Source organism: Chrysemys picta, chromosome 18, assembly GCF_011386835.1.
Source record: "Chrysemys picta bellii isolate R12L10 chromosome 18, ASM1138683v2, whole genome shotgun sequence".
Classification (NCBI taxonomy): domain Eukaryota; kingdom Metazoa; phylum Chordata; order Testudines; family Emydidae; genus Chrysemys; species Chrysemys picta.
Window position 1 is genome coordinate 18,445,962 of NC_088808.1, and position 288,358 is coordinate 18,734,319.

General features: G+C 48.4%; 1 protein-coding gene across 6 annotated transcripts; it reads left to right on the plus strand.

Moving 5' to 3' along the window:
• Positions 1–3,503: 3,503 nt before the first annotated feature.
• RXRA (retinoid X receptor alpha) lies at positions 3,504–233,306 on the plus strand. 6 transcript variants are annotated; one of them, XR_010593590.1, is made up of 12 exons: positions 3,509–3,864; positions 154,836–155,101; positions 167,097–167,247; positions 169,566–169,745; positions 190,090–190,146; positions 198,822–198,991; positions 208,623–208,752; positions 215,932–216,064; positions 217,146–217,237; positions 220,224–220,329; positions 226,410–230,250; positions 230,453–233,306. XR_010593590.1 is itself a non-coding variant. In XM_042854329.2 (11 exons), the coding sequence occupies exons 1-11, from the start codon at positions 3,837–3,839 to the stop codon at positions 231,772–231,774; spliced, it is 1,371 nt and encodes a 456-aa protein (XP_042710263.1). In that variant the 5' UTR covers positions 3,504–3,836; the 3' UTR covers positions 231,775–233,306. The 6 variants fall into 6 exon arrangements, 5 of the variants coding, with proteins under 5 accessions (XP_042710263.1, XP_023961797.1, XP_023961798.1 ...); XM_042854329.2 differs by lacking the exon at positions 226,410–230,250 and having other exon boundaries at positions 3,504–3,864; positions 231,717–233,306; XM_024106029.3 differs by having other exon boundaries at positions 226,410–233,306.
• The last annotated feature ends 55,052 nt before the right edge of the window (positions 233,307–288,358 follow it).

The following is a 288,358-nucleotide window of genomic DNA, read 5'->3' on the forward strand; positions in this document are numbered from 1 at the left end:
TGAGTTGCAGATGAGATCAAATAAATAAATCCCGCTAGGAAAAATAATCAAGACTGCAATTTTCAAAGCCACCAAAAGGATTTAAACACCCAATTCCCATTCAAGTTGGAGTTTGTGCTGGGTAGGGCTGCCTTTACTCAGCTGAGTCTCAGCCACTGCTAGATTTTATAGCAAGAGCCAGCCACAGCATGGGAATCCATTTCCCACTGTTATGTGAGAAACAAGAAGTCCCCAAACATGAGTAAAGGTGCTGTTATCCTGCACCAACAAGAGCTGTGGGGTGTGATTCATGCTGTCCCTAACTGTGAAATTAAAAATAAATTCAAGGCATCGGGGAGACAACCAAGAATGAACAGAGAGACCAAGAGGCACGGAAGGTGTTTTGCAGGACAGCGTCGGAACTCCAAGAAGTCCAGTGCCAAACAGACGTACAAGCCAAAGGCCCTGAAAATGGATCATTTTTTAAATTATTCAAGTCTTTACTAAAAAGTGCCAGGCCAGAGCTCAATGTAGCACAGAGCAGCCTGATGCCGGTTATTAAAGCACATTAAAATTCATTGGGGGGGAAAAATGGTTTGTAACAGCGTAGAAATATCCTTGCCACTTTCCGGCATCTCATGGAGACTGCAAATATGGGACCTTGTCTGGCAGCCTTCTTCAGGGCAATATTCCCATTGGCAGTATCACTGGAATAAGGACTGCAGGATCAGACCCTATTGCCACTACAATTAACATTCGGATTGCACTGAACACCGGCTCTTTTGGGCTGGTTGGGGAAAAATGTAATTTACTCCACACCACTTGCTAGGAGAAACATACTAGATATGAAAATTTCATGTTTTATAGTCTACAAAGGTCTGTTTCCAACAGTGGCTACTGTGTCGTTGTGTGTATCAGCTTTAACATGCTGTGGGATGGCAGGCCAAGCCAGATCCCCAGCTAGTGTCTCATAGGGGTGTAGTCTGTACACACCAGCTGACAGTGTAACCCATTATTATCTACCAATCTTCCTATATAAACATACACAGATTCATAATGGGCCAATTTTTCCTTTCACTTACACTGATGTGACCCCAGTGACTTGAATAGAGTTTGCAGAGGTGTTGACGAGCGCAGAATCGGGATATATTGATCTACACACGCGCGCGCCTTTACGTCGCTCATTTCGCGGCGAGCCGGAGGTTCACTGCCCCTATAAACGAGTTCAGCCCTTTTTAGATGAGTGCGTTCAGACACAATTGATTATAGTTGACTTCGGATTCGGTGAAGCTGATCTCTGCCCTTGCATTGTTGGGTGTCACACACATGTATTAAATCTCTGACTTTCACACAGCTGCACCGTAGTTAGAAAGGCTGGACCTGCTCCCCTCAAACAAGCCCACTCCCATTTGTTATTATTTCCCCCCCAGGAGTTCGTATAACAAACTCAGCCATAAAAATTGACTGGGAGATGAAACTTGACATGCAAGGTCCCAGCCCGGGAGCAAATGATGTTACCAGTTATAAACGCACACACACCAATCTGTTTGGACATGCTTAAATTACAGGAGCAAAGGATAAAAAGGAGTGCGCTGCTTTATTTTGTTTTTACTTCTACAGCTCCCAACGAGTGCCAGGCTGCAGCCGCTTGCCGCTGACACAGAACGGGTCCTGCTGGCATTTTTCATTCCTGTTGTAATGTATTGCTATCGCGAGCTGTGCAAGGGGCAGAGAGGGAGGCCCCATTCTGTTCACGGTCCCAGAGCTGGTCCACATAGGGATCCTGGGGATTAGCAGCAGTTTGCCCCTTTGGTGTGATCACAACCCTCCTGCCCTCTGGGTAGAAGGGACCAGGGTAGGTGCTTGTCCCCTTACACAGAAACACTAAAGAGGCTGCAGGAGGAGTTGTTAGCATAGTAAATTACCGTAACCTTTCTCTATCCTTGTCTACAGGGGCTCAAATACCACAATGATGGGCAGAAGATAGACAGACAGACATGCCAGGGCAGCAGCAATCCTCGCATACATTTGCAACCTTTCCTCATTTTAGACTTAAAATTTCATTCCATCCCCTCAAAAACTCCAGGCCTGATCCTCAATGCCTCCCACACTCATAGTCCTTGTTCACATGAGTCTCCTTCAACGGGATCACGCAGATGAGAACGGGTTGCCAGGTTGGGATCCCCTGGCGTTCTCCTACTTGCTCTTGTAAATGATTTGTCTCCCAAATGCAGGGCCAGACACCTGAGTTCATACACCCTACCCCAGCAACTCCATCCCATGGAACAAACCTGCGTGTTAGGCACATTGTGGTCGTCCGGAGAGTGCGGGTCGATATGATGCTTAATATGCTTTGCACACAGTCAAGTTGTTCCGGTCCATCAAGTTACTGATACACGTTCTTAACAGGCTGAACACCATTTATTAAAGCTGGAGACACCCCGATATATTGGTATGTAGCACAGACAGTTAAAAACAGAAGAAGGCCGAGGTAGGTTTGCACCCGAGAGGCTGGAGTGGTGACAGGCGGGCATGTGAGCTCTCAGATAAGCTGCACACCTATCATTAGCTATTGACTTGTATCTCAGGAAAGGAAATAAAGCATGTTTAAGTAGCAGGAGGGTCAGACTAGATGATCATGATGGTCCCTGTTCTGACCGTAAAGTCTAGGAGACAACCTGAGAAAAGGAAGAGCTACCTGGAGTCAGAACTCACACTTTGCTCTTTCCAGAGGGGAAGGAGCTTGTTTGTGTCTTCCTTAAGTTTGCACTTTGTGACTTGTGTCAGTTACTTAAACCTGGTTTATCATGTGCGCGCGTGTGTATCTATGGTAGATCGACTGATCATTTAAACAACTGATAGACAGACTGACCAGCAGTTCTAGCCTATTTATCCACCCTCCAATTTTCTTTATAAGGCTGAGAGCTTTTCAAAGCTGCCTCTGGAATACAAACACTCCAACCTCCCATCAACATTAATTCCTTAGGCAGTTTTGAAAATCTCAGCCTAAAGGGCCCCGTCTTGCATCCTTTACTCACAGAAGTAATCCCATTGATTTAATTGGCTCTATTCAATCACCTCGCTAGCTACTGACCTGTACAAACTCAAGTTTCAGGACTGGGTCCAGCCTTACTAACCCAGATGAAAAGCCCCATAAAAGTACGGAAGGGAATCACTCCAGCAAGGGCTTTACCGAGCAGCATTTACACAACAGAGCAGGTCCTTTATCCTCCTCCTCCTCCAATAAATGTACCTATGAGTTGGCACATTGCCAGCGTTCCCCATTAATAGTCTTCTTTAAACCCTGCAGCTTTGTTAAATTAACATCTGCAGGCCTGAGACAATCTACGGCTGTTGTTCTTCTGATCATCAAGCAGCCCCCTCTGAAAGCCCCCACCCCGCCCTCCAGAAAACGAGTTGAGGATCGAAGCCCACAGCCGCCAACCCTTAAAATCGGTCGGTTGCAGGCTCCCAGCTGGCAGCGCCGTCGCTGCTACCAGGTTGGCCCTCCCGCTCCCCCTTGGCGGGGTCCCCTTTGCATTGCAGCTCCTGTAGTTGGAATAGAGAAACACAGAGACACAAGTACTTTAGTTACATTGTTGGGTGAGTTTGAAACAACTCCCCCTGCCTTGGGCTCACACACACTTGGACTGGATTTCCTATTCCCCCCGCTCCCGTGCGGGGTGCCTTCTGCTGCTGCGGATTTTTAAAGCAAGGCAAAGCTGCAGTCTTTGATTTTTTTTTGCCTGCTCCCCCCGTTAACCCCCGCTCTCTTTTGCTTTGATTTCTGCGCGCGTGTGTGTGTTTTGCCTCCACCGATCTTCACAAATCGTTTTGGCATGAGTTAAACACCCGATATGGACACCAAACATTTCCTGCCACTGGGTGAGTTTGTTGCAAAGGCTTCTTCTGGCCATACGGCGCAATGTATTCGGCTTGAAATGCTCCAGATCGCCAGGGGTTTGGGGGTGGGGGGGGAGTGTGGACAGGAGAGACGATCGGCGAACTGGAGGGAGGGAATGGGGGGGTATGAAAAAAGTGGCTTTATCGCAGCGCTGATCGTTTGATCCGGGACACCCCCCTCCCTCCCATGCCCCCTTTTCCACACGCGATTGCAGGGAGGCAGGCTGGCTGGAGAAAGCTTGTTTAATGCATGGGCAGGGGAGGCATTTGGGGTGACCGCTGCAGCGTGGAGAGTTGTTGTCAGTTTCGCCGACTGCCCTAGGAAGCCTCGATCCTTGTTTAGTTGGTTTGTCCCTCTTTGCAAGGAACAATTTTAGTAGATGAGTGTCTGGGTTTTTTTTTCCCCCTCACCCCTTCAAACCGCTCTCCCCTCCCCTGCCTTTTCTGGGTAAGACAACGTGTCGAGTGAGCTGCATTGTGTTTTGCAGATGGAAACCACAGATTAAACTACAGCTCAGGAAGGGGGAGTTGATTTTTTTTTTTGGTTTGGTTTTAAAAAGTGCTGTGACCAGGGTTGGAAATGTGTGTTGCTTCGTGTCCCGAGTGTTTGGGAGAGGGCACGGGATTGGCATTGCTGGCGTGGGGCCGGGGGGAGAGGGGGAGGAAGAGAGGGGAGATGGGACAATCTGGAGACATTTTTTAGGGAGCAAAATGCGAGAGAGAGAGAGAGAGAGAGAGAGAGAGAGAGAGAGATCTGCGAAGGAAAGTGACAGTCGCAAGCGCTATTTTCAAACATGGGACCACTAAGGTGTAGCAGAGCAGAACAACAACAACTAAAGTTTGCCTTAAAAGTGGTTCCTAAGACTCCGATCGCAGGTTTGGGGCATAGAAACCAGCTCCTTCAGCCTTGTCCGTTTTCAAAGACAAAGCAGGTTTGGAGTGAAAACTGGGTGTTCAGTGCTATTTTGAGGGGCGCTCCTCCCCACTCCAGACACTGGTTTGTTTTGTTTTGCACAACAGGCTTATTTCTGGAGCCCTGTTTGACATGTCGCAAAGTCTTTTTTTTCTTTATTTACTTGTTTGTTTGTTTGTTTGTTTCATCCTCCCTTTTTTTTCTTTTCCGCCCCTCTCCTCCCCTTCCTCCGTAGGCATTTGCAGTGTGCAGACTGGCAGAGATAAATGTAATTGCTGGGGTTAAAGGTGCCTGCCTGTTGTACATTGACAGTCAAGTGCTGACCCAAAAGATGTATTTCAGTTGCGTTGTCCTTTTTTCAGAAAAAAATGCGTCTCACCCGATGGTTCGCTGGTTTTGTTTTATTGTGTTTTAAATTTATTTCCAGCTGGATTTTGCCAACGTTTCAGCAAGGGAGTCAAGTCTTGGCTCGTAAGAGTAAAAGCTTCCTCGGGTCTCGATTTCAGAAAAGTGCCGTGGCTTTGCACTTATTCTACAGGTCAGCGTTTAAAAAAAAAAAAAAAAGTTATATCAAACTCCTCTGGGAGAATAACTCTGAGCTACAGAAACAGGGAATTCACAGCTCAGACCGTGGGCCCAATTCTGCTCTCACTGAGCTCAATGGCAAAACTCCACGATCAGGCCCTAAATTCCATCTCCCCTTTTTACCCCCAGGTTGTATGAGTGGGGCACTAGGGCTGGTCACACATATGACACAAGCATGATGCAGAGCAAGGTGCTACCCTCAACGCTCTTGGGTCATATCAGCACAAGGATCCTTTTAAAAAGAGTCACCGTTTTAATTAACATGAACCTCTTTTTTTAGGGCAGAATAAACAACAACAAACCCGGCGCCTTCCATTCGCCCATGCGCCAGCAGTCATTCAGCTGGAGAAGCCTCAGCCCCTGCGCTCCATGTCCGGTCCTTTGGACCTGATACGGTCCTAAAAATCAGTGTGGTTTTATTGCCACATGCAATTGATTTTGATGGGAGATAAAAATGCCCCCGAAGTGCCCAAGTGGCTGTTCCAAGTGGAAATATCTCCTTTGCAGCTTGACACCCGTAACATCTTTTATTTTCAGTCAAACAGATTTCGTTTTTTATTACTGTTATTTTGGGTGGCTCAAACCAAAGCATCTGAAATCATTACAAAAGCATGTTCTGCCGAGTGCTGTGATGCTATCTCTCTGCCTTCCCCCAACAAATGCCTTCGTTTTATTTGCAGCTTTGTATGTTATTTACCCGTCATGTTGGGAGCCACCTAGGTGCTCGCATTGAAGACAAAGGCAAAAACCTCTACTGACTTCCTAAATCGATACTTGTGTTTTTCTATCGTACCTGAGATATTTTGATAGCCGGGTGCTATATGCCCTAAACAAAATGTACCATTATTAGAAATTTGATCTTAAGTGGGGGAGAACATGTGGGACCAGGCTGATGACTTGTCTAAGGATTTTTACCCTGATGCAAATGGAAAAAAAGCTGATTTATAAACTCATTTATAGATGGTGGGGGCAGGGCCTGATTCTCTGCTGTAGAAATTTGCAACACACACTTCAGCCCATCAGGAGCTTGTCTGTCTCGTGAAGCATTCAGAGGAGATCAACAATGCTAGCTAAACCCATTCGCTTACAGCAAAGAGGGGGAAATAAAAGCAAACCGTGACTGTTTATTAAAAGATTCGTCCACTTTCAGGAGCTGTCTGAAATGGGAGCTCAGTGTTAGTTAATGACTTGTGGGTATGAACAATTCCCAGGCTTTACCCAGGGACATTTTCCACCTTTGTAAAAGTTTGGTTTGTGTATAGGGCACCAGGCTCAGACTGGGGAGATGAGGGTTCATGTTTGGTCACAGAGGGCAGAGCTCAAGAAAGAGAGAGGAACCCCTTGGAATATCGGCTGAGTCCTTCCCAGCGAAATCAGAATGTCTTGCTGGGACAGGGGTTGTCTGCAGCTCTGTGGAGTCTGCTTGGTAAGGAACAGGGAGAAGTGACTGGATGTTGACTTTGTTGAGCATGAGACTGTTTTGGAAATACTAGAGGGACAGCGGGGGAAGCTGGCAGTTGTAATCAGAGGGTGAATTACGGAAAAAATGTTTGTGCAGTTCCTGTATTCCCTGCAAACCGTAGGGCTCTTAGTTGGATGATCACAGAGAACACATACTGGTAAAGGGCCAAAATCAGGTCTTGGGTACTATGCAGTCCCACTGAAGACTCCTTGGGGCTCAGTTTGGCCTAAAGAGGATCAATAAGTAAAGATTTCTGGCCACGTTCTGCCTGCCGGGTAACGCTGCCGATGTCATCGATGTCAATGAGGGCAGAGCTGGCCTATTAAAGATTATAATCGAATGTACCTATCTACGTACCAGTGAATGCCATGAAGCAACTCCAGTTAGTGCACTGTGTGCCGCCAGTGCATCTTCTAACCGCCGTGGGGTTCTGAGAACGCCCCCTCTTAATGCTCCACCCTGCACTGTCTCCCCAGGTAATACCAGGCCCTGAACTTGCCTTCCAAAAGCCTTCCAATGACTAATATCTCCGTAACTGCCTCTCTTCCCATGACTGCCTTACCAAGATGGCTATGCTGCTCAGAGACACTGGAGTGGACAATTCTCCGGAGTGAAAACTCCCAAATATCTCTTGGTACACATGGGCCTTCTTGGTAGTGGGCTACAGATTTCCCTTCTACAAGATATGAAATGGCCAGGGACATTTCTACTTTTGGACTCAGCCTTTTACATCAGCCATGCTGTGCTAGCTCCTTGGAAAGAGAAAAACAAGAAGATCGCGCATGCTCGCAGAGCAGGGCTGGTGGGACGAGATGACAGACATTCAGGCTGATGGTATGCTTTGTGTTAGTTGGGTTATGCTCTGGCACTAGGCTGACCTAGGACTTTATAAATACCAAGACAGACAGAGTTTGATAAGAGAAATACAGATGCGAAACTAATCTCTGTTTTTGTTTGCTTGGGCTATGTCTGAACATTACAAACCAATAACTTTTGTACCTGCTTTTATTTTCATGGATTCATGGACAGATAGAAAAAAAATCTACTGTGACTAGTTAGCTGTACCTGGTTTTGTGGAACAGGTGCATTTAGGAAAATCACACTTGAGCGTCAGGCTCTTGGAGGAAAGAAGCAGTTAAAACTGAGTCTTTTGTTGAATCCAAGGCCTGTTTCCCAACCAGAGGTCGCCGAGTGGCTCAGTTCGTTTGGTCTCAATGTTCATAAAGTCCGTCTTCCCATCGGAGCTGTTCAGCCAGGGACAGTTGCAGTTGCTCAGGATGTGGCTTTAGTATTGGCTGTCCAAGAAACTGTAGAATCAAAATAAGCAAAAGTGTCAGGCAGGGTTACACACAAAAAAAGTCAGGGTTTTGTTTTGAAGGAAAGGAATGTGGTAGAGAACAAAGTGCTGGGGAGAATAAGAAACTATCCAGATTGGCTAAAGGCCACCAAGCGTGTAAACTTCTGGACAGCCTATGCACCTTCATCTTGACTTGCTTATATCCCTGTTAAGTGGGGCCTGGTCACCATCCGAGACTGGTCATTGGGCAGAATTCTGTGGCGGATTTCGTTATGTGAATAAAAGGCATCACGGAGGAGACGTATCCGACTGATTCTTGTTTGTGGCTCAAACTGTATCCCGATGCACTGTTTCTGAGCTGGACGACGTGATGTAACCTAGAGCTGGGTGGAAAATGAGGGGGTGGGGGAGAACCCCCCAAAAGGTTAAAAATTTCAAAGCTGTTTTCATTTTCAGGTTTGTGAAAAGGATGGATTTAGAACGCGATATTTTTTTTTTAAATGTTTTTTGTTTTCTCCTTTCCCTGGGGGCACTTTCCTCCTTTCCCCCCCTTTTCCCTATTTTGCCGCTGAAAAAAAAGGAGGGGAAAGAAAAAAAGAGGGCAAAAGAGGAACCCCTCTGCAAAATGAAAAAAAGGTTTTTGTCAGAAAAAAATCGAGAAAAATATAAAAAAACAATTGGCAGAATTTTCGATTTTGAGAAAAGGGCCATTTTTTGACAGAACGTGTTTTTTATTAGCAAATATTTTTTTCCCTGGATCTTGAGACAATTGATTCTTCTTTGAGTGTGCTTGTAAATCAAAGGAAATCCGATGACCTGGACAAATAAAGGTGCTTAGCATCTCCTTGAGGTGCACAGGATCAGGTCCTCAGGGGACTGAGAGATGCACAATAATTCTTCTGATCAGCTTTTTTATCTTTGGATCTAATATAGTGCCGGACCTCCTGACTTTACGTATGCAAAATAAGTTGGAAAGGGGTATTCGTGTTTATAAGACGCCTCGGTTGGATTCAGATCTCTGCTATACACGTGAAATCAATTCCCTGAGGGTCAGTGGACTCCATATTTACCCTGGTATGACAGAGAGCAGAATCTACCCTTCTCTTATTAGAGGCATTTTATTTTATTTAAAAGAAAGAGACACAGAGAAATCCACAGAATTTTAGTTATTCATTGCAAATATTATTGTTGGCATTTCCATCCTGTTCACAGACCAAGGGAGAATCAAAACATCTTGCTGGAGAAATATACCACAGCGTTGTCCCTCAACCTTTTGAATGCAAAGATAAATATTTTTTTGAGAAATGGGTTAAAAATACTCTAAGTGGAGGGCTGTGGTAGGGCGGCCCGGGTAGGGGGCAGGTTCCTCGCAGCCATGGTTCTGCCACCCGTCTGAATTTTTCGTGGCACCATTAACAAAACTAAACAAACAAAGCTGTGTCGGCGCCGATCTCCTTGCAGGAGCGGGGCAGGGCCTCTGGCTGCAGATGATGTCACGACCCCCCCCGAGACCCGAGTTCACAGAAGTTCTGGAGTCATCCAAATGTCAGGGTCATGTTACATTCTTGGGCAAAGCCCTGGAAGCCAAGAGTGATTCCTTACACCGGGAACGTGCAGGGTTTGGTTCAGGGTCTGCCCTTTATTTACTAGGTGGGGGGTGTTTTGGTAAAAACTAAAATAAGGAGAACGCGCACTTGACCCCGTGCCTGATGTCGGTCTGCTGGGTACGCCAGTGGCCAACAACTTAGCATAAGGCTGTGAAGTTCTTTCTGGGGAGCTTTTGTAGCTTGTCACAACGGCAGGGCAGCTCTGGTGTTTATCAGACAAACACACCTTCAGGTATAAAGGCGTTTACTCATTTTTGGTATCGTTCGTTGGGGCTTGAACTTTTCTGATTCCCAGCTGCTTCGCTCCAAGCTCTGCCAATGCACCTTCACCCCCGAGCTGTAGTACCCTGGATAAGTCCAGTCGTGGTGCCTCCTGAATGCAGGCTTGACAGTGGTGTTGCTGATCTGTGTGGTGATTTCCAGTTATGCACACAAGAAATCAAATTCTTTTTCACTGGTGGCATGCACCAGGATTTGAACATAGGGCCCTGCGGATGAAAGGGATTGTGCTAATTCCCAAACTTCACTCACTTGCAGTCTAATAGCCTAGCCACTAAACCATACTGCCCCTCAAAGAGAATGGCTGCACAAGGCGCGGGACTTTAAAAACTAGGCTGAGGGAAGCAGTGTATATTGAAGGGGACAGTCCTTTGTGATGAGCTGACTTACTATCCACTTCAATGGCCCTCAGCACCATTGTACGTGAGCATCTCCTAGACATCTTCAGAGCACCCCTGGGAGAGGAGGAAGTATCGTTATCTCAATTGTAGAGCTGGGGAAACAGAGGCACGGAGCAATGAAGTAATTTGTCCGAGGTTTTACAGGGAGGTTGAGGCCAAACCAGCAATTAAATCCACATCTCCTGAGTTCTTTAACGACATGTCTGTCCTTCCTTTCTGAAGGCTGAGATTTTATCAATGGAAACGCGCCCAGCAGAACTAAGCTGTGTGTCAGCGCAGGATCCAGCCCAGAGAGAGGGTTCCGTAATGTTTCCTAAAAGACCCAGGTGGGCTTTAAACCTCTCCATAACTACAAAGCGACGAGGAAGCTGCCTGGGTGGTTTTATTTTAATTGTTTTTGTCAGTAGTTGCCATATTTTATTGCATTTAAAGACTAGACTAGGGGATCGCGCTGAACGTTTCATACGCACACACAAAGCAGCTTTCTGACATTTTCCTCTTGGAAGGTCTTTTATTCCCCCCTCCCCCACTTCTCAAAGAAAAGGAGATGGCTGGAGGGAGGACAGAGTAGAAGAGACCAGAGGCTGCGTCTCTCTCCAAAGGCTTCTCGACGCGAAGGCAGAGCAAAGCAGTTGACGGGAGATCACACATAAGAATTTAAAAAACCCTACAAACTATCCCTCTTCTCCCTCGCATGCCAGCAACTAGAGCCGCTTGAAAATCTTCCAGCGGAACATTTTCCCATCAGAAAATGCTGCTTTGTTAAGATCAAAACTTTCCATTGGAATGTGTCTATTTTGACAAAGTTTTGTTTTTTTTGGGGGGAGGGGACCCCCAGAAAGGAAACATTTTGATTTTTCATTTTGAAATTACTTTTTGTTTGAAAAATTATTATTCCAAATGCTAATGTGACATTTTAAAAAAAACCCGGAACAAAATGCTTTGTCGAAACGCAACATTTGGATTGATCCAAAATGAAACATTTCAGAAAATTTTGTTTCATGGGACATTTTAAAAAATGTTCTGAGTCGGATCTAAGACAAATGTTGATATGTTGGAATTCCCTGGGGAATGGACATTCTGGGTTTTGACTAGCTCTCCTGGCAACTGATCAACAGAAAGTGAAGTGGCATGAGAAGAGAAGATGGGGGCAGATACTGGATGTGCTGAGCCTACATTCTAGGGCAGAGGGATTTTCCCTGTTATTTGTGCTCTGGTTTGAACATATTGCCAAGGGATTTTCTGGCCGGAACCCCCTCAACTTTTTATTTGAAGTTGAGTTAAACAAACATGGTCTTGCAGTTATGGAAGGCCTCAGACTAGGAGTCCAAAGACCTGGGGTGTGATTCCAGTTCAGATAGGACTACTCACCAGCTTAAAATGATTTATTAGTATCCTCTATTCTTTGTCTTACAGTAGTGTCTACTTTAGAGGCCCCAACTGAGATCAGGGCTGCATTGTGCAAGGGGCTGTATGTACACATAGTGAGAGACAGTCCTTGCCCCGAAAAGCCTACAGCCTAAATATACACAAGACAGAAAAAAGGTAGGAGGGGAAGCAGAGGCACAAAAAGGGGAAGTGACTCCTCAAGTCCCACAATGGCAGAGCTGGGAATAGAACCCAGGGATGAGTTTCTGGTCCTGTTGAAGTAACCGGCAAAATTCCCATTGACAGCAAGAGGGCCAGGAATTCACCCCAGGTCTGTTAGCTCCCAATCTAGTGCGCTAGGTATAGGCCCCACTGCCCCTCCAGTTAAGCGTGTGCTTTAGTGCTATGCTGGATTGGGGCCTATGCATCACCTTCTGCTGCATGGGTCTGGTGACGCTGATGTGCCCAACGTTGTTCAGCTACATTCATTTCTGCTTGTAAAGAGCTTTGAGAAACTGGGACGGGAGACTCTGGAGAGGGCTTGGCATTCATGCTGGGACCGATTCCCGGCACTTACACCAGTTTCACACGGCAGTGACTCCACTGACTTTGATAGGCTCACTCCTGATTTAGCACGGTGGTGAGCAAGAGGAGAACCAAACTGAAGTGTTAAGTTTGGCAGAGTCCCTGTAACTTGGGTATGTGTGGAGACAGCTTGGCTGTTTGGATTCCCCAGCAACAGCATCTGCATTGAATACGCTTTGGTTACGATTGGCAACAGGTGTTATTTTTGTGGCCACTTCTGCTGGCACCTCTGGAAACAGAGCAGGGTTATATAAATAATATATGGAGATATACCTATCTCATAGAGCTGGAAGGGACCTTGAAAGGTCATCAAGTCCAGCCCCTGTCTTCACTAGAAGGACCAAGGACCATCCCTGACAGATTTTTGCCCCAGATCCCTAAATGGCCCCCTCAAGGATTGAAGTCCCAACCCTGGGTTTAGCAGGCCAACGCTCAAATCACTGAGCTATCCCTCCCCAACTTTTATTTCTGCTCCACATCACTGTCGGGAGGAGGGTCTGGCTATGGAGACTTAGCTGGGCAGAATGAAATCAAGGGGTGAAATCCTCCCCTGTACAGAGGAATCAGAGCACGATCTATGCAGCACTTGCCTCCTCAAAACAGGTTCTAGACCCTTTAGTCTCTCCCCACGCCGAATCAACACGGGGCTTGATTTTGAGCTCATTTCCGCTCGTGTAAACCAGGAGTAATCTCTCGGAAGTCAACGGAAACACATGTTGGTAAAACTGAAATCCGAATCGGGTGTCTTTTTGGCATTGTGGGGAAAGGTGAATAGATTTTGGTGAGTGGCCGGGCAGCGCTGCTGACTCTCATGATTTTATCGCGAGTCTTGTGATATTTGTTATGTTGCCTACACACCCACTCTCTGAGGTCAAGTGATTATGTGAGAATCTTGGCTTTCCTTTAAAAAATAAAGTAAGTTTCTATTCCTTATGGTTGGGGAGAAACACTTGAAAACATGAATAGGAATGAAAACGAAAGGCTCAAAAACCAGAAGGCAAAGGAAACAAACAACCACAGTATTATTTTATAAAATTCTCACGATTTTTAAGCCAATCTCATGATTTTTGGGGGCCTGACTCATGATCTTTAAATGCTTGGGGTTGGCCATCCTGAAACTAGCTATTGTTCCTGACAATTTTGCAAGGCTGCTGGGCAGTAAAATCTTGTTTTGGTTAGTTAATGGAGCAGGGAAGCCTCGGAAGATACATGGGGAGAAGATAAGTGCAATTTACCAGGCATCAGGTTTTTTTTATGGAGTGACTTTTCTGATCTCAACCTCACTTTTTAATTTGAAGTGGAAGAAAATGCAGCTTTGGAGACCATTCTGGCTAATTACTTGCTTGCTGGGGCTGCCAGAAGGAACTGCCAGAATCAAGTTTGTTGGATTTCCCATCACAATTAGCGGTCAGGTTCCTTTATTGTTTGCATATTTGGATTTGGGGCTCCTCTGAACCCTGACCCTTTTCCTTGTATTGAATCATGTGTGTGATTGCTGCTGAGCGAAGAGATAAAAGGTGCAGGGCTGGTATTTGTGACCAATAAAATGGTAATGGGATTCCCATCTGGTTGTTACTTTTCATGGCGTCTTTTGCTTTGTGGAGCCTTGGCTTTTTATCAGGTTTTATAGACTTTCAAGAAAAAGAAAGAAACCGGGGGTGGGGAAGGATAGAGAAAGGGAGATGAGAACACTAACCCAAAGTCCCTAACGCATCCCCGCCTTGGAGGTTTACAGCTCCGCTCAGCTTGCAGAGAGACCCCTTTGTATTCAGAGCTGCCAGGAACGTTGTCTAGTTTCGGCTCTGAGGCTCTCAGCATTAAGTCAGAAGCATCCGATTATAATTACATATTTGGCTGAAGGTTAGTGCCGGAGATTTTTTCTGTGAACTCTGCGGGCTGTTCTGATGCAATTTCGTCATGGGTGGTGTGTGTCCCACCAACGGATTCCAGAGTCAATATGACACAATTGCAGAGGTTCGTGATGGGAGGGTGAGCCATGGGAAGGTGCTGGCATAAGGGAATAGATATCCGTCCAGGTGAGATCTGAAACAGAGAGAGATACGGCGAGGCTGCAAAGGAGAAGCCTCGTACACCAGCAGTGATGACTGTGTAGCGGGAAAGAGAGCAGGCTGGCCTTAGGGGAGTGGAAAGTGTAGAAGGGGCTAGAAAGAAACCTGGCGAGTGAGAAGCAGGAGCAAAGCCATGTGAGGTGAACGAAGGCAGTTTTGGACTGGATCCTGCAGGGAACGGAGTCGCTTGGGAATGACCATGAGGCAGCGGCACTTCTTTGTACATGGGAGAAGGCAGGCGGCAGCATTCGCTCCACGGGAGAGCTGCAGACTTGAGGCCGGAGGGGCCAGAGCCAAGGTGAGAGAGAGCAGGATGGGGCGGAGGAGTGTCCCGGTGGTGGGGACCCTTGATCTGCAAAAGGCAGCCTCGTCATTTCGTTCTCCCGACTCCGCTCCCCGCTCAAGTCGCAGCCATAAGGTGAGGCTGATCCTTTCGTTTGCCTTCGTTCCTTTGCTGCACTTTTGAGAACCCAGCACTGGGAGCGCCCGATGGGATCCCCCTGCCAGCCAAGCATGTGGCTTCTGGGAGTGAGGGCTTCCCCTTGCCGCAGAGGGGTGTGCTAAAGGGGAGCCTCACGCCCCACCCAGAGCTGTATTTACCCCTTAATTCTTCTGCATTTAGATGCTTGCATTGAGCCCACTTGATCTCCTCTGGCCTTGCTTCAGGTTTCCAGTGAAAAGATTTCTCCTCTTCTTCATCCCTGTTTACTACAGGTGCCTTTCTTACTTCCCTCCGGTCCCAGCTGCTCCCCTGCCTTGCCCCTGCTCTTCTGTGCAGGCTGTGGCTTGAGGTGCCCATCTTCTGCTGGTCCCTGTTACTCCTCTGCCCCAGATATTGTGCAGACGACCCACTTGGCAAACAGGTCATGTCACGTGGGGGCAAACAAAGCCGGAACTCCCCTCCTGCCCCGTTTTTATTAGACCAGTGGCTTTCTCTCTTTGAACCAGATAGCTGCAGGTGCTTCCTTCAAGCTGAGCTCCAGTCTTCCCACGTGTAGCCTCTCAGATAACAGCGTCTCATGCCTCTGATGGGTGGCTGACCATTGTGGGTGGGGAGAAGGGAGCTGGCGAACAGTCAGGCGCTGCTGTGCATGGTTATCAGCCCCTTGGGTTGTGTTCAGTAGTCATCACTCTTGACGGTGAAGGAATGGTCCTTTAGAGACACATGTTGGTGGCTGTAAGACTGGGGTCGGGGAGGCACAGGGGCTAATGGTGAGGTAAAAGACAGGGCTCCCGAAGGGATGCAGAGGACCCTGCGATCCAAACCATCCCGATCCCAGTGAAACGTCAGCCACTTGAATAAACCTCTTGGAGTCTGCACCTGAAATCCAGCCCTCGCATTTGACCTGCACTTACTCAAGTGTGACTTTCAATTGATCATGAAAATCCAGTGTGATTCACCGATTTGATTCACCGGGCTTTTGCCCTCCAGCCTACAACATACAAGTCTCTCTCTCTCCGTCTCCTCTTCCAAGTGTACCTAGCGTGAGAGAAGATTGTTCTCCAATGCATCCTCCTAATTCTTAAAGAGAGACGGAGCTCACCAGAGCTATTCCCCGTCCCCCCCCCCCCCCCTGCACGATCCCTTTCAAATCATAAATTAAGATAGGTGGCTCAGCCTTTTAATTTAATTCCCCTGTTTTTTTAAAGTTACTGAGAAGAAAAGAAACCCATTGGGGGGATAATAAAGGCGATGGTTATCCGTGGCTTTGTCTCAGCCCAGAACCCGCCCGTGTGTGTGCGTGTGTGTGTGTGTGTGTGGCTCACAGACAGTGAAATTGCACCCTAGAGTTATAAAGCAATTGTCTAGCTCAGCAACAGAAATGAGCATGAAATGGTGCAGAAAGCAACTAACTAAAATTGGGTAAGGCAGATGCATGAAAATAATGACATCTATATACTGGAGTCAGACACGCTCGCGCTCTCGCTCATACACACACGGAGACAGATACACTTTTACAACAGAGCTGGCATTTATTTTTATAGAAACTCTTAAAAATGTAAATTTGTTTAGTGGGGTGGTTGTTTTTTGTTAACAGAAAATACATGTAGTGGGTGAGCGAGTCATTCTATTTACGACCCCCCCCCTTCCGATTCCCATTCTTGTTTTCCCTTTTTTGTTTTCAGAGCTAGATTTTTATGCTCAGTCAAACATTCAAACGATAACCTTTGCAACTTCATTTCCCTTCTGCTGTGGCTGCACTGCAGACTCGGGGACCGCTGGAAGCGGGTGCTGGTTAGCAGTGGCATGCCAGGTCCAATGGAAATGAGGCTTCGAGATGCTGTCATTACTTGCTCCTTCTTCTCCTGGGCCAGATCCACAGCTGGTGTAAAATCCCATAGCTCTATGGGAGTCAGTGGAGCAGCGCTGATTTACACCAGCTGAAGAGGAAGTGTGTGTGTGTGTGTGTGTCGGAGGTGAAAATCTGGTCTATGTTTGTATCTGGACCAGAGGGTGTGTGTGTGTGTGTGTGTTGTATGTGTGTGCCGGGGGTAGAAATCTGGCTGTGTGTGTGTGTGTGTGTGTGTGTCGGGGACAGGAATCTGGTCCTGTGTGTGGTCGCGGGGGTGGAAATCTGGTTGTGTGTGTGTGTCTGGCCCCTGTGTGCATGTTTGGCCCTGTGTGGTGAGGGTGGGAATCTGGTTCTTTGGGTTATGGAGGAGAAGGGCTGGCTTCTCACCAGGGGTAATGGATTCTTTTTTTGTCAAGGTCCAGATTGCTTGCTCAAGGTATAGTCAAGGTCCAGACTCCAGAGAAAATCATACAGAAATACTAACAATAACAATAAGTAAATAGAAAGATTTCGGGGTCTGTTCAAAAGCGTCTGGCTGTCCGGATTTGGCCTGTGGGCCGCCTACTGCCTGCCCCGATGTACACCCCTGCGAGCGCTGGCCCAGTAACAGAAGGCCAGTGATCACCAGGCTGGTTACAAATTGTAACTAACAGGATCGATGGACCTGTTGGAAGTTCAGCGCCAATCCTGGCATGAAATTAAAAACCCAGATCAATACAGCTCGTTGCGTCCCCCCCCACTCCCCCCAGTTGTCTGCTCTGCTGAGCTCAGCTGGCTGGTTGCTACAGCTGTGGCTGCAGCAGCATCCCTCAGCCTGGGCCAAGGTGGGCAAGCGGGGCAGTACAGGGGGCTGCTGTGCTGTGTATCATTACCATTGACCGAGTTCCAGCAGTGTCTAGGAACCTCCCTCGAGGATCGTTGCGCTAGGACCTGTGTAACTTACGCAGTCCCTGCCCCGGAGAGCTGTGTAACTCACTAGCCCAATGACCAGACTGTGCTGTTGCCCTGGGTGCAGCAGAGATCTGTAAGGCCTGATTTCCAGCCAGGCTCCGCCAGCTTCTGTTTTTTGCTTATCTGCCCCACTGGTCATGTCTGAGCACCCCAGTATAGCTTGCATAAACCGGTCAGCCAGCTTCCACTTTTGGCATGCCACCAACGGTGGCATGTCAGTTTCCTGAGACACAGTCAGTCACACCTGCAAAAATGGAGGCCTGTAGATTTGGCCTGTTAAATTCAGAGTCCTGATTGCCGAGCTCAGCATTTCCACCGTTCGGTCATCAACAAGCGCCCCAAATAAGCCCACCTTAGTTCTTCCTATTCCTCCCCCGCCACTTTCCACTGAGCCGCTTGCTAAGTTTCATCCTCCCAGCGACTGCCTGCCTTTATCCTCAGACCGCTGCCCAGGAGCCTTTAACCTCAATACGGGCATGGTACCCTCCCTTCATTAGCTCTGTGGAGGCTTATATGTTTCCTGACATTGTCTGACGGTTCACTCCTTGTGCTGCGAGATCCCTCACAGGATGGGAATAAGCCTCTAATCTGACCACCCAGGAGGCCTTTAAGTGAAAGTCAAGTTGCATTCTGCTCCCTGCTCTCCCTTTCCCTCTCTGTGCCACCCCAGACCTCGGGCTGGCACCGAGGGACATGTTTACCACTCTCTGTGGGACGTTGCTCCGCTTTCTCGGCAGCTCCAGCTGGCGCAATTACAGCGTGGTGTTGCCCACAGCATTCCACCCCTCCGGGCTGCATTTCGCAGCCTCGTCAAAGGATTGCAGTCGCTGTGCTAATTCTGACCCAGAAGGCTGCCAGCTCCTTTAGGCCCAGTATTCAGCCTAGCTTAAGAGTTGCTTTGACTTGGTTGGAAATGTCCACGTCCTCGCTCTTAAAAAACTACCAACCCGAGAACACTGGTTATGGGCGGTTTAAAAAGTCAAATAAACCAGGCACTATTTTTGGACCACCAAAAAATAAAAAAATCAGGATCCATGTTTAAGAGCTTTGTCTGCTGCCTCTTCATCACAGACGTTTTCCATTGACTTCAGCGGGGCTGGGCTGGTTTACGCTGTTGCTCCAGCACCGTCCAGCTCTGGGAACCGGTTAATTTGGACTCCGCTAGAGACACAGCATGGACGTTTTGGAGAGGGGGTAATTTTGCCCCATGGGGTGGCACGAAAGCATGCCGATGAAATGAAGCGGTTTTGTAAGGTCCCGGCATCTGTGCCGGAGAAATTCAGGATTAGAGCTGAGTGCCACGCTTAGGGTCAAGTCCCCCGCTCGTGTAAAAGAGCATAGCGCCATAGAAGTCAATGGGCCAGATCCCTAACGGGTGTACATCAGCATTTCCCCATTGAAGTCAATAGGTCAGATCTCCAGCTGGTGTAATATAGGATAACTCCAGTGAAGTCCAGGGGACGGATTCCCAGATGGTGTAAATTGGCCATAGTTCATTAAAGTGGATGGAGCTAGGCTGGAAATCAAGCCCTTCGTTTCTTTACAAGGGCTTGATCCTGCTTTCATTGAAGTCAATAGGCCAAATCCTCAGGTGGTGTCAATCAACATCACTCATTGACTTGAATGAGCGGGGCTTTAGTAGGAGTAGGGCCTACGTTTACTGGTGCTGGGTCAGCGTGGTGTATTCAAACTATGAGCTGATGCAGCACTCCGATAGTGACAACCCCATGGCTGTATTTCCCCCCCCCCCCCCCCCCCCCCCCCCCCCCCCCCCCCCCCCGACACACACATCCCCTGGTTATAATTGTCTCCCATTCAGAGTACACAGTTGGTATATTGTGGTTGCAATTGGCGCTTCCCTCTCTGCTAATGAACACAGAGGCATAGTTAGTCCTTTATTTGCCCACGTCAGAGGCCCTGATTGCTCCCTTTCATGTTTGTTTGCATTCCAAGGCAGTGTAAAATTCAGTCTCTGATTTCCTGTTGGTCGGACCTACCCCTCAGGTCCCAGATTAACTGCTCGAGTGCATTGTCCACCGTCTCCCAGCCAGATGCAAAGAACACAGATTCCATTGGCTGCACATAATCGCACATTGTCTGCTCGCCCGCAAAGCAAACAGTGCTTCAGAGCACAGGATGCAGCATGAATGGACTTTATCCTTGCCCGAGCTCTCTCTCCACTAAAGAGGGCTCTTTGAAGAGTTACCGAGAATGAGATCTCTCACAGAACACATGCAAAGAGCTTTTCAGGCTGCCAGAGAATGCTGTCATGTGCACTGGTGTAAATCACAAGCAATGGTATTGATGGCAGTGGAGTTACGTGTACAGAAAAACAGTGTAATGCGTAAATCAGAGGAAAGAAACCTTGGAGAAACATAGCTGTGCTGGGAGAGATGAAGGTCTTTCCTCTACATTCTTCTGCCATCCACAGGACCTTCCTGTTAGAATAACTAAGGCCACCTAGCTCTTATATAGCCCTTTCCGTCAGTAGATTCCCAAAGCGCTTTACAAAAGAAGTCAATATCATTATCCCCATTTTACAGATGGGGAAACTGAGGCAGTTAAAGAGCCTTGTCCAAGCTCACCCAGTATGCGGGTGGTAAAGTCAAGCATTGAGATTTCCACTGTAGTGCCCTATTCTTAGGGCACAGTGAATAGTAAATGTGTGAAAGCGCAAACTTTCTACACCCCTCAGCTAAAATCTATGATGTGAAATGGACACATGCCAGCGGACATTAATCAGACCTCCTTTGTACCGTGACTCTTTCACCTACATGGACCCCAAAGCACTCTGCAAATTGTTAATATCACCTTGCCCGCCCACTGCAATGCAGCCACCTCTGAAGCAGGATTTGGCAGCCGTTTAACAGAGCAAAATAGTTCAGTGAGGAACTGAAAAATATCCTCTCAAGTTGAAACTCTCAGGGGACTGCAGGATGCATCAACCCCAGATGGAATGTAGCCCAAGGCAGGGAAGTTCACACCGGCTCTTCTGGAAAGGGACACAGAGGACAAGACCCTCAGCTGGTATAAATGAGCATCTTGTCCAAGATCGTTGTTACCCACATGCAGCCAGATCATTCGTTTTGCCTTTCTTCTAAACTGCAGAGCCCCTGTCCACACTACAGTGCCTCCTACCACCATGCTAGGGCAGTGGCTCGAAAGGAAGGTCTTCCCTCTTGACTCACCCTGGCTACAGCTACAGGGATTTCCTTGGTGGTCCCGGTTCAGGCAGTAAGGAGGCCTGACCTGACTTAGCTTGTGAGAGCCAATGAGAGCCCAGGCAGAGATAGGATGGCTTCAGGCCAGCTGAGGCCTATTGTTTGTAAATTTACAGGGTCCTTGTATAAAGACCCATTCAAAAGAAGGGACCTGTTAAGAGAACGTGCTTGTGGTGTGGAACAAGGTTACTTATTTAAAGGCCTTCTGCTATCCAACCACTAAACTACTGTTAAACCCAGGAAATCTGGGAGATTCAGAGCGAAGGCTGAGGCTCTTAAACACCACTACAAGAGACCAATATATTAACATTAGTATCCACTTTTATATCAAGTAAGGGCCATAACATCCAGAATGAAACCCAATGGGTACTCGGTGCTGAGAGTCTCTGAGACTTCATATTGTTTATGATGCTCTGAGACACAGATGCACTTCATTGGCTGGGCATTTATTATAGTGTCACTTGCTTTGGAAATGGGACTCACTAGCACGTCAATAAATATATTGGAGAGCCGTTTAGCCAGCGCCACCGTGTATGTTCTGCTAGGCCCTCTCCTTCTGCAGCAATCCTCGGTGTATCACAGCAGATGTTCTTAAGTACCCTTGGGATGGGAGGGAGTTATTTCCCCATCCTTGTAGCCTAGTTCTAAGACTGATATTTTCATATGCAGCTGGATTGGCCGAAGAGCTCACCGTTCAATGTGTACCCAGTGCACTGAGCTCTTTTGAGAATCTGGCCACTTATTTGGGTGCCCAAAGGGAGCTGAGCACGTTTGAAAACCTGTTCCCAGTTGTGGGTGCTGAGTCCTTCTGAAAAGGCAGCGATGAAGGGCAAATATAAAAATCAGATCTTGCTTTCATCCCCAAAATCTCCACATGCTTCACAGAATCTATCTATCTATCTATCTATCTATCTATCTATCTATCTATCTATCTATCTATCTATCTATCCTTCCTTCCTTCCTTCCTTGAATCACTTTTCAGCCACAAAGGAAATGCAGCCACTTCTGGATAGCAGTTGTTTAACAACCCACAGCAACATTGCACAGCTGTTTAGGCCAGGGGGTGGAGAATACTGGGTCCAAAGGGGAACTACAGGAGGAATTTAGACGGGAAGAATGTGGTTGTTTAGATTTCACCCTTGCTCATGGGGAAAGAATCAACAAATCTTCCGTGGCAGTTAGTGGCCAGATCCTTAGTTTTACGTTACCCGAGAAATGGGTTCCATCCTTAAAACCCAGAGGCACCAATTCCAGATTTGCTCTAGCTTTTCTCTGCCTCCTTCGGTTTTCTTTCTATGCCCAAATGCTGCTGCTGCTCCTTCTGAGAGCTTTCCCATGTACAGCTGTGCTCACAGCTGTTTCCTGGACACCGCGTTACTGCCCCAAGTACTCAGAGATGCCGGGCGGCAGGCCGGATGTGCTGCAGCAACGTGGGTGCTGGCAGCATCTATAACAAGAGGCTGGGTCCCTTTAGGGGGAAAGGTGCCCGTGGGCGAGAGCTGGGCCCGAGTGTGTGTGTGTGTAGCGATGTGGAGGAGGATTTATTGCCAGCCTGTTGCAACAAATCCGGGATTGCAACTAACAGACACAGTGACTATATAAACTCCACACCCATCCAAGCTGTGGGACTAAAACTCCGCTCCTTCCTACCCAAAAGCCCAGGCCTCTGCTGCTTGAGCAATCTTCTGTCTCCCCTTCTGCCAAGGAGCAACTCCTCTGAAACACCCCCAGCGCCTGATTCCCAGTTACACCGAGGCCCTTTATGCTGCGCTGCCATGTGGCAATGACCCACTGCGAATACTTCTTCCGCAGGGGCCTCCCCAGCTAGTGTAAGAGCTCTGTGCCAGACGTAGCCCACTCCCAGAGTAGAGGGTGTGTTGGGGCACGGCCAGCGTGCACTGCATCATAGGTAGTGTCTGCCTCTCAGAGCCCACAGGGGGACTTGGAAATGAGCGTCTAAGTTAGAGCAGCCCCGTGGCTACTCTCCTTTACACCTGGGGCCTGGCCCAGAGTACAGAGCGTTCCAAGGTGGCTTCAAAAACCCCAGTGCAGAAACAGAGGAACCAAGGATTAGGCTTGCAGACTGTGCTGGCCAGACCACAGAAGCCCCAAGGTCTGCTCAGTCAGTAGGAGTGAGCTGTTACAGGATCAGCTACTGTCCCTGACATGCCTGGGCCATGGTTCCCACTCAGAGTGCCGGCTGTAAGGGCAAACCTTGCACAAATCCCCTTCTGAGCCGTGTCTGAGACCCGGCTTCAGATGGATCCCGGTGAGTGACTGACACTCAGAGACAAGATGAGGCAACCAGAGCGAGCGAGCGAGCGAGCTTTGCCTCATGCCTGCAGCTTCCGCGTCGGGGCAGTTCAGGGAGATGCTTCCCTGACTTGGCTGCATTCCACTAGGCACAGCGAAAAACCAGCCAACCTGCTTTTCCACTGACTCTTGGGAGCTCGGTCGCTGGAACTCAAGGCAGAGGTTTCAGCTGCTAACGAGCTGTCACTAGGGGAGACTGGACAATAAATAGATCCCAAGAAGCCGTAGCTTTACCTTGGTCGGTGTCCAATAATGCGCTTTGAGTAGCATAGTGAGAGGAAGGATGGCTTAGTGGTTAAGTACTGAGCTGGGACTCAGGGAAGCAGGGTCCAGCGTCCATTCCTACCACAGACTCCCTGTGTGACCTTGGGCAAGTCACTTTATTTGTCTGTGCCTCAGATCCCCAACTGTAAAATGAACTCTCTCTACTATCTAGTTTGTGAGCGCTCCGTGGCGGAGACCACCTCTTACCATGGGAAGTGCCTAGAACAACATTCTTCTAGGGGCTACAGCCATACAAATATTAACAAGAATTAGGATAGTGAAACTTCCATTCCACCTAAAAGGGAGGTCTGGTTTGAAAAAATGAAACTGTTCACCCCACTGAATGTATCCTTGCAAATGAATAAGGTAGGAGCCAGTCTACCTAAAAATAGCGCATTTGGTTACCGGTATAATTATTCATATGGAAATCATCAATACATCATGACTTGGCAGCAAATGATCCAATATAATGCCTTATTTCAAAACCAGCTTTCCGTTGACTTACGGCATGCTCTTCGATGTCTAATATTCTAGCAGGAGTTAAAGTCTGAGCGGCCATGGATTGGTGTGAGATTTTTGTAATACCATTAAAATCGGCAGGGTCAACTGCATTGATCCCACCGAACTGATTCAGCCTCACACCAGCCTAAGTAAGAAATGAAATTGACCTGTAGTGATTTGCTGACTTGATTATTAAGACAATGATTTCACTGGTGTGCTAGTAATTAACATCTGTAACTGGTGCTGAAATCCTCCAAGAAAAGGCTCTGTGGAAGTCTAAGGAATTATCCTGGTTACTATTCACATTTCTATTTTTTATTGTATATTTCATTGTGAAAAAGGTGAAATCCTCTCTGCCTTGAAAGAGAGCTAAGAAGGGACTCTCCATCCATCCCTGACCCTGTCAGGAGCTGTAGAAGAGGAATGCTATAAGGGGCTATTCATCATTTCAATTATTTTATTAAGAGTACAGAGTGTACTTGGCAGCTGGAAGAGATGGAGCCCGTGGGATGCTTTCAGAATTGTAAATACTGGCTTATCATTACATCACCTGCTGTATTGACAACCCTGGAGACAGAGATCTCTTCTTTACCCCCAGCCATGTGTTTCAAAGGCCCCTCACCCTGCTATGGAGGGGCTGTATCCCAAAGGGCAAAAGAAGAATTAAGTCTCCGTGACCTGCTCAGTTCCTTGCCTCTCTCCTGAGGGGTCCAGTCTGTGTACATGTGGTGGTGGTTTCTGTGGTGTGGACAACTTGTCCACTACAAACAGGACTGAAACCTCCCAAACACACTGCCCCCTGCGCAGCCATCAAAGAGGGCCTGACTTTTGCAGCCAGATCTTCAGCTAGTGTGAATGGCTTCAGTAGAGTTCCACCCCCAGGCTTGTCTGACCTGGGCTGGATTTGAACAGGAGACCTAGGGATGTGTGGACAGCCTGTGCCGTGCAGGAGGTCAGACTAGATGATCACAATGTAAAGCAAGGTGGAACAATTGAGCACTGGCCTGCTAAAACCAGGGTTGTGAGTTCAATCCTTGAGGGGGCCACTTGGGGATCTGGGGCAAAATCAGTACTTGGTCCTGCTAGTGAAGGCAGGGGGCTGGACTCGATGACCTTTCAAGGTCCCTTCCAGCTCTAGGAGATGGGATATCTCCATTAATTAAATTAAATTAAATTTTGCTAGCAAGAAAATCAGCTTCCATATGGGGGGCTAAAGTCCATGGCAGGAAAGTGTCCTGTGGACTTTCAATCAAGTCAGAGGGAGACCTGAACTTGGATCCCTTAACTGTTTCATGGCAATCGCCTTCTAAAGGCCAAGAAAAACAACAAACAGTGGCCTCTTTTTGGGGCTGGCTTCTCGCTCCAGGCTGTCATTAGAGGACTGTGAAAAGGGAGGTAATTAAGGCAGAGCCTTCCCTCTCCTGTTGTGTCAGAGCAGTGAAATAGAACAGGCCAGGCAGCTTTCAGGAATGTCTGGGTTACAGCATGAGTGAGCTCTTGCTAGACAGAGCACATTTCCTCCCAGTGGATTTCAGGTTCTTTTCTCCACTGCCCAGCTTGGCCTCCCCGCCATGGCATGGAAGGAAGGGGACACACTGGTGGGGCCAGACTATTCAGGGCTAGATGCGTATTATGGTGACGGAGGCCTTTAAAGAGCTCACAGGTCGTCATGCCCAGTGTCCCTAATGTGTGTGGATGTGTGACCCTTTCTCTGGGTGGCGTCAATACAATGGCGACATCCCGAGGTTCAACGTGCTGGCTCCATCGATCTTGAGAAGCGGTTCCCCACTCTCCTTCTCCTTCTTCTTCCCCCCCCCGGCCAGCGTCACTGAAAACGAAACCCTTCGACACTGTATGACGCTCATTGATAAACTCGGTATTTGACTACGATGGACACTGGTCCTGCCTCAGTGTGGAGGGTTGGACCAGTTGACCGTTTGGGTCCTTTCCAGCCCTATGGTTCTGTGAGACCGGACCTGAAAGCGCTTCCCGACTGGCTGTGATACCCCCGTGGGCCTGTTTTATTTGCGCTCCGCGGGATGAGGTGCCAGCTCCCCTTGACCTCAGAGATTTATAGACTTGAAGGTCAGAAGGGACCATCATGGTCATCTAGTCTGCCCTCCTGCACATCACAGGCCACGGAACCTGTGGGGCCGATGCTCTCTGAAACCACCTGAGTAGCCTGCATTCCACATCACCAGGAATTAACGGAGCCCCTTGCTATTACACACATTTATTACAAGACAGGTTGGGGTGGGGAGAGTGTTAGTCCACTTCCTGGTGGACAAACATCCATGGATGGTGTGATGGGATAGCCTAATTTTGGCAATTAATTGATCTTTGACTATTAGCAGGTAAATATGCCCAATGGCCTGTGATGAGATGTTAGATGAGGTGGGATCTGAGTTACTACAGAGAATTCTTTCCTGGGCGTCTGGCTGGTGAGTCTTGTCCACATGCTCAAGGTTCAGCTGATCGCCATATTTGGGATCGGGAAGGAATTTTCCTCCAGGGCAGATTGGCAGAGACCCTGGGGGGTTTTTGCCTTCCCCTGCAGAGTGGGGCATGGGTCACTTGCTGGAGGATTCTCTGCACCTTGAAGTCTTTAAACCACGATTTGAGGACTTCAGTAGCTCAGACATAGGGGTTTGTTACAGGAGTGGGTGGGTGAGATTCTGTGGCCTGCGTTGTGCAGGAGGTCGGACTAGACGATCAGAATGGTCCCTTCTGACCTTAAAATCTGTGATTCTATGATTCTGTGTCGCACGAACCTCCGCCTTATTTGGCAGCCTCTGCAGAGAGGCTAGAGAATGAATGGGCCACAGAGACCGCGCGCCTTTCTCCACCATGCAGATGACTCCATCGTGGTTCAGGCCCGTTGACTGGGAAAGACGTGTGCGAGGACCTGGTCAGTAGGTTCCTAAGCACTGCCACACGGACAAGAGTTCAGTTTTCAGGACTGTGACTCCAGCCCCTTTACCCTGGTTTGTTTTGGCCCCTCCTGGCTTTACAGAGGTGTCGGGAGGCTGCTAATCGTATTTCCTTTGGGTGAGTCCAGTGGAGGGCTTTAACGGATTACACAGGCCAGCGCTGCTCACCAGAGTTAGCGTCCCGTAAGACTTGGAACGTGGTTCTAAGGAACGTTTCCGAAATCCGTGCAGATGTTAAAGCGAGTTGGAGTGCGTGTGTGGGGGAGCGGGGAGGGGGGGAAATGGTTTAAAGTTAGTCCAGGAAACTAAATCAAAAGACAGCTTCTCTCTGATGATGCGGCCAGTTGTGTTGACCATCACAGGGGGAATCAATCAATTTGCAGCAGCTGTGGACGGCTCCATGCGTTCGCGGGCTGCACAGCTCCAATGAGGGAGGAGGCACGCTAGCGTTTAAAGAGCCTGAGTCATGTGAAATCTGTGACTTTTGTCTGTTGCTGAGCAGAGCTTGCCATAGTTGCGTTTGGGAGGCCAAGGAGTTGGGAACATCACGGAAAGTATTTTTCATCAGGCTGAACTCGTACAGTGTTCACACGTGGTTTTTCCCAGGGTCCCAGTAATTGCTGATGTGCCTGGCTTTCCTCTAGGTTTAGTGCTCGCGGGGAGTCAGTGGAAAAGCTCCCGTCCATTTCAGCTGGAATCGGGTGAAGTCCAAAGAGAACAAGGCTCCCTCTGGATGGGAGGAGGTGCAGAAGGGAGAGCCAGATCCATGTTGAGCCAATCCCAGTTATTTTCTGCTGAGAGAGAGCAGACTGTAATATGCGTGCTCATGGAAGCTGTGTCACCGATGGGTGTGCCAAATTAGTGCCGTTGATGCTGGTGGGTTCTGCGGTGCGGGTAGACGCTTGCCGCCAGATTCTGAGGTGGTGTAATTGAAGTCAGTGGAGTTGCACTGATTTACACTAGTTGAGGGACTAGACCCTGGATTAGGTTAGGGTCTGAGAAATCATCCGACAGAGGTTACCCACAACAGCCATGAGGTCATATCTTTTATTGCACCAATTTCTGCTGGTGAACAAGACAAGCTTTCGAGCTGCACACAGCTCTGCTTCAGGTTGGGACTTCAGGGCTGAGTCTGTCTCTTTCACCAGCGGAAGTTGGCCCAATAACAGATATTACCTCACCCACCTTGTCATTCTAATATCCCGGGACCAACATGGCTGAATGACGCTGCACACAAAGTAAGATGAGACTGACTTTTTGGTGACTCTTGGCTTTGAATTCACACCGTTGTTCCGGGGGAGAAAGGTTTTGTGCCTTATTGCCAGTCACATGAGCTTCCCAGTAAGTGAGAAATTACAAACCCGAACCCTTTAGTACTGGGTAAAGTTTGTTTTGTTTGTTTTTGTCACCCATTGTGTTTTCTGCTTTGGAGACTTGCTCAGATTTTTCTGATTTTCTGTGTTTTACGAGCGTTCGGGGTTTTCAACTTTATTTATTTTTTTAAAATGTCACTTCCTCAAACTGACGCGGCCAGTTGTGCAAGAATCATTTTGTTGGTTTCCTCAGTAGTTTAAAGGGACACCCTCAACCTACCAAAAAAAAAAAAAAATCACAGGGTTGTGGGCAATTTTAAAGAGAAAACCCTGCTATTGTTACAGATAATACCGACGATTACTGTAACTGAGAGAGATTAGAGAAGAAAATCACATTATTTCTCTGTTATTTCACTTTGTTTACTTAGTGCGTTTGGCAGCACTTTGTGTGTTGTCAGTTTCACTGTTTTCTCTGTATAGTCAATTACGCCAGGCTCCTGCAAACAGGTAGGTGTGTGCTTAGTTTTAGGCGTGTGAGTAGGCCATCAAAATAAATGGGACTATTTATATGCCTAAATCTTTGCAGGATTAAAGCCATGCTTTCCTCTGTTGTTTGGGTGGGTCTTTCACACAGCAGCAGGGGAGAGAAAAATCAATTGAAAAGAGAGGAAAATGTGAGTGCAGACCTCCCAACATTGGGAAGGGAGGTTGGTGCACAAGTGTAGAACCTGGAACTACTTTAAACTCCGTTTCTTTTCTTTTCTTGGTGTGTTGATGGATAAGCTTTCAAGCCGACGCTGTCCAATTAAAAGGAAAATAAATGTGAGACATTGCAGAGATGTTATGTCAGATCTGAACCTCAGCGAGTAGTGTAGGTTGTTACTCGGAAAGGTGTTAGCCTCATAAATCCTGCGGCAAGATTCCCTTCCAGGTGGGAACAGAAATCCAGCCTGCATTGTGTGTTCTTGTGTTGAGTGCGTTAATGCTCGCTTGTCATGGAGTGTGTGGGTGAGAGTGAGAGTTGTAATATTCACTTCCCTTTGTGTAGGCGTGCGTGCTTGAGTGTTGACATTTTGGTGTGTGTGTTGTACCCATTTATTTTGGTTTGTGGGCAGGTGAGGGAGAGTGTGAGTGTTACAATGCGCACTTATCTTGGTGTGGGTGTGTGTCTGACAGAGCAGAGATTGAGATGAAAGAAAACTTTGTACTCCAATGTCCAAAATATAAAAGCACGAGCAAGAGAGGTTTCCTCAAATGATAAAAAAAAAACCACCTTTCTTTTAAAAAGGCAGGAGCGAAAAGGGCTGTGTCGAGCCCCTGGAGAGGGAAAAGGGAACGCATCACGCTCCACGCTAGAGCAACCTGACGCAGTGACAGAGAGGCTCAAATCCCAAACGCTGAGAGCTGGCCCCATCTGGCCTGATCCTCAGGAGTCACTCGGCTGCAGTGACCCTAGCATAAAACGGAGCTGACAGGAGGATCAAGCTGGGGTTTTTTGGGTCTCTTTTGCACTCTGTCAGCACTGGCTTGTCAGGCCAATCTAATACATGTCTGCCAGAGTTAGCCCGAGCTCTGGGATGCTCTTAACTCGTGAGGGTGCCGTCCCTTCTTTGGGTGACTCAAAGGCTGGGCGTATGAGCCCCGACCAAGCTCAGGGGACCCTTTGCTTGGGCCCGGTGTGCCTCATATTGCCCTGCGTTCTGCCGACCGCCTCCAGGAAGGTTCTGGAAGAGGCCGCTCACACGCCTGCCTTGCTCAATCTGCTCCTTCCACACAGCTGTTTACGCTCTGTGGGGGCGGGGAGAAGATTTTCTCTTTTTGTTTACCTACCTCCCACGCAGGAGCGGCCTGGCCAGGAAATAGGGCCACACGGCCCATAGCACTCTGAATGTGCCGCAAGGCTTGCCACCGTGGCGACTGGTTGGCATGGCTCTCCGATCCTTCTAGCCACCGTGGCAATGAGCTCAAAACCTGCAGGGAGTTATAGGCCTGTAAGGGCCCAATCCTGAGCTCCCGTGACTGAACCCAATGGAGTTACGCCGCTGGGAGGTGAGGGCTCCCCGATCCCCTTTGCAGGCGTAGGCCCCTTACTGTGGACGGGCGCTCCAAAGTGTCTGAAACACTGGGGGCCCGATTCTCCCCTGCCCTGTGCCTCGCGTCATTGTTTACACCCTTGCAAAGGGGGTGCAGGTGGGCAGTTCTGGTCTGGGGGGGCATCTCACACCCCACTTTGCACAGGTGTACATGATAACGCCAGGTGTAAGTGTAACACTGACAGACCCCGGTCGTCGGTGGGCGGGATCGAACCGGGGGCCTCTGGAGCTTAGTGCATGAGCTAAAAGCCAACAGGCCATTAACGAAGGCTGTAGAGCAGACCCATTTAACTCTCTCTCTTTAAGGGGTCTGGGTGCCACTAGATGGGACAGAACACCACACCCAAGGAGGTTTGTGGGTTACATAAGGCAGGGAGAGAATCAGGCCCCTGGGTGAGTGTGGCTAAAACTTTATACAGGCCCAGCCTCTGTATCTTTTCCTGAGTACAGAGCGGGTGGAGATGGAGTCAGGTGCCCAGGATTCGGACAAAGCTGTTCACAGGAACAATACGTGCGTATCTTCTTGACATAATTTTCTCATGCATAATAACTCTCCCCATCTCATCCCCAGTGTTGTGGGGTTTGGGTCTGGGGAAGAGATGGGGAGAGTTATTACGCATGAGAAAATTACGTCAAGAAGATACGCACGTATTGTTCCTGTGAATAGCTTCCATGTATTGTTTTGGTCTTCTCTTTCTCGGGAGGAGAAGAGGGGATAGTAAAAATCTGATCCGAGCCCCAGTGGAGTGAAATATTGAACTTGAAAACTTCTCCTCCTGATGGTTAAGCCAGGCAGGAAAGAGAGCTGCAATCCTTGATGCTAGGACTTGCTGCTTGGCGGCACAAGCTGTGATGCATTTTCTCTGCACAGTGGCTCCTTTCCCAGCATGAAGCTCAAAATGCCAGCCGTGCCAGTGGTAAGAATGGAAACCCAGCTCATTTTCAAACACAACACGGGGTTGGTTTGTACGTGGCCTGTTGGCAACTCATCATGGGGGAAATTCGCCCCTTTGCAAAAGGGCTAGGACAAAACCTAGACACTGGGTGAGAGCTTAGGATGGACTGAAGTAGTCACATGCCTGGGTCTGGGCCCTCTGCACAGGGGGAATTTTCTACACTCTGCCCTTAGCACCTTTGTACCGAGAGCCAAATGTTCTGGCTCTTCATCAGTTGCATTCAGGTGCTGAGCCTCCGGAAGAGGGAGCGCAGAACGCATGGCAATTCCTGGCTCTTAGCAAAGCCTGGGTAGAGCGACTGGAAAACGGACTATTCCAAAGGTGACCAGCAAGGCGCTCCCGCTGCTATGGCCTGCAATTCCCGTCTCACGACATAAGCCCACTCCTTCGTTTGGCCGGGATAGCTGGGCAAGCTTCCCTACCGTAGGGCCCCCTCATACAATGTGCCACCAGTTTTCTGGCATGAGCCTACAACAGCCATTTCCATCGGTCAAGGTCATGCTGGCAGTGGGTCATAGTCACCTGATGAGGAAAACCGGGGGCCTTGCCATTTACCCCATGTCCCGTCTGGTCCAAATGAAGACGTGCTTCTGCGTTGGGTTATTTATTTGCAGCCTTTGCCCAGCTCATGACTTGATTATAAAACCAAACCCAAATGGCATCCAAGAAGCTTGTGCTAGCAGGCTGGCTTCTTTCTTCCTAGGTCCTGCCCCAGCTCTGCAGGAGATGGGAGTTTCCAGCCTATGCTTATGGAAAGCAGTGCAGTTCAGGGGCCTGATCATTGGCAGTCTCATTGGTTAGGAGGTTGGTGGAGCTAGACGCGGAAAGAAAGATTGAAAGAACTGGGGCCCTGATGCTGCACTCCATGAAACCCATGGAGGAACTCGGGGGGCATCAAGTTATTTGAGGGTGAAATTCTTCCATGTGCAGAGCAGCCAACACCAGCCATATGCGCCATTTAGGTCTTCAAAACAGGCCTTAAGAGGGACTTAAATGGTGCGCAGGCCACATGCTGGCCCTCTGGTAGGTGTGAATTGAATCACAAATGGGTGTTTGCGGAAGCGGGGCCTGGTTATTTGCGGCTTGGTGACTGGGTGGGATGTGACCCTGATGAAGATGCGAATAAGGAAGAGGGATTGGCTGGCGCTAGGAATGACAGGATGAAATTTGGCCTGGTAATATTTAGGCTTGGATGTCTGATCAACTTTCCGGACAGACTGATCTGTCAGGCTGCAGGACAGGCTCACAAGGGTTGAGGCAGGAAACCCATCACTTGGCACATTTCAGACTAGACTGAACAAAACAATAAGCAACAACCCCGCTCCGGCAGGGAAGACAGACTAATGGGCCTGGTCCGTCACTGGATTCTGTGATTCTCTCATCAATTGTATAGATTTATCTGCTCGTTAACGATTCTCATGCCTCCTTGTGCTGGATAACGGTTATACATACAGAGGAAAGCTCTCATTATAGCAGAGCGAACGAGTTTCTTTAAAAACCACTGGAAAGAAAACTCTGTTAGAAACAAGCCTACGATTGTGAGGGAGCACGATCGAACGGGCGGAGCAAAATGGTTAGCGTTCGGTAACACGACAGCTCTAATCCTGACTCTGCAACTGAGTGGCCTTGGGCAAGTCACCTCATCTCTGGGTGCTTTGCTTTCCCTATCTGGAAGATCAGGATTGCCTTATTAGTGAGGATTAATGCTTGAGAAAAGCTTTAAATATGTATATTACTGTAGCAGCAGCACTGGCTTCGAGCTCGTTGCTGCCTCAGTTTTCCCTCTTGGGCTCCTGATTAACTCACAAAGGTTTTCATGGGTCCAATATCAACACTCCTTCTTTGTTTGGTTTATTAACATAAAGTTCAAAGGGAAACAAAACTCCCTGGGGAAGCTTTTCCTTCACCCTACGTGTTCCCTACACTCCGGCCTTTCTAGCGGTTCCTGGCTCCGTACTGTCTTCTGAAAGCGTCCTACTTGAGGGGATCCAAGAGCTTCTCTCCCTGGCCGTCCCATAGTCCGCTGCCTGCCTAGTGACTCTCTGCTCTGCTCTGGCTAACTTTTGCAGGCCTCTGCCTTAGCTATACCCTAGAGGCCTGATTTAATCACGTGAACCACCTGATATTCCTCATTCTCTTCACCTGGGGAGGCGAGCTAAGTGTGTCACAGGTGGGGCTGGACCCATTTCCATTTAAGGAGGCCGGCCATTCTGTGATGATTACTAATATTATTATCCATAGGGGGCTGATAATCAAAAGCTTATGCATAGGACAGAATTGTTACAACCTCCTTAACTGTGAACGCTCTTTGAACCGTTGCTAAATGAGAGAGATTTTAGACCGTGCAATAGTCTCCCATCAAGGGGATGTGACTGAAACCCAATGGCTTGATACATTTAAAACTGAACTGGGGAACGTACTATGTGGAACAATACTGTGTTAGCTCAGGAACCTGATTAAGAACCAGCTGGTCTATGTGATTGCTAATTTCTATTTGTTTAATGGAATTCATTCATTTGTAGTGGGTGCATACAAACTTTTCTGATCCATTGAACGCTGCATTGGAGGATCTAAGTGATGCAGGGCACTTTGCGTAGGTTTTATGCCCCGGGGTGAATTTCATCCAACTTCTAAATCCATTGAGGTGTCCGTGTGTCTAGTGAAAAATCTTCCCCAATCAGGAGTTATCCTTTGTGCAATTTGTGGAGACAGTTGAAAAAGGGTGGTTGCCATCACTGCAAGTTAGAATCCTGCGCGCACCTTGTCAGTTGCACTGTCACTATCATTAATGTTATTAATTCCTCCTGCCATCGGCAGCTATTGCGTCTTTCCATCCATTCTGGGGGAGGGTGGGGAACGGGCACCTTTCTGAAAAAGAAAAGGCAGTTTGCTTGTACAAAAGTTGTTGTTTTTTAAATCAAATTTGAGAAATGTTGGTTAAAAAGCCATGCAAATTTTAAGTGTCCAGTTTGTTAATCCTTCCAAGAGCTGAATGAAAAACGAGATGAAATTTTGACGAAAATGTTGTTGAAAACTTTGATTGTTTTTAGCTGAAATTTGAAACGGCAGTGAAAAAGTTCCTTGAAGTTTTGAAAATTTTCAACAAGCTACGGCAATTCTTAAGCTTCTGAGGAACCTACCTACCTGAGAATATGCCATAACCTTGTTTCTAACCTTAGATTATAAAAATTTGAGGCCTGATTGGGGAAAGTGCTGCTATTTTTTCTGTCATAGAAAGATCCCAGATTGGCCAGATTATGAGGAACATGTAAGGAATATGCCAGAATATTCTTATGTGGTTATGAACCTTTGAGTAATTGTGTATGAAACTGTGTAACTGATCCTTGAATAACCTGCTGTCAGCCTGCTCCTCTTCTTACCAGCAGGGAGAGACAAAGTGACCATAATTTTGAAGATAACTCTGAAGAAATGGTGTAAAAAGTTAAACCCCATTAGTCCATGATCTAACCCTTCTGGCCCATTTTGGCAAAAACCCGTCACCCTTTGTATACAAAAGGAGCAAGTGACTCATAAAACCCTTCTCATCTACTGGTGATTAGGAAATTAGCTCATGGCTCTTGCAAAAGAAAGAAGCCAACCTGATACCTATAATTAAATAGACTTTCTTGTAACGTAATGAAATGAGGATTCCTTAAGGTGTGTATCACTGGGAATAAAAACAGTGTCTGTCTCGCAGCTGACTGGAAGGTGGTAATTCCTCTCTGGCGATGACATAAAGAGGACTAACACTGAGGTTCGGTTTTCAATGTTCTGTGTTGCTTTGCAAGAGACTAGGATATCAGACTTGGTGACTTGCTTCCTAGGTCTGTAAGGAGTGAGGTTGTTCCCCTAGGTTGATTACCCATGATCCTTCAGGAAGTCTGGGAGGTGCAGATCAGCTTTGAAGGGAGGCAATTGTGACAAGAGACCTCTATTGATATAGATATGTAGTTATATGGCTTCCATCACCGTGTAGCTGAGAGCCTCAGATATTGATGGTGCAGAACTTCAATGCAGCTACTCTGTTTTATACCCGCTGAAGTGCTGGCCCCTGGTTATCCTTACAATGCCCTTGGGAGGCAGGGAAGTATTGTTACCATTTGTAGTTGGGGAACAGAGGCACCAAAGATTAAGTTCCTTGCCCAAGGTCCTGGTGGAAATCTGTGGCAGAGGCATGAACAGAGCCCAGGTCTAGAGAGTCCTAGTCCAATGCATTAACTACAAAACCATCCTTCCACTCAGGGTTAGGAACCGGGGAGTTGTGAGAAAGTGGTGAGTGCTAGCTAGCAGGGACCCGGGAAACTGCTCAGGCCGAAAAAGAAATTGACTGAAGCGCTGCGGTACTTTCCCCAGCTTCTGAGAATTTGGACCTCCCTTTCCATTCGTGATCTTTTCATTTCAGAAATTGTCATCACTGCAGTTAGGATTCCGCAAACACCTTGTCGATTACATCGCTACTGTCATTATTGTTATGATGTTCTCCCGCCACCCATAGCTAGGGCTTCTTTCCCTCCGTTCTGGGAAGTGGTGGGGGATGGGCACCTTTCTGAGCAAGGCAAGGCAGAGCTCTCACAAAAGGATTTAAGGTCTTGAGGCAATTAAGGGTTTTTCAAAAACTCAGGATTTTCAATGCATTCTGGGCAACTGGCTTGGAATTGTGACTGCCCTGGTAACTCATGTATTCCTGTTATAAGAGGGATCGTTGTGTAGTGTTTGGAGCAGGGGAGGGAGAGACAGGACTCCTGGGTTCTGGTCATAGATTTGCTGCCGACTTGCGTGGGTAAGCCATTTAGTTGCTCTGTGCCTCCGTTTCCCCTTCTGTATAATGAGGGTGATGCTATGTACCTGCCCCACGGAGGGATGCCGGACTTGGTGGCAAAATCATTGGTAAAACACTTCACAAGCATCCATGCCTCCTGGCCTGACCTGTCGGTACAACATGCTATTTTCCAGCCTGATGGGGTGGCTGGGAACCAGAAGCAGGGTCACCCCAGGAGGGCAGGATAAGAGAAAAGTAGGGGCCGGTCCAGACTCACTCTAGATTCTCAAACGGCCCCTTCCTTGGCCAGAAAACTTCCCTCGAGCTGCGCCTCCTAGTGGATCTCTTGCAATTTAGGAAACTAACCAGTCGCCAGTGACGTTCAACCAGGGGATTAGCAAGTTCCTGAGAGTTAAAGTCCTCGCTGATAGGGACCCAGTGAGCTAAGTCACATGATGCAGAGTCTGTAATGTACCGGCTGCTATTTTACCAGGACAAGTGTGACATGAACTGGGCTCTCAGAGGGGTGGAAGCTATTATAAGTGACCTATAAATAAGCCTGGTTGGCTACATTTGGGTCAGTGAATAGATGGGAGGTTGTTCGAGGCAGCCAAATGAAATCCTTTATGCACTGCCCCGTCATTCTGGCTGTGGGCTGTAAGAATGTGATAACCTTTGGGGATCCCTGGAACACTTCGTACTTGGCTATGCCTTCCATGCAAAGCTCTACAGACGCCAATGAAACGTAGCCTCATAACACCCTTGGTAAGTATCATTATCCCTGGTGTGCAGTGAGGAAAGTGAGGCATGGGGATTTTAAAGGACTTGCCTGGAGTCATATACTGAATCAGTGTCAAAGCGCAGAACAAACCCGAAGAGTCCTGGGCTGTGTTCCCTCTCAGAGACAACTAGAGTCTTGTCCAGCCTTTGATGATAATGGTGGGAACGTTACTGCGGCCCCCACCCTGACACAGACCAGCCCACTAGTGCCGAAGGAGATGTCGAGATACTGGTTGTGGTTGATGGAGGAGCCACTGTCCGAGCACATTCCAGTGCACTGAGCCACTTGCGGGAACTGCTGCAAAACCCAATAAATCTTTCAATCCACCGATCGTTTCTCTTGAGTTCTCATGTCAAGGCAGGGGAAACAGCACTAAATACCACACCACCGAGAACAAAGGGGGATCGAGAGCATCCGAAGGGTGTAGATAGCCAAGAGAGAGATGGATTGTTCAGGGCACTCCAAGTCAGGACTCCTGGGTTGGATGTGAGCAAAGGAAAATGCCGGCTCAGCTGGAAGAGAAGTAATGTGAAAACATTATTCCTAATGGGGATGTCTAAGCCCATGGCATAGTCTCCCAAGGGAAGCAGGGGAATGAATAGTAGTTAGCACATTTAAACTAGGCAGGAGAAAGTGCCGTACTAGCTGGTATGAGGATGGTCACTGGATGATCTTCTCTACCTGGGGTACTCGTATGTCCCCCATCGCTGCAGAGTCTGAGCCCCTCACTATTTGTAATGGATTTGTCCTCACATTACCACTGCGAGGTAGTGCAGGGCTGTTTTCCCCTCCACAGCTGGGGAACGGATCGTGACTGAACGAAGGTGGCCCAGGAGGTTTGTGACAGAACAGGGAACTAAGCGCTGGTCTCTGAAGTCCCAACCTAGTTCCGCAACTCCAGAACTTTACCAGCTCTAATTTCTGGGACTTCATTAAATCTAAAAATGAAACAATAAAACGAACGTGGAGCCGTGGGTTGGTTTCATTTTGTGCCCCCTAAGTGGGTCACGTGCTTTTATGCCATTTTCAGGCTTCCTGAATTTGGCTGGTCTAGATTTAGATTAAAAATCCCTATAGTACAGTATGCCCCGGCTGTTCGTTGATTTAAGATGAACTTAAAGTCTGCTGAGCAGGCGGAAAAAATAATAATAAAAGAAAGAAATGTTGATGAGTGCTGAGTGGATTAGTTAAGAATCCTCACTGGATTCCTTAGACGGGAGGGTTCTGTCGCTGGAATGTCAGCACCAGACGGTGTTGCTGCATTTCTCCTGGTTCTATTACTGGTTTGGGGCCTGAACTTTACTCTGCAATTGTATGTTTGTTTTGCCTTAAGCTGGTTTGAGTCCTTTCCTCGGAGCATTGCCCTTGCTTTCCACAGATGCTCTCTGGTCAGAAGTTTCTTGGGGTTGGGACAGGTCATGCCCAGGGCCTGACGTCTGGACAGGTGGAGAGTTCAGAAGTGATAAAAGGAAATACTTCTTCACACAAGGACGAGGCGGTCAATTTAACACTGAGGAAAAAAAGAGAGTTTTCCCACACAACTGGTCTGTGGAACTCACTGTCACAGGATGTCTTGGAGGCCCAAAACTTAGTAGTATTCGAAGAGGGATTGTACATGTGCATGGATAACAAGCATACCCAGAGTTGTAATAGTAAATAATACAGGAAGACTTTTGGAAGGGATACATACCCCCAGGCTTCAGGGCTTATAGCAGCTAACTACACGAGGTCAGGAAGAGACTTGCTTGGGGGCACATTATCCCATAACTGCAGGGTTTCTTGTAGAAATATCTGCTGTTGGCCAGTGTCAGAGACAGGATACTGGGCTAGATAGACCACAGGTCTGATCCTGTCTGCCAATTCTTATGTTCTTTATTCAGCTGGAGTTTTGCCTGAGTTAAGGACTAAGTAAAATTTGAGCCAGACCCTCAGGACTTAATGCACTGCATCCTATAGTGCCTCACAAAATACCATACAAACAATTACTTACAGCTGCTGATCCCCCCTGTGTGGGAAGCAGTGTGTCCTAGTAGATAGAGCCCTGGACTAGGGCTTTTAAGACCTGCTTTCTATTCCTGTCTCTGCTGCCGGTTGGCCTGGGGCAAGTCTCTGTACCTCAGCTTTCCCATCTGTAAAATGGGGATAATGATCCTACCCTTCCTTTGTAAAGTGATTTTGAGCTGTAGAGCTGAGAAGTGCTATATGAGAGCTAGGCATTATTCTAGAGAGCTCAAAGGAGAAACAGCAAAGTTAACTGGTCTGCCCCATTGAGGGGCAGTGCTCAGATCCGAAATTTATAGTGAAAATGTCCCATTGTAAATCCTTTCTTTGACATAGTCTGTTATTGTAGGATTGTGTACGAATGTTGGGCTTTACATTTGTTATTGTGAGGAGGCCATACACTCTGTTTTGTTATTGTTGGGTTGTTCATACAGACTGGGCTATACACGCCCTTTTGTTATTGTAGGGTTGCTCCCTCACTGCAGTGGGGGAGACATTTCCTTCCTTGCCGTTGCAGTGAGCCGTGCTGATCTACACTGCATGGGCTGCAAACCTTTGCCCCATAACCTTTCCCGCTCCGGTCCTTCCTGGGACCAGCTCTTGTCCTACAGCCTTGGGTTGCAGGGGATGCCAAGAACATCCTCTTGCTCTTGGCAGGCTGATTTGGGCACCTGCCAAGAGCCAGGCTGCTGTCAGGTTGCGTGGAGAATGCCCCCTCGCTTTCCTCCCTGCCTTGCAAGCACGAGCTCGGGATGGGAACTCGGGAGGATCCCGGAGACTCGGGATTTCCTAGAGCAGCCAGGGCAGAGTGCCGGGCGGTGGGGGCGGAGGCGGGGTGACGCTTTGCTAACACTCTGAATTTATTAGGTACCGTTCCACATGAAAATCAGGATGGTGAAAAGTGTAGCATTCAGCTAGAGAATTTGCTGGCAGATTTGGCTACATCTCTTTAGGCCTTGTCTTGAGCAACCCTACAATAACAAGGACACGAGCAATCCCGTGATATCAAACCAGGGTGTGCATCCCAGTGCTTATGAGCGACCCTACAACAACAAGGTAGCATGGGAAGCCCGCGCTCCATCAGGAAGCCTACAAGAGTTCTCATTAACGGATGTTTTGCCGTTGACGTCTGTGGGAGCAGGATCCAGCCCTCTGACCGTGTCCTTTGGGCCGCGGTCCCTTAGAGGTGCCATGGCTTATTATGCCCAAGTGCTTCCTTAATGGTGCTGCAGAGAGCTTGTGACTGCAGCAGGCCTTCGGCATCCAAACCTGAGTCCCAGCAAAGTTCACAAGCTGTAAACAGGCCCCCAATCAAGATAAGGGACCTGATGTGCTAGGTGCTGCACAATGTGAGGGACAGTTACAGTCTAAATGGACAAGGCAGACAAAGGCTGGCAGATAGGAAAGATTGTTAACCGGATTGTACAGATGGGGAACCGAGGCACAGAGAGATTAAGTGACTTGTCCAAGGTCACAGAGGGAGTGTGTGGCAGAGCCAGGAATGAAACGCTGATCTCCTGAGTCCCAGCCCGGTGTTTGAGCAACAGGACCATGTTTCCTCCCCAACAGATTTCTCTTTACTTTGTACGAACCCAGAGAACGACCCTAGACAGCTTCCTTTTCTCTTTGAAGAAGCAGCAGCATCCAGACACTGGGGCTTTGTGGGGATGTACAGCCCTCATTCCTGTCTTAATAGACCTGAGTGCTCACAAATTAGTAGGAAAATCCAAGGTATTTTTTATAATTAAAACAAATAAGAAATTTTTTCCCTTTGTCGCTCATGCATGAGTTTATGATTGTTGGTTTGTCCCCGAGATCTTGGCTTTATGTGCTGGTTTGCTCTTGAATGCAGGACTGTGTCTGCTGGTTTGTTATTATAGGGTTGCTCACAAAAACTGACCCGTACACATTGGCTTGTTACACTGCTCTACAGCCAAAATGCTTCTGAAATAAATGTAGTCAAACTTTACTAATTCTGGGTCACTGAGAAAGAGAATGATGCTTAAAATTGTTGATTGGCTCTAGTTTTCAAGATATCCTATTGGGTCAGTATATATGACCCTTGACTTGGGAATGGCGGAGGATAAGTGAGTTATAAAGGGAAGGGATCTCAATTTAAACCAGAAATGACTAAAATACATCTTTGACTGGATCTATGAATAAATCTATCACTGGGTTTGGACAGTACTTGCTTTTTAGGCAAAACAATGAATGATGCAAACTGAAGCTGGTATTGCGTCATACATGATATGAATTGCATCATGTTATTTCTAGAAGTCATGGATGACGCAATCATAACGAAGCTTACATCACTCTGCTGAACAAATTGCCCTATATCAGCTCTAGAAATCATACAGTGTCGTGCTCTCTTATTTGTCAGTGTTTGATTTTGCAAAGGGACACATTTCTGTTTAGCCAAAGTGAGCAGAGATGCCTCGTACTTGTGTGAACAGTGCAGGTAACTTCTGCTATGTTTGTGGTGAAGTGACTTTTGCATCACAAAAGCGCAGTATAACCACTATGGTTAAGAAAGCCTATCACCTTTATTTTGGCTGCAAAATTGGAGATCAGGACAAGACGTGGGCCCCACACATATGCTGCAACTAATCTTCGCCAGTGATTGAACAGGAAAAGGAAATATATGCCTTTTGCAGTGCCAATGATTTGGAGAGAGCCAACAGATCATACCAGCAATTGTTACTTCTGCATGGTGCCTCCAGTTGGGAAAAGTGTGTCAAAGAAGAAAAAGTGGACTGTGCATTAACCAAACATTCCATCAGCTATACGCCCAGTACCCCACGGAGAAGGACTGCCGGTTCCTGATGCACCAGAATCATTCTCACTTGAGTCAGACGAGGAAGAGGAAGAGGATGAAACTTCTGGTCCTGAACCATCAATGTCACAGGACCCACATTTTCTCCCATCCTCCTCCTCTGAACCACACCTCATAACACAAGGTGAACTGAATGACCTTGTCAGGAATTTGGAACTACCCAAGAGTAAGGCAAAGCTGTTGGGCTCCAGACTACAGCAGTGGAATCTCCTGGCAGGTGATGTGAGGGTTTCCATGTTCCGTGACCGTCAAAAGGATCTTGTCCCATTCTTTTTCATGGAAGGTGATCTTGTAGCCTGCAACAACATCGAAGGTGTGATGGCAGCCCTCAACATCGTTCACGATGCAGATGAGTGGAGAGTGTTTATTGATTCATCGAAGACGAGTCTTAAAGCTGTTTTACTGCATAATGGCAATGTTTTGCCATCAATTCCAGTTGGTCATGCAGTCCATATGAAGGAAACCTATGACAACATGAAACAACTTTTGAGGTGCATAAACTATGACCAACATCAGTGGCAGCTTTGTGGCGATTTGAAGGTTGTTGCTCTCTTGCTTGCTCTGCAGACTGGATACACAAAGTACTGCTGTTTTCTCTGCGAATGGGATAGTCGTGCAAGAGATTCCCACTACATCAAGAAAGATTGGCCACTCCGACAGTCATTGGAGCCTGAGAGGAAAAGTGTTCAGCATCCACCACTTGTTGAATCAAGGAAGATTTTGTTACCACCCTTACACATCAAGCTGGGTCTGATGAAGAACTTTATCAAGGCCATTGACAAAACACAAGCAGCTTTCAAGTACCTCCGTGGAAAATTTCCAAGGTTAAGTGAAGCTAAGATAAAGGAAGGTGTCTTTGTTGGTCCTCAGATTTGTGAACTTCTTCGAGATGATGCATTTGACCATGCACTGCGTGGCAAGGAAAAGACGGCATGGAAAGCCTTCCAGTTAGTGGCAATAAATTTTCTCGGAAACAACAAGGCAGACAACTACAGGTTGTTGGTGGAAAACCTCCTCAAGGCATACAAAAGCCTTGGTTGCAACATGTCACTAAAGATACATTTTTTGCACTCTCATCTAGATTTTTTCCCACCGAACTGCGGAGCAGTGAGCGGCGAGCACGGCGAGCGATTTCACCAGGACATTGCAACAATGGAGAAACGCTATCAGGGCAAATGGAGCCCATCAATGCTCGCAGACTATTGCTGGACAGTGACAAGAGATGCTCCATTTAATGAATACAAGAGACAAGCCAAGAAGCGCCGAGTAGACACTGAATAGGACTAAACTATGTACATAATAGTTTTTTGCCTTTTGTTTCATAATAAATTTTATTTAGATAACCCTTTTGCTGATTTTTAAAGTGTTACATAAACAGGACAGGTGAAATATTATCATGTAAAGCAACCATAAACACATGAAAAGACCTAGGTTTACAATTTATGATTAAAACTGTTCTATCTACACAATACACATAGACATAAAATGTAAAAACTTAAATATCTTAGAAACAGTAGCCAATCAGTTGTTTTAATTGTCATATTTGAATTCAGCACATCAAAATACATACTAAATAGCACATTTTATCTCTGAAGCAGACGACTTCTCAAAAACTGTAGACCAGTGTTATTGTAGGGTCCCTCATGTTGGCTTGGTGATAAACATTGCTTCGTTATTGAAGAAGGTCTCGCACTGCTTTTTTATTGTAGGGTCGCTCATAAATGCTTCATAGGGCACACTAGCTTGTTATGGTAGGGTCTTTCATGAATGCTTGGTGTGAACACTGGTTTGTTATTGTAGGGTTGCTCATAAAGGCTGAGCTAACAGGAAGCTTTAGTTTAACAACACAGAAATACACGTGTGCAGAATCCATGGCCTTAGCGAATGGAAGGAAGTCAAAAGGTTGATCAAATTTTGGGCCAGCTGGCTTTGCCGTTGTCACTTTAAGGAAGTATCATTTTGATCTTCTCTATCGGGGTCACAAACAAGGTTGATGGATTTTGTGGAGCGCTGTAGATTGCTTGAGCTTCCCCTGTTCACCAACGTGTCCAGCGGAGCGAGCCGGACAAACATAGCAGGACTGTTGGCTTTGCTTTCATTTAGCATGGGGGAGATTCCAATTTGAACTTGTGCAGAGCTCTTGAATGCTGGATCTAGGGGGGCTGGTTAGTGGGATATTTCCCTGCACTGGGCTGGGTGTGTGTGAAACTTTACTCTGACCCAAGTCAGGGAGGTTGCATTGCTGCGCATTGAACTGGAGGTTGGGATTAATTAGAAATAGACTCAGCAAAAGAGAAGCTCGTCAGTTTTCCAGGCCGGGGGGAGCTGATTTTAGCGGAGCCACTTTCTACGGTTGCTGCTCTCCCGGTGTCATCCCTGAGGGGCCAAGTCATGAGCGGATGACATCATTCCACTGCCATGATGATCATAGAATCATAGAATCATAGAATATCAGGGTTGGAAGGGACCTCAGGAGGTCATCTAGTCCAACCCCCTGCTCAAAGCAGGACCAATTCCCAACTAAATCATCCCAGCCAGGGCTTTGTCAAGCCGGGCCTTAAAAACCTCCAAGGAAGGAGACTCCACCACCTCCCTAGGTAACGCATTCCAGTGCTTCACCACTCTCCTAGTGAAATAGTGTTTCCTAATATCCAACCTAGACCTCCCCCACTGCAACTTGAGACCATTGCTCCTTGTTCTGTCGTCTGCCACCACTGAGAACAGCCGAGCTCCATCCTCTTTGGAACCCCCCTTCAGGTAGTTGAAGGCTGCTATCAAATCCCCCCTCATTCTTCTCTTCTGGAGACTAAACAATCCCAGTTCCCTCCGCCTCTCCTCATAAGTCATGTGCTCCAGACCCCTAATCATTTTTGTTGCCCTCCGCTGGACTCTTTCCAATTTTTCCACATCCTTCTTGTAGTGTGGGGCCCAAAACTGGACACAGTACTCCAGATGAGGCCTCACCAATGTCGAATAAAGGGGAACGATCACGTTCCTCGATCTGCTGGCAATGCCCCTACTTATACAGCCCAAAATGCCGTTAGCCTTCTTGGCAACAAGAGCACACTGTTGACTCCTATGTCAGTGTGATGCGCACAGGGGCGCTTTCCCTGCGCCCGAGTTCCACGGTGCAGCCTCGCAGGATGGGCCTCTCACAATTAGTGCCAGCTGGTGACGTACGTGAGATCATGGTGAGCTGTGCAGGTAACTCTCCACCCATACCGCTAAGGGCAGGAGGCAGGATCTAGGTCGTAGGACTGACTGAGGGGGCTGTAATGCAGCAGGCAGCGAGGCTAGCCCCTGACTGACATGTTGGTGGGAGGAATATCCCTGACTCAGGAGTGACAGCAAGACAAGTGTGCCCTGGGGTTGGGAAGAGGAGTCCGTTCTGGGAAGGGTGAGGGTGGGGATCGGAGCTCTGTTTCTCACTAGTTCCTGCCCTGGTTGGGACCGCTGAAGAGGAAACAGCGAGAGGCCCAGGAACAGAGTGCGTTTGGTGGGGTGGGGGAAACGACCCAGGGAGGGGAGCGAGATGCAGCATGAGAGGGTTCTCCCGGCCCCCCTCCTGGCTGCACATGAGACAGACTCTGCAATATGAGAAGCATATGGTTGCATTCTAGCGCCAGATGGGGATTTGTTTCCACGCCGCGGACCCCCTGTGGAAATGTCGAGCTTTCACTCTGGGAAGCCGGACAGCCCGGTCAGATGCAAGGCGCTGCATTCAGCCCGGGCTTTGGGGTTATGAAGGAGCGCTGTCCAGAAGCCGTGAACGGGACGGCGGCCCAGCCGGGCTGCGGGTTGGAGCCAGGGCACGGGGCTGGGAAGGCCGTGTCTGTTCAGGGAACGATGAGGGCTGCAGAAGGAGGAACGGGGGGGCTGTGCCCAGTGTGGGACGTTGCTCAGTTTTGTTGTGTGTGCAGATCGCTCTAAGGCAGGCTATGGCACTGTTTGCTCCACAACAATGACATGTTTTTGCTGCTGGTTTCAAGCGGCTGTATACAGCAAATATGCCTCCGCGACATCAATATTTTGAGGCAAACACCAAATGGAGGAGTCAGATGGCGTCAATATTGACATGAATGAGGAGCTCGTGTAACACGCCCACCCCCTGGATTCTTTCGCGTGTGTTCTAGACTGGCAGGTGTTCGACGCGCTGACAGGCAAGTGACAGGGATCCTGTCTCAATCCAAACACCCAGCCTGATCCTGTGAGGTGCCGGGTGTCTCGAGAAGCAACGATTTCCCTCAACATCCATCGAGTGTCATTTCACTTGCGAAGCAAGTGATGATTTGAAACCAGGCCCTCAAGGTCAAAGCCTCGCTAGTGCATTCTAATAATTAATGAGGACTTAACTTCAGGGTGCTTTACAAATGTGAACTAATTAGCTTGCTGTGAAGGCGGTCGGGACATAGAATAATCCCCTCTTTGCAGACAGGGAAACTGAGGCAGATGGGGAGGTCACTTGCTCATGATGTCAAGGATTGTTCATGTCAGAGCTGGGATTAAAGCCCATGGGCCAAATTCTCCTGTTTTTTACCCTTGTACTTTACACACATAGGGCTCCTGAGATCAGGGGTTCAAATCCCAACACAGTCGACTCACTCGTGTTTTTCTGAGATAAATAAATTGAGATCCATGCAATGTAAAGTGTGTGTCTCTCTCAAATGTTGGTTCTGTCTGCCTGAGACATTAACAATCACATTCTGTAGGAATAAGGGATTGCTTTTATACCCTTCGTAAACATTTCCCCTGCAGCAGGCTCAGTGCCTATCAGTTTCTTCACCCCAGAAGTGGCGGAAATTCAGTGGTGTCACGTGTATAGGAAAGGCACTACATAAATGTTTTTATTAATATTCTTTATGCACATCATAACAATCAGACAGTGTGCGGTACATTTATTTTTAAAGCACCATTTGACTGAAGTATGTAGCACAGGGTTTATTACTATTTTTTATTTTGGTGGCATAAAATGTTTATATAAAAAACTCACATATAGAAACTTGTTGAATCTGCTGTGTCTGTAAGTGGATGGGATTAAAACTCAGCGGTACATTGTGTGACCAGAATTTTAGTTCTCTGATGTTAAAATAGATGAAAGGAAAATGGGTTTCCCCACGAGCCAAGAGAAAATATTCAGCAGACATTGGTTGGCTGCGTCAGTGTCTCTTCACCGGGGCCGCCTCGCAGGTGGTCAACCAACGTCAACAAGCCAGGGAGCCAGCCATCCTCAAGGCCGACAACTGCCCACCCCACAAGGGCAGCGTGAGAACAAAACAGAAAACATCCCTGTTGAATCAATAAATACCAGGCTTGGTGGAGCGCCTTAGCCACACAGCTAAGTTCCGCCGCTAGTGAGGTCTAAGGGGCCTCGGGGCATCCGTAAGGTCATCTGGGCCACACCGTGCCTTTCCGTTCGGGATGGGCTGAGTGCCAAAGGGGTGTTTGTGTATGTCACAGAGCATCAGGAAGGACGTTTTCTCTTCCCTCGGAACGTCTCCAGAAATGGAAGAATGCTGTTCTTCCCCAGACTGGGCTGCCTGGCGGTGATGTGGGCTCAAAACTGCCATCTTCCAGGGGCATGGATCCCAGGTAGGGTGTTGGGGGGGGTGGGCTTATCGATGAGGCAGCAAATATTGGAACCAATACCTAGAGCGTCTGAGCCATCCACACATGCAGCCAGCCTTCATGCTGTGCTCATCCCCTTTGTACCTGAGTGCCTCACAAGGATTATCGCAACTGGGTTCGTCTTGGGATCTGGTGTCTTCCCAGGCAGGACGTTCGGGTTTTACTTCTTTGCCCTTTCTTCCCCCGCCCCCTCCTCTCCCAGCTTCTTGGAAATCAGTGAGAGTTGAGCTTGCACAGCACTTTGCAGGACTGGTCCCATCCTTATCCTGGCTCCATGTTAAGCAGCACGGCAAGTGTGCTCAGAGTTGTACACAGCACCCAGGAGGATGTTTCCCTGTGCCAAGGGATTTACAAAGCCTGTGTGTGGATGCATTTGGAGTGAGTCATTGTTACCCCTTAATATAGACCAACCATTCCATGCAGTTAGTTCACAGACGTGCCTGTGACGAGAGCAACCGCCAGGAAACCAAGGTGAAGAGCCGCTTCCAAAAACGGCACTGGAGTGATCTGTGATTTATCCTTGTGTGGTTTAGCCACATGTCTGGGCAGCCAGAGGTTTAGGGGTGAGTCCGTCCCATCACAGATTTGTGGACCTAAATAAACAGCACATGCCTCCTCCGATTTGTACTTTGTTCTCACTTCTCTAACTCCTCCCCTGCATGCCTGCAAAGCCTTGGGCAGTTCTTCAAAGCCTCCTTGGAGGGCAGCTCCACTTCTTCTTGGGGCTGCATGGAATTAAAACAAATAGCAACGTTTATCTGCCAAGGTATCTGGAACAACCAGGCCTAACGGTAAGTGGTCAGACTGCAGTCCTATGCAGGGACGTCCATTGTGCTCCTTCTGTTCAAGCCAGCTGGTTCTCAGCAATAACTTTCTCATCTTGGGCTCTGTAGCCGTTTGGTGATGGCAATGGGTGTCTTATTCTAGCCTGGGGGAGGTTCTCACAAGTGTTGGGGTTGCATTGTCGCATGAAATGTAAGTGTATGAATTTGGTTGTGTGCACCAGACCAGCTGAAGTAGAACCACATTCTTCTCACCATCCCTCCAGCTCCAGTTGATTGTGGATGGAATATGCATTTCTCCCAGAGGCATCTCCAGGGGTGGGCTATGGGACCTGACACTTACAGGACTGTGCAGATATTTTACAAGTCTGTCCTGTGTCCTGCAAATCTCTCGGGACGATGGCAGGGTCTTCCTGAATTGGAGTTCTGGGATGAAGATGGTGCCATGCATGTCCCCAATGGCTTGTCACCTTGGCATCAGCACGGCATTGCCAACCCCAGAGGTTCAAAAATCAAAAAGTCCCCCCAAACAATAGGGGATTCTTTTTGTTTCCCTCCTGGTTCTTGAGCTTACCGAATGCACTTTTCAAGCTTTTCTCCCCAATCATGAGGGTCAGCAATGTACTTTTTTTTTTTTTAAACGAAAGCTGAGATTCTCCCATAATCACAGGACTCCAGGAGCTGGGGCTTTAAGAAAAATGTCAAACATTGCAAGGCTCACAATAAAGTCATGAGAGTCAACAACACAGTCGGCAGCACCATCCAATGTAGCTGATTTGCCCCCACCAGCCTCTGGAATCCTAAAGAATTCCCCTGCATGTTAAACACACACTGTTATAGATTTCCTACCTTGTGGCCATCATCGTCCCGGCTCCTGAGGAAGCCTGGATGGGAGTCCCCTGCAGAGCCCAACAGTATGGCTCCTTCGCTGACCACAGTGGTCTCACCCCTCCCAGCCCAGAAAGACAGAGGCTGGAGTTTTCAGACGCCCAAGCTCAGTGGTGGATGAGAGCATGCGCTGCTGAATGCAGGCCTGGGATGGTGGCAACACCCCTACGCTAAGGGCTGATCATTAGGGACTATGTCCAGTTTCTCCTCCCATTGCCTTCAGTGTGAGCGAGAACAGGCCATTGGAGAGGAAGGGGATGCGAGTGTAGTGTGGGGTCTCAGGGCTGAAGCGCCCATAGTGGCATGGAGACCAGTGGCTGTGGGGCCCTGCTGCGCTGAGCTGCTTAGTGCCCTTCGTAGATTAGCCAGAGCTTGGTTCCTGCTGTCCTTCCTCTCATGCATTAAACTACAAAGAGAGGTTTTCTCACTGCGGACTGGCCCCTTTCAGGCTGGAAACCATTTCACGGGGCTGACTGTCCCGTAAGCAAATGTTCTGGCTATATTAAAATGCTTGGGATTTTCTTGCGAATTGACGCTCCCTGAGCCCTGCCAAGAATAATTCAGCGGCCTCCAAAAACATCTTTCCCCAAGGAATATTTGGTCTTTCTGCCAGGAGGGTCGATTAAAGCTGGTGGGTCCAGGCGACTCAGCCTGGCTTGTCTTAACCCCTTTCCCTGCTCTGTCCCACAGTGTCTCACTTGCTTCCAAAGAAGTGTTTGAGATGGTTGCTGAGGTCCCTCAAGGGTGGGCTGTGTTGGGATCTCACTGTTAATCCCCGTAGCATTCGATTGTAGCATTCCTGGCGGAGCAGAGCCAGAAGGAACAGGCTTCCGTATTAGCCAGCATCTAGCAGGGCATCTTGAAAACATCCTCTGAACTTGTCAGCGCTTCGTAATCTCCTTTCTCCCTTCTCCCCAGGAAGCCCATTCCAAAGGTGCTGACAAATTCAGAGCTTGTTACGGCAGAGCCCGTGATTGACCAGAACGTAGAAGCAACACGCAGGACATCATGTGTTACTTCATTTTTATGCTCCCTTCCCCCTAACCCAGACACCCCTCCACTGCAATGTCCAATCCCAGTTGGCTGTTTAGAAGTCCAAACTCAGTGATAAAAACCAAGGCCTGGTCTATACTTAAAAATTAGATCCACCTAGCTTCACAGGCAGTTGTGCTAAGCATGAGGGAAGCATGGCCTACATACAGCGCCTTCCCCATCCTATGGCCTGGGCACGTGGACAGGATTCTTGGAAATTGCTGAGGTGATATTGCCAGGAGAAAAGTCTAGGATCCACCTTCCTTTTTGTTGAGGGATGGGGCAAGTGTTGGCGTGATGCTGTGAGCTCAGTGATTCCGCACTTCCCCCTCCCAAAATGCTAGCTCCAAAGCAACTAAGCCAATAATTCACAGGACTTTCCACCAGTCCAACCAGACAGAAAGCAGATTGCAATCTCCTAATGTCACCAGCTGTGATAACCTCTCCCGTGCACTTGAATGAAAAGCCTCAGTGATAGCTACATAACCTGCTGATGCCCGCTTGTCTTCTTGAGTACATGTCTGTTTTAAACAGTAATCCTTTGACAGCAGATAGGGTAAATTCCAACCGGAGTGGTGGTAATTTAGCCCAAATGAGGAATATTAACAAATTAGGGTATATTTGTCTTGATTCTTTATTTGATTTGATTTGATTTTTTAAAGTGGATTTAGTGCTTGTGTGTGCGTGGCCAGATTAAGAGCTTTGAAGATGGAGGGTCAAAGTCAATGGCAAAACTCCCTTTGACTTCCACAGGGCTAGGATTTCAGCTGGACACTTCAGAATTGATACCGAGAGTGGGTAATGTGACCTTCCTCCACCCAGCCCTGACCATGTGACTTCCCATCCCTGGAGAGACCTAGTGGTATAAGGATAGTTAAGTCTCTGTGGCCCACTGAGATGTTGGCTTCTCTGCTGAGCCTAACAACAGTGGGGCTGTTAGGTACCAGTTTGTTTTGTGGTTTCTCTCGAGCCAGTTGAAACCACCAAATTCATTTAATGTATGTCACCAACAGACATCAGTGGTAACGTGGTTTGGTCATTGCCAAGCCCTTCGGTGTTCTCTAGAAGACACAAGGAGGGACCTTGGGAGTGGTGTTCTTAAATTGGGTCTGTTTTGGGGCCTGCGATGATTGGAAACCTGACACGGGAGGGGGGAAGCCATAGGGGGAGATAATATGAGGCCTTGATGTGACTGCTGTAAGCGGGACTCACACTGAGAGGAGATTCTAAGGGAGAGAAAGGTGGTGTGGAGCCCAACAAGAGCGGCCATTCCGAGACCCACCACCGACCAAGGGTCTGATCCTTCAGGGAACTGAGCACCCTCCATTCCCTATACATTAGCAATCAGTGATGCCATGTGCAGGTAGTGTTGGAGGAAGGACACCTTTATGGAGCACGCACAGAAGCCAGTGTTGCATGATAAGAGATCTGTGTTGAACTGGAACCCCATAGCCCTTGGTGTAACATCAGCTAGATGCCTCCTGCAATCTGACTCTCTTTTTCCGCTTCCACTCATACTCCAATTCCCTTTGAAGTCATTAGGAGCTGAGGGTGCCCAACACCTTGTACAAAGTGCTGACCACCTTGCAGGACTAGGCCTTAATTCGCCGAGGGCAGGAGGGGGAAACCCAACTACCTTTGTCCTTCCAGCCAGCGCTAACCTATGGGCAAGGACGGATCCAGAACCGGAGCAGGAAGCAGCCAATGGGGAATCAAGAGAGGACTAAGAGTGAAATTAAAAAACGATGCATTGCATTCCTCCGCTCTTGCGGTCCAGTCTCGTCTCTCCGAGTGGGGCCTGTTCCACGACGCCACATTGCTTTTCAACTGAGCCAGTGAGCCAGCCGTTACTTTAATTTTCAACCGGCTTGGGCTTCTGGTGCTTTTTGCAATTGCTACATTACAGTACTTCAGGGAGCAGCCTGACTGTCTGCCTGACTGCCCTTCTAGTCTGGCAATAGCAGCTGAGTAAACAGGAGCAGAAAAGGCCCAGGGAAGACAGGGAATTCTTGCCTTCCACTAATGCTAGACATGGGGTGCTTTTAATTACATGTGTGGTTAAGTGTGATGTCCCATAGGGACATCGCTGCTGGGGAGAATCGGCATGCTGGTGCCAAAATCTAATGGTATGACCATGGGTGTAGGTCAACCTTATCTTGGTTCTTATATGAGTTTCTTCTCCACCCTCCCTGCTGTAGTACATGAACACATCACAACCATTTGCAGGTTCCAGCCTCACAACACCCCGGTGAGGTAGGGACATATTATCTGCATTTTACAGAGGAGAAACAGAAGCTCAGGGCTGATTAGGTGATTTGGCCAAGGTCACGCTGGAAGTCTGTGGTGGAGCAGGGAATTGAACTCACTTCTCTTGAGCTCTGGGCCTATCCACTAGGCCAGCTTTCTTACCCTGCTCTGCATTCAAAATGCCATTTCTGCCAATTGCTCTGGGCCTCAGTTTCCCATGTCTAGCAAATGGCTATAATGATATCTTACCCTCCTATGCTCCTACCATCCCAAGAACTTCACATGCAAATTATGTACATGCAACTGCCTCCGGGGCAGAAGGTGACAGCGGCCTGAATTTTAGACCACCAGGGCAGACACTTACAAAAACCTTTAAGGCCTCTGTTTGGTTCAAAAGACCCACATACAGTAACTGCCTGGTCCTCCTCAGGAGGCAGAAGAGTTGGGATTTGATCCTGTGAGTCCAAGTTATGCCAAACTTAAAGCAAGATTTGCCTCTCTGTTGTATCAGTACCCACGCCTTTGAAATTAGTGGCATTGTATCAGCATATCTTAGAGGAGAATTTGCCTCTTACATAAGAATGGGTCAGACCAATGGTTTATCTAGTTGACAGATGCTGGTTTAGGGACACCCAGAGTGTGGGGTTGTTGCTCAGACCTCTAAGATAGCTAATAATGACCCTCACCTGTTCTGAGGCTTCATTCATAAATGTTTGCAAGGTGCTTTAAGATCCTCAAGTGCAGCATGTGCATGGTACGGTGCAGCAGTAACAGTATGGAGATATACCTATCTCATGAAGCTGGAAGGGACCCTGAAAAGTCATTGAGTCCAGCCCCCTGCCTTCACTAGTAGGACCAAGTACTGATTTTGCCCCAGATCCCTAAATGGCCCCTTCAAGGGTTGAGCTCACAACCCTGGGTTTAGCAGGCCAATGCTCAAACCACTGAGCTATCCCTCCCCCCGCAAGTGTTATTAAATCCAGACATCAGAGAGCCACTTCCAAAGTGCAACCTCTGTCATAGACTGGAACAGCGAAGCCCTTTGACGGAAGGCATTAGGGGCTTCTCCTGGTGAAGTCAATGGGAATTGTGCCTGAGTAGCGATGGAGCAATAACTGAGTAAGGACTTGAGGATTTAGTCCATTGACCTCAGTGGAATTTTTGCCTGGAGTAAACCCCTAATATGGGAATGAAGCCTCCAGAGTTTGGCTCATCATGGTTTATCTATGGAGAGGGTACAAGATACAGGGGCAATGCTCTATGTTACAGGAAATATTTAGGGCCAGTTTCTGTCTCCTTTATATTAAGCAGTATCTTACTTCTCGAGTCATGCAGAGGATTAATTACGTTCTCAGCGAGTGAGGTACTGAGAATGTAGGAAGAATCAGGTCCTCTGTGGCAGGGAAAAAACATTGAAACTAAACTATATTTATGAAGAAATATAACCATTTCCCCCTGCTGTCTTACCCAGCCTGCATCAGTCCCTTCAAAATGCTTAGTTCGATTTCCAAATATGCCACCGACGATGTAAAATGAAAGAGCTGCAATTTCCAGAGACTTTTGCTGTTAGTGATAGGCAGGAGTTAACCACTGAAGCTTAAATTAATTGTGCTTTTTTTTTTTTATTGATGCATAATGTATGATGAGAAAAAGTGAAAAAATAATTAAAGTCTGAACAGTGCTGCATGGATTCATTCATTACTAAATCTGGGTCAGCAGCCGGAGAAGGAAAACAAGGGGCGGGGGGCGGCGGTCGGAAAACAGAAAAACAGGACTTCAGAAACGCTGGAGGCATTAAAGGAATTCACAAAAGCACGTTCGAGGCAGCTTGGGAAACCCAGAGTTGCATCCTTTCTTCCCAGGAGAAATATCACCCCCTCCCCCGCCCCGCCCTGGCTAAATGGTGTGCAAGTTCCATCTGAGGATGTATTTCAGGCACTTCATTTTGGAGGGGGGATTCCCTCCACATGGCATTTGGAAGAGCACCATTGGCTTCATTTCTGAGGCGGTGGTGAGGGAGCAGCCGTTTTGCTGGTGGGAGCAGCGGAAGAGATAATAGATGACCAAGGCCTGGTCTGCCCTAAAAAGTTAGGTTGACCCAGCTGTGAAAAATCCACACCACTTAGCGGCGTTGTTCAGCTGACCTAACTCTTGGTGTAGACAGCGCTAGGTTGATGGAAGAATTCTTCCGTTGACCTAGCTACCGCCTCTTGGAGAGGTGGATGACTGACGCTGATGGAAGATAGTATAGCTAGATGGTGTAGATAGTGTCCACACTGAAGTGTGCTGCAGCAGTGTTTCAAGTGTAGACGTCTCCCAAGAGAGGAATAAGGAGGGAGACAGAAAGGGCTGTGCTTGGAGCATGCAAAGCGTGGGTTAAATAGGAAATCAGCTGGTGATTTAAAAGGGTCCCTTCTTCAGAGGGCACTGAATGCATGGGATCGGACTGGGGGATCCCAAAATGTCGGGGTGAAACTGAGTCTGAATTAAGTATCAGAGGGGTAGCTGTGTTAGTCTGAATCTGTAAAAAGCAACAGAGGGTCCTGTGGCACCTTTAAGACTAACAGAAGTATTGGGAGCATAAGCTTTCGTGGGTAAGAACCTCACTTGCATCTGAAGAAGTGAGGTTCTTACCCACGAAAGCTTATGCTCCCAATACTTCTGTTAGTCTTAAAGGTGCCACAGGACCCTCTCTTGAGTCTGAATTGAGGCAGATAGATTTTATCAGAGGGACACAAGATTTGGAGCAAAGATCCACTTCAAAGCTTGTTAACCAAATACACCTCTACCCTGATATAACGCGACCCGATACAACACGAATTCGGATATAACGCGGTAAAGCAGTGCTCGGGGCGGGTGGGGGGGGCGGATGGCAGAGGGCTGCGCACTCCGGTGGATCAAAGCAAGTTCAATATAACGTGGTTTCACCTATAACACAGTAAGATTTTTTGGCTCCCGAGGACGGCATTATATCGAGGTGGAGGTGTAGCTGGTGATTGGGGAGACCAAAAGATAAGTCCGTATCATCTCAGTATCCACTTCAGAGCCCTCCCTGCCTGCCTCATTCCGGGCTTACTAGGGCTGAAATTCACCCCTCAGCAGAAGGCTGGCACAAGTTCTATGTGTTCTTCAGAGGGGTGCATTTCACTCTAAGCTACCCATGCCCACGTGGGCGGCATGACCTTCCCAGCTGTGTACTTTAGGCCTGATCCAAAACCTGTCTAAGGCAATGGGAAGACTCCTGTTGATTTCACTTGGCTTTCCACCGAGCACTTTACAAGCCTAAGAGGAAATTCCCATACAAAGTGCACTGCTTGTGTGCCATGTGCTAAGTCAGTCAAACCAAGGCAGATTTCCAACCCTAACCCTAGCCCTTTCCCAGGTCAGATGTCAGCATCCTATTCCCAGCCCTATTGGAGGTGGAGCTGTTTAAAACCAAAAAGAGGCAAGATTTTTTTTTAATAATGAGGAAAGAGGATTCTACCCTCCCCCCCAAAAAAACCCAACCAAAAGACAAACAACCCCCTCTCACAACATCAACCCCCTTCTTGATGTAGAGACCAAATCTGGAAACGGTCAGCATTAAAGCTGAATATTTTGGAAGGCTACAGCCAGTGACGTTTGTAAAGCGACTGAGACCAGACATTGACAACTCTAACTTGCTAACAGAGAGGGGCACGGGATTGTGCTTAAAGCACAGGGCTAGCAGAAGATCTGGGTTTGATTGATGGCTCTGCCACAGGGCAAGTCACTTAACCTCCCGTTGGTCTGTCTGCACTGCGTCTGGGAGCGCGCCTCCCAGCCCTGGTCCACAGATTTGCGCTAGTGTGCTAAAAACAGCTGTGTAGACATCCCAGGATGGCGGTGGGGTGGGGTGGCAGGAGAGCCTGAGCTCCCGCCCGAGTCACAGCGTCAAAGCATCTCCTACGCTGCTGTTTGTAGACCACTAGCCCGAGCCCCGCTACCATGGGTCTGTGGACCCAGGCTAGGAGGGTTGTTCCCAGATGCAGTGTAGACACACCCATGGGCCTTCGTTCTCCAGCTATGAAGTAGCTCATTGGTTTGTAAGTTTTTCAGGGCAGGGAGTGTCTCTTTCTATGTTTTTGCACAGTGCCGAGGCCCTGATGTCAGCCTCCAGTAATGCAAATAATATTTAATAATATAGTTGTTGATAATTCTCCATTTACAGTACACACCTCTCTCTCTTTCTCTCTAATTGTACTCCAGCAATGTACACACACACACATCTATCCCCAGACGGAACTACTGTAATCACCCTCACTCAGACGCACATTTTTATCACCCTCACAAGATATACTTCCTGCTCTCTCGCAGATCTACTTGTGTTGTGTAGAGCCCATAAATAAATTGAGGTTGGATTTAGATGCCAGCGTTGTTGCAGGGAGGATGATATAATCTTGCCCGCACGCGAAATGGCAGAAGGGGATGGTTTTAAGGGTGGAAATAAATGGGTATTGATTGTACTTGGGCTGTGGTGTGTATGTGTCTGCATTTATGTCTAAATGAACTTTATGAGCCAGATCCTCAGCGGGGATAAGAGCTATGACAGTTTCCACCAGCTGAGGAACCCTCCCTACATTGATTGTGGATAATATGGGCCGGTTGGGGTTTGATGCAGCCACCAGCACGATGTAGAGGAGCTGTAGAGCACACCTGTATGCTACGTGTGCATGTACATTTATGCCTGTACACAAAGTGTGTATGCTGTGTGTACAAGAGCGATGCTGCTTTCTCTGCAGGTATCTGATTTCTGCCATAGCTTCCTTCCTTCCTTTCTTACGCAAAGTCAAGAGATCCTTTGGATCAGGCGCACTGGGAAGGAATGGTTACGCCAGAAAGCCCAGCTGGTTTCCCACACCTGGATGGGGCGGGAGTATTGAATCAGAGGGAAGTAATAATGCTTCTAATTTTCCTGTGTGATTTAATAAAAATGTAAATTGACTTCGGGTGGATGACTCACTCTGGCGGATGGCGTTGATCAAGATTAATTGGCTGCTGCGTATGCCCAGTTGGGCTTTGTTCCTTCCCCGAAAGAATAAGCCAAACTCCAGTGCAAAGGCAACAAAACAAAGCAAAGTCTCTGACCGATGTATCCCATGGGGCTGAGCGCTGAGATTGGTGGGTCTAGGAGGCAGTGACATTGCCCGGGTTGGCTGGTAATGACTTCATAACAAAGGAAGAGCAACCCTCGGGCTTTATTTTTTAATATTACTAAATAGGGCCAAAGTGACGGTCATGCCGTGGGCCCTGTCTAGGCTAGGAAAATGTTCACTCACGCCTTTGAACGAACTGGTTTTTAGCCACTAGCCCAGGCAGAGTTTGACACTATGTTAGCTGGTCATGTTCAGCCCGAGGCACCCAAGTCTAGCTAGGAACTGAGTGTGACAAGTTACGTGTTCCATTGAAAGTCCTGCACTGAACTGCATGTGTGTGTGAGAGAGAAACCCAAAGCGGCGTCTCTGGGGAGAGAGGGAGGCTTGCCTCATCTTTTCATTTTATGTATCTGGTGCTGATTAAAGTCACCTGGGGTCAGAACCACTGGACTGACCGTACGGCTCTGTGCAGTCTTCGCTGTCCTTAACATGGGCAAGGCTGGCGTGCCATGCCGCATAACTCTGCTCAGCACCCAACGTGCTGTTGAGAAAAATCTGACCCCAGTCGCAGGTGCTGAGCCCTTCTGAACGTTACAGCCATCCTGTCACAGGGAATGCTGCCTCGGACGTACATTGGCAGATCGCTTGTGGTATGGGCAGAGGCAAGACTGGACTAGCAAAGGGAGTGTTGCAGGGCAGGAGTCAGGTGCAGGGGTACAGGGCTGGAACTCCAGGGGGTGCTGCGGGTCATGAATGAATTGCATTGGTGGTGGGAGAAGAACTGGCCTAGCAGGGATGTTGCATTTCACAAGTGAGGTTCATCAGCAGAGTGGCATGCATGCCTGGTGGACTAGCAAGGGGTGCTGAGGCTTATGAACGAGGGGTCTTAACAGAGCTGGGCGGGCCGGGAAGTTTGCACAGTTGGTAAGAGGAAATACTTATTTACGCAGTGCATAAATGACCATCGGAACTCACCACCACAAGATAATGTTGAGGCCAAGAGCTTAGCAGGAACTGAAAAGGGATTAGGCTCTTTACGGCAGGGACTGTCAGTTACTGCTATGTGTATGTAAAAGTGCCTGCTTCTGAGCTCATGGAACTCAAACAACAACAACAACAACGTAAAATTACAATAGATAGAATAATCTGATTAATATAATTTATTAAATTAGCATAACTCTCTTAGTAATAGTTATACATTAGTATACAACTATTCCATTAGTATATATATATGTATAAGCCCTCATGCTTCAGGGCATAAGCCAACCTCTGACTGGTTGGGATCAGGAAGAAACTTCCCTTATGGGTAGATTACTCCATATTTGTGAATTCTGCACCTTCCTCTGAAGCATCTGGCACTGGCTACTGTCAGAGACAGAATAACAATCTAAGTAGACTATTGATCTGATTTGCTACGACGATTCCTATGTGCTTACATTCATGAGGCTTGCCAGATTTATACACACTCCAGGCTTGAGCTACCCATCCCTCACTTCCACAAGCACTGAGATCATGCAGGAAAACCTCTGATGGTGACATGACAAACAGAGGGGTATGGTCACAGCTGGCAGACCAGGGGCTGCAGTGACTGAGTCGGGCATAGAGAGGAGCGGCTCTGGACACAAATGACCGGTGCATTTTACAAAGTTGGGTTTAGCTCTAGCCAAGGGGGGATAAAAAGCCCCCGAGGTCTGGATGAGATTGAATTTGGGCATGTCACACCTGAGCTATGTGAGGGAATCCATGGCAAATAGCTCCTTTGATTTCTCCGAAGTAAACAGTTGGCATGACCAAGACCCAGTTCTGTCGAAAGTAATGAAGTGAGAGCCCTTTCCCTCAGTTATTTTTAATGCACTGAGCCTGCAAGGGTTCTGCTCCAGCTCTTGGAAATAAGAGAGAGCTGCCCTTTGTGTGCAAAGCGGAGCGGGGAGCATCTTAGCACCTCCGAGTTTCTGATTCCACCTCCGGTGCTGGGTGGGTGTGTGAGCTGTAGAATTCATCATCGGTGTGTAAATTATTCGTTAGGCTATTAGGGCTGATGGGCTCCCTTGCCTTTGAGCCCGGGCTTCTCCCCATCTAGTCGTATTACCATAAGAACAGAAGCCTTGTACTAGCGCTTGAAAGAGTGACAGCATCTGCCGTTTGGTGTTGGGCCCTGAATGCTGGAGCTCTTGGCTTACCGGCTCTAGTCTAGGCCACCAGTCCAGGTGGCTGCACTGTGCTTTCCCAATGGCGATACTGTGTGGTGTGACCATCCCTGCAATTCTGTCTCCTCCATGGGCAGTGCCATCCCCAGGACTATATGATCATCAGAAGTCCTGGATCTTGCAGAGAAAGGCAGGGCCTAGCCGGGATCCTGAAGGTATTTAGGCACCTAATTCCCATTGGGAAGTTAAGCGAGACACTTCTCACCCGTCAGCTGGGAGCCTGAACGTGCTCTCCAGTCACAACCAGCTCCTAATCCCAACTTCAGCGCTCTATGTGTGCACAGCATGATGTGCTTCTACAAGACCACCCTCCCTGTGACACAGCTACGCTGGTATAAATCCAGAGTAACTCCAGTGAAGTCAGTGGGCCTGATTCTCTGCTCACTGGTGTGTGCATGAATCACTAACCTCAGTGGAGCTACTCGAGTAACATTGGTGAAAGACACTCAAAGAGGAAGCATGGCCTTGGGGTTAAGGCACTACACAGGGGAAATAGGGTCTGCTCCTGGCTCTGACACAGACTCACTGTGTGACCTTAGCCATGTTCCTTAGTCTGTCCGGCTAGAACTTTGAAAAATGACTAATTATTTTGGGTGCCCAGCTGGAGGTGCTGTAAAAAGCCTCATTTTCAGAGGGTGGGGGCTCAGCACTTTCTAAACACAGGTCGGTTTAAGGAATCTGAAGTTGGGCCCCACAAAATCCAGGCACTCCAAATCACTAGTCACTTTTAAAAATCTGTGCCTCTGTTCCCCATCTGTAAAATGGGGATAATCATACCTCTTCTTGCTTTGACTGTGTAGTTAGATTGCAAACCCTTTGAGGCAGGGACTCTCTCTCACTATACTTTCATACAGCGCCTAGCACAACAGCTTCCTACTCTCAGCTGGGACTTCTAGGCACTGCTGGAGCACCTATAATAATACCGATGATGAATTTACTTGGGTGTAAATCCAGTTTAATTTAATTGGCGCTCCTATCAATGTGGTTAGTCCAGATTTGTGCAGCACCTAGCACAATAGGGCCCTAGTCCAGGATTGGGGCTCATGACCGCTACTACACTACCGATAATAAATCATTGACACAGAGTTTGCCTATAGGGGACGGCGCATTGCCCTATGGGATGCACTGGAATTGGGGGCTAAGAGCAAGACACCAGTCTATACTACTCCAGATGGGTTTGTTGCTTCCTGAAACGGTGGCCTGCTTTCCTGGTGGGATGGACAAGGTAAAACGCGGTGGGTCGGCATCTCACTCATGGCTTGTTGTGGCAGCGGCTGCTGCTTTGTATCCACGGCCGGGACAAACAAATGGGGACAGATTGGCTATTAAGGGATCAAATTGCTGCTGGCTGCGCCATCCTCTGTGCCTGCTTACTGCTCGGGAATCATTCAAGTGCTCCGACTGCTTTCCTTTGCCATCCTGTCTTCTGCAGTGCCATGCTCTGTAAGCTTCCAAGAAGGCAGCTGTAGGGGATGGATTACTTGGCACGGGGTGGGTGGGTGAGATTCTCTACGTCCCCTCCCCACCCCCGTCTCTCTCCCACCCCACCCCCTTCCATCCTCCCATTAATTTTTGATCTCTCTTGCGCTCTTCTCCATCCCGAGAGCGCGAGATGCAGGGAAGCAGGAAACGTAGACCCGCTGCCAGATGGCTAGAAATGTAGCATCTGTAATACTTCATCAGAAGAAATTACAGCCGAATCGCTCTCTCTGATTAAATAGCCTGTCCAGAGCCTCTGCCAGCCAGTTGGACAATTTCAGCCTTTCGTGACAGGATGTGAAATGAAGGAGCAGGCTCAGGCGAGGTATTAGCTTGTGATGGCGTGGGGAACAGAGACATAAGCTCCGGGTCTGGGGGATGGGAAAAGGCAGAGAGAAATTGCAGGCGGTGGTGAGTTTTGCGGTGCAAGTTTCTGAAGGCCTTTCCTCTGGGCTTTCCTTTCCGGGCTCCTCTTGCAAGGACGCCTCCTACTTGTTCATCCTCCACAGCTAATTCTCAGCACTGGGGAAAACGAAACAAAGCCCAACCGGCTTACAGTTGATTGAGAATTAATTCCCTGCGGCTTACGCGCCAATCAAGCTGTGACCATTCCAATGAAAGTCACTGCTGAATACAAAGCCATGGCCACTTTGATCTGGGGGTGTAATTCCCAGCGCGAGGAGACGTACCCGCGCTAGCTCTGGTCTAGCGAGCGCACTAGAAATAGACTGTAGCCTTGGTGGCGCGAGCAGCAGGAGAGGCGCTAGCCATCCCAGGTACATACGCGAGGCACCTATTCAGTCAGCTAGCGCCCCCCTCACACCGCCACGGCTACTCTAGCGCGGGTATGTCTCTCGGAGCTGAGAATTACACCTCCCGATCGAGGGCTAGACATACCCTGCAGGACACCTCCTGACCTCAGTTATGCCGCTGTAAATCCGCATCAGCGTCTGTGGCGTTACTGCAGCATTACACAGCAGAATTAGGGGTCTGGTCCTTCGCCCGGCTTTGTCCGAGTCAGGGAGCGGTTCCAAAGACACAAGGAGAAGGGAGGGGAAGAGACTGCTTTGTGAGAGGCTGTTCGGAAACCCGCATGGAGGCGGGTGGAAGAAACTGATGTGGCTGCCCTTTGCTCGCTGTGACTTGCCTTCCTTCCCCCCCACCACACCCCCCAAATCTTCTTCCTTAGAAAACAAAACAAAACCCAAACCAAACTACCCTGCGGTGTGCTGACATTTTTGCTTCTGAAAATCCTGATCAGTTGTGAAAAGGCAGAGTGTGACGAGACAGCAGGGAGACAGCAGGGAGGGCCGAGCATGGATCTCAACAAACAAACACAGACAGGTGTAATGTCACCTTCCTCTTCCTCCCCCAGCTAAAGCCCAGGTCTTGGAAGTCTGCCCCTCCCTTGAATGAGGTACCTCCGGCGCACTGGGGGTTTAGTCCATGTTAACAATTAGCACTTCCCATTGCAGCTCCCGCTGTCAAAGCACTTCCTAAAGGAGGGACCAGTGACATTTACAGAAGGGAGGTAACCTGACAGGCAGCCGGGGGTGTGACTTCCTGAAGGTTACTTAGGAAGTCAGTGGCAGAGCCAGGAATAGAACCTCCCTCTCCTGACTTTGCCGTCCACTGGATCCCACTGCTCCTTTGTTTCGGTGCTGCACTAAACTCACATGGTCAAATCCATGGTCCGATTGAGTTCAGTTGCCAAACTGCCATTGGCTTCTCTGGTGCTGGGATGTGACCCAGGCAGACGCGGTAGGCGTGGCTATCCACCCCCCCGCCCGTGCCTTTGTTTATATTCACGCCACTTTGGCCAAAGCGGCCATCAAATGTTAGCAAGTGAGAATTCTCCACCCCTCGGCGCTGGCCGTCACTGGGCACCCACGTCACACAGGTGTCAATGGCCACGCCAGATGGAGGGCAAAGGAGAATCAAGCACTGAGGCTCTCACTGATGGCATGGGCTACAGTTTTCATGCCATATTTGCTGCCCGAGTGCTGATGAGATGACCTGATTTTTAAAATGGTAAACAGGAGGTGTCTGCTAATGATACTGTGATGGGAGGGTATGAATGTGTGTGCCGGCTGAAGGGGTCGCAGTGCGTGGACGTGTTAGATAGGGTGGGAGGGGGTTGGTAGTTGGAGGGCAGGGTGTGTGCGTATGAGCATGTGGGTGTCTTCTGCTGAGATTTGGCATCTGGATGTGGCCTGAGATGGAATGCAGAAGGCGTTGGGCCAAATCCTAAACAGTGCAACTTGCAGTGAAGTCAAAGGAGATCCATCCATCATCCCGCACTCATCACTGTATGTGATTCACAAGCGCTCAGCATCACTCAGCATTTAGCCCTTTGGTTCCTCGGCAGAGAAAGTTGTCATGCAGCACGTGTCTCTGCAAGTCTGGAGGATTTTGGTGCTTGGGGCATTGTTGTTAGGGTTTGGTTGCTGGAAGAAGAAACCCGGTTTCCTTGGTGGAGAAGCGGGGGACTTTTCTTAGCTGCTGTGGGAAGGTTCGATAGCTGTGGCCGGGACAGTGGTACTCCTCGTGGGTGATGAAAAAGCAGCTGTTGGTTTCTGGTGTTATACACATGTAGATGCCCAAGCACGTCCTTGAAATGATCCTAAGGAATTTCCAGTCAGCAGCCATGAAGCAGCACTCCCCACAACAATAACCTTGGAATGCGGCTGCCGTCGTGGACTCAGGCAGGAGGAGAGGAACTGTACACCTTGAGAAACATTATCCCTTTCCCGGCCGGTAAATATTTCATGAGTGGATTAAAAATTTAAGCCAAAATGAGCCCTGCCATCAGGAGAAACCAGCTCGGTTTCAAGTTCTGTTTAAGTATTTTTCTTTATAATGTAGCTGTGTCAATTAGAAAATGACATTGCTATTTAAAATGCTGTTCCGTAGCCCTCTTTAATTAAGGCAGCGATATAATACCAATCTGCTCTCATTAATGAATTTTTAACAATCAAAATGAGAGTTGAATGACGCACAGTTGGGTTTGCCGGGCGAGTGCCTCTTCTTGTGCTTCTGATGGGCAGATTTAAAGGGACAGTTTCGGATTCAGTGCTCCGCTCGTATAGATTAGAGTTTGGAGGAAATCTACATATCTAGGAAGAGCAAACTATTTATATTGTTGAGAATCAAAACCACAGTGTTAGACTGTAATTTCTATGATAACAATAGGGTGTAGCCCGTACCATCCTTTGCAGAAGGGAACCAATGAAGATCCTTGCAAGATAGGTAAAGAAACAGTGTTATCGCTGATCTATAGATGGGGACATTCAGACGTAAAATGGTATGTAACTTGCTGAAAGCACCCTAGGTCCTGATACTGCACCCTAATGATGCTAATGGAAAGACTTCAATAGGCTTTGGAATGGTTCCCTGGTGAGTCAGTCCCTACTGATTAGAACTCAGAAATTCCTGCATCCGGATCAAGTGCCCTATGCACGTCAGATTCCTCCCACCTCTTGTTAGGATTATTCTGAAGGCCAGGAGGCTCAGGCCTTCAGAATAAGGAGCTAGCTACTATCACATCACCCTGGTTATTCCTATTGGTATCTACCCTGCCATCAGGAATTCTCCCTTTTATGGGACAGTAATTAATTGTTCATGGAAATGTGTGATAAGGAGTCATAGGAATGAGTTATGGGAAAGACCCAAGTCTTTCCACTGGCCAGTGCAGGGTTGCTCCCCAATATTATATTTCCTAGTGGTTAGACCTTGGAAATCTGTTTCCTCACTCCAGTCTGGCCGTTGGGAATTCATTCTGGGACCTTGTCTGGAGTGAAATACAACATCCGATATGAAGAAAAGGGGCCACTTCCTGAAGTAGGGACCTCATGACAGCAGATACTTGCGAGCCAACTGGAGTTCAGATTCCTGGGGCGATGGGAGGTGAAGAGGACTCGAAATGAGCTGATGGCTGTTCCTGTCTGCATTTGATCTCTGGCACACCGTGGTTCCCAAACTCTAGTCCATGGGTTGGACTAGTGCATCCCTGCTGGGTGGTCTGTGGGCTGAATTGTGTTGAGAACTGTGCTGGGGGGCACTGGGTGGTTGGGAGTGGAGTGGGCCCGTGGGAGTGTCTGTCTTTCTCTTATGGAGTGTCAGCAGAATGAAGAACTACAATGCTAGAATAAAGCCTTTGAGATATAGGTCTAGCCGAGGCGGCTGATCCCCTGTGTTGCTGGACTCTTGCATTGAGGTCAGAGTGGGAGGTGCATGTGGATTAGCTGATGCTTAGGATGCCGGCTAGCCCAGAAGGCCTTTGTTTCTTTTTTTAAGGATTTGTGCTTAATTTCTGCATCCTTGTCTGCTTCTGTTTCCAATAGCTTGCCAATAGCTCCATGCAGGGAGTGTGCTTTTCAGAGGAGAACTTGCATTCTGTAGTGAGGTTGCCATCTCTGCAGGGAACACACTGATGGCCAACAGCTTTTGGATGGCTGTGGGGGTGGGGACGGGGAGCCTGATGGGCAGAAATGGAGCAAATAAGGCTGGATTGATAGAGGCTGCTTTGGAGAGATGTAGCCACCTGCTGAGGGAGGGCTTCGGTACCAGTTTAGGGATCCTTGCAAGTGGCCTGAGCATTTCGCCCCACTCTCAGACACTCATAAATAACCAAGTCCGGAGTCCTTTCCCTGGCTGTGCAGTAGAAAATGGGCATGGTTCCCATAAAGAACACAGCACCCAAAGAAGCCTGCGGCGTAGCTACACGTCCCCCTCCCCGGCCCTTCTTAACAAAACAACCGGCAGAAGTGCTAATGCATCTAGAACAGTGAACAGACTGGAACCTGCCCGCAGCTGTTGCCAGACCACACAGGGGACTGAAATGGGTTTGACCAATTCCACCGTAAAGGCCTGGTTCTCCCCCTGCGCAAAGCACCCTCGACTCCCATTAAATCAATAGGAGCGGAGGGCGCCCCCGCACAAAATGGGAGCGGGCCCTGCAGAAAGAACCGCGGTTCCTTGAATGTGCATTGATGGTGGCTCTGATGCATTCTGCTCCAGAGGACAGTTCCATCACTCGGCCGTTTGTCGGGCGGGTGCATTAAGTTATGTGCCGGTTTAAGGGCGCTGTCTTTGGGAAGAGATTTCGTTTCTGTTTTTAGTGTGCGTGAATTTAGCAAGGCTAAATGGCCATGAGAGGAGGACTCCGTCCTGTAAGCCCCTCAGCCCTGCTCAGCTACTCCCCTTCCGGCAATACCCCTCAGTCCTGGCCTGCAGCTCACCATCCATGCAGCTCTGCACATCTCCTGAGCAGCGACTGCCAATAAAGCCAGATTGTGTAGTGTTGTACTGTGAGCAGTTAACAGCTAAGGGACAAGGCAAGGCCTCTAAACTCATTGCACTTGTGATCGGAGCCAGGGTTTGGACGCCAGGCCTTCCTAGCTGAGAGGGAGGTGAGTCGAGCCAGTGGACATATATGTCGTCAGCTGGAGCCAACTTGCCTTCCCGTGAAACTACACGCTGAGTAGAGTGGCCCGGTCAGAAGATGCTGGGACAGCAGAATTCTTTTGGCCACATTTTCACTGCTCAGTTTCGGTGCCTACGTAGGAGCTGAGCTGTTTGGGGTATTCTGGCTTCCAATTTCCATGTGGTGCTTTTGACCTGTGGCTCTCAAAGCACTTGACAAACTGTTCATCAATTCTCACGACCCTTTTGGCAAGGACAGATATTGTTCTACCCTATGTTCAAAACCAAGGCATAAAACTGTTAAGTGAGTCAGTAGCCGGGCTGGGATAGAACCCAGGAGTCCCGAGCAGCAGCCCTGACCTAAGCTTTTGAGTGTCTCCATTGTAGTTTCTCTAGAGAGCCGATGTGCTTTGGATTGCACCACTCAATGGGCAGCGCTGGGCCAAGAAATGGCACAAAAATTTCAACAACACCCCTCCCCCCCCACCAACTTGACCGTTAAGCTTTTTTGTTTTGATAGAACAGAGCAGATAAAAGACGATCCCCTCATCATGACTCGTGCTAATTGTCTCCAATTGTTAGAACAGGAAGTGTTTCTTCTGGAGCTGCTGTTATCTGCCCTGGCTTGAGGAGCGTGTTCTCCTCTGGGCCTTCCTTCAAGAAAGCCACACGAAACCAGGAATGTCTTTGAAACATAACTTTGCACGCCTGGCTGATTTCTTAAGCACGGTCGTTTCCCTGAACTGCTTTCATCTTCGCCGGCACCTCTCTGGGTCCTGTCTCCTTGCCCCACCCCTGGGAAAAGCCACCCAGAGTATGTCTACACTGCAGCTGGCAGTGAGCCCCCCAGCCCAGGCAGACAGATGTGAGCTGGTGGGGCTGAAGCTAGCGCGCTAAATATAACCGTGTGGATGTTGCAGCCTGGGTCAGGTGGGCTTGAGAGCCGGAGCACCAGCTCTAGCCGCAACAGCTATTTTTAGCATGTCAGCTCAGGCCCCACTAGCCTGCGTCACTCCCAGCTACGGGGCAGACATCTTCACAGAGCCCAGTCCCACGGCAGAGTCCATCCTGCTGCCTTTTCAAACAGCCAGAGGGGGTCGCTAGAGAGCCACATCCATCGCTGTCTCTGGCCCAGTCATCAAATGGGTCAGAACCCCCCTGTGTGCCTGGGGAATGGGCTTTTCAGGTACGGCCCCCAAAGTCAGTTCCTTCTCCTCCCCCACCTACAAGTTTGACTGTCCAGCCTTTTCCTTGTGGATTTTTAAGCAGGCTCGTGGGGATGGGCACAATTTGGGGGTGGCTCAGTGCCTTGTGTACACCCTGAGGGTCTCAGATTTGCTGTCCGTTTCAATGGGCTGGGTGCTGAATTAAAGCCTCTTGGAGCCTGACGCGTGGGATAATGGTGGTTCTGCCAAGGGGTATCAATGTAAAATAAAGCCACCTTCGTCCCAACTCTGCGCCCCATTCCCAGTGGTTAGAAGCTCTTCCAGATGAAGGCGCCATGCTGCCCGCAAGCTAAAGTGAGAGGGCACATTCGCAAAGCAATAGCATGGATCCAGGGGTGGGCAGCTGTTCTGAGACTCCAGACTGCACAGGGCGCATTTTACGATAAGGACGGAGAGCTCCATAGCAGCAGAAGCAGGATGACTTGAGGGAGGCCCCCATGCTCCATTGAACAGGACGGTAGCCCCAATAGGTCACTTTTAAAGAGAGCCCTTCATTAAGGAACACATTTGCAGCTACTGCTGGTTCTGAGGTGGATTTCAGGGGCTGGCAGGTCCTAACGTCTAAGATCAGGGAGACATGCTCCCTCCTTGCCTACTGAGGTTTTTTTGGCTGGGTTTTGTAGCCGGGGTGGGTGCTGGACCCTAGAAACCATCCTCCCGTGAACGTCTTGTGGGTGAAGTGCTTAGTTTAATTGGGAACAGAGCCAAAATTATGAAGCAACCACAGTACGTGCAACTTGCTGACAGGTGGGACAAGGAGGGGCGTGTGTGTATGTGTGTGTACAGCACATTCCAAACACCTTGTGTTGCTCTTGCTAGGTTTCCTCCATGAAGGGCAGGGAGGGGAGTTGGCTCCTTAACAAGCCTGGAAAAAAAAAATCTTCCCAGACAGTTGCAGAAGGCGGAGGACAGAGGAAGCGAGGGCTGCTTCCGATGTGTCATACAGGGATCACTGGAGAGCTGCATGAAAGATCAGAATTGCTCATGGGAGCAGGCAAAGCTCCTCTAGATAATTCTGGAGCGGGGGCAGGGGGATACTGAGATCACTTTCACTGATCACTAACTGGGATCCAGAAGAAATGTCCCCAGGGTATAATATTGTACAGCTGGGTGTGTTAATAGGGGGTTATATAGAAAATGGGCCCTAAACAACCTCCCAAATCTGGATCCAAGCATCCTTGAAGTTTGAATCCAGATCTGAACGTTGTGGTTTGGGTCCTGGTCCGGTTTATACTCTTTCCTGGGAAGCATCTGGCATTGGCCAGTGTTGGAGACAAGATACCAGGCTAGGTGGACCAATTGTTATGTTCTGTGATGAAAAACGAATACGCTCCCTATGCCCAACCCTGCAGCCCAATCCTACAGATCTGTTACAGCTCCTGTGCAGGTAGGTTTCTCTGTATCATGTAGGGATTAAAAGGCAGCTGAGATCAGGGCTCCGTTGCGTTAGGTGCTGTACAAACATATAGTAAGATACAGTCTCCGCCTCAGAGAGTTTACAATCTAAACCGACAAGGCAGACAGAGAGACAGCCAGGAACGAAAACTGCCCCCCCTTTTACAGATCGGGAACTGAGACGTAAAGTGCCTGGCCCAAGGTCGCCCCGCAGCAGAGTCAGGAATAGAGCTCAGACTTTTTTCTCTCTGAACTCCTTTCTCCTTTAAGATACCGGTGAAAGCCCAACTCAGTTCAGTGAATATGGACTGCCGGGCTCTCCAGATCAGTGCAGAGAACAGGTGAAGCTGTAGCATGCACTGGCTGGGATGTGTTATACAACCGTCTCCTCTATATCCGACCTGCTCAGGGGTTTGGTCGGTTCTTCCTTGACTTTTGTTGATTTGAGGTCAGCCAAAGGTCACTCGAATCATGCGTCGTTCAACCCTCCGCCCACTTCCCTCCAAGTTCATGGCAAAATGACTTCGTGTCTGGACCCAGTCACTGAGATCAGCGGTTGCCTTCTTCCCAGTCATCGAAACCCCCTACAGGGGATGGGGATGATGATAGAATACAGTGAATTCCAGGGCTGAGGTCAAAGTTTGGGTGCACAGCCTAACCTTTGCATGGCACTGCAGGCTGGTGGATTGACTCTGCAGGTGCACTCAGCAAGGGTTATTCCTCAAGGGATAATGTTGAGGACCAGCAATCAGAGGAAGTTGACATAAGCTCTGGAAAACTCAATCAGCCTACGCACCTGGGGTGTGGAGTCCCACCTTCCCCAAGGAGTGCTTCTCGGCATCAGCAAAGGTAGAGTCCTTCCCTTGAGTACCTGCGCGAGAAAAGGGGCAGAGCTGAGCTAAGATGAATCCTTTTTTCCCCGGGTGGAGAGGAGATGGAACACCTCTGCCCCTCGAGAAATGCCCCCGCGCCTCATGTAACACCTTAACCCTTTAAATGCTTTGTTGCTCATTCCTCACTTTACACACAACATAAATTAGAGGAAAAATAACCCTGCTGTCCCTTGGGAGGATTTGAGCACGTGTCTAAGTTGGGGCTCTGCTGTGGCAGCCGTACTTTACAAGGCAGAGCCTGGCTGCGTTGCAGGGAAACGCATGTGAACAGATTTCCCCGAGGAGAGAAATGCTTTTTGGCATCGAGTTTGGTATCAGACATTTGCTGTCGGTTCTCCTCTGTCGTATTGGGTATTTGGAAGTGGCTCCCCCAGGTCGGTTATTGCTGCTGATCTTAAGGGAGAAGCTGCGTGTCACTGCGGGGACAGGAGCCTTTAAGCATGTTCATTCTGTCTCGCCCGCTCAAGACGTTTCTGGGGATTGATATTGATTTGCCAGTTGGAAACGCGAAGTGCAGTCCGGGAGGGCCCACACTGCGCTCTGTTGAGCAGAAGGAGCAGGCCCCCACCTTGGATGGAGGGGCGGGGGTTAGTCACGGCTAGGAAATCGGGGTCCCTTCTCTCCATGGACCAGATCCTCAGCGGATGCAAATTGCTGCTCCTTTAACAGAGCTATGCGGCCTTGCACCAACGGAGGATCTGGCTCTGTTTCTCTGAACTCGAAGGATACAGTTTGAACAGAGGCTTCTGATGGACACGCCCAGTGTCAAAATGAAAGTCCTGGGGCTAGCAGCACCCTCCCTTCCTAGGAAATGAAAGCACGTTCTTACAGAAAACGCCACTTGCTACCCCTGATGCTCAGCAACTTTTCATTTCTGTTCATCAGCTTGGGTGTTTGCCCTTTCCATGTGATGAGGGGAACTAGAGAGAGCGCCTTGGAGACTACCACATACCCACAGACCTGAGGGAAGCTGGTCCCTCAGGCGTGATCTGTCGGGAACCACCTCTGTGGGGAGAGAGGACATGTCTGATCTATCTGGTAGCGGGGCTCTGTGTAGTGTAGGTGGTTTTGTCACCTGCCCATTAGCAGCACAACCCAAACCATCAACTCACCTAACAGGCCATTGAACATCGTGTCCTTCTGGTTTGTAGGGCCTGCTGTGAATCCCAAAGGTTTCTGATGGTGATAGGACCATGGGACACACAGACCCAAGCAGCTAAGTTTGGATCTGGATACTAACTTCCCCAAGATTTGGGGGTGGGAGGTTTCAGATAAGGCTCCTTGTACAGACAGGAGCCTGTGACCAGATTGGCCCATCGGTACCCAATAGTGTATGGGGATGAAAATCCAGCAGGACCTTCATTATTGCTTCGTGGTAGCAGGGTGATCATGTTAAGTTTTCTCAGTAGCTGTTAGTGGTGAGTGGGAAGTCATCAGAAAAATCTGTCTCTGCTCTCTCTCCCCTTCTCCAGCAGGAGTACGGCTTTCTTATCTGCAACGCCCCTTTCCTCCCCCTCACGCTTATTTACTATCACTGGCGTTCTTGTCTTGAAATAACACTGAACAGTGAGATCTGCAAAGAACCTTGACTGTCTGGAACTAACCGCAGCTCTCGGGACGGAGATGGCGCGGGGGCCTCACCCGTCATGCCCCACAAGATCCAAAGGTCTTTGGTCCCTCTCTCTCCCTTTGTCATGTCACTCACATATTCCTCATCGACTGAGCCCTGCCCTCAGCTTGCAAGGCTGGCAAATGATGCTGGGACTGGGCAGTTCCAGGCCTGGGACTCGCTGGGGTCAGTCCTACACCGGAGCCAGGAAGGAGCAGGGGGCCGAGGGATCACTGCAGTGCTGGCGAGGTTTTCAGGGGGCTGCCCTACTTGTGAAGTGGAACAGTGGGACTATGTCGGCTGGTTTGCAGAACAGCGCCTCCTGCTGGACAATGAAAGGAACAGGAGTAACTTCAGGAGAACTCGTCTGTCTGGAACACACTGAATGGCCTGAATCGGTATGTGGCCATTTGGCTGCCATCCAAAGAGCGTGAGAGCGAGCCAAGGCCCGAGTCCGGGCAGTGTTGGGATCGACACTGAATTCTGAAGAGAGGGGTCATTCCCCCCTGCCCGAGGCCTGGGGTGGGAGTCATGCTTTCCGACCAGGGTGGTAGAGAGAAGAGTGTACGGTGCCCACCTGACTGCTTCTGCTGGGCTCTGCTTCTGCATTTGTAGCCGGCTTGGCTCTGAGTCAGTTTATAATAGCACACGGCGGTTTGCATTTCTGTGGCGCATTGGACCCCAGAGTGTTGGGATTACATGCAACACCACCAGGAGGCAGCCACCTCTGGGCTGGAGGGTGGCAGCCAGCAAGTGCCCGGCAGCGGGGTGCATGTGTGTGTTTGTGTGCGGGGAGGGTAGTTTGGACCAGAGACATCAAGACTTTGGAATTATTAATGCAGACAGAAACTAGGGTGACTAGACAGCAAGTGTGAAAAATCGGGACAGGGGGTGGGGGGTAATAGGAGCCTATTTAAGAAAAAGACCCAAAAATCGGGACTGTCCCTATAAAATCGGGACATCTGGTCACCCTAACAGAAACGGAAAGACCTCTGCTCAGTAAACTACAGGGAGGTCAGTCCCTAGACAGAAATATTTGACACTCTTTCCCCCCCCGCACCCAAAAGCAGGCCATTCAAAACAGTTCCCGGGCTAGAGACTCCATCCTGCCGGCCATTCAAAGCAGCGCGTCCTCACTGTGGTTTGTGAAGACGTTACGTGCAGTTATGGAGTCGCTGGAGGGCATTGAGAGGAAGGGGTGGCGACTGCAGGGGGTTCAGGAGCATTGTCCCACTTGGGAAGACCTGGTGCGCATTTTGCTGTGTTCTGGATGAGTCTGAAGGGCTTTTGCGTGCCCACAAGAGAGGAGGGACTGGGATGGCTGGCGGGAGCCAGGCTGAGTGAGAACAGGTGCGGTGAGAGGCCTGATGTGATACACCCCTGCTTCTGCTGTCGTCAGCTTCCCCCAGTCTCCAGCTGTGGCTGTGCACCTCAAGCGGGTGGCTTCAGACAATTGGCTTTGGGAGCGTTTGCATCCTCTAAGGCTCAGCAGACAGCATCGCACGCTGTGCAGACTATCTGGGTTCAGTACTGGTCCGAGGCCTGCTCGATCGCAGAGGGGATGCTCCAGGATTCTGACATGTGACTCTTTGTCGCCTTCTCCTCAGACAACTTGCCTGCGTTACAGTCGGGGAGAAATCCATCACCCCACCTTGTGCTGAGCTCCAAATGCCATGTGCTGAGTGCGTGGGTGGGAGAGAGAGGAGATCTACTAGGGGAATGGGCCCAAAATGCTGGGCTAGGTATACGCCTTGGACCAACCCCACTGCTTCACGTTAGTGGCTTGGAGCTGGCGGGGATCTCCACACCTTCCTCCCCAGGCGAGAGCCAGCCAGCCAGCACACACGGACACCTCGCACACCTGGCCACGAGGGTTCTGCAGTAAATTGTGCCCAGCGGCCTGCGAAAATCAGGCCGTCTCCCAGTCACTGACCTGACGTGGCTACCCCCAAAAGGGGGACCGTGGCCAGGAACTCCCTTAGCCCATCTGCTCCCTGCAGCCTGGCGTTGCATTGTCATACAGCACCGGTGGGATTCGTCTCTCAGGTCCCTTCCCCCATACCTGCACTCTACCAGCAAATGAATTTGATTAATGTACTAATTAGGCCGGCTTTCCTGTTTCCTCAGGGAGGGGCATTCTGCGTGTGTGTGAGAAAGTGAGAGAAGGCGGCCCTGGATCCCGTGCGCAGGTCGAGAGGCAGGGCACGCTGGCACATAGACTCACCAGAGCTCAGGCCTCAGGCTAGCCAGAATTAGAGGTGCCAGGCGCTTGAGTGGGGTGTGAAGGCACAAGACCCTCTCCAGACCTTTGACTGCGTCTCTTACTGCTGCTTCTCCCTGGGTAGAAAACGGTTCTCGTTGAGAAAGGCAGCTCTCCGCTGCAAGCGGCCTGGACATTTCAGCCCACGGGAGCGGGTCAGCTGCCTCAGTTCGTGCCCTGTGGGGAGGTAGGTTGGGGGAGCAGCTTCTTTTTGAAGCAGGAGGTGAAACTTGGCCGTGGTTTAGCCGCGTGGTTAAAAGCTGATCTGCTGTGGACACTTAAGGGCTGCCCATGTAACTCGCCAGATCAGAGCTCATGGGGCCTTAGAGATGGCGCCGAGGATTCACAAACCCAGGGGCTGTTCAGGCATGGGATCCCTGAGGTTGGGGAGAAGGCTCGGGTAAAAGGTGCTGGTTTTGGCCTGTCTCTTGTGAATAAGTGAGGGATTGTTAGTTCGAGGGCAGGATGTTAGACTGAAAGCCCCTTGGGGCAGGGACTGTCTTTTTGTTCTGTGTCTGTACAGCCCCTAGCGCAGTGGGGTCCGGAGCGCTACAGTAATACAAATAAATCATCGTCGTCATAATTAATAACCCAAGTGGATTTTCACCCCCAGGTGGGAACTGACCTCGTTGGAAGCTGAGAAAAGTTCCCATTTGCTTTCTCGTAACATTTTTTTCCAATCTCCCTGTATTGCCAGCTGGGACTGGGTGGAGAAGTGTCACCAAGAGCTGCTTCTGTTCTGCTTTACGCCATCTTTGTGCCACTCGAAAATCGGCACCTGCCTGGCTTGCTCTGAATCACATGGCAGCTCCTGGGTCTGGGGCCTTGCCCATGCCCCTCTCCCTGAGCTGTCCCGGCACACTGCTGCCACACTGGGGGCAGCTCCACCAGCCCTGTGCCCTTGCGGGAAGAGCCGTTGGCAGAGGCGGTATTTCCCAGGGGTGCCACTCTGCCCCCTTTACACTGAGCCACAGTGTGGGAGGGGATCAGTCCTACAGCCGCCTCCCTACACGCTCTCCTGGTTGGAAAATATCCAGCAAAATGAAATTTGCAAAAAACATTTCCCCACTCTGACGAGCTCTCCCCTGCACTTCTGATCCCCAGCACTATGGACCCCTAAGGCTTCCCTTCTTGCTCCTCTGTTGAAAGTTTTGGCCCCCAATGTTGCTGGAGAGGGAGGAGGGAGGAGAAAAGCGTCAGGAGCTGCCACCACTGGGGAGCCGAGAGGAGGGGAAGCAGGGTTAGTGTCAGAGCTAAAATTGCCCTAAATGATGCTATTTGTCTGCCTGGTGCTCGCCGTGTCGGAGCAGTGTGTTCCTGTGTTGTCACGAAGCACAAGATGGGATAATGAAATTGCCCTTTTCCTGGCAAAATGTTACTCGCGCTGCGTGTTGACTCTTTATCAGGGCTGGCGGTAGCCCCATTGCCAATTACCACGCGTCACCGCAGATTTCAGGTGCGAAGCGTGCCGGGGAGCAGCCAGCATTGATAATTGTCAGGACGATGAGGATGAGTTTTTTGCTTCCCCAGAAGTGGTGTGGACTGTGTGTGTGTGTGTGTGTGTGCGCGCAAGACAAGCGCTAAAGCGGGCATCTGCTTCAGGGGAGTGTAAGGAACAACTGTGAATAATCAGGAGGATATTCTTGTCCTTTAAGCCTCTCAAGAGCATGGGCCGCTCCCCGCTCCCCCCACCCCTGAGGGCTCTCGTGTCAGGATAACCGAGATATTCCTTCCTGTAAACTCTCAAGCGTTGCAAGCGTGGGTTTGTCATGTACATCTTCCTGGGGGGCAGAGAAGACCAGAGCAGGTTTGGACCCTGTGTAGGGGGAATTTCTGAGGCTGTAGTAACACAAGCTCCCTCGGACCCATCGGGAGTACCCTTGGGATTAGGAACTCCCCTGAAGAAGGCGGAGAAAGAGGGACACTCTCCTGCATGTGCAGACCATGGCATTTTGTTCTAACAGAGATCTGTTCTCTCCCCTCCTATTTCTTCTTTTCATGACTGAAGGAACTTGTGCGCTAGAAAGACATTGGAGGACTCATGTACCTCTTCTAGAGGGGCTGAGCACTGGGGAGCCGGGGAGGAAGAAGATGCTGTGAGTTGTACCCAGGTCTGAGCTGGGGAGCGGAGCATAGGGCAAGATGGGGAAGCAGGGAGACTCCCACAATGCCGCAGGCCAGGGCTGATCCGGGGAAGTGAGCGAGACAGAGAAGAGTGGAGGACGCCTCAGAGAGGATGTGCATTTTGGCCAGCAATAGAACAAGACCTCCCAGCAGAAGCCAGTGTGTGCTGGATTTCTGCTGTCCACTTCCAGGCGCAAATCCTCCCGGCAAAGGAGGAAATGCCGAAATATCCTGTCGTGGTCGTAACCCGGCTCGACCTGAGCAAGAGCCAGATTCATGCAGGGCCGCCCAGAGGATTCCGGGGGCTTGGGGTCTTCGGCGACCCGGCACTTCGGCGGCGGCTCCCAGAGCGGAAGGACCCCCCGCCGCCGAATTGCCGCTGAAGACCTGGAGCGGAAGAAGCTCCGGGGGCCCGGGCCCTGCGAGAGTTTTCCGGGGCCCCTGGAGCGAGTGAAGGACCCCACTCCAGGGGCCCTGAAAAACTCTCGTAGGGGCCCCTGTGGGGCCCGGGGCAAATTGCCCCACTTGCCCCCCCCTCTGGGCGGCCCTGGATTCATGCCACATTGGCTGTCAGTGCACCACAGCATCACTCGCTCTGCTCGCAGCCCAGGGTGCTGGAGCGCGAAAAGGAGACTGTTTTGGAAAGCCAAGCTCAGCTCTAGTTTTCAGTCTGAAACTGGAGCGGCGCATTAAGGGGTAATTCCCGGAGGCAGCGTCTCCTAATGGCCAGAACTGAGCATGGGAGCCAGGACTCTTGGGTTCTGTGTCAACTTCTGCTGACTCTCAATAGCTGTAGTCAAGCCACATAACTTCTCTGCCCTTCAGTTTGCCCATCTGTAGACTGGGTGTGATGCCCCTTCTCTCAGGGCATTGGGAAAGGTTGATTAGTTAACCGTTTGTAACGGACTTGGAGAGCCTCACTTGAAGGGAGCTGTATGAGGGCGAAGTGTTATTAATAATATCAGTCACTCTCTATCAACAGCTTTCTTTTTATTCCTTCCTTTCCCTCCTGTGCAGTGCCAAGCCTGCAGATCCATCAAGCGTCATTGCCGTGCCTTCCGCTATAACCCTGCTAGTTGACTTCCAAGAAATGGCTCTTCCCAGCCTGTCTCACACCTCTCCCCCCTGCAGTCCTGCCCTGAAATATTAACACCACAAATCACAAGTGACATTAGCCCTGCTGGAGCCCCACTGGCTTTTCCAAGTGGGGGGTGGGGAAATGGAAATCAGGGTTGCTTTATATTCCTACCCGAAGGCAGTATTTCACCCATCGGTCTCAAAGCACTTTGCATAGCAAGGATCATTATCCCCCACCTAAAGAAAGGGAAACTGAGGTACAGAGTATTTAAGGCTGGGACATTTAAAGAAGACAGGCACTCAAATTCAGTGGGATTTGGGCACCTCATTTCTTTAGGCTCCTTTGAAAACTCCAGCCTAAGCGTCTTTCTCATTAGCTGAGTGACAGAGCTGGCATTAGCACCGAGATCTGCAGACTCACAGGCAGGTGCACCTTCCCCATGACTTTCTATGGCTAAGGAGCGATCCCTTATCCTGAGTCTCATGCCGTGTCACTCATCTGTGTTTTCCTAGACTTGCCCCTCCTCCACTGCTTCCAGCCTACCCTTCGCTCCTCTTCCTTCTGTCCACAAAGGAATACTAATAAACACAATAGTCATCACGCACGTCTCTGCTCTTGAACCAAAAACACATCGCCCGGCAGAAACAACGCTAGAAAATGAGTAATGTCTTGCTCATGGCATGGCCACCTGGGTTTATGCCGCCTTGATAGATATACTGTATGGATTCTGTGTTATGTACAGACCCACAGCTAGCATCAGGGTGGACTCCAAAGAACCTCTGTGCTCTCCTGGTCATCCTCCCCACTCTCTAAATATAGCAACCCTAATGGACGCAGCTCAGGAAATGAGGCAATTAATTTGAATTACTCCTCTTGCGTCTGGGAGATGACGGGTTCGCTCACTTGAGCATGAACTCGGAGCAGCAGATAGTGTAAAGGAGATTATGGCTTCTTCTTGCCTTTTTTCTGAAGCTAATCAGTCGGGAGCTTGGAAGACTATGTGGGCTTTAGCATCAGACCCTCTGCTTAAAGAGAGGAGAGAGAAAAAAAGGCCAGTGAACTAGACCCCAGGATAGCGCTGGCCTTGGTCGAGGCTGGGTGGTGGCTCTGGGAAGGGGATTCGGTGGATGATGTGGCCGGTCAGGATTTAGGCCTGTTTGTTTTGTGTATTCTAATGCCAGTTTGGCCTGCTAAACCCAGGGTTGTGAGTTCAATCCTTGAGGGGGCCACTTAGGGATTTGGGGCAAAATCAGTACTTGGTCCTGCTAGTGAAGGCAGGGGGCTGGACTCGATGACCTTTCAGGGTCTTTTCCAGCATTATGAGATAGGGTGCCCTATTTTTATCCACAGAACGGGCACTACGTGCGTTGTGCTAGTTTCCCTGCAGTGCCCTGCTCACCCTGCCCATGAAGAGACCACTGCCGTCACGGTGAGAGGGGAGCGTGTTCTCTGAGCTCGTTTCAGTTCTCGGCCTCTCTGCTGACACTGCGAAGTGGACAGCGAGGGCCATGCAAGAGGTTTGTGATGTGAAGACTTGTCTGGGAAGCAGGGTGGTTCTGTGGACTGACTGGAACCTGGGTTCAATCCGTGGCTTGGCCAGAGATTTCCTGTGTGACCTGGGATCTTTCTGTGCCAGTGAGAGATTACGACTAAGGATCATGCCCAAGGTCACACAGTAGAGTCAGTGGCAGAGCCAGGAAATGACATCTGATCCCCTGAGTCCCAATCCAGTGCCTTCACAAGTCTTCTTCCCACGCAGTCAAGTAGCTGATGCCCAGAGTGGTGGGAACCACAGTGGTTTCAATTGGCTTGGTTGATACAACCCGTTTCCCTCTTGTATGGAGACTGCACATCCCGGTTTCAAAGGTAGTCTCAGTCCAAACGGCTGAGTCTGGTTTTGCCTCAGACCCACAAATGGGGCCCAGGCTTCCAAGGAACCAGCGCGAATTGTTTGTGAATATTTCAATACGTCAGGAGCTGACTTTCAAGTAAAGCCAGTCAAGTGGCTGTGTGCTTTAGTTACAGAATAATTAAAGGCTCTGGGGGTGACTGGGCACAGCATGGGGATTCCCTGTGAGTGGACGTACGCCCCCCTGTGCCACAGAGCTCAGAACAAAACCAGAGACTATCCACGGCTCCAGGGTTTGGGCGTCCAGGGCATTAGGGGAACCACCTCCTTTACTTTGACTCCACTGGCCGTTAATGATTTTGTCAAGGTTGTCAGCCCCCGGCTGGCTTTGTCCCGACACCCATTGTTTCCTGGGTGGAAGAAGGAAGGTAAGAGCGAAAGAGAAGGTTTGACAGATGAGTTCGGGCGCTCGAGGAGGGTTGAGATTGCAGTGCACTAAGTGGTTCTAACGGGCACCAATTTCTCAGAGACATTAGACGCTGTAAATGACTCTCTCACATCATTTGTTTGTAATGAGCTTTTCCATACTGTAATTTGGGTCCCCTAATTGTGTGTACAAGTGCCTAGCGATTCTGATTAAAATCAGAGGGAACTCTGTCGACATCCTCTGAATAGGCAGGAGAGACGTCATCTCCAGAGCGTCTGGATAGATGGAAGTAGGTCCGAATCCCGGCCCAGAAGAGCCCGCTTACCTGCCTGCAGGGTTCTGTGGCTGGACCATTCACTGTATGCCAAGCGGTGCCATTCGTTAGTGGAGCTGTGGCACAGAAAGGGTTCTGACAAGGCCACAGTTTGCAAAGATGACACCCAGAGTTTTTTCTAAATTACTGTAGCAACTGAACAGGCAACATTTACTCATGTGAGTAATTCTGATGACTTACTCCAGGCTACTTATGCAATGATCCAGAGGGTAAGCTGCTACCCTGGGATGCTGGAGACCTGGGGTCAAGCCTCCACTCTGCCACAGACTCCGTGGGTGACCTTGGGCTAGTCACTCCATCTCTCTGTGCCTCAGTTCTCTTATCTGTAAAATGGGGATAATAGCACAGTGCCGCCTCACAGGGGTGTGTGAGGACAAATACATTGAAGAGTGTGAGGTGCTCAGATACTGTAGTAATGGGGACCAGATAAGTACCATCCCTTTGTTGGCCAGAGGGGTCAGTGTTGATATCTGATCATTATACTGAAGCCTCTGTGGATTTCCGAGAGATGGTCCCCCAGCGTAATGTACATTCTTATGGACTAAACATACAATCCCCACCCAGTCCACCTTGGCAGGAGACTTCTCCAGTGGTACCAGATCCCAAACACTCCCTCAGCGCCACCAATATTGGTCCCAATCAAATGTCAGGCCACAGACTCTGCCAATAGAGAGGGCGGGCGTCCAGGCATGAATGAGAGAAGGAGTAGAGACTGGATATCCAGGAGCCGACCTCCTCTGCTTTAACTATGGAGATAGTGAAGGGAGGGATAACTATGGGGACCGATGATGCAGGGAGCGACATTAAAGGTAAACGCAGCTGTGGTTTTCAGATGATGTGCTTAAAAGGTATTGCTTCTGCTCAAACCTGCTGCCAGGATTCTCTTCAGGAAGGGGTATCCTGGTGCGGCTAGTGCTGGGAACGAAGATGTTTCTCCAGGCTCCCTGCAGGGGCTCAGGAGGGTGGCTGGCTCTACTGGAGGAGATGACCTTGATTCTCTGCTGACCTTCATGCCCATTAGTATCAGCTTTGCTGCACTTAAACATCCGTTCTGCTTTCAGGGTGAAGCAGGGAAGCCTATAGTCGAAGCCGCTCAGGCCTGCAAGCCTCAGTTGGCATTTCTCTCTCTCTCTCTCTGCGAGAAGGAAAAGCCTCAGGACCAGCTTGTCTTTTCATGCTGGTCTGGGTCTGGGGTGGGAGGGAAGATGAGCTTATTTATCGGAATGCAGCAGGCACGTGGGGTGGGGGTTGGGGTGCGGGGAGAGGAAGGAGCGATGTTTGGAGAATGTGAAAGGTCCAACAGGAAGAGCTGGGAGGGAAGGAGGTTCACTGGGCCATATAATTCAAGGACTTTGGCTTGCTAACCGAGGTTAAAAGGGGAGTGTTATGATCTGTTGGGAAAATCGTTAGTGATGGCCTCTTCCACTCGATTTGCCTTTTACCCTCTTCTTTCCACCATCCCCCACCCACTCTCATTATCCTTTTACAGAAGAACACAAGAGCAAAACTTGAAATGAGATTGTATACAGGAACCACCATGGAACTGGGATCTCCGGGGCCTTGTGTGACCCTCGGGGCAGTAGTCGAGCCGGTCATCTATGGTGACCTACCTGTGTCTCAAGGACACAGAGGACAGCCTGTTTGGAAAATACAGGACCCTGCTTATGTCTGTGGGTGAGCGGCACCCAGTGCCGTCTTAGCCGTGGCCCGTACCTCTACATTTGTATCACAGCGTGTGCCCTTCTGCATCATTGCTGTTGAAACATGGGACTGACGGCATTCTGTGTTGGCTTGACACAGGATGCAGGATGTTACGATCAAGTAAGCGATGTGCTTGGAAATAAAGGCCGGCCTCGGCCCACAAGATAAGAAGTGTTGAAATGTTAAGTAGGCTCTTCCCCGTCTCTCTGCCTGCTTCCGGGAAGGCTGGATGAATCTGATGCTGGTGTTTGTGGAAATAATAGGGAGGTCTCTGCCCTTGAAAGCACTCAGAACTGCCCAGCCACAGCTCCAGACACTGGACTGGCTTCAGTTGAGTTTCCTGGGCCTTACTTCAGGGCATAAGTTCTTGGTGGACTTTTCAAAGGCGCTTAAGGGAATTAGGCGCTCAACTACCATTGCATTCCAATGGGTGCCAAATGCCCTTCGGTTTCATTGGAAATATCCTGCCTTAACTGGGGAGTTAGGAAGAAACCAAACTCATTCCTTAGAGGTGAAGGGCTCCATAGACTCTTGCCAGCCTCCGGAGCCACCTAGTCTCCAGGCATGTTAAACGCTAATTAGGGAGGTGGAACAGAGCTAGTTAGACTGCATGACCTCCTTGCATCCCACAGGCTTGTGTGCTTTCACTTCAAGAATCCGGTTCGACTGGACCTAGTTGCTGCCTCAGCCCTTTGCCGTGGGTATGTGGAAACTGATCTGAGCGTTGGGGTGTAGCAATCCTCTAACAGAGGGAGGGAGGGTGGCGAGTATGCAGGAGACGTCTGATCCTGAAATAGAACGATTCTCCTCTGCTGTATTAACATCCCTACCTTCCCCTCACCTGCCACTCAGCATCACGGGACGCTCTTTTTTGCTCTCTGAAAGCTGGGGGGAACGGCTGTCCAAGGGGTGGGTTTTCCTCCCCGAGGAATGTTCCCCTCTCTCGGGGAAGTTCCTTCTACCTGACCAGCTTGCAATAAAACGACAAGATTTTTGCATTATAAATGGCAATACTCTGCCCCTCCCATCTGAGGACCTCAGAGCGCTTTGCAAACAGGAATGAACTCAGCTTCCCAACGCAAGGGGTGGGGACTGTTCTGCCTCATTTGACAGATGGGGAAACTGAGGCATAGAGTGGGGAAGTGACTTGCCCAGGTCACGCAGCGCATGAAAGGCAGAGCCAGGACTAGAAGCTTGATCTCGTCCTGTGCGTTCACCACTGGATCGGATCTTACTCTGTAAAAACAAACAACCAAACCAACAAAAAACGCAAGGAGAATCCTCCTCTGGAGGAAATCGTTACAACACTGCAAGCAGGGACTCTCCATTCCACGCTGTTTGTGAATTGACACATTCGTGCTGTCTGAGGGACCACATGACCCTACTTGTCTTTTTATTAAAGAAGCTTAGTGCCATGTGTCACCTAAGTAACTGATGCCTGAACGTCATATCAATACATCAGTCGGATTATAAATGGGATTAGTCATTAGCCTTCCTTGGGAACAACGATACAGTAGAACCTCAGAGTTACCCACATCCTGGGAATGGAGGTTGTTCGTAACTCTGAACAAAACATGACGGTTTTTCTTTTGAAAGTTTACAACTGAACATTGACTTAATAACTTTACTATGCAGAAGAAAAATGTTGCTTTCTCTTTATTTTTTTTTTAGTAGTTTATGCTTAACACAGCACTGTACGGTATTTGCTTTTTTGTGTGTGTGTGTGTGTCTCTGCTGCTGCCTGATGGTGTACATCCGGTTCCAAATGAGGTGTGGGGTTGAGCGGTCAGTTTGTAACTCTGGAGTTTGTAACTCTGAGGTTCTACTGTACAGTTAAATATCATATGCCACGTGAGCCACAAAGATATTTAAGATTTCCCATCTAAATTGTGGATTTTTGCAGGGTCCTCAATGTAATCCCCGCTGCAAAAAGTCCAGTACCTTCTCTACCCAGGAATTTAGCATTGGGGAGGGGGCCCTGGTCTCCTCTCTATCTTCAGTGCATCTTACTGTAGTTTCATTAGTATCCCTTTCCCCTCATTCCCTTTGTGTGTATGTCTGTGCATTGCGGTGTGAATTGCTCTGTGGGCTAAGTGAACCATTCAGGTTGGGGGGAAAACTGACTCAGGCTTTTGCTTCAAAGTCCAGCCAAACTTTTTGTGATGTTCCAAAGAATCTGAATCCCTTTGATTATCCTCATTCTGTTCTTCTCCTTGGCCTGATCCAAAGTCCATGGAAGTCAGCGGGAGTCATTCCATCGGGCCCTGGTTCTGGCCAGGAATGGAAATGTTGAAATACCACAGGAAATGCTGTTTTTGTCAGATATCTGCCCTGGCAAGAAGCTGGAAATACCAGAAATCTTCAAGGAAAGCTCAGCTTTCTAGCCCATACTGCAGCCCCAGGAGGTTCAGATAGTTTAGAGAAAGCAGCCAAACACACGGTGAAAACTAGATGAGTGGCAATGGCAAAGATTGGAGAGAAACGCCTTAGTAATGGGACATCTGAGGAAACATCAGGTGTAATTTCTTGGGGGGGCGTTGCTTCCAGTGCGCAGACCAAGACTTTGGAACAAACACAAAATAGAAAATCTATCCCATATCTTACACTGAGCCTCATGTATACTGGGACAGGACTTTGAGTGCTGTATGTGGATAGCCATTTGGAGGAGGTCTGGTTATGTACCTTATCAAGTCTCAGTACTTTGAATTTAAGGAGATTCCAGACTCCTGGGCCATACCATTAGCTCCTTCTGAGACAAGAGCACACCCATGCGTGTCACATTGTGTGCTTTGAGCAGACAAAGAGTCTTGCGTGTGGGGTTTAGTTTTGCAAAACCTAGGGGTGGTGCTGATCTCGGTTCCATTGTATTAGAGCCCCCGAATTTCAGGAGTATGAATGGTTTGGATGCAGATTTCTCATCTCTGGCCTGGAGTGCCCTTTTCACTCACTGCAAATATCTGTTTTATCCCTCTGCTATCCCAGGCGAGTTCATTATCACCAGCTTAACTGGACAGCCATCAGGAACGGCTGTGCAAACAGGGGAAAATACACAGGCAGCAAAGGAAGTCATTTTATGTTGCATGATCCCTATCGCAGGCAAATAATCAAAGACAGCAAGAGTGACTGAACGGACGTTTCCTAATTGTGTCAGATTGTTTTAAAGATTCCCTGCTTGAAGCTGGTGTGATCAGAGCTGGGTGGAATTGACTGTCCCTCGAGACCTGTATGGCGTTAACCCCTTCTTCTCTGGCAAAAATAAACCAAATGGCTGCTGTTTTTATTTTAAACGTAGCTGAATGTATGCTGTGTTGTGAAATGCTTTTATAAGTAGCCTTGGAGTTGTTCCAAAAAGCTGTTAAAAGGGGACACTCCTGGGTGTCCTTCAGTCTTCCTCATCACAAATGTAACTCACTGGAACTTTGAAATGGCAGTATGTTTCCTAAATGAAACATGATCTCCCTCCATGGCACACCCCTGCTCTGCCGTGCGGAGCAGCACACGCAGGTTTGTTATTGTAGGGTTGCCTGAAGATGGCACATTGGTTATCGACAGCAGGGTTTTCTTATGAGTGCTGGCTTGCGTATGCTGGCTTTTTGCCAATGTAGGAATGTTCATGAGTGAAGAGCTGTGCAAACTGGTTTGTGATGGCATGGTTTGCTGCACACCGTGGTTTGTTGCTTGTGAATGGTGGGCTACCTTCCCCGGTTTGTTAACGATGGGTTTTCATGATGGGACGTATGGATGGATTTGTTACTGTGGTAGTGTTGTTGTGAGCACAGGAAGGCACGTGCTGGCTTGTTATTGTAGTACTGTACTGCTCACAAACGGAGGGTTGCCCATGTCTGTTTAGTACAGTACGGTTGGGAACACGGAAGGGTTTGTTCGCCAGAGCAGCGTTTAAAGCAAGCTAGAATGAGGGTGGCCAAACTTCCACACCCTCCGAGCCACACGACAATCTTTAGGAGTTCGAGAGCCTAGGCACACCTGCGGGGGGCGTGGGTCTTTAGCCCCACTCCTGCCGAAGCCCCGAGCCCTGACACGCAGGCCCTCTGGGGCTGATACCCCAAGATCCCCCTTCCTGCTGGGCAGAAACCCCTACCCCAGCACCCTGCTGCACGGCAGAGGTCACAAGCTCCCCGCCCCCGCCAAAGTCTGGTAGGTGGAGAATGGGGGGGGAGGCTCCCATTGTACATTTCCCCGGTTCTGTGTCTCCAAAAGGATTGTGCCGGGAGTTTTACAGTCCCCCGGGCAGTTGTAGCATTTCCAAACACGCTAGCGGGGGGAGCTGACTGCATTCCCACTGCCACAGCAAGCTGCCAAGGGTTAAAGGAGATTGAAACAGATGGGGGATTTCTCCCTACACTCCAGGTGGAGGGGAAGCTGTATGGGACACTGCTCAGCCAGGAGGAAGAGAGGTTGTGCCCCTCTGCTTTTAGCTTTCTCCCGTACCTTCACCCCTGAGAGCCATGCTTTACAACCATTGACAAGTGCAGCTTCAGTACCGCTTGGGGGAAGAGGGGCAGTGTCATTATTCCCATTCTATAGAAGGGGAAACTGAGGCATAAAGAAGTGAAGTGGCAGGCCCTGCCCAGGCTCCTGGGCTGAACAATAGCCCAGACATTGCCCTCTCTTCTCAACCACCCATCCTTCCTTGTTGCACTCCGACAGCGTGCCTGGTGCTGTACAGAACGCCTGGCGAGAGGCCGAGGTCTCCTCTTGGACAGGAAAAAAGAAAATCTCTGAGCTGAGAAACTGCGCTGCTGGGAGCATATTTTTCGGCATACAGAAAAAGACTCTGTTCTCTGCCTCTCCATAGTGGCTCTTTATCACATGTAAGGGTGTGGAGAAAATGTTCCATTTGCCGGCTGGCACCCTAAACAGCCTAAAAATTGGGGACTTTTTCATGCGGAGTTCCCGAAATAAAACCCACACACAAAAGAGAGAGGAGTCGTGTTGTATCGACTCAGGCGTTCTCTTTCTCTGTGTCTCTCTCCAGCCCAGGCAGGCCCTGGCCCACATTCAGGAATTCCACATTATCTCAAACCGTTTCCAGCTTCCTCAGCAGGGAACAGCTCTGCTTCTGTCTTCCTGCGGCCACATCTGGAAAGTGTTACATCAGGGTGTCAGCCGTCAGAGCGAGGGCTGGCATTCACTCCCCCGAAGAAACCCCATTCCTTCTCCTCTGCATAAAGCCCATCTTTAAAGCGCCTCCCTTCCAACGGAACTCGGGGTGGGGGGAAGAGCTCACTCCAGCACAATGGACGATTGTGATGGACAAGCTGGGGGAACCACAAAGGGCTGATGGGGGTGGGAGGGGAGGGGCTGCGGAGAAGCCGACGGTGTCTCTGACTCCAGATCCTTCTGTAGCCCAGTCCACATGGGCAGGGACTCATCGTGGTTTCACGCTTGGGAACAGGGCTGGTGTCCCATGCGGCAGTTTGTAAAGCGAGATGGAGGCGGGTGTGGGTCAGGCTGAGGGATCTTGAATGGGAGCCTGACTCACTCACTTCATCCCTCCTGGGTGCCTGGTTCCCCATCCTGGCTGAGATGTGCTGTACGCCATCTTTGTGGCTTCACGCTCCTAGGGTCAGTTCCTAGTTGGAACAGCCTCAGGGCTGGCCTAATGTATAGCCTATGGCCCCAACGGGCCATTCCAGCAGTCGTGACTAGCCAGAGTGCAGAGCTGCTCTAGCCAGGCCCGCGGTTGTGTGCCCTATTCAGGAGGCTGTCTGGGAATGGCACTGGAGAGATGCCATGCCAGGTCTCCATGACCAGCTCAGAGGGAATTCCCCGCTGGCCAGCAACACGGCACAGCATCAAAGGGCTGTCACGCGCTGGCACATTGGGCTCCGTGTCTGGAAAATGCTTTCCAGGTGGGTTACGGAGCTGAGTTTGAAGAGCAGTTTGCTGATGTAGCTAAACCTCTCCACTGGTGCTGACAGGGCCCATGTTAGGAGAGCTACAAGGTGCCCTAGGGACCGTCAGCATTGTAATGATCGTGGATTTATTTCACCCTGGTTCTGTTTTCATAGTGAACAGGGAACTGCCAGGGTTGTAAAGGAGTGGTGGCCTTGTCTTCTACTTAGATCAGGGGGCTGAGAGTCAGGGCTCCTGGGCTCCCTTCCAGGTTATGCTACTGATAGACTATGTGACCAAGGGCAAGTCTCTTAGCCTCTCTGTGTATACCTCTCAAACTCCTCCTCCTCATCAAATATACATAGTCTACGGAGGACTGTGGCACCAGCCAGAGTGACCACGGTTGATGGTGTCATCCCAGGGATTGGGTAGTGAAGTTCCCAGATCAGGTTCACTCCTGGGATTCCATGAATCTCTGTAAAAAGCGACAGAGTCCTGTGGCACCTTATAGACTAACAGACATATTGGAGCATAAGCTTTCTTGGGTGAATACCCACTTTGTCAGACACATACGCATGCGTCTGACGAAGTGGGTATTCACCCACGAAAGCTTATGCTCCAATACGTCTGTTAGTCTATAAGGTGCCACAGGACTATTTGTCGCTTTTTACAGATCCAGACTAACATGGCTACCCCTCTGCTACTTGACATGAATCTCTGGTGCAGCCCTGCAGACAGCAACAGGTGGCGTCAGGGTGTGCACCCTTTTGCATGTCAATGGAGAGTCTGGGGTGTTTTCATCCTGGTGATACAGCTGAAGAGCATGCAAACACATCTTTTGAATATAATAAGCAGCCATGGGACAAAATGTGGGACAGAGGCCCAGAATGACAGACACAAACATTTTATTCATACAAGAAACTTGAGATGCTGTGAGACGCATTTCCCTTAGGGTACATAATGATCTCTATAATCTCAGCTCCATGATTCTGCAATTCTGATGGAAATAATGTTCAACCATAACAGTGGAGGGGCACCAAGTTTGCACAGAGCACAGGTAACTTTGGGAATAAAATGAGTGACATCTCTCAGACCAAAGGACATTTGGAAAGGAATGTCCCTGTGCCTCAGTTTCCCTATTTGTAAAACTGGGGTGACAGTCGTGCTTGATCTGACAGGGAGGGTGTACAGCTTAATTATTGAATGAGTGTAAAGTACGTCCAGGTTCTCAAATGAACCTATAAAAGCTGGGCTAACCGACCCTTCCAACCCTACATTTTAATGATTGTATGATTCTACACATTATTAAATGTGCCCAGATTTAACATCATTAACATCTAGTCAGATATCAGAGTGTATAAGCATCCAGAAATGTTGGTTTTGTTATTAATCTGGCGCAGCCCTTCATTATGAGATTTTAAAACTGAGTAAAACAAAACAAAGACACAAAAACAGGCAGAGGTTTTATAAACCCTACGCACGCCAAATGGATCCCTGACTCTACTGTCAATAGTGTTGCTCCAGCGATCCATCCGACCCATTGTTTTATGTGGACCATAAAGCGTCAGGTAATTAAAGCTAATGTTCCCAGAGCAGTACTGACATCAGATGATAACATCGGCGCGCACAGACATTGTGGCTCGATGGGGCACTCTGGGGCCTGATCCTACATTCGAGAGACTCAGGCAAACCTCTTTATTGACTTCAGAACTCAGGTTACAAATCAATGGAAGCTGTTGTTAAATAAACATTGCCATATTAATGTCAACTCCATGGGGGGAGATCGATGATTGCTATTTTGAAAAGGGGACCAAAAAAAAACCCAGTGGAAACTAACTCCAAATTTTTCAGTCAAGCTGCACAGAGAGGGCAAGATAAGAAACTCAGATTTTAACTACCAAAGGCTTTAGCATGCTCCTAATGAAGGCAGTGTCAAAATGCCCACTCTATTTATGACATTGATCTGGCCTCCAGGACTGCAGTATGTGAGCGCCTCACAGTCATCCATGTATTTCTCCTCACAGTGCCCCTGTGAGGCAGGGCAGGCTGTTAGCTCCATTTTACAGATGGGAAACCGAGGCACGGAGAGAGGCACACGGGGTCCGTCTACACTTGAGCTGGGCGGTGTGATTCCCAGCTTGCGTAGTTATCCTTCGCTCAAGCTAGCGCCTAAAAATAGCAGTGGGTCCATGGCGGCGAAGGCTAGCTGCCTGAGCCAGGGGGTCAGGCGGGATCGTACTCGGGGCAACTGGCCCGAGCAGCTGCTGACACACTGTTATCTTTAGGCACTAGCAGGGTACATCTGTACAAGCTGGGAACCACACCTCCCGGCTCAACCATAGATGTACCCTAAGTGACACACCCAGGGTCATATAGGGGGTCTGTGTCAGAGTGTGCACTTGAAGGCATTTGTTCCAGCCCATTTCATCATCCTCATTGTCTAATATTTATAATAAGAACAGGAGTACTTGTGGCACCTTAGAGACTAACAAATTTATTAGAGCATAAGCTTTCGTGGGCTACAACCCACTTCTTCGGATGCATATGCATTTTGTGGGTTGTAGCCCACGAAAGCTTATGCTCTAATAAATTTGTTAGTCTCTAAGGTGCCACAAGTACTCCTGTTCTTTTTGAGGATACAGACTAACACGGCTGCTACTCTGAAACCTAATATTTATAATATTATTGTATTGTTATGTTTGGGGTGGGGGAGGGAGGACGTATGCTTTTCTTTCAAGTTCAGGTAAAAATATCCACTCCCACCAGGAATCATTCCCCGGATGGGAGGAGGGAAACATCTCACCTGAACCAAGCAGGCAGGAGCGAGGAATGCCTTTCCTGCCCTGTGGACTTGGTTCTGGCCTCTTGCCGTTGGCACTGTCCAGCCAAATTCAGGAGGGCGACAAGCCAGCAGAAGCTGGTGGGGAGACTGCAAGCTGGTGTTTCTGCCAGGGCCAAGTGGGTGTTTTGGCCAGGACATGGCTATTGATGGCTGAGAGCTCCACGGGCTCGGAGGGGGTCAGCCACAGGCATGGCTGAGCTCTGGACTGGGAATCAGGAGATGGGGGTTTCTAATTCTGACTCTGCCACTGACTTGCTCCATGGGCTTGGGTTAGTCACTGCACCTTTCTGTCTCGGTCTTCCCATCTGTAATATGGGGATAATAGGACTTCCCTCTTTGGGCTGTACAATGCTTGGGATGAGGAAGAGCTAAGGGTTTCTTTCCAAGTGACAGTGCTCCCCCTCTCTCTGCAGAGGGCAGGGGTTCTCCGCAACCCCGGGAGTTCACAACACACTTCTTATCCTGAGGTGCTTTTGAAAGAACTCCAGTGCAGCTGCCATGAAATGAATGGAGGTGGGGGGAACCCCAGGCCCTTTTCAGTGGGACGTCCCAGACGGCGACAGGCTGGGGGAGAAGTTAGCACCCCCCAAGCCTTGTTGTGCGGTGCATGTCCCTGGAGACGCATCTGGCCCGTTGCAGCAGAGCTTTAAATCTCCTTTTTGCTTTTCCTTTTCTTGTGTCCCTCCACCGATGCTCCAGGCCTCCCAAGACTGCGGTTTGGAAAACTTTCCATTCCCACAGTCCAACCTCCCAGGGTTGATTTTAGTTTTTTGGACTCTGTTTTCCGCCCACCTCCCTGTACATTTAACCAGTTAGGCCAGACAGTGTGGTGAGCTGCAGCGGAACCAGACAGCGGGTCAGGGAACTCATGCAGTCGAGTCCCTTAATCACACGGAGCAGGGAGCCCTCCATTGCTGGGTGGGATTCAGCCAGGGCTGTGAATGCCACAGGTTGGCTCACATGGAGGGCAGTTACCAGTAGGGGGCCATGTGCAGGTGGCTGGGATGAGGAGGGGGGCAGTGCTCTTACATGTAGCTTTTGCATATTCTTTCATTGTTGCTCCAGGGTCAAATTTCCCAGCACCTGCAAAATTTGGTGGTAGCTTGTGTGTTCCCCCCCCCCCCCATTTTGGCTGCAAACCAGGTAAGTGACTCAAGCTGCCCCTTGCTGGCACGGACACATGGCCCACACATTTGTTTAGCCCCATCAGTGGCTCTTCGCGGCCTCTGTCTGAGGATCTCAGAGAAACAGAGGCATAGCGAGGTTAAGTGACTTGACCAAAATTGCACAGGAAACCTGTGGCAGAGCTGGGAATAGAACCCAGGAGCCCTGACTCTTAATCACAAGGGCATCCTTGGTCCTGGCACCTGCATGGCAGCCTAATGGGCATGCTCCAGACGGCTCTATTAGGCAGCGATCTATGATCCCATGAAGGAGGCCCACTGAAGACTTGGCCCTTATATGTGTTTTCCTCATCCGGTGTACTTGTGTCCCTTGGTGAATGGGGCTCTGGTGGGGCAGCCCCTAAACTGGCCAGTAGGGGAATGGGAAGAGTTTTCATCCCACACTCACTGGCCTCTGGAGAGGGTGTGTGTCCATCACAATCTCACTGTTAGATGCTGCAATGACCGGGGCTTTATTCTTGAAGCCACCCTGGGGTTAGTTCTCTGAGTTGGCAGCTCAGCCAGCTACTGCTAGAGCTGGGAATTCTCGGCCCTTGCAAAGTTGGTGGAGCTGCATTAAGGGATCAGGTATTTATCTACTGAATCTATGCATCTCATCTGCGTCTCTAAGGGGCGATGTCTGAGTGCCAGAGGCCAGAGAGTGAAGCAAGCGAATCTTGTACTTCACGTCTCTAGGAACCTCAGAAGAACATTATGCAGCAGTTTAACAAGCCCGTGGAGCTTTGGTAGGTGGTCCACCTTTGGTAGATGGTGGAGAGGAAGTGTCCTTCCTCCTGCTAGGAGAGCAGTGTCCAGCCACCCCTGTGTGCAGCAATCAGCTGAGGCAATGTAAATTCATGCTCCATTGGCCCCTGGGCCACCGCGAGCCCCCCACTGTAGTACTGCCCGGAGAGCTGTGGCAACTGCGCCGCTTCCTCTTGCCACTCGCTCTGCAGTGTCGCTGTCTCTCCCTTGTTATCTGTGGCACCTCCTTCTCACAAGCCAGTCTCCGCTGTCCCTTCCCAGTTGCGTGCACTGGTTCTCGGAAGGACTCAGCCAGAACTGCTGCCCTTTAGCCAGCCCCAGCCCAACGCTGAATCACCAGCAAGCAAAGTCCAGCAGGGTCACTGAGAAGGAAGAGGGAAATGGAGATCCGGCCATTCACGGCACATCTCTCCACCCTGCCAGTACAGCAAGTTGATAATTAAATGCTGGAGCTTTTATATAAATTCCAGTGCATTGCTCTTGGGCTGGTTCCATCCCTGGAACACACCCACTCGCTCTCACCTCTCCCTTTCGCTAGGCACAGCTCTGTTTTCTCTTGTTTAAATGTTGGGTGAACATTTAAACAAGACTCTCACGCTCATTCCAAAAGACGCACGGGCTATGGCCAGGTCTGCACGCCAAAGTTAAGGCAACCCAGCTACCTTGCCAGGGGTGTGGAAAATCCACACACCCGATAGATGGCATTGTAGAGAGCATTAGGTCAGAGAAGAATTATTCTGTCAACCTAGCTACTGGCTCTCGGGGAGGTGGGTTACCTACAGCAGAGGGAGAACCCCTCCCATCGTTGAAATGAGCGTCTATACTTGAAACTCTACAGCGACACCGCTGTAGCGCTTCAGTGTAGACAGTTATTACAGAGATGAGAGGGTTTGTCCCCTTGCTGTAGGTAACCCACCTCCCCCAGAGGCAGTAGCTAGGTCAGTGGAGTAGTGCTTCAGTGTAGACACTTATTACAGAGACGAGAGGGTTTCTCTCCTCGCTGTAGGTAACCCACCTCCCCCAGAGGCAGTAGCTAGGTCAGTGGAAGAATTTTTCTATCATCCTAGCACCGTCTACACCAGGCGTGTGTATTTACTATCTCCCTCAGGGGAGACACAGCTATGCCACTGTAACTTTCCCAGTGTCGACCAAGCCACACAGCACAAGCTTCCAGCCTGATGCGGGCTGCAAACTTCCCTATTCTCTTGGCCCTCACACAGCTCTGAAATCCTGCCCAGCAGCACCCAGCCTTCAAAGGGCTCTGCTCCTGCACCTGAATTCTGCATACCTCAGTCTGGAACTCAAGCATCTCCTTCTACTGGGCCAGTCTGGGCCTGCCCTAAGCAAACACTGCCAGCCTTGCTGCTCTGTGCATCTTTCTCTGAGGCTAATCTCCTTTTACAAGGGCATGGAACGAGCCCATCAAACCCACTTCCCTCATGGCCTTAACCGGGGCTTGAACCCAGGCCTCTGGAGTGAAAGGCTAGTGCACGTAGGTCAGCTCATCGTGGCCTGCAACTATCTTTGACCTTCCTTTGCTGATGACTGCATCGCTTCAGCAGCAGAGCCAGCCCCTGCGCTGAGCAATACATCCCCGTATTTAAAGCACAGAAACCACAGGACTCTGGTCGGTCAGTCGTTCTGATTCTAGACTGTCTCATCTGCATCATCCTTGGTGTCCTGTCTCCCCAGTTGCGGTTTGTGTGGTGCCTGGGGGTGGTTTTATTCCCCCGGCATGTCTCACACATAGCTACATTTCTTTTGCATTTCAAATCTTGGGTGTTTGCTCCAGAATCGCCTGGAATGCATTTGCTTCTTATCGCTGGCTGCAAGAGTCTCTGCTTTGGGAGAGGGGGCTCGGTCAGAGAAGCATGGAGCGCGGCTTTGGGAAGATACGTTGAATGTAGTGGAGAGGCAGGGCGGGGAATACAGAGGGGAAGGATGGTCTTGTGGTGAAGGGCTGGAGACTAGGACTTGCAGCTGTGCCACCAATCTCACTTGGGTGTCCTTGGGCAAGTCACCAGCTGGAAGGCCAAAAGTGGTTCCTCAGATTTTGGGCACTCAAGTCAGGCATCCCAAAAATGGCAGAACTGAACATTTTGACCCCAAGCTCTTTGTCCCTCAATCTCACCATCCGTAAAATGGGAGTAAGACTGCTTTCAAGCCCAGGTGTCCAGTCCCATGGAGCTCATTGCAGGTTCAGAGCCTTGTGCGGAACCCATTCCGTGCACTGCCATTAAAGCTAAGAGCCAGGCCAGCGTTTCCTTGTACACGTGGTCTTCCCCCTGCTTTAAATGGTGCATCCGCAGCGCAAGGGGAAGGGTGGGAGAGAATACCCTGCAGAAACGGCATGGGGCCAATATCAAAACACAGCAAGTGGATCCCCTGGTAAAATTACAATTAAATCTGACACCGCCACCAGACTGGCTACTTTGCTTAACCAAGCGTTTAGTTCAGATCGTCCTTGAGGCAGGAAAGCAGTTGACCTGCTAAGCCCTTTACCATTGAAGTCGCTGGATCATTATTTGGTTAGCTCTAAGCAAAAGTGCTGGACTCTTTGACCTGAGACTTTTAAAAAATGAACAGAGCATGTGTTTTGCAGATTACCAGTGGCAAAGAAGCAAATCAAAACTTCCATTGAATTAAAGGCAAGAGAGACATGCTGTAGCTCAGAGTTTCCAGGATTCTCTTTGACGCTTTCCCAGGACAAAGAATTGATTAAAAGCATCAGGCCATAGCAAAGAAAGAGAGACCAAATTTCTCAATGGGCAAACGGCATGCGCTCCGAGCAAACAAAGTCCTGGATTCCTAGAGAATGATGGATGGAATGGAGCAGGCTGGAGGCTCTTGTGTCGACAGATCTAGGGACCGATCCCTATCTGTTGAGATTAGTTGAAAACTCCCATTGACTTCAGTTGGAGTTGGACTGGATTTTTAATGAGCAGCTAGTGGGATGAGGGGCTGGGTTTCTGTGCTCTAGCAAGCGGGTGATGTTTAAGGAAGACAAGCAAGACGCTGCCCTGGTGCATTTTGCAGAATGTGATAGGCTAGAGATGGGATCAAACCCAAGCGTAGCTCCTAGGGTTTGGGGGAAGTTTGGAGCCGAGAATAGAACCCAGGAGTCCTGTCTCCCCCTCTCCTGCTCTAGCCAGTCGAAATACGTCCTCTTCTCTATCCAGATACTATCGTTGATGGTTGATTCATGAGCTGCGACTCCCATTTGCCTGGTTCATTAGGTGGAAGCAGCACGCTGATTTCTAGGCTACCCTCTTGAACTGACACAGTTCCAGACAATGCAGAGGCATAAGCGACTCAGCATCTTCGGGGCTGCACTGCCAAGTCTTCCATTGTGCTTGGAGGAGGACTGGGAACAATGGGAAGCACACAAAGCGGGTGTGTGTGCAGGAGAGTGCAGTGTTACTTGATCCGCAGAATCAATAGGGGGGGATAATGGTCTCTGGAAAATAAAACCCACCGAGTGACAGAAGATGGGGTTAGTAGACCCAGCAGGAGACAGAGCTTGTTTGGCCAGCAGCACTGGGGGATATCTCCGCTCTCGGGGCATGTTCAGTTTCATTCTCTACGCTGTCAAGGCAGCATGATAGTGTTGCTCACAGCCTGGCAGGAGTCACTGGCTGTGGCAGGAGGCTCAGAGCTCTTTCTTAGATCGGTGCTGGCATTCCAGAGCCTAAAGTTTGACGGCAGGTGTTGAAATGTTGCGGGTCTCCCCCGTGGAGGAATTTCTCCTAAAGGTGTCCGAGGAGTCCAGAGGATTCTAACTTGAAAGGAGAAGCTGATGTTCCTGGTCACTAGCAAGGGACTGAAATGCCCTGGGGAGGCAATCGGGCAGGAGGAGGGCATGCTTGGGCTTGCGGTTCTTAACTGCAAAGGTAGGATATAGTAGACCTTGGTTACTGGAGTGAGCTCCGCTCCGTAAGTGGTGGAGGAATCAGTTCACGGATAGGGACAGTAGTCAGGGCCCTCGCTAGTTACCGTCTATGGTACTTATATGGTCCCTATGATGGCAGAATCTGAGCAACTCACAACCTTTCATGCGTTTATCCTCACAGCACCCCTGTTGGGTAGGGCAGTGGTATCGTCCCCATTGTACGGATGAGAAAATGGGGAGCAAAATGACTTGCCCAGGGTCACACAGGAAGCCCGGGGCACAGCAGCGACTTGACTCTAGGTCTCCCCAATCCTAGGTTAGTGCCCTAAGCACTGGACCCTTCTTTCTCTCCAAGGGATGTACAGAAGTTCTACGTTCCATGCGGGTGGCTGGCTTTTATTAATAGCTACAAAGCACATAGAATCATTGGACTAGATGACCTCTCGAGGTTCCTTCCAGTTCTGTCCCCTGCACTCAAGGCAGGATTAAGTATTATCTAGACCATCCTGACAGGTGTTTTTTGTCCAACCTGCTCTTAAAAATCCCCAATGATGGAGATTCCACCACCTCCCTAGGCAATTTATTCCAGTGCTTAACCACCCTGACAGTTAGGAAGTTTTTCCTAATGTCCAACCTAAACCTCCCTTGCTGCAATTTAAACCCATTGCTTCTTGTCCTAGCCTCAGAGGTTAAGAATAACAATTTTTCTCCCTCCTCCTTGTAACAACCTTTTATGTACTTGAAAACTGTTATCATGTCCCCTCTCAATCTTCTCTTCTCCAGACTAAACAAACCCAATTTTTTTAATCTTCCCTCACAGGTCATGTTTTCTAGACCTTTAATCATTTTTGTTGATCTTCTCTGGACTTTCTCCAGTTTGTCCATATCTTTCCTGAAATGTGGCACCCAGAACTGGACACAATACTCCAGCTGAGGCCTAATCAGCGCAGAGTAGAGCGGAAGAATTTCTTCTCGTGTCTTGCTTACAACACTCCTGTTAATACAGCCCAGAATGCTGTTCACTTTTTTTGCAACAGCGTTACACTGTTGACTCATATTTAGCTTGTGATCCACTATGACCCCCAGATCCCTTTCCGCAGTACTCCTTCCTAAGCCGTCACTTCCCATTTTGTATGTGGGCAACCGATTGTTCCTTCCTAGGTGGAGTACTTTGCATTTGTCCTTATTGAATTTCATCCTATTTACTTCAGGTGATACATGGATGATACAGCACAAGGCTGGCCAGATTCTATCCACTGGAGCTATCAAGTTGGTTTGGTGCCTTGGAGTCTCATCTATTGGCCCAGGTCCTTATGACAGGGAAGGAGTTGGGGGAGGTTTACCTCCGGTTTCAGGTCTTTTGTCCCTGGCAACTGCCCTCTCTTTGCTGACTCTTATGGCTGTGAGTTCGGGGGTGGTGGGGGAGGCTGTTCGACCCCAAAACTCACAGAAACCGAAGAGATCAGAACCTTTGCCAGTCGAAGTTCCTGAGCGCTGCAGAAGACTAGAGTCAGGGCAGCTGAGACATACATGTGGCTGCAAGAGATCAGGAGGCAGGGAGCAGAGACACCTATAGTCCCGTTAATAAATATTTATTTAGAGGTGACAACTACAGCTTTTCGACTGGCCCATGCTTAGCGAGGGAGTGACAAGTTATGCGAATGTTGAAATGAACAGTTGACAAGTGAAAGTGTGTCGAAATACACATTTATTTCCCAGCTTGGAGTGTCAACAGCTCTCTCTCTTTCAGAGTATGCAGTGTGATGCAGCACAGCAGAACTTCCCACCTACTCTAGTAGCCAGGGGCGAAGAGTCCTCTGGGACTATTTTAGATAATCATGTGGCATAAAACTAATGGGTGAGAGGGATTTTTGCATCTCGAGGACAAGATCTCTCGTCCTAAGGGGGACTAGCTAATCGCTCTCTAGCCCCTGGGTCTTAGCTGTCTCATGGGCAGGGTGCTGGCTGTGAATTTGGGAGCTGTGATCCACCGAAGGATGGATTACCACTGTGATCAAAGCTAGTCTCAAGTTTAATATTCCCCTTAGGAAAGAAGCAGAGTCTTGTGGCTAAAGCCGTGGCACTCAGGAGACCTGAGTTCATTCCTGGCTCTGCCACATACTCCATGCGTGACCTTAGAGGAGTCACTTAATTTCTCTGCGTTTCAGTTCCCAGTTGGGGATAATACTTCAGTTTCTCCCATGGCTTGTCTATTTAGGGTGTAAGATCTTTGGTGCAGGGTCTGTCCCTTACTCTTTGTGTGTACAGCCCCTAGCACAACGGGACCTGATCTGGGTTGGGACCTCTCTGCTGCCTTGGTACAAATAATAATAATGACTAATATTGGTTGGGTTGGGTTCAAGAACCGGGGAAGTTTTCTGTGCATTCCCTAGCACCACCAGCCGGATCTGGCTCATTAACTCCAGGGGTATAAGAGGTGATTCCTGTTTCCTTTTCAGTCAAGTCAGGGAGGGGTAAGGGGAAGAAAACAAAATGACAAATCAAGCCCCAGCGATGACTCAAGTGGTTTTGTGTCAGTGACTCACTGTCCCCTGGGCTCTGAGGAAGCGGTTGTTGGATGTGCTGAAATACAGAAGGAAGCGCTGGGCAGTTACTTCTCAGCTCTGTTTTCACCAAGCCTTGCTGCACCTCACTGGCAACCCCAACAAGTCTCCATGGCCAGGAATAGGAACCAGAGTTAAAGAGGCAGAATTAACAACTAAAGGAGGCGCCGTCTGAATCGGATACAGGCTGCGCCGGAGGCTTCTGCCCGTTCTTATTCGGCAAAGCACCAGGTGCCAATTCAGAGCAGCCAAGTCTGTGTGTGGACAGCTGGTGCAGCGTGCACCGTAAGTTTTCCAGCATATGCAATGTGGCAGCGTTAGCCTTGCTGCAGAAAACTTAACCCGATTCCTCCACCAGAGGGGTGGGGGGAGTTGTTGGTGTTTCTACCAGACTGTGGCTGCTCCCTGAGCAGGGGCGCCGGGCGGTGTGTAGGTGACACGTTCACAGTCCGTGGGTCTTGCACCGCCGCTGGAGCAGGGCCACGGTACAGCAGAGCACATGGAGAGTATTAGGCCTGGCTTTCCACTGGGATTGTAGTCATTGCAGGAGCGGCAGCAGGGCCAAACCTTAAGCCACCATGATCTAGTCCCTTTGGACGCCTCACATTTTGGGTGCTCAGGACACTCTGAGGAGGGGCCTGATAGTCAGAGGGTAAGTGCGCAGCATGCTCTGAAAATCAGGCCCTTTTTGCAGCGTCACAGATCCCTCCCCCCCATGGAGGCATCTAGACTCACACGTGCCTTTTGAAGATCTCAGTAGTGTGGACACAATTTGCACTAGGGCTTTTTTATCTGGCTTTCACGCTGACATGGAGGTTTCAAACCGGGGTCTGCAGCCCCTGGTGCAAATCACACTGCCCAGGTGTGACTCTTGGGGATTTGCTACACTGCAGCTACACGAGTGGCTGAAATCCCCATGCCGACAAGGCCCAAGCAGGAGAGGGGGTTCGTATGATGAATTGCCCAGTGTGATGCATTGAAACCGTTTGGGGCTTTCACTCGCTATCGAGATTCACTCCGTCTGAGTCTTGTGCTGTACCATCTAGCTAACTACTATTCCACACATAAGCCTCCTGCCATCCCAGCTAACAGCTGGCCTTCTTCACTCCTGTTTGACAGCTTGGAAAGGGGCGATGCCCGGCCCCCAATGATCACGTCTACCAGGATCTCATTCAGAAATGGGCTCAGTGGAGGAACAAAAACTCTGAAAACTCTTGGACTCTGGCGACCCGCTGTGCAGCAGTTAGGGGAGTTTGATGCGGATTTACGGTTGCAGGACCACTTCTGAGCTTGCAAACAGCCCAGTCTGGGTGGCTGAGGGCATCTCCTACTGGACGGAGAAGGCCAGCCAGAGATGGAGGCACCTGGTCTCCTCCTTCTCATGCACGTGCTCTCAGCCATGTTATTGCAGCTCATCAGAGGCAGGAGGGAGAGGGAGAGCATGTGAGGGAGACAGACCTGGAAGATTAATCATAGAAACCCCGGCATCCGTTTTAGATCAGCGAGAGAAATCTAGTACCCATCTTACCCAGCACCTAACTTGAGTGCTGAGATAATGAGCCGTGATATTTATTTGTACAAGATCTCATGATATCGCGGCTCAGAAAGTCGCTGTCAGAGACTCCAGGGCTCTTTCCTATGCCTGCGGCTGGGAGCTGCAAGGGAAGAACTCTCCTCTGTGGCTGGTTCCCTTTTCCTGCTGCAGGGACAGGCTAAATACGTGGCTGGAATTTGCAGGAATGAGAGTGATTTGGGGTGCTCTGAAAGAGGCCCTTTGTTTGCCAAAGGTGCCGAGCACCTGCTGTCTGAAAATGGAGCCCCTGTAAGGTCAGGCGTCCAAAGTCATTCTTGAAACTTCTGGCCTCAGCTCAGGCAAAAGCTCCCATTGACGTCACCAGGACAAGGTGAGGAAGGGCCCCTGGCGCTGATGTCTGTAAAGCTCAAGAGGCAATTGATGCATTCTCAGTCTCTCCACCTTTTAATGCAGTGAGGTAGCATCCCGTCGGCAGATGTGGTCTCTGGATCTGGGTTCACAATTACGGTGACCCATTCCTTTCTCAGAGGCTGGAGTTTGGCTGCAAAACTCCACCAGTGAAGCGCCGTCAGGTGGGCCACGGCTGTGAAGAAGGGACAACGGGCGATGACAATGTAGAGGGATTTGTACAGCTTTTCTCTGGCGCATGGTAGAAAGCAGGTCGAGCATCTCGTTCAGCCTGGGCCTTCCCCTTCCCCACCTGTCGTGTTTATTCAAGAAAGGCCATGACAGGAAGGATGTGGCAAAGGGAAGCCGCTGAGATAGGGAGAAGGTGGAAGGAAGGTGCTAAAGAAGGCCTGCAGAATGGCTCCGAGTCACTTCTGTAAGCAGACAGACCAATAAACCAGCTGAGATTTGTGGGGCTCTGTAGGAGGATTAGATGGTAAACAGTCTTTTCCGTCTGCTGCAGACACCTTTGCCTGAGACCCTTTCTGGGCTTGCCCTTATCCAACCTGGGTCTATGCCATGTAAAATTAGACCGGGACACAACACTGGAGTATTTGCGGCAGGGAATGGTTCCCCTGCTTTGGCTGCGGATGAGATGGACGGACAAAGTGACTGGTGCCAGTGGGTCTTACCCATCTCTCATATCCCTGAATCTATGAAGCCCTAAAAATCAGGAGGCATGAAGATTTTGCTTTTGCTTTACTGACTCCTTCTCTCCCGCCATCCAGCTGGCTGAGTTAAAGGGCAGGGAGGTAAAACTTCCATAATTGCTTCTTCACTGGGTAGCATTTTTTCACACCCTACCTCCTCAAGTAGCACGGTAAAGCCCCCCGGTTGTGTTGTATAACTGATGAGGAGCCAGCCTTGAGTTTTATTTGGCAGGTGAATGTCTCTTCCTTATTAAGCTCACCCCTGGGGAAATTACTGGGTTTAAGGCCCTGAAGAGATAACGCTTCGTTATTTTTGTGCTCTTGGAGGATTAGCAGCTTTGGGATCTATCTACGGCTTACGAAGAGGTTTTATCCACGCTGAATTCATTGGAGTGAGAGGGATTCACTGATCAGAGGGATTCACTTTGCCAGTGCTTCTTCACTTCCCTTCTGGTGTTGGGCTCAGCTGTGGGACCTTCCTTCCATCTCACCAGGGGCCGAGCTAAGATCAGAACCATAGTCCTGGAGTTGGTCAGAGAAGCCCAGATCTCCAGCAGAAAGCCGCTGGAGATACAGCAGGCATATCTGATGATGGTATAAATTGCTGTCACCTTAGGACCAAGTTCTCAGCCACTATGTGTGTGCACGCCGAAATATATTCCCAAACTGGCCTCTGCTGTAAGGGCAAAACCATTGCCATTGACCTCAGTGGAGTTTTGCCCATTGATACCAGCCGCCGATTTGGCCCTATTATGGCAACAGCTTCTGCTACAGTATAAAATGCAGCTGTTGTATTTCCAGCCGCTTCCTGATTGAGAATGAGGCATCTCTGAAGGGTTAATTCAAGGACTTTGTATATAGGGTTAGCATGGTGCTCGGAGGTGTGGGGGGGCAGGAGGTGTGTGTAGGGGGTGAAAACAACTAATTAGGCATTATGGGTCCTGGTTGATAAGCCAATCACGGTAATACGTAGGGAGCAAGAGCGCAGACTTCATCCGACCATGTTTGGTGAAACTGCAGTTGGATGGCAAATAAAGATCCTAGCACGTTTGCCCGTCAGTGCATTGGCACAACTTCGCAGTAAGGGATCCTTTTTACTGCTGTTATACTGCTATTAATCAATGGGTTTTCCTTTGGGCTGGGAGCCAAAGAGAGCAGAAGAGGAGACATTTACAAATAAACACAGAACTGGGTGGTGTGAGTGGAAGCAGGGAGGCTGAATGATGTTCCAGGTGGTGGTCCTGTGATTTATATCTGAGATGGTATCAACCTATTAGCACTGTCTATTGAAATGTTTACTAACAATGTCAGCGCCTGGCTCTTGTGCCAAGACCATGGACTAGTATCTAACAGGGGTAGAGAAGAACATCCCCTGTGAGCAGGTTATATCCTGACTGCTCATTACAAGGTTTCCTGCACCTTTTTCTGAAAGGATCTTGGTTAGAGACAAGATACTAGCGCTAGATGGACCACTGGTCTGCTCTGGTCCGTTAGTCCTATGTTAGATCACCTGAAGTGCTTAAGAGGGGAGTTAAGTCACTTCTGATACACCTCTACCCTGATATAACACGACCCAATATAACACGAATTTGGATATAACGCGGTAAAGCAGCTCTCCGGAGGGGCGGGGCTGCGCCCTCTGGCGGATCGAAGCAAGTTCGATATAACGCGGTTTCACCTATAACGCGGTAAGATTTTTTGGCTCCCGAGGACAGCGTTATATCGGGGTAGAGGTGTATTAGAGGAATAGGCATGAATTTATCACACATCTTCCCCTGAACCTCGCCACCCCTTCAGATCCAGCTAGTGGCTGGTGACCCTGAACCAAAGTGATGTAGCTGGCATTAGACCCAGGAAACAGGATGTCTGGATGCCGGCCAGGCTGTGCACTTGATCCAAACACAGCTGGAGCTGATCGGATGAAGTGAGAGGTTAAGAAGAGAGCATCTGTTATCTAACGGGGACACACAGCAGGAAACTGTAAGCTCTTTATTTTTTTTTCTCTTTTCACTGCATCATCTTTACTTTTTTCTTTGATGTATTAAGGGAGCACGTGCCTCCAGGGCGGTAATTAAGTGCCACCGTGTCAGCATGTAATCATGACGTTCACATGGCCCCTCTAGATCCCAAAGCACTTTGCAGACTGGATGGGCAGGACTTGCTTCACCCACCACTGAAGAGCGGCCATCTCTGGGGTGAAACGTGGTCGCTGTTTTAACAGTGAGCGGCAACATTCTACCATAGGTCATTATGGACAATGAAGAATTATGCTGATCAAATTAAAACCGCAAGGGAAGTGTAGGTCAGCCAGATGTAAATACCCAAATTCAAGTTGGGCTAATATCTAGGAAGTTAACATCCTTCCTCTTGCAAATGGTACCCTGGGGTCTTTATTGACCAGCAGATGCCAGGATGTTGAGTTATTCATTCTCTACTAACACCATGCCAGGACATTCGCTTGTTATTGCAGGGCAGTGCAGCTCCTGCCACTTCTGTACTAAGGATCCTCCCAGTCCAAAACCACAACAAGAGTCCCCTGTTGCGTTAACCTGCCACCAGTGTATCGACTTGTCCCCCTGGGGACGTTCATGCTGAAAGGAAGGGGGCCACCTCTTGGGAGCACTCACAACGACTCCTGCCGAAGTCGCTGGGAGTTACAGGGGCCGCAAGGATTTAGCCTGAGATATTTCTCCCACCCCCCGCCCCTCCCTGAATTACTATCCGCTGATCTACCTAAGCTCCATCAGATAAGGCGCTCGCCTGCAAACCCCACGCATGGGCGAGGCGTTGATTAAGTCAGTGCACTGTTCCCAGGAGACAGCTTTACAAGGTGAGGGGCCTTTGGAACCCCGAACAGTGCTGTCCCTGCAGGTGGGGCATTGTACACTGCACAGTCCTGGGGGCAGATTCCTTTCCTCTCCACTCCGTTGACTTCGGTGGATTTAGACCAAGCATTGCATTTGGCCTATGACTCCCGGTGCACCTGCTGGGCTGCTTTCAGTGACCCTGACCACCCAACCTGGCATATCTATAGGGCATTTATATAATTGTGCTTATTAACAGGATTATTTTAATGGCATGGCCAGTGGTCCCATAAATAGACAGCCTGGGATTCTCAATGGCGATTCCCTCCATGTGTGCGCTCTTTCTCGCTCTCAATCAGAGCTGTGCCAGTAAGCCTCCGGTTCAGCAATCGCCTGTGCATTGTTGTTTGTGTGCAAACAAGCCTGCAGCTCACCACGGTGTGGGTGGGGGGATGAGGAGGGGGAGGAAAAGCTACATGTAAATAAACTTCAAAATAAAAAGTGACAGAGATTATTTGCTGCTTAATGAACTAAAATGTCCAACCTCCCGCCGAGCAGCAAGGTTGTTTATAAACTACAGAAAGGGCTTTATTTTAATGGGCAGTAAATCTCATTCATCCCAAGCTCTGGCAGTCACGAGCACGCAGGATTAATGGGCTCACACTCAACTGCAGGGTCCCTGCGTCTATGCTCTTGGATTTCCTGCCTCTGTGAAACATCTCATGGCCGATGCTTTCTTTTCCTCCCCTTGCTTGCATTTATTTTTTCCCTCCTTTTTTTAATCCCCTTCATGACACTGATAAACCAGAGAGGTTATCTGGTCAGGAGGAAATTAGGGTTCTGTGCCTGGGATTCAGTCTGTCATATCCGTTCTCTGCTAGGTTTTGTTTATTTGCTTGAAAGATGTTTTCCCCCCTCTGTTTTCTGTCTCTAGGTTGCAGCTGCAGACTAGCCTCAGATAATCACAGACAGTATTTTATAAGTAATCATCCTCTCTCCCCTGCGGTCAGATTTTTTTCTCTCTCTCTACCCCCAAGCTCCCGTACATTCAGAGATCTGAAAACTGACCCTGGCATGCAGTACGGCAGGACTCGCATCCAGGGGGCCAAGATGCCACAATCAGATGTTTCTGATGGATTCCTCTCGTGTTGAAAAACGCAGCATCTCAGCCCCTGAGGGAATCAGCGGAGAGAGTGTCACATTAACACATCGAAAGGGGGAAAAAATTACATGGCTGATAATATCCCAATAGTTTAGTGACGGCATTGAAAAGCCAGAACAAAATATCTACCGAAATAGATAGCTAGGTAATATATATCAGACACTATAACACAAACGTATCTTCTGTATAAATGAAAATGTTTGAGCCAAATGGTGAGTGACTAAGAAAGTTTTCATGCTTTCAATGTAAAGGGGTCATTGATGAGTAGTTTCAAGGATGCGAGCTGTTATTTCAGAGCTAACTAGGCCTGGTGTGACGTATTTGTTGTCGGGGGCTGTGACTTTAAGAGATGGGAAATGATATATTTCAAGCCTCTTAAAAGCTTTTGAAATGTGCTCATCACTACCTAACGCTGGAAGTAATTCTGACACGCAAGATGTGTGCATTAAAGATGGGTCAGAAAGGTTGGGGGGAGGGAGGTTTAAGCTTGTAAAACATCATCGGTCAAGATCTCTCTCTCGCTGTCTCTTGCTATCTGTACTGCTGTCTGTCTGTCTACGGCCCACTCACTTATACTTTGCAAAACGGGAGTGGCTTGAATGGAGGTTGGATGTCTTTTTAAAAAAACACGCTATGCTTGAACCATCAGTTTGTGGGCCCGATGCCGGGCTCTCTGGCCAATGTTCTCTGGCTTGTGTCACGCAGGAGGTCAGACTAGATGATCCAAATGATCCCTTCTGGCTTTAAAATCTATGAATCAAGGCTCCATTTTAACCAGACGGCCAGAGTGGGAGGGCAGGGAGGGCGGTTCAGATAAAACCCACTTCCAATTTGAGCCTAGTTGTAGGGTTTGCTATACAGTATCTTATTCTTCTGTTGGGGCAGCACTGGTCCCAGTTTACTGTTTCAGTGAGGAGACGGTGTTTCACTTTGCTCCACCCTTGTTTTCTAGCTGGTAGATAATGTATCCTTAGTGGGCCACCGATAGGATAGCTGGACTTCCCTTTTGGCCATTGGGGGATGGTGCGGTGATGTAGACACTCTAGTGAAAATATACTTGCAGGCCCAGATGATCTGGTAGAACTGGGAGGTGAGTCCCATGGGAAGAAAATGTAAGCGAAAAGAGCTCACGAGACCTGGCAGTTTTTCAAAGAGGCAATATTAAAGGCAACAACAGCAAACTATCCCAGTGAGACGGAAAGGCGGAAAGAATGGTAAGAGGCCAATATGTTCCATCGGCCGCCGACAGGGGGCGCAAAAGCGGCAGTGACGTTAAAGCGCTGCGACAGCAGCACTTTAAACAGGGTACTTTAAGCGCAGCCCCGGCAGCGCTTTAAAGGAAGGCGGCAGCAGGAGCACCGCCAGCTTTTTTGCCGCCCTAGGCGGCGGAAGATCCCGCCCCTGAAATGCCGTCCCCGACAGAGGCGGCGGAAGGTCCCGCCCCTGAAATGCCAACGACGACCGGGGTGGCTGAAGATCTGGCCGCCGCGGTCGCCGCCCTCCAAATGTTAGCACCCTAGGCAACCGCCTTGGTCGCCTAATGGGTTGCGCTGGCCCTGGGCGGCAGGGGCCGGTACCAGCGGCCACTTTTTACCGGTACACCGTACCGGCCCGTACCGCCTTACTTTCACCCCTGCTGGGATGGACTACGTTTACTTGGTACTGCCTCAGTGCAGAGAGCTGCACTTGCAGGATGACCTTGCAAGGTCCCTTCCAGCCCTACATTTCTCTGAGTTTATGATCACGCCAGAATCTCCAGAATGCACCTCTGCATGCAGAGATTCGGAGGCGTGCCACTTGGCCGGGGTTTATTTTTAGCGATCTAAACGGAGAGCTACTGAGTTACTATCGCTGGGGCACCGGCGGCAGAAGCAAATGAAAATGGACGAGCTGCTGAAGTAAGAGAGGGAATTGGGAAGGCAGGGCCAGACAAAGGAGGGAAATGAAATACTTCCAAGCTTTCCCCATTAGCCACCGTCTTGACACTGGGTCTGCCTCCTAGATAGGCATTTAATCCAAATGGTCGCGGGCTGAGTGCTGCAGGGGGTGGAGGTTGGAAGAACTAGAGACATAAGATGATCCAGGGTTTCTGAGTATCTCCCCAGTAGATCCCAACCCTGCAGGGGGAGGGCACTTTGATACCATACAGACTCCAGCCCTCCCATATGCCAGCCAATTACTGCAGAGGAGACGGAGGAGAATCCATTTGATTGAGTGCGCGTCAGGCCACAGCATGGGGGTTTGGCTTCTTCTTCCACTGCAGCACTGCCAGCAGCACCAGTACTCCACATCCCATTAGCCGTGAGCTCAACTCCTCGCTGCCTAATGTGGTCGCCCTCAGCTGCAGCACAACTGTTGCACAACAGCACCCCCTTGACAGACAGCCAGGGCTCCGAAGCTGAGAACACGCCTGGAGATTATTGTCTGAAAGACAAGCCCGTTCCTGCCGGGCTGTTGGAATCTGTGGTGGAACACGCATACCTGCTGCGTTCTACACTCTGTGCAGCTGTTAAAGCTTGCGGTGGTGTGTGCCGTGTTAATTAAAAAATCCCAGACCCAACCGGGCAGGCGGAGCAGCCGCTTTGTACAAGTATGTTTTTGTCTGCTCTGAATCCTAATATTCATTCTGGGCATTGGAAGTGTTACCGTGTCCCTCGTCACATGAAAACATCCCTGACAGCGCCGGGAGCAGGACCCTGTTTGACAACTCTGCTCCCCGGCACGGGTAAAGCTCATCTGTGCAGGAAACAGAGCTATCCCCGGGGACCGGCCTTGCAGGGTCTAAGGAGCATTGCAACTCTCCCCTCCTTCCACTCCCAATGCCAAGCTTGCGTCTCCGACTGGCCCTTGCTAACACACACAGAACAGCGTGGACATTTAAAAAAACAAATCCAAACTCCAAACCCTACCAAAACATAGCACTCCGTTGCACACACTCAGTTCTCCCTTTGGGGTGAGGAAGAGAGAAAGAACAAACCACATGTGACAGACGTTAGTCCCATCGCTTAATGCCCGGCTGAAAGGGACTCAGGTATGATGGTGATGAACACAGTACAAGAACCTATGGAAACGGACTAGATTCCGGGTGCAATCATTAGCCAGCTTCCTTTGCACTTCAGAATCAAAGCTACTTTTGAATTATGCTTTCCTCAGTTATACAGTGCTGGGGAAGGGAGAGTTGTACTCATAATTGATATTTATTTTATATCATACTTGTTTAAATAACATGCAGTTAACCTGTGGAACTCATGGCCACAAGGTATCACTGAGGCCGAGAGCTTTCAGAGTTTTAAAAAAGGATTGGGCATTTTTATAGGTGATGAGCAGATCCACACAGTGACATAGGGTCTAAAACCAAACAAACCAGTGGTTTAGAAGCTAGAAACCCTCATGTCCGAGGCAAGTTAAGGCAGAAATTACCATTACTGTTCCATAATTGCCCAATCAGGCTTTCTTGCACCTTTTTCTGCATGTGCCAACTTCTCAATCCACGGCAGCAGTTCTCCAGCCAGCCTATATAAACCCTTGATTGATGGCGTTTTCCAGTGCAACTGCCACCCAGCGCCTATGGCTTCAGCGTGGGCACTGCCAGGAGAGAGGCAAGGAGAATGTCTGAACTGCCAGGGGGTGGGGAGGAAGAGCCAGGGAGGGGATTTTTGTTTCGTTAAAATCACCTCCTTTGCGAGGCTCTTTGAGCAAAGCCGAGGTTGAGCAAACAGTGCGAGGGCTGAGATGCGGCATTTGGAACCAACGCAAGATTTAAACCAGAGCCTCTTCTGGGGTCTCGTGAAACCCGAGTGATTGTCCCTTTAAGAAGCTGGCTGTTTTCCTGAACCATCACTGTGTCAGCCCCTGAGGGACACTGCAAAGGGCATTCTGCTGGTAACTGTGACACGCTGACGCAGGAGCCTAACCTACGGAGAAGACCTCGTTCCCCCAGAGAGGTGACCCCTGAACTCACCCGGGCGAGGGCGCGGGGGGTTCTCTCTCCGCTCGTGTTCCTCCAGGAGAGGAAGTCTGTTTCCCGTCAGCTAGTCAGGCCGATTTTTCTTGCTGATGTCTCTTAACACTTCACCCTCCCTGTGGCTGGGTTAGCAGCAAAGGCAGGATTCCTCGTCGCGGGAGAAATGATTGCTGCCATCTATTATTTCTTTGAGTGGCCGCAAACGTGCCCGGAGCCTCACGCAAATGGAGCGCCTTCCGTGGGGAGCGTGTCACCTAGTGTGAGATCACTGCTAATTAAAGGTGAGGAGGTTCAAATAAGGACGGGCCTTGCTGTCTCCCACAATGCAATGCAAGCCAACGCTTTTTCTTTGGATGATCAAATTAGCCTTATTTTCCTCATTCTTTTTCATTCCCATGCGTTTCCTGTATCCAGATAGGACTCAGACTACTAGCAGTCTCCTCACAGAGTTGGTTCCCAAGATGTCCCAACCCACTTTGTAAGCCTGGACGTTTAAATGATTGCCCTTTCCACTGGGCCCGATTGCTACAGGAGTGTGTGCAGCAGTGTGGCTTGGACTTGGATACATGAATTTTATTCCCAGCTTTGCCACTGGCCTGCTGGGAGGACCTTGGATAAGTCATGTCATCGCTCAGTGCCTCAGTTTCCCCATCTGTAATAATACTTCCCTCCTTTGGAAAACACCTTGAGTCCTATAGAGGATAAGAGCAAGAGGCCGTTTAAGAGAGAACTTTTAGCTGAGGCACAAATTATTAGTCCGGATGCAGGAATCACGGAGTGACATTCTACAGTCTGAGTTATCCTGGATATCAGATGGGTCCTTCTGGCCTTACGACCTGTTATGAATCTTCTCCATGATGACAAGTGTGAAAATATTTTTTTCCAAAGTTTCAAAACTTTAATTGTTTTTCAAAACCTAACAGATAAAATCACACCCAAGTCCAGACAGCTCGTCGGCAGGAATTCGCAATCTGAGGGAAAAGAGGCTCATTTGTTTACAAAAACAAGTATAACAAAAATCAACGGATCAAAATATTGGCTTTTTTAAAAATCCCTGCCAAAGGATCCAAACGAGGATAAAGGTACATTTAATTGAAAAGGAAATGGAAATAGAAGGAAATATAAGCAATTTTTTCCAGGAAAAATAAAAAGAATCTAAGAAGAAAAGGAGGAGGATGGAAAAAAAGAAGGGAAAAGAAACGCTTCAGGATGTGTTAATATTTTGGTGGCTTCATTACAGAGGCGTAGGAAGGCAAATGATGTGTATGCCTCTCTCATGACCCTATATGGGGGGGACACCTGGGGAGTCCCAGAGCTTAGGCTCCAGCCTAAACCCAAATGTCTACACCACAGTTTTATAGCCCTGCAGCCCAAGCCTGACAAGCTCGAGTCAGCTGACCCAGACCAGCCACAGATGTTTAATTGCTGTGGAGACATACCCTTTGAGGACATGGAGAAAGGTCCTGAGATACTATGGAGAAGTGTGATTGATAGAGTCCCTCTACCTGGGCCAAATCCCATTTTATAGATCTACGTGGAAGGGGCAGGGACCCTCTATGTGTGGACTTCTCATGGCCTTCACGGCAATGTCGTCCATCTGTCCATCCTATCTAAGTGTGAGACCATAGCAAGATTCTCCACCACTGTGAGGTTTTTTTTGCCTGGATGAAAATGTCTTGTCTCATTTCAAAAAGTTGGCAGTTTTAACCCTGAGATGAAAGGTGCTGGAGAAGTACAAATGATTATTTGATAGCAGACTTCATGACACTCCTGATCCAAGACACTTTCCTTGCTTAATCTTCAGGGAAGCTCAGATAGGGATCTGACTTTTGGGCTTGGTTGCATCTGTAATTACGATAATAATAAACATCCCCAATTTCATCAGTGTTTATCCTATTGGGATCCAAGAAGTGGGCGGGCGAAGCCCGCCCACTGCTAAAGGATCTCCCTCCAGCCTAAGGGGGAGGTCCACAGGACCTGGAGACCAAAAAATTACAGGGGACAACTAATAAAAGAACAGGGACAGGAGTGTGGTCAAAGGGTCAAACGAAGTGAACCAGACGCGGACACCGAGCAGAGAACCCCGGACAGCGCCCACTGCTCCTCGAAGGCGTCAAGGGAGTCAGTGGACGCCGCCCAGAGGAACTCTGCCCGGATACGTGAACGGACGGAGGATCGAAAATAAACCCCACAGTCACAGGAGACTCCATCAGCCAACCTCCTCACCCTGGTTTTATAGATGGCCACTTTCGCCAGGGCCAGGGGAAGGTTGACCAGGAGGTCCCATGACTTTGTGGGGCGACGGATAGGGAGTGCATAAATAAAAAGGTGAGGGGAAAAGTGCAACCAAAATCTTAACAAAATATTTGTGAGGAGCCGGAATAGGGGCTGCAGCCTGGCGCACTCCAGGTAAACATGCGCCAGGGTCTCCCTCACGCCGCAGAAGGGGCAGGTGTCTGGGATAGGGGTAAACCGCGCCAAGTACACACCCATGCTCATGGCTCCATGAAGGAGCCGCCAACAGATGTCCCCGGCGGGCCTCGGGATCAGGGTAGAATAAAGGCTGGCCCACCAGGGCTCCTCACCCTCCAGAGCTGGCAGGAGGTCCCGCCACTTTGTGTCGGGGCGGGACGCGAGGGTGAGGACATGAAGGGCATGGAGCACGAGTGTGTATAGATGTTTCCTCGGCGCGGTCTGGAACAATAAACATCAGTGTTTATTCCGGGCAGGAATTTTGTCTGCTGTCTCTTTAAGCAGAACCAAAGTTCCTCTCTGTCTAAGTTGATCTACAGCTTGTTCCAGCCCTGTTAATTTAGGCAGGTGTCTCTCTCTTTCTCCATTTTGGCAGCCGTGTGAGGAGAATGCGAGGTGAAAGGTACTAGACACGCTCCAGCAATACCGTGCTGGTGATAGCAAACCCGTACGGAGATCAGCTTTCCCCTCACTCGGCCTTGGAGCTGCAGCCGGACCCAGTTTCAGAAGGGAACCCAACTCTTTGAGTCTCGGGTTCTGTTATTAACTTGACACTTTGCCCCAAACTTGCCCCGAGACTTTCTGCGAACCAAACTTGGGACCGGTTTTGTGGATGGCAACGATGCATCATATAGTGATTTCATATGGGGTGCAAACACAATGCAGACCCAACTAGGGTGCACCAAGTCCTGTGCACCTTGCCTAGCTGCCCTGGCACAGAAGTAAGAACTGCAAGGGTCCCCTTTGAAATCCAGGGTTTGGTAATGTGCAGGCAGCGGATAGGCACCCAGCTAGGTAGATAAGTCTGCTGCCGATCTGGCAACCTAGCAGCTGCTACAATTAATGACACACACCTGGGTTGTTGCAACACAAGACTGAGAGCCTGATCCAAATCCCATTGAATTCAATGCAAGTCTTCTCACTGATGTCAGGGATCTTCGGATCAGGCCCCCCAGGCGGTTTCTTCCCTTTGGTTAACTTCTGTGGGTTTGGCGTGGTGTGAGAGAAGAAGTGTTGAGCAAAAGCAGAACAAGAGGAGAAGGAACAGCCTCTCCCAGGCGCAGTGAGTTTCCACCACACAGCAGCGGACACTCAGATGTTCAGAACACAATTCTCCTTGTCTCTCTTCTGTATTGCCCTGTCTCAACTCCCCAGACAGGCCACCCCACCGTCCCGAGAATGGCTCCGAATTGCATCAGAATTCAGACCCGCCTCTCTACCCAGGACAGATCAGAGGGCAGGAAAAGCTTTTCAAAGACAGCTCGCTGGGTGGGATTTGAAGAAAGCAAACAGTAATGTTATCTGCCCCAGTTTGAATTTAATATCCATAAGCTGTCATTAATCAAACTAAGACTATTAGATCCTTACCCATACCCAATCAGTGCATAATGGATTATCTGCAGGAACTAATAAAGGGTAATTATCTATGCTTTGCAAGTTTCAATTACTGCATTTATACGATCAATTATTTCTCGTAGAGTTTCACAGGTGTAATTTGTGTGACGTTATGCTGACTCCAGGCGAAGGATTAAGCAAGCTAAGGAGTTGCTTGGCTGTTTAGTTACAGCGCGCAGCTCCGTTGGGTTAGTGTGTGTGTGATCGCGTCTAGAGATCTCAGGGAATGCCCACTCACAGGGTTACTGAGATTCAGGACTGCCCCAAGGAGAGGACAGGGAGAGAGGATCCGTGGGAGATGAATGCTTGTCCAAACCTCATCTGAATGATCTGGGGATCTTGGGCCTGCAAAAATGGATTATATCTTGTGAGATGCTTTGATTCTGGGCAGGCTGGGTATATAGTGAGAACTTCCTCTTCCGTGGTGTTTAGACTCCAGAGAAACTAACGCATCAACTTTCCTGCTTCAGCATGGGGGGATGGACTAGAGGGCCTCTTGAGGTCCCTTCCAGCCCTGAATTTCTGTGACCCTAACTGTTTGCATTTCCTTCCCTCCAATGTCTTCTCCATCCTCGGTCCCTCCTTGTCCTTTTTCTGCTTGAAACATCAGGCAGCAAAGCCTTCCTGGCCCGCCAGCTCCTCTCTGCCCTCGTCCATCGCCTCCTACCTTCAGGAGAGTTACCGTCCCCTGCAGCTCACCTCTGGGTATCCTGCTGCTTTCTCCTTATAGTTTACACAGCCAGCAAAGAAAATACGCCCCCTTCCCGCCCCGCAAACCAGCTGGCTTCGGTCATCTTGCTCCCAACCCCTCACCCTTCCCTGTCTTTTACTCTTTTCTGCCTGGGTAGCAAAGTCATCACATTGTCTTAAAGGAGGCGGAAATATTCCAGCAATGTCTGTGGAGTTTTAGGAATGGCTTAAAATTACAATAAATTTGAGACACTCGACATGTCCGCTTGGGGCCCAGCATTGTTTTGGTAATTTGAAGCAGATTCAGTCAGCGCTTGTGGCAAATGGCAGATTTCACCGCTGTAATCGAAACCAGGGCAGAGTGTGAGCGACAGGAGGAGGTGGGGGAAGGAAAAGGAAGCTGAGTTCTGGGATGCTAGTTGGAGCTATGCAGCCACATTTTCCAAAGCGGCCATTGATTCTGGGTGCTTTGGTTCCTGGTTAACCAACGTCAGATCCCTTGGGCCTGACTTCCAGAGGTGCTGCTCCCATTTGAGCTGGAGTTGCAGGTGCTCAGCGCATGGGAAATTAGGCCCAGTGGCCAAAAACTGAGGCACTCTACACCAGGGGCTGCTTTTTTCTGTCCCAAATTTGCTACAGAAATTGTTGCCTCACTTTGTTCTAGCGTAGGGCAGCTCCTCTTGGCACATGTGTAGCATCAGGGTACCTTTGAAACATGAACTAATTAAGCCTCCCAGTGGCGCTGGGAGGCATGGTAAAACAGGTGAGTATTATTAGATCTGTTTAACGATAAGGAAACTGAGGCAGATGGAGAGGTTACGTGATTTGCTCAATAGCTCAGAGTTGAGTCAGGGGACAGAACCAACCTGTGCTGATTCAGTCTCCTCCATCCACGAGGCCATGCTGCCACCCAGCAAAAACCCCATTCCTCAGTCCCAGTAGTTTAGCCCTTCCCCTCTGGGAGCCTTTGTACTTTGTGTGTAGTCCCAGGTAGTGGCTCCTGCCAGTTGCCCAGCAGCCACCCCTTGTCTTCTGTTCTCCACCACGTCTTCCGTTTTGCTATTCTCAGCCATAGAGTGACAATGAGGAAGAGAGCTCTCTCTGTGATGATGAGAGGTCATAGAATATCAGGGTTGGAAGGGACCTCAGGAGGTCATCTAATCTAATCTAACCCCCTGCTCAAAGCAGGACCAATCCCCAGACAGATTTTTGCCCCAGATCCCTAAGTGGCCCCCTCAAGGATTGAACTCACAACCCTGGGGTTAGCAGGCCAATGCTCAAACCACTGAGCTATCCCATCCCTTGCTGCTCCATGCGGCTATTAAAGCTGCTGGCCACAATAGATGAGCTGCCTCAACGAGAACGTTAAAAAGTCCCCACAGGCTCCCTTAAACCTGCCCCTAAATTTAGATCTTCCATTTGTCTGCCATGTGTTTGCAGCAGTGAAACTCCGATCTTCCCGGCTCCGAGTGTTCTGTTTTTGTTGGCCCAGCCTCTGGATTGCTGGAATCAAGTCTGCACAGGTGGATCCACATTAAAGCAGACACCACGCCTTTTATTCTGCCTCTGGCAACCTGTGTACATGCGCACGTGTCCCCACACACAGAGAATGCGTAAGATCTGTGCATATGCTGGACTCCTGCTGCGTGGTAGCGATATACTCGGATATATACACTCACCAACCAGAACCCTGCTAATTCGCACTGCCTGGGAAACTCACTGCAATTGATCAGGGGGTAGCCGTGTTAGTCTGTATCCACAAAAACAACAAGGAGTCCGGCGGCACCTTAAAGACTAACAGATTTGTTTGGGCATAAGCTTTCTTGGGTAAAAAAACATCGACTAAATTGTAAATGTTGCAAATTAGCAAGCAAGAACCAAGTCCCAAGTAGTCCCATTGATTTCAATGCGGGTCCTTGCACGCTTTAGTTAAACACAAGTTATCGGGCATATAACAGGAGAAACTGGGTGAAATTCTCTGATCTATGTTATAGCTTAGCTTAGCTTATAGCTGGATGATCTAATGGTCCCTTCTGGCCTTAAAAATCTACGAATCTAAAGGCTCAGCTGATTCGACCCCAAGAGAATGATCATAATAAAAGAGCAAGGATAATGTCAAATGTACTTGGCTCCTTTGCGGTGTTAAGTATTTAAATTCATACGTGAGTGTAGACTGGTAATGCATCATATATTTCGTAAAACCAGTGAAACCTCAGGGTCTGATGTTCAAAAGTGCTCAGCATTGACCTGATTCTCATTGAAATCAGCGGTAAAATTGACTCCAGAGTGCTTTTGAAAACACCGCCCTTCGTAACACAGAATCTGCTGTTAAATATTTGCCCATCAGTGGGAAAAGACCAATAATTGTTTGCTCAGATTATAAAGTGTGTGGTTTGGCAAAGTGCGGGTTAGCAAAGGCCTACTGTAGATACAGATATTTGTTATACAGTCTTTTCATTTGTTTTGTTTGCTTTGTATTTAAACCCAAACCCATTGCTGAGGTTGATTCCATCATGAGTAAAACCTCTTTTGCAGTAAAATGGTGATTAAGGAGGAGAGGTGCTATGGGGTAATACAGGAGCAGCCTCCTCTATCGAGAGCCTTTCCCAGTACGTGCAAGCGAAGAGACACGTGGCTTTGGCCATTCTGCGTGGCTTTGCAGTGGGAGTAGCTTCTCTCCCCACAGATTTGCACATAAATTTCACTTGTTAGTGGGAAGAGAACAGAAGACATCAAATGTCACACATCTCACTTACAGCCATTCTGTTCCAGCGCACTCAGCAACTTAGGTTGATTTTCTCCCCCTTCCCTCTCTGTGCAATTATTTTCCAAGCCAAGGTTTCAAGTTTTATTACTCTTGCTTATTATTTAAATAGTGCCAGAGGTGTACACGGTGCTTTACAAACAGGAAGACAAGGGCCCTGCCTTGAGGAGCCTACAGCCGTAATTTAGACAGCTACAGTACAAGTAATTAAGGATCAGGCACGAGAGTAGGAGTAGACGGTATCTCACATGTGAGATCAGCAGAGCAAAAGGAATGAGGATGAAGCAGGGATAGGTTGCTTGGAGTTTGTTCAAGTTACACAACACATGGTTTGCTAAGTAGGAATAGTGATGCTGATTTAGTGGAAGTGAAAGGAGAATCTGACCTTCCAGGAGTCACCGTACCGGATTAGATCATTGTTAGCTCAAGTCTGGTATTCTGCCTCTCACTGTGGCTTCAAAATTAGGCGCCTGCCCCTCTCTCTAATTCATCTGCCCCATCATGCATTGCTTTATATGAGGAAAGAAATTCCTCTCTGACTCTTGCACTGATCAGCCCGAACCCTGAAGCATGAGATTTGAATTTCCCGTATCTCAATGTGCACAACGACAGAAGCTATAAACAATAATAAGTTTATCCTTTTGAAAATGCCGTGTACAGCATTTCACTCAACGTGCCTTCCCCGGTGGATGGATCTCAACACGCCCTTTGCTGGGAATGCCTCTGGGCACATGGAGAGGTGTGGAGCGCATCTCCTCACTACTGGCTTCTAGGTACTCCTGGGTTTTCATCGCTGTGCACAGGGCAGCTGCCGTTAAATGGTCATTGCTGTTTCCCTTCCAAGTTCCCATTGTTTGGGTGGTGGTGGTGGTGTTATCTCAGACCATTGGATCGTTTCGCCCGTTGCTAGAAGGCTTGACAGATGGGAAATATGTCTTCTGGCCCCAAACTGGCCCCTTTAAAGTCATATTAGGCTTAAAGATGGCATAAGAGCAAGGGGGAATGGATGCAGGTATCCAGGCTTCCAGTTTGGTCTGGCGTTTGTTATTTTTGGGGTTGACATGTTCAAGCTGCCGTGGTTAGGGGGTGAGATCCCGATGGGGTCACTGAAGGACAGTGGGCCTGCAGTCACATGAGGGTTTTATTGAACATTCGTTTTTCAGTGTTTTGCCCATGTTGGATCTGAGGTTTGTCTTAGTAGAGGGGCCAAACCCAAAGAGAGCCCCAGGTCTCTTACCAAGAGACAAATTTCAGTCCGCCAGCATGATCTCTGTCAAGGGGTATGGTTCTGCTGAGGCTCACCCCACTGCTAATCAGGCCCCCCACTGCAGGCCATGGACTCACACCATGGAGAGAAGTAGATCCAAATCAGGTCCATGGATTTTTCCACGTATACAGTGCCTGCCATTCCCAAAGGATCTCAGTACGCTTCACAAAACAAATGTAGTACTGTAATCCCTCTGCCTGCCACTGAAATGCAGCCACCTCTGGGGGGAAATGCAGCAGCAGTTATATCTAGCAACCCTGTTTAGCTTGTTGCGAGACCAGAGAGCTCAGTCCAAGGTGCGGTGGCTATGGACAGTCTCAAACCAGTTAATTTGGTGGCGGTTTTGGTTTTTTTTTTAAATACCAGCAAGATCAGAAAATAGTGATGTATTTAGGAGCAGTCACTGCGGATTTTCCCTGTAATACCTTGGCCTAAAGAACATCACTGCAGCCTCCGCTCTACATGTTCTGGTTTTTGTCAAATCCGGGCGTGGCCTTGGTTGTTATTTTCAGCACAGTTTAAAAGATATTTGATCCGTGTTCTGCTCTAGCCCTCGTCGATTGACTTTGCTGCAGCATTCGGGGCTCTTCAAATCCTTCTGTGCACTCGGTGCACCTCTTATGAGAGTGTGCTCCCAACGGAGGTGTTTGTCTAGCTGTAAATAGCTAGTTCATGGAAAAGGTGTTAGCAGATGGCACTCAAGAATACACAGCTTTGTTGATGGGTGTTCTAGGACCAAGGCAAGTTGCTCTTTTGCGCTGCAAGTGGCTTCCTATGTGTGGCCCTTTCCATCCACTCTTAACATTCCTCCAGTCAATCTGCACATTAGGAGGCGGTGCTAGCTATGGTGCTTGCTAAGCTGTGCAGAGGATTCAGTTGACATCAGGGGTTGGATTTGCCGGGGCTGGATGTCAGTTACCTCCGGGGGACTCACTTGTAAGTTTCTAGCCTGACAAACCTGAACCTCTCAAGGGAACTTGATCCAATCTCAGGACTCCGCAAGGACGTTTCAGGTAATAAGGGAGGTCCCGGCGCTTGCTGGCAAACAGGAGTGACGTTGGTTTCCCAGCTGTGTGAACAGCCGCTGCCCCCGTTGGTGGTATTTCTATGAGCATGAGCGGAGATTTTCTGAATCCATCACACCCAAGATTAAGTTGGACTGGTTCTGTGTGAATAGACTTCATGCACTAGTTTTAGCTTCTAGTGTTCATGCCGATGCTCAAGTTGCTGAGGTCATTTGGGCACTTGCTGCTTGAATTCTGAAGGGGGTTCTTGAGCGGGCTAGCGTGAGTGGACCTTTGGTGGAGGAAGCTGCTTTCCCCGGATGAACGGCTCAAGTGCTGGGCAAGGCTGTGTGGGAAACAATCTGCTTCTTACCACTTGAGCCTCTTCACCATGCCTCATTGAGTCCTGTTTAGCACTCCGATGGGTATTGTTCGCACTCTTGGGGAAGCACTACACCATAAGAGATCTGTGAGCCTGACATTTGCTGAGAGATGGATGCTGTTATCAGCCCTTGTCTCACAGGGGCATCGGGTCCCCAGGTTCTGGTTTGCCAGATATTGAAGAAGGTGCAGTCTGCCAGGATTGTATTTCGTCTGGGCAGGGCCGGCTCCAGGCACCAGTTTACCAAGCAGGTGCTTGGGGCGGCCACTTCGGAGAGGGGCGGCACGTCCAGCTATTCGGCGGCAATTCGGCGGACGGTCCCTCACTCCCGCTCGGAGTTTTTTTTTTGTTTGGCTGCTTGGGGCGGCCAAAACCCTGGAGCCAGCTCTGCGTCTGGGCCAGAGATCAGGAGGCATGAGTCAGCTACAAGTTCATTAAGACTTGTTCGTCTTATCCATTATCCATTCCTGGAGACAGAGGTAATGGACACACCTGCTAGTTGACCTGAGGACATTTGGGAGTGGCTACAAGGCTGAACGTAAGAGAATCAATACTAGACTAACATATTGCCCTGCGATGTAAATGTAGCATTACATACACTGTAGTCCTTTATTAATCCCAGATGTCTATATAAATGAGTAAACAGTATGTGCTGAACACTTATGAAAATGTCACTTTATATAAAAACTGTCTTGTTTATTTAGAATCTGATCAAAAGCCTGTTAAGCTCAATGGAAAGGCATCTGATCCAAACTCAATGGGCCTTAGGGGGCACAGTGTTGTCTACTGATAGAGCACTGCACTGGGTCTTAAGAAACTTGGCTTTTATTCCCGGCTTGGCCACTGGCCAGCTAGATGACCTGGGGCAAGTCACCGCCTGCTCCGTGCCTCAGTTTCCTCATCTGTAAAATAGGAATAATGCTACTGACCTCTCTTATAGAGTGCTTTGAGCTCTACCCAGGAAAAGTGGATAGATATTATAGTTAGAGTCTTAAATTAGTTTCTCAACAGGCTGACTCCTGTTGCTTATCATCACTTATTATTTGTATTGTGGCCCCGGTGATGGACCAGGACCCCATTGTGCTAGCGGCTTTACAAATACATAACCAGAAGATGGTCCCTGCCTCAAAGAACTTGCAATCTAAGTGCAGAAGGTAACTGATCCCAGAAACAGGATGGGGAAATAGTTTGGTTTGGTTTGGCTTAAATTGTTGGGCAAAACACCCATACATTTCTCATCTCTCTGTGCAGCCAGGAGTCAATTTCCTCCTGCCCTATCTCTGTGGGAAGAATGGATCACAACTGCTAATGGGTTCTTCTTTTCTATTAGAGTGGCTTAGTGTTGAGAAAAAGGACCCATGTGGTACAAAACTAAAACGCCCATGATTGAGTTGCTTTGAGTGGGATCTGAATGATTCAAGGGTGTGTTATGGTAAACTACAGAGGATCAACCCTTCCTCAATACCCTCTCCTGCTGTTGGGCGAAGATGTGTTCTGGGGATCTAAAGCCCTCTGGATTGGAAGGGAAGTTCAGCATAGTCAACCCAACAGCAAGGTCTGCGTTCTCAAGGAGTTAAATGCTCTGACCTCTTCTGCATGTTGAAGTGAAATTAGTCACGGTCGTCAGTAAAAGTGCTGGCCAGGTTATAAAAATGAGTAATGAGCACAAATCAATAGCGAAACTAGTGTTTCTTGGGAATGCCAGATCCGAATGGAGAAGCACATCAGCCCAGGCGGTGCATGTTCGGTGATATATGGAAGGGATAGGTCCCAGATGTGCAACGCTACGTGGCATTGACTTCCCGTGCTCCTGGAACAGGGCTACATTTGGAAAAGGTCCCCTTCACTTCTAGATTGCTACTTCGACCTTTAACGCTTATTTTGCTGTTTTATTGCTGGAGAAGAGTGAACTCAGGGGATAGCTCTGTGTGTGCTAGCATCCCCTCCCTCACACTACATCCCGACAATGTGCCTTGGAACCTGGACCCACAAGTGCCTTTGTAGGAGTGGTAGGGATGGATGTACAGCGTTCCACTGCCCCATTTACCTCTTGGTTCATCACGGAGACTGCCAGTCAAGTCACCAGTGGGAGCAGGTGGTTTTGTAATGCAGTCACCTGCCCACTGGCAAACTCATTTCACATAGGCCTAGGCGCCGACTCCGTGGGTGCTTCAGGGCTGGAGCACACAGGGCAAAAAAATAGTGACTGCTTAGCACACAGCAGCCAGAGCTGTTTGGCAGCTCGGTGGAGGTGCGGGGGGCTTGAGGGATGGCAGAGAGCAGTGAGCGGGAGGGCGGGGGCCCCAGGGAGGGGGCAGAGTGGGGGCGGGAAGAGGCGGAGTGAGGACAGGGCCTTGGAGAGAGGGCAGAGCAGAGGCAGAGAGAGGGCAGGGCCTTGGAGGAAGGGGCAGAGTGGGGGCAGGGCCTGCGGGGTGGAGCACCTCCGGGGAAAAATAAAAGTCAGCGCTTATGCACATATGCTCCTAAGGAGCCAACAATGGAAATAATAGAGAACATTGATTGTAGCTGGAGGCGCTATAGCGTTAAGGGGCTTATTTAATATCTGTGATGGGGTAACCATTTCAAAAGCTCCTAAGTGACTGAGAACCCCGAGTTCCATTTTCAAAAGTAACGCAGGCACTTTTGAAAATGGGACTTTGACTCCTTAGTCACTTGGTGGTTTTGAAAACTTTTACTCTTGATCACTAACGAATCCCGGCGTATTGAAAACAATTCCACAGCACAAATGGACATCCTTATTATTATTGCTCAGCTGTGAATGACTTCCAGTGACTCCCTGGCCTGGACCGTGCTCCAAAGAGTGACCCCAAGCCCTGTTACTGGTCCTCCCACTCCTGCGTTTCTGGTGATGCTAATTGTTTTCACAATTAGCTCCAAATAACGTTTTTGCAAAGGGAAAATTGTCACTTTCCTCCAATCAGCTCATAAGCATCTTTATGTAATGCAGACCGCAAAACCTTAGTTTTGGCTGGGCAGCCTACAAAATGAATGTAGTGTATCGAAGAGTTGCTTCTTTTGTTTATTAAGTTGCACTTTGTGGTCTCAACATAGACATAAGGAGGGAGAAAAAAATCAGACACTTTCCCTGTTCCTCGCCAGTAGGGATGTGCTCCCAAAGTTTGCATCATGCACTTGGAGTTTGTGCAGATCTTTTCTTTGTTTTCCCTTTGTGTGGGTTTGAATCTCTGAAGTTTTGGTTTTGAACAACCCCAAAAACTCAAGGCAAAAATTCATCCGAAACCACCAGTTTTCTCCTGGTCTTGCATTAAAGGCCACTAAATTTCAACTTGTTTGCAATGTAACCATAAACCTGTGTGAAATGGGTCCCAGACTTTCTGGTAGTGCTTAGATACTATGGCAGTGACGGCTTTAGAAATACCCGGAGAGCAAGACAGACAGACTGAGCTGGGTGGCGCGTAGGGTACTGAATAGCAGCAGGGTGCTGCAACCGGGATTGAGCTTCGGCAGAGCTGTAATGCGGCTCCAGGAGTGGAATAAAGAGAGACCTTGCGGTTGCATTAGCAGAGCTGTGCGTAGGGGAGTACAAATCCGCTGATGGGCGGAAGCTGGGCTAAAAAGAGACATGCATGTTGTGTTTATATTTCACATTCCCAGTTATCCCGTATATTAGCACATTTCTATCATTACTATAAACTGCCTATGAATTTCCCTAATTAACTGAGTCCCAAATACCAAAGTATCACCGTTCACTGCGGTGTCACTCTTCTTTGTCTTCCCCTCTTCTGTTTCGGATGAGATTTCGTTCTGATGACATGCCTGATGACTTGAGCAGCCTCAAATCACCCAGTGCCTCAGTCTCTGCTGTCAACAGCGTGTCCCTTGGATTGCACCTTCACAGCTTTGTCCCTATTATGGACATAGTGCCAGAGACTGAAGTGTGGGTGTGAAAATGCAGCTATTTATCTCTTTGTTCCTTTCCACTTGCTGTTACCTGGGTAGTGCCAGTGGGTTATGAGAGCACAAGAACACCAGACTCCAGGGTTCCTTCCAGAAAGCTCTTTTGTTGTGAGATGCTTTCTCTTATGCAAATAACCCTTGAAAAGCCAAACACGGAGTGTTTTTCATGCATAAGAGCAAGGGGTTAACACAAGCCAGCAGGGTCATTGATACATGGAAAGAACTAATCAGTGAGAATCACATTCCTTCAAGGAAATCAATTACTGTGAGGCATATGTTGGTAATTTTCAACCTTAATCATGCTTGCAAAATTTGCAAGTGCATGCATGTATTTGCATGAACAGAAACCCATGTTTCAGGTCTATTGTTTCCATTTGGAATATAAATAGGGTGACCAGGTGTCCCGATTTTTGGGTCTTTTTCCTATATAGGCTCCTATTACCCACCACCCTTTGTCCCGATTTTTCACACTTGCTGTCTGGTCACCGTAAATGTAAGAACCCCTCTCATTCTGGTTAGCATATGAACCTGTAGTACAGGCAGAAATGCAACCAGAAACTTTAGATCCAAACCACCCCTTTTAACTCTATGGAAGTGTAAATCCAGACTGTTCTCTAAAATGGACCCAACTCCCCAAACCCCACAGACTTGCAGGTCCATCTCTAATTCCAAGCTTGGATGAGGGATTGGCAGCAAATTTCCAAGCCCATCGTCTCCCACACTGACCTCCTCTGGGCCCCCTTGTCAGTCAGGGCGTGGGGTGCGATTCCTTTCTGATGCTTTCCAGAGCGGGCTGTACAGTTGCAGCACCAAATCTGTCATTTGGCATGATGGACAATGGCTGTGCACCAGCCAGCCCTGAATGGCCAAGGGTGACGCTCTGCTGGCGAATGCTATGAAAGAAGCCTTATGGGTTGGTTTTATTAAGCGCAGATTTCCCAAGTAAAACAGCTTCTGGGGAACTGAAGCAGGAAAACTGCAATGTACATACAAGGAATTGGCCAAATATTCCCCCCCACCACCCTCTTTTTTTTTTTTTTTTTTTACACACTTTATGCTTGGAAGGAATAAAACAATACTCTGGCTTGAGGGCTTCCAAGACCCCATTCGGGTTGATTATTATCAGTGGGGATTGCTCTTTAAAGTCGAAAGCGTGCGTTCTGCAAGGAGGCTGGTGCTGGTGAGGATCTGGTCCCTGATAGTTGTGTAATTAGAATACAACGCAGAAGGGAAGAATTCTAGGTCAGGGTTTCAAAATCACGCTGCACTGACTTAACTCTTCACGTACTGACATCATTGGTGAAATTGACTCACATGGGAGCAGAATTAACCCAACCCTGAGCACTTCAGAAACCCCCACCACTAGCATTTTACTCTTTTGGTTCATGTTCCCTCTCTATGAGGCTCTAGGGCTCATCCATTTTCTCTGTTGGGCCCCTCCCTGTCCTTTCTGGTGTGGCCTCAGGGCAGAGGTCTCAGCCTTGGAAGCTGGGCACTAAAGCTGAATGGAGTCCCCCCCACCCCATGGGAAATTTAGATTTTTTGGTCAGAAATTGAAATCTGAAATATTTTGACTGAAAACTGAAATATAACAATTTGGAAATGCCATGGTGGTGCCTCATAAGAGTGGTAGTTTGGGCACCTCATACTCCCATTCTCCTTTATAGCCTGGGTTCCCTGGTCAGACTACATCTCCCATGATGCACCACGGATTCCCCTCTTGGTGAAGGGAGATGGTGCATCATGGGAGTCCCATGGCTGCGGTGAATTATGTGAGACTACGTGCAGCCCATACAGGAGAATGGGGACATGGAGCAAACAAACTACAAGTCTTACTAGGGACTTCCTGATCACAGAGGTTCCATGGTCAATGGTCTCCCCATAGTGTCTGTAGTTACAACTACATTGGGCCAAAAAGAGCCAAAAGCACTGTGCAAAAGAGCTTTGCTTGCAGGGGTTGTCTTCTCTGTGGTTTTCCATTTTGCTGCAAGTGTAAAGACCTTGGAAATATTCTTTCTTTTTATCTGAAGTGACTCTGGAATGACAGCAGTGAAGGCATCCATTCCAAGGTTTACGCAAGACCCAGTGCATTCCAAGCAGGACACTTCCAGTGTGTTAGTTCCATGCAGCTCTCCAGGCTAGCTAGATGGCTTCAGATAAAAGCTACCAATTTTTCAATTTAATACTGTTCTAGCGTATTAATTCCTTACTCCCAGAGACACACCATAGTGTAGTTCAGGGGTAGGTAAGCTATGGCACGCGTGCCAAAGGCGGCACGCGAGCTGATTTTCAGTGGCACTCACACTGCCCGGGTCCTGGCCACCAGTCTGGGGGGCTCTGCATTTTAATTTAATTTTAAATGAAGCTTCTTAAACATTTTAAAAACCTTATTTACTTTACATAGAACAATAGTTTAGTTATATATTATAGACTTATAGAGAGAGACCTTCTAAAAACGTTAAGATGTATTACTGGCATGCAAATACTTAAATTAGAGTGAATAAATGAAGACTTGGCACACCACTTCTGAAAGGTTGCCAACCCCTGGTGTAGTTCATCTTCAGCCTCTGTCTTTAGTGCTGCTACACAGAATGGTTGCAAGAAAAACCCCCAAACCACATGAAAATTGCCCGCTTTCATATTTCATTACAAACCCAAGGTTGGGTTAGTGAAAAGTGTGGGTCACTTTATGATCTTTTCCCATGAGTTTTTAGCAATACAATACAAAGTCTACAAAAACAACAAGGTGTCTGGTGGCACCTTAAAGACTAACAGATGCCCAAATAAATCTGTTAGTCTTTAAGGTGCCACCAGACTCCTTGTTGTTTTTGTAGATACAGACTAACACGGCTACCCCCTAATACAAAGTCTGTAATTTGGATGCAAAGCCAGGTGTGACTCAGCAACTTTGAAAGTCACACTTAAACTCCCCGGGGAAGGGAGAAAAATATACAGATCAAAACAGAAGGAAATGTTTGGAAGAAGCCCTGGGAATGTTCTAAAATAGCCAAATTTTGCACATTGGGACCCAAGCTTCTACTTAACTTGTTCCAGATCCCAACTCCTCTGAAATATTGGAGCATTGAAATCCAACATTGTGGTTGACTCCATTTCTATACTGGGCAAAACCAAAGAGTTTGGATCCTGACTCAACCAATGTGAACCTTCACAGAGATAGGAGCCAGGCATAAAATTTGGAGTCGGATCGAGACATTCCAACATTCAGGGGAGATCGGTTTTGGTTTGGATCTATCTATCTATCTATCTATCTATTATTGGATAAAATTAGAGAGATAGTGATACTTTGAGTGGGGGAGATTTGGCAACATTTAGACCCATTCCCAGACAGACACAAGCAAAACCCTCATTACAATAAATTCATTTTTGCTACTTCTCTCTCAGAATGTTAGCAAGGGAACATCAGGTCTGATTCTGATCACACTTACACCCGTATCACCGATGCCAGTGGTGATATACTGGTATAAAAATGGCATGAGCCGATCAGAATCAGGCCTTGTAAATTTCGGGAGGCAGTGCTGCACAGCTGACGTGCTTTCTGAGTTAGCCACTCCAGTTTGCCAAGTGCAGGCTTCCTGAACAAAGTTCCACCTCTGAATTACATTTTTTAGGCCGCATATTCTTTCCTTTCTCCAGCAATTTCCTGAAATAACGTTAGGGAAATGTGAAAATCTTGAACTTTTGAACCTCCCTGCAGGACGGTGTAAAGGGGGAGGAGCGGTGGCGGCATGGGGGTGGGGAGATCTGTTTTGTTTATGTGGTTTATTTTGGCCATGGGGACTGGGTGTGAGTGGGCGGGGGAAGGCTTACTGGACAACTCCAGTTCAAGAAGTAGCCAGAGCTGAGCTGCCCCTTGTTAATGGGTTGCTGTTTGGTGGGTCAGTGACTTGAGTAAGTGAGAGGATGTTTTCTTAGTGTGCAGACGAAGGGGGTGCCCGGTGGCGGGGGCAGTAGCAGGGGAAATAACACATTGGGATGATGAACGGTTCCTTTGGTTTTCAGAACGGCTTTGGCCATGGGGAGCTCTGTGCTGAGGCGGAAAGGGGGGCGGGGTGGGGGAAAGGACGTCTGGAAAGTACTTTTCCCTCTGATGAACTTCAGGGCCTTATAAATCACTGCCAGGCTGCAGCTGCGAAACATGTGACCCTGGCAAACTAACTGTAGACCTTCCCTCCTCACCTCTTAAAGACACAGCACAGCTATTAGGCTTTCCCCGTTACAGTAAAGGGAAGGGAAGGCTACGGATGGATGTCCTTGGCTCCATCTCTTTCAGGAACGCTACAGATGGGATTTCACAGAAATGTGTATCTGCTGTTTCACTTAAACAGAGGTGAGCTTAAATCGAAAGCACAGCGGAAGGATCGTCTTGCTCGGGACTCAAGAGTTCTGGGTTCTATTCGCAGCTCTGCCCCAACGACCGGGGGCAACTCGCTTAGGTGCTTTTGAAAATGGGACTTAGGCCCTTTTGGAAATGTGACCTTCATTTCCCAAGTGACTTAGGAGAATAATTCTCATTTTCTAAAGTGGTTTAGGAGCATAAGTCTCATTGCAAGCCAATGGGATTTAGGCTCCTATGTGCCAAATTTATTTGAAATGAGATGCACGCTCCCAAATCACTTAGGCATCTGTGAAAAATATTACCCAAGAACTCTGTCTTAAACTATGTGTCTGAGCAGTGCTTAACGTAGCTGAGCCCCAGTTCTGACCACTGGGGTGTAGGATGGGGGGGTCAAGCAGAGAATCTGAACCCAGCTTCAGACCTGAATCTCCCAGCTGGTCCTTTTCAGGATGAATCATGTTTCGGTGTCTCTGTCATTGTTCTAGTCCATTGGCGTTTTCCCTTAGAACGATAACGTTCAAATGAGAACTACGCGACCGGGATGATCCAGAACATACTAAAATTCCTATTGCCTCATATGATGACTGAGAGCCGAGCTAGGCAAATCGGTCCTCGTGAATCCTTCCCTGGCTCTCAGACTGCAGCGGAGGGCAAGGAAGGGCTAAACCGATCACAGGGTGCTGTCTCCACCCTCTTTGCTGCTTACGGTTGTCAAGACTCCTCATTTAAAAGAAAAACCTGGATGCCTGTCAATGCATTATTACTGTTATCTCAGTAGTATCTGCTGGCCCCATTCTGCTTGGTGCTGTACATATGGTTAGTGAGAGACAGCCTCTGCCTTAAGGATCTCACAATCTAGACAAGACAGACAAAGGGTGGGAGGCGCATCAGAGAGGTGAAATGAGATGCCCAAGGTTACACATTATAGCTGTGAACAGAACCTGGATCTCTTGACTCCCAGCCCAGGCCCCTAGCTACTAGACCGCGCTGCTCCTCTCTCTATTAAAAGCAGCTGCAAAAAGGAGAAGCCAGCATAGCTGCTATTGGGGAGCCAAGCCACCCCAGCAGAACAGTTAAAAATGACTAAATACTTTCCTAATATAATTACGTCTCCATGCAAGCAATTGCCTTAATTGCCACAGGGGTGTGGCACAGATGATGGGAGGGGAATCTGCCCGCTCTTTGCTTGGCTGTAATTTAGAGTCGCATTCCATAATATAAGGTCAAGCGATCCTTTCTTGAGTGCTTTGCATAGCCCTTTAGGGAGCCTTAGCCCCGGTTAAGCCCGAGTAACGATCTGGCCCATAATGACCAGCAAGTAACGTGCACATTTGGGAAGGCAGATTGAAAAATGCACACTCCTGCGGCCTGATCCAAAGTTCACTGAAGTCAGGGGGAGCTTTTCCATCGACTACGTTGGCTCAGCCCCCGCAAGAGGATTTAAAGGCTTGTGTACAAGAGGTTTCCTCTCTATAGATGAGCCCCCGGTTGCAACAATTATCCCCTGTGATTTCCATGACTCACCCACCTGTGTTTATTTTCAAAATACAGAATAAAGAAAGAGACCTTGTGATTTACATGGCAGAATAGATAAGTGGGGATTTAAAGAGAAAGGAAAATAGACTCGAGACGACCATGTAACATGAGCACGGATCCTAGTAGTGAGATTGTAATCAGACGTGTTAGGAGAAGCCGAGGCTTATTAATGAAACGGCTCATCTCTTTGTCAGCGGAAAAGGACCAGCCTTCCTCAGAGCAGCCAGCAACAGAGGGGATGGAAGTGCCAGGGTTTCTCTTGGCATTACCCCTGAGGGTGACGGGTCTGGTGCTTAACAAAGCTCTGGACTGCCATCTTGCTGGCCATTTTGGCAGATTAATGACAGACAGAAGGCAAAAGCAGGGCTACAGAGGAGGTGTGTGTTTGCTAGGAAGGTGGATGTTGCGTTTTCCTGGCTGTAATTTCAGTTGTAGAAAGCAAGAGTTGGCTCCTCAGCTGGTGTGAATCAACACGGCTCCATTGACTTCAGTACAACTAGGCTGAGGTACACCAGCTGAGTCCTGGCCCCAGTGTTTTTATCCCCTCTCCAGTTTTGTAGGTAGGAGTCCAGTTCTCGGCTCTCCCCACTGTGAATTACAGGTAACGCCACTGAAATCCCGACTGCTGGGATAAATTGGGTTAACTCCATTGAAGTCAATGTCTCCTCTCAGCATGGCCGTAGGGATTATTCATTTTCACTCCTGGTCCACTGAAGTTTTTGAAAGGCTGCTAATTTTTGCAGATCCATCTCATGGAGTAAACCTGGTGTGAAAGGAGGAAAAGCCCGATATTCCCTTTCTTGAGCATTTATTCCCTTTTTCATGCCCTGTAGTTGTGCTGAGATCAAAGGACAAATACTCAACGTCTGTGAAACATCTTTGATTTCAAACATAAATCCATCCATCCTTCTCTTTTAGGCTCTTCTACAGCTCCCACCATTACGGGCTCTCAGATCTGACACTACATATACCGGAACACTGCCGCATTATTATTAAGTCTCTGAACCAGACTCTTCTCTCAGTTACATTCTCATTATGCCACTGATGCATAAGTGAGATCATAATCCGGTTAATTGAGAGAAGGCTACTTTGGACAGGGTGCAAGCAGAGAAGTTGGACTGGGTGGAAGTAGAGAAGTCAGCTGGCATAGATTGTAAGGTCTTTGGGGCAGAAACTGTCTATTACTCTGTGTTTGTACAGCACCTAGGACAATGGGACCGTGCTATTGATTGGTTCCTAGGTACTATTGTAATAAACAAGATTGATAGTAAACTCTTGATTGTTGAAATTCAAACACATTGCAAAGGAGACGCTATTTCATAGATCTGAAAATGCCCTAATCAGTGTTCTACCCTGTCTCGTATCTATCTATTGACTATCTATCTACCCATCCTATTTATGTAGATTCTTATATTGATGCTCACTGCTATCCTGCTAACTGTCTCACTGGAGGTTTTTAATATAACTAATGCTTAACAACCACGGCATCCCACCATACATTCCTTCACAAAAACAGGTTCTAAGGCCAACCCTGTCCATAAGTGGTTGCTGAATGTATAAGAGGAGCTGCATTTTCTCACATTGGAGACTGCACTACTAGGATCATCTTGAGATATACGCTGAGTCTGTGAAAACCAAATGCTAATGATGATCCCACTTCTGTTCTAATGTTTTGCATCCTGGACGCTTGCTTATTCTTGGAACAACTGAGACCATATAATGCCCTCAAAGTGCAGTCCCACTTCCCACCGGCATCGACAGGAATGGTGCAGCATGGATGGAGGGCACTGGTGGATCAAGAGCATTGCTGGTCATTGTCTGAGGATGTTCAAGACCCTCTTGGCGACTCAGTTCAGAACCTGCCCAGGGGACAGCACTCATTCCTTTCATTCGGTGGCAGCTTGCCCCTGGAGAAGGGACATCCCAAAGCTGCTTTGTCAAAGGAGGAAATGGGAAAAAAAGAGGCTAGTGGCTGTTTTCACAAGGGGCGTTACAGTGAGTGAGCGTCTGCTCCTGCTGTTCCACACTATTAATCGTGGAGGAAATCAGCTGGAAGGTGCGGATAAGATAGGTGGCAATTACTGCATTGTGAACATTAGCTGCATTATTCTTAGGAGTTTACCCTGACTCTAGTGAGTTTACTCTCACTACTTAGAGTAGCAGAGTGCAGGTTGTTGCAAGCTGCAGTGGCTGAGGAATGACCACAGCTGCGGATAGAGGAAGACATCATAAAACCCGAGAATTATGGGGTGGTTGGCTTTAGTTTAAGTTGTTTTTAGGTATTCCCTTTGCAACTGATGTAGTCCAGATCTTCTTGCTTGTGTCATTCTATAGAAAATTACATTATTGACAAATTGTATTCCATGCAACTCACCAATGGCCTGATTCTCCTCTGAGTCAGGTTGCTGTGAAAATGGCCTTAAGAGGGGAGTCAGGTCACAGATATGGTGCCATTGCACCCCAGGTTCAAATCAGCCCTTCATCCATCTCAGGTCGATAGTTTACTGTGTGGGTCTTTCAGAGATGATCCAAAAGACTGGAGAGGTGTCTTGTCTTTTCTGTATGAACATTAAAGATGGCCATGGCACGCTCCATAAGATTTGATATTTTCCCCAGCATCCTTGATTTCAAAACTTTTCCCACACTGTGTTTTCTGTCAATTGCCTGATTAGCGGCGACTTTACTGGTTGCACGATTCGCTTTGGTTTTCAGGAAAGAAAAGCACCAAATGTGAATAATGGCAATAATAATTATTATCCAATCATTGGTTCCACGCTTGGGGTGGTAAAGGGGGCATCTGTTATGATTTGACATGCTGGTGTAGTGGCGACACTAAGCGGCAGGATGGTCTGATGGTTAGAGCACAGGCCTGAGAATAAAAAGCTCTGGGTTCTAATTCCAGCTCTGTGACCTTGGGAAAGTCACTTCCCCCCTCGCCTCAGTTTCCCTATTTGTAAATGGGCACAACACATGATGTTCCCCTCTTATAAGGAATGCATTCTAAAATATCTGCCATTGTGCTACTCTGTAATTAACAGCTATAGATGAGTAACGCTGGGGATTACCTGGGCTACTAGTCAGTCTGAGATTCAGTGGTGTAGTACCTTTGGAACTTTATGGGGACTTGGTATCTGAATGCCACTTGGTGTTAGAGTGCTTTATCCTCGCAAAGATTTGCCACACTGCGTCCTGCTGTTTGCATATGCCCTCACGAGAGAATGCCCACCCTTTGTCATGACACGTTGCATCAGTATCTTCAGATTTTGTACATTACTCTGTTGCAAGTGCTGGTCTGTCAGTGCTGAAAGGAGTGGAGTGGTAGGAGGGGGAGAGGTTAGATGTGACCCCTGCTTGCTGACAAATGTGGGAGGGGATGCTAGAGACATCCAGACAACTCTCCTATCTCTTTCACTGCTGCTGCCCTTCGAGCCTTGCTTCCTTGGCTGCCAAACTGAGGTCTTCATGGAGGGCTGGGTTTGGTAACTGCAGGAGGTAGGGTAACCTGAGCATAGGGTGTGAGCCCATGGCACAGAAGGGGTTAACTGCTATTCCATTGGGGAAGGGTTAGGGTGTGTGTGAACCAAGCTTTTCTATTTTGGAAGGGTCCTTTCCTTTGCAGCCCCTGACCTCTTTATCTATCCAGAGACCTCCTTGTATGCCTGGAATGCTGAAGTCCACTGGCCATTGACCGGACCGTTCCGGACTGGAATCACTGAGGTTATCCGACTGGACTTGGAACATCCTAATTAGGCCTGGAACCAATCCAGACATGAAAGCCCAGAGGCCACTTCCAAACAGGCTGTCATTTGCTTCCAGGCAACTGCAGACAGCCTGGGGCTTATGGGAGTTCCAAACCACCCCAGTTCTTAGTGTTTGGTAGGGGTCAGAGCCAGTGACCAAAAGTGGCAGAGCGACTGAACAAAAACAACAGTACAGTCGTAATTAATATATTGCTGTCAGTAGCCACGTGACTCTTTTCATTAGCCACAGGCAGCTACGTCACGGATGATTTGAAGGGGAAAGCATAACGGTCGGATCCTGCTCTCCCTGACACACAAGGGTTTGCAGGAAAGTAAAAGCCGGTCCTGTCTCTTTAAAAGGAGCGCTCTGTCTAGCTTGCAGGAGGAGCGAAGGCGAATTGGATTTGGCAGCTGCCTTCCCTATCTTGTCAGGCCTCTTCCTGCAGCACGTAGGCACCCGGTTCTCAGGCTTGCCGTTCCCCCGGTCCTCCAGCTGCGGTGCAGAAAGCGAGTGGGTGGGTGGCCGCAGTAGCCCTGAGGCCAGTGACTTGTCCTGGAGCATGCTCCAGTTGGCGAAAAGAGGAGCACAGTTGGGTGTTGTTATTCCTGAGTGGGTGGGACTGTGACTGTGTAATTCCAGAGCAGGAATAGAGGATCCCTTGCTTCAAATAGCTGGCGCTTCCCTGAGATTTCAGGCGTCATGCTTCTGTTATATAGGAGGTGGCTGATTCCCCAAGAAGACCAGGATCTGGGCCAAACGAACAGTGTGCTCGGGACTCAGTGATACGCCTCTTCTCTGTGCGCCCCTTGTATTTTATTTTAACTCAAGGCCTCCAAGTGCTTAACAGTTACAGCAGAAATGCTGCCTTCAGAGACATCGCTCCTGTGCTCTGAGGACAGAGCACATCTCCCCCTCTCACCAAATTCTCGGGCTTGTTCCAGTGTCGGTGACTGGTTCAAAAGGCTGATGGCAAAGTGTGAGCACTGAGTACTCAGATGATTCCTGGGGAACTCAGAGGTGAGCAGACTGTAGGGTTGAGGTGAAGAAGGGGGGAGAGAGATTTTTATTGCCAAGGGGAGAAAATAGTCACCCGTGTAATAGAAAAGTAAATGGCATAAAAGGAGAGACCAAGGCTTGAAGTCAGTAAAGTTTGAGGAAAAAAGGAAAAAAGCTCATGATTTGCCCGGAGGATGGAGGTCATAGGAAACGCCACCTGATCTAGTACTCTCTCCTTTTGCTGGAGCTTCAGGGGCTTTAAATGCCAGCTGCATAGTGGCAAGCAAGCACGAAAGTCAGCCATGTTGGATCAATTAAACCCCACGATGCCAAGGGAATATCTCAAATGTGGATTAACACACGCATGCTGCACCGTAATAGCATCTCTCTGGCCGGGTGTTTGTAGGCCAGTGTTCCTGGAAACTAGTCTTAAAGAAACTCCACCAGATAAGTCCATATTCTCCTGCTCTCCCAGGCCTGCTGCTTCTGCTGCTCGGGCTGTATGTACATTGCCGGTTTTCCTTTGCTGGGGAGACCAGACATGACCGGCTGCTCTGGAAACTTCCTGATGTTCTTCTTAACCAACAAGCCTAGCTAAAATACGGGGCCAGATTCAACCCTGGTGCAGCTCCATTGAGTTGTGTAGAGTTGCACGCTTCTGCTCCATTGGTGAATTGGGATTGTGGGACAGATCCTGGCCTCTATGTGCTATTCTGGGAGTAGGGACGGGCCACTAATATACAGTAATGAGCCAGAGGAGAATTGCCCTGATGCAGGCACAACATAGAGCCACCGTGAGAAGCGTATGCTGCCTCCTTCTCAAGCTTTGACACAGATGGGGCTGGGAAATTGGCATGCCCATGTGTATATGGCTACAGGGATTCTGGGCCAGGCAGCCCCAGGGAGGTTGCTGTAAGTTAGCACAACTGGGGCTGCTCTAATTTACACCCGGGGCAGTTTCAGGCCCCAGACTCTAGAGGGTGCGAAGATGGTGTAAAGCCACCTTTCCCCCATTCCTCCAGGCTGCATCTTCGGTGCTCAAGGCATAGCACCAAATTTGAGCTTGTCTCCTTTAGGGGCAAATCTGGATTCCTAGCAAGCCAGGTGTAAAGGACGTTGGACCCAATTCTGTCCTCACTCGACCTTGGGGTGGTTCCCAGTGTATTCAGTGGTGTTCCTGTCCTCATTTGACAACGGAGAGCAGCCTAGGTGCATCTGTTTAAGTGGGTTGGGGCTGCTGGGTAGCAGGACAGTCCCTATAGTCATCACCAAAAATTAGACTCGTTTCTAAACAATCAGATGTTTTTACTCTGGGGAAGAAAAGCAGCCACCCAGGAGGCGCTGCTATTATGGCTTCACTACCACAAAGCTGCAGGTGCAAATTGTAAGCTCTTTGGGGCTGGACGCATCTCTTTGTCCTGAGCTTGTACAGCGCCTAGCGCCGTGGGGACCAGGACTGGTACTCAGAGGAACTACGGCAATGCAAATATTAAATAATAAAAATAGTAAAATCCTCACCAATATTTTAATGACAAGCAAAGCTCACCCGCAGTAGCGTAGCCTGAGGCAGAGGAGGTGGGAGACCCCACCAATGAAGAGAGGGGAGAGCCCACCTCTTTGGATCTGCCACTGTTAATATAAATTTGGCAGTTTCCCATCAGTTTTGACTGCCTCTGGCAGATCTCTGCAATTAATAAAAATAGCTTAGATTCCTGTAGTGCTTTCGCCCCCACGGGGCTTGGAGTGCCAATGAGATCTGTCAGCTGTTGTGGTCAACCTGACGACTTTGGGGGCCTTTTGAGTTCATACCCGCTGGAAATAGGAGCCGGCTGCCTGTTGATGTTCTGTGGTCGCCTGAGACTTTGGTATCTGGACTCTCTGGAGTCCCTTGCGGCAGAATGTGGAGAGAATATTGACAGCATCTTTGCCCCCCTGCAATGGATGGAGTGGGATGGGTGTTCTTTCAAAGGGTTAATGCTGACTGTGATAGGGGTCATATGAGCTTTCAGCCGCTATCAGAACTCACTAGCACCAATCAACCCTGCACCGGCTGCTGCTGTAACTGATCTGTTTGCAGAAAGGGGGCCGGTGTTAAGTTGAGAGGAGAGTTGGGCAAGAGAAGGTCAGAAGGTCTGGGCCAAATTTCCCCTTGATTTGTTAAATCAACACTGCAATCTTCATGCAGCAGAGAGTAAACTTTCCTTTGCTGCCAGCCTCCTGATACCATCCCAGTCCAGGTGTGCAAGGCTTTTGTAATGCTTTCTAGTTAACAGTGCAAATTCCTCAGCACAGTTGGTCTCCTTTAGCAATTGCAACAAACACTGTGTTCCCTAGATTGGATTTAGAATTTTTTTTTTTTAAACGCACCTTCAGTTCTTCCTTTAGCTTCTTCCACTACTACAGATAGGAACGCAGAGAGATAGCTACTGATCTGTCTCCCTCAGAGTTAAATTTCTATGATTGTTCTCTACTTGTATTCCACTAGTGTTTAGAAACCCCAATCAAGCTCAGGGCCCCATTGTGCCAGGACCTGTACATACACATAGTGAGAGACAGTCCCTGTCCCTAAGAGCTTATATTCTAAATAGAAAAGATAGACACAAGGTGGGAGAAAGGAAGGATTATTGTCCCCATTTTACAGATGGGGGACTGAGGTACGGAGTGATCAGATTTTCAAAAGACCTCAGAGCTCTCATTTAGGCACCAAAAGAGGCGGCCAGATTTTCAAAGAGCTCAGTACAATGGGTAAATGGCCCCATCTGAAAATCTGGACTTGAGTGTCACCATGAGAGCTACTGGGGTCTGAGCACTTGGAAAGTCTGACTTCATGTGCCTTGCCCAAGGGCACAAAGGAAGTCTGCGGCATTCTTCCTCATCGGGAATTGACCCCAGATCTCAGTCCCAGCTCATTATACCTGTACCACAAGTCTCTCCTTTCCCCCTTGGCTTTCTGTTGTGTAGCAATAACCCTGAGGAAGGCTGCTACCTACGCGCTGATGGCCAGTAGTTAAGAGTTCCTCTTAGCCCCAGCTTCAGAAATGCATCTTCTCTCCATGTCAATAGATGCCCCTTCCCACGTAGCTCAGTTGTGAGTTCTCTAGCCCAACAGATGTGAGTTTGAGTCCCGCCCCATAACTTGGGCCTGTACCGGCAGCTGACATTGGAGGAGTAGGGTATTCTGCTGTTGCGGATGCTGGACGTCAGATGAGGTGCTCAACCAAGCTCTCTTCCACCCAGGTCTAGTGGCTGCCTCAGGGGGGAACTGAAATCCCTGTATGAAAAAAGCCAGATGTAACCCTAGTGTTGTCCAAATTTATGTGTGATCCATTGCTCAATGGCTGCTGTGTTCACCTGTGCAGTCAGCGCCCGCTCCGCGTGTGTGACTCATTATCGTCAGGCCCTTTGGGACGTTACCAGTGAAACCAGATTCTGTTCGCTTCCAGCCCAACGTTTTCAGCTTCTCCTCGAAAAACCCAGCTCACTGAATCCTGATCTGCTTTGCGGCGCTCAAAGCGCAGCACCCCCTCAAGGGCAATTAGATCATTTCCAATTTGCCCGTCACCCATAAAACCAATTCAGTGTAATTAAAAGGCCATAATACTCCTCGACAACCTGTGGGCCCATGATGCTTTTGTTCTGGGCATGCCATTTGGGATGATTGACAGCAGCGGCGCAGCAATGTGGGGACAGAGGCTCAAACTCTGCACTTCACCAGAGGGGGAAAATTACAGGCTCATCGGCTGCCCTTAAATATAACATCAGGCGTGGCGCATGGTTGTGGAATGGACTCTGTCTCTCTGGGATAGCAAGGAGTGGGGCTCAACCATAGATGTTGGGACTAGGAGTGCTGGGGGTGCAGCAGCACCCCCTGGCTTGAAGTGATTTCCATCATATATAGGGTGTACAGTTGGGTTCAATGGCTCTCAGCACCCCCACTATACAAATTATTCCAGCAGCCCGGGCTCAGAACTCTCAACACATGTTGGATGGCACATCTGGAATGTACCACTTCCCTACCCATCGCTTCAAAAGGACATGTGACCACGGTGCAACAGCAAAATCAAGTCTGGTGCAAACAGCCCATACATACACATCATCTGGTCCAGTGTGGTCATTTCAACACGCACGCAATGCCTTGTGGGATGGAGGAGGACCATAGCTCGGAGAGTGGCAAAATTCATCCCTTGAAGTAACTCTATTCAGCTTCAGCGGAGCTAGCCTGGAGAAGGGTTTGAAGAGGTTGACTCGGTGGTTAAGGGGCTAGCCTAGGACTTGGAAAACTTGGGTTTCAGTCCCTGCTCCACCAGACTTCCTGTGTGACTTTGGGCAAGTCATTTAGCTGTGGTGCCTCAGTTCCCCATCTGTACAATGGGGATAATAGCAGTACCCTGCCTAGCTGGGGCCCTGGGCAGATAACTACACGAATGGTGAGGAAGAGTTCAGATGCTGTGGTGGTGAGGGCCACATCAGTATCTCAGAGTGAAGGATTTGGTCTTTTGCTTTTAACTCAAGAGTCTCTGGGCCCAGAGTGCTACTGCACGGAGCCTGGCAGCTCCTTCGGAGGCTCAGGTTCAAATGTGGCCTAGGCCCTGAGCCAGAACGGATTCTGACTGGGGGAGGTTACGCTTTTTCATAGTTTCTGCCGGCCAAGCTCAATGCATGCACCAGGGACTCCTTGCATCCCTCCATCCCTCCACCCTTCCAGCCCCCTCTATTTCAGGGACTCACCTGCCACTTCCCCTCCCTCATGCCTGGGGGTTGGGGTGTCCCCCATTCCCATATCCCCGGTGCAGTGCGGGACGGCCTGGGGGATGCAGTGACCGAGCTGTGGGCACTGAGCCTGGCGAGGGGACGGCAGCACTCGCACCGGCCTGTAAGTGTTCCCGTCAGCCCCTCGTGGGTAAGCTAGGCGCTCGTGTCTGTGAGAACGGGCACCCCTTGGCGGTGGCAAGGCCGACCTGGCAGGGGGAAGGGGCAGAGCAGAAAGATGTATGGGGCAGCTAGATAAGAGATGCTCTGGATTACCGGACCCCCACTAACAGCAATGGCAAGTCAGTGCAGTATGGACGCGAAAGGGTCACCGTATTTACTCATTTAAAATCTGCCAGCCAGCCCTCTGCTGGCCCAAGAGCTCCCAGTGGCCCGCACTACACTGTCCCTATTATTGCCTATTGCTACCATGGGTTCCCAGCCAGTAAATTAGGGGCACTTGCTGAGAGATGCTGACAGCAGAACAGAGCACATTGTGAGAGCCAGGACAGCGCTGGCCCTTGAGGGATGAAATAGGAGCCTGTAATTTCTCAGGACTGTTGTGACATCTTTGCACAAGCGTGCGATTGAGTCACATTTGCTTTATCAGCACAATCCTTGTTTGCCTCAATGCCTTCCCTCCTCCCTGCCCCACACCAGTGCTTTGTCCCATGATGCTCCTGGGCATAGAAGGAGCCAAGTTTGGAACAGCCTGTTCTCTCTCCTTCCCCTCCCCCTGTTTCTCCTTCACATTGTGATTTCCTGTCTCTCTACGCCCCTCACATCCCTCCGATTCCCCTGCTTGCTCACATTTCCTGCTCCTGCCTTCGCCATTCACCCACTCTCTCCACCCCCACTGACCATGGGGCTAAGATCCTGTGGGACAGATTCCCGCCTCATTTACCTGGCTGGGATGATTTAGCTGGGAATTGGTCCTGCTTTGAGCAGGGGGTTGGACTAGATGACCTCTTGAGGTCCCTTCCAACTCTGATATTCTATGATTCTATGATTCTACCTAAAAGACCTGAGCGGGCAGCTCAGTGGAGACCCCTGCTCAGCGCACAGCAGCAGCCAACCCCCCCACCCCCAAACCAAGTGGAACAGGGTCGAGAATCATACTGAAAACATTGTCATGGATCCGTGGCATGCTACTGCTTGGATCCATGAGGAGAAAAATAGGACACGTCTTTTAACCCCATTGAAATGCATTGGGCGTAGGAAGCTTGTTGGAGGCTAGTAGGGTAAGTGCGCTGGGCCTGTAGACTCCTGGAAGGGGCATGTGTCAGAATTTCCCAGTGACGCTCGCTGGGAGTTGCAGGAAGCGCAATTCTGGACTGTTCGTCCTTGAAGCTTTTCCACGTAGAGGTGGGAATAGCCCTGCCGGGTTTCCTGCTGAATCAGTGATTCCAGCGCTAGGCAGCAGCTACCGGGAGATCCTGTGGGATCTGCCTGGCTTTTATAGACAGAAGCATCAAGCCCACGGCAATTAACTCTTCCGTGTCTCCTCCACAGCATCTTCTGGCAACTGTGCATTTTCAGGCGTCTCCTGACAGCTCATTTTTCGTGGCGCTTTCCTTTTTAGTGAAGCATCCTGGGCTGCAGAATTCCCATTTGATGGAACTGGGAAATGAGGCAAAGAGAGGGAGGGGATCCCCATTTTCAAGTGTCTGCTAATTTTGGGTGCCTGTCTTGGGACATCTTGGGGGGCCTGATTTTCTGAGGTGTTCTCCCACTGACCTTAACTGGGAGTTGTGGGTGGTTAGCACTTCCAAAAACCAGGCCCAGTAAGCCCCAGGCTGGGCCCCCCAAAACAGAGGCCCATAAAATCATTGGTCACTTGTGAAAATTGTGTTTAAAGTGACAGAGTGAGTTTGTGGCAGACCTGGGAAGAGAACGCCCCCCTCTCCTGAGTCCTAGCCCTGTGCATTAACCACCAGGTCATCCTTCCTCCTGGCACTGCTCTGTTCTAATTTTATCCACCCTGGTCCGCCCATCCCTAAGTTGCATCTGGAAAGCAAAGAGTAGTGAGGTAAAGAGAGAGAGAAAGCACTGAAGCTGGATGGGTTGATGTGTGAACTAGAGGTGGGCAAAAATTTTTGGCCATAACTTTTTTTGGTGAAAAATTGTAGATTCATTGACACCACAATGTTTTGCGATTTCATGTGGATTTCTCTGAATTGTTTGTATAAAAGAAAACCAACCAACCAAAAATTCAGAAAAAAAATCAAAACATTTCAATGTTTCGGTTCAAAATGTTTCCATTTAGAAATTTCCTTCAGCTTTATCTTAAAAAATATCAAACCGGTTAAAAACGCTTCAAAATCAAAAGGAAACATTTCAACTTGGGTGGAAGAAAACGTTATCAAAACCAAAATCATTTTTTTCCGACTTTCTGATTTGCTGAATTTTTTTTAAAAAATGCTTCTTCGATTTGACCCAAAACGCATTTTATTTTTTTAATTTTTTTTCTGAATTGTCAGCAATCCTAAACATCCATTATTTGCACAGCTCTAGTGTTGACAGCTGTACCACGTGCCATCCCAGTACTGCTATTTAGTCATTCCCTGGAAATTTGGGGGAAGGTCCTAAATAAAAGACATCCCTGCCAGCTTCCATTTCTTGATTGCAGGGATTTTTATGTAGCTCCCCCCCTTGTCCTTGTAGGAGACAAGCAGATGTTTCATTCAACCTTTATGGCTGATAGGATTGGGGCTGGAGGAGGGAGAGATTAGTGTACAGTGTTACAGTGGAAAAGCACCTAATCAGTGCGGTAATTTTATTCCACATCCCATAGAACGTCGGCCCAGTAAGCTGAAACTCTGGTAGGAGGCAACATCTAACATTTATAAAGAGTGTGTGTGTGTGTGTGTGTGTGTGTGTGTGTGTGTGTGTGTGTGGTGTGGGGCCTCAGGTCATAGCATGTGGAGGATTAGAGTCCACAGACTAAGCCAAGACTGATTTTCCTAGAGCTGGGCAAAACTTCCATAGTGAGGCCCAAACGTTTTGCTCCAGTCCTGAAATTCACATCAGTGTCTCGCATGTTTCTCGGAGCCCAGGGTAGAGTGCCGAATAGCCTGCGTTTCAGGCATGCCTAGGGCCAGATGTAGGAGCGTGGGGTGAGAAATGTTGTGGCCTCATCAGCGTTTGGTTTTGCGGTTGAGTTTGTTCAAAGTGAAACTCGGTGGGTGTGAACCCACCCGGATCAGAACTCTGGGGAAATAAAGATTCTCACAACCCCCGTGGAATGAAGTGGCGACGCTTACATAGCAACCACACGTTGGAGCCATAAGGAAACCACTGCATGTCGTAAGAGTTGGCAGCCCTGCAAGGGAGCCCTGAACTTCGTGGGGTTTTGTTCAGTGGCTACTGAATGCAAATATCAATGCTGGGACAAAGTTGGGAGCAAAGCCGTTCAGTGCCTCCTGGCTTCGTGTGGATTTCAAGCTCCCAAGTCGCTTCCAGCACATGGATGGCTGGTGGGTAGTCGGAGATGGAACCTCATGTCGATTCCGGCAGTGGGGGTGGGGGGGCACTTCCCAGTCTCAGGTCTCCAGGACAAAGCCATACGAATGTCATCCCACCGTACTGCAGTGCAGTGTAGTTGGGCCAGAAGAGCCCTCTGATTCTTTGATCACAGAAGACAGGCTGGTCTTATGGGGAAGGGGCCAAACCAGAATATGGGAATGTGCACTGGAGGGCTCTCTCCCGAAGGGACAGTCAGGCCGGTTTGCTCATATGTTGTAGGATGTCCAGTCACAAGCTCACGTGAGACCAGCTGCAGTTTCTCCCATGGAAGTTCTTCCGTGCGGCTGATGTTTGGAACCATGAGCTGGAGAGCAGAGGGGCAGATCTTGGCCTCACCCCATCCCACCCCAAGTCTGAGTGTATTTAATTGAGCTTCTTTAAAAACGGAGAGAGCATTTCATTGCTCCAGGCTGCCTCTTCATATCATTCTTAGCCCTTGAGTGGCTGTCTCGCTCACAAACACACACATGGTTTGGGTAGAGATCTGAGCTCTCCGACAGGCTCACAGAAATTGGCTGTGACCTTATTGCCACAGAGGAAGCTGCTTCCGCCTTTCCTTGTAGGATGGGACAAACTCAGGGGGGAGGGAGGGGAACGGCAAGGAGCCGCAGTGGTTGGAGGCGGTGGGACTGATTCTGTTCTTAGCTGTGCTGATGTAAATCAGGAGCTGCTCTGCTTAAAGACAGTGGACCAGAATCTATATAAATAAAAGCCTCTAAATAAGCCCACTCTTCGATGCTTGTCTCTCATCCGGCATAAAAGTGAAGTCCTGACCCCTTGTGGTGATTAAATACCTGGAGGCAATTTTCACATGAATGCTAGGGTCAGCTCTGATGTTCTGGCCAAATTTCCGTTCCGTCAGTTGTGTTCATTCTGAGTGTGTTGAACTTTTCCTACAGCGTCACAACTCAGTACAATAGTCGTCGCTGCTTTCTCTCCTATACCATTGTGTAGTGTTGGTGTGTACAGTAGGCAGTCCACCCCAGAAATGGCTGCATTTTGGTAATCCCTGAATGGACATTGGCAAAGTTTGTCAGCCACTTTAGGTTCTTTGGATGAAAGGCATGCTAGACTATGGCAGTAGCTGTTATTGCAGGGATTTGCGGGAATTGAATGATCTTTAGTGCATGCTATGGACTAGATTTTCAAAGGAGCTGTGCTCCCATTTAGGCCCTAAAATAGGTGACCAGGTTTTCAAAAGCTCAACCCGTTGGGTGCATGATAGGTGCTGAGCTCTTTTGAGAATCTGACCGTGGGTCACAACGAGAAGCGCAGGCTGAGGGGGAAAGGAGTCTGAGCCTTTTTGAAAATCCCAGCTCTTGAAAATTGGCCTCCAAATACTGCAGATGTTATGTGCAATGGGTTGAATAAAGGAAGGGAGTGGCAGCCCAAATTTAGAATTTCCTGCTGTTTAATACCCAGAATTCATCTGTTTTCTGACTAGAGGAAGAGAGATTGAGAAAGATAAAAAAAAGGAAGAGCTGGGGTGTGGGCTGCCTTTCAAATCTGTGTTAGTTTCCGGGTTTGGAACTCCCGGGGTTAGCTGCAATCCGCGTGTGGGACTTAGAACAGAAAGCCTGACGCATTGAGACCACAGAGAGATGTAAAGCTGAAGCATCAGGCAGCCTTTCAGATTTCCCGGATGTTGTTTCTTTGCCACACCGTTCTGGTTTTGCCCCGGTGAATGCAGCTGTCGTTGGCTGCAGGAAGCCCAGGTAGAAGAATCTGGTGTGACTTGATTTTTCACATCCTCTCTTTGTCACATCAAACTGCTAACCCATGCAGCCTTTGATGAAAGTATTTGATCGAGGCCAGGTCTACACTAGAAAAGGTTTGCCAGTGAAGCTAGACTGACAAACCATGATAGCCCAGATGTAGCTTATACTGGCGAACGAATGCTTTTGCCGGTATAGCTCATACCAGTTCAGTGAGCGAAATACGCTAGCTAGGCAAAAGCATCTTTATGCTGGAATAACTGTGTCTATACTAGGGCTTTGGCTGGTATCGAAATGTTATAACAAAATCACCTTCCGAACTGATGTTTTGATACTGGCAAAAATTTCTAGTTTAGACCCGGCCTCGGGGATAATAAGGGAACCCAGTCCAGAGACACCCAATAAAGGGAATACACAACAAGAAAAGAAACACATCCAGTGCACCACATGGCAAAATGATCAGTTTGGTTCAGAGGCTTTCAGTGCGTGTAACTCCAAAACAGCAGCAAACGCAAGGGGACCTGCACATTCGAAGACCCCCCAACATTTGGTGAAATTTGGATCGGGCTGTGACTTTGCAGCAAGACTCTAGTAACCTGTGGAAATGGGTGTAAAACGCTGGTGAATCAGAATAGTGGCATTTCACGTTCGCTTTGCACCGGTGTGAATGACAATTAGAGCCGGCTCAAACATGGAACAATACTTAGTGTAAATCTTTGCAGAAATCATGTCCCCTTTTTTCCCTGAACATGTTCAAAATTTAAATCATTTCAATTGGCTCTAATAAGGACATAATGAGCAAGGCAATAGGGAAGGTTAGGGGAAAGATGGCCCAGTGGCAAGACACTAAGCCGAGTCTTGGCTAGCGGATCTGCCACTGATTTCTTGTATGACCTTGGGCAAGTCTGTTAGCCTTCAGTGCCTCATCTGTACCATGGGGATAATAGTGCTGCCCTGCTCTGCCTCCCAGGGGTGTTTCGAGGATAAATAGATTAAAGACTGTGAGGTCTTTAGTTATTAAAGTGATAGGAGCCCATATGAGTACCCAAGATAGAAAGAGTCAGGTCTCTTATTTTTACAATAATCAAATCTCCTGCATCTAAACATCCTTGAACTTTAGGAAAAGTCCAGTCCAGACTTTGTGGCTTATGACTTCATGATTAGTTTAAAAAAAAAAAAGAGAAAAAAAGAATAGAATTTCATTGCAATTCATTTAGCTGCCTAACAGACCCAACTCTGATTTCTAACTGTCGTGGGGAGCCTTGTGAATATGTAAAGATCATCCGTGCTTGGAAAAGGAAAGCAGAGAGAGAGAGAAATGGCTGCAATTTAAGGGTAGGGAGCGGGAGGGGAAAATGCCTTGATAATGTATTTCTTTGATTTAGAAACAGGCACACATAACACAGAGTTTATTTTGGTCTCAAACTAGTCATACAAAACCGTTTCCAAATGACAGAACTGCATAAGAAAAATGAACAGTGCGTACCAGGCGAATAAATAATTCCCTTGTTTAACTTAAAATGTGCTTGGAAAATGCTCCCCCACCCGACCCTCTTTTAGCCGCAGTCCAAATAGCGCCCATCACTTTTGTGTTTACTTCTTTTCTGACAGTTTTTTTTTTTTAAATCCAGAATTGTGAATTTTTGGAATGTTTTTTCTAGCTATCTAACTTTGCACATTTATATGGCCCCCATCACCACAGTAGCTGAGCACTGCACAACCCCGCTGTGAGGTGGGAAATACTATGTCCCCATTTTAGACATGCAACTGAGGCATAGAGAGACCACGTGACTCGCCCATGTCTGTAGCTGAGCAGGGGAAGGAACTAGAGCTATGTACACGTTACAGCAGGGGTCGGGACCCCTCAGGGGGTCGTGAGGTTATTACATGGGGGGTCGCGAGCTGTCAGCTTCCACCCCAAACCCCGCTTTGCCTCCAGCATTTATAACGGTGTTAACTATATAAAAATGTGTTTTTTAATTTATAAGGGGGATCGCATTCAGAGGCTTGCGATGTGAAAGGGGTCACCAGTATAAAAGTTTGAGAACTACTGCACTACAGCTTAAGTCGACATAAGTTATGTCACTCAGGGGTGTGAATTAGCCGCCCCGGAGTGACATAACTTACACTGACTTAGCTACTGCCACATGCAGGGGCTGGAAGGATTAAGCTGATGGGAGAGCTTTTTCCCATTGACTCAGAGTGGCTACATTAGAGAGCTTACAGCAGCGCAGCTGCATCGGTGTTGTAAGCTCTCTAGTGTAGCAATAGCCTAGGTCTGCCAAGTCAACACCCTAACCATTGGGCCATCCTTCCTGAGCACCTCCAAGCGGTGCACTCCTACATCTGCCATGTTGAAGCAGCCAGGCACAGCCTACGGTCTGGCACATGGGTGTGTACAAGACATGGAAACAAAACCTTGGTCATTAGCGTCCCCACAAAATATACCCTGAAACCAAACAGGATGGGTCTGGACGGGGGCATAACCCTGCCCTGCCTGGGGGGCGAGATGGCTGTTTTAAAATGTGGCTGTACAATGATCCCTCCGTGGAGCTATTTGTTTTAAGAAGGATGTGGGTCTTCTCTGTACGTACAACAGGTGGTTTCTTTTTTAATGAAATACTTACAACATGGAGAGTTCATTAACATCCTCAAGGCACCGTGTGGAGAGAGACCAACTGAGAGAGGGAAAGAGAATAAGAGAAAGGAAAAACAGCGGCTCTCCAGGGTGAAGATCAGTCAGCAAGGGAGAAGATGAGAAACAATTGCATGCAAAGGCAGACACATTCGTCAAAGCACCACATGCCCTTGTGTTGGGTCTGGCATGACTTGTTGGCCTAGTGCTGTGCTTCCTGGCAGCTAATTCTCCTCCTGCCAGGGTGCACCCTGGCCCCAGAAGGCTAGAGGATAAGAAATGCCTGTACATGCAGCCACTCAAGCCCACAGCCAGCTGCAGTGACTAGTGAGTTTCCTCCTGCTAGTTGCTCTGTGCGTGAGGCTCTCTGCTGCATTTTAACTGAGCATCCTCCTTGGATGGTGCTGACCCAGCTAAAGGGGAGAGAGAACGAAGAGATGGATGACAAAGAAAGGAGAGAGAAGAGAGACAGACGCAGGAACCCATCCCAGGCAGGAGCGCCCATACATTCTTTGTCATTAGGTCAGGACCTCCATGTATTTTAATTGCACGGTTCACTAGTAATTACAAACTCGCCCACCAAAAATAAGAAAGAGGCTTGTGCCTTGTAATTGCGTGACTGCTACTGTGCTGGTAGCGTGCCAGATAAAGGACGGCCCTGACCTTCAAAGGTATAGTCTAGAAAGGGTAAATTTCCTGTGGAATTTGCCATCCTCTTCTTGACTTTTCATAGAGGCTGTTGTGTGCATAAGGAGTGAATGGACCTTGGCGTTGCTTGTCCTTTCCCCCTATTGCAATAAGGCTTTAAGTCCTTTAGAACATGTATTAAATCCCTCTTTGAGCCTATGGTTTCTAGCAACAGGTGTTGATAAAGGAGAGAGCCAGGGAAAAGCAGGGAAATCTTTTCCTCTGGTGCTAACACCCATCCCCAGTGCAAGTCACCATGTTCCTTCGTGACCGTCTGGGGTACAGAGACTCACGTTCACTGCTGAGACTGTTTTCCTTGTGAGGTTGCTGCTGTAGCATCCTCACTGAGATGAGAAAAGGGCTTCTTTGGATGAGAAATGCATTTCGAAAGCTGCATAAGGGTTTTGTCAGGTCAGCTGTGGATTAAAGGTGTTACACATGCACCCAGCTCGCTACTTCAGCTTCCTTGTTGCCCCGAGTCATGATTTTCCCAGGACAGAACTTTGCTGCTGGAAATGGTTATGCCAAGAGCCTGGTAACATCTGTGTTAGTCTAGAGTGGACTCTTGTTGTTTTTTTTTTGCTTTATTTAAAAAAAAAAGAAAGAAAGAAAAAGTAAATGTGAATTCAGTGCTGGTGAAACATTGCAGACTGACGTTCTTGGAGATCGCCATTTCATAGACTTTAAGGTCAGAAGGGACCATCATGATCATCTAGTCTGACCTCCTGCACAATGCAGGCCACAGAACCTCATCCATCCACTCCTGTAATAGACCCATAACCTCTGGCTGAGTTACTGACGTTCTCAAATCATGGACTGCAAGTTACAGAGAATTTACCATTGACACTAGTTTAAACTTGCAAGTGACCCGTGCCCCATCCCGCAGAGGAAGGAGAAAAGCCGCCCAAGGTCTCTGCCAATCTGACCCCAGGGAAAAATTCCTTCCCGCCCTCAAATATGGCGATCAGTTAGACCCTGAGCATGTGGGCAAGATTCACCAGCCAGACCGTGTATTTTTGCACAGAGCATGTACAGTGAAAGGCAATGACAATCCAACCTCCCTGTCAATGTGCCTTAACCCAAGCGTGGAGAGAGCCCTTGCAGGGGTGAGTAAGCCCAGTTTCAATGCTCTATTCAGTCCTTGGTCTTTTGGCTGAGAGTGCAAACAAAGGGGGCAATTAGTGTGGTGGTTTTTGTATGACATGGGCACTCCTCTGTTGGGGCTGGACTAAGACCCCCCAAATCCATTGCACACGGGTCAATGAGCAGAGGTCAGTCTCTCCCGACCTAGACTGGGTTCCTAACCGGTGACTTGGGGGCATAAGCCTTGTTACCGAGCTCCTCAGCTCTGATCGCACCTGTCAGAATCAAGATCCCGCAGTCTCCTATGAGATCAGAGGTTTATTGATCCTGGTGAGGGAGTGGCGATTGTGTGGTGTTAATAAACCACTGTGAAAAAATACACCTGACACCGACACAAAAGCGTGTGCACGAGAGCTGGCTGGGAACTGGGAAGGGACATTAATTGAAAGTTTCCTTTCTCTTTTTTATTGTTTTAATGAAAATTCCATTCGCGGTGAAATTTTATTGATCATCCCCTATTTAAACACCTCTTTAAGACTCAACTGTGAGACAGCACGAGGCAAGACAGCAATATTTGGATTGGGATTTTAAGCACCCAAAGTTCAAGGGCTGTTTGGTTTCAGGGGTTGAGTCTTTCCTGTTATGAATAGAGAGGCCTTTTGAAAAATTCAGATCTGGTTCAGATTTGAGGGAGCGTGGTTTTCTCTGCTAAACACACATGAGCACAAATGCATAAAACACACGTGTGCACATGTCCCCAAAAGTACACAAACCCACAACACATGCACACAAGAACCAAATCTATCCACGCATATGCAAACAACGGCCATGTATGTACACATACACAATACACTTGCACTCAAACATGCACATATAACACATGTGTGCGGAAACATACCCAAACAATGCACAGGCATGCATACATGTGCACAAACCCACACATTCGTGCACTCACACTTACGTTTCTTGTCCACACAAAAGATTTGTCTTCATTTTCTTTGTGTCTAGATGATTTTCTCCAGACCTGCCCCAGAAAACACGCCCAGTTCCTCACTGGATGCCTGGGAATGTGTCTGCTTGGAAAGCAATGTGTAAACAGGATGAGTAATAGAAGCCGGTTCAGGAGAGTGAGTGTGTGCGGTGGCCGGGGAGGGGGGATGTTTTGCTTTTGGTTCTAATTTTACTGAAAGGTAGCCGTGTGTTTTGGGAAAGGCGCTTGGACAGCGGGCTGGGGCCAGCAAGCTCTTTGTTTTCTGCTGTTAGAGTTTCTTGGATGTGGGCTGATCTCCAGTAACCTGCCCATGACCTTCTCCCCTTCGTGCATTTGCCTTAAATATTCATGGCCTTGTTTTAAAAGGAAAGACCCTCCCTGCCCTTCACCCAGCTTTCTTTCCTTCGCTCTCCTTTCAGTTCACCGGCCTTTTCTTGTCTGCTGCGCACCTCTTAGGAGCTGATACAGCCGGGATCCTCAGCTCCATCTCTCCAACCTAGCGTTCTGGGGGGTATCAACCAAAGCGAGTCTTGTCCATTCCTGGCTCCTTTGGGGCCTGCCTGGGGGTGCTCAAACTGCTTAGTCACAGTTTCTTGCCATCCTGCCCATGATGCTCCTCTGTTTATAGAATCATAGAATGTCAGGGTTGGAAGGGACCTCAGGAGGTCATCTAGTCCAACCCCCTGCTCAAAGCAGGACCCATCCCCAGCTAAATCATCCCAGCCAGGGCTTTGTCATCCAGCTAGAGCCCAGGCAAGGGCAGAGTAAGCTTCCTCTATGCTGGCCTACCCAGGTGCCTTAGCCCTGCCCTGGTGGAAGGGATGCTCTCTAAGGCTGAGACAGGAGCTCAGTCCGGACCTTCTGCCAAAGCATCAATCACCACAGGTTAGCCCGACTGATGGACAGATTGATCGGTGTCCAGCCAAGTTGGATTGACAGACAGAGAGCTAGCCAGGCTGTGATAAGTAGTGCCACCGCGGTAGTGTTTTTTTGCCATGTGGAGACTCGTCCACTGGGGAACAGGGCTGAGGCCCACCAAACTCATTTCACACCGGGGCTCGCGGGGGTACGGAGGGGGAAGTAGAGGGTGGGGGAGATGGGCCTCACCATGGCTGGAATCCTCTGGCTGGCTCTTTGGTGTAACTGTCAGAGTGGCTCATAAGGCTGGAAATGGGGAAAGCTGTGGGACGCTTATAGGGGGCCGTCCTGGCTGGAACGTCTTGTGAGATGTGTAGGCTAGAGTGGGAGGTGGTGCGTGGAGGTGGCTGGGAAGAACACCCCAGTCAGACTCATCCCTAGTACCCACCACATAACAGAGGACCTGGGCGCCTCGTGGCAGGAAGCATCTCTGCTCCACTGCTGAGGGCTTCTGTTGTTCTGCCCCTGCTCCCTTTTGTATTCAAGCCGTTCGTTGCGCCTCTCATCCGGTTGGTTTATTAGCTCCTTTCCCGCTATGCCCTTAGCAATGCTCTGGAGGCATACATTACTGGACCAGTGCCTCTGGGAGTCAAGCGGGTTGAGCCCATAGGAGGAATCGGAGCAGCCTGCATTCCATCCCGGAGCGTGCCGGGAGTTAGAAGAGCGGACTAGAGCAGTAGTGTTTTTCCATTGCTAAGTCAGTGTGAGCCTCTGTCTAGCCAAACCCCGGCGAGGTGAATTTGTGTTGTTATCTCTGCTGTACAGATGGGAAAACTGAGGCCCGGTCTACCCATTGACAGCGCTCAGGGGTTGTGAAAAAAAATTCACACACCGAAGTCCATAGCTCTGCCGACCTAGTCCCCGGTATAGACGCAGCTAGGCTGATGGAAGAATGCTTCCACCAAGCTAGCGACCATCTCTCGAGGAGGTGGAGTTCCTACAGCAATGAAAAAAACCATCTGTCGCTATAGGAAGCATCTAACACTACAGCACTACAACAACACAGCTCCAGCTCCGTAACTGTGCCATTGTAGGGTCGACAGGGCCTGGGGTTCAGAGGAGTTAAGTGATTTGCTTAAGATCGTTGTCCCCTGTGTGGAGAGCATGATACAGTGGCAGAGTCAGGAGACCTGAGTCCCAGGCCCGTGTTGTATAACACAGGACCATCTTTCCTCTGAGCTGTTTCTGAACCAAGTGGCAGAGCAAGACAGCGCTCCCTTGATCCATGTTAAATGCCTGTAACAAATTCTGACAGCATAAGAAACTTGCCTGGGTTCATGCTTTGCTGCAAACACGTCACTCCGCCCAGATTCCACAGAGGGGTTGCCAAGGTTCCCAGTCTTGGGGCCAGTTGGTGATTTTGCACCAAACCCCTGGAAAACCTACAGTGTCAAATGCAAACCTGGAACTCGGGTGGAAGTGGGGGGCATGAGGCCCTCCATGGGCTGCATCCAAATGAAAAGAAACCCTGACACTCACCCAGTTCATCCCAAATTCGGATGGTGGAGCGTGGGTGATGACAAGGAGGGGATTTTATGCCAGGAACTTCCATGCATCAGACACTCGGCGTGGTCTTGTTTTCTCCACTAGCTCAGGGCATTCAGGAATCAAGCATTAGTGTGTATCTGGGACCTATGCCGCTGTAGGCCAGCCATGGGTGTGCAGGGTCAGATCACTTGTGCCACGTGCTGCATCCTACACGCTGCATCCTACACCTTCTCCCAGTTGAGAGGAGTCCAGGCTGGACTTTCCACAGCCACCTGTCCCACGGTGTCACAGCAACCATCAGGAAAAGAAACCTCCACGGAAGATGTTGAAACTTCAGCTGCAGCGCAGGGTTTTGAAGCCTAATCCCTTCCCACTTTTGTGTTCGAGCCCCCTGGGAGCCAGTTTCTGCCCTTGTCTGGGAGGTTTAAGAATTATCTCCTCAGGGAGGGAGCCTCTTTCTTCACACTTGTAATCCTGTTATGTCTACAACTTCGCTGCCTGCCAGACACAATGGGAACCAGCCTACAAGGGATTACAAGATGGGATCGGAGCGCTCAGCACCGAGAGGACACAGCAGCCCTTTGTCTGGCTTGTTGCTTGGCTTGAGAGGGCCTTGCTGCATGATGCCCCATTGTGATGCCTCTTCAGGCAGAGAGATTCCCTAAGCAAGCTTCCGTGTCCTACCTTCATAGAGCCGGCCTAGAAACAGGCCCTCGTAATTGGTCAGCCAGGCAGCCAATGAGACTTCTTGTGGCAGTGTCAGCATCTGAATTTATCAGGTTGCCCAAAGAGGCCTACAGGGGCCAGTTTGACTAGTGGTTAGAGCACAGGCTTGGGACTCAGGACTCCAGGGTGTCTGTTCTTGACCCTGCAGCTGACTTGACATGCGAACTTTGGGGAAAAAAGTCACCTCTCTAGTTCTGTTTCCCCCGCTGAAAACAGAGATAATATTTCCCTGCCTGCAATGAATATCGTAAGACCAAATGAATGAATGAATGAATGAATGGGCAATGGTGAAAGATTTTCAGATGAGAGTTGCCGTAGAAACACGAAGTATATTTCTTTGTGTCTGCAAAAACTTGTAATCTACTACTCAGAAATCCCCCGGCACTATATTGACATGGCATTCTGTTTATTACGGGTCAGAGGGCTTGCTCTCTGGTCACTGGTGTTATTGAGATCACATTCAGGCCCAGCAGATGGTCTAGTGGTCTGATTGGGGGACTGCCTCTTTTCTTAGATGGGCGTACATCAGCAGTACCTCTGAAGCCAGTGGAGTGACAGTGCTGTGACATGGGTGGAAGAGAAGAACCCGCCTCGGGAATCAGCTGCTGGGTTCTCCTCCAGCCCAGCTGTGCAGCTCTCGGGCAAATCACAAAAGACAGTGTTTCCAGAAGCGTCCACTAATTTGGGGGCTCCAAAAATGGAGACACCCCAAATCAGTGGCCACTTTTGCAAATTTGAGCCTTCCTGTCTCTGGGCCTCAGATTCTGCAGTGATAAAACTGGGACAACAAAGGTGGGGCCAGGCCTGGATTAACCAATGTGCACTCAGTGGACTTACACAGGGCCCCCATCTCAGGGGGGCCCTCGACCACTGGCAGGGGGTGACCGGGCAGCCTGGCACATATGGTCACAGCACCACTCAGGTTTGGCTTGAGTCATATAACCGGGGGCAGAGGAGAGGAGAGGGAGGCCAAATTTGAGTGAAGATGGGGGCCCCCCAATTTCCATAGTGCAGAGGACCTCAAAATTCTTTAATCCAGCACTGGGAGACAATTGTAGATGCAATCAGACATGTCTAGGCCAGAGACATCAATCACATGGACTCGGGCTTGGGGTTTCTTCTTAACTCCCCTCCCTCACCCTCAAGCCATTCTAAATGGGGACGGTCTGAGCTGCTTCCCCTGCAGCCAAACACCCTGTCATGCGATTTCTCACCACAGCCTTTGGAAAGCACCATTAAGAGCCCTTCTCCTCCTTGGTTGGGGTTGTTTCTCAGGCAGTGTGACAGGATGAGGAGGAAATGTGCCAGGAATGGCTCCATCTCCTCTCCATAGAGTTGGAGTCTATTTTTAAACATCCCTCCACTCTCCCGGGACTGCAGAGCAGTTGGGGGTGTGGGGACGCTGCTCACAGAAAACTCCCAAGCAAAGTTGAATTGCAGTTCAAAGTCCTGAAAGAGCATGGAGCGACCCAGGGAAATGCAAGCCATGCATAGGACCCTGGGCATCCTGTGCTCACTGGGGTACGTGAGCAAACAAACGCTCCACCCCACAAACACGTACCATGGAAACACAACTCCCCTGTCACACACACTTCCACCCCACAAACACACAACTCCCCTATCACACACACACACACGTACATACACACACACTTGCACCCCACAAACACAAACAGCTCTCCTATCACACACACTTCTGCCCCACAAACATACCATGCAAACACACAGCTCCCCCTATCTCACTCACATACACACACGCACCCCTCCTCCACATACGCTCGTGCCACACAAACCCACACTTTCCCACTTATGAACACAAACCATACCACCATCCCATATGGACACAAACACAACCCCCCCACAAATAGCCCACATCTAGAGTGGCACAAAAGTACATCCCTCATTCATGGACACACAACCTGCCTTGATTAATAGTGTCATTATTGGGGTGGTGCCTAGAGGGCCCATTGAGCTATTGCCCACACACAATGGAAAGTTGATCTCAGCCCCAAAGAGCTTGTGTAACACCAACAGACCCCGGTCATCGGCGGACGGGATTGAACCTGGGATCTCTGGAGCTAAATGCATGAGCCTCTACTGCATGAGCTAAAAGCCACTTGGCTCTTAGCTAAGGCTGTGGCAGACTCATTAATCTCTAAGTGGTCTCAGTGCCACTAGAGGGGACAGAGCACCATACCCAGGAGGTGTGTGGGTTACACTTACAATTAGGAAACAGCAGGTGGATATAGGGTGACCAGACATCCCGATAAAATCGGGACCATCCCGATATTTAGGTGTTTGTCCTGCGTCCCGACCGATCTTTGTCCCGATATTTCACTCCGCCGGTAGCACTCCTCCCCAACCCCCCAGCTCCGCCGTGTGTCCCGATATTTGCTTCCTCTCATTGGTCACCCTAGGTGGATACAACAAACAGCCAAGGGCAGCACAAGGTAACAGTGAGGCAATCAGAATGGGTGTTATAAGCAGTGGCCTCCACGCACCAGCTGCCTTGCCATTGTCAACGGTTTTGAGCCCATCACCTGTGGGAGGGGAGCTCTAAGGACAGGTTTAAGGACAATGATCTAGTGGCCGTTCAGATTTTCACGGGGATGGCCTGGAAGATAGCACAAAGGCGTCTGAGGGAAAGTTGGAGGATGGGCATCGTTAGCAGAACGCAGGTGGGGGCCGGCTCGTTAAGCATGCAGCATGATTGCTCAGGAGAGATCCCCTCAGAATGCCACAGACGGGGTTTTAAACCACAACATTTCCTTTTTGTTTTACAGATTTTTCTACTCAAGTCAATTCCACGTCCCTGAACTCTCCGACTGGCCGGGGGCCTATGGCCGCACCTTCCCTCCATCCATCCATGGGGCCGGGCATTGGTTCCTCACTGGGCTCTCCGGGTCAGCTCCATTCGCCCATCAGCACTTTGAGCTCCCCCATCAATGGCATGGGCCCGCCTTTCTCTGTCATCAGCTCCCCCATGGGGCCTCACTCAATGTCCGTCCCTTCAACCCCCAGCCTTGGATTCGGAACCGGCAGCCCACAGGTGAGCGGGGAGGAGAGAGCTGGGGGCTGTGGGGAGGAGGAGAAGGGTTTTATTTACAAACAGTGGGAAATGAAAAGCATCTTATCCACATGGATTATGAAAAAGTAGCGATGAGCCCAAATCAAGGCCCTGGACCGGAACAGCCGGTGAGGCCTTCTGATTCCAGATCCAGTTCTGAACTACACAGATGGGATCCCTCCAGATCCAGACACCTCCAAACATGAGCAAGGTTCCCTGCACGGTGCACCCGGACTCATGGAATTCTGCGGGGCGGTGGCTCAGTACAATCAGGGATGGGAGCTTGGCTTTACAAACCTTGTGCTTGATTCTCCTCTCGCTTACGCTAGCCTCAGCCTGGTGTACCACTGTGGATCCCAGGGGCATACTCCCGGGTTGCACCTGTGTATGTGAGAAGAGAGTCAGCCTCCGTCATTAGTGAAAGATGTCACCTGAAAGGGACATTGTCAGGCTGTTTGGCTGGGCTGCGATGGGGACAGAGTCACTCGGCCATCTAAAAAAACAATCCTGGTCAACAGCAAAAATCCACCTGAAAAGCCGAATGACAAGTACAGCCGGTGCCTCTCCTAGGAGCAGGGCTGGTGCAAGCACATTTGGTACCCTTTGCAAAGCTAGTTGATTGATGTCAGTGGAGCCGTCCCTGCTAGACACGGGTGTCGCTGAGAGCAGAATGGGACAACTGGATTCAAGGGTTTCCATCCCGGGAGGAGCCAGGTACAGAATGGGAGACAGGGCCAGTTGGCGACCTGCCCTGCTCCTGGCATACACTGGAGCAGCCTCGAGGCTGTTTTACCACCTGTGCTCGTGCTGGGGCAGTCCCATCCTGTAGCTGAGAAGAGCCAGAACTATCATACGCCCCCATGCTGGGTATAGGGCCATTCTGGTGGCCCAGGGCCTCCCCCAGGAGACTTTTCTGTATAGCCCCTGTACACTGCTCCCTCTTGTCTCCCAGGCTGAATGTGTTCCCCTTCTCTTCACTGGTGGAGGGAAGTGCTGGGGTTTGCTGACTGAAGATTATGTAAAAATCTCCAGCTATAAAGAGATAAGCCCCTTTTTAAAAATAGCAAGAGCTGGGAGAGCCGCCCCTCGGCCCTGCCACCTGTTGCTGGCTGACTGCCTGTTACGTTGAGCAAAAGGGCAGATTAAGGAGTTGGCTACCACCTGCCGCTCGCTGCTGGTTTATTTATTTCACAGCCTCTCTGGGAGTCAAACACCTGCTGGCACCTTTATTTTTATATCAGCCTGATTTATTTTCTAGGGATAACCACTTTCTTTGCTGGGGAGGGGGGGAGCGGCCTCTTGTGCAGGCCTGAGATGGAGCTACAAAGACTGGGCCCCTCTGGCCTCCAGCCCATTCATCACCCTCAGGATTCCATCTTTGTGCCCCAGAGGACAGCGTAGGGGTGTGGGGATAGACAAGAGTCCCTCTTTGGAGCCTGTCCTAAATCAGCCCGAGTCTGCTGGAGTTCGGTCAGCACTGACCGTCCCAATGTGAGAGGCGGTGCCAGAGGGGATGGAAACCTCGTCCATATCCATGTGTTTGGTGCCGGGTGAGTCGGTGCCACTGGTGTAAATAGCTATAAGCCACATGGTGAGAAATTCATCCCTGCCCAGGTGCGGGTCCGTGGACAGAAGGAGAACAGCATGTGTCTGTTCAGGGGCAGTCAAAACGGGCAGCCAAAACGGCTGCTCTGATTTATGGACCCTGTGGGGCTTCATAGGGTTGCGGAATTGCCAGAGCACATGCCACATCCCCTGCCCCTGCTCCGAGTCCTCCTCCACTCTGCCAACCCCAGAACCCACGTCTCCTGGCCCCCAGTCCGGTGCTCTGTCCACTAGGTGAATCCATACATATGCCTATCCCTAGCATGGTGTCAACATTGGGTAGACAGGCTGCCTTCCACCTTAAGGCCGGGAAGGGAGAACTGAAACAACACTTCACAACTCTCTGTGGCACGAAGCCAGGGCAGTGGGAGACACGTAACAATGCGAGTGTGTGAGCAGCGAGCGGGAGAGAGTGAGAGGTTGGGATGGGAAGGGGCGACGTCGCCAGAGTTTCAATGACACGCCGCGGTTATTTTAGGAAGCAGAGATGCACGAGACAGAGGAACTGAAATGAGAAGCCACAGAACAGAAAAGGGGAACTGAGAGCGCATCAGATGGCGCTTAGCAGAGCCCAAGCATTTACAGTGGCTCTAGACCCTGACGGTGTACCAAGCGTGCCTGTCATTTGCTCATGGCCTGTCTTAAATGGTTTTCCTGGAGAAGACAGTTAAGATATTTTCAGTCTAATGGCTTTTGCCATCTGTCCCGTCTGTGAGCATTAGATCCCCGTCATTGTTAGGGGCAGAAGGCCCTACCTGAGCCTGCAGTAAATTGGGAGGGAGGCAGTCCGCATCATCACAGCACGGAGGAGGGCAGGCAGGCAGGAGAGGAACGCGATTTCCCTTTGTTGTCATACCAGTCCGCAAAGCGCCGGGGTTAATGAAGCGTGTCCCCCGCGTTGCAGAGTGGAGATGGCACTGATGGAAGGTGGTTTGAATCAGATGGCAGATGCCACTTGCCATCAGACTACGCCTCGTTAGAGCTGGAAACCTAGCAGAGCAGAAGGACACCAGGAGGATGAGGTGTGCCGGGCGAAGAGCCGCAAAGCCACATGCCTCCCAGCCCCGCTCGCTCTCCTTTGCAAAGTTTGTTTTGTTCTCTCTCCCATGGAACATTCTGTCCCTGATGAACATATGCTGGGTCCATAAGCTTTGTGGATGGGGCTAAAGAAAGGCCAGGGGTTGGGCCAGCAAGGGTCTTCCCCAGACTTTCTGTAGTGCTGGACTGGGCCAGGACAGAATGTTTCAGAAGGAAGGGAAATGGCATTTAGGGCAAACAGGGCTGTAGCTTCCAGCTGCATCCAGAGGCCTCTCTGATTTCTTTGGGGAACTTGAGGAGCTGGTAGCACTTGGCTTAAGAACTAGGCATAGTGCAGGCAGGGGTCATGCTAGTTTCCCATGCAGCACAGCTTTGCCAGTACCCCTCCCTCTCCCCTTTAGCTCCCTCTGCTATTCCTGTCCTGTTGATGCACCTCACTTCTAATCAGCACTTCAGTTTCGGCCGGCTATTCCAGTTCTGGGGCCCCCTGCAAAGCTCTACTGATCTGGCCTGCAACATTCCCTATTGTCCCTCTCGTGAAAGATCCAGAAATAAAAGGGAGTGAGCAAGTCAATCCTGCTGGAGCCCCAAATGCCCTATGTATCACTCCAGTATTCTAGTGGGTAGCAGTGCGATGCCTCATGCTGACTGGAGTCTGTCATCCAGGGATCCCAAACTGCTTTGCAGACATTCCAGCCTCGGAGAGCATCCTCCTCTGAGGTAGGTACCATCACCTCTATTTTAGCAGCGGGCAAACAGAGCACCGAGAGGCCAAGAAGTCTGCCGCAGGCCACGCAGAGCAAGATTTCAGAAGTGTGACTGCGGAGGGCAAGGGGCAAGATTAGTGAAAGGGCTCTCTCTTGCACGCACACGTGTGTGCATATGACATCAAAAGGGCTCAGCATCCAGCCGTTTCCATGGTGACATCCAATGTGTTGAATTCTCTTGAAAATCCGGTCCGATAGTGAGTCCCTGGCAGTGCCAGGAATTGAACCCAGGAGTCCTGATATACAGATCAGGACTTAGCTCTTTTTAAAAAATTTATGGGATTGTCATTTTTTTATTGACAACCCCAGGAATCTCTGAAGAACATATATGAGAAAGAAAGAGAAAGAAAGAAAGAAAGAAAATTACATTTGAGTATATTTCATAATCCCGTCTTCTTCTCACTTCAGTGCCATTCACAGGACCCAGATGCAAAGCTGGAGAAGCAGCAGCAGCCTGTAGGACTGCGGCAGACCCCCCACCCCCCGCCCCCTGCCAGGCATTTCTTGTAGCAGCTCTGCGGATGCCTGGGGGGAACCAGGAGAGCTCAGACACAGAGTCAGGCTGTGGTGACTCTCTCAAAGCTGCCTCATTCCTTCAGACACGATTGATTCTTTTCAAGGACACCTGTGGACTCTGCACAGGCGGTTTTTAGACCTGGCTGCTACCAGGCCCCAACAGAGAGGACCCGGATCCCCAGAGCTTAAAACAAGGTCAACAGTAGAGAGAGGAAGGGAACCCAGGAGTCCTGAGGCGCAGGAACTTGTTCCAATTGCTAGGCACTGCTGCCCACTTCCACTGTGAGCTAACTCAAAGCACTTCCTTGTCATCGGCTCTGCGGCCCTCCATTGTGCTCACTGAGCTGAGTTTGTGCTCACCAAAAGCAGAACTAGGTTCCATATGGTGATGAGGGTGAAGCTTTGGGCCAGACTGGCTGGTTTTCTCACTCCCCCAGCTTCAGGTTTTTGCTCGGCAGCCTTAAACCCAAGAGGAAGGAGCAGTAGGCGCCGGGGCAGAGTGTGGGAACCAAGAGGTGCACGTGTAGCCCGCCTGTGGTTTCGGGCAGCCGCTGAAAGAGGAAACGGAGGTGGTTCCCATTCCCATGTGCTGACTCAGTAGCTAGTCGGGGCTCCTGCTGATTCATGGGGGAACACTCCCTGTATCAGTTTGGGGTCCCAGCCCCTAGGGGATAGGCAAGCGAAGAACCAGGGACTGCTGACCCCAGCCATGTGCCACGGGGGACAATGGTGCTTTCCACTAGATCTGCCCTTGATATCAGCCTTCCCTTCCCTGCATATATTAAGTCCCCTTGCCCTCTGCAGTCACACTGTGCCAGCCCCCCAGAAATGCTCGGTCTGATAGTGCTAGTCTCTCTCACCCATTGAAGTCAGAAGGACCTTTGGTTTCTCCATGGAGTGAGTGATTAGCTCAAAGTAGGGGAACACTGGGATCAACTGGTGACTTCTCCCCTGCTTGTCGAAGGTGCCTGCTGCCCAGCAGTCCAAGTGGGGCCTGCTGTCTGGATTTTCTTCACTGCTCCTGGAGGTCCATAGAGCCAGAAACATCTTTGATCACCTTCGACTGCACCATTCTTCTCCAGGGCAGACCTAGCAACAGCAATTCTTGCTTTGGACCCTGCAGCCTGGACCACTGCAGTGTGCTCCCATCTGGGCCCGATTCTAAAAGTCACGCCAGAAGCTGCAGCAGGAAGTGGTGTCTCTTAGACAGGATGAATGTGAATGCTATACATCAGAGCTCCTTTGGTATGTTGGTTGCCACTCAAATTCCGGTCCACTCCTCATCTTCAAAGCCCGGTATGGGCTTGGGACTGACTGTCTCAGTGAGAACTTGTCTGTCCGCTCTCCATAACACACCAGAACATTTTGACTGAGGGGCACAGGTTTGAATCTGCACTGATCAGAGCTGGGGAATTACTTCTACAGGAGAACAGCTTTCACCCATTCCCTTTAGGGAGCTCTACAAGATGCACTTGTTAAATCTGGAGTTGTGTCAGCCCCTTCCCCCCCAAAAAAAACAAAAAAAAACCCAACAACTGTGTTTGTTGTAGGCCACTCAACAAGCATTGGAGCAACCTGAGCACTGGAGAAAGGCAACTAACTGGGAGAGTGAAGAAAACAGGCAGCTGATGTTCTTTGACCTTATTAGGGTACCCAGATGTTGTGGTGATGGGTGCTGTCGAAAGATGTTTAATAATCGTCAGCTGCATTTTGCAATCAGACCTATTTTCCTATAAGGCGCTGAAGCAAACTGTTGGGTCTGATTGTTCCTAAATCTTACGAAGATTCAAAGTGTGGATCCTTATCTAATTCATAGGTTTTAAGGCTGGAAGGGACCATTATGATCATCTAATCTCATCTTCCAAATAAACCAGGCCATGGAATTTCGCCAAGTGGCTCCTTCATCAAGTCCATAACTTCTGGCTGAGCTAGAGCCAGAAAGGCATCCAGTCTTAATTTAAAAGTGTCAGGCGATGGAGAACCCACCATGTCCTCAAGTAAAATCAGCTCAAAGCCCAGGGCGACCATTTAACAGAAGGATTCAGGGAAACACATTTTTTAGTCCTGAGATCCAAGTCTGCTTTACTCCTCCTTTCCTCTCCCCCATTCTGGAATAAAAATTCAGTACTGTGTATTTTGGGGCTTAGGGTACTAGTAAGAAAGGGGAGATCACAAATATTCTGGGCACACTAAAGCCGAGACTCCCAGAAAATGAATCTTGCACTCAGTAGCATTTCTGTGTTTCAAATTTCCCCCCTCCCCCCCTCTCTCAAGGACAGCTGCCAACAGGACAGTTTGAACAGAACAGAGAAGAGATTTTCAAGCACCCTCGTGTTCCTAGATTTGTACAGGAAACGTGCCAGTCAGCTGAAAGGGAACAGTGGAGTGGTTCAGCAGAAGTCTTAACGGAGACAGGATGGGGAAGAGGGGATGATCGATCAAGAGAGGAGACCATGTCAGCTGATTCGGGAGGAGTGTCGGAGGTGGGCAAGACGGGAAATGCAGATTTTGCCATGGGCATTTGAGGAACCAAAAGTGCAGGGTCATTCGTGAGAATATTGTAGAGAATGGCCAACATGTGAATGAGCACCATTGCCCTCCACTGGAGGTAATCAGAACAACTCGGCTGTATGTGATAGGCCCTGTGCTTCTGCCAGCTAATGGAAACTCCCCTTTAGCCCCAGTGGCAAGGACCTGTGGCTTCGGAGCAGTAGGCCCTGACTTCTACCCCTGCTGAGGCTGTGATGTCTGTGTGGCAAAGTGGTAGCTCTAAAGTCCTAGGCATACAGGGGTTTTACTCGATAAAAAATGTCAGCGTCTGAGTTTCGTGTGTCCATCCCAGTTAATCCCATGGAAATCTGTCTGTGTGTCCATCCCTCTGATGTCTTTCCATCTGTCTATTATCCGTTTAGGGGGTTTAGCCCGTACTCATCACCATGATAACTGAATGCCATTCAAGAGTCTCGTATATCTCAGACGAACCTGTGGATCCTCCATACAGATGTTCATATATTCTTATGTCCGTACCTCAGAGGACGGGGCCCAGAGGCCCTAAGGACCTGTCATTTCCTCAGCAAACCAGGCAGGGCTTTTGGGTGAGGTAGGGAGGAGAATTAAAACTCTCTCTTGCGGGTGGATTTACCTTGCTCCTTTCGGTGGTTATTAATCATCTGACAGACACGCTCCCTCGGATCACAGATGTGCAGCGTTAAAGGCCAGAAGGGACCATTATCATCTAGTCAGACCTCCTGCATAACACAGACCATAGGACCTCCCTGGATTAATTCCTGCTTGAAATCCAATAGCAGTGGTTGAGCTACATCATATCTTTTAAGAAAAACAAAACATCCCCTCTTGATTTAAGTATTTCTAGGGACAGAGAATCCATCATAACCCTTGGTAAGCTCTTCCAATGGTTAATTATCCTCACTGTTAAAAATGTACATCTTATTTCTATTCTTAATTTGTCTAGCTTCAATTTCCAGCCATTGGGTCTCATTAGACATTTGTCTACTAAACTGAAGAACCTCTATTACTAAACTTCTTTTCCTCACGTAGGTACTTCTAGACTCCTCAAGTCACCCGTTAGCTTTCTATTTGGTAAGCAAAATAGATTGAGGTCCTTCAACCTATCACTAGCAGGCCTGCTTTCCAGTCCTTTCATCATTCTCATGGCTCGTCTCTGAACCCCCTCCAATTTATCAATAGCCTTCTTGAAGTGTGGACACCAGGTGTGAACACCAGTACTCCAGTGTGAATGAAACCATCCGACTTACCTTTTTAAGCCAGTGCATGTCTCTAGAGAGGGAGTGGATGGTTTTGCTTTAATGGAAGAAATGCAGAGAGGGCAGAAATATCATGAGAACCCCAGTGTTCTCCATTCTTGCATCTATTGCAAGGCTGGGAGAAGTCCTTGTGTATTAGATAACATACTAAGGGCCAGATTCTACACTCAGGGATTCTGGGGTGAGTCTGAAGTAATTCTATTGACTTTAGCAGCTTTTCCTTGGGTTGACACTCGAGAAAGTGAGAGCAGAATTTGACTGTAAGACCACATGTCTTGATCCAAAGCCCATTGAAGCTGACGGAGAGACTCCCATTGACTGGAATGGCCTTCGGATCAGGTTCGTAGTGCCTGAACAGAATCTGAACGGTCATCTGTGTCTTGGGGGTGGAGGGCTGTGTGGTGCTTTCCCAGCACAGTGGATGGAAAAGCCATGGGCTGTGCATCACGCCAGGCATTTGGTAAGCCTGATAAGAGCGGGAATCCTCCCTTCCTCTCCCACCACGTACTCTCTCATCACTTCGGTCCCTTCTGAGACGATGACATATTTACATTCCCCCCTCCCTACCACACGCCATGCTGGTTGCTTTTTTGATCCTCATGTGCCAGGGACTCAAGAGCAAAGCAGTTCATAGCAAGAATGAATGAAGGAGAGGCCAGGCAAAATATCTGCAGCGAAAGGGATTCTGTGGTGGTGCGGCAGGGGTTGGTTTTTCAGATGTAAGTTGCCTAATTCCCGCTGGTGTTTGTGACACACACACAGCCTGGAGAGCTTTGTTTCCTTCATGATGGAATTCTGCACAAAATGTTTTTGCCACCCAGATGATTGTTAAGAACAGAAGACGACTTTGGTGCATGAGGTCCCTAGTGCTCATAACAGCAAGGATGGACCAGCGGTTAGGGTGCTAGACTGGAACTTGGAAGACTGGGGATCAGTTCCCTGTGCTGTTGTAGACTTCTTGTGTGGCCTTGGGCAAGTCACTTAGGGCAGTGGTTCTCAACCTTTTCTCACTTGTGGACCCCTACAAAATTTCAAATGGAGGTGCGGCCCCTTTTAGAAATCTTAGCCATAGTGGGCATCCGCAGACCACAGGCTGAGAACCACTGATTTAGGCTGAGAACCACTGATACTTGATACTTGACTGATTTAGGGTATGTCCATAGAGCAACTAGACACCCGCGGTTCACCCGTGCCAGCCAACTTGGGCTAGCAGGGTTCAGGCTGTTTCACTCGGGCTGTTTGACTTCACAGAAGTGTAGACGTCTGGGCTCTAGGACCCTGCAAGGTGGGAGGGTCCCAGAGCTTGGGCTTCAGCCCAAGCAGGAAATCAACACAGCAGTGAAACAGCCTTGTGAGCCTGAGTTGGCTGGCACAGGCCAGCTGTGGGTTTTTCTGTGCTGTCTACACACTGCAACTGGCAGGTATAATTCCCAGCTTGGATAGATGTATACGTTCTAGCTTTGATCAAGCTACTGTGCTAAAAAGATCAGTGGTCCTCAGTGCCTTGGGCTAACAGTCCAAGCACAGTCCAGTCCAGAATCCCGGGCACCTTCTTGGCAGCTAGCCTGCGGCCACACGGCTATTTTTAGGCACTAGCTCAATCAAAGCTAACATGTATACATCTACCTGAGCTGGGAATTATATCTCCCTGCTGCTGTGTAGACAGACCCTGCATCTCTCTGTGCCTCAGTTCCACATTTGGACAATGGGGATAATGGCACTGCTCCGCCTCGCAGGGCTGATGTGAGGAGAAGTACATTAAAGATTGTGAATTACTGTGGTGATGAGGCCCATATAAGTACCTATGATAGATAGATAGATGGATAGAATGGAGGAGGATAGGAGTGACGGTGCTTTCATCTCATTCTGTCTACTGCAAAATAATTCCAAATCACCAAAGTCACATGGTCTGCTGGATTAAATATACTTTACATCTCTGAGTTCTGTTCCCACCTCTGCCCCGTACTGAGACTTCATAGGTTTCAGAGTAGCAGCCGTGTTAGTCTGTATCCGCAAAAAGAACAGGAGTACTTGTGGCACCTTAGAGACTAACAAATTTATTAGAGCATAAGCTTTCGTGGACTACAGCCCACTTCTTCGGACTACAGCCCACATATCATATACATCCGAAGAAGTGGGCTGTAGTCCACGAAAGCTTATGCTCTAATAAATTTGTTAGTCTCTAAGGTGCCACAAGTACTCCTGTTCTTTTTGAGACTTCATAGTACTTTCCATGTAACTAACACTTCGCAAGGGATACCTACTATGATGCTAATGGTTGACATGTTTGATGCTATACATCTGGGGAGCTACTTAAACCTCTCTAACCCTTTCCGATTGACCCTGCTGCGGATGGAGTAAATAGAAGAAAGGGGACAAGGAAGAGAGAAGTCAAGGGGATTTGCAGAGGGAACATAAAAAAAAATTGAGGCAAGGGGCCCTACACAACCCCAGATCCTTAATTCCAGCCCTCCAGCATCTGTGACCTGTAGCCATTCCTTAAGTATCTTTCCCTTCGAGAGATAACACTAGAAGATGGTCTATAAATTCCAGGGTCTAAAGCAGCCAGACTGGTGTCCTGGTCTTCATCATCCATGCAGGCAATCTCAGCCGGGGTGCTCCCACATATAATCACTGCAAATCATTTTCTCTGTTCTGCGTCCTGAGGCGGCATTAGGGGAATCTTCCTAACACATTTAGATAAGGGCTCTCCTGCGGAGGTGGGCGGAAATTTGGCAGCAGGAAAGGAATTTGCCTGCCCATTAAATCAACCAGCAACAGTGGTTTATGGGACTAGCTTATTAGACAGTGGTGTCAGCTCTTACTGCTTCCCTGGCGTTATGGAAGGATTAGTTGGACCCCCGGCCCCTTCCCCTTGTTGTAACATGAAGCCAGTGATCTGCATATTCAAGAGGCATGATTTTATCCTGCTGCAGCGGTGAGTTGCCCCGTCAACTGATTACGGTGGGCTTGGATGTTTGCTGCTCACTCTTTTTCCAGGGCAGTGGATTAGTGATCTCTGTAGATCTGTGTTCGAATCCTTGTCTTGGCTCATAAGATACTGGGTATTTCAAGCTAGCGTCGTGCCTACTAAGGACATTTTCAATGTCACACCCCATTTGGTGCAACCGTTCGGTTTGGCACAGTTGTCAGGCTGGGATAATAGAGTCAGCTCTGGTTAGTGAGGCCCCATCTGACTCCTTCCCTGGCTGTGAATGGTGCCCAGATCATCACATTAGTTGAGTGTGCAATTGCAAGAACTTTGCACAGGTTGTGGCCCCTATGAGTAGAGCCCTGCAGACAGTTTTCACAGATAGTGGAGCGGATGCGGATACAACCACGCAGGGCTCTACCCATAGGTCTCAGCCTCTGGGGGGTGGCTCCCCGCCACGGGCTCAGCCCTGCAGGGCCCCTCACCTGCTGACTCCACAGCTCGGGGGCTGCTGGGCCCTGCCTGCAGGGGTGGCGTGGCGGCTACTGCTGTCTGCATTGCGAGCGGTGGGGTCTTGAGGCTACAGCCGGGATCCTGGCCGGCCAGGGGGCAATGCCCGAAGGGACCAGCCCACACCCTGGGCTCTTTTTTCGGGTTTCTGGATGGCTGTCTCCCACCCTCGTTCTCAGCGTAGATGGAATCATCCGCAGCAGCCAGGTGTTCTCCGCTTCCTATGGCTGTCGGTAGGGCTCTAGTATAGGGCAGCCACGTGGTCTAATGGATAGCGCCGGTGGCGCCTGGCCTGTGGCGTCCGGCTCAGGCTGCCCGGGGGGCGCAATGTGCTTGGGGCCAGCAGCCATGGCTGGAGTTGGGGCTGTCCAGCACCTGCTTGCCACGCCACTTCCCGTCCAGTGGCTCGGGCCCCTCGGGCAGCGCCAGCGTCCCTACCATGGCTCGCCCTGGCTGCACACCCAGCCCACCAGCCACTAGGCAGCAGAGCCCGCCCCCGGCCACGGGGATTGGAGCGGGCGCCCCACCTCTCCACTGATGCATCATGCGCTGCTGCTAGTGGGTCCCTTCGCTCGCAAGGATCAGATTCATAACCCTCCCTCCACTTCCAGGAATGAAAGCGGATCCCACTCTGGAGAGCCTGACTTTGCCCATTCTCTGCAGATTAACTGAGGGCACCCCGAGTGGCATTTGGAGACACCTGAGTTCGGGGTGAGGGGCCAGACCCGAGTGGGAGGATGCCATGTTTATGTACAGCACCTCCCTAGCTTGCCTTTATCCTGTGCTCGATGATAACCACGTCCCCTGTGTTTCCCTCCGCACAGCTCAATTCTCCGATGAACCCCATCAGCAGCACAGAAGACATTAAACCGCCCTTGGGACTCAATGGAGTTCTTAAAGTGCCAGCGCACCCCTCAGGAACCATGGCCTCCTTCACCAAGCACATATGCGCCATCTGTGGGGACAGATCTTCAGGTAAAACCCCCCAGATGGCAAGTGGGGGAGGGGATCGGGGAGGTGGACCTTGATGGAAGGAGAATCCCCTTTCCTGATCTTTATTTGTCCAACAGGAGCATCCACATGCGTTAGCTTCCTGGGCCAAGGCAATGCAACGCCTTGGTTTTACCTGGCTTCTCTCCCCACCTGTGTCCTGCCTTCCTGCCTTGGAGAGAATATGCAGCATGTAAACCCTCCCATCAGGGCACAAAGAGGGGGGAGGGATAGCTCAGTGGTTTGAGCATTGGCCTCCTAAACCCAGGGTTGTGAGTTCAATCCTTGAGGGGGCCATTTAGGGAACTGGGGTAAAAATTTGTCTGGGGATTAGTCCTGCTTTGAGCAGGGAGTTGGACTAGATGACTTCTTGAGGTCCCTTCCAACCCTGACATTCTATTCTATGAATGGTCTTGTGACCCAGCTACTGGGAGCAATCACTTTAAAGACATCCCCCAGCTTCTGAAGGTGCCCGAGGAAGAGATAAGACAAATGCAGCCGCCAGGGGGAACCTTTTGCTCTTCCATGCCAAGTGCTCAGGGCCATCCTAAACCTTAACCTCCGAGCGTCTCCTTCCCCTGCACCTGGAGATTGATGGCCAACCAGCCGGGGCTGGAGCAGCAAAAACGGAACCTTGGGAAAATGCGGGGGGGGGGGGGGGGGGAATGATCCCATTTATCAGCCCTACCTTCACCCCTTTTGTGGCTATGCCGGAGGGGGTTGGATTTAATTGAGTGGCAGGGCTGTGCAGAATATCCTTAACCACAGCTGAAAACAAACCAAAGCCAGCTTTGGTTTGAAGGTGTCCTTGCCCCCTCTCTGCTCAGAGCAGGTTCACTCAGAGGGATACTCGGCTTGCAGACCACCCCAGGGAGCCTGATCTGGTATCGCAAGCCAGGTGAAACTTGGCAGATTCCTCTGTGTTCAGAGAACAACTTGGTGTGGGGAACAGGTGAAGTTTTGCCTCTATCTCTGCTTAGCCGCTGTTTGCATCATTATATATTGGAAATTGGCTACCGCTGGAGCAGTGTAGCTCCTCCTTCGACCGTAGCCTTTTTATCCCATATCCTTCCTTCTCCCGCATCCTTTTATCCCATGATGACCTTCTCAGAGAGTACCAGAGACACTTCTGATTGATTATCCCCACTCTGTAAAATAACGTGGTAATTCCCTTTGTTCTCATGTCATTTTAACTCTTATCACAGTGGGCTCCCTGCTTGTCTTTCTCTCCAGGCAAATTTTGCTCTCTCTTATGCCCACGTGACTATATAGGAGAAGGTGGCCTGGATGTGTAACTCAGAGCAAACTTCAGTACATAATGTCTATCAGTAAAATTTCCCTAAAACTTCTGACTCCATTCCCAAGCGATGCTCTATGGCCCACGAGTGATCCCTGCATGGGGTCTTCCCTGGGGACGTGCCCAGAATGACACCTCTCAAGAGCCACCCACTGAGGAAAGAGGGGAGCTCTCGCAAGGTTGTATATGTAGTGAACATGTTGGAGAATAACCATGCCAACTCAGTCCCATCTGTGGAGGGGCTGCCGAAGGGGACGTTTGTTCTCACATAGATTACTGGGGGGGGGGGGCATCTTCTCAGCAATGAGCAGCCGTGTGGATTGTTCATTTCTTATGCGACCCCAAATGCCACGGACAAAGAGAAAAGGGACCGTTTGTCACAAATAACACTAGCCCATTGGCTCCTGTGTCCACAATGTGAGCAGAGAGGTCAAGGGCTGAAAGAGTCTTGGAGACAGCAACTACTCTCTGGTCCCTTGTCTTCACTTGGAAATTAGGTTGTGTTAGAACATGACCGTGGCTCATGTTGTTAAACATGATTTGCAGCCCGTTTGGACAGGGACATCTTGTCATCTGGTTGTGGCAAGGCCTGTACTTCCAGTTGGGTTTGACCCACGACCAGTGGACATGATGGTAAACATGATGGTTGAGGCTGGTTGCCAGGGCAATGTGGGGGAAGCTTGCCTGGATGTTGTACCTATTCTGTGGATGAATAAAGAGTGGTCAGGACCTTGTCCAGACAGGGATGTCTAGGCTGAGCTAGTTAGCTTGATCACATTAAACAGTGTAAAACCCTAGGAGACAAAGCAATTGTATATTAGCACACACTAAGATAAAGCCTGACACCCCCCCCCTTCAAATCCTAAGCTAGACAAGGCCTCAGGTAATTAAAAAACCCAGAGGAGAAGTAGTAAGAGGGCTGGGGGTGGGTGGGAAGGTGACCTGTTTGTTGCTCAGTGGGTCTGCATGATTTCTGTGTTTCTTCATCCCTCTCGATCCCCTGCAGGTAAACATTACGGGGTGTACAGCTGCGAGGGCTGCAAAGGTTTCTTCAAGCGCACGGTGCGGAAGGACCTCACCTACACCTGCCGCGACAATAAGGATTGCTTGATTGACAAGCGCCAGCGGAACCGGTGCCAGTACTGCCGGTATCAGAAGTGTCTGGCTATGGGCATGAAGCGAGAAGGTAAGGCAGACAGAGCAGTGACCTCCCTTAAGCACGCAGGCATGGTGCAGTGGACCCGGCGGGTGCTCAGGTACACTCCTTCTGTAGGAGGCTCCCTCCTGTTTCGAGCCCTGCAACGCAACGTGCACCAAACCTGCATTTCGCCCCTTTTGTTGCTGGTTGTGAACGCAGCCAGGAATATGTGTCAATGATCTCACTATGGAATCGCTGCTCCTGGGTCCTAACCATGCTGTTTGCTGCTACATAAAGGGTGGATTTTTCTCCCCTGTGCATGTCTCTCTTGCGTATATTCTATGCTTGCTCGACAGTGACCAGTAGCAAGGTGCAAGGCCATGGAGGAATCAGGCCAGATGTGTATCTGAGAGGAAGTTGTTGCCCTGAGTAACTCACTTAGTTCCTTCACCAGCAATAGAATGTGTCTGAACAGCTTCCATTGCCAGAGTGCTGCTTTTATTTCTCATAAGGAGCAGCATCCGCATCAGATTCTTCTGGCTACCCAGGCCTAAGCCAGGTTACACTCTGTGGTATGATATTACCGGGTGCGAATCTGCCCAAGCAAAGCTCCGAAGGTGCCGGCATGGTGTTCATTTCAAAGGGGTGACGCAAGGCGAGAGCAGGTAGCAGCAGATGCTATTGGCCAGTGGCCTGGAGGAAGGCAACAGGAAAGCCCATATCAAGGGGTGAATGCGGGGCTAGCGTTTTAGGTACAAGGCTCTTGGATTAAATATATGTTGGGTGACAAGCACTGTAATCTGATTTGGCCCATCCTTTTACAGATAACCTGATCTGAAATGATGTTAAATCCTGGGAAATTGGTGTCGATTATTAAATGGGACACTGTCCAGATACAAATTGTGTGTTTAATAAAATGCTTTCCCTGTAGCACTTTAGATTAGTAAAACTGAAAGAATGTTATCAGCCTAATTTATTCCTCATCGTGCTGTTAGTTGGTATTTAGCACTTCGCTAGCCTGAACTAGACTGGTTATTTTCATTTTCTCTTTATAGTCACTTATACTTTTGATTCCTATGAACTTGCCCTGTGCTGTTGTGTTTGGGTCTCCAGTATTGTAGGAAAATAGTTGAAACTCTGTTTTTCCCATGAGGAAGAATAATCATGACAATTTTTTTTTTTTTAGTTTTTGTAAAAATTTCCCCCCACCTGAAATTTAGTTTTGGACCTGAATGATTGACAATAGCTCGTCAATGCTGCATTGGTCGGTGTGTGCTTATGACTTGAGAGCGACTATGTGACTAATCCTCCATTGGGAGCACTCCAGTTACTGATATCCGCACTCATTACATCTTCTGAGTCACATCTGCTGTGCTGACTGGCACATAAATCCGCTTCTTTACTGCTCTCTGTTCTGCGGAGTCACAATAGTCGTGGGAGAGCAAAGCTGCAGGATGTGTCTCTTTGAAGAGCAGTTAGTCTTGTCTGGAGCGTTAACTAAATAGGGCAGCGCTGAAGCTGTGTCTAGTGTTTAACAAACCCTGACAGGCTTGATTTACGGGGTCATATAAGGACCCACACATGCAGATTCTTCAAATGTCAAAGCCATCTCTGCTTGGGATGCTTTGGAGTTCCAAAGGCAACTGATTAAAAGGGCATTTGGATGGGGTTAGGGGGAAAGGGTTAGCTCTCCAGAGAGAGCAAACTGCAGAGTACTGAATTCCTAAAGGGAACCTTCCTCACCCCAGCAAACTCAACCCTGGGTGTCCGGAGTAGAGATTTCTGGAGGGGAGTGTACTATGTTTTGCACCGAGGAGGGCTGGAAACTCTGGCAGATGTTCTGGGTTTTATACAAGGACTTTTTTTTATCATGGGGTAACCATGTATAAAATATATATATATGGTCTTAATCAGACACAGAATGTACCTCCGATATGTTTCAGACATGAATCAGAGAGTGTGTGTGTGTGTGTGTGTCAGAGCATTTTGTTTAGGGCGCTATAGTTTTAACAGGAATGTTAGAAATCTGAGCATCCCTCTCTACGCTAGCAACAAGTCTGTATCTTCCCCATGTCGGGCAGCGGCAGAAAGGGTGCGAGTCACATTTGTTTTCTTGTTTAAGGGGCAGGGATTTTACGGCTGGCTCTGCAAACAGATGACAGCCCTCCCTCACAGTCAGACAAGAGGGCTCTACCTTTCAAAGGTAAAGCCAACTTTGAGGCTGGTTTCCTGAGCTTCCCCCAATGTCCCCTGGGGACGCTGACTTGACTGCACAGTAGGTGCGGTCCTGACAGACAACAGAGAGAAGGAGAGAGCACGCGATGTCCTGAATCAACCCTGTCTCTCCCAGGTGGAAGAGACCAAGTTCTGGGATGTGGACAGATAGACAAAGCCACCCGCTGGTGCGAAGAAAGCAAAACCGACAGGGGATATGGACAGAAAGGAGAAGAGGGTGGAAAGTCTTTGGACTTCAGGTGAAAATGCACTAGTGCTGCTGGCTGTGGGCAGTGCCAGGTGTCTGGAGTGAGGCAACGGATTGGACTCAGGAGGACTGGTTGTTATTGGAGTTACATCTCAGCAGTGGCTGTAAAGAGTGTCTTAGGGTACGTCTACACGGCAAAAAAAACCAACCTGCAGCAGAACGTCCCAGAGTCTGGGTCAACTGACTTGGGCTTGCAGAGCTCACGCTGCAGGGCTAGAAACTGCAGTGTAGACATTTGGGCTCAGGCTGGAACTCTGACTCCCAACACCCTGACCCCTCCCTGGGTTTCAGAGCCCGGACAATGACAGTGCTATTTTTAGCCCCGCAGCGTGAGCCCCCGTCAGTTTGACCCGGGCTCTGAGACTCACTGCCGTGGGTTTTTTTTGGCCGTGTAGACGTGCCCTCCTTAAAAGCGTGTTGTGGCTTAGACTCTACGGGTGCCGTGTGAGGTGCTCGCAAGGATGTGTGACCACTCAGTGCTCCTGCAAAACCAGCCTTCGTGTGTGAAAAGCACCGGAGGTAGCCAGGCTGGCGTTTGGCTGCAGGGGTTTGTTCTCTGCGGTGCTGCCAGCATAGGAAGACTCATCCCGAAGATCGAACCAACTCGCCTCTCCCTGTCACGTCTCCCCTCCATAGCCCCTTGCCCACCGAGATACTCACTGGTGCATATTTGCAATCTGTGCTGGCATGATCCTGGGCCTGTAAAGCTGTGAAGGAAACAGTCCTCAGAGGAAAGGCACAGCTGCCATGCCAGTGTGAACAGAGCGCTGTCAGATTGCATTAGCGGTAACTGAGGGGCGTTGCATTCTTTGCTGGATAAAAGTTGCTAGTCAGGAGGTCAACTCTATAACTTGTACTCACCAAATGTTTCCATTGCGAGAATAAAAGTGACTAACAAAGGCCAGCTCATCTACTGTATATTCAACAATGGCACTTGCTTTTCAGCGGAGAGATGTGGGAACGTTTTCAATTTGCAGTAAATGTAATGTCGTCGGCTGGGATTGTCTATGGAGCCTGTTAAATTTCATTGGGAACTGGGCGCCTAACTCCCCTAGGCTCTTTAGAAAATCCAGGTTAATTTTATTTTTATTTGTCCTGAATCAAAATGGAGCCCAAAGGTTTTGGTTCTCATGCCCTCTGGGATCTGTTTTTCCCCTGGAAGTGTCCATTAATGTGAGAGGGTTACTTCCGGAATCGTCCGCTCTCTCTGAGATGGTGTCACAGGGTGAGCTGGGGCTGGAAAAGGGTTAAGGCCTCAGAGCTCTGGATGACGTGTCAGAAGCCCAGAGTGGGCACCGAGTATAAGAGGTGCTGTCCTCTGAGCAGGAAGGAGAATATACTGTGAAAGACCTGGTGCGGGGCGCTCTTGCAGTGGGCAGGTGCCTGGGTGGGGAAGGGCAGTGGCCGGGGGTCTGGATTGGGACTGGAGATGAGTGAACTGGGGCCCAGGAGGGACTCAGTGGGTTCAGATCAGCAGGACGCCTCGCTAAGAGGAGCTTAGCACAGCCAGGGGACCTGGGCTCCAGGAGAGTCGAGTGGAGGCAGGAACAGAAAAGGAACGGCTTGCACCTGGGAAGGCTGAGGGACCTCTTTGTCCTGCTGTGTCTTAATAAACCTGGCCCCAAGAAGGGGAATGTTCCTTGAAGTGTGGTTGTGGGGGCATCCATTAGCGAGTCAGAGGGGAAACCGAGGCAGCACCCAGTGGGGGTGGGGCATGCCGCTCTTGCAGATGGATTTAAGTGAAATGGTTTGATGCTCAAACAATGGACCCAGCTGCTTGCCCATGGTGATCTGTGGCTTTTCTCGTTTTCTTTCTGTTGGCTCTGCTGAACTGACATCCTGTAAATCAGGTGACTATTAAATTCCTACAATTACGGCAATTGCCCGGGCAGCGCCACTGTAAAATTATAGGTCCATTAATTAATTTCTAAACGGCAGTGGAATTCCCAAGGGAGCGCATACTGTATGCCAGCTGTGTGAGGACTCTATTAATTCATCTTGATTAACATTATCACAACGTATACCGAATGAATCCATAATAATCAGCCAATTATTTAAAAGTGTGACAGATGGGACCTTCATAACCCTAGAACTGAACTCACGCACTACTGGCAGACTGATCTTATAGTGCAGTGTGTATATTATGGAGGGCTAGGAGAAAGAGGAGAAAGTCTTTGTGTTTAGCATATGTGATTAGTAGACGTTCGGGGCCAGATCTTCAACTGAAGTGAATCAGCATAACAGAGCTCCATTGATTTCCATTGAACTATCCCAAGTTGCACCTGATGAGGATCTGACCCATAGTAAATAGCTATTTGGTGCCATGTTGATAACAGACCTGGATTCTGTTCTTGGCACTGCACTGTGGCTCAGTTGCCCTCTCTGTGAAATGGGAATAACACTACTCCTTTGTAAAATATTTTGAAGTCTGTGTGTAAAAACTGTCTGTAAATGAGCCATCCATCTGGCTCAGATATACAGTTCCAAGAAGCATCGTCTGCTCATTTTGGAGCGGTCTTTTCGCTTTTTTTATTCCTGAAAATAAGTTAGATACGGTTCTGGTTTTCAAAAGTTCATGGGTGCAGTTATGCATGCAAAGAGTGCACATGCAATTATTGATCGAATTTGCTCATACGGTTACTGCAATGGAGAGAGGGAATTGACCATTTGCATGTGAGATACACATCTGGTCATTTGCCCACATACGCATCAGTGACAATTTGCATATATAGGCGCAATAATTGTGCGCAAAGCAAATACATACGGATTTTCCACATGCAACTCTGAGCCTGCATCTTTGGGAATGAGGTCTTTGCTGTGACTTGGTTCCCTTCTACCCATTTCGCATCTGAGACCTCTTCCCAACTCACTTGTCCCATTGCTCATCTTACCTACCAGCACCACATTCCAACATCTGCTCTTCCTCACTGCATCTTCCTCCCTCATCTATTGCCTGCTCATTGTGACTTGACATCATACTCAATATCTGATCTATACGGTCCTGATATCTCTCTGATTCCCCTCCTCTCCTCCTCAGCTCTAGTTTTGGCTGAAATTTTGGGCTGGTTTGTATGATCCAGCCCCATTTGTCCAGTCTCCTAATCTAAACAGCTACATCTTATTCACAATAAAGCCAGTGATATGGGCCTTAATTCCATTCAAAATATGTTGCTCCGGAGACCACATTTATGGCAACCGAAATAAATACTTGATTCCTGTCGCCCCAACAGTATTTATATGCCAGGGACGTGCGGTAAAACCCTCTTACCAAGATCTCTCGCTCTAACAGAGGAATAACACAACGGTAAATCATTTCCCACGTGGGGAAGAAGAATAATGTTGTGACCAGGGAATCAATATGAGGAGTGAGAGAGACGTAAGCCACACTTCAATAATGGAAATTTATGCAAGAGGAAAAACCCTCTTATATAAATAGCTGAGGAAGGAAACATGCTTATTTAAGGAGCCTAAGTGCAGGCATGCCATTAGACAGCTGGTGGAAGACACAAAAGGGGACGGGCCCTAAGAATCCCTCTGTCAAAGAGTACTCAGAGAGGGAAAACTTATGGGACTGAACTCGGTGGAAGTGCAAAGAGCAGCTCGCGATAGAGATGGCAGAGCCTTGTTCATGCCCTAAGCAATGTCTGACAGCATGGGAAGGATTCAGACGCTCCACATTGGGGAACCTGTGTTTTATATCATTGGCAACATCAAAAGGCAAGAGGGTTGACGTTTAGAATGAAAAGGATCAAATTGTCTGTACTCTGGGCTTGGTGTTAAAATTTAAGGCTTTGCCTGTGCGGTGTTATTAGTTTAAGGGAGGAAAAGCATATAAATGGAACATTTCTTCTGGCATTTAAGTCTCTTCTCAAGGCTGCCTATTGATAAATTTAAGTAGGATATCGATGCTAATATCCATGGTGCACTTGCCTTATTGATTCAGAGACACCGAAGCTGCAATAAATGATTAACTGAAAGTGTTGTTTGCCATATAAATTACTGCCAGTGGCACAAGCCGTTGTTTTCTGTACTTTGTCTTCCGCTAAGTATCAGACATTCACCAAAACTAAGGTTACCATCCCGAAAGCTTCACCCATGCAGAGGATATTATGGTGGGGTTAGTGATTTGCATCGAGTAGTATAGCTCTCGCTCCTTGACGTCAGTTTTCGATGCTTGGAGAAACAAATTCAGCCCTGAACTCTGAATTGAATCCATAATATACATGCGTGCGCACACACAGATCCCCGGTGCTGCCAGCCTGGGAGAGGAGGTGGCATTGATGGAGGAATGAGCACTCAGCTAATGACTGCTGCAGTGAGGGAAACTCTGAAGATGCATCGTTTTGTTGTGTGTCTCTTCTCCGCAAACAGCCCACGCACAAAGAGCTTCTGCCCCGGGTTTGACTATGGTGGGGAGAAGTGTAATGGAACTCTACCAAGATCCACTCACAAACAAGACTCCATTTAGAGGAAGGATAGTCTTGTGGCTAAAACAATGGACCGGGACTTGGGAGATCTAATTTCAGTGCATGACTCTGCCACAGATTGAATGACCTTGGGCAAATCACTTCATCTCTTTCTGCCTTAGTTCCCCATCTCTAGACCACAGAGTAATAATATTACCTACCTCCCACTCTGTCTCTCTATTCTTCTTCAAGTGCAGGGGTTCTCAAACTGGGGGTCAGGACCCCTCAGGGGGTCGCGAGGTTATTACTTGGGGGTTCACGAGCTGTCAACCTCCACCCCAAACCCCACTTTGCCTCCAGCATTTATAATGGTGTTAAATATATAAAAAGTGTTTTTAATTTATAAGGGGCGGGGGTGTCGCACTCAGAGGCTTGCTATATGAAAGGGGTCACCACGAAAAAAGTTTGAGAGCCACTATTCAAGTGCCAGTCCCTATGCGTGCTCCACACCTGGATGCGCATGTGCCCCATGCGCCCGAGTCCAGAAATTCTAACAAGCGGTGTCACATACACAGTAGTTCACCTTGTGCTCCGGACTGAGGGCATAAGAGGCAGTACGGGCCAGTGCCTCTCCTGTTCCTTTTTACTGCCTCATGGTGTCCCTGTGGCCACAGATTTCTCCAGCTTTTATCCTTATACTCTGTAAATAAATTTGTGAGTAGTTGATAGTTTATATTCGCATAGTTGGAATTTTTAATATAGTTGGTAGAGTTGGTCTTTTCCCCCCTACCGTGGACTTCCTCCCCATGGTCTGGGACTATGCCCCAAGTCCCAGGTTCAAGAATTGTCTCTCCTGCCTTTTCTCTTTCTCCGTGAGCAATGATCAAGAGAGATATACCTATCTCATAGAGCTGGAAGGGACCCTGAAAGGTCATTGAGTCCAGCCCCCTGCTTTCACTAGCAGGACCAAGTACTGATTTTGCCCCCAATCCCTAAGTGGCCACCTCAAGGATCGAACTCACAATCCTGGGTTTAGCAGGCCAATGCGCAAACCACTGAGCTATCCCTCCCTCAGTCACCCATGCTGTCTCTGTTGTTTGGGTCGGACATACATTGCCGCAAAGTGCAGCTCCTGTTGCTCTTTTCTACCGCGAACTAGCAAAGCTTGTGAGCTCAGATTCGGAAAATACCTTCTCTGAGGCTTCACTCTGATCCAGGCCAGGGTAGACCTCTCCTGTACATCGGCCCCAGCAGACGAGCAGCGCCCCTCTGAGCACAAGCTTAGGAGCGGAGTTTGCAGGTGGCTCTTCCCCCCACGCAGAAGGCGGCCAAAAGAGACTCTTGCATCCCCCCAGAGGGGCTGAATTTCTTTTCTCCCAAAATTGCAGCCTGCAGAAAAAAAAAAACACTGGCGCACCCAACTGCCGTGAACTGGCCCAGATCGATTCTTGTTCCTGATGCCAGCTTTCCAGAAAACCAGGGCGTTATTCTGCTGTGTTTTCTTCCTGGCAGGGCAGTGCCTAGGAACTATGTTTCTGCTGTTCGCATGTCGTCACCATTAAACTTCATTTCAGTGGAACTGGGTGACCCAGTGTCAAAGGGGTCCTGGAAAGGAGCCTCTCACAGCCTCTACCCCGATATAACGCGACCCGATATAACACGAATTCAGATCTAACGCGGTAAAGCAGTGCTCCGGGGGGGTGGGGCTGCGCACTCTGGCGGATCAAAGCAAGTTTGATATAATGCGGTTTCACCTATAACGCGGTAAGATTTTTTGGCTCCCGAGGACAGCGTTATATCGGGGTAGAGGTGTACTTTCCAGTGCATGGCCAGACTCTTGCGGGGGGTCTTGCTAGTAGTTGAACTAAGGGTTCCTTTTAGTTCTGAATGCCGGTCTGGCAAGAATTCACTATCAATGTGCAGTGTGAGGAAGTCAGAGAGTCAGCCCCCTGGAAAGCGATGCTACCACTGTCCACAGGGACACACTCCGAGGGAGGTGAGCCTGGGGAATACCCCTCTCTCTCCAGAAGAGCTGAGCTCCTGTGTGTTGGCAATGGGGGAAGCCGAGTGATCTCAACAAGGGATGGAGCAGTTAGGATAGCCAGAAGCCAGCACTGGGTCTAAGAATGGTTTTGCTTCTCCTCATTGGCCCCACAGACATTCATTTACCTAAGTCACGGCCACCATGCATTTTGCTTGTTCTTCGACAACCACATGTTCTACTGAAATGGTAGACGTGGCCTTCCCAAGCGGCCTTCAGTAGGGTGCATGGAACATGCAGGAGGGAATAGGGGTGAAGGCCCTTGAGACAAATGTGTCTCTGATGACTTAGTGGAGTTACACCAGGGATGGATTAGGCCCCTTGTGAGTTTCTCGTATTCACATTGGTTGGCAGCTTTACAGCTGTTCGAAAGAAGGGCACCTTTCTTCTGAGAGGGATTTCAAGTGCTCCTGATCCCTGGAATTCATTTCACTGTTGGCTAGAACCGCCGATTCATTTCTCTTGTTTGGCTCTCTCCCTCTGTCTTGTCTGCCTGATAAATGTTGCTCTCTGAATAAGATTAACAGACGTGTTACCGGAGGTGCCACTGAAATGCTCCCAATGGATGCAGTAACTGGCCATCACATTCTATTTCATCATAGTTAGCCTGAATGTTGGCTGGTAGCTTTCTGTCCTTCTCTCTCCTAGTACAAAATCTTGACCTGTACGTTCTGTACCATTTTATATTCCTCTGCAGCAAACCGAGGAAGCTACCACTTAGCAGAGGGACATGTATCCCTCCTAGATCTGGGAAAATACAATAGAAAGTACTAGGTGTCGTTCGACCCACTGTGAGTGGACACCATCCTTCTGATTGAACTTGAAACGAGTCTGGATGCTGCTTGGCTTTCCTATCCAACAACACCAGGCTTTGTAGGCAGCATGGTGGAGCTGGGTGCGTGCCCAGAATTATTGCTTGCTTGGTTTGTTTGTTTTTTTAAGTATCCATTCTTTCTGTCTTTAGCCTTCTCTTTGAGGCAGTGCCTCGCCATGACAGGACACTGTTGGTAGGAAGCACACAGCATCTTCAGTGCTTAGATTTCTCTCTTGGTGACTTTGGATTGGTTAGAGTCTGAAATAGGCAGTAAGGTGGGCAAGCAGTGAACCCTGGAGAATGGGCCTTAAGGAAGAGCAGTGGTTCTTCAGTTCAGATGAGCTTGAGCATCTTTTGTTATCTTTGCATGCACAAAAGTTTCCTCTAAAATTACCTCAGTGTTTCCCAGGGACGTTAGGTCTAAACCAGAAACCCCATATGGAGAGTCCTTAGGTGCTGAGAATGAGGTTTGGGGGCTCCTTTTCCTGTGGCAGATAAACACAGGGGGGCCAGATCTTCAGCGGGTGTGAATCAGAGTGGCTGAGGTTCTGGCCCAGTGCCTTTCCAGAGATGGACAGCAAGATGCCCTCTGTGTCTGAACTCTGCTTGGTACAGTGGGTAGGTGGATGGGTGGGGGAGGGCATCAAGGAACCAGTTACAGCTCCTTTATTCTGTGCTGGCCCAATCCTGGCATCAACTAGCACCACGTAGGAGCTGCTCTAACCACTATCCCTAGCTGAAGATCCCTAAGGGACCTAATACCAGGAAAGAATCCGCGTAGCAGAAAGGAACTTCCCCACAGCCATTCCCACCAACCCCGGGCCATGCCCCCATGCCAGTGTGTGGAGTGGCTGGTGAAGAAGCTGTCTGCCAGCTTTACCATACTGGGGAGTTCCACCAGGAAACTTCTTTGCTGACCCAGCTATGGCCTGTATGCATCTGCTTTGCACGGCCTGAGCAGCACAGCGTCCAGAGCATAACAAGGAATTGGGCCAGGCTTGCCGTCCAAGCAGCACTGGAGATAGGGCAAACTCCACTCCTTTTCCTTGCTGTGCATTCCTGTCCTGTGTGATGATATCCCACGGCATCCAATCCTGGAGAATCTGCTGCGATCGCACAAACCAAGCAGGAAATACCAGTCGGGAGCCCTTTCTCATGCTCCCTCCGGCAGTCCTGGGACAGCTCACACAGTGCAGACTTTGGGAAAGCTGCAAGATGAAGCTCAGGGCCATATCCCCCCCACCCCATCCCTTCCTCCCTGTTACAGACTTACCTGTTTATTGGCATCAGTGGTTCCCGACTCTGCAAGAATTCTCTCCATTTCCCATGTCCTGAGAACCCCAATCTGTTAATTCTGGGGACCCACCATCCCGGATCATGCTATGATTTTATTGTTATACATTTATATCGCGCCCCCTCAGTGCACACGGCACTTTACGTAGCGAGTGAAGAAGCCACGGCTTCAGCCCTGACATCCCGACTCCGCTACTGCTAAGCTCTGGCACCCTGCTCTGACCACTCGAGCAGGGTGTTCTGTTCCCCCAGCTCGAGACCAGAAAAGTCCTCGCCCACCTCCACAATCACTGCAAGTTCCATTCTGCATTGCTGCAAAAGAAACCCACGCTCGTTCCCAAAGGCATGCACCAGTGACATGCCTAGTTACCGGCTTTGTGTTTGGAAAGAGATGTGTCCATTCAGGATCGGGGCCCCATTGTGCCAGCAGGGAGAGGGAGAGAGACGTGATCCATGCCCCATGGAGTCTACAATAGAGCAGTAGTGCTTTGAGGACCAGGGGCATTCTCCCTCCTGTAAACTGTGTGATCCCTGACTCTAAACATTCAATAAGCTTCCCAGCCTAGGACTGTCTTTCCCCTTCTTCTCGCTGCATATTTCCTAAGGCTTGCAGTATGGTTTGCATATTGCTCCACACTCGGTGTTAGCCCACTGAAACTGAAGGAGTTAAACCGAGGATGGATTTAGTGACGCATTAAGTTACTTCCGCCTGCAGTTTCGAGACCTCTCTGTGACTCCTTTTCTCCTAGGAATTTCTCAAATAAATCACTGAGTTTATAGTGACCAAACTTTCCCCTTGTTCTATCCTAAAATGGCTTAGTCAGAGCTCAGCTCCTGCAGTAACACAGTTGCCACTGACCCATGCCTAACCTCCTTCTTCTGATGCCCCGGCTTGTGCATCAACCCCCCTGCGAATCACACACGCTCAGGAAATCCTGGGACGTCCACAGCCTGGCTGTCTCCTGTCGATTCATTTCAGTGGCAGCTGGCATGACTCGGGGCGGGGGGAGCAAAAGGAGTCCAGAGAGAAATAGGGAATTCAGCTTTCCAGCTTGTTGTTCTGCATGAATCTAAAAGGAGGCAAATGGCCATATCCTACTGCAAGAGCAAAGTTCAAGAGAGAACAATTATTTATAGCTCTAGTTTTAGACTGCAAAATTCTGTCCTTTCAGTTTAATGTGTTTGTTACTTCTGTCCGTCTGATGCTTTGTTCTTCGAACCATGCCATTAAAAATTCTAATTCTCATAATAATACAACTTTAAAGGGACACTATTGTCAGGTTGAAAAATCACATCCATCCCTCCATCTCCTTAACCTGCGCTCCTGTGTTACTTTTAACTATTGATGTGGTTTGTTTACATTCTGCGCTTCACTCAACTTTGATGACAATAGATTAATAATTTTCACTTTTGTTTACCGTCAGTTTCACTTGTTGCTTCCCAGTGCTGCAGCATTTGCAGGGGGGATGTTTAAATCCATTTTTTAAAAAGCCTTTTCATTTAAAAAATCACCACCATATTTCTATTAACTTTAGATTTTGCATAACTTAAAAAAAACCACATACAAATTTTGGGTCCAAGTGACAGGACGGAGTTACAATTTAACTTTTTATTTCTCAACTTTTTTGCATTTCCAGCAATATAAAGCCCTATCTTTGAGAGAGGCATATTTCGTTCATAAGCCAAAGAAAAAGGAATTTAAGGCTAAATTAGTTAACTCAGGTACCACAGTATTTTTTAGGGATACAGGCACTCCCGGGTCAAAGAGCCCCAAGATTCCTAACAATATATGGCTAACACCTAACTTCATAAAAAAGGCAACAGAACACAATACATTCCACCTGCCGTGGAACGGAAATCCCCGATAACCTGTCCCTCCCAACGCTCCATAAATAAAACAGCCACACTCTCACAGAAGGCTAGAGAGGAAACTAAATATTCCTGAGGCTGTGCCCTGAGGATGCCAGCAAAGGACATTGACTCACAAGGAGAGGGGGAGTATTGCAAAAGGAGAGGGGATGCTGCCCCTGCCCCTGCCGCTGTCTATTCGTACTAATGTCCTGGGATGCTGGGTCCTTCCAGTTCTGCTGACTCGTAGTTGCAGTGAGGGGACATAAAACAAATACTGAAATGAGCTGGATGGTCCAATGGTTGCGTTGCTAGTCTGGGACCCAGGAGAGCTGCGTTCCATTTTCTGCTTTACCACAAACTTCCTGTGTGACCGTGGGCCAGTACTCAGTCAATCCGTGCCTCAGTTTTACCATCTGTAATATGGGGGCACTCATATCTCACAGGAATGTTGTGAGGATAGAAACATTGTGAGGCACAGAGATCTCCTGCTGATGGGGCTATGTAAGTACCAAAGATAGGCTGGTAATAGCAATGTCCAGAAAGGATGCACTTCACCACTGGATTGTGTTCTTTTTTCATTTGCTCTCCCGGTGGATCCTTATGTCCACCGTAGAACTATAGTTGAGAGATTGGGATGGTAGCAGGAGAGGATCAGACAGCACTAGGGAAAGAGGGAGAGACAAGAGAGAAAATGTGCATCCCATCGATCATCCACTGAGGGCCTTTTGCCCATGTGATGGAGATGGATGTAATCCCTGGCATGAACGGCTCTGGCTAATCCAACACCCCATATTCCCCCATGCTTTCTGTCCCTGCACGTCTCAGTTCCGGCAGCAGAGCACAGCCGTGCAGAATTTCTATGGAGACTATTTGTCTTCAGTGACATTTTGGTCCCAGTGGGCAGCCCTGCTGAAGGAGTGAGAGAAGCTCTCTCGGACAGGAGCAGCAGGGTGGGCTCCCTGGTTGTGTGCTGTCGCTTCAGGATTCTGGGGAGAGCTGAAAGAGACAATGGATTAGACAATTGCTTGGACACCAGTCCTGGGGTGTAACCGAGGCTAGATGCTTAAGTACGGCCATCCTTGCTCACGTTTCTGGAGTTAAACTCATCACCAGATGTGAGGTCAGGGAGGGATTTTCCCCCAGCGTATGTTAGCAGGGACCTTGCCTTTTATCTGGTTCTTCTGGGGAATCATCTGTTAGGATCCAGTAGATGATGACCAAACCACCATGGCCAGACACGGTCGGGTCTGCACAGGGACCATCCCCACTCCACTCCCCTTCCCTTTGTATGCGGTGTTGCTAGCTTTATGCAGACATTATTGAAGGCAATGAGTGACAGGTCTTCTCCCTCCCCCTCAGCATTCTGTACTACTCCCTAAGCCCTACCTGGTGGACAGAGCTTGTGCCGCTTAGCTCACCATATTGACTGGGTGGGCACAGCCAATCATCAATCAGAAACTTGTTCAGGATGTGTGCAATTCGGTTGTGTCCAGGAAACAATCTGTAGCGTAGAGGGACTTGACCACTGATGCTTGGTTATCGTCTCGGGTTTGGGAGCAAGAGACCTGGAACTGTGAGATCTTACCAAAGCTAGGAAAGCTTTCTTCTGAACTTGAGTGTTTGGGTGTAGTATTAACCTCTGGGCTCTTTACCACCTGAAACTCTGCTCCAGGTCCCTTAACAATGGCTGGTACATTCTCACAAGGGTGTCTGCAAACAAACATACAGCAGCTGCCGGAAAACAGTCCCTCCACACAATGGCCGGTGGACTTCTTGGAGGTGCTTGGGCAGTTGTGTTATTTTGGTCTGCGAATACCAAAGGACAGTGGGCCGATTGTCCTTAGTACTGATCGGCGATAAATTGGAAGTCCCCCTGGAACAAGAAGCTGTTTGTCAAGAGCTCTCGAAGCCATTTCTTAAAACATGTGGGCAGCTGTGTTAAAAATAGGGACCGAGGAACAGCTTTGCTAGGCCCATCTCTTGCATCATTTAAAACTGGACTAGATCATGTATTGGTGAATATACTGCTGGGGGAGGGGGGAAAAATCCCAACAAGCCTTTTCCATCTCTGAGCGCTATGATTCTTTGATCACTAATCAGTTGTGTGCTCTCCACTCAATAGTCATGCCTCCAAGAGGGCCACATGCTATTGCAAAATAGGGCAGATTGATGGGGTAGTGAGAAGAGACATTTTACAAACAAAGGTCCAGGATACGTGTTAGCTCAACTTTGGCACCTGCAGCTATTGCATCTCCCTGGGGTATTTCCAAGCAATTGGTAATGGCTCTGATATTAATACAGCCTGAAAGTGGGAATTGGGCTACAAAATATGAGAGCGAGATTGAGAGAGGAGGAGGAGCAATGTGGATGGAGAAGAAACGTACCATGGAACGGAGATAGGGTTTAAGCATCAAGGAGGGCATCCCTGCTCCTGTGCTCCTGCACTGAACGGCTGGTTGGAAAGTCAGTAACTCACGTTCATACACCATGCACACACCAGAGTGCAGCACGCGGCTTTGGTCACAGCTAGGAAAGCAACAGCAATAACGTGTTCGAGTGGGATCGGAAACTAGCTCAACGCAGTGACAGGAGTGGTCAGAAGAGATGGCATGAAAGAGAAGGGCTTGGTAAAAAGAAAAGGAGAGAAAGGAAAGGCTGAGGAAGGGGAGGAACCAGATGAAAATCCCCATTGTTGATTCAACACTGGGTGTGATCATACTTTATGCAGCAACTGGACTGCTGTCCTGCACCACCAAAATCTGTTCTGAATCCAGGAATAGAATTTCTCAGAAGTACTCTGTTCCCCTGTGGGTGGGGACCTTGGCCCAGGTCCTTAAGCATAATTAGGTTCCTAACTGCCACTGAAATCAGCGTGTCCTTGTGATTGTGGTTATCTCTAAAGCTCCATGCACTGCTAATGGCACTATACATAAAAACATTTCCCTCTGACTGCTGTACAATAGGTCTGTTTCGTAATAGATTGCACTTCATTACCCCAGAAAAATTCTCTCCATCTCTCTGTCCATCTATCTATCTTTTCACATCATGCCCATCCCATAACAGAATTGAGTGCTGAATCCTCTGAAAAGCTTCAATTCCATTAGATTCGTTTTCGGTGAGAGCAAAATGCACCGTGAGAAAATAGCAGCACCCCTTCCAAGTTGTTATTCCTATAAGTACACATTTTCATCTTGGAAAAAAGTGCTTATCTGTATTAGTGCAGGATAAGTGGTAATTACAAGCTACCATAGCCTGTTGCTTTTCCTGAATAAACAAACAAATGCTGTAATATTAGCACTAATGGAGGCTCTCAAAATGCTTCATTCTGGCAACTCTGCTGGTGGAAAATCCAGTCTCCTTTTGTCCCCATTGCTTCCCTCATTAAAATTCTTCTTGGACACAAAAGCCCTTTGGGCCGTTGAATCTGGCTTTGCAAACGGCAGGTGGCTTTGATGCGGTGCCCAGGGACATGGATGCAAAGTCCATGTGGTGGAACGGAACGTCACGCACATTGCTGTTGGATGGTGCCACATTTGTGAGAGACCTTAATGGTATGTGCAGGCAGGAGGGGACTAGATCTTCTAGCCCCTGCTTGGAAGTGGCGTTGCCTGTTACATCTTCCTCCCTGCTGACCTCCTCCCCTGAAACTGAAATGGACAAAAAGGAAAGATGAACGTAGTTGCACAGCAAAGCTTCTCATGGAGTCAGGAAAAGCAGCCAAGATCGAGCCCAATGTAGCCTGAATTCTCAAGCAAGATTGTTGGTACCAATGGGTATGTTACACAAACTGGGGAGCAGTCTGAGGCCTGACCTAAGCAGTTGGGTTCTTAGGGTACCCCATCCAAAGGGGTATTGAATCGGCACTGCAGTTCCCATGGAAACTTGCGGATAAGTCAGTCGTAAATCACCGCTTTCCAGCATCAGAGACCCTCCCTGTTGGCCTTCTCCATTCCAGCAGCATGTCACCTGCTACTCAGTCATACGTCTTTGGGTCTCTCATAGACCCCCAGGACCCTATGCTCTCAGCTCCCGGGACACAACTGCAGCTGATGCAGTTGAGTGGGGAGGTGTTGGGTTCTGGGCTGCATTTTGGCTTAGAGGCACCTGTCAGACCTCACTGAGCAGAAACAGGACAGTCCTTTCAGAGGATGGGTTAATACAGATGAGAGACTAGGTGAGTTACTGAGCTGCGTGCTTAGCGTGCATCCTCATTAAAGAGCACCAGGCACTGATGGGTCTGATGATGGGAACCATTAAGGTTTCATCTCAGAGTACTGACTAAGAGGGGGACTTGTCTGGGAATTGGTTATCCAGCCCCTTCCCAGATCAGAGGGCAAGGCACAGGCAGAGAGAAGGGTATAAGAGTGGAGGGACTTCACTCCACTGGCAGAGCACCTTATGTCCTAGCGGTTTAGGCATCTTCAGTCCCAATCTCAGAAGGTACGTCAGCTCTTTAGAAGACACCTCAGCTCTTTGGTGCAATATTGCCAAACAAAAGTGCTGAAAAATCATGAGTCAGGCTCCACAAATACTGAGATTGGGGTTAAAAATCATGATTATTCGTAATACCACCTTTGGAGCTCTGGTCAGTTGCCTTTCAGTTTTTGAGCCTGTAGGGATCACATTTTCAAGCTTTTCTCTGCAACCACGAGGGCTAAAATCTTCCTTTTCTTTTTCATTGAGAGCTGAGATTCTGGTGTTTTCACATGATTCCAGGAGCTGGGGCTTTCAGATAATCGTGAATTATCATGAGATGCATTATAAAATCACAAGGGTTGGTGATGCTGCAGGTGGTAACCAATATTTTCCCTTTCCTATTTAAAGCTCTAATTGTAACCTCTTGTTCTTTCCTAGCAGCTGGTGGATTTATTACTCAATCATACCCTCATGGTGGTAGCTCATCTCACACGCTCTAAAAGATAGCATCTTGTTATTAATTTCACTCTGCAAGGAGAAAATATCTATTCAAGTGATCAGGAGAAGTATTATGGGAGGGAGTGGGGGTTATTTTTTCCTGAATCTTCCTAGAAGCCACCTTTTTTTAATTCTGTTTCCTTGCTTCTCACTGGTTGCTTAAGAACAAAACCAGACCAAATCACGTGGGCTAAAGGGATGGCTGCGAAAAATATTCTGTAAAGATCTTGGTAGACTTTGTACTTGTAGGTCAGAGGAAATCTCATAAAAAGTTTTCTCTTGTGTCTAATGACTAGCACTGTGTGGAGGATGGAAGTTCTATTTCACAAAGGATTTTGAGATTTCCAAATCTGATATTGTTCTGAATTGGAGCAAAAACTGAATATTTTCATATTCTCCGCAAAGAAAATTCTGAGAAGAAAAATTGTTTCGGGTTGATTGAAACGTTTCATGTTGATTTTGACTTTAAATTTTTTTTAAGTCTTTTCGAAATAAAAAATCAAAAGATTTTGTTCCAAAAATGTTGCAGTGGGCTGTTTTGACTGTGTTGGAACTTTCCCTCCGTCCCCCAGTTTTCTTCTTAAATGAAATTCTGACAAAATTTACCTGATTTTGTGAAAGATTTTGATTTAGACAGAACTGCATATTCCAATGGAATATGATTCCATTGACGTTTCTCCAGCCAGCTTTATTAATGACAGTTACTTTGTTATGTACCACTCTGGGGTAGAACTTTGACTTTGAATAAAGAATCATTTAATAAATATATTTGAATCAAATCCCAGATTAACCCTAATTAGAGATGGAAAAGGCCCACTAAATCAACAAAGCCAGGATAACATAACACAAGAACTAGGGGTCACCAAATGACATTAATAGGCATCAGGTGTAAAACAAACAAAAGGAAGTATTTTTTCACACAATGCACTGTCAACCTGTGGAACTCCTTGCCAGAGGATGTTTTGAAGGCCAAGACTATAACAGAGTTCGAAAAAGAACTAGATAAATTCATGGAGGATAGGTCCATCAGTGGCTATTAGCCGGGATGGGCAGGGATGGTGTCCCTAACCTCTGTTTGCCAGAAGCTGGGGATGAGAGACAGGGAATGGATCACTTGATGATTCCCTATTCTGTTCATTCCCTCTGGGGGACCTGGCATTGGCCACTGTCGGAAGACAGGATACTGGGCTAGATGGACCTTTGACCTGACCCAGTATGGCCGTTCTTATGTTCTTATGATACAGTGTCCCCTGATGGAGGGATATTAAAACCAAAAGAATTCCCAGTTCTCAGTCACGCATCTGATTCATAGGGCATCAATGTACTCAAAAGTATGCTGCTGATGCAATAAAAGGCTCCTTTCATGAGATGGGGTTCCTGGTCTTGAGGGATGCGAAACGGGGTATCCGCTGATTCCAGACCCAGCTTGGCTGGTTGAATCCTTCCCCACTCTGATCAGCAGTAGCTTTGTGCAGAGTGGAAAGGGCGTGATCTGCAGCCCCTTGCTCATTATTACTATTTTTATTACAGTAAAGGCTAGAAGGGCCAACTGAGATCAGATTCCTAGTGGATAAATACACAGCACTAGATAGTCTTTGACCCTGAGAACTTACGATCTAAACAGAAAAGACAGACTAGAGGGGGAAGTCGAGGACCAGAAAGGGGAAACAACTTGGCCAACTTTACACAGCAGGCCAGAGTCCAGAACAGAACCCAGGTTTCCTGAATGCCAGGCCAAGGCCCAATGCACTGAACCACACTGTCTTGTCTTTCACCTCTCACATGTGATGTAGGGGAGAGAGACACAAAACTAGCCCCTCTGGAGCTGAGAATTCTTTTTCCAGTTTGCCATGCGGTATTGTTGCAATTCCCCACACGATTCCCGTTCCAGTTGTGCTGCCTAGTGACGTGCTGCTGCGCGGTGGTGTTCCCTTGGGATGTTGGGTTGTCGCCACTGTACCCTGAAAAACCACGAAGGATCGCTCCGTGTCTTATCCAGGGTGTGAGCTGGATGTGCTGTGTACAGTAGAAGGGCCCGAAACGCAACGTCTGTGTCAGAATCCAGACCCTCCCCAGGTTCAGCGGGGTTCACCTCTAAGGTTTGTTTCAGCCCCATCATAGAGACCGGACTAGCCACGAAGTCTGGAGCCGGTATCAGTGGTGTTCTGACCCAGAGTTTTGGTTCCCACCCTATTCCTTTATCGAGATGTACAGAAGTTGCAGTGTGCTGGGACAGGCATCCTGCAGCTGTATTGAGAAAATTCTGAGAAGTGCTAGGATCCAGGCCCTTTGCCTCCTTAAGAGAGTCACATTCCTAGGAGAGAGGACAGTAGGGTTACAAGCTCATGAGGCCTTCCCTACACAACTGACACACTTGGAGACAGCCCTCCCTTAACGTCATTGCGTAGTGTCCCGTGGAGGGAACACCCTCCCGCCCCTTGTAGAGAGGGACCCTTTTTTGAAATGACAAGCCAAACTTTGCAACTATGTGTAAATAAAGGAAAGACGAAACCAGCATTAAAAAAAAAAAAAAAAGCAGCGACCACCAAACGATATAATGATTTTTGTTTCTAAATTTTATTCTGTTACAGGGATGGAGCACCATCCATCCCGGCCCACAAGACTTCTGGGAAGCCAAGAAGAACAAGGTATTCCCATTTCAATATTACCAGACAAGCTGCCATGCAGCTACCAAGTTTATATATCTATATATCTAGAGTTAAAACACCCACCGCCAAAATCTAATTGCAAACTGCTCTATGTACTCTGTCAGCAGGCAGTGCCCTTCCCCCCGTGACTAGCCCCTAGACCAGGTGGGAGTAGGGAATAGATTCAACAACAGTGTCCCAAGTCTACATGACTTCCCTGACAGCCACTAAAGAACTTGTCCCTGGCACCCTTCTCCCAGATTGCATGATAATAAGCAGTCCATTTGCTTGAATCCCAAAACTGTATCCTCAGCTTTCCCTCACAGCTACCTCCTAGTCCCCCCCCCCAGCTCAATCCACCCCATTGTATTCTCTGCACCTAAAAAAACAAATGGACCCCTCCTCTTTCCAAACACCGACATTTCATTTAGAACATCTCTCTCCTGTGGACGAGGTTCATCTGTGGTTAGGTTTCTCCAGGCACGGGGGAGAGGGGGAAGTGTTCTCGCACGCGGTGACTAGCAGCAGATAAAATACTGTAGAGATCATCGCTGGAAAGAGCTTGGGTTCCAGGATGGAGAGGGAAAAGGAGGCAAGGAAGAGCTGGTGGAGTAGAGGTGTCTGCATTAAGGAAACCTGGGACGGAAGGGTTAAACTCAGTCCCATCATCAGGTTTGCTTGCTCCTTGCAAAGTGCAAATTCTGTTTCTCCCTCTCTCTACCTCTCACCTTCTCCTTGAACTTCTGAGCCACAGGCATATTACCTCACCCGCTTGGTCTCTCTGATATCCTGCAACACTGCACGCTTGTGTAACTAGGAATCATTTTACAGCTGTAGTTTGTCTTCGCCAGGGCACATCTAGAGATGCAGGATCCTCTTTATTGTCAGGGATGAGCATTTTTGCCTTAAAAAACAACCACCAAACCTACCAAAAAGTGCAAATCTCTGTGGCAGGGTCTAAAAGTCGTCCTCCGTCCGGCGGCTGTTGGCGGCCTGCGTGAGACGCATTTGTGGGCCTCAGCGCGGAGCCTACGCGTCACAAATACCCTGGCTGCGAGTAGCTTAGCCGTTGGCAATCTCAGCTGAGACGCCGCAGTATGAATGGGCCATGGAGACAGAGCTCATCTCCCATCCGCAGAGGTGGTCCCTGCAGGTTCAGGACTGAGGCGGTGTTGGGAGGTCTGCACTGCCCATTAGGGTGGATAAACTGAGGGCTTTGGCTGACAGGACTGTTGATCCGGCCCCTGGCAGTCCAGTCTCTTGTCCATGCATGCGTCCAAGCAGGGATCCCCTGGGAAGCATCCACTGAGTCCTTGGTCTCCTTGCAACAGCAGCCGTGGTCTGGCGTTTTTTGCTAGGTGTTGCCTTCCGGCTCCTTCCTTTGACCCTGCCTTCCCTTGCCGTCTGTTCATTCTTTGCGTTGATATCTGGTTTCTGTGGCCCCTCCCTCACTTGAGGGGGCGGGCCTTTTGTTCTGGTAGACTCCGCCCACCAAGCCCAGTCATCAAATAGGCCGGCACCTTGCATCTCAGGGGCGTAGGCTCTGCTCCACTCAGAACACCACTCAAGGAGCTGCCGAGTACTTGCTGCTCTGTCATCTCCCTGCTGTGACCTATGTGCAGCAGACACCCCAAGCATGTTCTCAACACTAGTTAAAAATGCATCGGTGAGAGGAAAACAGCAACACTCCTGGCATGTCTGCAGATAGCAGCCCATTGCCTGGTCTCCTCCGGACATTCAGAACAGTGATGGTATGAAGAGTGTCCTTTGGGTCACTGGGGCACTAGCGCCTGGGTTTAATCAGCTCCGTTCCCTTCACACGGCGGACAAGTGTCTTTTGATTGGTTCTGTTTGTTTTTGCTGGCAACGCTGACCTAAAAAAATTGGACCCTGCGGCATTTCTAACAAGCGTCCTTAACTGATTTCCGTCCTTGGGGCTCGGGAGTATCACTTGCTAACACGTGCCCCTACAGGCCACGTGGGTCTTTAACATCCAGTGCTGAATCAATAGGGAATAGCTCTCCAGTCGATAACACAGCCTGGGAGGATGAGCTAATTATCCCCTGCGCAGCTATGACAGAGCGGTCCGGTCAGCGCACATCTGCCTTTCGCCCATGGTGGGGCGCTGCAAGGCTCCAGAGCTGTGGGACTGCTCCTTAGAAGCATGCCCTGAGCCCAGCACAGAGCCTGAGGGGCCAGGCCGTGCTGCAGGATGGGGGAAAGTGAGAGGAATTGCCCCACTCACTTGCAGGGTAAGGAGTGGCTGCAGCTCTGAAGCCAACTATGTGGGGGAGAGCATGGGCAGAGCTGCACGGCAGCAGATCCCACCACCAACTATGCCCCCCCCCCCCGCAACAACTGCACGCTGCCATACAAGGCAGGGGCTTGCAGGGAGCATTGTTCTGTGCCACGCACTGCTCCTCTCTGCTGGAGAACGGCACAGATTCGGCTAGAAGGGGGCCTTTTGTGGCCACCGGGATGGGGCTGGAATGGTTGTTAAGGGGCTGTCCAATTTGAGCTTCAGCCCTCTGCTGCGGCTGCTGCCAGCGTCTCTGTGAAGTCCTGATGCTTTGAGGCCTTACAAGAAAGTTGGCTTCCCAATCAGGGGGAAAGGAGCAGCTTCAGGGGGGAGGGGTGGGATAGCTCAGTGGTTTTGAGCGTTGGCCTGCTAAACCCAGGGTTGTGAGTTCAATCCTTGAGGGGGCCACTTGGGGATCTGGGGCAAAATCAGTACTTGGTCCTGCTAGTGAAGGCAGGGGGCTGGACTCAATGACCTTTCAAGGTCCATTCCAGTTCTAGGAGATGGGATATCTCCATTAATTATTATTATTATTTATTCTGCTGCAGAGATCCCTCCTCTGGAAGTGTGAGGCTGTGAAACTAACAGCTGCAGATGGTGCATAGAGCTGGGGGGGAGGTACATGTGCTGTGATTTGATTGTCTCGTTTTTGTGAGTGCCCCGGCGATGGGTGCGAATGTGCACGTGGAGGGGAGAACCCAGGCCATGTAGCAATCTGGTTACGAGTAAAACCTTGCCTCGTGTTTAGGATGGCGCGGTTCCGGATTCATTCCATCCGCCCCTCGGGTGCAATGTGCAGGAGATGTGAAATCCAGCGCGGACACACAATCTCCACCCTTTCCAGAGCAATCGCTGCTTTCGCAGGCATCTTTGGAAACCATTCAAGCTCCAACCACCACTTTGTGTTTGCAGATCCCATCACTTCAGCATGTGGTGTCCCCCCGTGGGACACTTGCAGGAAAACAGGGGGGTAAATTCACTGATATGTTCCATCTGCTTCGCACTGCTCCGCTGACGGGACCCAACTGCAAACTCGGCTTTAGCAGCTGATGAAACCAAGTTGACAGCTGTTTTGCCTCACTTGAATATACCAGTGAAGGTGGCCTCAAATCTCCCTTTCTAAAGAGCTCACCTGCTGCTCTGGCCTAGTCCTTTACGATCTGGCCTCCCCCAGCACTAGTGTTCTGTCTAGTCTCCTGCGTGACCTCCCTTAGTGAGTTACCCCCTTCCTGAAGTGCCCCCACATCAGAATATTTTCCTGAATGTCTAAGATAAGTTTTCACTTTCCTAGTTTCAGGCCCATTACTTCCTTGTTAAATCAGCTAATCCCCCGATTCTTGTATGTTACTGCCTCCTCCCCCCACACGTTCAGCATGTATCAAACCCGTGGCATCACGGTTCTGCATTCTGTGGCCCATCAGAATTCATGGTGACAATAGGGAGAGAAATCTCCTATAAATCCAAACATTTACCCACAAGACTTGTTTCTCAACTGCCTAGTAACATAGACAATGCTAATGGCTAAAAAACAACGTGAATAGAGACTGTTAATTGGGCAGAACTTTCTGATATGGGTATGAATCCACTAAAGACTGGAATGAGACCATTGTGCTAGTTTTCCTTTGTGACTTCATCCAGATGTGCACCCACATGTGTGATGCCTTTCGTCCTCGCTGGGGACGGAGGTCGAATTCAGCGATGATGGAAAATTGTAGCTATCGCTTTTCATTCTTGTCAGACCTTTCGTTTTCACATGGTTGGTAAGAGGAGCGGATGGAAGGATGAGCTTAGAAGCGGTGAGGTGTGTGTGTGTGAAGCTGTGGTTGGAAAGGAGAGAGGAGGATGTACCCATGTCAGAAGAGGTGGGGAGAAACCATACTCTGATATTGGGGAACTTCCCCTCTTTAAAACAGACCACGAAACAGATTATGCTACTCCGTCACTCCTTGCGACCATGGAAGCTCTGAACCGGCAAGTCAGCAAGCTTCCTCACTGGGAATTTACTGCGGGGTTTCTGTTTTTGTTTTGGACCTGGGGCATTTGATGACAACGTGCTACCTGCTTCTGCTAACCAGGTGTCATTGCCTTGACCTGCCGGGCTGGAGCAAGTCTGCCTCAAGGGTTTAGACTTGGGTTGAGCAGAATTGAGAGTTGGCTTTCCACCAGCCACAAGCACAGACTGCCTGTGGAACAAACTTTTTGGTGTACTGCTTTTCAGCAGTGAACAGTAATAACAACAATACTTATATATTCTCTCTCTCTGGCTTCTCTGTGTCTGTTCCATCTGTTGTCTATCACTTATATCATCAGCCAGATTCACTTTCGTCACTAGTGAAACCTGTTCAGGTGTCTCCTGTCCCATCATGTTCTGTAAGATCTGCTCTCTCCATACCCACATACAGCTTCTCATACCTGAGGGCATTCCAGTGGGTTTCCTTTGGGTTAGGATTCATAGAGCTAAGGTCAGAAGGGACCATTGTGATCATCCAGTCAGACCTCTTGAGGTCACAGAATGTCACCCAGTGACTCTTTCATTGGGTCCAATAACCTGTGGTTGAACCAGTGTGTTTATTTAGAATGACTTCCAGTCAATGTAAAAACTCCTGATGAGGGAGAATTTAGCCTGTTCCCTTGGTAATTGTTACTTTCAGAGCAAGGACTTGTTGTCTGCACTCTTTCTTCGGAACTCGCTGCTATTGTATATTAGATCTTTGGAGCTTAAGTCATTGTTAAAATCCCATTTGCTCAGGGCTGCCTCTGTCGTAAGTTTTTAAATTGGGTTTTTGGCTTGCTCAGCGTCATTTGTAGCCAATTTGTCTCCCGTAACATGCCCAAAGGAGTTCCAGTGAAGGGGGCCGCATCTGTGAGATTGAATGAAAGGTTGACATTATGAGCAATAAAGTTCTAGGCTTATGACAGTGGAGAGAGAGAGAGGCACCTCCGTCCCCCAGTAACAGGGAGACTGAGGGTCTAATGTCAGCCTATAAAAGGAAATAGAAAAATTCAAGTCAGACCAGGGCCAGATCCTAGGCTGATGTAAGATCAATTGGATCTATGCTGCTTTACCACGGCAGAATATCAGGTTCGGACTCCCCACTTAGCAGATGTTGAATTGTGCCTTTAGAGATGTAGCAAACACAGTACAAAACTTTAGATCAGTTTGCAAAACTAAGTACTTATTTTTACCTAGCACCTTTTAGCTCAAATATCAGAGGGGGTAGCCGTGTTAGTCTGAATCTGTAAAAAGCAACAGAGGGTCCTGTGGCACCTTTAAGACTAACAGAAGTATTGGGAGCATAAGCTTTCGTGGGTAAGAACCTCACTTCTTCAGATGCAAGTCTGAAGAAGTGAGGTTCTTACCCACCAAAGCTTATGCTCCCAATACTTCTGTTAGTCTTAAAGGTGCCACAGGACCCTCTGTTGCTTTTAGCTCAAAGGATCCCAAAGCACTTTAGAGACTATAGAGATATGTAGTGACATATATATCTATGTACAAGAATCACTTTACCCTCCACAGAGGTGCATCCACCTCTGGGGTGGAATGTGATTGCTGTTTAACAGCAGAGTAACAACACTACACTACAGTTTAAGACAAGAGGCCAACGATAAAATTGAAAAGCATTTGCATGATTTAGACATAGAGGATGAGTTTAAGACTAACACGATTGCCATAGTCTATTGTGTAATCTTTTAGCATGTGTTTGAATTTCCCATATTTTTTGTTATTTTATGTTTGCACGTGGCATGGAGCCAGTTTACCCGATAATCTGATTTAAAAGCTTTATTGTGTTACGTACTGTGCTGATTTCAATGGAACAATCTCTGGGTCCTGTTACTTCCCATTAGCTCACATAATCAGCTTCACATCCAGCAAAGAGATAATGGATTAGGATAGTTGCTAATAGTGTTTTCTCTGCATTACTGAGCTTCTTTCAATACTGAGCAAAGAACTGGGTGAAATGATGGCTGTTTTTCATGGCAAGCAATGGACGTTCCATGGCTGGAGTCGTTCTGGACTAGAATGGGCTAGAATGTACTGCAGGAAACAATTCTGTACTAGGGAGTGGATGAATGAGATGACTCATTGGCTCTTTTCCATTTCTAAAGCTTGATTTTGTATTTGGAAAGATCAGCGAATGCAATTAGCTACATAATGTGCTGCTTTCCTAGGTTATTGCCATTAAAACGGTGTGTGCTACATTTAAATGGAAACTGGCATGAATGATAATAATCAATAATAACCCACGTATATAGTGTTTTTCCTCTTCAGAGCACTTTTTCAAACTTTAGCTGAGTCATGGTCCTGACATCCTTGTGAGATAGGTAAGATTATCCTCATGGCATAGATTTGGGGAACTGAGGCAGAAAGGTTAAGTGATAAGCCCTTGGTCCCAGAGGGAATCAGTATCAGAGTAAGAACCAGAACACAGGAGGATCCTGTCTCCCAGATCTGAATGTAGACGCCTAGGCCAAGGGAAGAAGCATCTTTCAGTAAAATATGCGGCATCTTATGTTATTCTGGAAAATTAACATGTTATGTACCAAGAGAGGTGGGGGGGGAGCCAGCTTTCTGGAGACAGAGAATATGGGACTGGCCCGATACCTCCGGGCAGCAAACTGGGAATGCGTATTGCAGTTATGCCCTCCGTCTCCACATACTGGTAGACAGTGCCACGTGGCTGGCAGTGTTACTACCTCAGAGGGGAGGAAGGGCTGGCATGCTCTGATTCCCTGGGAGTCCTCTTGCAAAAGGCCTTTCTTTCTTGATCTGTGGGAGGTCTGGTGGCTGCTCGGGGACTTTCCTGCTGGCGTTTTGGGATGACAGCCAGGTAGGGAGGACTGGACAACAAGGGTTTTTGCAGTGGCTTTTTCCATATAATTTCCAGATCTGTTGCATTCCCTGGATGTGGTGTGGACAGCTCGGGGGGCATTCCCTTTCCTCAGTGTCTGTCTGTGACTCAAGGCTGGACAGTGCACTGTAAGGTTCTGATCAGCCAGCTTTTAATCTTCAGTTCTTGCCTGGTATCTTTCCCCCTCCAAATGTCACAAGGGAGGGATGGGTTTTTTTTTGCCCTTCTATCCTTTTTTAAATATTGGTGACTCATTGTCGCTTCTAATGCCAGGTTCTAAAGGGACAAGGATGGTCAAAGTAGAGCAAACACATGACAAGATGGGGATGGAATTCAGGTGAGACTGGGCCAAGCTGGATGGGTGGGAGGGTTTCGTAGGCTCAGTGTTTTGCTTGTCTTAACACGTGACATCAAAGCCCTTGACATCATGGAAAGGACTCAGGTGCAGAAAGAAACTCCCTTTCAGTGTAGAGGGAGCGAATCTTCAAAGACACAAGTGAGGAGAAGGACTGTCTTGAGGTGAAGGCACAAGTGCTGGGATTCAGGAGACTGGGGGGGCTCAGTTCCTAGTTCTGCCACTGACTTCCCGTGTAGCCTTGGGAAAGTCACTTTCTGTCTCCCTGACTCAGTGCCCTGGCAGTAAAATGGGAATAATAATGCTTCCTTTGTGTGTCTGTCTTGTCTATTTAGATGCTCAGTACTATGGTCAGGGGTTGTCTCTTCCGTGCTGCACATACAGATCTAGCATGACTGGGTCCTGATCTCAGCTGAGACCTCTAGGTGGTACTGTAATAATAATAATGGCCTGGTGGCAGCCATCAAAGTCAGTGGAAATCAAGCAGCTGAAAAACCCTGCATGACCTCTTTGGAAATTCACCGTGGACATCCTCCAGAAATGGTTGGGCTCTCCGGACTCACGCTTTAAAAGAATTATTTTCTTTCTTTTCTTTGGGATTCCTCCATCCTGCCACCTAGCAGCCCCTTTTTCTCTCCCTATCCCAGCACTGATCCATTCCCTTCAGCTGCATCCCCTGTGTCCGGCTCCCTCCTTAGCTCTTTACTGCAAGTTCCTTAACCTTTTCGAGTTTCTTTCCAAGAGAGGGATTCTTTGCAGCTGCCCAAACTCTGGTCAAGGACAAATTTTTGCGGGGGGGGGATCTGGAGAAATCTCTTTAGGTTCTGCTCCCAAACTTGTTTGCAGAGATGCACATGCCCAGTCCAGCTCTTTTCTTGGGCCAAGAGAACTGTACGGCGACTCCTCTCACAACTAATGCTTGCTTTGTTCCTCAGTTGAGTTCCAGAGGCCTGAGTCCCCACTGGCCATGCCAGTGAAAGGGTTAAGTCAAAGAGAACCCAGGCTTCCTACATGACAGCAGATGCTCATGCTACCATAGGTCAATATTCCTTTCGATTTTGAAGCCTAGTGATCCTCACAGCTCCCCAAATCTCAGTGTTTTAATTCCCCATCCCAGCGCTGAGAACCATAGACTTACAGTGCCTCCCTTCTTCCCTGTTTGTGTCTGCAGCTGTGCAGGAGGAGAGGCAGCGAGGGAAGGACCGAAACGAGAACGAGGTGGAGTCGACAAGTAGCGCCAATGAGGACATGCCCGTGGAGAAGATCCTGGAAGCCGAACTCGCAGTGGAGCCAAAGACAGAGACGTACATTGAGGCAAATATGGGCTTGACTCCTAGCTCGGTAAGGATGCCTGCCCCTTTCCCATGTGCGCTAACACCATCCCGTTTGTGGGAATGCAATGGAGCGAATAGGTGGTAAGGCCTTGAATGCGGTCACTCCATGACTATGCAGACAAGCATGGTTAAGGGGAAGGGGGGCCCTTGGGATCTCAGGAAAGCTGAGTTCTAGTCCCATCTCTGCCACACCCTGTGTAACCTTGGATAAAATGTTTGATTGCCCTGTGCCTCGGTTTCCCCATCTATAAAATGGGAATAACACTTCCTTTCCTCCTAGAAGTGTAGTGAAGATAAAACCATTGCACCTCTGGGAGGTGCTCAGGTGCTAGTGATGAGGTGCAGTTGGGAGGGTGCATAGAAATTATCTGTATTGTGGGAACACAGCCGGTTATGCTGGACACTATATAAACAGTGGAGTAAAAGCCTTGCCTTGAAAAACTTGCAATCAACTTAAGCCTATAAACACACCCATTATCACTAAAATGCAAAAGTATTACAGCGGGAAAACTGAGCTGTAGGTTTTTAAATACCACAAACTTGAGAATTGTTTGGATCCATTGTAAAATGTATATATCTGGATGAGGGTTTGGACTTCAAACCCACTCAGTGTTCTGAGGTGTTTGGATCCAGAGTTGTGGTTCAGCCCCTTTTAAAGGTTTGGACTCTAGTGGTATCCTTTTAAAACAGCAGATACCGCATAAATATCCCTCATCTGGCCCCACCACGCCCATTAATGAGCCCTGTTTTGTAAAGAGCATTTTTTTTTCCATTTAGGTAGCTGTTCTCAGCTATAACAACTCTGGCCTCATAGTCTATGAACTCCTGCTTCTCTGAGAATAGCTGCCATATTAGGGGAGGTCACCACCCAGTTTGAGCAAATTTATAATGCATGAGGCTCAGTGGGTGTGGCTAGTGACTCCACCCCAAAACCCTCCCCTTGGTTCTAACCAGGGGAACACTGGGATGCTGGAGGACTGGGAAGTCTCTTAAGTGGAAACAACTGGTTGGGGGGAGGGGAGAAATAGTTGTTGTCATTTAAAATGGGAGCACCTAGCCTGAATGGGTTTTTCCTTGGGGGAGGGGATAAGGGCCTTATAAAGTCCAAAGTCCAATTCACAGTCTTGCTGGTAGTGGGGTGGGAAGTATAGGTTTCTTATGTCTCGATGCAGCAAAGCTCACAGGGTGATTTCTGATTATTAGTATTTAACCTGAGTGACAAATCAGAGATATTTGCTATAATGAATTGTAGTTATGTTACTCCCAATGCTAAACATTCAAAAGTTATGTATCATGCCCCCAAAATCATATGTTTTTTTAAAGTAAACTAATAAATGTGGGGTTTTTTTTTTTTTTGAGCCTTTGAAGTAAACTTGGGTCACACATTTCTAGCTTTTCTTTGTAATTATCAGGGCTACAAACTTGTGTGCTGTTTGAAATGAAAGCTGAGCTTTTCATGTACTAACATGACTCCAGCAGCTGGAGCATTAAGAACCACATCAAGTATTGTGAGGCTTGTGGTGAAATCATGAGAGCTGGCAACACTGAGAGTTATGTTTATGTACTGTGTGGTGTTAATCATTTTGCCTACTCTTGTTAAGGATTTGAGAGTTTGATTCTGACTCCAGTGACACTGGGCTCATGCAACACTTAAGAGAATAAAATACTGCAGGATCAAATAGGGTAGAGGGTGAAAGCTCAGAAAGCAGCTAAGAGTGGGGGCGGGGGGAAAGGGCAGAGATTATAAGAAAAAGTATAGTAATATATGCATACATTGTATATAAACCACCTACTTGAGCCAGTCTAGCAATGTTCTCCTGTTTCCTAATAGAGAACACAGGCTGCCCTTTAGCTGGGGAAACATATTTAGTTTTTTGTTTTTTAATTAATTTCTCCTCTTGGGGAAGAGAGTCCAAGTTTAAACTGTCAAAAAAACAAAGATTCATGACCTCCTGCTAGTGGTGCACACCCAAACTAAGTGGGGTAGGTTTGGAAAACTTCACACTCACTGAGCGTGGCCTGCCTCCGATCCTGGCACAGCTGAATGCAGTAAAGAACCACCCGCTCTCAGTGTTGAAATGAATACCTTCTGCGCCACTGGTGGTTTGAGGCTTGCTATGCTCAGATCAAATAGATGGGGAGATACAGAGTCTTCTGATCAACTTGCCCCATGTCTGCTATACTGCTACAAACTAGCTGAGAATTCCTTCAGGTCTTGTAGGGCAGAGCCAAGCATAGTAAGGGAGATGTTTGCAGAATGTGTATGATCTGCCCCTAAGAAAGTCTTTTGTCATTGCACATGTTCTCCCCCACGCCTTCCTCATTGTCTTCTGTAACTGGAAATCCACACTGATGAAGTAGATTTTTACCCCAGATTTAATTGCACCATTTTCCCCAGATCCTTTTCCATTCCTAAAGCCTCTTCCTTCAAGAGGTGGTGCTGGGTGGTGGCAAAAATCTCTGCTCATCTCTCGGCCCAGAGGTACCTCTGCTCTTAATTGTAAGAAGCGCGGGGAGCATGTCCTAAGTCAAAGTTATTTGGGTTCACTCCAAGCCACGCTAATCTGTCTAGAGCACTCAGCAAGATGCCGTCTCTCCGCTCTAAACTTTAAGTTGCCCTCAGAGTTTATTGTGCTTAGCTCTTCTAGACAAGGAACTGTGCCCGTTTTATTTGTGTGAGAAGCCCCAAGCACTCCTATGATGTTTCGTGACATTCAGTAGTGCCTGAGCTCTTTGCACCAGCACTACAATGGGACGGCGATAATATGTTGTAGTAGCTTATTGTTCTGTAGCATTTTTCCCAGTGACCCCGATACTCTTTACTGGATATCTATGAGAATCATGAAAAAATGCAGCCACTTCTGGGGTGGGGTATGGTGGCTCTTTCACAGCGCACAGTAACACTACAAAACAACAAGAACTGAGCATAGGATTGGGAAGAGGGAATGCCCTGTCTGGTGGCACCTCAGAAAATCACAAATGAAGTTACCAGCATATGAGCTGCTGTGTGCTGCTGACTTGTATCGGATAGCTCAGTGATGCACCAAACACTGGGATCAGTTGTAACCACCCAGGTGCTGGATGCCAGGCTTCCGTTCCTGTTCTAAATAAACAGCAGAGCATCTCCATCCCCATCAAGCAGTCGGGGCTTCCCCGCAGGGAGGAGCTGGAGATCTGTGCCTCAGTTAATGACGGTGCCTCTGATACTAGACGGCTGTGTTGGCGATCAGGATTAGAAATACCTGAGGGGGAGTTGTCGCCGGAGTTGCGCCGACTTGAAAACAAACCCCAGAGAGGGAGCTAAAATAAATGGCTTCATCTGGCACTGTCTCTCCCCTAGCCTCTTGTAGCAAATTGAAAGCTGGTTCCTGCATAATTCAGCACACATTACAGTGAACAAGGATGTGTGCTGCATCTCAATAGAGGCGGGAGGCTTGTTGAAATGTCCTGTTATTGTCAAGCGGCTTCTGTCAATGATGTGACATTTGTAGCAGGTTTAGCAGATGTATGAGATCAGTGGCTAAGCAGTGAGGAGGCTACAGGGTGGATAGAGAGGAGAGTCTGTTTTCCCCCGGGAGAGCTGTTGTGATGGAAAGGCAGACAAATTCAGTACCTAATAGATACAGCGTAAAATACAAGCTGGTTCCCGTTAGCCCAGTGCGTTGGGTCCTCGTGTTGAAGCCCCCACACCTTGGTGCATCTGCTCCCAGCACTGCCGCATGGAATTCTCTGGGAGGATGGAATCAGCTGTGATTCCAGGGACTTTCTCTCAGGCCTTGTATGAACTAACCCCCTCCTACAGCCTCCCTGCCTATAACCAGATCCTTCCCACCGTAGACCCATTGGGCTACAGTGGCGTGCCTGCAATCCTTGCTCCGGCTGTGGCAATCCTCTCCCTGGGTCTGTGAGACTCTGTAATCTCCGGGAGCTGCCCAATCCTATGTAGACCAGGAAATCTAGGAGGGGGGACCTCAGCATTGCTCTCCAAGCAGACAGCAGGGGAGGAGAATAAGGGAATTCGCTCCATGCATGGCCCACCAGCAGCAGAGCCCATACGATCCATTCTGAGGCAACTGAGAGTGGCTCAGACTAAATGTGGGCACACAAGTGAGACCCATGGTAGAGCAGGGCTCTGTGTAGGCTGTGAAGAGGTCTAAGGCCTCAACTGGCAGGAGCATGTTGGGAAGAGGCCACCCTGGGTTTCCCAGGGATTGAGAGGGAAATCAGAACAGGTGGCTATTTAGTGATGGTGGGTAGCTGCTAATCGTGATGCTGAGCAGTTTTTGTCATTTCACACGGCTCCCGGTTTCAAACGGTCTCGGTTTCCCGTGGCGCGAATTGCAAAACCCTCCCGTGACACTGAGCAGCATGGGGATAAGTTCACCATGGGGCTTCTCTTGAGGTCTGCACCCAGAGCACCTTCATGCCGGGTGTTCTTGGAGCAGCGCTCTGTCCCAGCTGTAGGTAGCTGATCACCTCCTGCAGCTTGGCGATTCGCGGTCTCTCTACTGACTCCTAGAACTCAGTAGCACGAAAAGGAGGAATTCTCTCTCTTCACTGCTATCCCCTTGTGTCACTGCCCTTCCATGCCTATCAGCTGACAACCCTGTGCCTAGGGCTTCTGCAGTCTAAGTCTCTCCTCAGACGGACCCCGGGCACTGAAGGGGAAAGCTTGTAACTGTGATCGGCCTTATCCCCAGTAGCTCTTATTTGGCATTTGAAGGGAAGGTTTTGAGTGATCATTTTCTGGAAGATGCTTCCAAGTTCCTCTTTCTTCAGCAGGATCAGGTGCCTGAGTGTCCTTTAATTCTCTCATGCGCTGGTGCTTTGCCCTTACCGTTTACTGCAAGGCCTGGGAATTGCTTGCCAGGAACGAGGAAGGTTTCCAAAGACTCTAAGTGGCTTGCTTTCTGGAGGCGGGCCGGGCGGCTATAACCTTAGCTGTTTCTCATGCTACAGTGATTAAAATGAGGCCAGTAAATGCCATAGCTGTTCCTGGAACAGCGATCGGAGGTATAATTAAAGCACGTTGGATGGATTATCAGTCTGTGACAGGCCTATGTCTTCTCTCTGCCGCCTGTAGCATGCGCTGGGCAGAATCTTGGCCTTGCTGACACTTGCTGTTGTCTCCCAGGGCCTGATCCCTCCAGCAGTAGCCCCCTCTGAGGAATTTTAAGCAGAGCCCTGAACTCTGAGTGCAAACCGCACTGCTTTTAAAGAATCACCAACACCATGTCAAGGCAGCGAGGCCTCGCCGGTAACTCAGTCGCTGCTCTGTTTGGGAGGCCTTTTACTTATGGATCCCGGTTTGCTGTGGTATGGAATTCTGGTAGAATACCAGTTTTAATGCATGCCCCAGTGTAGGCAAACTAATGCCCAATGGTCCCCCATCAGGCCATGGCTGGTGCCTTTTTAGAGCAGATACATAGTCTCCTATCCGAGTGTGCCCCTGTTAACTCTACCAGGCTCTACTCCTCCTGCAGTAGTTAACTCTACTCCTGGGTTCTAGTCCTAATTCCGCTCCTGTCTCGCTGAGTGAGCAAGTCCCCAAGGTCCAGATTTTCATTCTGGGGATGCTTCAATTTTTGGGTGCCCAGCTTGAAACACCATTTTTTTTAATTATTCTCAAATGGAACACCCCAAATCTGTGGCCATTTTTGAAAACTGTAGCCGCTGGCCTCTCCTCTGAGTCTCCCACTAGTGAAACAAGGGTGGGTTGTAAGGCTCGAAGTCGTTGATGTGAGTATAACACTTGGGGACCTCAGGCGAATTGCTCGTATCACTGGCCCTGCTCGCCTCAGTCTGCAGACGGTTCTGAATGCGGCAGACCCTGAATTCAGCATTACCAAGGGAGACGGAATCAGAAGGTGCCAGATACTGCACCAGGCTTGGCATAACCATGTCGGGGCTGTAGAGGGTAATCTGAATGTCTCCTGACCTCCCCTCCCAATCCTTGTAAGACCCAGCACTCCCTCTTTTCAGACTGGCATCTCCAAGGCAGAGTGACAACTCTCCAGGATCCTTCGCAGGACAGCACTTCTAGTCTAGGAAATAGTGCCCTGATACCTGGGTTCTCTCACATCCTTTGCCTCGAGAGGAGCAAGAAGGGGGAAAACTCCTAAGCAGAGATTTCCAGCATCTTAGAGAGGGCATTATAACCAACTCCGCGCCCCCAGCCCTCTCTGCAGGCAGACGGTGAAGACACTTTGGAGCCTGATCTTGGAGCACTTGCCAAGTGCTTGTTATTTTTAAGTACTGAGGATTTGAGCTGTTGGCTACCTAGGCGAAAAGTTAATGTTTCCTTTTATGTGGCTGGAGAATAACCTAGGCAGGCACTTTGAGTAGCAGCACAGAGGTATCTTTAAAGAGGTTAAGAACAAGGACGTCTAGGTGGCAGAGAACGGGGGCTTTCTCAGAGCCAGATTAGGGAATGGGGAGGGGAAGGGGGGATATTTTTCAACATTTCAATCTTAGCTCCTTCAAAATTAGGATTTTCTCTGCTTTTCATCCAGCGTTTGCATGTTTAATGTGGTTTCTGGGTAAAATACAGTCAATGTGAAAACAAAAGGGAAGTATTTGGGTTAGTAACCTCAGAACCTCATTTTTATTTTATTTATTTTTACAACTCTTTCCTTCCCCCGGTCTCCCTTGCAGTGTCTTTACTTTCCCTTTCCAGACTCGTTCACTGGTCTCTGGAGTAGCCACTCGTCTCCCACACTGCCCACCGTTCTACCTTCTTGAGCACCCTGTTTTAGGTCAACAATTCCCATCTTATCCACTGTGTGGTCTTTAAAACACCATCGTTCCCTTCTTAACAATCGTTCCCTTCCTGTCCCTGTCTGCCAGAATGTCCAGGGAAATACCACAGTGACGACAGGATATGTTACATCCTCCCTCACCAGTCTTTGGTCCCCTTACAATCATGGGCCAGGTCCCTCACTCCCCAGACGAAGCTTCTCATGGACCTTCAGGATTGCTGTCCGCGTGTGATCACTGTTACTCCCTCTGTCAGTGGTAAAAACGGGGCACCAGTTGTCGGATATCTAGTGTGAGCTGTATATTCATATAGTGAAATCGGTGCAAGAGACTAACTACACCTGTGTTACATTTCTGCTCTACCTTCATTAATAGGCCTTCTCTATTATTCAGCTACATCACCGAGTGTACAACTATGTCAGTCATACACACAGCTTACATACACTTCTGTCCATTGACAGTGCCCTTGGTGCCGGGTACAAGCCCCAGAGGAAGACATCCCTGCTCCAAGGAGCTTATAGTTGAAGGGCTACATCTGGCCACCGTCACTCGTACTGGTCTGGATGCAATCCCCTTGCTCACATTGAGTAGAACCTTGCTCCATAAATAACCCCATTGATTTTGGTGGGACTAGTCGTGGTAGAAGTTACTTGTCAGCATGAATAAATGGATCTACCGAGTAGTGCCACCGAGGAGTGGTTTAATTTTCAAACAGGACTTGTTTCATAGTTTTAGAGAGTTTAAGGCCAGAAGGGACCATTAGATCCTCTAGTCTGGCCTCCTGTGTAGCACCCAGTTCCCCCTCTATTGAGCCCAAAGACTTTAGTTAGACCAATGCAATGCAGTCCTCAGGAGACTGAACTGTGCGCCACGGGCAGAGAACAGGAGACACCGAGGTGCCCCCAAGCCCTGAGGAATTAAGTGAGACATGCCCAGATGACCCAGCAGGCAAGTCACACCGCACACTGCAGAGGAAGGTGAAACGCCCCACGGTCCCAGCCCATCTGAACTAGGGAGGGAATTCTTCCCTGATCCCAAATCTGGCCATTAGCATGACGGTGAGCATGTGAGCAAGACACGGCAGCCAGGCACCTAGAAAGAGGATTTTCTGTACCGTCTCAGAGCACTGGGCCACCTAGCTGGGGTCCCACCTCCAGCTGTGGCCAGTCTCTGATGCTTCAGAGAACGGTGGGAAAAAAAACATCACCAGCAAACGTCTGGCCAGATGTGAATCAGGGGGAAATTTTCCTTCCTGATCCCTGCATGCGGTTAGTAAGGGTGGCAGAATCTGTCACTAAACAGAAAGCCAGCACCATAGTATGTCCTATTTATAGGCTTCACCAGAATAGTACGATTTTCCCATGAGATCCAAAGGTAATATAATTACCCATTCTGGTTTTGTACACGCTGTTTTAAGGACATCGAGGGACACAGTTATGCTTAATAAAAGGTGCGGCCTCTAAATGGAGCCATACGGTGCAGTGTATGTATAGACAGACTTATATATATATATATATAAATTTATAGAGGTATGGTAGTGTGCGGGTGTATATAGATAGACATATACGTTCAGAGATGTAAAATAAATAGTCGATGACTTATTTTTTTTTCTTACTTTTTCCAGAGGGTTGGATAGTCTCATCCGATTTGTAATCACAATCCCACTTGAGCTGTTAGCAGTTCCTCTAAACAGGGATTTGGTCTGTTTAGGCTGCCTGTCCAACTAACGAGCAGATGGTTTTTGTTATTGGGTAGTATTTCAAAGGGAAGAGGTTTTCTCTTGCTTTAGTGCCCCCATTGTTGTGTTTTATTGAATTATGACATTCTGACGCTCGGAGAACACATGAACTGTTCCACCCCCTGCAGGAGGAATCTGGGAGAGGGGTTTTTTCTTTCCTCTTTTTGTCAGCTTGGATTGCAATGATTACGAAACCCAAGAAGCACTGGCTAGAGTCGGGTACTGAGAGGTAGCATGATCTCTCTAGTGGATAGGGCATGGTGCTGGACATCAGGACACCTACGTTCTGCTCCCGACTATGCTGCTGGCTTGCTTTGCACAAGTCACGGCGCCTTTCTCTTCCTCATCTTTCCCTCCCACCCTTTGTCTGCCTCGTCTGTTTAGACTGAGATCTCTTCAGGTCAATGCCTGTCTCTCACTAGGTATAGGTACGGCGCCTGAGATACTGGGGCCGTGATCTCCGTTGGCGCCTTGTGGTGTTACTGTAATACAGATAATACGTACGAAGATGTGAGAGGCTTTGTGAGCGTCCTCCACACAGCCACACCTGAGCTTTCAGAATTTGATAGATTGCTGTAAAGGGTTCTCTTAGGCTCAGCCCCCTTTACATGACAGAGCCAGTTTGGCTGGTCTTTAGAGGCTCTGGCAATATTTTTATAGGTAAGATCTTGCCAGGTTAGCCACTCCTCCTCCTAACTTCCAGGTCTCTGTGCAATGGGATATCAGTACTGCAGATGGAATCTACATCACTAGTGGCCAGAGATTAATCCATTAACCCTCAGTGTCGGAAGTCCTGACCTTTTGTGTGTGCGTGTGGTCACCTTCCATTTTTCAACTGGCCAAAATTGTGCATTGACTGAAATTTCCTCCTTTAAAGGCAAACGCTAAACTTCAACCGTTGCTACCCCCACAGGCTGGCACTGTACTGTTGTAGTGAAATCCCTAGCCAGGGCTGATACTTAGCCAGACCCACGGGCCTTAACCTTGAGTCGTTCTACTTCAGTGTAGTGATTGTGTGAGAGAGCTGATCTTGCTTCTTGGGTCCCTCAGACCGAAAGGATCCATCCCAGCTGCTTGTCTGATCCCTCCTCTTTGTCCTGCGCTACATTGTTGTGCCTCATTTTAAGTCTTCTTTTCTTTGCAGCCCAATGACCCGGTAACCAACATATGCCAAGCGGCAGATAAACAGCTCTTCACCTTGGTGGAATGGGCAAAGCGAATTCCCCATTTTTCAGAACTGCCGTTGGATGACCAGGTCATCTTACTCAGAGCAGGTAAGAGGGATATCTTAGTGAGGGGACATAGGAGGAAGATCTCAACAGGGCTGGTTGGTGTAGGTGGGATGCTCTGCTGAGGACAAATGTTATATTTATAGTTAGTACACTACAACCTGAAGGCTACTAGTCACGTCTGCCTTTTAGTTGCTGATAATTTATTTGCCAAGAAGGATTTTAAAAGCCCTAAGAAACACGTCACTGGACCTGCTCCAAAGTGTAGAGCCCGCTTCCAGTCAGCCCGAGAATCACTCCAGTTCATCTTTTCTGAGAGGCAAGCGTATCAGAAGTTGGATGGGTTGCTGAAATTTGAAGGAATCATGTAATATCTTCCTCTCACACAGAGACTTGAAAGAGAACTGGATTTGGGGCTTTGCCAGATTTCGCAAAAATAAAATGTGTGATCAGAATTAAAAACAGAAATGCGGGGGAGAATCACCCGTCCTTTCCCACCCACAAAGATAAAAATACAATTCTCCAGGCTCATTCTGAAGTGCCTGTCTCTGCAGAGGAACTACTGGGGGCGGGCTAAAAGCAGTGAGCTGTTAAAAAATACCTTCTCCTCCTGTGCAGATTTCAGACCAAATGCTGGAAGGTATGCACAGAAAATAGAAGGGGTGAGAATCCAAAGCTAAAACTTGACAGGCGCGGGTTTGGGCATGAAACTGTTTGCATAGCTCTGATTGTCAGATAAGGTAAATATAGCTGATTAAAAAGGTTTTGGCTTGGCATCACAGAATATTTTGCCTGCATATTCAAAGTGGATGGATACATTATCTTATTAAAATTGCCTCCAGCAAATGGCAAAGTTGATATTAAGGAAGAAATGGGGGGGAAAAATTACCCTGAAACCCAACCATAACTCATAGCTCCGTACTTCACAATGAAAAAGTGTTACTATGTAGAAAGTCAGAAATCAAGGCTCTGTTTGGTGCACGGGTGAGTTACAGCACTGCATGAGCTGTTGTTAATGGTTAAGGCACTGAACTGAGACACTGGAGATCTGGGTTCAGTTTCTGGCTCTGTTGCAAACTTCCTGTGTGACCTTAGGCAAGTCACGTAGGCTCAGATCGTCAAAGGTATTTAGGTGCCAAATTCCCATTGAAATCAGTCTCTGTGCCTCGGTTGCCCATCTGTAAAATGGAGATAATAATACTTCCTTTATCAAAGGGGTAGCCGTGTTAGTCTGGATCTGTAAAAGCAGCAAAGAGTCCTGTGGCACCTTATAGACTAACAGACGTATAGGAGCATGAGCTTTTGTGGGTGAATACCCACATCCGAAGAAGTGGGTATTCACCCACGAAAGCTCATGCTCCTATACATCTGTTAGTCTATAAGGTGACACAGGACTCTCTGCTGCTAATACTTCCTTTGTTTGCCTTGCCTACTTACATTGTAAATTGCCTAAGGCAAGGCCTGTCTTACTTTGCGTATGTACAGCGCCAAGCACAATGGGTCCCCCATCTCGACTGGGGTTTCTAGGTGCTACTGGGTACATATTATAATAATACTAATAGCATCTAGGAGATGCCAATTCCTCATTCTGCACAGAAAGTGCAGCAGATGAAAAAAAGAAGCAGAATGCAATGCATTAGGTCTTTCACCTCTAAAGAGTGCTTTACACCTTGGTCAGATACGATAAGGGTCAGGATTAAGAACTTGAGAGCTGGGGACAAAAGCATTCTCAGCCAGGGGGATCCACCTAAGCAACAGACTATCAGAGAAGATTATGTGAATCCAGAGTTTGCCCGTCTTTAGGAAATGCTTCTTCAAAACTCCTTTCCACAACAGCGAGAATGACTCGCAACAAATCAGTCAACCAAAAGCAACAAGAGAGAACCCCAAGCAATTTTTACCCCCAAAAGGGAGAAGATCCAGAGACACCACAAAGTCCACGAGGAGACTTCTGTTGTTGCTGTTGATTTTTACATGGCAGGTGGTTAGATGCTCTGGTGATGGATGGCAGGATAAAATCCTGAGATAAGGACCAGTGGGATGGTTTACAGAGGGGGATTTCCAGAGTTATCAGATCCCCTAATTCCCCCCCCTCCCCTTTCACTCCCCAGTTTTCTTCTTTGCAAAGCACGTTTTTCTGGAGGGAAAAGCTCACAGCATTTGCACCCCATTCCCATTCCTGCACTGGAACAACCATAGTCTAACAAGCCAAAGTTGTGTTAGAAACAACACTGCCCAGGTTAGCGAAATCTAAATATTGCTCCGTCTCAGTTATCGCATTTTGGGTTTCTTACTCCTTAGGTGAAGGCCTGTTTCAAAAAATGAACAGCTATGAAATACACAGTAAAGCCAATCCATTGCACCTGTCCTAGAGGAGGTGCCCATGTACACACATCCATTTGGTGTCATTACATACATAGGAATTGCCAGATCCAAGGTACGAGTGGTCCAGCATCCTATCTCGGACAGAGGCCAGTACCAGATGTGTCAGGGGAAGCTGTAAGAACTGTGTGATAGGCAGGCATGGAATAATCTGCTCCTGACATAGATCCTCCTCCTGCCCTCTAATAGTTAGAAACAGGCGTAAACCCAAAGCATGGGGGTTAATATCCCTTCTAAAATTTTTGTCATCATTAACTATTGTAATTCTTCATATTCTCATTATTCATATAGATAATATTACCTAGCTCTTATATATAGTTCTCATCCGTAGGTCTCTGAGTGATGGTCTCAGAGGGATCTCCAATCTCCTGCTAAATTCTTGGTCCAAATAATGTCTTGTGGCAATGAGTTCCGCAGTTTAATGACACGCCTGAAAAAGTATTTCCTTTTGTCAGTTTTGAATTTCTCACCTTTTAATTTCATTGGAATTTAATTGGATTGCCACAGTAAGTCATCGGTTTCATCTGTTGGTTACAGCAGTGGTCTGGGACTCCTGGGTTCTATTCCCAGGTCTGCCACTCGCTATGACCTAGGGCAAGTCATATAATCTCCAGCTGACCCATCAGTAATAATACTTCCCCTAATTTTCAGGAGTGTTGTGAGGATCGGTAAATCAGTGTTTGTAAAGTGCTCGCAGGGCCTTCTATGAAAAATGCCAAAAGGTTTATTTTAAAAAAGCATCTCTAAAGCTTCCTGGTAGAAAAGCATTTGGAAAAACGATCTCTACAGAAATGGGATCTTCAAAGTGAGAACTGTATGCAAAAACCATAGTGGGAGAATGATTGACTCCAAACAAAAATCAGTATTCCAAGTATTTTTAAAAAATCATGACAACAGTTCTCTGTTTTGTAAAAAATAAAATAAAATGAACAAAACCCAAATTTAAGGCCTAAATTACTTGATGTTGTCCCTGTAATTTTGTTCGTATTGCCTTTTAAGCATGAGCATGGGAATGAGCGACAGGGAGTGGATCACTTGATGATCACCTATTCATTCCCTCTGGGGCACCTGACATTGGCCACTGTCGGAAGACAGGATACTGGGCTAGGTGGACCTTTGGTCTGACCCAGTATGGCTGTTCTTATGTTCAAACACTTGCATGATTCTCATTTCAGCTATAGACTGGTGTAAATCTGGAGTGACTCCTTCAAAGTAAATGGCTTGTAAGTGTGATCAGGGTCAGGTCCATTTTCTGTGAATGTTCTTAACCTACCGCCACATTTTTTTGCTGTCAATCTGTATTGACTTTCCTGGTGCAAACTCTTAATTCTCAAAGGCTGCCTTGTAAAATTTACCAGCTTCGGTGAGTCGAATTTTACAAGGGCTACTCCAACTTTATAGCACCTCAGCAATGTAGGTTCCGTCATTGCTCTGACCTTTAGCGTTGTTTTAATGTCTCCTAACCATGTGCCCAAGAGGCTGATTCTACCGAGGAAGGCAAAGCGCCAGGACCTGGAAAAGCAGTGCCAGGAACAACTCCGACAGAGAATCAAAATCCAAGTGTCTCTATCAAGTGGGGCCTTAGATAACCTCCCTAAAGTCTTTTAACTAGTGGCTTTATCTATTATTGAGTGCAGAGAGCGGCCTGCTGAGAACAGCTGCCTATGAAATATTTAAGTATTAAAATTTAGCTAAGAGCGTCGGTCGGATTCATCCATGCATCCTCTGTGGCAAAATAAATGGAACTCGCATCTTCTGAGGAGCGGGAGCTAGACGGGCCCTCAATCAGCCGTGCCATGTAATCTTTAATCATTTAAAATCCGCCCTCTTAGAACTTTCTCAAGGGGAAGAAAAACCCCAAGTTTTTAAACCTGTTTTCATGTTGTTTTTTCCTTTCCAAGTCTGAATTACAATTGAGATGATTGAGGTAATCTGAGGTGGTCCTGCATCTTAGACAGTGGGCTGGCCAAAGGTCTGACAGGTTCTCTGTTTGGTATGTGGGGCACGAGGGTTTTTTAATGGGACTGAGTGGCTTACTGAAACTTTTGGTGGTGCAGGTTGTTAACACACTGGCCTCTTCGCTGTCAGGTGCATAGGTTCGCGTTACAAGTGAAACCAGCCTGGGCAGTCTTGGGTTTACTTACGGTGAGAAGAAAGCTAGTCTTGAGGAGAAGGGATGGTCTTGGGATAAAGCCACTGGGATCCAGGAGATCAGGGTTCAGATGTGATCCTAGGATGTATCTGGAGAGAGATTTCCAGTAGAGCTAGGGAAGTAGTAATGCCATTGTCCAAGGCACTGGTCAGACCTCATCTGGAATATGGTGTAAGTTCTGGTCGCCCGTGTTCAAGAAAGTTGAATTCAAACAGGAACAGGTTCAGAGAAGGGCCACTAGCACGATCAGGGGAATGGAGGGCTCATCTCACGAGAGGAGACTGAAAGAGCTTGGCTTGTTTAGCCTAGCAAAAAGAAGGCTGAGACGGGATCTGATTGCTTTCTATAAATACATGGTGGAAGAAGAGCTATGTAACATAAACAGCAGTGTTGGCACAAGAACAAATGGGGATAAACTAGCCATGAATAAATTTAGGCTGGAAATCAGAAGGTTTCAAACCATCACTGGAGTGGGGTACTAGAGCAGCCTACAAACAAGGATAGGGAGGACAAGAACCCCAACTCACCCAAGTTTGATAAATTTATGAACAGGGTTACAACCAGCGATTGCCTGCAATAGTACGGCATTGGACTTGATGACCCAGCAGGTCCTTTCCAATCTCATGTTCCTAATTCGCAGCTCTTCCACAGACTTCTTGTCTGATGTTGGGTAAACCACATAATCTGTGTGCCTCAGTTCCCCATCTGCAAAATGGGGATAATACTACTTTATTTTTTCCCCCTTCTTTGTCTTGTCTGTTTAGATTGTAAGCTCTGTGGGGGCAGGGACTGTGTCTTAATATGTGTGTGTACAGTAGTCCACATAAATGCATACCTCATCTGGGTTGGATCCTCTAGGTGCTAAAGACAAAGAAGTTGTAAAGTGTGGTTAATGCATATTCCCTGTGCTGGCCCCCATGTCTTGCCCTTGTTCCCTCTTGTGGTATGCAGTGTTGCAAACTCCTCTGTAGCTGCCAGATTCCTCCCTGTAGTTAGTCACAGAATGTTCTCTTAATTGGGGCGGAAACATTCTATGGCCATTCAGAAACAGTGGACTTTATCCCTTGTATGTCATTCTAATGGCATACCTTGCGCATAGCCCGTGATTGCAAAAGTATGTAAATATGACAATCCCTAAACAAGCTACTCACCAGCATACCTGGGCCTAATGCTTATTGCTGATATAAGTATCAGCCACCAGCAGAAGTTGTTTTCTTCATGACATCTCCCAGAGATGCCTTCTACGGAATTGGGGGTGGGGGGGAAGAGAAGGGTTGGTAGAGAAGAATTTCTTCTGTGGCTGTCTTGCTTTTCCAGCTTATTGACATGTGCTGCAGTTCATCCGGGCGCCAACAGAGGGCAGTACACGCCTCTCTTTGGAAACGGGCTTGTCTACTGATTAGCATGTAAATTACAGTGACTGGAGGTGGAACTAGAGTTTGAGTCTCCAGCTATCACCAATAGGTGGCTCTGTCAGATGAAGGAATCAGATACTTTGGACTTCTCTAGCTCCTTTCACCTGAGATTCTCAAAGCAATGTACACACATCAAGTAAGCCTCTCCCTCCTTTGTGAGGTAGGTCAGGGTTTTAGCCCGGTTTTACGGATGAGAAAACCGAGGCACACAAGATGAAGTGACTTATCCAAGGTCACATAGCAAGTCAATGGCAGAGCCAAGCAATTGCATCATGGAGTCCTAGTTCCCAATTCTACTAGCAGACCCATCTTTTCTTATCCAGCTTGGATGTTTCCAACGCACATGTCAGTAGAGCATGTCAAGAGATTCCGGAATTTTGATATTTCGATGAAAATTTGAATGTGGACATTTGGGGATTTTTTTTTTTTTATGAAATCCCCCCTCTACACACACACACACATTTTTTAACCAGCTTTAGCTATCCCCATAGTATCTAAGCACAGAAGGTATAATATATATACCTTCACAGATGCCTGACTTCCAGTGACAACTTCTAATAAGACAACCACCTACGCTTTAAAGAAATAAAATAACATGGAATACATTATTTATTTGTGTTGGAATAATGTCCGGTGGCCCCAGTTATGGACCTGGGCCCCATTGCTCTGTACAAACACAGAGCAAAGGGATGGTACCTGCCCTGGAGAGCTTTGCAGGCTAAGCAGAGGACCAAAACAGACAATATCCCCAACAGTTTTCAGAAGCACGCATTTGAATCACAGGCTCTTAGCTTCTTTGCATGCTTATTGCTTGGAAACAACGTTAGTAGTAGCTCCTTATTGGACACGTGTCATGGGTATTAGGTCACATTAGGTATGTGTAGTTACACACACAGACACAGGTCAATTGCCATCTGTACAGAGAGACTTGGGGGAGGGGAATGATTTGCTCTAATGCTAGCATTTTGACTGTAGAGGAGATGGCCTCTATTACCTAATGTTGGCAATAGATTTTTCTTTTTAATCTATTTACTGCTTCTTCCCCTATTTTCCCCTCCGACAACCAGGAAAGGGATCATTCCATAGAATATTTGGCATCTAACTCAGGATTCCTGCAAGAGCGGTGGATACCAAAGAAAAATAGGCAGGGCGGGGCCAAGACCCATTCTGCCATGACTCCTCCTCAACTCTTGGTGGAGGTGGCGTTCCTGATTCCTAAAGCCGTAGGGGAGCCATTGGTATTAACCGTCATCCTTCGTTATTTCTTCTCTCCAGGCTGGAATGAGCTTCTAATCGCCTCCTTCTCCCACCGTTCCATAGCTGTGAAAGATGGGATCCTCCTGGCCACCGGCCTCCATGTGCATCGGAACAGCGCTCACAGCGCAGGAGTCGGCGCCATCTTTGATAGGTGGGGGGCTGATGCCAGATGTTTTGGAAGGGGTCTAGGCTGAGGTGCATTGGCAGAGTTGTGGGTGGGGCAGACTGGAATAGCAGTGAGTGCCGCAGGTCAGGGCTAAGGTTTGTTGGCAGAGCTGTGATGTGGAGGTTTGGTTTGAGGGGATGGGACCGATTGGCCAGGATTGAGATGCATTGGCCATGCTATGCATATGGAAACTTGCCATCCATGTGAGTCCAGGCTGCAACCTCAAGTCTCCCCTTTTAAACGCACAGAAACGTCCAACCCAGAATAATTTGTGAGCTGCTCACCCAAAGCAAATTAATACATCTTTCATGGGGGCCAGCTGGCTCTAATGCCATGAAGAGGATGCTTGTTTATTGTGCTTTTCATCTTTAATTGGACCAAAATATTTGATTTTCACTCTGAACAATATAAAAGCACCAAAAATACCCAGCTGGCGCCACGCTCCTGCTCTTAGGGCGCATTTAATCCACAGCTTTGGCAAAGCGTTTTAACGTGAGACTTCCCTACTGTCTGACCCAGTTATTACTCAGAGCTCCACTCACATTGTGACTGCATCATCTGCCCTTGATAATTCTCCGAGATAGCTGGGTTGCGACCAAGGGACTGCTCATTATCTTTGCCTCATTCAGTCCCTCTTTTGAGCTGGGTGACAATATTCATTTCCTGTGAGGTCACAGGAGTGGCATCCTGACTTCACTGCAGGATCTCACAGGAAAAGCTGGGCAAATATACCTGCAACAAGAGCAAAGAGAATGATAACAATTGCCAGCAGAGGAAATTGCTTTTGGATACTTTTTACTTTTTACCCTTTCTCCAGTGTCAGAGCCTCTTACTAAACTCGCTCCGAAGCTAGTCTTTATGGTCCTCGCTATGTTTCTCAGGAACCATAGGCACCCAGCTTGGATTATGTTTGTGCAACAGCAGGGGGAGGGAGTCTTCAGCTGGTACATATTGGCACTGTTCCACTGACTTCAACAGACCTACTCCAGATGACATCAGTTGAGGGGCTGGCTCAGAGTTTGTTTGTTTTTCATGCTGATCCCATGGCCTTTTTGTCTCCCTGCAGAGTACTGACAGAACTCGTGTCAAAAATGCGAGACATGCAGATGGACAAGACGGAGCTGGGCTGCCTGCGAGCCATTGTCCTCTTCAACCCTGGTACATTCAGATGCTCTGTCTTAATGTCCCAATTCGGGCTTGGCTGGGGCTCTGTTCTTTTGGCTCTTTCTTTTATTGACTGTAAAATGCTACTGTAAATAACTCTAGGCACCAGATACAGTGAGAGCCAGGTGAAAGAGAGGAGAAAGAAAATCAAAGGGGAGCTCCAGGGATGGGAGTGTGTGATGCTATAAATATGCCTGTTTACCCTATCAGTGTATTGTGTGCAGTTCCCCCTTCCATCTAGGGCTGGTGTATGTAATGCCTAGAGAAATAGCCATAATCACATCTTAAATCTCCCCATTCGAAAGTGAATATAATATTTCATTGTCAGACTAAGGGGCATTTCCTCGCGGGGAGAGGGAAACATTACAGATATTAGGATTCTCTTGTAGGCGCAGGCTAACTAGGAATTGAGCTTAGTGCAGCACAAAAGCCAGCCGATACCACTTCTTTGGAAGATTGCTTGGACCATATTTAGTCACAAGGGTTTTCCTAGTTGCGACTAACAGGCCAGATTCTCAGGTGGTGTTAATGGGCACTGCTGAACTGATCTTCATGGAGTCCTGCAGCCCGACAAAAGCAAAATTATCAGAGATTTCAGAAGTCAAAGCTGTTCTGTTATCTCCCAACAGGTTCAAAAGTGGATTGAAACTAGAGAACTACTTTGTAGCTGCCTTCTAAAAAAGGATGTCTCCAAGGCAAAACCAAAATGGTGACCAGTATTAGTTACTCTTGAGTCCGTATAGTGCCCAACACTCTAGCAAACTTAGTAACTGGATCCATGTGAAACGCTCATCTAGCAGCTGGATAGGGAGTATGATACAACCCCGCACTAGGCCATAATTGTTGGATTTTGTGAGAACCAGCACCACACACACACACACACACACACACACACACACACACACACACACACACAGCTCATCAGATTAAGATGATTTATCCCTAACAAAACAACTCTGAGGATGGCATATCTCCATGTAACTAACACTCCACTAGCATTTAGCCATTGCTTCACTCAGCATTGCAACGTGAGACTGAGTTAGGAGCCTTAGTCTCGTTGAAAGTCAATAGGATTTAGACTCCTAAATACCTAAGTCACGGTTGAAAAGGAGGTGTAGGCTTCTAAGTCACTTAGGCCTTGCTGTGCAGAAGGCGTGGGGTTGTCCGAGGGATCAGCTGGGGAATGTAAATACTGACCAAGTCCCATAGGGAGCTGTCAAAAAAAGGGCTTTCTTTTGGCCCTGCTGCCGTGGTTTGTGTTTGGGCAAAACCACAAGTCAGCGGCTTGAGAGGAGCTTAAAGCTTTTTGATGAGGGCTTGTAATCGCTGGAGTGAACCAAAGTGCTGGATTTGGAGTGGGGAGGATAGAACCTTAGTCAGGCAAAGCCAATCCGACAGCTGATTATCTGTCCATCAGCCATCGTCAGACACACAATCGCTTGAGCTCTCCCAGAACCCACTGAACTGATTCACAAAGTGGCTGGGATTCAGACCGCAGGCTCTAGGGATGAATATGGCAGCACAGCACGGTAGATAAATTGAAGGAGATAAACCCAAATCTGAGATTAGTCAGCATAACTGGATTTGTCCGAGTAGGAAATATTTGAGTGTAACTCTGCCAGGTTATTTTTTTTAAACCCTTTCAAGATATTTTAATTTACCTTTGCAATCCAAATCGGTAGCCACCAGAAGATGCCACCCACCGATGGCAGTTCAGTGGCCTGCATGAATTGAGATCGGTGGTCTCAGACCAGTTCCCTTGTGTCCACAGTGCAAAAACCACTAGCACCATAGTTGGTGCTAACTGTTCCCCTTGTTAGCAGCCTCTGCCAGGAGGCCAAGACTTAAAATGGCCCCGCTCCTCTCTTGTCCCCTAACTACAGGGTTCATGTCACGTTAGGGTTGAGGCCCATGGCTCACAGGATTGACGGATGTTGCTTGCTGCTTCCCATCCAGGCCAGCTCTGGAGCAGCTGAACCTTTATTGCTGTTTAGTTAGGGCAATCAAAATCCAATTCCCAGTGGGCAAAATCCACCAGCAGTTGTACAGCCGGCCCCTTTAATGGCAGTCTTAGCAAAGAGGCCAGGGATTAAATCAACGTGGAGACCAAACTCACCCTCTGGCTTGTAGAGAGGTGGCAGGGTTGACACGAGTGCTGTATCTGTCCTGAGGATGCAACAAGCATGCTAGCTCCAGAGCTGTTCTTTGTAGCTCTTTCTTACAGGGGATTTATTGGGCTGCGGTAGAAACAATAGATGGCCTTGTAACACCCCTCCCCACTCCTCCCTCCTAGCGTAAAAGCAGACATCGTTGGCTGATGAAGGCCATCAGTTCCTGTTTCCATCCCTTGTCTAGTTCTCTGGCTCTCTGTCTTCATCCAGCTAGCTGGTTTCCTGGGCCGGAAGGGGACGCTGATTTCCCAAACAGGGAGAGACGCTCGACAATTGCCTGACTTGAGTTCTGTTGCTTGTGAAAGAAGCTGGGGAATGAAAGCACTATCAAGCCAGGTCCCCATCCCCGTCCCCTGCAGCACACTGCTCCTCGGTGCTGTACCACAAACCTGGCCTAGAGGTGGAGGGGGGGGGAACGGACGCCATTGTAGGGTTGACAGAGAAATTCGGTCTCCATTTCCATTCTGCTCTCGGCCTTTGTGCTGAGCCAGCCAACAACCCAACTCCTGGGAACTAAACCGAGATAAACACCCTCCCCCATCAGACCTGACTCATTTCACAGAGGGCACCAAACAGTCCTCTCCAATTAGGTGCCCCTAAAGTGCTGTTCAGTCACCACCAAACTGGGCCAGAATCAAACCAGTGACCGGCGACATCCACTCCCCTTAGCTGGCCGTTAGGGGATGGCTCTGGATGTACACGGCCCACCAGTCGATACTCCTCACTCGCCTCTTGTCTCCATCCTGGAGATGTCCAACATGCTCCAAAATGTGCCTGAGTCTCGGCTAAGGGTCCTTGTTGTGTTTCAGACTCGAAAGGACTCTCCAACCCCGCTGAAGTGGAGGCTTTGCGTGAGAAGGTGTATGCGTCACTAGAGGCATACTGCAAACACAAATACCCCGACCAGCCTGGAAGGTGAGTGTCTGAGCGTGGATGCCTGCCATGGCCAGGGTTGGCACCAAGCTCCTGTTCTTTGCTACCAGACGAGACCTGTCCACAGTGCCATCCAAAAGCTGCTCGTGGGGAAGGGTTCCAAGAAGCGCCTCCTCCCCATTCCAAGTAATAACAACACTATGCCCTGACTGTAGGCCAGGAGTAGGCAACCTATGGCATGGGTGCCGAAGGCGGGACACTAGCTGATTTTCAGTGGCACTCACACTGCCTGAGTCCTGGCCACCGGTCCAGGGGCTCTGCATTTTAATTTTAATTTTAAATGAAACTTCTTAAACATTTTAAAAACCTTATTTACTTTACATACAACAATAGTTTAGTTACCTATTATAGACTTATAGAAAGAGACCTTCTAAAACGTTAAAATATATGACTGGCACGCGAAACATTAAATCAGAGTGAATAAATGAAGACTCGGCACAGCACTTCTGAAAAGTTGCCGACCCCTGCTGTAGGCAGTCCTTTTTGTCTGGGGAGCGCAGACCCTTTACAAGCCTTAAGATTTGCAATAATCGTATAGGTAGTTAATGTTCACCTTTTATAGATGAGTAAATGGAGACCGAGAGCTACATTTCCCTGCTGGTATAGGTGGAGGCAACACGGTTGAAGCGAAACCATTAATTTTTGCCCTGCCTGATCAATGGAGCCTCACAAGCCCCCCACTATGAAGTGCAGAAGTGTCACCACCCCCATTTTACTGAATGGCCAATGGAGGCAGAGAGAAGTGATCCAACTTGCACAAGGTCACGCAGCAAGTCAGTGCTGGGAATAGAACCGTTGGGTTCCTTCTGGTCCCCTGCTCTAGCCACTAGAAACATAGCAATGGGATGAGTGCACCCCAGGGGAAACCATCAAGAATCAACCACAGAAAAACAAGATACACGGAGTCAGTTTTCTCGGAAAAACACGTGAGCACCACTGATGGGAAGCAAAAGCCTCTGTTGAAGCTCCTCCTTTCTCTCTCTCTCTCTCTCTCTCTCTCTCTCTCCCCCCCCCCATCCCCCATTCAGCTGGGAACAGGAGGAGAAATTCACAATGCTTTTCCTCGATCATTCCAGAATTGAGTGGGTGCATTTTCCCAGTCACAGCTTGGAGCTGGCAACTTTCAGCTATGCAATCGTCAGGAACAAAATGAAGGAACGCACTGTGAATTGCCTGTTGGTACAAGTCCGTTAAGGAATGTGTATATCCGTAAAAACGGCAAAATAGTTTAGAAATTTGGATTCACATCTCATCTGGCTTTATGGGCTTCCTTTCTGGACAGTCGAAAAAACGGATCCTCTTACAACAGTAATTGATTCATGCAACAATTGAGAGCCATTGTGCCAACCCAAAACTGCTTTGAGGTTGCAATGTTCTGGACTTCAGTATCAAAAGTCAAAGCCAGCCCTGTGCCAGAGATGGCTCATCAGGCTAATGTGGTGTAAGATGCCTCAGTTTCCATAGCCAGTAGTACACAAGTGAGCAATGTAGCAAGCATTATGTCTGACCACCTTGGAGTACCCTAACCTTATGGATCACGTACCCATTCTGCAGCTGGGTAAACAGGAGGGACCCTTTCAGGGTGAGATCAAGCAAAGCTCAAATCATGACTGCTGGGACTGTAATCAAGCAGTGTTTGTAAGATTGTCAGAATGGGCTAAAAAACAGTGTGAATATTATTGCCGGTCTTGTTTGGTTTGGAGGATGGTGGGAGGCAGGTTGGCGACCTTGGAGAACAGGACAAAAAAGGTTGGTTGAAGCCCAGAAAACCACATGCAACTCATCTAAGTTTTGGATCCTCTCGCCAGCTCTGAAGCCAACTCAGGTTCATGTAAATTTCACCTTTTAAGCCAACCTGTCCCCAATTTTGACTGAACTTTGTAGTAATTTTCAAAAGATCTCAACTCCCATTTGGGCTTGAAATAAGTGGCCAGACGTAATTGCTACAATGGGAGCTGGCTTTGGAAATCAGGCCTTCTTCCTCAGGAATGGACTGACCCAAACCCCCAGATGCAAACGTCCCTGTCTTTGGAGGGGTGTGTAAAATCCACATTGAACTTTCAAGCCAGTGCTCATCACTACTCCTGTGTTTGCACCTCAGATCTGGGCAGACTTCATGGAAGCGGGGTGGGATTCAGAGTTGCGACCAAGTTTTGCTCTGAGTTTCTGGATTCATTGGAACCAGAGGCTTGGGAGGTGTGAACCTACCTGGATCGAAACCAAAGCAAATGTTCTCGGAAAATCCTGCAAAGCAAGGTCACCCCATTTCACTTCGCTCCGTTCCAAAACCCATGAAGATCTGAATGGCTTTGACACAGCTCGACTAAGGTGTGAAGACTCCACTCAAGCTCTCTCTACTCTGAGGACTACGCTAGTGATCACCGTGAAATGGAAGGAAATATTCAGTGCATCATATGACCGATACCATAGTCCAGTGGACGGGAGTCCTGGGTTCTATTCCTGGCAACGGCACTGACTTGTGTGACACTGAACAAGTCACCTAACCTCTTTGTGCCTCCCATTCTCCATCAGTAATGGGGGCAGGGATATTGTCCTTTGCAAAGAGCCGTGAAAGCAACAAACATAGAGCTCTAACGAAGTGCGGGGTATAATTATCATTAAGTCGTGACATGCCTTGCCGGCAAGTGGTATAATTGAAAGTAGGGAGGTTTTCCAAAATGGATTAGACAGTTACAGGAATTAAGACTTCGCAGTTACACAAAAGCTAGGTTCAAACATACAAGGGGTCTCCATCTCCATGTTCCATGCTTGGAGGATTGGGCTAAAAGAAATCTGATGAGGTTCAACAAGGACAAATGCAGAGTCCTGCACTTAGGACGGAAGAATCCCATGCACCGCTACAGGCTGGGGACCGACTGGCTAAGCAGCAGTTCTGCAGAAAAGGACCTAGGGGTCACAGTGGACGAGAAGCTGGATATGAGTCAGCAGTGTGCCCTTGTTGCCAAGAAGGCTAACGGCATAGTGGGCTGCATTAGTAGGAGTGTTGCCAGCAGATGGAGAGAAGTGATTATTCCCCTCTATTCGGCACTGGTGAGGCCACATCTGGAGTATTGCATCCATTTTACTGAATGGCCAATGGAGGCAGAGAGAAGTGATCCAACTTGCACAAGGTCATGCAGCAAGTCAGTGCCGGGAATAGAACCGTTGGGTTCCTTCTGGTCCCCTGCTCTAGCCACTAGAAACAGCAATGGGATGAGTGCACCCCAGGGGAAACCATCAAGAATCAACCACAGAAAAGGATGTGGACAAATTGGAGTGAGTCCAGCGGAGGGCAATGATTAGGGGGCTGGGGCACATGACTTATGTGGAAAGGCTGAAGGAACTGGGCTTATTTAGTCTACAGAAGAGAAGAGTGAGGGGGGATTTGAAAGTAGCTTCAACTACCTGAAGTGGGGTTCCAAAGAGGATGGAGCTCGGCTGTTCTCAGTGGTACCAAATGACAGAACAAGGAGCAATGGTCTCAAGTTGCCGTGGGGGAGGTCTAGGTTGGATATTAAGATACACTATTTCACCAGGAGGATGGTGAAGCACTGGAATGGGTTACCTAGGGAAGTAGTGGAATCTCATCCTTAGAGGTTTTTAAGGCCCAGCTTGACAAAGCCCTGGCTGGGATGATTTAGTTGGGGTTGGTCCTGCTTTGAGCAGGGGGTTAGACTAGATGACCTCCTGAGGAACCTTCCAACCCTAAAAATAAATAAATAAAAAAATAAAATGACACAACATGATCCCCATTTGGGATCAGGAAGAAATTCCTCCCCTGGCAGAACAATGGACAGTTGAGTTCTCTGTGGGCAATTTACTGGATCATCCCGCAGTAGGCACTGCCAGAGACTAGACAGTCCACCGGTGAGTTTCAGATGTGCCTTCCTGCAAGACTATGAACTGGGCTCACAAGAATAGTGTAAATGCTCGTGCACCAAATAAGCTACTCCTGCACAACAGCCAGGCTAAGGGAAACATTCCCAGGCCAAACATAACTGAGTCCCGGCCTCCCTGTGCTGCTCTAGCAGGGAGGGCTTGGTGTGTACGTGACATGAAGCAGCCTCATGCGATCAGCTCCCTTCTCTCCTGGCCCAGCCCCAGCCCTGGTGCATTGCACTGTGGGCTGGTTATCTCACGGTTAAATGGATCCGAAGGCTGCAACCATCATCTGGTTTGGTTTAGAGTGAAACTTCCTGGATGGGATGGCAGGACTGATTTGTTTTTTCTGGCCCTTGTCCCACTGCTCTTTCCAGCTCAGCAAATACACACACACACACACACACACACAGTCCATCCCCCCCACATAACTTCTTTTCCCTGGCCCAGCTCCAGCCTTGAAACTCCGTTGCTTATTTTGAAGCCCCTGCTTGCATGGGGACACTAAAAATAAATAAAGACGTTCTCTATTATTAATGGGACTTTTTTTAAAACATTCATCCAAAGCGCTGTGGTGTGTAGTGGGGTGTGGGGAGGGGGAGCCAAACGAGCTGGGCAGAGATCTCATGGAGCTGCTCTGGGGTTGGAGGTGGGGAAGGGTCTCTGGAGAGACAGTTCTGCGTCTGAGCCCTATGCAATTCCATTATCCCAAACAAACAGAAATTGCGAGTACGTCCCATAGTTTGCCCTGAGGTCCAAATCCACATTGTATTGAAGAGCCACATTGCAGCTACCCCACCTAAAGGGAGCTCCTCTCCTCCTCTCTTCACTGGCGCCTGGAATGTATTCCCCACCGGCTGGCTCCTCTCGACTGGACTCTAGATTCAGGGCAGGCAGAGCACAGCCTTCCCCAGAGCTGCTGGCCAGCCTTGGGGGGTTTCTCACATCCAGGGTTTTGCCGAAAATCACCAGGGCCTGTCTGTCCCCCACTGCTGGGAAGCTTTTGAGGCCACAGAACCAGCTCCTTAAACCCGTGATCCTGCTCCGGTTTTGCGGAGTGCCAAACGCTGTTTCTCCCGTGTTTTGAAAGACTTTCCCATGAAGCATCAAAGCCCTCGTATGTGAATGCAGCACTCGTTGCTTGTCAGCACGTTTTTGAAAGCATTGTGGGTGCAACAGGAAAAGCACCTCTGCTGGGCTGAGCTGAGGGAGAGATGGATAAAGTAGATGGGCAGCTCCCAAAACACCAGCCAAAGAGAAGTGGGAGCTGCTCACCCAACCCAGCAAGAGGAGGAGGGGCTGTGTTTTAACACCTGCCCTGGCACATGCAGTGGAGTCTTTGCCGGGGGTGGGGGGGGGCAAGTCTGATCTCCAACTTCAACCCCCTGCTTGAGAAGATGCTGCCGTCTTCCATTCGATTCACCCCGGGTATAGTGCCCCTCAGCCCACGTTTCTCCTTTGCCAGAGAGTCCCAAAGGCTTAGAGCAGTGGAAGCAGGGTACCTGCCTGGGGATATCTGTGAAGAGTGACTTGTGACGCTGCTGTCTGTTGTCAGTTACTGTGTTACTTTATTAAAGGGATGCCGTCAGGCTGCAGTCTAATCAGTTTCATGAAATGAGTAAAAAGTCACTCCAGCCCCCCCGGCTGGTTTTTGTGGTTTTACAGTCACATTTTCCTATTTCCAAAGAGAAAAAAGAAGGGGGGGCGGGAGATGCTGAGCTGTTGTCTTCACTGAACTGGTGCCCCGGCCCAATGTGTTTCTTCTCTCCTCTGCTATTGTGTAAGACTCACACAACCGATACAGGAAAATGACTTCAATGGCTTTACACAAAGTGCTGCCAAATGCAAACCCAACAACCCAGAGGGCGAGATTCCCTCTACCCTCCTTCACTTCTGGTAACTGCAGGCGGTTGTCATTGTTTACCTTGATTGCATGTCCCGCAGGAGAGAGAGCCGGTTGGTAACATCTCGGTGTAATGAGTGTATGGGGGATTTAGCCCCGTGATTTCCAGTAACTAGAAAGAAGTCCAGCCCAAAGGGCGAGCTGTGCTCGGACTAGACCCATCTCTACCAGGAACGTTCACAGGAGCCGCGTGAGCTCTCCCTTCCTTGCTGCACCGCACCTCTGACAACACCAGCTGACTGTGAGGTGTCTAACCATGTTCTCTTCTTCACTCTTCCAGGTTTGCAAAACTCTTGCTTCGCCTCCCTGCCCTCCGATCCATTGGCCTGAAATGCCTGGAGCACCTGTTCTTCTTCAAGCTAATAGGAGACACGCCCATCGACACCTTCTTGATGGAGATGCTGGAAGCGCCCCACCAAATGACTTAGAGAATCTCGGCTGGGTCAGTCCCGTCACCCAGCAGGGGCCGCAGCAGCCTCCTCCCACCTCCACTCTTCCTCTTCCTCCTCCCTCTCCCCAGTGCCGGAGACCCCATTCACTCTTCTCCGTCTGACCCAGGGGGACACCCCGCTGCCCCTTGCCTCCTCGTCACGCTGACCTCTGCTCATTTTGTCACCGCCGCATCGAAGGAGCTGACGATCGTTTTACTATTTTAGATGTAGAGAAGTGGGACGTAGCATTTCAAAAGCAAACAACCCCCCCTGCTCCGCCTCCTGGCACACCTGAGTTTGAAGCCAAACTGAAGGCCAGGCTTCTCGGCTCCCTGCCTGCCTCTGCCGTAGTTGGGTTTGGATTTCTGCATGCGGCTGAGATGGTTGGTTGGAAGCAGGCGGCGGGTGGATCCCACCTATAGGAACCCTGAGTGGCTGGGGTTTGGATGGGCTGGGGGAGTGGTTTAATCCTGCTTACCCACAGCTGGATATTTTCAGAGGATGGAGTTTTTGAAAGAGGAAAGAATATATATTTTTGGTTTCTAACGATTAGTATTTACTTCTCTCAAGGAAAACTGCTCTGGAATGGCCCCTGCCATGTCGCGAATGAGGATCTTTTGCAGAGCCTTCTCTTTCAAATGAAAAGCAGGGGATTGTGGGATTGTTCACTTATCCCCTTTCCCCTCCCCAAATTAATGACCTGAACGGAGAAATGACCGGTCACACCGAGAGACTGAGCCCCCCTCTGTGTGTGGAGGGCAGTGTGGACGGCGGTGACTTCAGTGCCCTGCTTTCCTTCTGGAAAAGCAACAGCGTGTCATGATTTTTCCAAAGATGACTGTTCTCTCAGTTGTGGAGCTAGCCAATCAAAACACAAACCATCTGGATTGCACAAGTCTGTAGTGGTTGCTTTAAGGCTGCAGTGATTCCAATTCCCACTCCCCTCGTAAGAGTCTTACTGGAATCCCTACCTCTCCCTTAACACACAGGCATTCGTCATGACCCATAACACTACGTGCATTTCACATTATGGTGTCCACGCACACTTGCTCAGGCAGGCCAAGCAAACTAGTTGATGTTAGTCAGATTGTCAGGGGTTCTGGGAGCGTTTGCCTGGCGGTAGGACTGATGGCCACTAGGAGCTCGGAATGGGCGGAGTGGAGCGAATAACCGATTTTTCAGCTCACGCTCACGTCGATAGGGCCTAATTCATCACCGTTTTGCACAATCTTTGACATCAGTGCAAAATGTTACCACCCTCGTTTGACGATTTGGCAGCACGGGTGTAAATGACTGCCCAGGATGCCAGGCAATGATAAATTGAGCCCTAGGGCAGCACTTAATTGGTGAGATTGATTGGTGAAGCGGGGGCTGGGCCTTCCCCAAAACTCTTCCCCATCTGCTCTAGGTATTGATTTTTGTGGGTGATTTGGTGCTCCCCACAGGGATCAGGAAATGGGGGTGCAGCCTCTGTCCTAGTGGCCAAAAAGGTGATTTTCCATTTGCTGGTTAAATATTAAATTTACCATCTCAGAATAGAGATTTCAAAGCAATCCCCCCATCCCCCTCCAAAAAAATCCCCTTTGCTTTCTCCATTGGACTCTCACACCATTTTCTTAGAGCAACATGTGATGAGAATTCAGGGACACCTCCGTTTTGGAAGGACCCGGGTGGGAAACCTTTGCCACGCCTGGGGAGATATCCGAGAACTGCAGGAAGCACTGAAGGGACCACTTCCCTTTGCAGTACCTTTGGCTGATAGGCCATGTTTCTGTGGTAATTCTGAGGGAAGCTATATTATAAAAATTCGGCTCTAGCCAGGAAACAAAAATGCAGTAATTTTAGCTTGCTCACTCAACAATCTCTGATCTCTTGGACAGCGAGGTGGCTGGTGGGTTTTTAGGTACTTCCCTAAATGCTTCGATCCTAGAAACACCACCACTGAGGAGCAATTACATGCTGATCAGAGATACTAATAAGATCTTATCCATTAGAAAGCAGGATTGTTCCCTACAGTCTAGTCTGTCCAGTCCAGTTTTAAATGACCCGAGCAACCAGAACTCCACCACTTCTCTTAGAAGGGAGGTTATTTCACAGTCTGCTGGATCTCACTTTTACGACGTTTTTTCCAGCTCTTCAGCCTGTTGGCTGATTGTCCCAGGCAGCAGGAGCCGCTTTAAAAAATGTGTGGGGAAGGGGGATCAATTGTTTTGCTTTTACAGACTGCTGGCTTCTCACTTAATCCCTGTGCATTTGCCAAAACACAGCACTCCACAAACTCCAGAGAACGTCTTCAGGTTTCTTAGGGGGCAGCAAATCAGCCAGGGAGCAGGTGTCGCCTGAGGCCAAGCTAGAAAACAAATGAAAAGGAAAAGCAGAAGAAACAATGAAGTATCTTGCTGATTTTTTCCAGAGGAAAGTAGTTATTCTTAACACATGAAAGGAGCATTTGGGCCAAGCCAAGAACGAGATGCCTGCGGTTGGCTCCCTACCAGGGACTTCCCATCTACTTTTATTTGGTTTGTGCTTTAAAATGACAAATTATTAGAGTCCAAAACTATTTCTTCCCCTCTCCTCCTCCCCTGCCACCCCATTGGTTGCAACTGGCTCTTTAAATAGCTGCTTTGTGTCTCAGTCAAGTGTGATGAAGCAAATTCAACCCTGGGCTATTACCTATGTTCATTCAGAGGCAGGGTTGATATTCAATCTTACAGCTGCTGCCCACTTTCCAAGCACGCTGGCAGTTCAAGTTCCGTCAGCGAATAAGGCCACCTTGTAGCTCATCAAGGATTTCACTTCAAAACTGCCCCCCAGGCCAGCCTGAAGTGTCAAATCCACAGAGGCAGGGAACGTGTTTTGGCTGCGTTTCTTTGGCAGCCTGGGCGCCGCTGAAAATATTATTAAACAGCTTCACCCTGGAAGAATTTGCCAAGAAAACAAGGCAAGAGAACGTAGTCATCTAGAGGATGCCAACGTGGACCATCATGGTCTATGCATTTCCATCAGAAGAGTGAGAGAGCGGTCAGCAGGGGATTGCGGGTACCTGTAAACTTCCCACCAGGCTGGCACATGGGATCTGAGCCCAAGAGCGCCATGGTTATTTTTTAACCCGCATTTTGGATTCCGATCCCTGTTATTGCTACTGAATCTCAGGTGTTTAAACATTTTAGAAGGAGTCTCAGAAGCCTGGATTATGTGTTTTGTCTGCCTAGAGCCTGCTTGCCAGAGAATATCAGGGTGCTTTATTAAAGAGCCCATTGAACATAGCACTATAATAAACCTTTACTCTTGTTTATCTCCATTGGGCAGACCTCCTTTATTTTTTTAATTGGATGCTTGAAAGGAGCTGTGTTAGGGGCTGGAAGTCTGAGTTGCTGTTTGTTTTTCTAGGCTGCAAATGTGAGCTCTTAGCCAGCTCGTCATCAGCCGTCAGAAGGAGCTAGGGAACAGGGGCTGGTCTAGGCCAAAGACGGACTTGTGGGGGGGTTTTCTGAGCCCCCAGGGGAAAGGTGGGCAGAGCTGCGATCTAATGAGCATGCAGCACGTCTCGCCCACATTAATGTAGAACCACGTCTGAGTCTAAACGGCTTCCCCGGCTCTTCAATAAATAAATAGTTCAGTATCCTAGAGCAGTTGCTCTCAAAGTAGGGGCGCTGCTTGTTCAGGGAAAGCCCCTCGCGGGCCGGGCTGGTTTGTTTACCTGCCGCGTCCGCAGGTTCGGCCGATCACAGCTCTCACTGGCCGTGGTTCACTGTTCCAGGCCAATGGGGGCTGCAGTAAGGGAGGCCAGCACATCACTCGGCCCGCACCGCTTCCTGCAGCCCCCATTGGCCTGGAGCAGTGAACCACGGCCAGTGAGAGCTGCGATCGGCCGAACCTGCGGACGTGGCAGGTAAACAAACCGGCCCGGCCCCTAGAGCAATAGTGTCAAACACTGCAGTACCAGTATTAGAAACTTGAGATCCCTGCAGAATACTGTAGGTTAAGGATGAAGTATCATCGAGCAGATACAGCAGGCGGTCTGGCAGTCAGGACTCCTGCCAGTGACTTGCTGTGTAACCCTGGGCACGTTTCTGTGCCTCGGTTTCCCTTTCTTTAAAATGGGAAAAATAATAATGCCTCCCAAGCATGGAGCGTGAGGCTCGAGTAACGTTTCTAAGCCTCCCATTGCAGGCAGTTCTGTTGGAATGCACAGTGCTTTTTAATTTCTAGGGGTGTTTCCGCAGAGGTAGAGACAGATCTTCAACTGGTGCAGATCGGCAGAGCTGCATTGACGTTAGTGGGGGCTATGGTGCTTTGTACCAGTTAAAGATCTGGCCGGCAGGGAGTCAATGCAGCATTTGTAGGAGCGTATTTTACCCTGAACAAACATGAACGGCCCATTTCAGGACCTGCAAGTGACGGTTACCAAAATCCTATCCCAACCCAAATGTTCCCAGCCCTGCTCGTTCCCCAGCTGGAGTGACATGGAAGCCCACCTGGGCTCTGTGACTTTTGCAGCAGCAGCAGCCTTAAAGTGACCCGCTTTTACATAAATTTAATTGACTTCTTCATTTGTATCTTCCTTCACGTCGGGGTTTCCCCCCCCTCCTCATCATTATGATTATTATAACTATAATACATGCTTGTTTGAAGAGGTGATACATGGGTAAAAAAGAAAAGGCACATTATTCACTAGAGAGCTAGGACTTTTACTTAACCAGACGTTAGTATTCTCGCAAAATCTGGTTTGATTAAGGTGATTTATTTTTTAATTCTTGGTTGGTTTTTATTATTATTATTATTTTTTTTTTTTGGTGGGACAATCTTTAATTTTCTAAAGATAGCACAAACATCAGCTTTTCAGCCACCCACCTGCCACACTGGATGTTCCTCGCTGCCTTGTGTGTGTGTTTCCACTGGATCCTGGAACAAACTGAGTTTAAATCCAATGCATTTTAGGATGTTTCCTCAAGAAACCTTTGCACCTTCCCCCCACGCCCGTCTCCCCCAACCCCTAACTCCCAAACATCCACTTCATGTAAAACCTTCGCCGCGGAGCTATTTGAGTGAAAGGCCTTGAAAACATACAAGTACTGTATACTTAGGCAACATACAATGTAACTGGCCTCATGGTTCCTGGCAGCCTAGCTAATCTCTGCACTTTCAACCTTTAGACAGCAGTTTCAACTCAAATCTGTGTCACATCCGTTGAAGGGGAACGTTCCAGCCTAAACCCAGAGAAGTCTGCAGCGGGGAAAAAGTAATACATCAGATTGGTTTTGTCTCAAAGGTCCAGGACTGGAAAAGCAAATTGGCTACACCCCCAGTCCCTGGAGTTCTCCAGTGAACTGTAAGATCCGGTCTCTCTGAATCGTATATTTCTTTGGAACAGACTGCAGCCCACTTGCGTAACTGAAGAATATATTCACCCACCCGTCCTTTGACTCTTTGCCTGCTCATCCCTTCCCTCGCTGCCGCCACCCATCAGCCCGTTGAAACCAGTCGGGGTGTAAGTGGCGCACATCCAGCGGCAACGCTGACGCAACCTTCTACCTGGACTGTTCAGCAGCCCTGAAGCGATTTGCTCTTTTCCAAAGGGCAAGAGGAACTTCAGTGTTTGTAATCCGCAAATGAACAAAGGCTGGTTCTTTATCATCAGAGCAGGACACCAAAGGAGCCACACCTGACCACCGATCTCCCAATCAACATTTTGGCACTCTTCGAGGACAATCCTAAATGGTGGTGGTCGAAGTGGGATCAAGGATGGAGACACATGACCTTGTAGCCGGCCCCTGTTATCAGCAGTGGCTAAATAGCTGATGATGTCCCCATCAGTGACCAGAGTGCATGATCTATTTTAAGTTGATACATATGTGCGTGTGTATACATGTGTGTACTGTAGATATATACACTGTATAAATCTCCTCACTCACATATACATATATTATAACCGTAGCAATTACAGACTTTTGTGTTTTTGTTTTCTTTAAGTTGATTCTTTTATTTTTCTCGTACATTTTTGCTTCATGTAAGCGAGTACATTGTATCAGAACCCCTTCTGGATTGGCTTGCACCAAGTCCGGATCTTTATAACTCAAGACAAAGGAAATGCATCTATTTTAAGATGCCTTTTTTTTTTTTTTTTTTTTTTTTAGAAGCAGGTGATTTGACTAAAATAGCTTTAGCAATTCCCAACACTTAGCGACAGATGCCTTAGCTATGGGGTGCATAGCTAAAATAAAATGCAATTTAGAAAGAATTACAAAAATAAAAAACAAATAAATAAAAAAAGAAGATAAGGAAAAATATCTAAAGCATCAATAAAGTTTAAAAAATCTATTTTTGTACAAATGTAATTTTATCCCTTACATATTCTTTGATTGTTTTATTTCTGCTTCTCTGGAGATTGTTGTAAACTCTTTCTCTCTATATAGATGTTCCACCACAGGGACAGAAACCTGAATGAGAGGGAGAAAAAATTGACAGTGTTTTAAAGGCTTTCTATGAAATCTCTTTGGAAATATTTTTTTTTAATGGACTTTTTATTCTCCCCCCTCACTTCTGAAAAAAAATTTTTTTGGTCTCTTGTCATGTTTATCCGGCGTTCCTGCAGGTCTGTTTTACTGTGAAATCACTACCGTGTATTATTGTTCACACACACACAAAATGCTGCTGGAAACGCCAGTATTTTGATGAACAATTGTATTAGAATTGTAAAAAAAAGAGAAAAAAAAAAGAAAATATATGAGCGTTTTAAAATATAATACAGTTCAAGCCCTCTTTTGTTCTGAATGGGTGTTCTTTGATTTACTCTTTAAAGACCTGATCCCAACCCCATTGAAGTCAATGCAAATACTCTCTCATTGACTTCCCTGGCCTTTGGATTGCGTCCTACACCAGTACTTCAATGGAATCATTGACAAACTTCTTGTTTTCTCACTTGTACCTGTAATGAACCAGTGTTCACAGCTCCACCCTGTGGCCACCTTTAGTCCTGTTTAAATTTCGACTTGGCTTTTTCTTTTCCCTACCTGAACAACTAGGCAACCTGAGCTGCTTGATGTCAGGAGAAGAGAGGCTGAGATTCCTTGGCCCTCTTAGGTTATTGTTACCATTTGGTTTACACCTGATCTGTCTACAGCTGGACAGAGGACAGAAATTCAGTCCAATAGCCAGCCACTGTTATGTGAGAGCTGTATTCCCGTTAGAGAACCACAAGGTCCGTCCACTCCTGTGTAAAACACAAGCTGTTCCTCGCCTCCCAGGCCACGCGCTCCAGAATACACGGCCTTTATTGGGTTACGCTGTGCGATGCTTGATCACAAGTGGCCTGAAACCTTTCAATTGGGTTGGGTGGGTGGAGGAAAACAGACATTTTCCTTCCTCCATTGCCTGCGGCTCTGCCAGCTGAGCCTTTGAATTCGCCAAAACACCTGAAGGACCAGAGAGTGCCCTTGATACAGTTCAGAACTCCAGGCGCTCCTAGAGGCGAACTGGATATTAGCTATTGTGGGGACAAAGCATTCCCTCTGCCGTAGGCAAATCACCCTTAACACCTTTCAGATTTTGCCTTAGATAACTTAATAGAAATACAGTGCTGGCACAATTCTCCCTGCTTAGCATAGGGGATACCTAGGGAATGCTGCAGATACTCAGGTAATGTTATTCCAGGCCACTGAAAAGCTGTTAAGGCTGATCACTGGAGATTGGGGTGAACAGGTCATAGGGATGGTGGCTAACGTAAAACCCCCATGCTGATGACGAGAGTTGTGGGTGCACAATGGAAGAGGCGAGTACCTAATCCAAAGCCAACGTCAGTTCAGTTTTGCACCTTTGGGCCCTAGTCAGACTTAAGAGTGTAGAGTCCTGTGCACATGGAGTCTTTTAATTGACATCAAGAAGGCTTTGGATCAGGCCCTACGTGGACAATTGATATCAGTGGGAGGGTGTGTGTGTGTCTGGGAATGGAGGTTAGCCCTTGGCTTTTCTTTTGCTGAGGGGAGTGGTCTTGTGCAGCTCCCTGCGTGCTCCGGGGCTTGTGATCAGCCAGTACAGAGGAGCCAGGCTGCCTTTTTGGTGGCATATTCCACAGTAAAACATCGATACCGTAAATTAATAGAGCAGGACAGTGACTGCACAAGGGAGAAGTTAATACACCCCCCTTTGGGATGCGCTAAGTGTTCGGCCCAGCATGGAGAGTAGGCGCACTGAGGTCACGGTCCTTTCGTGACACTTACCTCTTGCACGGTGACAGCATTATATTGACACTCTGTCCCGTGGGGGCTGGCATTAAGATACCAGGCAATTGTTATTTTAAACCCACCTTCCCTGCTGAGCTTGTGTGTGAACAGAAGCTGCTAGCCGTGGTCTGGGCTCTAATCTGAACTTGGTGCTACAAACAAGACTGAATTTGCTCTTGGGTTTACAGTGGAGGTAAATGTTTTCCAATTGCTACAGAATAGATAAAATGGGGGGGAGGGGCTTAAATTGAGTTTGTGCTGATCTGTGTTGTTATAACATTTATATTGTTTAGAATTTAAAAAGCACTTGTATTTTGTTTGAAAAGGGAGGTGGGGGAAGTTTTTACCTTAAACTCAGCCTGTTTAGCAAGATCGCTGCATTTTGTGCTCACTAGAGCAAGCCTTTAGGAAAACATACGGCCGCAATAATCCCTAACGCTGCAGCGTAGTGTTACTGCAGAGTCTGAGGCTGTTACTGCACAGTACTATAGTAATGATGGTTAAGTATACAATACTGCAACAGGGTGAAATGGCAGGAGATGGGCCCCAAGGAGCTGTGGACGTGACTCAGAGCTAATGCTGGTGCAACTCTGTTGAATTCAGTGGAATCTCCTGATTCACGCCCGTGTAACACAGAGATCAGGATCAGGGATTGGGTTGTGGTTCAGGTTTGACAGGTGCAAAAATGGGGTGAGCTGTTCTTGTGAAATGTTGTCTTGTGGGATTCTGGTGATTTGGGCCATTTTCAATGGAGGACTTCTGGAAAGAGCCGCTGGCTGTATGAGAGGTTCGCCACCTTATGCTGTTCCCCTGGAGATATTGGCTGCATCCAGTCTGAAAACAGATCCCATTCACCGCTGGATCCATGCCAAATCCATCGCGTTTGTGGAGGAATATTTGGAATTGAGCTTCCAGTTTTGCCCCATTTCTAAGGACAATTTAAAGAAAACTGGAGAGGAGGTTTTACAACTAGGTTAGATTTTACACCGTCATGGGGAAAAGGACACAGTCGGGTGCTAATGAGTGAAGAAAGGTCTGGCCTTTCCACCACTGAAATCCCACATATGCTCTTAAATACACAGGGCCCATTCCGGGCCTCTGCGTAGGGCTGAAATTCACCCCTCACCCCCACGGCAGTGTCTCAGGTGAAGGGAGGGGCAGACGGCACACAGAGACTGTTGAGTTGACAAATTTCATTGCTCCTGTCTCAGAGGCAGGTTATTTGTCTTGTTAATCAGCAGGCAGCAGTTTGTGTTTGGAGAATAAATATTTACCTCCCTTTCCTGTGCTTTTTGGTTCTCCCAAGGTGGAGCTAGGTGGCTAGGACCAATGGCGATGCTTAATCTGATCTGCTATCTCTTTAACTGAGGACTATAGTGATTGATTAGTAGTCTGACTTAAAAGCTGCTCACTGGTTTTATTTTTTAAAATAAAATTTGTTTATATATTTAAAAAAGAAAGTAAACATGAAACAGCTTTCTTTCTTTCTTTCTTTCTTTCTTTCTTTCTTTCTTTCTTTCTTTCTTTCTTTCTCACTCTTCACAGCTTCTTGGTGACCAACACTGTGTGGCCATCTCACTTGTGAAGTTTCTCTATTCTTCCGTCCCCTCTCCTTTCTTTTCCTCTCCTCCCAGGGGGAGGGTTCATGATCGATTTGCTGCTTTCTCATGGCCTTAGCACACGAAGAGAGTAAGAGGTGCGGCGCTTGGAAAACTCACTGGGATTTCTCTGGCTTATGCAGAGATCGAAGCGCCTGTTTTCAACTTCTCTCGATTTGTTGGCATCAGATGATTATTGTTTAATGTAATAAAATCTGTTACATACAATCAATGCGTGGAGGCTTTTCTTCTGTCTGAATTTTGGGCACCAGAAATTAGGGCCTTGAGTGTACAAAACTCATCTATGTTTTTAAAGATCTTTTTAGCCTGTGGAGGAGAAACTGGACACTGGTGCATGGAGGCTACCCAGGGCCGGCTCCAGGGTTTTGGCCGCCCCAAGCAGCCAAAAAAAAAAAAAAAAAAGCCGCAATCGCGATCTGCGGCGGCAATTCGGCGGGAGGCCCTTCGCTCCGAGCGGGAGCGAGGGACCATCCGCCGAATGGCCACTGAATACCTGGACGTGCCGCCCCTCTCTGGAGCGGCCGCCCCAAGCACCTGCTTGCCAGGCTGCTGCCTGGAGCCGGCCCTGAGGCTACCCTGGCTGGTTCAGAGCTCTGAGTAGCTAGGTCCACTCAGAGCGTTGCCAACTCTCGCAATTTTATCGTGAGTCTTGTGATAGCTGGTGGTTTTTCTTAAATCCCCAGCTCCTGGAGGCATGTGATAAAGGGCAAATCTCAGTTTTCATTTTTAAAACAATCATGATTTTTAAGCCAGTCTCATGATATTTTGGGCCCTGACTCCTGATGTTTGAATGTGTGGGGCTGGGAATACTGTGAGCATCCAGAAGATTGGTGCTGTTCCAAAATCTGGTGAGAACAGGCCAGAAATACTGCAGGAACAGGTGTCATCGATGTATTTTGGCACTTGCAACACTGAAAAGCGGGAGCTTGGGAGGGGAATGAATCAATCAGGGTTTGTCTGAACCACAGCCAGAGTCGGGAGCTGTTGGAGAGGTGAGCTGCAGGGTGAGGGGTTCAGGACTCCTCTGTTCCAGCACTGGCTCCCATGAGCTCTCCATCTGTGGTGATGGGCAAGTCTCCTGAATTCACCTTTGTCTGTCTTGGGCTCTGTGCCTGCGAAACAGGAATAATAATAGTGGCCAGCCCCAGAAGGGTTGTGCAGGCTGGTTAATGTTAGTGGAGCACTTCGTGGAAACATACTAGGACATTCTGGCTGCGTTTGGGAAGTCTAGGTCTATTGGTTTGGCGATCGCTAGTTGCATTCTGTTTTAATTTTATTTAAAAAAAAATCCAAAAATGTTTCAAAATGGTTGAAATCAACAGAAAACCTTTTTGTTTGACCTGAAACATTTATTTTCCGACTTTTTGAAATTGCCAAGGAACTGACAAATCCATTATTGGTCCAGCGTTCTAGGTGGAATCAGATCGAGGCTAAGCGCATGCTTGCAGTTGCAGGTGAAGCCGTGGGAAGGATTGTCTTGTGGTTAAAGCACGGGCCTGGGTGTCAGGAGTCCTTGGCTCTATTCAGCTGGGCCACCAACTTGCTGTGTGACAATGGGGGAGTCACCTAACTTCCTCATGCCCTGTAGTAAGTGACACCACTTCCCTTCCTCAGAGGAGTGGGGAGGGGGAATTGAGGGCTGTCAGCTGCTAGGGTTTCTAAAGTGCTTTGAGATCCTTAGATAGGAGAGCAAAGTTCATTATTTCTTGCCATGACTCAATCCTGCGGGGATGGGGGCTTTGGAAATACAACACGAGAGATCATTTCTCTCTCTGGTACTTTGTCATTTACTAACTGTCCAAGGTGCATGGGCTAGTTCTCTCCTTATGATCCCTCTCGAGTGGCTTTTTCACCCCAACCAACCCATTAGGATAATCATCGTAATGCCTCCGAGGGGGGCGGGGGCAGCCCTCACTGTGGGCTGAGTGGGGACCTCAACCTTCTGCATCATGTTGCCAAGCAACACTTCTGCAGGCCTCACCATCACATCTGGTATCCATAGTGACATCTCTCCCCAGTGCAGAGATACTGGACTAGCCGAGTTTGCTGTGTGAAGAAGCTGGAGCCTTTTGGCCTGATTCTCCTCTCTCACACAGGTGGAAAGGGGCGTTGAATTATGCTGGGTGGAAAAGCAGGTTGAGAGGAGGGCGATTCCCCTAGAATTTTCCTTCTGGTCTAGGAGTAATACTAATACCCCATCAGGGCTCACGCTTAATCACAGTCTCTCTCTCTCTCTAGTACTTAACATCATGGCACCAGTTACCTACCAGAGCATCTGAGCACTGCACAATCTTTAAGGTATTTACCCTCTCCGCACCCTTGTGAAGCAGATCGTTACCCTTTTTACAGAATGTGAAGGGGAACTGAAGCCCAGAGAGACTAAAATGCCTAGCCTGAATTGAGGAAAGGTTTATGCAAAGAGATGCCGTTTGCATTGTGTTGTAAAGCCCCGTGGAAGTCAGTGAGTTCTAAGGGCTTTGGAATCAACCACGAGTTGATTCTGGTCTCCTGCTGCAGAGAGTTCCACAGGTGGACAAGATAGCTTTGCCTCCAGCACATCTGAGCTTTGTTATCCCTGTGGATCTTAGTCCCCTAACACAGGATATAGCAATCATCTAAATATTTTTTGTCCCATATTGCCCCATTATAATTGCTGTCAGGCAGGGCAGTCAAACCGTTCTGAATGTGATGTCAAATTCTGAGTGGTTGCTTGGCTCATCTATAGCAATGGATAAATGATATAACCCACTTAATCTGCATTCCAGTTCATTGAAAGGGGAGCATTGGTGTCATTCTGTTGTTTGCTAACTGTCAGCTTTTGTTAGCACACTCATTAACACAGAGGGATATTTAATAGCAAGGCCCAGCTGTCCAGAGAACTGTATACTCTGGCTGTCACCAAACCATCAGGCCAGATCTGCTCTTATCCAGCTGCCCCTCTCCCTGTAGGAGGCTGTACTTTAGGAGACTTCTTCAGAAAAAGCAACGCTCCTCTTGATTAGCCAAACTTGCTGGGGACAGAGGTTTCAAGGCAGGCCTGGAGTCAGTGAAAAGTGGTATGCTCCCAAGAGCAAAGTGATGCTGCCACCTTCTGGGCAAGGTGGTGTAATTGCCTTTAGAGGAAAACTTTTAAGAAATCCTGTTGGGAAAACTTCGCAACTGGAGGGGGCTGAGGTCTGCGAGAGGCTCTCAGTGTTTTTAATTCAAAGGGGCTTACGGGGAGCTCTTTAATCTTGTTTCATTCCCTATGGGTCTGTGGTCACTCTGAGTTTGTTTTGAGCAAAGGCCAGAACTAGAAGAGAAACGCAGTTGAAACTAGTGGCCATCAACTGTCCCAGGCTCACCTGAAACTTGGACCTGCCGCTCGCTCTCTGGTTCGTTCACGTGCATGGGCCCTACTTAATGTGTGGAACTCCGTGTGCATGAATTGTTACAGCCGCCTCCTATTGTTTCAAGCATGGCTGCTGCTTCTTTCTGTCCTTCTATCTTTGTGCAAAACTGCAATCCCTACCACCAATAAAGGCACACAGCCAACTTTGTAATGTTGTGATTAGATGTAGGAACTTCTTTCCTGACCCTTGCAGCCAATCAGCTTATTCCCTTGAAGCATGCGCTTTGATTACTTTCACCATAGCTTCTTTAACCCTCCACTCTCACCCCCTGCACTGTGTTTGACTCACTAACTTCCTGCAGCAGTGCGTTCCATAAGTTGACTGACCACTATGTAAAGCAGTATTTCTTCTTATTGTCTTTTAACCCTTTCCCATATTTTGACAACAAGAAGTCCCCCCTCATTAATTTAAAAATAAGCTGATATTTAAGTACTCCGTAAAATGTGTACTTTTAATTTCAAAAGGGCTTGAGATCCCCAGGCAGGAGAGAAATACTAGCCATAAAAATTTAGCATCCCTTTCCCCTGCAAAGCTGGCAGCCACATTTTCCATGCGGCGCTCCAAAACATCTCACTTCCACCAAGCCCACGTTTTGTTTTTCTACTAACAAAGTGAGGTCTGACTCTTGGCTTGGTGATTTGCCGCTGCAGAAGGCGAAAAGAAAAGATGCTTTCAAGACTCAGTCACTCACAATCTAAACCCATTCAGATGGTCACACTGAAATTCATCAGAAGGGCTTTATGTGCAGCCACTCTCTCGGTAATATACTTTAGCTGGTGTTGAAAGAAATATTATGCCAGGGAGAACCTAATTAAAATCATTAAAATATGCACGGTTATTAAGATACTGGTAAAGATGGAGTTGTCTGAAGAGCAGAATTGATTCACAACTGAAATAATGAAAGCACTGTGGGGTTGATTCACTGTGATTCATGGGGTCATATTATTAGTTGCTCGCTCTCAGTGGGCTTTTTATTATTTATAGCCCGAGCACGGAAGGCGTTGAAGTACACCCCGCTGACCGACACCCTGAGAGCCCAGGGTGTCCAGATACACACCCTGATCGTGGGAGCCCTGGGCTCGTGGGACCCCCACAACGAGCCGGTACTGAGAGCATGCGGAGTCGGTCGACGCTACGCCCGGCTCACGGTGTCCGACACCATCAGGTGGTCCAGAGACATCAATATGGAACACATCACGGGACACCGTCAATACCACGTTGAGTTATTGAGACCGCCAACCAGGGAAATAACCCACTTCCTTCCCTGACCAACCAAGGGACGCACCCCACCCATGTACTTATTCACTACATTGATACTGACTTGGACTCTTTATACATTCCATGGGTAGCGTACCCGAGCCCCCTTATTCACTGATGCTTTAAAAACTCCCGCACCCCAATCTGGGTCTATGCTGGTTATGTGCTATGTATGTATTTTGTGATCCTTGTAACCAATTCCTGTAATCCCGCATCATTCAAGCTGGACCCCAGATGTACAGTACCTTCCCTCTTAACTTGTGTATATTTAATTTTAAACATTAACTTTAATAACATTTTTAATACAACCAAAATCAGGGCCCCGCTGTGCTAGGCGCTGTACACACATATAGTAAGAGCCAGTCCCTGCCCCGAAGAGCTTAGACTCTAAACAGACAGGCAAAGAATGAGAGGGGAAACTGAGGCATGGGGCGGTGACGTGTCTTATCCAAGGTCCTACAGCTGGTCAATGGCTGAGCTGGGAATAGCCCCCAGGCCTCTTGACTCCAAACCCAGCGCCTCATCTACTAGCCCACGACCAAATTCTGTGCCTTCAGTTATTCCCAAATCCTGAGCCTTTTGCTTATTTCACTGTGAATGTTTATTTGGCTGAAAAATAAAAGACATTATTTGCTATTTGTCATCCTAAAAGGAAAAAAAGAGTTGCTTATCCAATCACGGGAGCAGAAAGAATACCACCTGACTTAGGGGACCAGTCACACAACATGAATGATGACCAGTGATATTTTGTGAAGAACTCACAAGTTGAAAATGATCCATCTGGACCATTCGAACAATGGATACAGTTGCTGGTGCTGGGGTCAGCTCATCACTTATGCACTAACCAAGGGAGGAGCAAGCAGTTTGACTAGCTCTGAGGAATAATGACCGCACCTAGCGCTTATCTAGCACTTTTCATCTGAAGACCACAAAGTACTTTACAAAGGAGGTCAGCATCGTGACCCCCCACTTGACAGATGGAGAAACTGAGTCAGAATCCCCATGGAGGGGATTCGACTTGCCCAAGGTCACCCAGCAGAAGAGCCAGCCTTCCTGAGTGCCCAGTTCAGTGCTCTATCAACTGTGATCAATGGAACCTAACCTTTGAATGAGGCCTCCTGGCTTCTCTCCATGTGTCATGAGCTGATTGCCTCAAGTCTGGTCTAGTTAATTTCTCTCTCCAGTGCCTGTTCCTGGAATTGTCACTATGGAAATGCACAGCCAATCCATCCAATCAGACCTGGTTAATGCATGCCAGGTTTCTCCGCATACCTGCTTTTCTGGATGGCTTTAAACAAGGACTTGGTCTGATTCTCCAACATGGACTGCTCTCTGGGCTGCCGGCTGCACTGAAGAGAAAGCGCCAATGAGATACTGTCATGGAAGAGATCGGAGACGATGCGTCAGATGAATTCCTTTCAAAAGGTTAGGTTAAGATTTTCCCAGGCTCCCTCCTGGATGGTCTAAACTTTGGGATTTTATGTTTCCACCAGTCTTTGCTGCACAGAGGGGGACACTGAGGCACAGAGCAAGGAGGTGAGTTGCTCAGGGTCAAATGGCAACTGAATCAGGTACACCTGACTCCTCATAGCCCAGTGCCCTCCCTACTGGACTGAGTGAGGCTTGACTCCATAGAAGTAAACATAAGGGCACATCACAATGGTTTTATTGGCAAAATATTGTTCATGTGTGGGCTGATCCCTAAAGCTCCATCAGTGGCGTGGAGGATAAGTCCCAAGGACGGCGTAATAACAGCGCCATTATGGAACTCATGCTGTTGGTAGCTGGTGGGACTGTTTGGTTTTCTTTTGTACAAACAGGCAGCAATTACTGTTTTACGAGTCCATAGGTGGTCTTCACTTTTGGAGAGTAGCTATTCTTGTTGCCTCCTTGCCATTGAAAACATAATTAGCGTGGGAGTGAAAGATGGCATGGAAATGCTCTGCAGAACACAAGGGGCCCGTTTCTGAGTGGGCATGAATGTGGTTACATAGACCCCCAAGGTGATATGTGCCAAGGGACCAGCCTAAAGTAGGTAGATATTTCAACCCTGCAAACTAAGCAGAGGACAGTATTCGTTTTCCTTAGTGCATTTCATGGGGTGAAAGGTGTGACTGTGTTGGGAAGTCAAGCCAATTGATTAACTAGGGCACAGTATGGGCAGTGGCAATACAAGCTTCCCCCGGTGTTCCACTAGCCCTGACCTGAAATGAGCACAAGTCCGATCTGAAACATGTCTGAGTTTCTCGACCTCCTGGCTGAGACCCGCTGTGATGGTGGACACCTCTTCTGTACAAACAGAACTGAGACCCCCACAGTGCATTTCACAGAAGCTGTAAGTTGCTAACAACTTCCAGTCACTAGTGACCTGGGCAGAGAATGTTACATTAAAAATACCTGCAGAGTGTTTACAGTTATAGACATCTGGACTCTCCTGTCCCTTATTCACTGGCTGAACAGGCAGATCAGGATGTGGGTCTCTGGGGGATTTAAAGACGTTGCCCAATCTTTGAAACTAGATGCACCAGTCCTACTCCAGAGGGCTGAGCAAGGCTTGCTTGAGCCTGTCTGTTCCTGCTCAGAACTAAGTTACCGTATTATTGCAAAGAACATGCTGTGCATGATTTCTGTTCATCAGGAAAGTACACGACTAAGTCCCCAGAAACCCTGCACAGACCAGCCCTTGTCTCGAGGGGCCCTCCCTTTCAGATGATGGAGGAATTTTCACGTGCGTCACATGAGAAGAATGACATTTCCCCATCTTGTTACATTAACAATACCCTGGGACTGAGGCCTATGGACTCTAATCTGCCTCCTGGAAGAGACTCAATGACAGGTGATTCCTGGAGGCAAATACAGAGGCTCGTGTGTGGCAGCTCCATGACTATGGAATATCAAGCTAATATGGATTTGGCTTGGCCAGTCTTTTATCTGTTTAACCATACACAGTACGGCCAATCCCAAGTGTTCAAAAGTCACAGCCACAAAATTCAAGAGCTTGACTTAAAAATGACGTCATTTAAGAAAAATCAGGCTCACCCTTGTGCTGAGCGGTGGCAGAATTCTGGGGCCTTAGCAGGTTGGCTTCAGAGTGGAGGAGAAACCAGGGACATGGAGCATGGGTATATTCAGTGTATAATTTGCTTTGTTTGCATACACACCTGGTTCTGGAACAGAGGCAGTCACAAATCGGAGGCAGGCAATCCTCTGGGCCAGGAACTACACACCCATAGCCCATGCGCAGGAAGCTACCTCATCCCAAGAACTGATCCTAGTTAGAGAGATTCAGGTGGACAGCAAACTCTCTAACTCAGTGGTTCCCAAAATTGTTCTGCCGCTTGTGCAGGGAAAGCCCCTGGCGGGCCAGGCCAGTGTGTTTACCTGCTGCGTCCGCAGGTTCGGCCGATCGCGGCTCCCACTGGCCGCGGTTCACCGCTGCAGGCTAATCGGAGCAGGGAACCGCGGACAGTGGGAGTCGCGATTGGCCGGACCTGTGGACGGGGCAGGTAAATAAACCGGCCTGGCCAGCCAGGGGCTTTCCCTACACAAGCGGCGGCCCCAGTTTGAGAAACACTGCTCTAGAGTCATATGGACAGGCTTTGCTCCACAACCATGAAGGTTAGGAGCTTTGGTTTTTAAATGCAAGTTGAGAGTCTCAAACAATCACATGAGTCCAGGAGTAGGAGCTTTAAAGAAAACACCAACTTTTGTGAGCATTCTGGAATTTTGTGATAATTCTGGAATTTTGTGACTAAAATCTGGAGTGTTGGCAATGCTGCCTACAGTTGCTGAAATGGTTGAACTACTTTATTATCTCCCAGTTCTCAATCTTACATTAAAAAACAACTGTTTTATCATTAAATACATATCCGTACCCTGTGTCGTCCTGCCACATCCTGCTTTCTTTGTCCGCTTGAAACTAGCAAAACTCGGAGGAAGTAGCACATGGGAGCAGTTGCCCGAAGGAGGCAAATTTGCCGCTCCCGCTCTCTACTTTTGTATGAGGAGCCAGCCGAGGAGCAAGATCAGTCCTGTGCACTGTGCATCTGCTACAGCTTACTAAAGTCTGGTCTGGTGGTTCCCTTGGGAGCAGAGGCTTCACAAACTCTCCCTAGAACTCCCTGCAGTGAGAGATGGTTGGCACTGGGTTGGTTTCCTTGCATGGAGAAACACTTTTCAGGGCATCCAAACAGGGCCTTAGGGCAGGATTGTGCAGCCCCATCTCCATGTGTAGCACTGATCTGCCATTGACTCTTAGGGGAGCTCAATCCACTGATGAGATACAGGGCTGAACCCAAACTGGGATGCACCCAACTTTGCAACACCAAGGGGTACGATGGCAATTTTCCAGGAGTCCAGGGCCTGCACCGAAGTTGCTTGTAGACTGGTGTGCGTTTAAAAGTCTGGAGTAAATGCACATGGCCTCAATATTGACTGGGAACTGCATTTTCCATGCTGGAGGAATAAACTTCCTTGTTGCACAAGTTAGCCAGCTCTTGCTCGGATGCATACTCACCTTTCAGAAAGTGCACAACTGAGGGCCACCTTATATTTCAGGCTGGTTACAATGTTCTCGGAGCACATGTTTGTTCTGTTGATTTTCTGGCTGTATAGAAATATTTTATCTTCTCTTGTTAGGGTTACCGGGACTCTTGAGGTGGCAAGACCTTTCTGACTAACACCTCTATTTCTTTGCTTTGCTGATCCCCGTGCCACCATCTTATCCATCGCATATGCATTTGGAAGGATCTCTCATCTCCCTGACAGGTCTGATGGACAGGTCTGTAGGAGAGACTGGCTGGCCGAAACGAATTGCTGGGAGCTATTTGCTGCTGTCATTCCAACCTCTTTGCCTGAAGAGGTAATAAAGATGAAAGCCAATAATAAGCAGCCAGCCATCAGTTTTGTAAAAGGCAATAATTTAGTTCTATTCCGTGGTTGCAGGGAGTCCATTTGAGGTTGCTGTTATTGACAGTAAAGCTCTATGTTTTGTTTCTTAAAGTACTCGTGAGCGTTCAGAGCCTTTGAAGGCCACATTTTTTCAAATCTAAAAATATACAACCGGTGGCCAATTCTCAACGCTGCAGAAGAAAGGAGAAGGATTTATGTTCAGAATCCTACTGAGCTGTAAGAAACTTACAAGTACAGACAGGACTGGAAAACCGAGAATGCAACTAGCAGTAAAGGAAAGTTCCATTGCAAGAGGCCAGAACTGGTGTCATTCGGAGTAGCTCCATTGAAGCCAGTGGAGCTTTGCAGATTTACATTTCCCTGAGACTCCTCTCCCAGGAACGTGGTGCCTTGAAAGCCGAGTCTGATTTTATTTATACGAGTAGAATTCAGCAGTGACTCTACTGAAGCCAGTGGAGTTTCACTGGGGTAAAACTGATGTGAATAAGAGGAGAATCTTCTGCTGTCATGGCCCAGTTGACAGGGCATGCGCCACGGATTGTGAAGATTAGAGCGGACTGTGCAATTTGAAATTCAAGTTGCATCCGTTTGTTACGTTCAGTGCATGTGCTACATAAGCTAGTTACCGCCTGTCAGTCACGGTACTGCCCACAATGCACAGTTCCAATGGTCTGCAGACCAAGAACCAGTCACGGCAGCAATCCATGAATAATTTTGAATAATAAATAAGCTTGAGGCTGTTGTATTCTGTTCATAGACAAATTGCAAACAGAAGAAAAAGCAGAAGTCGTTGGCTAAAGTATTAATTGTGAACTATTTGCTCAGCATCAGCGTCTGGGCTGAGAATCTGGACACCTGGGTTCTATACCCTGCTCTGCCGTGCGAGTTTGGGATGTCACTTCCCCGCCGTGTGCCTCTGTTTCCCCTCCCCCCGTTTTGTCTATCTCGTCTATTTTGCCTGTAAGCTCTTCTGGGCAGAGACTGTCTCTTATTATGTGTATGTACAGCACCTAGCACAATTGGGCCCTGGTCTTGGTTGGGCCTCTCAGCACTCCCATAATATAAGCAATGAAGCGTTTTCTGCCCCAGGAGTGACGATAACTTGAGTTAGCCAGTGTCACAGGGACAAATCCAGCCCTAGCGTAAGAAGGCACAACTCCACTGACTTCAGTAATATTTTGCCTGCTTTTATACCAGGGCTGAATTTGGCCCAGAGCATCAAAATAGTCTTATGGTCATTCTGTCATCCCAGGGACTATTGTGTAAATTAGTTCGTAAGCGCAAAGAAAGGCGAGCCATGGGCATGATTCTGATCTTACGCTGGTATAAACGAGGAATAACCTTGCCGAAGTCAATGGACTATTGACTTCGGATGGGCCTCTAATTCCTCCATAAGAACTTAAAAACAGCCATACCAATAGTCCATCTTGCCCAGTATCCTGTCTTCCCACAGTGGCCGGTGCCAGATGCTTCAGAGGGAATGAACAAAACGGGGCAATTTTGAGTGATCCAGCCTCTGGCATCTAGTCCCAGCTCCTGGCAGTTGGAGGTTTAGGGACACGAGAGCATTATTAAACTTAACTCATCATTTCTGATCAGTGTCTGTCTTACTCAATAGCCAAAAGACTTTTCCACTTCCCTTCCCTTACTACCCTTCCATCTGGTATTAATTCTGTCCCCCTCCCAGCCGGCCCTCACTCATGGTTCTTAAATATTTACCCTGCCATTACGCTGCCACCCCGGAACGTCTGTGTGATTAACTCAATTGCCCAGTGTTGCCAACTCTCCTGAGATATGGTATTGTTCTTACAACCCTCGCTCCTTATGATTACATGAGAATTTCAGCATTTGATTAAATGACAAAGTCGGTTTCTGGCCCTCATGTTGCAGAGAAAAGTTTGAACGTGTGACCTGGGTGCACCCTTAAGGTTTGGAATGTTTTTTAGTCTTTTTTGTTGCTGTCTTACTCTCATGATTTTGAAGCCAATCTCATGATGTGGGGGGCCTGTCTGAAGGCTCCAGGTTAGCAATAGTGCACATAGCTCCTAGAAAAGAGTCCCTTGGTGTTGTGAGTCCTGAATCTCAGCTTGTTGCCAAGAAATGACCACCTATAACAGCGTGGGAACTTGTCATTACTTTAGGGTGACCAGAGAGCAAGTGTGAAAAATTGGTTCAGGGGGTGGGAGGTAATAGGCTTCTATATAAGAAAAAGCCTCAAATAGCGGGACTGTCCCTATAAAATTGGGACATCTGGTCACCCTACATTACTTAAACCCAGGGGTTATGGTCTAGCTTTTGCCGATCATGACCACCCTTCCTTTCTGGGAGTTGGGAGGCCTGGAAATTATTTTCTGTTGCAAGCTGGGGCGCCGATACAGGAAAGTTTTTGAGCCACTGTTTAACTCAGAAACCATTTTCAGCATTTTGGTCAGCCCTGTTTCTGTGATGCAGTGAACGAGGCCCCCATTAATATGGCGACTCTGGCTTATAACAGCCGACCAGCTAAACCACTTACCTTGAAAGCAAAGCCTCATGGAAATCAAATCAATAATTTCTGGAGCCTCAGTTTTTTTGACATCCGCCGTGAGCTGAGCGGAAATAAACCCTTTGTTAATCTTTCTCCAGAGATGCATGATCTCCCATAAAAAGCCTCTAAGTAAGTAACTAATTACAGCCTGCACGCAGCTCCAGTATGTCACCCCAAGACAGCTCGGTGAGAGAATGGGTTATAGATAGAGTGCACATTCTGGCCTGTGTGATGTATCGGTACACAGGGGCTTCCGGCGTCCCATGGAAACAGAGTGAATGAATGTGCAAATAAATTATAAATCAATTATTAATCCCTAGACGTGTACAGGGCCCTGTTCATGCCGGGTATCAAATATCCATTTCTAATTAACTCAACAGGCCTTGTATAATGCATACTGATGTTGCCCAGTGCTAGCAATATTAATTTTGTTCCTGTGAAGTTTCTAGCTAGGGCCTTTCATCTGTATCTTACTACCTCCCAGTGGGCTTCAGGCCCTGATTCTTCAAAGAGAATTGCCTGGCGGGGGGAGCTGCAGCGTCGCTCCCTTTAGAGCGGGGAGGATGACCTTATAGCTAAGGCACTAGATTGGGATTCAGGAGAAGTGGGTTCCGTTCCCGGCTCTGCCGCAGCCTCCCAGTGTGGCCTGAGGCTCTGATTAAGCACGATACGTGATGGATTGAAGCATGTGTTAAGTGCTTCCCTGGCGTGGTGCATTAATCCTCTTTGAGCTTCAGTTCCCCATCGATAATGCTGCTTCCTTGACCCCACACCTTTGTGCAGCTTCTTGATTTAGACTGTAAACTCTTCAAGACAGCGACGGTCTCTTACTATATGTCTGGACAGCGACTAGCACAACTGAGCTTCTGAACTCAGTTGGGGCCGCTAGGTAATTTGCGTATGGGTTTGGAATTTCTAGACAGATTTAGAGTCAGATCCTTGGCTGGAGAAATCCTATATGAAATGCCAATCAAATATAGGGGCTGGCTCGCTACAGGCAAACAACTGAGGTTAAAGTCCTTGCTTCGCCTCTCCTTTAAACCAGCTGTCACCGAGTTCTCACTGTAGCGCCGTTGGTTTCAGTGGAGTGGCTCCTGGTCCACTGAAGTGAAAGAGGAGAATCAGGCAGCCAGCCAGGGATTCAGGCATGGAATTAATGGCTGCGTCTCTGCAACACGAGGGCATTTTAGGAATTAATCCTTTGAGCAATCTGCCTCCTATAATAAGACAATATTTCTGTCTCTCTCTAATCATTTATAATTCTTGTACATACCTCACATACGGTGCCTCATAAATCGCTCTCTCTGGCTTCTCCAGTCAGTCTTATTTGCCTGCCATGAGCTCTGGGGTGAATATTATTTTTATGCTAATATCGACTCGAGTGCCTAGAACGACGTTTCTTTGTTTATACAGAGATTTTTAAAGCATTTTAAAAGCCAAGACGCAGGTCCTGAGGCGCTTAGACTTTATGGCTATGTCTACACTGCAATGTACCCAGGGTTAGTAGAACTGAGTTAGCAGACCCTGGGTTCGTTAACCGAGGGCTTGAATGTCGACTCTAATTTGTAACCCCAGATTAGGAATTGTTGAACCCTGGGTCCCAACCTGGGGCGCTAGAGTCTACATTGTGTGGGCCTGAGCCCAACCACCCATATCCCAGATTGGGCGGCCAGCACATCCCTCAGCCCGCGCCGCTTCCCGCAGCCCCCATTGGCCTGGAACAGCGAACCTCGGCCAGCGGGAGCTGCGATCGGCCAAACCTGCGGACGCTGCAGGTAAACAAACCGTCCCGACCCGCCAGCGGATTTCCCTGATGGGCCGCATGCCAAAGGTTGCCGATCCCTGCTCTAGAGCCTTCACCCACCCTGCCAAGCTCCTGAACTGGCCCATGGCCCGTGGTGCACATTTTCTCAGATTGTCAAGGCAGCTCTGTTTACAGGGACCCGAACAAGCCGGCCTCTCTGTTTCTACTCCTGATTGCATTGAATAAACAGGATTACTTTTTTTTTCTTCCATGGGCATATTACACCCAGAATGAAAATTCCAAATGTTAGCTCAGTGACAAATGGGAGATGGAAAGCACCCCTCCCAACTCCTGGATTGCTGGGGGGACGCGGTCTGGGGTTTGGAACCAGCTCTCAGGAAATACTAGCACATTCTTTTTCTCATAAATACTTTGACAGCACAGCTGTTGTTCACTGCCTTCATTTTCTAATGTAAACAAGAGAGTTCGCAGCTGTACTGAAACAGTGTGCAGGGGGAAAAGAAAAGGCCTGTAGCTTGCTTACATGGGGTGAGCACAGGGCTGGCTTTAGGCTGATTGCCCCGATTCCCTGGAATCGGGCCCCGCGCTTAAGAGGGCCCTTAGGTGCCTTTTAAATTTAAAATGTTTTTTTACTCACCTGGCAGCGGTCTGCTCCAGGTCTTCGGCAGCATTTTGGCGGCGGGGGGGTTCTTCAGTGCCGCGGAAGACCCAGAGCGGACCCCCCGCCACCAAAGTGCCGCCGAAGACCCAGACCAGCACCGGGTATTCGAATTGGGCCCCGCAGGTCCTAAAGCCGGCCCTCGGTGAGCATAGGTTTGTCAATGAAGCTTTTACTCAAGTTCAGGTTTCCACCAGAATTAGGGGTGGAAAAATCCATCAGAACCCTCCCCCCCGCACATCACACAAACCTAGCATCCAGCTAGGGTCAATCGGCTTATTTATGGTTTGCAACTGGGTGTGTAAAGTGCTTGGCTAGCAGAGAGTCATTTCTCCTCAAGGTAATCCTGTGAGCCAGTGTGTGCGTGTGTATGTGCAAATCATTGTAGCTGCACTGAAGGGGAGAACTAGGCTGATATAAACCAGCTGAGGATCTGGCCTTGAATCTCTCCTGCCCCTTTTTAAAAACCAGGCAGTTAATATTTATTTTTGGTCCAGATTTTCCATTTTTAGAGCCCTCCACTCCTCTTGGTCAGCCTGGGCTCTGGAGTGGGGGGATTTCCCACCAGAAGGCAGTGGAAAGGCTGTTCTCAGCCCTCTTAGGAGCAGGAAGTAGCAGGAGTTTTTAAGATAAACCTGATCTTAAGAAATTTCCAGACCAGTTGTATTGTGGACTGAGAGTTCTGAGAAGCAATCTGGGCTTTGGGGGCCCATCTCTAAACTGATCCCTTTGAGGTTTGCTGCCCATCACCAGGACCTATCCTGCTCTTACTGAAGTCAATTACTATTTATTGTTGTTATTGCTGTTACAGTAGAACCTAGAGTTCCCTGCTGAGATCAGGGTCCCATTGTGCTAGGCGCTGTACATACACAAAGTGAGAGTGTGTGCCTGCCCCTCAGAGCTTACAGGCTAAATGGACAAGATAGGAGAAAGGAAGCATAATTTTGCCCCTTTTTACAGCGGGGGAGCTGAGGCACAGACAGATGAGGTGACTTGCCTAAGGTCACAGAGGAAGTCTGTGGCAGAGGCAGGATTTGAACCCAGCTCTCCTGAGGCCCAGTCCAGCATTTTAACCATAAGACATCAGTGATGGTCTTTCTACTGGTTTCAATGGAGTACATGTGTGAGAGCTTGCCCTGGAAAAAGGCCATGATTAACCTGGCCATCCTCCAACCCCCTCCCTGTTGTTACACTTATTACACCACCTTTCAATGCCAAATTGGCATCTAAAGAAGAATTAACCTGGTTATGCTTAAAATGAGCTAACTAGGATGAACAATTTCTAAATTAAAACATATGAGGACGGGCAGATGACTGATTTGGCGTGCTACAGTTTGGAGGGCAGAGATCCCGTTGGGATGTTACTATAATCGCCAAAAAAATAATTCCGCACAAACTCAAGTACGCGAAGCTTAATTTGCGGTGGGATAAAGACCACCAGTGTGTATTTATTTATTTATTTCTGCAGCTCCCTTGCCATGCACTTTGTGCCTGGTGCCGCCGACGGACACCCAGCCACCAGATGGTGCCATTGCCCCACGAAGCATGTTGCTGAGGTAATGGGGACCCTGTTCTCATTGGCTGGCTTGGAATGTCTCCTTAGTAACGCCTGCTTTGGCAACAGTTACCCAAACTTCCCTCCCCCTCCCCAGGCTCCTGCAAGACTTGCACATTTTAGCTAGTGGAACATTTGCATTAGTTCCAATGAACATAATGTTTAGTTGGCTTTAACCCTCCGCCTCCTGGAATTTCTCCCTTTCTCCCCCTGTCTCTCCGTTCACTTTCTGTATTTTTATTGGCGTGACCAAGTATACTCAGTCTGGCCCAGCTTCCTAGAGATTGTCTCTCCTCTCATCATCATCATGATGTATTCTTTTTTTATAGTAGAAGGCTCAATCAGGGATGGGGGCGCCATTGTGCTAGGCGCTGTACAAACACGCAACAGGAAAATGTTCCTTGCCTCCAAGTGTTTAGCATAAAATGAGAGATAACAGGTGGAAACAACAAACAGCTGTCAGCACGGGGAAGCAGAAGTAACGAACTTTCCCACAAATTGTCTTCCTTGCCCCATCCTCCTTACTTGAAGCGTTAGCATCAACTGAGAAGCTTTGTGTGTGTGTGTGTGTGTGTGTGTGTAGAGCAAACCCCTGGTAGTCAGAGGAGGTGGTCTGCAATCATTTGAACTGTCCCCATGTATAATAACTGTAATTAAAAAAACCCACCACCCTACACATTTCAATAAGCTCATAAAATAACAGCGACATGGAAACGGGGTTAGTGCTGTCAAAGCGCTGAGCCAAAATGTAAGATAAGAAGGGTTGTGCAATAGATTGTGTGATTCCAGGGCTCCTGGACCCAAATACCGTACATTTCTTTCTTTCTACAGCAGCTGAGATCCAGGGCTGGCATATTTATTTATTTGCACAGTCTAATAACCATGCAATATGTATGGTTTGTGGAGTGAGCCATACAGTTTGGAAGTTCAGTCCCTGGTCAACAAACTCTTCAAGGAATAACTAGGCAGCTGTAGCGTGTAGAAGGAAACACAGACAAACTGTAGCGTGGAATTGGACTGCGGCCTGTGACATCTGGTTGGCCTGATATGGGAAATAAAGCTGCAGACTATAGACGCTCAGGACAATCTTTGTCAGACCGAACTTCCCTTCGATACTCTGGAGCCTCCAGTGAGGTCTCATTTTGTGTTGGATGGATGTGATTCAATTAACGTCCATTGAAAATGACGTGTTTCAAGGGTAGAGGAGGACCTTAGAACAATCATGATTAGTGCTTAAGCACAGGCCTCTACAGTGGTGACTATTAAACATTGACAGTGTGCTCAGTATTTTATAGAATACAGAAGATGACATGGGCTCTCCCAAGCAGAGGGCTAGCTGAAGGCTATGCATCACTTACATGCCAGTTAAGCCCTATTTTGAGGGTATCAGTACTGAGGCCTTATTTTGTCTCTGTGCACAGGGGTGAATGTCACCTGAATAAAATATTACCTCTTCTTTTTATCTCCCTTTCTGGAAAAAGAAAACAACCAAGAACAGTTGATAGACCAGCCGGGCCTTGAATGCTTCTGAAGTGACTCAGAAATAGACCCAAAGGGCTGCTAGCCGCATCCATCCACCTCCTGCTGTTCCACTGATTGACAAATTCCAGGGGAAGACATCTGTAGTCCAAAGGCTTGTGTCCCTCTTTTGACACATGCTACAATCCCGTTATTAACAGGAGGCTCAAAAATCAGTGGGGCCAAGGTCATAGCTGGTGCATCTCCACTGAAAGGAAGGCAGTATGGCCTAGTTGCTAGAGTACTGGATTAGGACGTGGGGCACTGGAGTTCTATTCCTGTGGCTGGCTTGCTGAGTGACCGTGGCTAAGTCACTTTCCTTGCTGTAAAATGGGTTTAGTCACACTGATCACTTTGGGCTCCACTGATTCAAGGTGCTCCATAAGAGAGGCATTATTATGAAGTTGTTGGCTGTTACTTGACTTGGGGTTGCTCCGAGGATGAAGTTGATCCAATATATTGATTCACATTTTTTGGCTGGTTGTGTGATAGTATTCTCTACCCGCCTCAGCCCCCGCCCCGCTATTCCTTTCCCAGCCCACATCCCACATTCTTACTGCTAATGGACTCGCTAGTCCTTAAGAAGCGCCCAGTTCATCATTGGTAAATTGCCTCTGTCTCTCTCGGGAATGACTCCCCGTCTCGTCCAGCGGTCGAGTGATGTCATCCTTTCGTCTTTCTTTCTTTTTTTTCTTGTGAGCCTGTAGGGGATTGACTGTTCAGATTGCTGCTGGGGAATGGCATTTGCAGATCCGCTTTTTGTCTGTGGGTTCCATCTCTCCCTTTGTATCCAAAGGCTGGGTGGGGGGGCGAAGGGGGAGGGGTGAGGAAAAGGTGGTTCTTGCAAGAGTCACTTGCTCCCATCATCTGATGTGTGTGGCAAGATTTAAAAAAAAAAAAAAAAGCAGATTGTGGAATCCAATGAGGTGGGGAAGCTGAGGCTTAATTTGGTTTGTTTAGCTAGAGCGGGCAAAACTTCCCCTCCTCAGAGAGGCTCTCCTGTGATCACCCCTTATCTACTTAGGAAGCATTGATTCACCAGAGGTGTTGGGGCAGGGAGAACTCTGGGTTTGTAGAATGGAGCCTCCCCTTCCCAGTGCTGATCCTTCCTCCCCTTGCCACTATGGCATTCTCCTACCCGTCTCTTACAGCCCCAGGAAACCAAACAGCTGGTCCTAAGAATAAGCCAGCCCCTCTGCAAGCCTTCCTGGGCGGGTCTGAGCCATTTTCTTTTCCTTTCCAGAGGAAAGGAAGAAGCGGGGAGAATGCAGGGATGCAAGCGCGGGATCTTGAGTCTGTTACACTTCCCAGAGCGAGCTCAGTGAATCACATCCTTAATTGAAACCATGTCCTGCCAGGGTCAGTCTGGGGAGGCAATTTATGGTAATTGACAAAGTCCTTTGGAATTGCTGTGCACAGGTTTTACTAAGCTAGGGTGAGACTTTCAAAGGGGCCTACATGACTTAGGAGCCTAAATCCCCTAGGTAACTAGGTGCCTTTGGAAATCTTACCTAGGGTGTGGGGGACTATCTAGTAGGCAAACTGTGTCAAACAAATTGGTGACCCCTGGAGCTTATGATCTACAGGCAGAAGGGTGTACTGTTCAAAACAGAAAGGCGTGGGGTCGGTGTGTCTGAAACACGTCAAAAATAGATGGGCTTGGAGAAATGGAAGCCGAACTGATAGAGGCTGTGATTGGGGGCCTCTTTTTAATGTAACTAGTCTGTGTATCTTGACAGCAGAGGGGACCTAAGGCTGACTAGTTTGATTCACACCCACTCCACCGTGCCAATAGGAATGGCCATCTCACAGATGTGGAAATGAGTGTGGAAATGTGATATATTTTGTTTTCTGTGTACTACACCTTGAAATCCCTATGGAGTCTGCTCTCTGCAGACAGAGGCAGACATTTTGTGTTCAGTGCAGTGTTTCACAGCGGGGAGTGACATACTGTTGCTCCTGGAGCCCTTGTTACTGTTCTTTCTTGTTTTCTTTATCTAAAATAAAGGCCATTCTTGTTTCATGTACCGCATGCTGGGTAATAACATGAGAGGACTCCATGCTTATAAAACTAAACTGGCTCTTTATTCAGAGAACTATTTACAGAGAAGCTGCAGCTAGCATTCCAGCCATGTGCACACAGACTTACTTCTGGGTGCCTCCTCCAAATGCTTCCCTCTTGCAACCTGTGCTCCTCCCTCCAAGTTCCATGCTGGTTCCTACAGTTCTGACTGAGGAGATCCCTGTGTTCTTTGTGCATTGAGAAATGCAACAAGAAACAGTGTGAATTATTGTCCAATAAAAATGTCGGTTCACCAGAAACCTGACGTTTCCGATCATCTACTTGTTACAGATGCTGCTTGTGAACTCATTGCCTTCTGCATCTTGCTTTCAGCATGTTGATTGGTCTCCTAACAGGTGTCATGATCTGTCCCACTAGGGGATGCTGATGGGCTCCTGGAGGTAAGGTAGATAATGGGGAAGGGAGGTAATTGTGAATAGGGAGACCTATGAACCTCTGAGCAACTACCTCATGGAGGCAAAATGATGGAATTTACAGGGGCATGATTTCAATTGTTGTCCTGCTCTGACACTAAATGGAACCCCTGGTGGTTGTGGAAAAGGGCGTTCAGGGCTCTCACAGATGAAAAGGGTTTTGAAGTTCATCCTGGAGATATCTATGACATCTCCTTGCACACCCCTTGGAAGATCTCCCCATTGCCCTGTTTCGCTAGCATTGACTTTGAGACCGTGCCATGCAGCCAACATCTCTCCAGCCAGGACTCCGTTCAAGGGCCTATCATCACCGCCACCACTTTTTCATCCCAGCCAAGAGGCTTAAGGTTGTGAGTCTGACTCAAAATCCAGGAGTAACCACAGGGTAAACAAGAGCAGATTCAGGCCTAGGATAGCGTTCTGACTCCATGATGTTCCCTGCCTCCTCGCCAGCGTATTCTGCCCACTCCTTTTTTCCTAAGTGGTAGCAATGCTGGCCTATTTGATGGCTCTTTTTTACAAAAATCCTCTGTTTTCTCTCACTGCTGTCTGCACGTATCCCAGGCCAGGTCCGCCTGCTCGATTCGTCCTTGACGACATGACCAGATTTAGTTACATGGTTCCAAGCGTGGGTTTGTAGCCGTATAAACGGTAATCCTGTGGCTGTCAGACATCCATGTCAGTGCTCAACAGCAACGTGCAAGCCTAGCCAACAAGCCAATGTCACTGTTCAGAGGAAACATCTCCCCATGCCAAGTGGCTTTCCCCTGTGCAGTCCTTGGGCTCAGCGTCTGCCTTCGATTTTCCCAGAAAAGCAGGGAATTCCTTCCGAGGCTCAGTCAGCCCCTGACTCCACAGGGTGATCCACTAACGGGATGTATAAAGCGCTGCACGGCTGTAGGTAAGGCATGCCTTTACTCCCAGTGAAGTGCCAGAACCATTTCAGATTAAAGATACAGGGCCTATTTCACCTCTTACTTGCACTGGTGTAAATGGAGTGACAGTGGGATAAAACTAGACCAAGAGGAAAATCGGGTCCATACGGGCAAATTCTGGCGAAAGTCTGGAATGACTCCACTGGGGGCTATGCAGTTACTCTGGATTCTCACCAGGATAAGTGAGAGTATCTGGAGTATGAAAGGCCACTGATGAATCTGAGAGCAGAGTTTGTCCCATCATGTGAGCAAATTTGAACCCCGTGTGTTCTCTGGTTTCCCCTTTCTGGCTTGAGCATGGCTTACTATATGTGCTATCTTCATGGGAAGCTGAAGCTGATCGCAAAATGGCAGCTGCCTCTGGAACAAATTGGGGGCCTTCTTGTGCAGTACACAGAAAGCAAGTCCCGCAAAGTACACCCTATATACACCCTCCACATGCCCATGCCTCCCTTTACTAAATGCGAAGCAAGGTCTCCCGCAGTGATGGCCATGCACAGACCCAACAATCCCTTGCATGTTAAAGTGCATAAAGTCAACTTTCCAAACAGAGCTTCTTTAAAGGACAAACTCTGCTCCTTGGCTTCTTCTCACACCAGCGATCTGGGTGTTCATAGCAAGAGGCTCTTCTGAGCCTGGATACACTGTGAAACAGATCTGCACAGAAATGATTTCCATCCCAAGAGGCAATATCCCGCCTAGCGTATCTGAACGTGGTAGGGCTTGGTAACCTCATGGGGTTGTGCTCAGCTCTAGTGGTGGTTGGGATTTCCCATAAATCCCCACCTCCTGGAGTCATTTGATTACATCAGATGCTCAGCTTTTATTTTTTTAAATAAAGTAAGTGTACAAAGCTTGGAAATTTGACCTGAGTGTGACCTAAAGGCTGAGACAAATAAAAAGAACCCAACGTTGATTACTTTAAAAAAAATCTTGTGATTGTTAAACCAAGGTTATGATTATTTAGGGGGGGTGATGAATTCTGGTCCTTGGTGGTTGGCCAGACGTCACGGGTCGGGTACATTAGCCTTTAGGGCTAGTGTTAGAATCTGAGGGAAGGGTGGTCAGGGATCTTGCCATTTCAACGTCAGCGGAGGAGGAGGGGGACGTATTAGAAGGATTTCTTCCCCTAGGAATGGCTGGGAGTGAAGGGTTTGTATGCAGGAAATGGCAAGTACTCCTGGTGAGGAGGGGGAGCGTGTGCTGTAGGGTTACTGGATGAGAGAAGCCCTGGGTGAATGCTACAGAATGGGGTATGGCACCAAAGACACATACTGACAGCCACCATCACTGCAGCTTCCCCAAGTCTGGTGCTGATGGTCCGATAACAGAAATCACACATGGATCCCCCACTTTGGCCTCCGCCCCTTGGGGCATCCAACATATCATGCCCCCACTTTCCTCTTTGCACTTCACGTCCACCACAGAATATTGCCGTTAGCAAAGGATGGGCAGCTTCCTCTTGTGGGTGCTTCATTTCATCCTGGAAATATGCAGTGTCAGGCGAGTCCAGGGGATGCAGGGCACATGGAAAAGCTGCGACTCATGGAAAGTTGGATGAAAGAGTCTGTTTTACAGGGAGATATTTTTTTCAAAGGCTGCAGTGGTACCAGAATGGGTGTCAGTCCAGCCCGAGCTGACTCAGAGGCTGAAATAAATCACTGGAAATGGCCATCACCCACCACTGATTATACATTTGGTGGTGTTGGTGGTGGAGACAATGCTTCTTCTTCGAGTGTATTCCCAAAACACTGCTCTGAACTATGCTCCTGTAAATCTGGAGTAATCCCATCAGCGCCGAAGCAGTTATTCTGGCTTCACTAATGTCCCTGAGATCTGACTGCAGGATGGGTCCTGCCACTTGCCAAGGTCCAGAGTGGTGCAAAGGGACCTTACATTTGCTCTAAATGAGCAGCCGAGGATCTCCCCTAGAATGGATTGAAGTGTTCTCCTACTGGTTTTTGAATGTTACAATTCTTGATGTCTGATTTGTGTCCATTTATTCTTTTGCGTAGAGACTGTCCGGTTTGGCCAATGTACATGGCAGAGGGGCATTGCTGGCACATGATGGCATATATCACATTGGTAGATGTGCAGGTGAACGAGCCCCTGATGGTGTGGCTGATGTGGTTAGGTCCTATGATGGTGACCCTTGAATAGATATGTGGACAGAGTTGGCAACAGGGTTTGTTGCAGGGTTTGGTTCCTGGGTTAGTGTTTTTGTTGTGTGGTGTGTAGTTGCTAGTGAGTATTTGCTTCAGGTTGGGGGGCTGTCTGTAGGCGAGGACTGGCCTGTCTTCCAAGGTTTGAGAGTGAGGCATCGTCCTTCAGGATAGGTTGTAGATCCTTGATGATGCGCTGGAGGTTTTAATTGGGGGCTGTAGGTGACGGCTAGTGGCATTCTGTTACTTTCTTTGTTAGGCCTGTCCTGGAGTAGGTGACTTCTCGGTACCCTTCTGGCTCTGTATAGGGACCACAGCACACTCCCTGTAATGATCCATGCAGACCTAGAGCGCCTACAGGGCCATGACAAGCCATCCCAAGTCAGGGAAGCCATTAGGTTTGGCGGAGGGGCAGTCCAGCCCTCGGATTGCTAGAGGGACAGAAAGATGGTCCAGTTGGGAAGCTGCAACTTTAGCTCCTGACTCAGTTTTTACGCAGATCGAAATCCCACTGAAGTCACTGGGAGCCTGTCTGAATGTGGACAATGGAGCAGGGATTTCTATTCTACCCAGTGCTCTCAGTGTGTTCTGCTCTCGCCACCGCCCTCAGGCCCAGGGACCCTGCTGCCACGCGGCCCTTTCCACTACACAAACCCTGGCAATATGGGTTGTTTTTTCTTTTTTTCCAGGAAACATCTGGAAGCTGCACAAGAAACATAATAAAAGAAAGGGGAGGCGGGGGAGGAGAAGCTTGGGAACACCATATGATTTCATTTTTGCTAAGACTACTGCAATTATGCCTTTGAGAGTTTACCAGTCGCTGTAGATTCAAACCATGTTGGATGATGTAAGTGGGAAAATATGAAGAACCTACTGGCTGTTTAAAAAAAGTCCTGGCGTTTCATTTCACTTTGTGAATCGGGAGAAGGGAGCCGACCAGATGGGCTTTGTCTTTATTACTTTTCTGGCTTGAGCTGTGTCTTACTGATCTCTATAGAGGGGGAAAAACCAAAGTCTCCTGCATCTAGGAGATGGAGCTCTATGTTCCTAAATAGCACAGTGGGCCTGTGAGCACCGTGGTCACAGCCTGCCTGTATGCCCAGATGAGGGGCCAGAGGAGCTGGTGGAAGTCGAATGCTGACTTGCACCCGTTGAGGAGTTGGCCCTGAGTTTTGGTGTAAAACAAGATCAACGTCGGAGCAACCCGCTGGTTTTACAAACCAACCAACCCCTCCCCCCTTGGCTCCGCAGTGATACGCTTTGGGGTCAGGGGTTTGGCAGCAAGTCGGGCATCACTTAGGATCTTAAAGGGCTAATGCTGTTGTCAGCCCTATTCAGCGGGGTTTCCTGTGGAAAAACCAGCAGCGTGCCAAAGATTTGGGCGTTAGTTGACAGGGGTTAAACCATCTTAAAATACTGCTCGATGAATGGACGTGACGAAGAGTAATTAGTGGAAACCTTGGCTCGAGACTAGGAATGGGAACCTCTGGAATAATTTGCAGCAGAGAAGCTGCCGCAGAATATTAGCATGTATTGGTGAGAGGTCTGGCATCGTGGAGCGTCGTCTGAAATAGGGGCTGTACGAACCCTAAAGTTACAAGGGTGGGGAGAGGTAAGGGAGAAGAGATTTTCCTGGGGAAAGACCGAGCAACGAGGTTAGTTCAAAGAGCTCAGACCGCATCGAGGGAGTTGCCAGAGTGCAGAGTTCAAAGCTGTGTCAATTTTGTTCTTGTTTCTCAGAGTGGAGGGAAAGAACAAGGGCAGTGAAATTGTCAGACGCGACAATAGATTAATCACCATGGTAAATGGACCGAGTGTTTGGTTTGGGGGTGTGGAAAGTACTGGAGAGTGTCTTTGGAGTAACAGCCTTTTGAAAAGTACTAATGGAGCCCGTAACCCCCAGCCGTAGGGAGGGAAATCAACTATGAAACAGAAAAGAAAACCAGATACCAAAAGGAACAGCCATGGCAGGCTTCAGTGCCATGCAGCGGGGTGCATGGTAGAGTGAAGTTCTGCTGCCGTCAGTGTGGGCGGGGCATTCTCCCCATGAAAATAGCAGCAGAATTGTTCAGATGAGACGTGAAACCCAAACTGGAAGCGGCTTGATCTAACGGCTTGAGCATTGGGCTGGGATTCAGGGAGCTGGGTTTTATTTCTGGATCTGCCACTGCCCTGCTATGTGACCTTGGGCAAGGCACTACACTTCTGTGCCTCAGTTTCCCCTCCCTCCTTTTGTCTATCTGGTCTATTTAGATTATAAGCTCTTCCAGGCAAGGAGTGTCTTGTACGATGTGTTTGTGCGAAGCCTAATATATTGGCGTGTATAGGCAATGCTGTAATACAAATAATAATTATAGTCAATTGGTGTAGATCCTGAGACTTTTTTTGTAAGAAGGTTAACTCCTTCTGGCCATATTCAGGTTTGGGTAATTTCATTCAGTTTTTTCAGCTGGACACCTTCTTCTTCTTCTTCACTTCCTGTCTAAAACTGCTGGAATGTTGCTGTGCTCTGTTAAACAGCCTATTCCATATTACCCCAGAGACGGCTGCATTTCAGTGATGTTTAAAAAGGATCCCAATCCTGCAAATACTCCTACACACATATAACTTTCTGCATGTGAGCAGTTGCACTGAACTCGAGGGGACTAAACCCATGTGTACATGGTTGCAAGATTGGGGCCATAGTTTATAAAGTGCTTTGTGATCCTTCACGATGGTGAAAGGCATTCGAAAATGTGTGATTATCTTCTGCGGTCTGGGTTTGCTCAAGTGCTTCTGGAACTCAGCTTGACCTTTCCTGGGCTTTTTTCTTCTGTCCAGAAAAAAAAATTGTTTTTAGCAATGGCTGCGGATTCCAAAATATGTGATTAAACAACGGACATGAAGTCTATAATCATGCCAATGGCTTGCTTTTATTAGAGAAAGCCTTAGTAATTTGGGGCAGCCCGGAACAATAGCTATGGCGAGAATGAATTTAGCTGCATTCTTTTCAGAGCCTGACCCTGAAAAGCAGAGCTAAGAGAGCCCCTTATCCCCATGCAATGTGATTATTAAACTTGAATGGCATTAGCAACATGCGCATACGGCCTCCCATTTATAACACAGTAGAACCCCCAATTTACAAATTAATTGGGGAGTGAGGAGCTCATAAAATTGAACATCTCAAAATTATAGTCTGTAGGGTGCATACATTGAAGCATGGAGCACTGAATCAGTTTCTTCTTGTCCTTCCAACCATGGCAAAGAGACTTCCAGTGAGTTGAAGGCACCAGAATATGAAGGGATGTCAGCTTGTTCTTCACCGACATCACTTTCATTATATGATCTCGTTTTTCCATCGGGGAACTTGTCATGTGTAAGATTGGTGGTCATAAAACTGAGGTTCTACTCTAGTTATTATTATTATTATTTTATTATCATAGCACCTAGGAGGCCCAGTCATGGGCACATTGTGCTAGGAGCTGTACAAACACAAAACAAAAAGACAGTCCTTGCCTCAAGGGGCTTTCAATCTATTGCCACAAAGCTGCACAGATGCTACCGCAGTGGGACGTATACCGGGACAAAGACTAATGGCAAACAGGTAAGGGGCATCAGATGCTGGAAATGCCCCTTGAGCGCTAACAGCAAAGCTGGTTGTGGGGAGGAGCTGTTGATATCATTATCCCATGGGGGCTTTTAATGACAAAGGCAGCAAGACAGAAGAGCGATCGATCCTCAACCAAAGGGTCCCAACCCCCATCCTTTTCTTTGGGGTTAGCTCAGCTCTGGCAAGTTGGGAAGGTCTTTCAGCATTTCCTGTGCCTGAGTCAATTCCTGTCCCATTGGGAAGTTCCAATCCCAGACTGTTGGCCCAGTCACCAGGGCTGAAAGAGGAGCCCCGTTAGGACTGGAGAAACTCAGGGTCTTTATTTTTCCACCTCTCTTATCCATTAAAGCTGGGCGTGGAGCTATTTATGGCAAATGCAAGAGAAACATCCCCTTCCTCCCCTCCCCACCCCAACACACACTTTCTCTCTGTGAGTGCCTTTCTCTTCTTGTTTCCTCTCCTGTATCAGAGCCAGTTTTTTTCACTTTGCTGAATATCAGCAGAGCCGCAGAGGTCAAAAGAGGATTCACGAATCTTTGCAAAACATTCCCAGGAAGAACATTTCCCCGTAGCTGTAACCTTCACGCAACCACAGTAGCTGCCTGCCCCTCACCATCCCTATCCGGTGTTTCCCTTACGCCAAACATCTGCCAGGGCCCAGCTGTCTGCAAATAAAGATGTTCTTCCACTAACACCTCATCGCTCCTTGTCTATGAGCAGCTCTTCCCCCGCCCCTTTGCCTTCCCTGCTCTGCAACAGTCATAGACCCCAGTACAGTCAGTTCTAATAAATGAAGATTTCTCGGTGGATTAACACGTACAGGGGTTTCCCCTCAGCCCATCCTGATGATCTCTTGCTACTCGCCTGCCTGTTTAAAATGGGAGCGTAGTGCTGGCAGAGCTGACGAGGCGGAGGCCCCTGTGGGATTGTCCTCAACAACGACAAAAAACAATGGGCAATAAACACAAGGGCTCTGTGAGAACCAGCACCACTCTGCATTGCTCACTGCCTGTAAAGGTTAGAAGGCAAGATTGGCCTCTTACCAAATGCCCTCAGCTGAAACAGGGAGGTGGACGCTTGGGTGTTCCTGGGATGCTAGAAGAGAAATAAAATAGCCCAACCCAAAAGCTGAGACTGTGATTGTGCGGTGCAGAAGTGGGATAGAGGATTAGGTCTCCTCTTGGTCATCCATGACAGTAGCTTGAAGTTCTCCGCCTCACTTTGCGGGGGAGGACTCGGTGACCTCAGTGCGGTTTCTGTTCCGCTGAAGTTCACATCACAGCTATGGCTGCCTGGCGATTACAGCGAGGCGGATGGGTCGTGGGAGACTCACTATTCTTTGTATCACAGTAACACCTAGAGGCGCCAAGATCAGGGTCCCACTGTGCTCAGTGCTGTACACGCACATAGTAAGGTCCTTGCCGTGAAGCGGTTAGAATCTGACTAGACAGGGCAAAGGAAGTATTGTCATCCCCGTTCTGTAGCTGGGGAGCTGCCCAAGGTCACACCAGGAATTTCATAACGTTAAAGGCCAGAAGGGATCATTAGATCACCTAGTCTGACCTCCTGTATATCACAGACCATGAATTTTCACCCAGATACTCCTCTATTAAGCCCAAAGACTTTAGTCTCCCAAGGGCTGAAACGTTTTGATCTAACTAAACTGTGTGCCTCAGGGAGACACCAGAAACACTGAGGGCCACCGATGCCGGAGGCCCCTGCAGTGGCAGAGAACTGATTAAGTGAGATATGCCCAGATGATCCCAGCAAGAGATCCATGCCCCATGCTGCAGAGAAAGGTAAAAAAAAAACCCCAAGGTTTCTGCCAATCTGACCTGGGGGAACATTCCTTCCTAGCCCCACATCTGGCCATCAGTTTGACCCTAAGCCCATGAGCAAGACCCTCAAGCCAGGCATCCAACCCAGATCTCCTGAGTCCCTACCCAGTGCCTCAGCTATGAGACCACCTCCCCCAGCTCAAAGACTGAACTCGCCCCGGCCTCATCCCAAAGTCCAGGCCATCCATCCAGGTCAGAGCGGAGGTATGTCAGCAGCACCCGAAAGAAACTGAAACCCGGAGTCTGATCACAGCCGCTGAGCCCGGTTGTGCTGATTGAAGAGGATCCTGCAGGACCTGCTCCGTGTCAGGCAGCAGCACGTTAACGGCTGCTGACATCTGTCAGCACAGATAAATGAGGGGAAGGCTGAAATCCCCTTCCTAAGCACTTCCAGGCTGCTGAGAGCAGGGATTTCCCAGCCGGGATAGAGGACTCCTTACCCCGCCCTGGGCCCCTTATGGTGCATGTCTGTTCATACGTTCCAGTTGACCTCCCGATTCCGGGAGCCATGAGAAGAGTGGGGAGATCTGGCGATTGCTTGGCTGGCGAGTGGGCAGAGATAGCCGGGGAAGGATTGTTAGCTCCGCTGAGCACATCTTCCCTGGCCAGGTTGCGCTACAGAGCAGTGGACTTGTTTGCACTTTTCCTACTGTCTCCTGGAGAACACGAACACAAACCACTTTCTCCCTCCCGTTACCTGCGGATGGTTAAAAAGAAAACTGGGACGGGTGGGAGCTCTCAGATCTCAGACCCTTTTGCTTTCAGCTGCTGGTAACAACCAACCAACGCCCCATCCCTGGAAACTGATGTGATTCTGAAACCCAAAAGACTGGTGTGATGCCCCGAATTTGATCTGATCCAGCCCAAACCTCGGGCTTCCTACAGCAGCATAGTGTTACAAACCATGGAGAATGAAAGAGTCCAGACAAAGGCCTAACAATTCCTGCTATGGCCAGAAATGTCACAGCCAGGAGCGCCGCCAGCTTTTCTGCCGCCCTAGGCAGCGGAAGGTCCCGCCCCGAAATGCCGCCCCCCACAGAGGCAGCGGAAGGTCCCGATGCCGAAATACCGCCGCAGTCGCCGCCCCCTCAAATTGTAGTGCCGTAGGCGACCGCCTAGGTCGCCTAATGGGTTGCGCTGGCCCTGGTCACAGCCACTACACAGCAATTCAGCTCATTGTGAAAATCACAACATCCCCCCTTCCTCCCCCCCAGTGAAGCCCTCTCGGCAATTTTTTCTTGTAGCTGGCCTTTGGGTGTCCTCTCCAGCTTGCCTGACCACAGACAGGCCAGTAACGCAAGTAGATTCACCTCATAGTTAAGGCCTTGTTGCACTATTGAGATGGCACGAAGGGCCAGAATCTGGCTGTAAATAACCAGCAGCCTCGTCAGATGGGGATTCCTTGCCAGTGCAAGCATTGTTGCATCTGACCCTCCACCCCGCTGACTTCCTGGTATATGGGCATGTTGGGGCCCTGGCAGAGCAGAGCTAGGGCAATCCTCCATTGCTCTGGGGGCCACAGAGACCTCTGGGCTGCTGGGACAACTTGGAACAGCTCGGCAGCTGCTCTAAGTTGCATCAGGGGCAGATCTCAAAAATCAGGGAGCTGAAATTGGCTGCCAGATGCCCCCCGGCACTGAGCCGGAGAGAACGGAGTTCTCATGCTTGCCAACTGCATCCGTAGGGTGGATGGTTGTGGTGGCTTTGATTGCACCGTGATTGATCTTTCAAAGTCTGCGGCTGAGAGACAGCATTGGGATGGGAAAGCTCCTCTTTCAGGGGTGGCTTAGTGTCTGGGAAAGCCTCAGTCTTAAAAGTTCCTGAGTCACCGATTGCGGCTGATGTACTCTATGTTCTTGGGTTACTCCTTGAAGAATATTTTCCAAATAAAGCGTGTGTGTTGTGGGGGGTGGGGGAAGGAGGCCTTCTGTTTCTCCAGAGGTTAATGATACTGATTCACCAGTTTCATGAACTGTATCTATTTCGCTCTCCCCACATTTGTGTCTGCTCTGCAGTCCCCTGGGGAAGTTCTCATACAAGAGACTTTGTGCAATTATCCCTGTTACCATCTTAGCATAACAACCTGATTTTAAAAATAGCTTTTAAAAAAAATGATGCAGCAAAATCCCACATCTCCTTCAGACCCTTTTTCGCATGAACAAGCGAGTCGAGAGGTAAAAAGAAAAGGGGGTGCAAAATCTCGCTCTCCACCCTCTAGTGAAATCAGCCTTCTTTCCTGGCTTGTCTTTATTGAACAGGGGATTTCACTGTGTTATTGGGTTAATGGCATCTGTCAGTGAGACACCTATGTAAAAACTCACACTCCCGGTGATGGGTTCCCCCTGGGGAACTGGGGTACCACTGAGCCCTCTGGCCCACCAGCCTGGGCTCCCTCTCACACTGTACTGCTGTGACAAGCTGCAAAGATTGCACTTCCACCAGCATTCATCCAGCTGCAGTCACATGCAGGCTCTCTAACCACAGCCTAGGGCCCCAGATCAGTACTGTCCTGCCCTGGTCAAATCGGGCCAGTATATGGATTTAACACCCAGTCCACCTCTCTCTCAATGTGAAGAGGACCGTGCACACTTGTGGTAACCACGCTGAGATTTTCCCCAGACACCTTAGTCAAACGCACACTGGTTTGGATTAAAACAGAAGTTTATTAACTACAAGAGGATAGATTTTAAGTGATTATAAGTGATAGCAAAAAGATCAAAGCAGATTACCTAGTAAATAAACTAAACTGCAAACTGAGCTTAACATACTAGATAGGTAGGATACAAATTAGCAAATTCTCACCCTGAGTGATAAACAGGCTGGCAGATTCTTAAGGCACAAGCTGCCTTGTCTTTGGCGCTAGGGTTTCCCAGGTTTTCATACACAGGCTAGAAACCCCTTAGCCTGGGACCATCAATTCCTCCCTTTAGTCTTTATTCCTCAGGTGTTTCCAAGTGTGTTGTTTTAGGGAAAATGAGGTACCCCCATTATGTCATTTCCCCCCTTTTATATCTTCTTCCCACTTGCTGGAAAGCTCTTTTGCTGTGACCTGGGTCAAACAGTTCCCATTGTGTAGTGCTGTCTCTGAGAGGTTTCTATTGTACACGGTTCCTGGGGTAATCCTTGTGCTTGTGTGCATTTCCTCAATAAGCCATTAACATCGTTTGGGCTTTTTGGTGTTGTACCTGAAAGGCTGCTTGTGGGTGTTTTCAACCTCACAACAGGCTTCAGTAACATACCTAGCCAAACTTCATAACTTCACATACGATGATAGCACCTATAATCCAATGAGATATTACTGTCTAGCAGATCAAGACTTTTAGAATGATACCTCACAAGGCAGACGTTGTGCAAAACATATCCTAATCACACGATAGTGGTGAATATTGGGGTGTCAGGGTGTCACACTCACCATCCTACAAATGCAGAGGCTGCATCAGTAGTTGGGATGGAGCTGAAGGATCAAAGCTTACAGTTAATTCCAGGCATTATTTGAGTCCCAAACTACTATTTATGGGTCTCACTGTTGCAACAATGAAGGAGATCACAAGAAAGCTCAGTTATAAGGTAAAATTCCTCTCTTGTACGCACACTGCAGCTCTATTGCAAACCTATCCCCAACGTGAAAAATGATATTTTCTCCCTCCCGCTTAGTGCTGGATGGGAAATGTTGGGGTCCCCCCCCCAAAAAAGTAGACAAAAATGATTAAAAAAAAATTATTGACATTTTTCTTAGAATTCTTTGGGTTTTCATAACCCCATCACCATCACCCTCAAAATCTGAAAAATTTCAGCCAAAACCCACAACATTTCTGGTTTGGTTTTTTTTTTTTTTTTGGTTGTTTTCTGAAAAAAAGTAATCAAACCCAGACGTTTCCCACAAAAAGTTCTGTTTTGACTAAAAAGCTATTTCCCATCTAAAAGAATGTTGTGGATGGAAAATTTTCAACCAGTTCGACTCTTGCTGCACCAATTGGTTTATAAGTGCACCACTGCCCTCTGCTGGATGGAATTAGAACTGCTCAACTGTGTATCAGAGGCCCTATCCTGCTAACAGCGATTCTCCTTCAGCTCAAGTGGTAGAGGCCTGTGCTTTTTGGGGCCAGTGGGTCGGTACTGTATCCCAGGAGGCTCATAGCTAAAGGGTCCTTTAACTCACTCCCACAGCTGTGCAGCATTCTCTTAAAACCGACATACACCCAGGGATGTTTTTGTTGGGCACCTCGTATAAATGAATGCAGATAAATTGACTGGGCTGCAGGAAGTTCATCCCTCTTATCAGTTTGGACACCAGATGAGGAAACCTGTGGTTTATGATTTTGAACCAAGGCTGAGGGGAACCGTGCATCTGATTCTGATCTGACTCCCAGTGGTGTTAATCAGGAGTCATTTGATGGAAGTCAGTGGAGCTATACAACTGCTAAGACAGAGGGTTTAATATAGGGGTATCTGGGTGAAAATTCATGGCCTGTGATATACAGGCGCTCAGACTAGGTGATCTAATGATCCCTTCCGACCTTAAACTCTATGAAACTCCTGGTGAGACCTGGGGCAAGTCTGCCTTAGTTCACTAAAAGAGAGTGTGCCGGTTCCTTATTTTGTTCAGTGTAACCATCGATTGTGTCAAGGAATGCTAATGTTAATAATAAACTCCCTGTTATATAGTGCATGGAACCGCACGCACATTCCCTCTCCTAGGGAGTTCTTCAGGAGCAGTGACACCAGCCCTTATTCCCTTTGGTTAATTCTAGCACAGAAAATTAGCTGCAAAATGTGGCTCCAGACCTGAGCTTTCCCAAAGTGGAGGGAGTATTTGGAGAGCCAGAGTTTTGCATCGGCCAGTTCCTGAGACTGGAATCAGCTGCAAAGCTTGGCTCTAGATCCAGGATTCATGGGTCAGGGATATTCAGAACAGAGCTGGGCCCATCTGTCGTTAAAATGAATTTTAACTCTGGAAGGCACTCTCTGGCCAAGGTCTCTGCATTGCTGGGGTTTCTGCCCCTGGCATTTTTTATTGAAGGGAAAGGACATGCAGAAGGGAGTCTGAAACATTCCTCCACCTCGGTGCAGCCAGTTGACTTGAATTATGTTTAAACAATGAGGCTTCTCTGTGGGTAATCAAAAAGCAGCCTTTAATCTGCAAGGATTTAAAAAATGCACTACTTCCTGTCACTTGAACGGAGCTCGGAGAATCCTCAAAAAATCCTTCCCCCCACAATCCCTCTCCACTGAGTCAGAGCTGCCCCCACCGAGACATCCATCTGGGCATGAATAATGTTCCACACTTAAAAATGTAAATTTGTGTTACATGCATCCCCCAGCCGGGCTCCCCTGAGCCAGGAAGTGAGGTGCGCTGCCTGCCAGGAGATCTGCGGGTCAGCAAGATACGTTTCTTCATCTGCTTAAATTATGTAAACGTGTTAGAGTTGAAGGGAAAAAACCTCACCAAAGCAAAGGGCATTGGATGTTTCTCAGCTGAATTTGGAAGCAGATCCCTTGCAAATTCAGTGTGCATAGCTCCAGCTGTCGATTTCACAGCTGTGCAACACCCCTTTACTTACCCAGAACATTTCCCATGGCTGGAATCCACCTTCAGAATTTTAAAGATACATTTATCGTCTTGATGGGCCAGCCCAAAAGTCTCGCCCACCTTCCGCCACAATGTCAGTTTCAGGTGGAAACTGTAAAACTCAATGGTTTCCTGTGCTTTTGACCTGAATCTTGGCAAAACTTGGCACCGTTGGCTGGCTTTTGCTTTGGGTATTTTGTTCACCAAACTGGAGCAAAAGTCCAAAGGCCAATCCACCTTTTGGCGTGATATCAAAAGGAGGTTTCCATGAAACCCTGCAAACCTCTTTGTCTCACCAGAGCTAGGCTTTATCTAGAATTAGCCCTGGTCTATACTGGGGGTGGGGAGGGTCGGGATCGATCTAAGTTATGCAACTCAGCTACGTGAATAATGTAGCTGAAGTCAACGTACTTAGATCGACTTACCGTGGTGTCTTCACCGCGGTGAGTCGACTGCTGCCGCTCCTGCGTCGACTCTGCCTGCGCCTCTCACGACAGAAGAGCGCTCGGGGGTCGATTTATCGCGTCTAGACTAGATGTGATAAATCGATCCCCGCTGGATTGATCGCTGCACGCCGATCCGGCGGGTAGTGTAGACATACCCTTAGAATTATTAACATTATTGTTAGAACACTAGCCTGAGACTGGATTTCCATTGTGCCAGGTGCTGTACATTAGGGCTGGCCAGAAAAAAAAGAATTCTGTTCTGTGACAAATTTTGAGATGTTGACATTTGTTTTCATTCCGATGTGGAACAAAAATAAGAGAAAGCTAGAGAGACACACAGAGCCACCCCTGAATAGCCAACGGCCCATTGGTGAGGCACTCACCTGGAATTATTCTGCCTGATTCAGAGCAGGGACCAGGAATTTCATCCAGCTCCTGAAAAACCTGCCGATGACGTTTCTATTTAAAAAGACGTGTTTTCATGAAAAGTTTGTTTCAATGAATTGGCATTTTCCGATGACCAAAAAAAAAAATGTTTTGAAGAATTCCTATCCAGCTCTACTATCCATCCATATAATCAGAAACGGTCTCTACCCCAAAGGTCTCACAGCCTAAGTAGACAAGTCAGACAAAAAGGGAGAGAGGAAGTGACTTGCCCAAGGTCATCCAGCAGGCCGGTGGCAGAGGTGGGAAGAGAACTCAGTGGCCTGATTCCCAGTCCAGCTTCCATAGCTGAGCAAACAGTTCCCAGTGAATATTTTAGTCAATGACTTTTGCTTTTTCTTCATTTTGAGGTTTGTCTGTGTACAGAATACAACAGGCTCTAACTTATTTATTATTCAGTAACAAACAGTGCAGTGAGTAGTTCTTGGTCTGCAGATCGCTTGGCCTGTGCATTGTGAGTAGTACAATGAAAGACGGGCGGTAACTAGCTTATGTAACACGTCCGCCTGACGTAACAAACCAACGCCACTTGAATTTCAAATGGCACAGGCCACTCTAATCTTCACAATCTGCCGCATGTGCATTAGTTACATAAGCCATCCAGAGCCTGATACAAAGCTCACTGAAGCCCAGAATGGTCTGGCTACACTGCAGCTGGGAGCATGCTTCCCAGCCCTGATAGACAGGCACACACTAGCTAAAAACAGCAGCGTGGATGTTGTGGCCTGGTACTAGCCACCTGAGTACGGACCTAGGGGGTCGGGCTGGCTTGTACTTGGAGGGCCAGTCCACATTGCTACTTTTACTGTGCTAACTGGAGCAGAGCTAGCGTATCTCTGTCTCCCTGCGCTGGGAGATACGCTCCCAGCTGCAGTGTAGACACACCCTGAGAGCCTTTCACTGACACCAGTGGGTTGAGCTCAGGCTTCCCTTGAGGGAAGAGAATCCAGGCCGCTTTTTCGGCATATCTGAACTAAACCCTCACTTTTCATGAGTTCTGGCCCCAGTAAAGCTCAAACATTCCTGGAAAGTGAACACACAAGGGTCTCAAACATGGGCACCTTAAAATTTGTTTTTAGATTTAACCAGATAGGCACAGAAATGTTTGTTCCTCCTACTTACTAAGGTTAGAGCTGTAGGGAAAAGGAAGTTTTACCTTCTCTTTTTTTCCACTTTATGACATTCGACCTGAGAATGCGCACATCATTTCTGAACACGACGGACACAAAACCAAAAATGAAGGCCCTAATCCTGCAAACAGTTATGCATGGGCGTAGCTTTAATCGCCTTCCATGGGTCTGCTCACACCCTTAAAGTTAAGTATGTGCATAAGCGAATGCAGGGCTCAAGGGGTTGGGTGGGGCTGATCTTAGTGGGTGACAAGTCTGAATAAGGCGCACATGTTCACTTTAAGCATGGGAATAGTTCCACTGAAGCAAAAAGTAACAATATTTAACAGTTACATGGGGATTTTCATCGGTAGGTCTCAAAGCACTTTGCAGAGCAAGGCAGGTATCCTTAGCCCCATTTTAAAGATGAAGCTATTGAGGGACACCGAGAGGTGCACTGACTTGCTCAAGGTCACGCAGTGGACTGAGCGGGGATTAGAATCCAGGCTGCCTGACTCCCTAGGATGAGGGTAACCCCCTACACAGTTCTGCGCCTTTCACAGTTAAAGGGAGAACGCAGGGGTGTCACTCAGGTGAAGCCTGTTTACATGTGCGATCTGCACAGCCAACCTGCACCTCACTCAGACTGTATGTATGTTTTTATTTGGCTGACCTTTACAAGCCATTAACACTGTTCACATGATGCCGTCTTCAACCCTTAACAAGATTCTTCAGCGGTGGCAGTGAATAGCTCCTTTTGACAAGGCTGGAAAGAGGCAAATTAGACCCTTCTAGAGTACACGGTTAGCATGCTATAGACGGCCTTTTTAGCAGCCTTCAGGTTCAGCTGTTTTTTCACTTAATCTTTGTGCATGTGTGTGGGGGAGTGGAAATAAAACCTTACTGTTACAACTTAATGGTCCTCGCTGCCAACTTCCTATGGCCTTGTTAACCTAAGGTACCGTACTTCAAAATTCCCACTGGTGCTAGCTCCAGTCATTTACAGCCCTATGGTAGACAAGGATCCTGTTGTTAGACCCATTTTTACTTCCGATAATATTTTAAGGGCTCTCGTGAATTTTACTATGCCTCAATCCACACACATTTCTATTCCATGCTCTATGTTTATCAGAGGAGAAGAGGGATAAAATCCTTGGAGCCACTGATAGCTGATACATACAGTTCACAAATAAATAATTGCTTCCTACTAGTTATGACATGTATCAGAGGGGTAGCCGTGTTAGTCTGAATCTGTAAAAAGCAACAGAGGGTCCTGTGGCACCTTTAAGACTAACAGAAGTATTGGGAGCATAAGCTTTCGTGGGTAAGAACCTCACTTCTTCAGATGCAAGTCTTGCATCTGAAGAAGTGAGGTTCTTACCCACGAAAGCTTATGCTCCCAATACTTCTGTTAGTCTTAAAGGTGCCACTGGACCCTCTGTTGCTAGTTATGACATGTTTCCTTATAATGTGTTATTCAGCCTCTAGGGGTCTCTGTGTACTGCACAACGTTCCAGAGAGTGTGCAGAACCTGGTAAACAAGGAAGACAAAACTGGGAATAAAGCTGTGTGGAAGCCTGTTTCTTTGTGTCTATAGTTGTAGCTGTTTCTTTACTAAACACCTTCTGTTTAAGGCAGACTGTGATTCCATATGTCATGACAAGTAATATATCTGATCCTCAAAGCATTCTTGGTGTAATTCCTAATAATCCATTCTATGATGCCACCACCTATGTAGAGATGACCGAAAATCCCTGGAACCCCCTTTGCTTTTCTACTCACCATGTGAAGAAAATATGATTCATCTACAATTACTCTTTACACAGGCTATTACCGCTGTGCTATTTCAGATCACGTTACAGCACAAGCTTCAGCGTTTGGAGCCAGGACTAAGCTTCCTAAATCATGAATGGATATTAAACGGGTAGGGTTAAAGTTAGGGCACTACACTCTATACCACATGAAATTCCTCTAGATGTATAAGAGTCTCGGAAGAACAAGATCTAATGGCTGCTGGTCACCATACATGATAACTCCTCTGAACAATTAGCCCTTGTATGGGGTTTGCCCAAGGTCACACAAAGATTTATTGGCAGAGCCAAGACTAAGGGTAGGTCTACACTACCCGGTAGTTCGCCGGCAAGCAAATCAAACTTCTGGGTTCGACTTGGCAGGGATAGCTCAGTGGTTTGAGCATTGCCCTGCTAAACCCAGGGTTGTGAGTTCAATCCTTGAGGGAGCCACTTAGGAAACTGGGGTAAAAATCTGTCTGGGGATTGGTCCTGCTTTGAGCAGGGGTTTGGACTAGATGACCTCCTGAGGTCCCTTCCAACCCTGATATTTTATGATTTATCGCGTCTTGTCTGGACGAGATAAGTCTAACCCGGAAGTGCTCGCCGTCGACTGCGGTACTCCAGCTCGGCGAGAGGAGTACCGCGAAGTCGACGGGGGAGCCTGCCTGCCACGTCTGGACCGAGGTAGGTTCGAACTAAGGTACTTCGAACTTCAGCTACGTTATTCACATAGCTGAAGTTGCGTACCTTAGTTCGAATTGGGGGGGTTAGTGTAGACCTGCCCTAAGACTTGGGTCTCTTAATTGCTGGTCTGGTACCCAATCCACTAGATCATACTGACTCCTGGAGCATTTCCCCCTGGCACTTCACAGCTACCCTAGTGCAGGTAACTTTACTTCCTCCCCTAGCTCCTTCTTCCTTCCATAGGATCCCCCTATTGGAGCTATGGTTTTGAAGTGCCTATATTATAATCCCAGTAATGCACACATGGGCAGTACTCATACATTTCACAGGCAGCTGAGCACATTGGCCCTGAGTTTTGCATTGATAACAGACATTCTTCCATGTCTCAGTCCTGAATCACATTCATATTTGACCCAATTAAAGTGTGCATGCTAGGCCTTTAGACAGAGATCGTGGAATTCCTGTAATTAATTTTGTTCTGTATCCCATGGCATGTCTTATTGACTAGTTAAGACTTAAAGCCCACGGACTGGAACATTTTTCTGCTGTAGTCTTTAAGTTTCTTTCTTACCCTATAACTTCAGCTGGCCTGGAACTGAGCCTACTCATGAAATAGTGAACTTAAATCCTTAGACGCATTGACCAAAGAAAACAGGCTGTCAGATATAAATATTACCCCCTTCTTTTCAAAGCACACCAAAGCTCGCTCCCATCTGCAGATATCGTTACATAGGGAAGGCGGTGTAAGTAACACAGCATGAAATTGTCAGCGACAGCGTGCAATATTGTTTGTAGAGCATAAATCAATATGGGAAATGAAAACCTTCATCATTTTTTCAGGGTCTCTTGGCATTTTATACTTCTAAAGGGATACTGTCAAGATGATGCATTAAAACCCCCCCAACCCTAATATGTGCTACTAACACCATCATTTATTAGAGATGAAAGAGATTTGAAACTCTGATTTGCTTCTCACTATTTGCACTGGGCCAGATTCACACATATTCATTCATACCCTGCTCCGAGCTCAGTTCCGATGACGTCAATGGGACTACACATGCAGTGAGGAAGATCACAATCTGGCTCACGGGCTGTTTTTTTGCTCAGCCTGGACATGGATACTGGACAGGTCAGTTTCACTTCCTGCTTTTCACATGCTTGCACAACATATGGGGGGAGGGATAGCTCAGTGGTTTGAGCATTGGCCTGCTAAACCCAGGGTGGTGAGTTCAATCTTTGAGGGGGCCATTTAGGGCACTGGAGTAAAAATCTGTCTGGGGATTGGTCCTGCTTTGAGCAGGGGGTTGGACTAGATGACCCCTTGAGGTCCCTTTCACCCCTGATATTCTATGACATATTTGGGTTTCTAGTACTGTGAGGGAGGATAGCAATAATAAAGTCCACCTGATGGTTAAACACCGCTAGGAACAAAGGTTTATCCCTTGTCTACATTATGATTTAGCGTCATGCGAGTTAACACAGGTTAAAATGTGAATAGCAGTTATAGTCTAGCCACATCCAAAGTATGTCACGTTGGGCATCCAAAATTAGGGTCTTCAGATGTAAGGGCTACTTTAGAAAACTGGGACTTGCCCCCTGTCACCCAGCAAGAAAACAGAAGGACCAGGAATAGAATCCAGGTCTCCTGACTTCCAATTTGGTACTTTTAAGAAGAGGGAGAGCTCAATATCTTTAGTTCTTCACTTCTCACAATGGATCTTTATCAGATGTACCAACTCTTCTCTTTGGCACCATTTAAAGAGGAACCTTAGCAGCAAAGCTTAGCTCTGCTTCCGACTGAAGATTGCCCAGTGTTTTATTGACATCCCCATGAGTTAAGTAAGAATAGCATATCCCCATTTTACAGATGGGACAACCAAAGTGCAGAGAGGTGAAGAGACTTTCCCAACATCCCTCAGCAGGTCTGTGGGTCTCTTGACTCCCGTATCCAAATTCTGCCATCGTTGGGTGGCATTCAGTGAGGGCACTGTATAAGAACTTAGACAGAGAGATGCACATCTTTTTCTCCCAGTAACCTCGAAGAGAATTGCATGCATGGCAAAATCTGGCTCGTTGTCTTGTGGCATCATCACCTCGAGGGCATGTCTACACTGCAGATGGGAGATGCAGTTGCAGCACATGCAGGTTTACCTGGGCTGGCTTTGATGTAACCTGATCAAACGTAGCTGGGATAACAATAGCAGTGTAACCACAGCAGCACGGCTGACTGCATGGGCAGCTGATCAAGTCTGTACAGAAGCCCAGAGAGCTAGCTTATGTAGCAGTAATGCAAGAAACCTACAGGCCTACATCCTGAAAAACATTCGCTTGAGCGGTTAGCATAAGGGTCACTGCTGGGCAACTGACTCATGCTCAGGCTCGTAGGCCTCAAAGCCCTATGCTCACTGCTCAAGCGAATGTTTTACAGGATGCAGGCTGGTAGGTTTCTTGTGTTACTGCTACAGTACCCAGGGTCTGCTCATCTGCTGCTCTCCTGCTGCAGTGGCCACACCGCTATTGATTCTTGAGCTACCTTTGATCTGGTTAGATTAAAGCCAGCTCGGGTACGCCTGCATGTGCTGCAACTACATCTCCCATCTGCAGGGTAGACATGCCCTCGAGTTCATGATGCCACAACACAACGAGCCAGATTTTGCCAGGCATGCAATGTGCTTCAGTTACACCTCCCGATTTCAGGTCAGGCATACCCCGCGGATTACAGACTTACTCAGGCTGTGAATGGGAATCTGTACGACATGCCTTCTGGGTTTTTATTTTTTTAATATGCCTGATGACTGTGTCTATAATGGCTTGTACAGGGACGGCCCTACTTTAGTAGTTATTCAAACGGCATCAAGGCTGTGAATTCTCAAACAAAACAGCAATTAGTACAGATTTTCCTAGACAGCTGTCTGCATCTGCTCTGTGGGTTGTTTGTTTTGGTTCGGTGCAGATAGCAGTGTTTTTGCTGGGCTCAGATGGTTTATTACAATTGAGTTAGGCAGGGTGGAACATGCCGCAATTTAAGACAGATACTTCCTTTACAGTGGAGAGGCAAGCCTCGTGTTCGGTTTAAGCTAAAATTGCACAATGAAGCGGTAGAGAATGAAACCTCTCAAGTGATGTGACTGTAAACATCTCCCAAAGAATCAGTTACATTTTTATGGCAAATTAGCCAATGATTCATCCACTGTGGAGAGATTTCATGTAACGTAATAGCTATATTTTAATATATTTAGGGCTAGATTGTGACAACCTGTATGTGCTCATCCTCACCCCAGGGTGCCTCTTCATGCCGGGAAACAGCATTGCAAGGGACTTCACCTCTCCAGCTGAATCCCTGGTGGCCACTTCCTTGGCTATAACAGCCAGTACCAGCCAGTAGCTTCTCCCAACTCCCACTCTGGGTGTTCTGTGGCTGGGACCTTCGGCCAAATCATGTAACAATTCACTACCCTTCCAGGGTAACAAAAGGTGCAACTTGAAAGTCCAAATCAAATGCCCAAACTCATAGTTCTTCTGCCCCTCTCTGGTTCCAATGAAGTCCTCTGCTTCTTGGCTTATGCAACGATTCTCTTATCTCGCTTCGTCCCCAGCAGGATTCCCCTGCTGCTTCCCTTTGCTGGATCTCCCTGCTCTTTTTAGGCCCTAACTCAGGGCTTCTCCCCCCACCAGCCTATCCTGCTCCCAGTGGGTGACAGCCTGACTTCCTCAGGCTCCCTCTCTCTCCCGAGCTCCCAGCTTGATTGAAGCTGTGCTCTCCCGGCTCCACCACCACAGCTAGGGTCACTTTTTCTAATGAAGCCCCATTGCACCCAGTTGGGGTCACCGATTAACCCTTTATGTTGCTAGCTCCTCAGGGAGGCTGAGGGATAGGAGGTAAGTCATGGGGTGGGCTGAGCCCAGCATGCCTCGAAGGGCTCTCCTGGCTCTCCCACCGTGGTGGCTATGGCAGCTGGCTTGAGGCAAGTTGGGCAATGAGTGGCTTCTTAAAAATGGGAGAAGGGTCTGATTTACCTGTCTCCACACCTGGGGGAGAGGGCCTGTGACTCCAGCCGGTTAAAAAATATTTCTTTCCCCTGTGAAAAAGTTTGATAAAAATAGCTTTTTAAAAATTTTCTGCAGAAAAATTTGCCTCCCCTCCCACCCAAAACACCCACAACTCCTCAAACCTTAACATTTATGGCCATTGTTTTTTATTTATTTATTATTTTGGGGCTGAAAATGTTCAGCTTTCTCATGGAAAATGGAAAAAGTTCAAGGACAAAGCAGACGCTGCTTGCAAAGACGGGTTTTGTCGAAAACCCAAATTTTCCCTGGAAAATTTTTGACCGGCCCTAACTGTGACTGTGAATTGCAACCAGTTCTGCTCTCTGCTCCGGGGCAGCACAGCTATCAGCTAAAGGGCAGATTGTAAGTTACAGTGAGTGGCTGGGGCTAAATTCTGCCTGTATGTTGCTATGGCAAGTCTCTGGGGGGAGGGAGAGCTCAGTGGTTTAAGCATTGGCCTGCTAAACCCAGGGTTGTGAGCTCAATCCTTGAGGGAGCCATTTAGGGATCTGGGACTAGTGAAGGCAGGGGACTAGACTTTAATGACCTTTCAAGGTTCCTTCCAGTTCAATGAGATAGGTATATCTCCATATATTATTATCATTCACTGGCATCACCCTGGTGTGAGTGAGAGCTGTAGTTTGCCCACAGGATGTATGGACAGTCAGCCACCTAGATGGAGAGGAGGTGGGGGGTTGTACCATATGCTTTCATTAATCATTCTTTTGTTTTATGAGAACAGAGATGGGCCCTGGGCCCTTTGCCTTGGTGGACTAAATCCCAAAGTTGAAGATCTCTTTAGGAGAATGCCCTGCTGCTGGCAGCTCCGTCCCATTATAGCATATATTGCATTGGGAAGATCATTTCCTCCTAGCTTTCACAGTAAGGACTTTTCTTTATTGTTTGTATTACAGTACTGCTGAAAGGATTCAACGGGGATCTGTGACCTGATGTGTCAGGTGCTGTACAAACACACAGTGAGAGAGAGTTTCTGCTCTAAGGAGGTTACAAGTAAACAGAATTATTAGCCCTGTTTTACAGATGGGGAGCTGGTGCACTGGCCTCATGTTACATAGGGAGTTTGTGGCAGAGCCAGGATTAGAACCCAAATCTTCTGACCCCAAATCAGCTGCCTTAACAAATAACCTGACCTCTCCAGAGACTGGGAGGTGCTCTGAGTTCCCTAATGAAAAGTATTATAATCTTCCTATTAACAAGATAAGAGGCTCGTTATGGGCTGTGCTTCATTCTCTTGTGCTTTGGTGCAGTCCAACTTCTGCTGAAATAATGACACTGTATCGCAGTCCATCATGAGAAGCCATAAAAACCTATTGTGGTAGGGTGAGAGGTAGATGACAGATGGTGTTTGGGGGATGAGTTATGGCTGACGCTGAGGGTAAATCTCACTGGGCTACCATATGGTGCGCTGCCATTAAAAAGTGAGGAGAAGGAAAGGCTCTGACTTATTATTTTTATTAATAAGGAAAGTGATTATCTGGCCAGGGACTAGGCACTTTGCCTGTCTCCGTGACAAATCAGGGTTACTAGGCTGACTTTTATGTCACATTAACTTCAACATTCTCTGAGAAATTTCTTCATTTGTTGCTATTCCAAGAAGTTCGGCGCATTTATCGCTGAGAGTTTCACTGCCCTGGCTCAGCTCGTTGAGGTCCCCTGGTGAAAGGAGCTCTGGGCACTTTGTCAGTAACAGCAAGGAGAGGCTGCTTGAGGCCTCTGGGCTAATTCCTCAGAGCTACAGGGTCCCAGCCCTTAGCTGGTCTGGAGATTGAGGGGGAAGCCGCCCCCACAACTCGGATTGCAACACTGGCTGTAGGGAGAAGAGCAGGACCTACTCACCTGCTCCAGTCCAAGGCCAACCAGCAGTGCCGGCGCTAGCCCATTGGAGGTCTAAGCAGGAATTTTTTTGCCCCTCCTCCCCACAACACCTACTAAAAAAGTGACTTGGGGGCCCCGTTGAGCTGCTCAGGGCCCTAAGCAATTGTTTAGTCTGATGATGCCTAGTCCCTGCGCTGCCAACCAATGTGGAGGAGATGGAGAGGCAGGAGATGGAGGGGTAGGAGCCCTGCTTTCTACTAGCTGGCTAGAGTAGCTCAGCAGATAAACTGCTCCACGAAAGGGGATGAAGTAGTTTTCCCCTCTTCACACAGTCCCCGGCTAAGGGGGCGGGGCCAGAATGTGAAGTCGCAATCTAGTCCTCAGGGAATGATCAAGACAAAGCAGTCTTTGGTGAATGAATCCGTGTTTTCTGGTTTTTGAGCTTTATAAAGACGTACCCGTAAAGTAATTCAGATTAAGGTAGGGTGTGAATTTAAAGTGCAATAGCTACTCCTGAATAACTAGTCTGGAATGCCTAGATGAGCCTTAGTGGAGGACTTTAAAGGAAAAACTCGGCCCTAGGTGTGTGTGATGTTCTGCCTCTTTAAATTGTTGGGCACTTGGTCCTCAGTGCAGAGCCTTACTTCCGTTTGTTGTCAGAACAAGAAAGTCACCGCAGCAAATAACTGTGTTTAAATCATCTCCCCCTGTGTCTAGCTCCATCACTTCTGGGTCCAAATCTAACAGCGTGGGAGGCTGGGTTTTCATGTGTCCTCCAGACTGAATTAATTTGGCTCTGCTGCTATTTCAGCCGATCTTGTCGAGCCAAAAACTTGGGCTTAGTTTGAAGGTTGATCCTGGCTGGCCCTCCGCCGTGAGTTCATTCCCACTGGTTAGTAGGTGTGAGAAGTGGGGTCTGCTGTATCATCCTGGGCTGGAGCAGTGTCAAAAGCCCAAGACTGGAAACTTTCTGGGGCAGAGACTGGCATTTTCGCTAAGCACCTCCCACAGTGGTACCGTGAGCCTCAATTAAGCTTCCTATGCACCACTGTAATCTAAATGATAAAATCATTAACACATATCATTTTGATGATGAGTTACTGGCTAGAGCACTGGGCGGGGGGACTCAAGAGCCCAGGGTTCTGATCCTCTGTCTGCCACCAGTTTGCTGGGTGACTTGGGCAAGTCACTTTGCTTCTTTGTGTCTCAGTTTCCCCATCTGTAAAAAGGGGAGGGAGACACCTCTTTTGTAAAGCACTTTGAGATCTGTGGAAGAAAAGAACTCGCTATTATTATAACGAAGGAGTGCATTGTCCCTTTGGATTTGCCTAGTGACCAGAGCTATCACCAGGTGGTCCCATAAACACAAGGCTTATAGCTCTAAATTATAAGCCTGTTGCTCAGGGTCATGGGTGGTCTGCTTTCTCTTGATTACATTGCTCAGCTGTTCTCGAGAGGTAAATCCTATAATGGGATCTATTCTCCGAGAGCAGAGCCCATGGTGCGGAGTCTTACCCCACTGCCAAAGTATTTCAACTTTGCCCTTTCCTCCTTGTGGAATGACTAATGCTTTTGTGCTAGGCGGATAGTGCTGACGTGACACAGGCTTGCTGCAAACGAGCTGGCGGGGCTTACGTATGGATTTCATTTCTTACAAAAAAAGGGGGGGGTTATTATGGAAGCTGTTACTATGGTGACCTTAGAAAGCTGGGTTCTGCTCCATAAAACTTCCCAATCATATGGAACATATTTAGGACCATGCATGTATGAACCCTGTATCTAAAGCCAGTAAGATTGTTAATTAATTGCCCAGACAGGCTGGGCCACATTCTTATATTGTAGGATTTTTGAAGCTTCAGCTTTATTTATTAATTCATTTACTAGGGGATGTCCAGGAAGGACAGGGCAGGAGCAGTCATGTTATGTATTACATAAAACCTGCTGACCCTATGGAAAAGTCCTACAGGGATTAAATCAATGGGGCGGGGGGTGCTGTGGGTAACTATCACCTGTGCCTTTTGGAAGCCAGCAGCCTGGGCAGGGCACGGGTGTAGTTAGAGCAGGAGGGACTGAGGTCGTTGGGGCGTGGAGGGGTAGAAGGATCACTTGCACCTGTAGGGAGCCTGATGCACTAACGAGGTAATTAGCTCACCAGCTGGATAGCGCTGAGGAGGAAAGCAAGCCGTATAAAAGGCTGAGCCAGGGAGCAGGCAGGGGACTTCACATTGCTGCTGTTACATGGTGATGTACCTGCTGCTGAAACAGCAATGAAAATATTGGGCGGGGGGTGTATGCTGGCCTGTGTGTGCTGCTTAATTCAGAAAAAGGGCTTCCCTCCTGGGAGGGGGAGCCCATTCCCAAGTCCTCTAGAAATTGAATAGGGTTCTGGAGAAATTACTGCAAAAACCCATATCTAATAAATAATGATTCCCTTTCTTGTGGTGGTTTGTATCATGGTAGTGTCTTACAGCCACAGCTGAGATCAGATCCCATTATGTTAGGCATGGAATATACACATAATCAGAGAAAGCCCCAAAGAGCTTACAAGCTAGATAGAAAAAGGGAGTGTTACAGATGGGGAAACTGAGGCACAGACCTGTTACATAGCCTGCTTAAGGTCACGGAAGAAGTCTATTATGGAGCCAGAAAATGAACCGTGCTTTCCTGAATCCTACTGCAGTGTTTTAACCACAAGCGTCTCCTTCCTTTCTGTAGCTTATTTATCCATCCTAAAGAATTCTATAGCAGGGTAGAATTTTCTATTAACATCCATAGGATATTTCAACAGCAATCTAGAGGAATCAGTCCCTATTCATATTTTCATATTCCTGTATTTCATAAGGGAATGTCTCCTGGGGGCAGGCATTTGGTTTGGTTTTGATTTCGTATCTCCTGCCAAATTGATACTCCTACTTTGCAACCTGACATCTGTCCTGGGAAAAGGGAGTTTTGTGTTGCCACCTTATTTCTCACGGTAGAGGCAGTGCTAGCTGTCATGGTTGTAATAAATGCCTTAAAACCATTAGAAACCAAATAACCCATAGCACACCTGATGCACTTATCAACCACCAAACTACCCCGTCACCCCCAAAGTCGTGGAACTAACATGACATTTGCTTTTGTCACGTTGTTTGCTTGGATAGTATGTTCTCCCTCCCCCCCCACCCCCCGTGTCTGTCTTATCTAGACTGTAAATTCTTCAGGGCTCGAACTGTCTTTTATTCTGGGTTTCTACACCACCTCACATAATGGGGCCCTAGTCTTGGTTGGTCCTTAGGCACTGCCATAATAAATATGATTAATAATAAAAGGCTCAAGGTAACTGGTCAGCATTTGACACTAAAAATGCCTCTCTCTTCCTTTGCATTTCCTTTCCTGTATCATCATAATTGTACTACAGTCAGGAGGGGACAAGTTCGTTCAGCTTTGTAGTTGGGAATCTAGATTCAACTGAAATGCTTGTGGGCAAAAGTTTACCCACCACCAGGGAATCCAGCTCTTTGAGATGATTGACGTCAGGGGAGTTGCACTGATTTCCACCAGCTAAGAGTCTGACCACCCAGGGCCCCGATCTCAGTAAGTGTTTGGTAAGAGAAGGCAAGGGTACCCTGCACCTGCTGCCAGGGCCATCACACGAGTTCTAGAGGCCAATTAGTGCGCTGGGATTTTGCATTGCAGAGCTGTGTGCGGGGGTTCAGGTGGGTTTCTGCAACCCGACTGAACTGGCTGGTCAGGGGGATGAATAGCACTTCTGTTTGGTCCTAACAGCTTGGGTTTCAGCTTGGAGAGAGACCTTGTGTTTGAGCAGCAGGCAAAGCTGTGGTTTACAAAACAAATAAACCACCGTAGCTTATAAGCACAAGTATTCTGTTATTCTAAAGGGTCCAGGGATAATTTACCATCTGATGCCAAATGTCCATATGTTTACAAAGGCGAGTTACATAGGGGAGCTGAGACATAAAGGGAAAAAAGTCTCCATCAGGCCTTCTTTCTCAAGTCGCTTTTCTCTCTCTCATACACAAATGGTTTTCCCGCTATGGTTTCCCTTACATGGGACACTCACAAAGTTTGTACATTGCTTGTGCCCACAAGTGCTGTTTTGAAGAGCATCCCAGTGTGCAGATTTAACGCAAACTTTAGTCTTCTGCTAAGCAAAATAGGCTGATAATTACTGCGTCCTGCTCGTCTTGAGTATCCTGCCAATTCTACTATCCAGAAGTGGGAAAGAATACTTTTTAATAGTATGGGGGGTATGTCACCCAACTCAGAAATGTAAGACGGCAGCTGCAGCAGAATATACAGCTTCATGTTGTTGGATCTACCAGAGTAGAACTCGGGTAGGAACCTTGGGTTTGGCGTCTGGTAAATTCTCACCCCGAACTTTGAAGCTTCATTGATGACTGTTGATAACTGTATCTATTACAAATCTAAACCTGGGTGACCCATTCGATCATTCAGTCCCACTCCAGGCAATGCAGGGTTGTTCCCTACATTTCAGCATAGATGTACATATGGTTCTCTGTGTGAAGAAGATCTCAGAGAGATTCTGTAACCAGTATCTGGTTGTAGTACTTTGTCCAGGCATGTCAAAGGGTTTTAAACACAAAAGAACTAAGGGTGGGATTTGCAAAAGCCCCGTAAGTGACTTAAGAGTGGAAGTCCTGGCTTTTGAAAATGTTACCCTAAGCCTTTAATTAGCTCGAGTGAGTAAAATGAATTACAGATGGGGAAACTGAGGGACAGAGAAGTTAAGTGAGTAACTCAGAGATTCAGTGGCAGAGTCACAAATAGAACCCAGGAGTCCTGACTTCCAGTAGACTAAATTTGTTCCCATGTGAGAGGTTGGAATCTCAGCAAATAGCGCCTATTGTACAGAGTTTTGACAATGCAGTGTCCAGCCAAGGGACCTTGCGGTATTTTGGAATGACGTGCGCTCCCGCAGCTGTGCTAGCTCCCTTTCCACTTCTGGGGCAAGTCAAGGGGCGTCGTTTTTAAGAAGGGGCGTCGTTTTTAAGCCCGGAGAAATCTAGGTACCTCCGAATCTGCCTCTCGCACTGTGCACCTGCATGGAAGCTGAGATCAAAAGAGCCCTTTTGCTAATAATATCATTTGTTGTTGTTATTATGATTTATTACTGTAGAGCTTCGGCGCCCCAGTCATGGATAGGGTGACCATATTTCCCCAAAGGGAAAATGGGACACTGCCTGGGGCTAGCTCAAGGCCCCCCTCTCCCCATCACGGGGCTGGCATCAGCCACTGGCCTAGAACCCCCCCTCCCAATGCGGGGCTGGCCTGCACCACTCGCTCCCCTGCACCTACGCAGGGCCGGCTTGAGCAGCCCACCCACCTCGGCCCACATGGGGCTGGCCTGAGCCTCTCGGCCTCCCCTCCGCCCCCCGGCTCGTGCATGGCTGACCCGGCCCAAGCTGCTCACCCGAGCCCTCTCTCCCGCGCATGGGGCTCATGTCACCCTCCCCCCGGCACGTTCCTCTGCACCCCACTAGATGTCGCATCCCACTTTTTTTGGCAAACCTGGGCATTTGTCCATTTGGCAAATGCAAACAGGACAAATGTCCAGTTTTGCCAAAAACAAAAACAAAAAAAGTCAGGACAGGCTTAAAAAAGGGACTGCCCCGGCCAAAATGGGATGTATGGTCACCCTAGTCATGGACCAGGATCCCCTTGTGTCAGGCGCTGTACAAACACAGAACAAAACGACTGCCCCTGCCCCAAAGAGCTTCCAATCGAAGTACAAGGCAAGAGACAACAGATGGAAACAGACAGGTGGGAGAGCACAAGGAAATTTAACAAGTGGGTTATAGAGGCGGGCGTCATGGGCCAACCAGAGGCAGAAGTTAACATCTCATTAGTGAATGAGAGCTGATAGGGAGGGTGTGGGAGGCTACGAATGGCCACGAAAGTGAAGACAATCAGCTTACGGTTGACATGGAGGGATGCCAAGAGGGGGATTATAAGGTCAAAGTGATGGGCCAGCACAATGGACCCTGATCTGGCTTAGAGTCCCCGAGCACGGCCCAAATATAGATAATAATAATTATATGTACATGCGCATCTGCACTATTCGGAGCACCAGCCAGAAGCGGGGGCATGACATGATGGTGCTATGAAGAGAACCACAAATCCCGTGCTCCCTAAGCCAGCTCAAAGTCGTCCGGAGTCTTTCCACTTGCTTTCCCGGGATCTGGAGGAGGAGGAATGTACTTGTGGTTCTCTCTTTTCACACCACTTTGTGGCCTTCTTGCTGACGTTGCAATGCTGGGGTGAGGGGGCTGTGTTTTGTCTCTGCTAGAATTTGCCTCAGGTCTTTCTTATTCTCTGCATATTCCTTCTGGTCTGTTTCTTCTCCTAGTGGAGCGATCCGGCTCGGGCAGTGTCCCAGGACAGTCTATCCTTGAGGTGTTATCTCTCGGAGAATTTAAAAAATGCACGTTGCCTGCCATTGGCCATGTTTTCCAATACCATGGGCCAGATTCTCAGCTGGTGTAAACTGATGTAGTTCTATTGAGCTCACTGATTTACAGCAGCTGAGGATCTGGCCTGGTGCATTTGTGAAATGCTGTGTCTGTTGTCGAAAGAGTTATATTGTGCCTCTATTACAGCCTCTTACTGTAATATTCTTCCATGTCTACTTCTTCCCCCAGCAGAGTTAGCCAGATTGGGCCATCTCCCAGGCCTATCGCTCCTTGACAAGTGGCTGAAACAAGACATCTGCTAACTGTTGTCAGGGATAAACTCTTCCACGAGCCCTAACTGGATTACTGGGATTGTTTGAAGGCTAAACTGGTTCATCACAGCAGTGGAGCATACGTGTTAGAGAGGGGAAAGGCCTATTAAATCCTCTAGTCCAGGGGTTCTCAAACTTTTGTCCTGGTGACCCCTTTCACATAGCAAGCCTCTGAGTGCGACCCCCCCTTATAAATTAAAAACACTTTTTTTGTTTTTAACACCATTATGAATGCTGGCTGCAAAGCTCGGTTTGGGGTGGAGGCTGACAGCTTGCAACACCCCATGTAATAACCTTGCGACCCCCTGAGGGGTCCAGACCCCCAGTTTGAGAACCCCTGCTCTAGTCCAAGCCTCGGCCGGGGCAGGATTGTTCCCCACAGGACACTTTCTGAAGTTCCTTCCAATCTCGTTTGAGGCTGGGATTTCCAAAGCAGCCAGAGGGAGTGAGGGTCCCAGCTCCCACTGAGTTTCCACAGGAACTGGGCACCAAGAGATGGAGCTTCCACCAATCCCTCTGGGAGACTCTTCTGTCATCTACCATAGCTTCCTGGCTGGAAGATTTCCCTGGTATTCAGCCTAAATTTCCCCCTCTCTTATTTGACAATGCAGATAGTGTTATGCTCGGCAGAGGATTTTGGCCTCTGAAGAAGTCAGTCCAGACCCTTCCACCAGCCCC

Bases quoted from the DNA above. Each gene is read 5' to 3' on its own strand.
- RXRA (XM_024106029.3), top strand. From the start codon at position 3,837: ATGGACACCAAACATTTCCTGCCACTGG. The intron at 3,865-154,835 runs GTGAGTTTGTTG...TTTGTTTTACAG, and splicing joins CAAACATTTCCTGCCACTGG to ATTTTTCTACTCAAGTCAAT. The intron at 190,147-198,821 runs GTATTCCCATTT...TTGTGTCTGCAG, and splicing joins GGGAAGCCAAGAAGAACAAG to CTGTGCAGGAGGAGAGGCAG.